This window comes from Tetranychus urticae, chromosome 1, assembly GCF_039701765.1.
Source record: "Tetranychus urticae isolate SD_2017Ah chromosome 1, NJAU_TeUrti_SD_1.0, whole genome shotgun sequence".
In the NCBI taxonomy this organism is placed as follows: Eukaryota; Metazoa; Arthropoda; class Arachnida; order Trombidiformes; family Tetranychidae; genus Tetranychus; species Tetranychus urticae.
Genome location: NC_142958.1, coordinates 13,588,591 through 13,853,821, shown reverse-complemented (window position 1 = coordinate 13,853,821; position 265,231 = coordinate 13,588,591). Strand labels below are relative to the sequence as shown.

The window sequence follows — 265,231 nt, the reverse complement described above, 5'->3', positions numbered from 1 at the left end:
GTGCTTCTCTTGTTGACCAAAAATGTCTTAAGAAATGAATTTATGCTCATCATTTCATGCATTTTTATTGATTTGTTTAACTTGATTGAATGGAAAAGCTGAATCATTTAGAAAATTATTTTTCAAGTTTTTCTTTTTTTTTGGAAACATGAATTTCGATTGACAATGAATGTGAAATTGGTGTTTAAAGGATAGTCAAAGGGAGTTGGCACAAAAGGCCAATTATTAATGGTTAACCTATTCAAGTCTGGCGACTGTAAACCCGTTTTCCTTTGATCGAGTTGTCTTCGTATTTTTAAAGTCAAACGTCATTGTCAAGGTTTACTTGAGCACAAGCTATTGTGTTTCATGTGTTTGACCGTAAATTGATAATCAATTGATTGGAGTAACCTTAAACTTAACCTTAATTGGGAGTAAAATTTTTCAATTGCAATCATTTGTCAAATGTAATCAATTATAACCTAAAATTTGGCTTCATTTTTGTGTGTTCATTCATAAAACGGAAATGGATCCATTTTTAAACCAGCAAAATGGTTTTTACCGTTATTTGAGCTTGGCTTTTTTGTTTTGCTTCAATTGTTGAATCTTTTGTCCTTCAACTTTACTCTAATAGTATCTATTAGGATGAAAAAAAGTGCTCAAGGAAACAAGTTGAAACTGAGTGTTTTGACCAAAAGTTATGATTTGAAGACGATGAGGTGAAGGAGGAGGAATTACTATAAGATGGAAAGGGAAGAGAGGGAAGAGAAGAGGAAGAAAAGGTCAAGGAAATAATTAGAAGTGACTCTGAATCACTCTGTAATTGGATAGCTTCTGGTGGTCCAATTGTAATTGCTTAAATGAGTGAAAAGATGTTGATAAATTTTTCAACGTTAGGGGATAACAAACGACAACAACAAACGTATGATTTAACTGTTTTAATTGTAAAACTTATAGTAAGCTGTTGGTTATAGAAGAGAGGAAAAAAAGGAAGAAGATGATGGAGAAGGCGAACATGATGGTTATGATGATGGTGATGATGACGAGGTTAAGGATGATGAGGCTACTGTTGATGCTACTGATGAGTATTGAGTAGGCTTTGGTAAACCCAAGTTGGTTATCATTGCCAAGAATCAGCTCTGTTAGTTTACAAAATAAAGGTTACTCTGGAAAAAGCTAATGGATATAGATTGCTGTGTCAGTGAAAATGAGACACTGGATGATGAGAAGATGAGAGAAAGGAAAATGTGAGAAAAAAAAGTGAATGATGAAAGAGAAGAGAAAGACTCTCGCAAAGGATGTTGTAGGTAGAAGATGATCAAGACCATCTAATGAGAAGTGATGGAAATGATGATGAAGATGAGGATGACAAAGATGATAAAGAAAAAGAAGACAAAAATCAAGAAAACGAAGAAAATTAAGAGAATGGAGAAAATGATGAAAATGATGAAAATGATGAGGATGAGGATGAGAAGGATGAGAATGCCCTCGAAGAGGAAAGATTTTGATTGTTATTTTTTCATCTTTGACTGTTTATCATCAATTGATTAAAATATTTGGTGAATAATAACCAGAGACAAATTGTCATTTATCTGAGTCATTTATCAATAAATGTGTTGTTCATCAATCACAACGGAATCAGCATTCTTTGATCAAACTTTTATTATTAACCTTCATTGACTGAACAGTAATAACTTGACCAATAAATTAAATAAATGCCGAGAAATAAACTAATATTTTTGACCCTTTTTCTCTCTCTATCCGACACTGGCCAGTTAAATATGTTGGACATAATTTATTGATCTAATAAAAGGTTTATTAGTTTAATAGGGAAAAGGAGACCAAATTTACTGTAAATGGATACCAAAAGGCCAATGAAACACTTAAATAAATTCAACAGTAACATTGAAAATTGAAAATCCAAATCGGAAAAAAATCAATTCTCCAAATTGAAAAGCAACAAGCTAATCATGAAAATGAAGGAAAAATGTTCAAATTGAATGTATATTGATACTTAAAGGGTAAATAAAAGGAAAGGAAGCAACAAAGGTGTCAACAAGAGTTTCATTTGATTTTCATTTGAAAAAATTTGAAACCAATTTGGAAGAAGAAGAAAAGTCTTCTCAAGTTTCGTTTATTTGTGAAAACTGTTTACTGACCATTGAATTGACTGTGAACAATTTATTGAAGCAAACAGCATTAAAGGATTTACAATAATATTTAGCGTCCATTGAAACGCAAAATTGCATTATTAATGATGATATAAAAGTAGCCAATGGTCGATGCCAGGAAAAAAACACAAGCAACAAAAGGCTAACATTTAAACATGAATACAAATGAATGAGACAATATGAAAAGGAAAAAAAAGGTTAACATGTTAAATAGATTGAAAAAGAAACTTTTTTTTTCGGTCAATTTATTTGTTTCCTTTTTTCTTCTTTCACTGGACAATGGCAACTTGTCCATAGTTTACTTGGTTTACTCATTTTGTGACTCGAATGACCAAGGAAAGAAAAGTGTAAACAGTGAAAATAAAGGTTAAATAGCTTGAGCCTTGTCATCAAAGTCCAGGTGGATTCCGATTTCAATTGATTTAGAGGGTCAAATAAATATGTCCACTTATCTTATATTTCGTCTTCCTTTGGCAAGAAAAGATAATTTTCTTGTTCTGCCCAAAGGTAATTTTACGTTTTTCCTTGCCTTGTTTAGGTCGACCGCTTTCCGTGAGGCTTTTATGAGAGGGCCAATTGAGTCGAGATGACCGTCTCTGCACTTGGTTTTTACCTTTAATCTTTTAACAGCCGTAAAGTGAAAGGAAACTGTTGGTTGAAAAAAAATATTGATAAACATCGTCAATCAGTTGCTCTCTTCAACTTTATTCAAAGTTGATCAGATAAACTATTGAGAATTGGTAATTATGTGAAGAGCCATTGAATAATGAAAAGTCAAGATCAAGTGATTCATTTAAATGATTATTGGACAATTGGACAATTGGATACAATCCAATTAATAATTTGAAAGGATTGCTTCAATCGTCATTCGTCTTTAGTCATTTCTGGGTTCTTTCAAGAGCAAAACATTCAATGGATTTACATTTAAAACTTCAAGTTTAATGTCATTTTCAACTAGACAAGTTGACTTACCTTGACGACATTTGATTTTGATTTAAGATTAAAATGACAAGAATAACATTATTTTATCGGCTAGCTGCTCAAGTTCAGGTTCAAAGATTGAATTGGAAAGAAGATTCAATTTAGTCGAAAGTCAAATCAATGATCAGCTTTGAATTAGTATTGAGTTGAGCTTTGGAGGTTTTACTTGGCAGCTTCAGTGTTTTCAGTTTACTGTTTCACCTGATTAGTGTAAGGCTTGACATAAGGCCTTGTTGGCTTTGGATTGGTTACAAAGTAGCAAAAGTTTGTGAAAAGTCAGTCTGTTTTTGTTTGTTTTTTTGACCAACTTTTTTAAGTTAAGCCTATTTGCAATGTAAATTGACTGCAAGATGGTTTGATTCTTGGTGGTAATGTTATGGGTAGGACCAGTAGACATCGGCTAACGAGGTAGCCTCGTAAGAACCATTTTAACCAAACTAGTAATTTTGACTTTTGTTTATTTTGACATTTCAACTCCAACCTATTCCACCGTCAATGACAGTAATGATAATGTTGGTTACATTTGTCTAAATTCAAACAAAAGGACTTATTACGGGTCAAAGTTTATCATGGAAAGCCAACCTAAATTATGGTCTTATCAAAAGTGGACCATCGCAACGGTTTAATTATTTTTCCAGTTAAATTGAAAACTCGGACAAAATACCAAAAACTCCAAAACAGACACAAACTTAAAGATACTCTTGAAGTCCTAGACAAAATTGAGGAAAACCAAAGTTGCGAAGAGACCAAAGATTTTGAGCTAAAAAGTACTTTTTTCGTTCTTTTATCACAAAATAAACTTCCATTTCTCACGATTGAGATTGAAATCGTGAGGAAGTTTCAGAACAGTGATTTAAAGTCTTGAGTTTTGTCAGAAACTTTTGTCTTTTAGTTTTCTCAGTTTATGAGAAAAGTTTGAGTCAGTTTCAAGTTTGACTTTATTAGCCAATAAAGAGTACAATAATTACTGGAAAAACGATAAACGGCAAAATCAGATTCAATAAAAAGTCGAAAATTTTGATTCCAAGATTTCTCATGTTGAAATGAGAAAATGAGAGAATGGAAAAAAAATGCTCAGAACCAATCGTAAAGTGAAAAAGAAACGATCAATTGGCAATCATTTTTCAATCATTTTTCAAAGCTCTTCAAATTAATGTTACTTTCAAGTTGTTTGTAGATTAAGAGATTGTCGGAAAGCGACTTCAATAGACTTGAGGTTGATCCCAATTTAGTTGAAATGGCCAACTTGTTCAAGCAAAAAGTCAACCTTGCTCATCTCAACCCACAGGGTTTCTTTTTTTCTCTTTAAATAATTTTCTTTTTTCTACTTTTTTAACAAATTTTTGTGGTTCGCAACAAGATTGATAGAGCAAGAAGATGAGCACAAAAAAAGATAAGTTACAGTAAAAGCTGAATGAGCCTGAAAAATGTAAAACAAGGATTTGAAGGGAAACGAAAACGTTGCAAACGAAAAATTGGATCAAAATTTTTTTCTCTTTTTTCTAGTCCAATCTCTTGATCCTTCTCACTCTTGCACTTGAGTTACGATGAAAATTTCAACCTTTTCTGGTCAAACATATTTCCATTCATAATTAACCTTCAATCGAGTTGATTAATCACATCTTCAGGTTGACATGAGAAGCTAAAATTGAAATTTGAAACATGAAATTTAAAAGAAAAGTTTGATTCTTCAAAAAGTGATTTAAATTTAGATTCGACCATTTGGTTCAACTTTACCCATTCTTGACCCTTTTACCTCTAATGTCCAATTGAATCCTCTCAACTCGACTCATATTCTTGGTCAACACTGAAAATCATTTCATTTGGATCAATCATTTTCAATTGCAATTCACTAAAGAGAAAAATATTGCTCATGAAAAAGTCGTTTACTGAATGTTGACCAAACGAAGGGAAAAAGCTTAATAAGTGTCAAGAAAAGTTGAATCCAATTGATCAATTGATTAGAAGACTTTTTCCTTATAACAGTTAATCACAATTCAAATATTGCATTCAATATCAAATTGAATCTCAATCTTGAACATGAAAAGTTTAACCAAACAATAAGTTCAATATTAATCTTGGAAATTTCTTCGCTTCTCCCGATTCCATGTCGTAGTCTAATTGATTGATTATCATGAAACAAGGACAAAAATGGAAAAGAAGAAGAAAAAATGAAAACAAAAATATCTCATGGATCATTAATCAGTGGAAAATGCGTTTCAAACATTCATGGAAACTGATCATTTCTCTCGTTACAATTTAATTAAAAAAAAGTAATTCAACTTTGATTTGCAAATTTCATTCTCTCTCTCAAATCAATTTATCAGATGTGAATTTATCCAGAGCTTAGAGTTAATTAATTTGGATAAGATTAAGAAGGGAAAAGATTGAAATTGAAAAATGTGAAAAAGATGAAACTTCTCAGGTAACAAGGTAAGTTGAGGATAAAGATGAAGTTACTTTGCGTGTTTCCTTGTCACTTAATATTTTTGTTTTTGCTCTTCTTCTTCTTCCAAATCCTTATTAAATGTAATAACTGAACTCACAGATAATCACTTTATTTGCAAGTTAAACTGATTCCTATTTTCAAGTCTCAAATTGCTCAGCTTAAAACAAATATCAATTTCTTAACAACTAATCTTTCCTGATTATATATGATTAAGGGAACAATTAACTTGTAAAAAGGAAAGAAACGAAAAGTTCTTCATTCAATCATGAAATAGAAATGAATAAATCTAATTTTAAACTTCACTCCAATAAAATGAACATTCAATGAACTGTTTTGCAAGTTGAAATCATTTAATCAATCAAATAGTCGAAATAAAATGAAATGTCTTTTGAAGATAATTTGATTTGGAACATTTTTTGACGATTTTTTCGAAAACTTTTTTCCGAAGTTCGAGCTATTGATGAATCGAATCAGTTTCAGAGAAATTTTTCGAACCTTGAAGTTCGAATACAAATTGAATGATTTCAATATTCATTTACTTTAAACAGTCTGACAGCTTTCCATGAAGTTCATTCATGTGATGCTTTGAAATTCATTTATGTGTTTCATGGAAAAGAAAATATTTACTCTTTTCCAATGGAAATTTTGTTCAGAATTTTCATGAAAAGTTTCGAAGTCTTTTGTTTTTGGAATGAAAATTATTGACAAACTTTTTCAAAGTATCTTTAAGAGGCTCGATTTGGCGACATTAGGAAATATTAAAATGCAAAAACAAAGTCTTTTCCAGTTTCCCTTTTCAACCTTTTTCTCGATTCAAAGGAACATCTGAATTTCCATGAATTCACCAAATAAACCTTTAAGCTAGTCTTGCAATTTGTATGATTAAATTATCGATTGCAAGTTAAACTATTATTCTGTTGAAATCTATTTGGAAAGTTTTCTTTTCTTCCTCTTCTTTCCCTTTACATTCCTTCAATAATCATTATAAATGACTTTGAAATCAACTGAATTGAATGATATTATTAACGTTTCTTTTCGTTGGTGAACATGATGAGAATAAAAATACTGTCAATGTGACGAATGGTTAAATATTTGGAGAATGAAATTGAGAAAAGGCGAACAGAAGATAAGGTGAAAATAAATATAAAACTAATAGAAAATAAAGAAATATCATGAAACCATTTTTAGGTGAAAAGAGAAGAGAAAAGGTGAAAAAAGAACTGAACTTTGATAACTTACTTTTCCTGACAAAACCTTTTCCTTTTCCTTTTACCTTTTTTCCTCCCACTCCAACTGTTCATGGATTAATCGATCCACAAACTCTTCATTCACCAAAAATTCCCAGTTGAATTCAGTTATCAATATCTGTTTTCAGAGAACAAAAAATTCGAAAAAACAAAACAAAAGAAGAAGCGAACAAAATCAAAAACAAAAGGTGAATAAAGAAGTTTCATTCCAATTCCCTGATCAATATCGTGTTCATCTTTTCCAACCATATTTAATCAACTCAATCATTGCTCAGTTTCACAGGGAATATCAGTCAACAGATAGAGTGCAACAAATGACAGAAACAAAAGTTCTTGTTGAGCCACTTAATTAACCAATGAAATTGCCAGGCAAATTACCTGAAACTGAATGAAGGAATGTAAAGTTGAAAACAAAAAGGTAAACCACAAAATCTTTGTGTGTGGCCAATCATCATTACAATAATCATTGAAGTTATCATTAGAAAGCATTACAATCTCATTAACAATTTAACAACCAAATGCAAAAGTTTTTTTTTTCCATTTTTTTGGCTTTTCTTTTGTTTCCCTTCTCAACTCATTGGTGCATTACAAGACTAATGTTTTCCAATGGAACCAAAAATATGAATTTTCATTTCATTTCTCAACCATTATTATTATCTAATCATTGTTGGGATGAAAAGAAGAGGAAAATACGTTTCTATTGTTAACAATTGAATTATGTTGAAGATGAAGGCAAACTAAAGGTTGCTCATCAAGATTGCATGGAAAATGTGATCAGATGAAACAGCTTGAACTTTCTTTTAATTAATTAGCTAATAACTATCAGTGTTATCATTAGTTGCAATCCAGCCCATCGATTGTGTGTGAAAAAAGAACAAGAAAATTGGCAAATTAATCATAATTCAACTGGTAATTATCGACTTTTCCTTAACCTTATTCTGTTAGTTCTGATCAATTTTACTCGGAATTTTGCTTTTCTCATTCAAACTCATTTTCATTACTTTAACAGTTTGAAATAGAATCTTGAACTTTTTGCTTTTTGTTCTGAAACAGATTCTGAAATATTAATATTATTTATGAACTGTGAAAGTGAAAGAAAATAAAAGAAGTTTTCAGATTTTGAATGAAAGTTTAATACAATGTGTAATTTTTGTGAATTCGAATTTTCGATCTTCGACTTTCGACAAGCTTTTAGAAAAAGAGTTTCATCAATTTTGCAAATTTTTAGGATTCGATTTTTCAATGCAAAGCGATATTCTGAAGAAGAGAAAGTTCGTGAAAATTAGAAATTCTGTAAATTGAAAAATGAAAATCTGAAAAGAAAAAGAATTTTCTAAACTTGGAATTTTTGAAAAAAGCGAAATTTCAAAGGTTCCAAATTAAAACCACTAAGCTTGAAACTTTTCCGATTTTTCAGTGAAAAAATAAAGTTCTGAAAAAAAAGAATTTCCGAGTTTTTTGGAAAATCAAAAACCCTGGAAATTGAGAAATGAAAATTTGAAAAGAAATAAAACTTGGAATTGATTTTGCAGAAAAATCATGAAATTCTGCAAAATGAGCTTAAAAGCGTTTTTCATGAGATGGATTTCGAGATGAACAAAAATTGATGAATTTGAATAATCAGAATTTTTCTATATTCAACTCATGTTGTTCGTGTTGAAAGCGAAGTTATCTGATCTTGTAACATTTCGAGTTGTCGAGTTTATTAAAGCTCTTAAAAAATGAGCGATGATTACAAGTTAAACATGAAAAATAATCTCGACAAATGTGAAACAAAAAAAGATTTATAAACATCTTTAGTTGTCATTATCTCATGTTGTGTTCACCTAATTCAACGTTTTTAATACAATTATCGGTGTAATGATGATAACATTTTTTTCTTCCTTTCACTATTCATTTGCTCATCATTTTGATCATCATGAGTCTCTTCAAATCAACTCTTTTCCATTGGAACATTTTCCTTTTTTTAATTCAACCTGCAAAATGATTTATGTTCACTTGTCACGTGATGATTCTGATAAATTATCATGAAAGTTTCATGTTTCCAAATCCATGTTGGATATTTTCATTTCTCTTTTTTCCTTAACAAATGACCTTTTAAACCTTTACCTTTCACAGTGACACATGAAGAAACAATTTGATTCATTTAATTCCTATTTTCGTTACCATGAAGATAAAGAAATGAGCAAAAAATAGAGAAGAAAAAAAATTCAACGAAGAAATCTCAACTTGAATAACGATTTTTAAAGACTTTTTGTTTTCCCCTGAAAATGGCCCAAAACTAAGATAATCAAGTCACGTGAGTTTACCTTTTCAGTTCAATTATCCTGCAAGTTGATGGCGAGTTCCAAGACTATTAAAAGATGATTAAAAGGTTAAAAAGAAAAGGAAAATTATTCAGGAAAAAAAAAGTTCTGAATGTTTACCAAAAGACTTGTGATTGTTGTTGAAGTTAGTTGAGATTAAAGGAGAAATGATTTTTCCAAGATGAACCTGGATGAGGAAACGCCATCTATGGAAGATTCATGATGAGAATGAAAGTTAAATGATGATAATGATGAAGATAATGTTGATGGTGAAATGGATGATCAGGTTGGAGGATAAATGGCTGGAGGGTTTAAACAGGTAAGAGAAAGAAAAGTTTTTTTGTGGAGTTTTAATGAGAAGACCAAATAAAGGTGAAGTCAATGGTGATGATGAAGATGATGGTGAGAGAGCAATTGGTTACATCAAGTGATTTACTTGTTTGTATCCTGTTCTCATGGAGTCTTCCTCCCTTATCATCTTTCATCATCATCTGTGAGCAAGCAGAAGAAGAAGATAAAAAAAAGCAAAGTCCAGGTTATCTTTACTTTATCACCAAACATCTTTAACAAAATAATGTTACATTTGACTGATGAAGCTCCTCTTTCAAGGTGGGTTAAACACGCTTGCCTTGACTTTACCTTGATCAAGGCAACGAGGTTCAATTTTAGAGTGAGAGAAAAGGAAAAGGTTGCCAGGTAAGAAGAGAGCCAACAAGGTAAAGAGAGAAATGATGAAAAAAGGTATTTCTTCTTCTTCTTCTTCTTCTTCTTCTTCTTCTTCTTCTTCTTCTTCTTCTTCTTCTGTTGTTAACAAAGCCCACGGGAGCCTGCAAGGTCATGCTAAGGTTGACCACAGGAGGGTTCTCTGTGTATTTAAGGGAACATGATGATGATGATGATTATGATGGAGGCCTTTAAAAGGTAAACAATTGTGAAGAAAAAGGTTAGAAGAAAAATTAGAGTAACAAAGAATCTCAAATAACTATTCTTGCTTCATGAGAATCAGGTTGACGATAACTAGTTTGCTATGAAAAATGTAAAGGTAAAAACTCATATTACTCAGTGCTTTTCATTTTCAACTGAAACATTGTTAACAATTTTTCTTCTCTCAATCACTTTTTCACCACTTTCATCTTCTTCTTCCTCATTATCATCCTTAAAATCATTCATCAGGTAACATCTCAAGGTGTTAACATTTCATTTTTCGCCCGTTTTTCATCTTCTCTTTACCATTTTATCAACAAAAGTCTTTTTCTTTGCAACAATTAAATCAACATTTGACTTACCTTTGAAAGGTAAAAGAAAACTAGAAAATCGTGTTTTTTGCTCTTCTTTTTGATTAACTGTGAAAATGAATTGAACAACATTTTTCAGTCAATTTTGTTATTCAATTTTTTTGCTCTTCATAAGATTGATAATGATTGAAAGAAGCTCATTTGGCTTCATGAGTGGAACCAATGAAATGGTTTATTAAAAGTAGTTCAAATAATCGGCAACGGTTCATGATGAAAATTATATTAATGATGTTTAAATTATACGTTAATCATTTTACAATTAATCAATCAGGAAGAGAAGAAGAAGAAATATTGAGAAGTTTTTTTTTTCTTCTCCAAAGTTGAAGTCTTGAGCCCTGAAGGCTTTTGAAATATTTTAATATTTATAAACTCATGTTTTCCATTGCTAATCAAGTGAAAACTTCTTTACCTTTTTAATCAGATGCTGAGTTTTGTTTCAATGTTTTTGCGAAGAGGTAACCCAATGTGTAACAATTATCATGATAATCATGATAATGATCAACATTGACATTGATTGACGAAGATTAAATGCCAGATGAATGACCGATCAACTTTCGTTGTTTTTCAATCCAATAAGAAACTAATTAATATTTAGAATTGAACATTTTGAGAACAACACTCTCATGAGATTACATGGTAAGTCTTTTAGTTGAACAAAAGTTTAATCATTGAAACACAATTTTTTATTCTTTTCTCTTTTACCTGTTTTTTCGTCAATTTGGTTCAATTTTTGTTCCTCCAATTGTGTATTCTTGTTTTGTCAAATGTAATGTTAGTAGAGAGGCGAACCTTGGTCTTGAGTTTTGCTTTGACGTTCAATTGGCATCATTATTTTGCATAGTCATTTCGGTAAATTGATTATACCTTTATTGTGGCCTTAGTGGACTAAGTCCGGTTTATGATGATTGAGGGAACTGACTTACTGAGCCAAACTGTGCAAGTCATTGATCAGCTTGTATGGGCAAGGAAAGACTCATTTCATGTGACTATCTTTTACCGACCAATTTTCCGATTCAACAGATTCAGTTGATGGCTTGCAGGGAATGAGGTTGTCTCGGTTCAGATCAGTTAACCATTCAGCTTCTTAAGTGTCAAAATAACTTGATCAAATTTCGCTGGTTTTAACCTTTTTTTTGATTACCTGTCTCTCAAATGGTCAGAGTTTTTCAAGGTAAGAATATTGCGATCCGAATGAAAAGTTATCGGCTTTTCTCAATGGCTTGAAAAATGATACAATCGGTGAAATAAATTCCCTCATTTTGGAGAGTTTTCCAAATGCATTTCGCAATCGACTCGAAAGGTGAAAGTTTTCTTTCTGAACATTGAAAGCGATGAACAGAAAACTATTTGAAACAGTCGCTGCAAATGTCTAAGCTTTTGACTCTGTAATGACGAAATTTCGACCGATTTCAAACTGTTAAACCCGAGAAAAACATTGATTCAAAAGCATTATAAAACAAGATGAACTGAAAGTTACAATGTAAGCTTAAATAAGCTTAGAAATTCAATTTGCAAAAATTGATCGAGAAAGGTGGATTTGAGTGAATCTATGGCTGAATCAAGCTGACTAATCAAATCAAATTGAGAGTGCATACATTAGCGACTCTTTGTTTAGCTCAAACAGCCAACTCGGGCTTACTTTTTCATTGTATTTTCAAGTTTTTGTATAATTCACTAATTTTTATTTCCTTTGCTTTTTCCTCTGTTTTTTAGCATTCGGAGCATAATGTTTACATCAATAGCTCTATACACTGTTTGGTAAGTCAACTTCAACATGAATCTTTAACTGTTAAGTTAATGAAGATAGTTGAGTCGACTTCGTGTTCAGCATTCACAAGCGGACTCTCGACCACGACTCATTGAAAGTTAATTACTGAGCACAAAAAAAATTCAATCCAAATCAGAAAGACTTAAATCATCAAGGAACTAACCATCGCCGAGATAAAATCAAATCTGGTTCTACAACTGAACAAAATGTAATCGAAGTTTGAAATTTCAAAGCGATTCTATCAAACAACTGACTTAAAACCCAAAAATCTTAGAGAACCCAATTTTTGTACAAAGACTGTGCAGCAACTTCAAGTGGAAATCCTTCAAGGGAATGGAAATTGGAAAACCCGAAAATTGAATTGAATGCTTTTCGGTGAAGTAAAGCTTATGGTTTTCAAAGGACAGCAAAAATTGAATAAATTTGAGACTCTTGTAATGCAAAACTGGTCACTTTAAATGCTTTTGGTCATAATTTTATTCCTTCCTCATCGATTCCAGAGTTGCTGCCTTGCAAATTAATTCAATTGCTACAATTAATAATGAACAAATTTTATTCGTCAACTTGAACATAGAATCTAAATTTATGTGTTTAACAATCATTAGCAACATTTTTGTTGCTAATTTTTGTGTGTTCTGTTTGCACTAAATGAAACATTGAAACATCTTGAGAGGCATAAAACACGCTGATAGACCTACGCATTGGACAGGTAAACAATTATTAACTATTCATGCAAGTGAATAAAAAGCAAAACTTGAAATGCACTTATTTCCAGTGAATGTTCAAGATGTGAAGATTAAATTTCAACATTTTATTTCTTCTTTTTTTATTTCACTTGAAACTTTAATGATGACAATTTGGATTTTAAAGTTACAATTTATGAGTTACATTATGATGTTAACCTGAGTTTCCAACTGCTTTAATCAACTAAACTGAAAGCGCAACAAACACACACACACATTCACCTAAAGACAAAAAGTTCAACTTTACCTGCAAGTTTAATCTTGAAAAATGAAATGAAACAAAGCAAAAGAAGAAAATGTTAACCAAAGTGAAAAATAATGTTTAGCTTATAATAAATTAAAGGTGAATGTTGACGCAATTTTTGTGGTTATTATTGCATTTACCTGGAATCAAGAAGAAGAAAAAGAAATGTAGAAAAAAACAAAAAAAAAATAATTCATTTCTTTTAATCCTTTCGAATGAAACCTTTTGATAGAAAATTCAATATTGAAAAGAACTTTCAACAAACAGAAATCATTTATACATCATTACCTGTTAATATGTTGTTATCGCTATCATCATCATCAAACAGTTAATCAACTCACGTAGGTTGTAATTAAAGGTTTAATTGTTAATAACAAGTCATAACAATTTAACAAATTGACAAGTTTGATAAGGAAAGTCATTTTAAATTTGAAAATTTTCCAAAAAAAACAAGAAAACTTTTTTTTCGAATTTCGTTTTTTAAAATGTTCTTGCCTCGGAATTGGAGATTCGGGTTTCTGTGAAGATTGATTTTGCTTAACTTCGCATCAAAATTATAAATATGTGGTTTTGAATTTCACCTAACACATGAATGATAAAAATGAGACGAAATTGAATCCTGGATAACTTTATTACAGGTTCATTTTCATATTTGCATTTGGAGCTAATGCATGCATTAAAGAGTCGCATTCATTTACTCTCACAATCTAGATTTTCAAGTTACACAATCGATTAAAAAATATTTTTGATCGAATGTTTCGAACTGGTCTTCGCTATTTCTCTCAGTTTAAATTTGAAATATGTGCTCTACACACTCGATTAGTGATTCAATTTCGATGCACTTGATTCTGACTCTAATTCGGACTTTACTCGATAAAAGTAGCTCTACTCACACCAAGAGCTCTGAAATTTTCATTGTGCTTACGTTGAGATTCAAATCTTGTGACTGAAGTTTCAACGGTTGTCTTCAATCGGTTCAAGTTCAATTCAAGTTTGATTAATAAAATTATCAAAACTCTATTTTGAGTTTTAACAGTGTTATTGTTGGATAAATTGCAAAGGTAATCGGTCATTGTCACCTCGAACAATTAAAACTCTTTCAAAGCGATTACCTTTTTCCACATTCAGCCTGAAAAGCAACAAAAGAATCTTTTAATAGAAATTTTCTTCACTCAATCGATTATTGAACCTTTTTCTTTTCACCTTTTGTCTCTCAACGGAACCATTTAAATGTGGCTTATTGTCCGAGTTGTGTGAAGTTATTGCAAGTTTACCGATTAAGATTTAAATGTTAATCTTTAAATAGTTCACAGTAATTGGCTTTAATCATTAAATCTTGTAGAGTTCAGTTAAAGAAGAAAGAAAATTTATTGAAAGTAAAAAAGAAACTTCGTCTACAAGAGTTTAATTGCAGAGTCCAATATGAGATGGTTACAAAGTAAAACACATTCTGTTTGATCAATTGGTCAGTTTGACCTTTTAAGGGCTCGAAGAGTCCTCGTTGGGTACAATTGAGTTGGGTCCTCGTAGAGTAAGAGCCATTTGGGCTCCAGGGTAGATAATTAGGAAGAAGAAGATTGAAAATGGGTTTTAAGTACTTATTATGAGAGCTCAATTTGAGAGCTAAGTTTTAGTACTAAGTTTTAGTACTTAAATCTAGTACTAAGTTTCAGGGCTAGATTTTAGTACTAAATTTTAGTACTGAGTTCTAAAGCTTTATTTAGATGGATTTTAAGGGAAAGGATTAGAAGAGAGAGGCAAAAAGAAGTTGGGACAGTTCATCTCCCCCTACTGTTTTAATTCACGACTCCGTTCGTGGTATATAGCAATGTTTGATACGTGGGCGACTTGCTTGTTTCCTTGATCATCGAGGTAAATTACAGTCTTAGGATTGTTACCAAATTTCTTTACTTGATTAACAACAAATGGTCCTTTTTGAATTCGCTTTTTGCCACGGTATCCAAATTTGACTAAGATTTTGTCGCCTTCTTTGAGGTTAAGAGCACCGAAATTTCTTCTGTCACTATTTTGACGGATTTTAGAAATTTCGTTTTCACTTTTGGGTTTTTCTGGTGATAAATCATCATGCTTAAATCCAAAGTTTTCATCTGCTGGTAGCAATGGACTTTCACCATATAACTTGAACCAAGGAGTGCATCCAATTACAGAGTGATAGCTTCTGTTAGAGTAACATATTGCTGATGAGAGTAAGCTTTTCCAATCTAATCCGGATTCTCGGTAGAGACCAATAAAAGATTTAACATCTCTCATCTTTCTTTCGACTAATCCATTGGCTGCCGGATGATAAGGCGAAGTATTCTTAAGAGTTATTCCTCTTGTTTTAGCCCAATTCTGCATTTCACGTGAAGTGAAAGCTGTTCCATTATCCGATACAATGACTTTTATGTCGTTTATTCTGCTAAAAGAATTGAGAAAGTTTAAAACAGCCTGAGTTGATTCCTTCATGGCTTTACCAGCAACAATGCGTGTAGCCTCATCGACTAATAGCAAAAATGATTTCGTCTTTTTATTGACGTCTGATTTCTTTTCAAGTTCACCAAAATCAATATGAACAGTGTGAAATGGTATTTTTGAGTGATTGGGAAGGAAAGGAGGATCAAACTTTGGTTTAGATTTGTTCAGTTGGCAAATATGGCAAGTTTTAATGTATTCTAAAATATCTCTTTTCATACCTGGCCATGCGAAACGCATTTTAATTTTATGGTATGTTCGCCAGTAACCACCATGACCACCTGAGTCCCTATCGTCATGATAAGCTTTCAAAATTTTGGCAATCTGAGTCTTTTCTAGACATGCTACTTTATTACCATTTTCAGCACTAGAATGCAGAGCTTGATTTGAGCAGTCATTTTTAGTACTAATTTCCAGTACTGGATTTAAGTACTCATTTTTAGTACTAGTTTTTAGTGCTGAATTCAAGTACTCATTTTTAGTACTAGTTTTTAGTGCTTGTTTTAAGTTCTTATTTTTAGTACTTATTTTAAAGTCTGTTAGCTTAGATGATAAAAAGGCATAAGCGGGCTCATCTAAACACAATCTTGATATCGCATCTGCATCTGAATGTAATCTGCCTGGTCTATGATCTATTTTTATGTCATAGGACATCAGAAATAGCTGCCATCGAGCTAGTCGACCTTTAGGTTCTTTTAAATTCATTAGATATGCTAGAGCTGCATGATCAGTGTGTACCACAAAAGAACGTCCTTCAAGAAATGATCTAAAGTATTTAACAGCTTTTATTACTGCGAGAGCTTCCTTTTCAGTAATAGAGTAATTTTTTTCTTGTTTTGAAAATGTGTAGGATTGATATCCTATTACTCTAAGTTGTTGATTCTTGGGCTTTCGGATATCTCGCTGATAAAGTACAGAACCTGAACCTAAACCACTCGCATCAGTGCATAATTCAAAAGGTAATTCTGAGTCAGGTAAATTTAAAATTGGATTAGAGGTAATAATGACTTTCAATTTTTCGAAGGCTTCTTGACACTCTTCACTCCAAATGAATGGTTCATTCTTCCTCTTCAATCTATCTAGAGGTCTGACTATGGATGCATAATTTTCAATAAAACAACGAAAGTGACCAGTAAGTCCGGTAAATTGTCTGAGAGAATGTAAATCATGTGGCGGTGACATTTTACGCACTTTTTCTATTGATTCAGCTTTAGTTGTTTTTGTATTTCCATCAATAATTCTACCCAGAAACTTCACTGAGGGTTTCAAGAATTCAGATTTCGATACATTTATTATCATGTTAGCTTCACTTAATTTTTTCAAAACTTGATAAGTTAGATTTGAGCATTCCTCTTTAGATTTTGCACCTATACAAATATCGTCTATATAAACACAAACTTTTCCAGTTTCTAGCAAGTCAGCTAATATGTTATTCATATGTCTCTGAAACAATGATGGACTGTTTTTCCAACCAAAAGGAAGGCGAGTCCATTCATAGTGACCAAAAGGTGTTACAAAAGCTGTGTATTGGCGTGTGTTAGGGGATAAAGGCAATTGCCAAAATCCATCTTTCAAATCTATTTTAGAGAAATACTCGCATCCTCCAAACAAGGATATAATGTTATCGATGAGAGGGAAAGGAAAGGGATCTAACTCAGTTTGTTTATTAATTTCCCTGTAGTCAATGCAAAATCTAAGCTCACCATTTTCTTTTGGTGCTAGCGTAACAGGAGAAGCAAAATTAGAGTTAGAATTGGTTATGATTCCTCGTTTGAGTAGCTCTTTTATCTTTTCTCTTGCATAGCTTAATTTATGGCTTGACATTGAATATGGCTTAAGACGAACAATTGAATGAGAATCTTTAAGCTTGAAATCAACGAAATTATTCGAGTCTGGAAGTTTGTCGGAACAAATATTTGGAAATATTTGTTTGACTTTATCATGATCATCAATAAGAGGAATAGAGAGGAGAGCATTTTGAGGAATTTCTTGACAAAGTTTTATTCCTAAAAGTGAAAGATCATCACGTCCTAAAACTACTGGAAAAGGAAGTGAGTCAAGAAGCAATAATTTAATTTTAGATGATTGACCATTAAGACTGATATTTGTTTCGCAAATACCGTCAGAAATAAAAGTACTTCCATTCATCTGCCTTGCAGATTGCTTGTAAGCTGAGTATGGCCAGCCATTTTCTACAACAACGGAAGATCTAACATAGCTTTGGTCAGAACCTGAATCTAGAATACACTGATAAGATTTACCATTAACAACTACAAAGTTCTTAGGCTCTAAACCACGAATTCTAGCGTTAAAAAGGGATAGATTTTCACAACATTCATTTTTAGTACTGAATTCTAGTGCTTGATTTGAATACTGATTTTTAGTACTAATTTCTAGTTCTTTATTTGAGTACTGATTTTTAGTACTAATTTCTAGTTCTTTATTTGAGTACTGATTTTTAGTACTAATTTCTAGTTCTTTATTTGAGTACTGATTTTTAGTACTTATTTCTTCATTTGACTTATCAACTGAACTAATTGCAACCAATGAAGTCTGATCCTCAATTTCCTGACAAACAAATGCATCTGTTGATGGTTTTGTTTTATTCACATTGTTTTGGTGTTTGAAAGGGGCTTTGATATGATCTTGCTATTAGAAGATTGAGACTTACCCACACGTGATGGTTTGATTGTTTCCAAAGCGTCTCGTAATTCTTGTTTGGTTGCGAGTGAACGAGTTGATAGTTGATTTTGAATCTCATCTGGTAGTCCGAGGAGTACAAGAGTTACAAAGTTGAAATCATCGATTTCTGGGAAGGCAAGTTGAATAAGCCGTTGCTTATCATAATAATAATCGAAAATGTCACCACTGCGATATTCCCATTTTAAAGCAAGATTTGCACAACTAACGCGATTATGTCCAAATGATCGAAGGAAAGAATTTTTCCAAAGCTCCCAATCTTCACTAACATTATCGCGCACCATGCTGTTGAACCATTTCAAAGCATTTCCTTCAAGATTAGATTTCAAACCATTAATCTTGGCTTTGTCTTCAAACCAATTGTTGTGATCACACATTTTTTCATAGGTACACATCCAAGTTTTGGCGTCCTCACTTTTTCCATCAAATTTGGAAATTTCCATGCGATGAATTTTCTGATGAGCCAAAGGTCGAAGAGATTCTTGAAAGCAACGCAGAGTATTGTTGAACATTTCTTGCTGGGCTTTTATCATTTCACTGACAGCCTGTAACACTAAGGAATCTTGAGATGTGGTTGTTGATTGAATTGATGGAGCACCGGTAGCTTCATCAGTATCATCACTGAGAACACTACCATAGTCATTGTTGACATAAGAAGATGATTCTTCAGCACTTAAATGAACTGTTAAAGTTCGATGATGAGTAAAGTTTTCCAAAGCGGACGCTACGGAGGGCTTGGAGAACAAAGTTTGATGAGAACTAGCACCACGATGTGGTTCATCCACCATGGTCCACTCTTCATCGGTAGCTAGTTTGTATTTCAAGAGGTTGATTTGCTGATTTTCAGCTTTCACAAAGTAAAATTTGAATTTGTTGGACATACTGCAATCCTGTCGACTGCGCCAATTTTGTAGAGTTCAGTTAAAGAAGAAAGAAAATTTATTGAAAGTAAAAAAGAAACTTCGTCTACAAGAGTTTAATTGCAGAGTCCAATATGAGATGGTTACAAAGTAAAACACATTCTGTTTGATCAATTGGTCAGTTTGACCTTTTAAGGGCTCGAAGAGTCCTCGTTGGGTACAATTGAGTTGGGTCCTCGTAGAGTAAGAGCCATTTGGGCTCCAGGGTAGATAATTAGGAAGAAGAAGATTGAAAATGGGTTTTAAGTACTTATTATGAGAGCTCAATTTGAGAGCTAAGTTTTAGTACTAAGTTTTAGTACTTAAATCTAGTACTAAGTTTCAGGGCTAGATTTTAGTACTAAATTTTAGTACTGAGTTCTAAAGCTTTATTTAGATGGATTTTAAGGGAAAGGATTAGAAGAGAGAGGCAAAAAGAAGTTGGGACAGTTCAAATCTCATCAATCATAATCAAGGTTAGTCAAAGAAGCCAATTTGAATAATTAACGCAAAAACTTTCATCAAATGTTGAACAATGTTTCATTGCAATTTAATTTACGGATTAAAGTTGATGAAATGATTTAGGTAAAGTCAATAAACATTTCAATTTAAATCTGATGAGTTGAATTATTGTTCAACTTTTTCATGTTGCTTTCAATTCCATGTTTCTTTCATTTCTTTTCATCAATTATCTATTGTAATGTTTATCATGACATGATGTAGCAATAGGCTCAGTTTGATATGAAAATATCCCAAGGGAACAAATTATCTTCATGAAACATTATTATTGTTATTTAAAGATATTGCATTTCAATGTGTGTGCCATCATTATCATGATATAATGATGCTTAACAAGAATCTAAAATAATAAAGTTGATTCCATAAATCATTATCTTCTTCTTCTTTTCTCCATTTTCTGCCATCAAATTCATTGCCTACTTTCATCATGGCTTTCACTTTACTTTATTAAATGTCATCTCAAATGGACATGAAGAAACATTAACAATTCAATTCCATTGTGATTAATTGCAATCAACTGATACAACAAATCTTTTTCTTTACTCGCAAGAATACGTTCCATCAATTATCAGATTCATTAGTGATGATAACAAGCTTGTTGAGCTTCCAGTTTCCTTTAATCGAGTCTAGGACCAAATGTTCCATGAAAAGTTGCCAAAAATTGCACATTTCCAACATTCACTTCTATAAGTGTTCAACTGATGAACTTGAATATCTGTCTCGAAGCGCAGTGAAAATTTCGAGAAAAACTTTTCGAGTAAAAAATCGATTTTTAACATTTTGTGCTGACGCCTGATAAGAAGCCCAATCGATGGACAAATTGATCCTAAACACCTCATCAGTCTAGGTTAAAACCATTAGACTAGAGAGACACTTGTTTGTATTTATGTAACAAGTTTTTAAAAAATAGTTTTTTCATTTTCTTTTTAGATTTTTGAATGTTCCATGAAAAGTCAGTTTTCCGTTAATCTTTTTGACTAACTTCGATATCAGTTGATTCATTGATCAATCGCCTTGACTAACTGAACATGGCAAGCCATCGATCTTTTTACGTCATTTGAAGACTTTTTCTGTAAATATTATTTTCTGAACAAAATTTTTATCACTAACATTATTCATTGTGTTGAATATTTTCCAGGAAACTTGCGCTTGCCGGCAACAAAGTTTATCTTGGCTTGGTGTCGATTCGAGGGAAAAGTTCTGGCAACTTTTTATGCTCAAAGTGCGTATTGTATATTTGACTAGAATGGCCAACTTCGAAGAACTAAATTTTTCTAATGAAGAGATTTCGCATTCATTATTCGTTTAATGTTTTTTCATCTCTTCTAAAGGGTGAAAGACTATTCTTTGAATGGATGCAGAATATTGAAAGAAAATGATTAGCATGATAAAAATAGCTGAATAGTTGGAATCAGAGGTAAATTGTTATGCTAATTACTAGCAAAATATGATTAATAATGAAGAGACACAAATGGTATTTATAACTGGGTTAACAATCCAGGATCATGATCTTGTGATAAATACATTGAAAAGTCTAATTGAGAACAGAAGAAGGAGAAAAAAATTATTTGCTTTCAAATCCACAACTGATAATGAGACTAATTTCAATTTCATGAATCATGATTTAGTTGAAGATATTAAATTGTTTCACCTATCAATGGTTATCATTTGTAAAAATGAAACTTTTTTTTCTTCTTCTCTCTGAACTTATCTGAACTAGATAAAGGATAATTTTGAAAAGGCAAAGGTGAATGAAGAAATGGTTAAAGCTATGAAATAATGTTCAACAAACACGAAAAGAGGTGTTACTATGAATATTAAAATGCTAATTGTTAATGGTTAACAATGATTAGTTGAAGCAGCAAAAGCCCAAAGTCAATGATCATAATTTCGTGCAAGAGGAAAAAGGAATGAATTTCATGAGCAAATTAGTTCAGATTAGTTGATAAAAGTTTGTCCAGCCCAAGTTATTAGTCTATAAATAATTAATCAAATTGAAAAGTTGAAAGTTTCTAAGGCAACGAAAATTGCATTTCCATGATAATTACAGAGTTATCAGTTCAATTGTTGATCGAGCAATTTATTGCCATCAATCGATTGCTTGCATTTTTCAATTTTCTTGTTTTCTTTTTCGGAATGAATAAATGATAATTTGTTTTCAAGAAAAGCAAAGGATCCTTTTTTTAATCAAATAACCTAAAGGCAGTTGTAATCATGATTCTGTTGAGATCATCTTTCAATTGGAACCCACGCAGACAACAGATAATTAACTGAAGAGAAATGATGAGTTCAATAGAAACAGTGAATCATTTAGATCAATTTGGAGCAATTATTATTCACTTGAATTAACAGAAATAATATGATATTAATTACTCTTGTTGGTGAACATTTTCCAGATGGAAATGTGCGATTACAAGTTATCTTTAAGTACCATTTTAAGCATCATTAACGGTGCCAACTATTCATGTATTTTTTCTGCTGCTCATTTCATCATGTAGGTGTTATGCCTAGGTTGGAAGATGTTTCAATGAATCATGGAGAATACAAATTATTGTGAAATTATTCGCCTGCCATTGGCTTTCATTGGGTTCACTTGTGTTGTAAAATCAATGAAATTTTTGGGCAACTCGTGAAATTGATGGTAATGTTGAAAGAACTGGAACAAGAGAGGAGAGAAAATTGTACTCAGATTAATGATCGCTATCATGGAAAGGATGTCTAACAGGAACAAAAATTATTTTCTCCTTTTCTTTTATCTTGATCATTGGTGGATGAATAATTAGTGATGAAAGTGCCCCAAAATTGAAGGTAATGGTTCGAATCAGGCTAATTAATATGAATATCATGCAGGAAATTGTTCGGACAGTAACTCTTGAAAATTTATCGATAAAATCTCATTGTATTTCTGGAGCAAATTTTGGACTCTTTTTGTTTCTCTGGCAAATTAATAAAAGCAAACACTTGACAAACTAGAAAAGGTTAAAATCACGTTCGCCAAGTCTGCGCACATTTCGATAGTCAGTCTTTTTATGCATATCTCTTCTTCGTTTAATTTTCTATCTGTTCGCAGTTAGCTTTTGGTTTTTTTGAATATCCTTCAGAGACTCAATCAATTTAGTAAGTGATCCTATTCTTATTAGATCGCTATGCAGGTCTAACAGGTTGTTAGCTTGCATGGTTGTAAGCATATCTATGCGTTTTTGAAGCTGAAATCGTTCGTCAATTTTGAGGTAGTACAATCCTGGACAGGTCGTCCGTACTAAGACACAATGTACAAGGCCATCATTTACTTTACGTTTTATTCAATATCTAAAGAACGAAACATGCTAGGGTATCTATATTCGAACCTTATGCTTTAGAGAATTTAAGAACAATTTTTCTGATGTTTCAAGGTAATTAAAGTTCATTCGTTTATTTGACCTCTAAACGAGTTCTGAATGTCATTTTCAAATAGTTCAAATTTTTTCACTTTGAAAAATGTTTTTCATAAGAACTAAACATTCGCCTTTGAAAGGTTACACAAGCTTATTTCAAATCTGGTAAAAAATGCTTCGTAAACGATATCTTCATATCAGCTGCTTTGTATACTTTGCAGAGATGACTTTATAGTGATGAAAGTATGGGCTATTCGAAAATGACCTTCAGAACTCGTTTAGAGGTCAAATAAACGAATGACCTTGAATGACCTTGAAACTTCAGAAAAATTGTACTTCCATTCTCTAAAGCATACCTTTCAAATATAAATACCCTTATATGTTCGGTTCTTCAGATATTGGATAATACGTGAAGTAAATGAGGCTGGATAGCCCTGTATTTATTGGGAAAAGATGATGAAATCTATTATGTGAACTCTTATATGAACCCTATCAACTTGCGCATATGTAACTGAATCTACAAGGCATTCCAGCTATATTTAGGATGTGTAAAGATATCGCTTGGCCTGTGCGAGATTTGAGAATTTTTGATGGAAATCATATCTACCCATTTAATCATCATACGATGGAAAGGCCATATCTATCCATCTCTTTTTACTTGGCACTGTCCGAATTATATCTGTAAATTCAGTTCTCAACCAAATTTTTTCAAACATGTTAGAAGGTTTCATCAATAAATTTATACTCTTTCATTCATATGAAAAACTCATTGAATTTTGGCCATTGGTCAAATCGAATATGATTCGAATAATTAAATTCGTTGACAAAAAACTCACTGTTGTTGATTCACTTATTGCAAGGGAATTGTTGAATGTTCTGAACATCTTTTCAAAATTTGACGAGCAATCTGATCGCAAAGAAATAGTTAAAAATTTTGTATTGGCAGGAATACCAACATTAATTTAATATGCGTGAGGGGATATTTGCCCTACCATAGAATGTCAATAGGCACAATTGTATTTGTTGGGACACACGAAATCCAAATAGGTCTTTTAGGCTGATAACCTTGGCTCCGAAAAAATAATAATGATCAGATCTATCACCGGCCAGGTATGCGGATAACTCTGAGAACTCTTATTGGGAGATGCTCAAGAACTTTTTTGCGAAGCGCAGAATAACATAATCAAATTGGACAATGGAAAGCCATAGTACTTGCTGTCGTTACAATTTTGTGAATCCGATAAATTTGCATTCAAGGTTGCGAAATGTAAAATGTAAAAATAAAAAACTCCCGGTACTCTTATTCACTAATTCTCAAGTTGATTTTTCGCTAAAATTCAAATTTTAATCGAAAAATATTTTCCATTTTATAACGGACATCGCATTCGATTTGCGGGCCTAGTTCGTGAGAATTAAGTATCGAAATCTTACTGCAAAATTGTGCTAATTTTTGCTTGGTTTTGTATTCGAACAATTACAGTACCGAACAGTACCGAACAGTACCGAAATCATAAAAAAATTTCGATTTGAAAATAATACAGGTTATGCAATTATCAACACCGAGATAATTATCAACGTTTAACGAGAGGGAATGAGGTAGTATTTTAGAACCGTTAGATCGAGAAAATTAAATAAAAAACTACAGTTGTGGTACAAATGTGTTTGACGTATTTATCTTATCTATCGTTATTGAATTAAACTGATTTTATTTCTGTCAGTTTATTCTGTAAAATGCTCTGAATTCATCTGTTTTTATTGACGTCTCTGTCTATAAGATGATCCAATTCTATGGTTTCATGTCTCAGATTTGAACTCATGAAGTTTAATTGAATTATATTTCAAGTGAAATTAAGTCATATCATATTAATAGTTACAATGTGTCTGGATATTCATCCTGAAAATTGTCAGTTGACTTTCAAACTCACGATGTTCAAAGAAACTTTCATGGCCTGAGGAGAGTAAACATCAGTATTCAGCAAGAGTTGTAAGTTACTCGATTGTATGGAGGAATGAATCACAAATTCCTAGATTCATCAATCAATAATTTCTGTAATTAAAATCTTCACCAAAAGTCAAAAATTTACTTCGAAAAGTGCAAAAACTTTCTCAAGTCAGCAACCTTCAACTAACTAACACACTAACAATCTGTGAAAGTTGAATGTCGAGAATGTTTCAAAAGAATTGATTATTAAATGAAAATAAATTGAAATAAACAGTAAACTCGAAATCTGATTAATGCAACTTGACCTAATCAAAAGTCGAATGTTTCCCGAGAGCGAAAATTAACCAAGATAAATGATAATAAACTGTTTTCCAATCAAAGAGTCGAGTGATTTATTGCGAGCATTTTCAATTAATGAGCTCACAATCAATCAATGTGCTCCATTCCAAGAAACCACTAATTAGATTGAAACACTGCAAATGTGAAAGATGAAGCAAACTCTCAATCAATTTTTGCTCATTAATTACTCGATCCCAAAATAAGTGTCAATTAATCTTGAAATGATTAACCAACAAAACTGAACCAAGAATATGAAAAGGTAAAAATTGTGAAACTCGGCGACAAAAATAACCAAATTAATCTCAACTGATTAGTCGATATTCAAAATGAAACAAAATGAAGTTGAAGCTTATTGAACAGCAATTTTATCCATTTGATGTCAATGGTTTAATGGGCAAAATGGCCAAGCATTAATGATGAAAAAGTAAATGAAACAGAAAATTGAGAGAAGAAGAAAAGAAAAGGAAAAAAAGAGTTTTTCTTCTCATTTGGTGACATTATTATTATTTACTCTTTTCCTGCATTATTATCAGTTCTGTTAAGATAAATGAATTGAAAGTTGCTTAGTTTTTAGCTGAAAGTGACAAAACAGAAAGTAATGAGAATGAGATTAATGCTGATTCCAATGGAGATTGATTGCAAATGTGTTTTGTCCACTTGCCAAGTAACCTTCTGATTATCCCTTTCTTGTTCAATGATATTTCTCACTCCCAAGCTGACGACTTTTATTACTCTTCAAATCACTCTTTTCACTCTTTTTCCCAATCACTTTCAGTCATTTCTCTTCATCACAATTACAAACTTAATTGTAACCTCAACTGGCAACATTTTCATAGTAAACCCACTTGCAGTCCAAACAGTATTACACCTTTTATCCTTGCATTTTTGCCTCTCATTCACCGCTTTTTATCATCACTAAACCTGGCTACCTTAACTATAATATTGGCTTAACAAGTCTCAACTTGCACCTTCCAATTTTGAGGTAAAACTTTTGTCCTTTATCTTTGGTCAAAAGTTTTTTTTTCCTCATCTCGTATTAAGAGTTTTACTTGGCTTATCATGAGCTTCCCAGTTGTTCAACTATTGAATAACATGATGTACACCAAAAGAGAAACTCAATCTTTTTCAATTTTCTTTTTTTTCTTTTCTTCTTATTCTTTGCTCTTTTTTCTTCTTCTCTCCTTCTTACCTTTATTCTTATCATCATCATCATGGTTTCTTTTCATCTTTTGCTCTCTTTTTTTCTTCGTATTTAGCTTTTCCTTTAAATCTTCTCAATAAGAGCTGGCCTTTTTGTCTTGATTCCTGGTCAGATAAATAGTGGTTAAACACTTGAGTTAATTGAAATTTGGGTTTCCTCACTCTTGGCTCATTGTTATTGCACTTTTACACAAGAAACCTGTTTCTCTCTGTTTCATCACAACCAAACAATCCATCAACGGCTTCTTAATATTTCACCAACCGTATTTGATAAGTAAATAGTGGAAGGAAACAAAAGGGAAAATAAATTAAATTCAAGTGAAAATTTGCTTCAAACATGATTTACTGATTCCTCTATTTTCCCATGAAAAGAAGAAAAAATTGCTCCCGAAAAGTCAACTCAAAATGAGATGTGAAAAGATACTTTCAAGAAAACTCTAATCTGCATTTCACAAACTCGCTTTCGATTATTTTTCAAAACCTGATAAGAAATTGGGACAAGTTATCGACAAAGTTCATAATAAAATTCCGAAAAAGCTAAGATTAAGTTGAACAGAAAATTCCAAAATTTCGGTGATTTCAATTTTTCAACAAGATTAATCAAGTGAAAAATTAGAACGAAAAACGAATAATCAAATCGAGAAATTTTCTGAAAAAAAGTTGGATGTATTTTGATTTCTTTCGGTAATTTTGCAGATCATTTTATTCGTCGAGTTTCTTCCATTTGGTGCAATCTGGAAATGTATTTGCTAAAGTTATCCAACATTGAACAGTCAAAGAAGAGCAAAAAGTCCGTAAAATGTCAAAAAAAGTTGCTTCTGTTCAAGTAAACGCATTGAAAGGATAAACTGTAAGAGATAAAAAATAATTTCAGACTCTATAATCGAAGTACGTTTATTGACTATTTTGCGGTTAGCATTTGATCTTCATCATCCCTTGCAGAAGCGATACCAATACTCTAATTGAAGAGATTAAAGTTGCTCAGTAAAGTTGAAGGAAATTTGAAGCGAAACTCAGACTGTATTCAGTTAATATAAAAAAGTCTATCATTTCATTAGCAAAATTTAACCCCTAAAAATAGCTAAAATGAGCTAATAAAAGCTCGATAGTTTGGACCAATTTATCAGTAAAATGATGATCAACACTTGCGTTTGAATGTATAATATTAAAGAGGCAAAAATTTCTCTTCATTTTTGTACCATTTACACTGGGATAACATTAAAAGTAGTCAGAGGTCAATCAATCTGTAGAGTCATTTACACTTGGAAAAATCGAGAGTTACTTTGGTCGAGTTTCATTGGTTCAAGTTTTACCATTCAACTGCTGACGCTTTTTGTTATTTGCCCTCAACATCAAAAAGTAAATGAAGAAGCAACAAAAATAAATTATTATTAGATTTTTTCTTCTTCTTCTTCTTCTTCTCTCCTCGCTCTTGCCAATTCTCTCGGATATTGAAGAATCAGGGAATGTTGAACATTAAAATGATAAAAACTAATAATAACAGGGAAACTTGCTCGTTTAACTCCCAAATGGTTAAACATTTTTGTTTTGATAAAAGAAACGCTTTTTTGCTTCTTCTCTCCTTCAGAGACTAAGCACACTGTTCACTTGGTTGAGCTTTTTGTTCATATTGTTGTTGTTTATGCCGAGCATCAAAGGTTCACAGCTTATTATTAATAATGAAAATAACGCAAATATATATTGATATAATCTGACAATCACAACAATTTAAAACTGTATCTCATTGAGAAAACGCTTCTAATATAATCAACAGTTGAAGTGGTTTGTAAAGATAATGACAATTCCCTGGATTGATGATATCAATATCAAAGCTGATCACGAATCAATTGAGAGGCTGAAAAGTGACAAAAGCAAGTTTCCAATTAATAACCAAAAGCTGACAAAAAGTGAATTTCATTTTTTTGGAAAATTTTTCTTCCATCAAAATTAGAAAAAAAATTTTCTTTTTTTTATTTTCTTTTTTTGGTGTATTAAATGATTAAAGGTTAGTGAAGCTAAAGATGAAATATTGTGCACTGACCACAGTCTAGTGTTGATTAGAAGAGGTAAGAATGGTCAATAAGGTGGACATGAATGGGTCAACGGAATAAAGGACAACAAAGAAAAGAGGAAACTTGAAAGATATAAAAAGATGTCTTATGGTTGAAAAGCGTTTTGATATCAACAATTTAAGTTGAAAAATAAGGTGACAACTTGAGTGTAAATGATATTATTTTTTTTTCTGTTGAAACCTTCTTTTTTTTGTCTCCTTCTTTTGCCTTTTCTTTTTGTTTTATAAGTAATTTTTGGTGTTGGTAAAGATGAATGGTAAAAATGAGTTTTCATATTTTCATTTGAAGATGAACACTTGAAAAGGGAAGGAAAATATGAAGGAATAAAGATGATGAGAAATGTCATTGGAAGAAATAAGAGTGTGCAAATTGTGACAGATTTGCCATATTTATCATCTTCTTTTACTTTTTGCTCAACCAAGCATTTTACTTGCAATGACAATGATAAGTTGAAGGATCAAAAATTGTCTCAACTTTTCAACTCAATTTGTTTATTTTCATCTTCTTTCTATGCAAACACTTTTTCCATACCAAAATATTGTTCGCATTTTGCAACGATTGAACATTTCCTCTTCAATAATACCAGTTCAATGGAATTGGATATTTTCAAAATTCATTGGTCAAAATTTCTTCCATAATATTGGACAGAATGTCGATCGAAAATTCAATAGAAATTATTCTTCCCAGAAAGAATGCAAAAGAATGCAAAATGCATGATCTTTTCACTTGAAACTGAAACTTCATCAATTGAGAACCTTCAAATATGCTTTGAGATTCTGGACCATTAACTCGATGAATCAAAATCTTCATGCGAAATGGCTAAAATCATAAAGACTGAGGATTCCGTGAGAATTCGAGTTTCGATTTGAGCTCATTTTTTTGATTATTTTTTCTTCGCTTCTTTGTCAAGCTTGGAAGCTGTTCGGAAAACTTTTTATATAAATATTAATAATAATAGCAATGAATTTAGTGAATTTTTAATGAGATGATAAAAGTCTCATTCCAACTAAGAAAAGTTGAGACCTGAAGTCAGCCAGAGGCCTATTCTGATGAACTTTTTGGAGAAAATTTTCAATAGCAAAATCTGATTAAAAAAGAGGTAAAAATTTTCCAATTTTTCAACCCAAGGTCCTTATGCTAAATTTCAAATATAAAGTTAATTCTATTTCTGATGAGAACTCAAAATAACTTAAATCTTTGTCTAAAACTTATTTGCACAGCTTAAGTAAAAGTTGGTGACTCAGTCTGACATAATCTATAAGTACATTGAAAAATGAATGAAACAAGATCAATGCAGATATCATCGATCTTATCACCTAACAATGAAAACATGAAACAAAATGATTCGGGCGATGAGCCAGTTGGCTGATCAGATGTAAGTTGGCTTGTAACTTGCAAGTTGAGTGGGAAAACATTCACTTGCTTCAACAGATTAGCTCTTAGTTGACACTTGTGGCTGTAACACTAATTATACTGCTACATTGACTCGAACCTAAAGTCAAAAATTATTTTAAAAATTTTCCAAATTAAATGTAAATAAATTTCCAAAGTCATCATGATGTTTATCATTTCCAAAAATAATGAATCGAGTTGCAAAGAAAGTTCCATATTCTTTACAGGGAATGAAGAGCCAATAAGAAGCAACAAAAAAATGAGCTTTTGTCAGGTAAATGTTGATGAAATGATTCAGGTATTGACAGAGAGAAGAATGTTCCCTTTTTCATGATAAATTTTCACTTCTCTTCATTTCCACTCATCACCATCGTTTATCCAAAAACTTTTTTTTTCTTTCGTTAATAATCATTCTTATTATTTCTTCTTGTGAACTTCTTTTCATTAGATTATTATTAGGTGACCATGCAATCAGATTGATGACCATTTCTAAAGGCTGACCATTGATTAGTTTACCTTACATTTTGTTAACAATAAACTTGCTAAAGGCTTTTCTCATCTTCATCTTCTTCTCCTTTTTTTCGGGTTCCTTTTCTTATTATAATTATTATTTCCTTTTAATAATCTTTTCCTTTTCTTTTTATCCTCAACTTCATCTTATTCCCTTTTGTCAATGGACTTCACGTTGACGTCAAATTAATCATGATTATCATCAACTGAGTATTCTGATTAATTGGTTTATCAACGTTGACATGAAATGGTGTTCACAAAGAAGAGCGGATCAATTTGATAAAGGGAAAAAGTTGAAGAATCAAGAGAAAAGGAAACTTCTCATTGCAATAATAATGATAATTTTGCCTTTGGCTTTGGATCCTTTCATTATTCTGTGTAATATTATGATATTTTAGTTCAGTTCCAGTATCAAGTTAATGTTATATTAAAAAAAAGTAAGTAGAGATTGTCACTGATAAATGGATAAACCAATTAAGATAACATTGGTATTTAAAGATGAAGATGATCAACTTACACTTAATTTGATCATCATTTATAATCATTTTCCCATATTCTCAGTTTTCCAAGTGATAACAACTTTTTCGTATAGACTTTTTTTCCCTCTCAAATTTACAGTAAAATTGGTTTCAAGTTTGCGTTCAATTTGAAATGCAAAATTTGTACCAATTAACTTTGAAAGTTGTCAGTTTTTTTTGCTGCATCAAAAGTGAAAGGAGAAACGAGTTTACAGAATCAGATATCAATTGATAAACTCACCATTTGCTTTTGATAAGTTTCACCATAAAAATCTCATCGCCCAGGTTCTCCAAGTTCACATCACTTTGTAAATGATAATCATTGATGTTAATTTTGGCCTCTTTTATGAGCAAAAATAACGGTAATTACGCTATCAGAAAGGGAAGGTCAAGAATGAAAAGTACATTTCACATCCGATAATTTTGTCTCAGGAGCTTGCTTCGCCAATAGTTTGTACTAATTTCATGTAAACAGTTTGGAATTTGAAAAATGAAAAATTCTCAGCCAATTTTCCATTCTTTTCATCAACAAAAAAAAATAAGTCTAAAAATGGATGGAACAAGAATTATCAAAGAATCATTCTCATACTCGAATTCGGCTTTTATAATCAATCACAGACAATTACAACTACGACTCGACTCGCAATTCATTTTGACCTGAAATCCGTCGATTTGTCATTCCTTTACTTGACCTGATATTCTGAAGCCAGTCGAGTCTAGAGCGTATTAGATGGGTTCAAACTAAATCGAAAAATTAAGATTAATCAAAATCTAATTTCAAAATCTTGTGATAAACTGAAAACAAAAGTCAGTCTAAAAAGGATGACTTGAGCTGTATATATAGGCCTCTGATCATCAAACATCAATTGCAATGAAAGTGTCTCTTGATTGGCATAATTGGTAAATTGTATCGAATGAATTATTCAGAGAAAAGTGAATTTGTTAATTTTAGAAAAGGAAAAGTGGAAAAGCGTGAAAATTTAAATTGTGAACCAATTTCAATGCAAACGCATCTTTCATTTTGCAAATGCATTTGAGGTAATGAATTGCCCAGAAATGGGCAAGAAAAATGAGCCCGAATTTTGACTTTATTTTCAAGTTGAAATGTTGAGCAAAGTAGCAAAAAAAGTAGTTAATGACTACAATTAAATGAAGATTAATCCTTGGTAATCACCTGACATAAACCATCAAGTCAACATTTAATGACAATCTGATTGTAACACAGAAAATCTGATTAGTTGAAGCATGAAAATATTACTCTAAACGAGCAACCGATAATTGTATTTACATTGTTCATTGATTTTCATTTCAATTTTCATCTCATCACCATCATTAACCATCCCGTAAGTAAATCAACAAATGACATTAACCAAGTAGCCGCGTCTATGTGAATATCAACTCTGTTCAACATTTGATTGTTTAATAATAATGATTGATTGTGTTTGATAAGTTGAGGTAACAATTTGCTTTCCTCAGCAAATCTTGAAAATTTACATTTTCACATTGAAAAGGCGCCTGAAGCACATTTTCCTCTTTTTACCATCTTCTCTCATCCTCTCATCATGCTGGGTAAACCTTGTTATCAAATTGTATTGATATTATTTTTCACGATAATCTAATTGTAATTCATCATTTCATCGTTTGCTTAATCAACAATTGAAAACATTCAAAGGTTATTTACAGTTTGATAAAGAAGCTCAAAACCTTTTTGTTCAATGGAACAAGAAAAAAAGTTTCTTTTGTTCAACATTTCTTATTCACTTCTATTAATCATTTAAATCGTTAATTATTTTATCAATGTTAATCAACACGTAATTATTTTCAATTCACACATTAACACTTAATTTCTGCTAATGAGACTTTTCAGAGTTTCCACCTTTTCTCAAGTAAACTGGCAAATTAAGTAATTATCTCAACAATTTAAGTTTAATCAGATTAACTGAATATGTAAAGTGAAATGAATGTTGATCAAAAGCATTATTGACTTAGGTGTTGAAGGAATGCCATTTGATGGGTAAAAATGAAGTTATCATTTCATCAAAATGTTATCATTATCATTTCATTTTTTCACTTTTGATTGGAAAAAAGTTTATCCAAAGAGCGATATGCAAATTGAGCTTTTTTGCAGTTCAATTGTATTCAATCAGTGGCAGTCAATTTAGGGTGAACTTTAATTATGTTGAGTTGATGATTGAAGTGAAAAGGAAGAGAGAAATGTCTTTTTTCTGTTTGAAAAAATTTCAAATATTTTGTGCATTCAATATGCTAATAAAGGGAAAACTTTTTTACCTTCTAAACACCTAATCAGTGCTTCTCTTTTCATGAGTTATTTTTTTTCTCTCTGAAAGTTCTCAGATGATAAATGGAGGATGAAATGTTTAAAGGTTAACTGAATGTGCCACTGATGATCATTAATCCGATTATAGTTTTTGTTTCATTTTGCTTTTCATTTCTTTTCTTTACAATTAAAGATTAAAGTTGAGATTAGCCGATTAAACTATGAATTATCTCGGGTTATTTTGCATTGTCAGTGAAATTAATTTTATCAGGAAAACAACTGTACTGAGAGTTGTATTAAACTGTAAAGATGAGTTTTGGTGAAGTTGAATAGATTTGGAATTTTAGTTAAATTGAAAATTTTCATTTCTCAACATTAATATTAAACTCTGAATATCTTCAGTTTATATAAATTTTTGAAGCCATTTTTTCTGTTCTATTATTAAATTTTTAGAAATCATTTTCTTTGCTTGTGGAGAGTTTCAAGTTTTCTGTTGACTTTCAACCTTTACTTCAGAATTTTCAAACTCATGAAATTCTTATTTTTCTTATTCTCATGTCAATGTTTTCCAATCAGTTTTCACTTTTTTTCTAGAACTCAATTTCGAGATGAGCCACTTCGATGAATTGCGCTTCGTTGACACTAAAACTTGCATCGAATCGAAGAAAAGTTTTAAGAAATTTTCTAGTTTTTCGAATTCATTTTCTGACTTTTAACAATTTTGTGAGTTCGATTCAAGGCTGAACTTTTTTCGAAATTAGTTTGGTATCAATTTTGAGTGAAAAATTGAAAGATTTTCAAGTTGAGTTAATTTACTCGAGAAATCAGTTTTTATCAGGTTCTAAAGATTTTGAATTGTACAAGAAAAAAAATTTACGATTAATTAATCATTTACAAAGCAATCTTTTTAGGTTTACATTTGAATAAAATAATCTGAAAGGTTTACTTTATTCAATTTGTGTTTGCAAAGTTTTGCAAAATTGAACAGAAAGTTGACTGAGCAAAGATTTTCCATGATCATTTTCATTCTTCTTTTTTTATCATGATTGATGTTTCATTGAAACTTGAATTTTGTTTATCAATTATTCAGTTTACATTTAAATAAACTGATCATTCTTTTGCACACAGCAAATGTCATTTGAACTGTTTGAAATGAGAGACAATTGAAGCTTGCAAACGTATCAAATGTTTCATGAAAACTCATAAAATTGATCTTCAAGTGGATCTCAATTTCCATTCTATAAATGATTGAAGCTCTAGCCTAAAACAATGAAATGAAAATTAGATTAAAATTTATTTGAAAAAGTTGAGAAAATTTTTAAGAAAATTGTAAAGTTAATTAAAAATGATAATTATTGGTTTAACTAATTTCCATGATTCCATGATATTCAAGAGAGGAAGAAAAAATTGTTAATCTCACTGTTGATTACATTATGCTGAAAGCTCATGAATAATCAAGATAATTAGCATTAAAGCTGATTCATTGGAACAGAGAAAAGGATTGTAATCATTTTTGGCCGAACAACAAATTTGGCCAATAATTTTGCATTGGAAGCAGAAAAGCTCAGCTCAACAGGATGAAGCAAAAATGAATGGAAAGATGATTTCAGGGGAAAAATAATTTAAAGTTCTGATGCTTCTGAGCCCATCATAATAGACATAATTAAGAAGCAAAGTGAATCTTTTTCACAGCGATTATGAAGGTAAGAAGAAACCTGAGAAAGTGAAATTGCAAAGTCAATCTCATTTGTTACACGATCTTGTCATTTTCATAATTTAACTTGATCATCAGATTGAGATGTGAACTGTTTTAATCGCAACTGATTTACTGATGAAAGTGGTTGAATAATGTTGAGCAAATGTTTCAGAAGAAAAAGTTTCCTCTTGGAAGAAGAAGCAAAAAAATTTAAATAAATAATGTTAATAATAATGATAAACTCCCAATTGTATCAAATTAACTGAATATAAATACAATTTTCAGTTAACTTGTGCTTCAGGCTTGAATAACATTTTTTGTTGTTTCCTCAACTTAAACTTTACAATTGATTAATGCAGGTAATAGAGACAAAATAATGGACTTTGGTGATTATTCCAAGTAATTCAATCCGTTTAATCTGATTTGCTTTTCGCCATCATTTCCATTGATTCCAAGTTGATCAAAGCTTAACCAGAATCGATGAGAGAAGCAAGAAAATGGTTTTCTAGTTTTCCTTTTTCACAATTTTCCACTTTTCCATTTAAATACATTTGTTTTTTTCAACATAAATATTGTTTTTAGACAAATGCTTGAGGCTTTTTAAATCATAATATTACCTGTTTTCATCATCTTTTATCAGTTACATGCTCATTCGCTTTACCTTGCCTGATCAATGTTGCGATGCCGATATCCAAAGTTGATTGTTAAACATTTAGTTTTTCATTCTCATTCCTTGGTTCTTATATCAACACCATTAATTATCATCACTTGCCGTCAGCAGAGCCATCAATTTAAAGGTTGCTATCATCTTTCAGACTCTTTGCCATCTTCACTCATCTTTCCTCACTCATTTACTCATCAAATCTCTTCTTCTTCTTCCATCATCATAGCTGATAATCCGTAAGATTTGAGCCAACATCACGACTCTCTGCATTTTTCTGACTCACTTTTCTCAAAATTGAATCTTGAAAAGGCTCTTCCAAGTACACTAACCTTGTTTCATCCTCATCACTTGTTCATCACCTTGCTCATCACCATGATAATTACCATTAAACTCTTATCTCAACTCATTAAGCTTTTATCAATATAAGTCAATAACACTAATTAATTAAAGTTATTTGTTAATATTTAAAGGACAAAAATACTTTTTTCTCTCCAATTGACATCATTTAACCGCAGGTCAAGTTTACAAGTTTACATTTCTAAATGGTCAGTTAATGGTTAAAGTAAATGAAAGAGAAATCTTTTTTTCTCTTCTCTCCATTTTTACCAGTTTAAATGCTAGAGTAAAATGTCATTTTTATTGTAATAACAAAATATTGGCCAACAAATTGGTGAAATGCTAATCAAATATTTAAACAGTTTCATTGGAAATGATTACTTTTTTGTAATATATGAAAATTAAGTGTAAAAATAAGGATTAATGTCTACATTATCTGAATGGTTGGTGCAATGGCACACAAAGTTGATCAATGTTAGGGGCAAAAAAAAGGAAACATTGTATTAAAATGTTAAATACAATATTGTATGAAAATAATCATCTGATTGATTCACGCGTAAATAATAAAAATGATAATAAATTGATTGTATTTTTCATTTACACAGTTGGTGACTTTTGCAATGGTTAAAAGGGAAACACAACAGTTTGGTTAACAGTTGAAGGTTCAAGATGAACGGTAAACAGGCAAGGCAATGAGTAAGAAATCAGTTGACGAGTCATCATCATCTACATAAAGAAGAGGAAAAAGGATCAGAAGATGATGATAAAAAATGGCTTTTTTCATCTTCTTCATCTTCTTCTTCTTCTCTTATATATTGGTTTCAGATCGGTTTACCGATTGGTGCGAACCTAGATTATTAATATAATGGAATCATTGGAGTGACTAATAACAACGCCATTGTTAACATTTTCACTGTTCAAGCCTCCTTTTTTTCACTCAAACTGTCTATTTCTGTATTTATCTTGACTCTTTGTTATTTAAAAGTAAGTTAAATGATCAACACTTGTGGCAAAGAGGAGGAATGAAGATTGGATGAGGATGAGAAGAGGGAAGGAGAAGAGATCTAGATTGGATGGAATCCATTCTAATCCATTTGATGGCTTCCTTTAATGGTTTAAGCAACTACATTTTTCCAGAGGAAAGGGTCGAGAGGAAGCCGGATTATGGTGAGAATGTTGATGATGATGATAATGATGATGATGACGCGCGTGCAGCGAGCTTCATAGAGTCAAGACCAGAAGGTGTTCAATTTAATTTGAAATTAACCATTTTTTTCTTACTGTTGACTGCTGTTGCCAAGACAAAGTTGATTGCAAAGTCAAAACTGTGATGGATTGTTTGTTAAATTAAAAGTCACTCTGGATCGATCTGTCTGGATATTGGTTTAAATTGCCTTTTCACTCGCCATGACTTTTGGTGGCACATTGGGCTTCAATAAACTGTGAAATGACAAGAATAATTAGAAAACTTTCATTTTCAAGCTTCAAGGAAATGTTGGAAATGTTCATCAAATATTCATTTTCTCGAGAGATTTTTAGACTTTTCTTTTGATTGTAAGAAATTATTATTTTGTGATGAGTTTTACTGTCAATTTGATGAAAAATTTAAAGTCCATTTTTGTCTTTCGTCAAATTTTTTCTTATTTAGTCTTTGCTGAGTTGAGATGATTGCGTGGTAAATTTGGATTGTTATTACAAAGGAAATGAATGAAGAGATGAAACTTTCTGAGTAAACTGAATCATCGAATAGGAGAAATACAATTTACTGTTCAAACATGACTTTGATGGCGTGATGAGATGAAAAGGTTATAAAACATCATCAATATCAAAGGTGCAACAACTACTTGTGTGTTTGTTGAGCCAAAAATACTCTTCATACAGATTGACAAAATGTTGAGTTGCTCACGAATGGACAACTCAATTTTGAATTACAACTCTAACTAATTGTCGAGTTCTGCAAATTCAGTGACAAAATCTGGATATTGTAACATTTGCCTCAGATAATTGATACTCAACTCCTTCTCATTTTCACGATAATTTACATTTCTCAATCTTGGATAGAAATTAATTTCGAACTGAAAATCCAAGAAATTTCGAGTGTCTTTGCCTGATCTTGTTATGACCTTTGTCCAAACTGAGCATACAATTGCATCTTTTCCGAAAATCCATGAAAAATTGAAAATCTGTTGAGAGAAAAAGAAAATTGAAATTTTTAAAAATTCAACAAAACTGTCTTCTGAAACAATTGACTTTACTTACATTATTCAAAGTTGCTTTTTTTGTGTTTGTTCATGTTTCACTTTGAAAAGCATTTCTCGATAATTTCAATCAATATTCAAGTTAATGAGGTTAATCTGGTGTTGAACTGTCGACTGATAATTATGTTACAATTGAATGGTAAAGTTTACTTTAGAAATGGCTTTTCATTGCTTGTCATTTTCAAACTGTTCAATGGTTCAAATGATTCGGTAAACTAAGGCCAAGATGTTTTACATTTTGAAAATGAAAAAAAACTGATGAAACCATTGAAACTCTATAAGCAATCAAAAGTAGACTTACAATTAAAAGTCAACCCTGGTACATTTTGTTGCCAATCACAATGAGATGCTTATAATGCAAAAATGAGTTTCTTTCTTCTTCTTTTTTTTGCTCTCTTCTTCGTCTTCTTCCTCTTTTTTTGTTCCTCATCTTGATGCCTTTTTTTGACTCCTTCAATGATGAGATTCTTCTTGTTTTGATTTGTATAGCACTTATCCTGAATCAGTTGAACAACAGGAAAAAAATAGATGAACCAACAGCAAGACAAAAAGTAATTTCATCTTTCCATTCCAATCCATCTTTTTGCTCTCATGTTAAAAGTCAACCAATGTTATTACATCAATAGTTTCGCATCAAATTGAACAGTTGCTTGATTCAAGTCCACTTCAGTTAACTAATCAATAGACTATTTTGTTTTGTTGTTAATTCACTTTTCACTTCAATCTTTATACATCTCTCAACAGGTTTAATTTGCCATTATTTGGTGACATAAACACACTAAGGTTTCCATTTGCCTTTTTTAACAGTTTGACTTGGCAAATGCAAATGTGAGATCAACACAAAGAGCAACTTCATTTGATTAACATTTGTTATTTAACAAGCTAATTTGTTGACTTTCAAAAAAGGCAAACTCCAATTTTTTGACTTCAACTTGAAAACCATCAATGCATTCATCATTAATCAATGAAACCTGAATTAGAAAAAGAAGCAAAAAAGAAGAAAAATATTAATAAGTTGTGAGGAGCAAAAAAAAGGTTAAAATGAATACATTTTTATCAGTTGGTAGACATCATTATCTGTTATTGAATAGTTGAATTGAGCATTTCCACTTTGTGAATATTCATTTCACTTTATATTGAAAATTGAGAGAAAATGTGAAATAAATAGGAAAAAAGAATTGAAATTGTAACCATTAATATCAATATTGTACTTACTTGCACTTGTTTCCATTGAAATTGAGTGAAATTATCGGTGAAAATGGATGAATAGACGATAATATTCAAAAAATAATGATGTCTATCATTGACTTTTTCAAGAATTTTTTCTTCTTCTTAACAGCATTTTGTGAGTGTTTTCATGTCTTCCTTTTCTCAGTGAAATTCAATCCAACTTGTATTACTTCTTGAAAAAAGAAACTTGTGTGTGATAAAAAAGTAATTAAGACGAAGCTTTGATGAGGCAAACTTTGATCAACGAGTATATATATTTGATAGCTATTAGATGAATTGATACTTTTCCGTGTTACTCATCTTAATGAGAATCACTTAGTTGGTCAGTGAATTTCAAGTTATCTAGAAATAATATCAGAAAATAGAGAAGAGAGAGAAAGAGAAAGGTTACAAGTTAATAATAGGAAGAAAAAGAAAGGTAAAAAAAAGTAAATTCTTACGCATAAAACTAAAGATGAGAAGATGAAGATTGAATCACTGAAATTCCCGTGAGATTGTCCCAGTCCATTTTGGGTTACATTTGGAGAACAAAAAAAAGTGTCTAAATATTGGGAAAAAAAGGTAAGATGAACAGGAAACTGAGTAAAGATATTCAATTTCAGTCCTATTTCATTTCCAAAAATACTCAATCTGAAACTGTTAGTTTGCTTTCACTTCTTTAAGCACATTTATATCTTTATGATACATTTTTTGCTTCTCTCCTTAATCTTCATTGAGCCATTGAGTTATTGTTATTATATTAATATGATTATCATTATTTGTATCCTTCTCGACTAAATCAATCTTTGCTTTTGCTCCTTTGCTTGTTCTTTGGGTCTTCTGTTGAAACTCAAATGAGTATGAATAAAGCTTATAATTTATCTGAATGTTCATGTCGATGCTTGTTAAATGTGAAATTGTTGACCAGAGTGATGTTGAAGAAGGAGGAAAATGGGCCGATTTAGGTGAGTCAATGTTGATAAAGAATGCGAATCACGTCTAAAGCAGTGAAAATAAAATGTATAATAACTAAAAAAGGAGAAGAAGATGATGTTGGAGAGAGAAAAGGAAGAGAAGAAAGATGATAGAAATGAGGAGGATGAGGAAGATGAGAGGAAGAGGCAATATGAGAGATAACAAGACAAGGTTTATTGTATTTTATCCCATATTAGTGAAAAATAAGGGATGAATAAGAATACCTTTTATCTCTTATTTTGTCCTTTTTTATCTTCTCTTCGCTTTCCTTTCCTGTTCATCATCTTCACCGAGTTAACTTGATAAGAGAGTAAAAATGATGAAAAAAGTAGTGAATTTGATTCTATTGAAACAGGCGAAACAACAGCAACACAAAAAAACAGGGAAATACTAATATCTTGTAGACTTTGGATGAAGAAAGGATTGAACTGTTAGGATAACAATGATGATGTATCGAATCTGCGTCTTTTTCCCTCTCTGTTTCCATTCAAATCTCTAGTGTGCTTTTTCTCATCATCTCAGGATGATAGGTGAATGAATAAGTGTAGGCAGTGAGAGAGTGAAATAAGTCTGTAGAGATGAGGAAGGAGGAAAAAGTGGCGAAAACGTCGCTCTTGATCTTTCTTGATGTGACGATTGAGAATCACAATCCTCTTGGGTTATTATGCGGCTAATAACAAAATCAAGAAGCCGTTTCTCCATCCATTGCAATTTATCCATTCTCAACATAATTTCCTCTCCAAATTTTGGTTCCTTTTTGCTTTCCCTTTTATCCTATTAGTTACAAAAAAAATTTTTTTTGTACAACAGAGACACAGAAAGGCTCCAACAGTTGAGTTTACTTTTCCTTTTCTTTACTGCTTGGCTTTTTTTTCGCTTGTGAATGTATCAGTTCACTTGGCTTCTCCATCATGTTAATGTATCAGTTACTCACACATGGTTCTTCATCTCTCCAGTGTAATTGGAATCACTCTCCAGACTCATTTAGACTTTTTCCTTGTTTCATTTATTTCCATCCTTTCCGATCAACCTTTTTGAAATAATGATAAACAAGAGCTTGTGTTAACAGGAAATTGTAGGAAAACTTTAACTAAAATCTTACCTCTATTGTTGTAGATGAATTTATCTGACTATGGATTCACCTTAACCTTTCATTCAGGAATTCCTCTCTGATAATCAGATTCCGATTCTTTATCTTCATCTTTTCCTTTATCTCAGTTTAACGGTGATTGTGATTACCTTCTTTGCCTTTGTATTCCTCTTGTTTTGCCCAAGCAAGGTATCAATATAGAGATCCTGAAATTTTGGTGATCCTGTAACAAGTGAACAGATTAACAGATATGAACATTAGAGCAAACCTTTGAATAATTAAAACTGTTGCATGATCAGGTCAGTTATTGATGAAGGTATAAACTATTAGATAGAAGCTTATCGTTTAGCCTCTATATTAACCTTAATTTTTGTTCACATTTGACAATGATTAATCATTTTGAATACTTGATCAAACATCCAGTCTAGGTACAATTTGTTGCGTTCAGGTAAGGATTAGAAAAGGATAAATCAGAAGCTGATAAACCTTCCGGCAAATACTCACATGTTTAGCTTCTGATTGAGCTAATTAAGTCTTGGGAATCAATTTTTGTTTTACCAAACAAAATACTAGTCATACCAAAAAAAGGCACATTTTTTGTAGGTAACAAAGTCATTGAAAAATTGAAGCTAAATTGTAACTTATTAACAGAAATGATTTTCAACAAATTGATGGCTTAACCAGTTTATCAAGAGTTAGTTAATTTAACTACATCGATTAATAATTTCATCTGAGTTTAGTCATCTCAATAATTTTATCTTCTTACCTTTATATAATGACTTACAAGTCTAACTGTTGACTTATTTGATGGTCGAGGCTTCAGTAAAATCACCAATCAATAAAGCTTTAAGTTGTTTCTTTTTACACTTTGGATGAGGCTGATCAGATTAGTAATTAATCGGATGAAATGAATTTCATAAATCAAAATAATCCTAATTAATCAATTTGAAACTTGAATTTAAAGAAACCAGCTTCTCAAGAATAACCTACGCCATCTACTGTCTAATTTTGAAATGATAGTTACAAGCACAAGATTGTGATTTGAACATAAACTTGATCTTGATTTTGAATTAAATTTTGACACCAAATAAAAATTGATTGCAAAATTGTAATCAGAAATACTGTACTACATAAAGTGTAGTTTTATTTTAAAAATTTACAGTACTAATGTACCTATGATTAAAAGCTTTGTAAGAATAGGTTCTCAACTTGGTAAAAAGTAAAATGAATTTATACAATAATCTCTTTGATATTTGGAATGAAAAGTCCATGAATCGTAGGTGGAATATCAGCCGCAGCTTTAGGCACTATGATTCGAGCCAATTCGGTCATTGTTGGTGCTTCCAATATAGCCAAGAAATTGTCTTCCGTTTCATCAGCCTCCAACACGACTGATAAAAGAATACCTGTTGAAATTAAATGAGATCAAGAAGAATAGGAATAAATAACAGAAGTGATTTGAATTATAATAAAATTGAGCGGTGAATTACCATCGTCTTCTTCTTTGCTGTCAGGTTTTGCGACGAAAACTGATTCTCCGGGGAATCCTGTATCAGATGGTCTCCATAATTGAATTTCTTGTTCCTTTAAATCCATTTTAACGGCCTATTTATGGAAAAACAAAGCATTTTTTACTTTACTATCAACTTGCTTATCAATGAAAACTTACAGAACGTTTAAAAAATCCAGCGTCAAAAGTACCACTGCCATACACGTAGCGGTGTTCATGACAAGCAAATGAACTATTTATTGTTGGTAACTCGAAACCTTAAAATGTAAAGATTAAAAATTATAGAGAATAGAGATTCAACAGGAATCACAGATAAAACAGATGAAGAAATTTCATTGATTTTAATATTTACCGGGTGCACTAAGTTGTTCAGGGTATAGTTTAATAAATCCTTTGAAAACTTTAGCGGATGCTGAGCAATCTGGTATGTTGACCAAGGGATTCATAGGTACGCCTTTTGTCTGTTGAAATATAAGAAATTAAATATCATAAACAACATTTTACGCATCGATTTCAAGCAGGAATTTTACGTATTATTGAAAATAGAGGGACGAACCAATACTTACAAATCTACCTGCCAGTGGAATTACATATCTTCGAATCGCTGGTTGACAGTAATCGCCAAATTGATTTCTACGAAGAAAAGGTATGTGATACTTCTCCAGTACTTTCGCATCATCATAAGCAACTAAATCAATAACCACTTGGTCATCTTTTTCATAGGCATTTATAACATGGAAAAAGAAAAACGGGTCCGCATCATATTCTTTATCTAAGGGTTGTTCATCTCCGGTTGATTTGTTGATCACATAAAAACGAACGCATTCATCTGCATGCCATTCTAGACACTGTTGCATAGATTTACCATTTAATGTACATGTTGCAAGCCTGAGAGCAGACATAACCAAAGGTTGTTCAATAATCACAATGAAATTCTCAGTCATGGCAAAACTGTGAATATAACTGAATCCAACTTTCCATCGAGATGGTATTACAGCTAATTTGTCCACTCCTAAAAAGGCTGTTGTCGTTAACATAAACAAAGAGCCAATGTTGATGTTTCAGGATTAAATTAGCAAAAGAGCGCCAAATTAGATAAGACAAAAGATGAGCCATGACATCACGTTTAAACAAAAGAGTTGACATGTGTAAAAATAAGACAAATGTTAACAAACTGTTTATTCATTTGAAGTGTTCTTAATTTCTTACGATGTGCTGTTGGGTTTTTTGAAAAATCAGTTGCAGGAACCTTGTAAACAGTGTATTTCATTCCTGATAAGAAGCTGGTTCCAATATTATAAAAACAATTATCACTTGGCGAATACAAAGGATGAGAGCAGCTTAGGTTCACTTTGACTTCTCTATCTAAATTGAACTATAGAGTAAGTTTTAAATTAATAATTTTTCCATTTCATATGAATTGGTAAGAAATTTACTTTCACCATTCATCGGTATGACAGACAATTTTTGACAGTGAGTAATACAATGAAATATTTATTTACCTTTTCCACTCCTGTTATATTTGCAGGATCAATTTTCCAGATATTGCAAGACTCGGTTGCCACAAAAAGACGTTTATTCAACAGATAAAGATTTGAAATATCATTGTCAGTTAAATCACTTGGCACCATTCGCTGAAACAATCGAGTGACAAGACCTTTACTTGAGTCAGGATAGGCTCGAGTTCCAAATTCAGTGTAAACGGGATAACCATTAGCCATCATTTTGGTATAAGCAGATGATCGAAGAAATTTCGAGGAAAAGAAGGCTCGACCATCTTCAATGCGAAATTTAATTAACATGGCACAACCATCAAGCCAGTGATTCATCGTGAATTCATCTTTGCCAGGCAGATCCCATTTCCCTGGTCCAAGTCTAATATATGATCCATTTAACCATTCAGGTAGCGAACCTGGAGATAGATAAAATAATTCCAATGGTTGTCAAGAAACAAAGCAAGGATTGATAATTTTTTGTCAGTTCGTTTTGAATCATGAGAGCATGGATTTACAAATTTAGTGATTATTTACTCACCTTCAACTTTACACTCAATTTCCTGAGGACATTCCTCACAAGAGCGAAAGAAACTTTCTGTAGGAATAGCCATGATTTGCTTGGCAAGGGTCAAAGAAATTTAAAATGAATGAAAGATGAACTGATTCCACTTGTTAAAAGGTGGAAATCAAATTGAAGATGGAAATGGAAAACGATTTAACACAATGTGAATCCGAATTAATATTCACTGTCCAATAAGGCTTGTTGGTTTTAACTAGATAATTGATGCTGTTGCTGGTAACTTCTTCACTGAATATCAATTTAGATGGTTAAATGTTTTCAGCCCAAGTGGTAAAAATTGATTGCACTGACGTTGCGAGTAAAGCAATCACAACCCCTCAATGTTAACTGTCATTGGTTTTTGAATTTACCAGTTGATCATTTTGATTAGCTGATCAAGATTTGGCCTATTTTTTATTTTTTTACCATTCAATTGCTTGTTATATTAATCGCCATTTTTACGTTTCTTGGGCTGTGTGCTATTCCCAAGATGATTTAGCACATAATTTGATTTATTTACCTTTTTTGTCCACATCATCAATATTTTTTATAGCTTACCATTTATTCAAGAGTGTTGAGCTTTGGATCAATTTCTTGACGTAATGCAATAATTACAGTTATAAATAAATACATTTGTATATTTAATAAATCGATAAAGTAATTGATTGCTTTTTCAAATTGATAAATATTTTTCCGAAGATTTGTCCCAATATTGCTAATCAAGTAGCGATTAGTTTAAAAGTACATCAGAAATATGAATTTCAGCTTGAGTAATTGAGCAGTTCCAATGCTTTGACTTATCATCTTCTTTTTTTACATTGAATCATTACAGATTCTGATTTTTTTTTTCTTATATTCCAATAAAATAAATTGAATTTTGTATAAATGAAAAGCAAAGTTTAATCAAATTATGTTAGCAAATTGAGTAAGTACTTTCGCATCTAGATGGAGCTACTCAAAATACGGCTGATTACTTGCTGTTTTTGCCTCAACACTGTTTAATGAAAACTAACTGGTTAGTTTTATTCCATCTGATTAATTTTGTTCAATTTTAATTCTAAATTCAGTTCAGAAATTAAAAGTGAAAATGTTTAGCGATATTACGTACACCGATACTGGCAAATTGCTTAAAATGGAAGTTGATTATGCTTCCACTTGTGATGAGAAGATTCCTGCTTTCAAAAAGCTAGCTCAAGTAAGTTAATTTTTAAAATCACCAACAACATTTTATTTCTTTATTAATGTCTTTTTATAATTTATCATAATTTTCTTTTACTTTCTTTGGAAATTTTAAGGAGGAGGGCAAACTTGTCCAGGCCTTAGAGCAATTGCTTGCATTGGAAAAACTTACTCGAACGGTGAGTAAAGATTTGTATTTTCTGTGTGTCAATATTTAAATCTGATCATTTTGACATTTTGATGTTTATCATTTATAATTTATTTCAATTTTCTACTTGCAGGGTGCTGATACTTTTTCCACAAGCAGAATCCTTGTTGCTATCGTTGACATTTGTTTTGAGGCAAAAGATTACAAGCTGCTAAATGAATACATTGTCCTACTCACCAAGAGACGAGGTCAAATCAAGAAACCCATCACCGACATGGTCAAACAATGTTGTGAGTTTGTCGATAAAATCGACGATTTAGAAGAAAAATTGAAATTAATCAACACCTTAAGGACTGTAACTGCTGGAAAGGTAAAAACATTAATCTCTTTTAGTGACTAGAGTTGCTAATTAACTTTTTTCTCACTTCCAGATCTATGTAGAAGTTGAAAGAGCCCGGTTAACTCATAGATTAGCTACAATGAAAGAAGCCGAGGGTAAAATCGATGAAGCTGCCAATATCATAGGAGAATTGCAAGTTGAAACCTTTGGTTCCATGGACAAAAGAGAAAAGGTTGAGCTTATATTGGAACAAATGCGACTTTGTTTGGCTAAGAAGGACTACATCAAAGCTCACATTCTTTCTAAAAAAATTCATACCAAATTTTTCGATGATGAAAACGTCCAGGATTTAAAGTTGAAATACTACGACCTCATGATAAAGATTGATCAGCAAGAAGGAAATTATTTAAACATTTGTAAACATTACAGAGCAATTTCAAACACTCCTATTGTGAAACAAGATCCTAAAAAGAACGCTGAAACACTGAAAAATATAGTTCTTTATATTGTTCTTTCACCCTTTGATAATGAACAATCCGACCTTATCCATCGTATTAAAGGAGTAAAAGATTTAGAAGAGTTACCTAACTATGGTGAGGTACTCAAATTTTTCACAACCACTGAATTGATCAACTGGCGACTGTTTGTGCAAGGATTTGAAGACATCTTAAGATCTGGAACAGATGCTTGCCCAGCTACTGATGTCTACAGCTTCTCAGAACTTGGAAAGAAAAGATGGAAAGATCTGAAAAGTCGAGTTGTTGAACATGTAAGTTAAGATCCAGCCGGATATTAATGGTGTTATTAACAATGTTTTAAATTTTATTTAGAATATCCGTATCATGGCTAAATATTACAAAAGAATCCGGTTACAGCGTATGGCTGATCTATTAGATCTTTCTATAGAGGTATGTTAATAACTCAATTTAATTTCTTATTTTGATACATAAGCTTTTATTCATTGAATTTTAATTCTTATTACAGGAAACTGAAGAAATTCTTAGCAACTTGGTGAGTAACAAGACAATATGGTCTAAAGTCGATCGTTTAGAAGGCATCATTAACTTCGAGGCACACAAAGATCCAAATGAAGTTCTCAACGATTGGTCACACAATATCAGTGCCTTGATGAACTTGGTTTGCAAGGTGGATCATCTAATCAACAAAGAAGAAATGATTCATCAACATTTAAATGTACCCAAGATGGAAGCATAAACGGGGTTGCGATTTATAAGTGAAAATATGAAATAAGTGATGAATACATTTAAATGTTTTGATAAATAACTGCTAACAATAGCTGTATTTACTCATCTTATTTACACAATATAAATTTTCTTATTTGGCAGTTTCAATTGCAATATTCATTGAAAAGTTTATTGAGATCGTTTTCATATAAAAAACAAAACAATATTCTACAGTTCAACGTAAAAAATATCTGTAATTAATATATCAAACGTAGAAACTTTGACTTTTGGCTTTCCGAACAACTTCTACTTGAACACATTTTTCGGTTGCTACATTTCTGAGGATCGATGATAATTAAATTATAGGGCTCTATTTTTCATTTCAATTTGAATTTTTCAGTTGATTTTTAGTATATTCTATTCCTTTTTTAACTCTGCGTGAAAATTCCTCTTCACCAAGTACATATAACATTTGTCCAACTGGTAAACCAATCTATAAAAATAAAGAAGCGATAAATAAATTGAATACTGCTCGAATCACTGAATACTTACTTCACTATTTACTAGTGAATATCTGAGAAATCTCATCAATAATCGATAATCCACGTTTTTCTCTGAGCAATAGGTTTTCAAGAAAGGTAATTTATCCATTCTTTCTTTACTGTTATTCCATTCTTTGGATATCAATTCAAGACAGTCTCCAACCGATTTATCTAAAAAATTGTTGAAAATTAACTGATGAGAAACATGATTGGAAGAAATGAAATGAATTAAATTGTATTCACCAAGATCTCCTAAAGGTAAAAACTGATCACACGCCCAAGCAGGATCACATGGAGTCCAAACAAACCCCAATTCTTCTACGAAATCACCAAAATTAGAATAACGGCCCTGAAAGGTAGAAATCAGTTAATAGATAAATCATAAGCTGACTAAGATTAATTTCAAAACTTACTGAGCTTTCTGTAAAAAGGAAGATGAGATGATCATCCGTTTCATTGTCAATGACTTTTTCACCGAATCGCTCTTTTAAATAATTCCTTAAAGTTAAAAGAAATCCTTGCTTGTCATCTTCCAATTTTGTTTTTATCGCAAATCGATTAAGAGCTTTCAATTTGGAATAACTAACTTTACATCTAGATCGATGGATTGTATCAAAATTAAATTGTTGTACGATCTCCTCCAATGAAGCTAATTTGTTTGATTTAAGTTCAAATGAACTGGAAGTTAACATTAAATAGTTGATAATCGTTTCAGGATAGTATCCACGAGATTTAAGGCTCATTACACCAAGATCTTGATGCCTCTTGCTCAACTTTTTCCCGTCCTCGTTAAGTATAATCGGAATATGGGCAAACTTTGGTGGATCCCATCCAAATGCTTTGTAGATCATTAAATGTTTCGGCGTTGATAGCAGCCACTCTTCACCTCTAAGAACATGAGTTATTTCCATGGAGTGGTCATCAATCACATTGGCTAAATGGTACGATGGGAACTTATTACTTTTGAGTATGATAAAATCACCTTCAGAGTTTTTCACGTCAAATCTTGTGCTTCCATAGATCAAATCGTCAACATTAACGATTTGATCCTCCGATCGGAAACGTAAAGCGTAATCAGCCTTTTCAGATAGCTTTTCATCAATTTCTTTATCCGACAAGAATCTGCAACGATTGTCATACCTAGGAATATTTCTATTCTTTAAAGCTTCTTTTCTCAGTAAATCAAGTCGAGTAGTTGAACAGAAACACCGGTATGCCAAACCTTTATCAAGCAGCTCGTTTGCCTTTTCTTTGTAAATATCAAGTCTGGCTGACTGAATAAAAGAAAATATCATCTAAATTATGCTACAATTAACAATAAGTTCATTTACCTGAACATAGTTCGGTGCATCTTCTTTAGTGAAAGGTCCCTTGTCAGGTTTTATACCAACCCAATTCAAAACATCAAAAATATCTGCTACCGATGAAGAGACAATTCTAGACTGAATTGAAAATAAAAGAAAAAAGTAAACAAAATGAAAAATCGAAATTTCTCAAGATTAAGGATTTACTTTACCTGATCTGTATCTTCAATTCTTAATATAAAAGTTCCACCCTGTTTTCGTGCAAACAAATAGTTAATAATCGCAGTTCGAAGACCACCAAGGTGTAAAAAACCGGTGGGACTAGGAGCAAAACGAACTGTAACAACCATAATCAAAGATTAAAGGAACAAGAAAAAAAATTGAACAGTCTGTCTAAACGAAAGTTTTTTTCGGCGTCAAGAGATGGCGCTATAAAGAGACTCTTTCTTTCAACATATTCAATTGAATTCAATTCAAAGAGTAACAATCGATAGAGGGCTCTAATTTTTTGTAAAAATAAATGTATAATTACTAGAGAAACGTTGGTTACACGGACAAGGGAACATACCCAAGTATGAAATCGCTATAGATTATATTGGTCACTATCGGTGCACCCGAACTTGTTAAAGAATAATATAACAAAATTAGGTGCTATCTTATCGATTTCGGCATTTTATCGCCTTTTTTCTAAAAAAATTGTATACTGTTCTATGAGGATTTGTAAGATTATTTTGCAAACCTTGAAATTTTGAAACAGAAACATATACTTTTTATTGCACAATCAGAGTATTCACAGGATGCATTCAATAAAACAAATAAAAATCCTCATAGAAAAGTATACGATTTTTTAGAAAAAAGGCGATAAAATGCCGAAATCGATAAGATAGCACCTAATTTTGTTATATTATTCTTTAACAAGTTCGGGTGCACCGATAGTGACCAATAAAATCTCTATATCGATTTCGTACTTGGGTATGTTCCCTCGGGAGTATTAGTTAGTATAACCAGTAACTGTGGTTTACGCCCAGTTACAAATAAACGTCACTTGCTACAGTGAAACCTCGGTTATTTTATATTTTTGTTATGTTGAGTAGAAGTGAAAACCACCAGATGGCTACCAAATATGTGAGATTTAGACTTTGTTTTCAATGAAAAATTAGAATTTATCAATAATTCCTCTATCTAAAGGCTGCAACTTTGAGGTCGTATTTGCAGGTAAATACTCAAGTATTATTATCGGTAATAATTTACAATTTTAATTATAGCTTAGAAGAAAGAGATCCAAATTTGCGTACTGATGTATAAAAACAGAATAAAACACGCTAAGAGTGGAAATAAAATTTATCAATGCCCATATTATGGGATAATTTCACTTGACAGTGAGGGAATCATTTTAAATCATTTGTGTTCCAGAAGTTCGGATAGAAAAACTTGCCCTCAACGTCGCTTAAAAGAGCTGATGGCAAGCGATGGAACATGGCAGGATGCACTTCGGATGCAATTCTGAAGCACGCTTAGTTTTACTGGGATTTTAATAATTTTTATTACAAACAAATAAATTTTTTTAAAGTATTAATAAAATATTGAAATACCTTCATAAGACTCGCAAAGTTATTGCGCGTAAGTAAAAGACTTTGAGGTTTCGGTATGCCAGTTTGTGCATCGTCTACAATTTGCTTGCATCATTACTGAATTGACTCATTCCAGTCTACGAACAAATAACTGTTGGTACAGAATGTGTTCGAAATAGTGTAAACAAATTCAGAACAGAAATAATGAAAACAGTTTTCATGGTGTTCGATTAATGGATTGACAAATATATTCATGATGATAATTTTATTAAATATTTTCGACGCAGTTAAAAAAAGGGTCAAGGGAGCTCTGTTAATTCTTGCTTAGGAAGATGTAATTTCGATTCTGCTTGAGTACGATTCCGTTTTTCTCTGAAAAGCTTAAGGCTAACCTCTTTCCTTTTGTTCTCGAACCAAAGCGTTAGTTGTTTAATGCTGACTACTTCCGAATCATTTTGAAGTCGTTCTAAATGAAAGAAGCTTTTAATAGCTCGCTTAATGAAAATATGAACGCTTACCTTTTATATTGATGAAAGCTGCATTACATTGCTCCAGGTAAGTAGATTTCTCACGATTATCAGGTTCTTTTTGTTTCTCGAATGCTGTGAGTAAAATTTTCTGATGAAATGATTGAAAATAAAATCGGGTTCTCTTTGGTTTAAAGTTTTTGACACTGTCTTGGGTGTAATTTGGCACAACTTCCGAATGAAAACAGCAATCGAATAGCGTATTCAAATCATCCTTTGAAATTTCAGTACTAATCAAACACCGCATCAGCTTAATTTGCCGAACACTAAACATAGAAACAATTATTAAGATATTTGAATTCAGAGATGATGCAACAAAACCAATTTAACCCAATTACTTCTACAACAAATTAACAGAAAAATTTTACTATCAACGATTCGTTCGCAATTATTTGTTTTTATACATTATTAATTATGCGATTAATTATTTCCGGTCATATTTACTGCCAAATCTATCAACTGACTAAGTACAAACCTCGAAACTCACGTGTTAAGATATTTGATATTTCTATGATATTTTATTGTAATCAATTTCGCTAAGATTGTGTCTCATTGAGATAAAGTCTAAGAGCTTTTTTGGTATAGGAAGAAAGGTCATGTGCGTTTCAACAAAATTTATTTGTATTATTCAAATAATGAATCTATTGGTGATTAATTGTCACTATGTAACTATCCACAACTGTTGGGGAAATATTTGCAAGTATTAGTAGAATATTGTTTATTAATTCAAAGCAAATTTCACCCAAAAAAGTCAAATTCAAAGTCAAAAGCATTTGCAAACCAATAGATTCATTATTTTAATTAACAAATGAATTTTGTCAATGACAATAACTTAGCAAAAGTTGTGGAAATATTTATTATGGTGAATTTTAGCTGTAAATATTTCAACAATATCTTTGCAAGTATTAGTAATAATTACTCGGTATCGATTTTGTGACCAGAAAAATTATCGAGAAACACTAGTATGATATGATTATTCTAATAATGGATACTCCGCCAACAAGTGGCTATGCATTTGACTACTCTGAGAGTTTTGACGCTGAAGGTAAATTTGTTTTTATTTTCATTCAATTGCGATGCTAATTAGTTTTCTCTTTTCTATTCCCTCGCAAAATCCACGAGTGTCAAGATGTTAATAACATAAACACGCAATATAATCGACAAGGATGCTTGATTTCTGTATCTATGTCTACAGATTGAAGCATGATGCATCTTACCTATCGATGGATCATCATAAATCTTTGATGGTTAGCGATGTTTATTTATGGCTTCATGTATCGGTTGGATTGTTCAAAACATCAAAAAATGTAATTTGGAACATTTATGATTTTCTAGAAATAAGAGAATTTCTAGAAAATTTGGCGCTCAACTCGTTTTCAATTTTTTTCTGAAATTCAATGGCTTCAAACCGGAACCCTAACCCTCATAGTAATTAACTGATGCATATTCGACAGTTTTTGGGCTTGGCAGATCGTTATACTCAAGAAAAAGAAAGTGATAGCTTTTAAGATATTCAAACTTGGCAGGGTTATCGACATGTATTGTTACGAATAATACTTATGTTTGTTTTGTGCAAATCCTGCTAGAGAACCAACTATTCATGGAACGAACCCTAAGTGTTTTTTTGTGTTGTTTTTTGCAAAGCTTGTGTTGCGCATTATGTCAAAAATTACGCATCCAAGAAACCATATTGTCCTTTAAAATGTAATGTACGTGAATCAATGAACGCTCCGGGAGCACAGGTGCTTGTGCCGATACAGTCAAGAAAACCTGATGATCGTACCTCAATTTCACAAAAAGAGATGGACGCTATGCTGATAAAATATAAATATTCAGGATGTGTAAAACTTGTGCCTTGTTGTAAATATCGGCTGCACATTGAGCGTTGTATACATGGTAGATGTCGTATATGTGATATTTCAAACAAAGATCACAATTTTGCTGATTTTGTTAAACAATTGAAGCAACAGTTGCAAAAATCGAAGCAGCTCGGCCTAAGTAAAGATCTACAAATAGACACATTAAGATATCAGTTGGCTCTTGTTTAATTTTGAATACAATTCTTTTATTTGCAATTTTTACGATAACTGGTTTTGTGTAGAACCATAAATGGCTTTTTATACTATTACAGAGACCGGCCAGTAATTTAGACTAAATTTTTCAATGGTCCTTATTATAAAAGGGAAGAATTCTATTTGGATTTCACTCAATTTCATTTCGACTTTTTGAGTTATTAATCAACTTAATTTAATTTTCTTGCGTGAAATGTTAATTCAAAAATTTGCAAACTCAGCTCAAAGCAACATTTTAGGTTAAATTTGCTCGATTAAAGAAAATTGAAAATAATGAATTATAATGCTCGACGAATAGTGTAAATAAGCTATTTCAAGCGAGTCCAAATTACTGGCAATTCTCTGTAGCAAGCTTTTCAAAGTGAAGCGTTCGCACACAAGCTGTATCAGTTATGTCTTTCAAAAATTTGCAAATTACAAGAAAAAGGGAAAATTAATGAAATAAATTTAAAAATTTACTTGAGCCAATCAATATTGGTGTGAGCAGTATCAATAATCATTTTCACTTTAATTTAGAACATGAATTTGTAATTAAATTTATAGTTTAATAACTTAATACAGTTTAATTTGTACAGTTGCATGGTAGATCGACACAATTTAATTTTTCAAGTCTGCGAATTCCAAAGGTCCAGATTCATTTTTTTCTTGAGCATAACAGTTCCTTAATAGTAATACAATAATCTAAATTTCTTTAGACAAAATAAATGTAAGCTTAATAAGGTTGGTTTCGGGACAAATAAATTATAAATTGAAAAGAAAATTTACTCAAAAATTTTTCATTTGGTTAACAATAAAAGTAGCGAAATTGCGATTCAGAACTTTCAGATTACACAGAATCGAACATGAATTGTCTTTTTTATTGATTCAACAGGTTTAAACTTCAGCCTCAAGGTTTGTACCCCCAATAGCCTCGACTGTTCAGCTTTGTTGCATCTTATGAATGAATGATTCTCATCCATCACTCATTTTTCTCGATAGTTTTGGGTGAGAGAGCATTTCGTACTTCTGTCCTCAAGCTCATGAAAATGCGAGTGCAATTATTTCAAGCTTTAGCAAATATCTCTTCATCTTTGAAACTGTCTTTTAAATTCTGATAATCACTACCCATCCACCGAATCCTCTGTCAATGAGAATTAAATCTTTATTCATAAACGTTTTATTCGCGACTCTACCAATAAAATATGAATATTTTGTGTGGTTCATGAAAACCTCCAGCTTGTCTCCGAACTTGAATTAGAAAGATGAGTGACTGAAAAATGTTTAATTGTTTGGACTACAAGAATTGTATTGCTATCATTAAATGAAGATGATAACTGAAAGACTTATTGTAACGGTAAAAAAAGGTCAACAGTTAAATGGCACTATTTTGTTCATCTTCAGGACTTGGCGAGTTCCAGTCTCCGTTTGTTGTTGACGTTGTCTTCAAGTCACCCGAAGAGGGTTCAGGCAGCACTATTGTTGGTGCTGATTGATGAGCTGAAATGGCTTGAGTAGCAGCTGCTATGGCAGCAGCACATCCACCAGAACTAGTTGGTCGAGCAAACCGAAGGGCGTTGCTTGTTGAGTTTGTAGTAAAGGTACCAACACCTCCAGAACCCTATCAAGAATCAGTAAACAAAAGTCACATTAAAATTGCTTCTGCCAACTAACAATGTTAGCACAAGGACCACATTAAAACATACCTGTGTACCCGAATGTCTAGTATTTTTATAAGGTTGAAATAAACAAATGTACAATTTAGGTGTAAAAAGGCATCCAATGTTAACAGCAGCACTGATTGATATGCACGTCGATAGGCTGGCAAGTTGGATCTGAGCGACAAAAGAGAGACAAATTCATCAAGATTATTGTTCAATTCATAAAAATTTAAAACAAATTGCAATCAATTTCTAATTCAAACAAAGAGAGTTCATAATCATGCTTCAATGTTCAGATAAAGAGTAGACTGTAAAACGATTTAAATTCATGTCTTAATAAATTGAGAATTTTGAAAGTTTTTTCAGAAATATTTATCAATTTTTTCAATTTGAATGTCGATTGTGATCGATCGAAACAACAAAAGGAACAACTTTTGGACAAAATCGATGAAATTTATTAATAAATCTAAACACTTCAGATCGGATTTGAGTGAATAATAGTGTTCAAGATTGCGCATTTACCTTTCTGTTTCTTGAATTTGCATAATTTTGTTAATCGTAAGCAATTAGATTAGTTTTGATATATTTACATTGAAACTTGACTACAACTTTATTAGCATTATTTATGCAAATGTGGATATTTACAGTTGACTGACAGTAATGTTGCAGTTGATAATTATGAATAATTTGCTTCCATTCAAATTGTTGTCTCAATTTATATTGACTTTGTTTTTCGATTAACATGAAAAGTCTATTAATACAATTGATGAAAATTTTGGTTCGTCTGATTAACATTTTCAATTTTACTCGCCATTATATGGAAAGTTTCGAGTCGATTGAAACCGTTTTCCTACTTGAATCAACTTGAATAATCCTTTTTGTTGATACTTTTCATTGACTCAATTTGATCAATATATTGAAGTTAAATGAACCATTTATTACTAATTTCAGCAAAATTATTCTCAAATCACAAGCTTAGTTTCAGTTGATCAATCTCTTAGTTGCATTATAATGAGAAAAAATTGTTTTCTTCTGAATACAAAAGTCCACTTTGTCTCAACAAGAACTTATTTGTATATCCTTTGAATCGAAATGAAAAAAATTGAAAATGTGTCGAATCTCAATTTCAAGTTCGACTCAACCGGAAAGAGTGAAGAAATATTCGTTGCTTGCTTCATCGAGTTTACTCACCTTAAAATCATTATTGGTACCGAAGTAGATTGGTATAAAAGCCAGCCAAACTATACAAGTACTGTACATGGTAAAGACAATGTACTTTGCTTCGTTAAAGTTGTCGGGTATTTTTCGAGTTTTAAAAGCATACATTGTACAAAAAACTATAAGAATCATGTTATAAATGAGTGAAATGGCTGTTGCCGTGGCTGAGATGCCACACTGCAGAACAACAACCTTTCTTGTGCCCAGCTTCTGTGGAACCTCGGCAACGGAAGGAGGATCACGAATGAGCCAACCAACAACGATGACCAATTGAACGGAAACTAAACAGGAACAAATGACAACCTGAGACTTTGGACTAGTATAGGAAGGACGTTTCAGGCCACTTTTAACTCCCCGATTAAAGATGCGGGAAATGCGATTGGTTTTGGTGAGTATGGCAGAGTAGCTGATGCAAAGGCCCAGACACAGGCCGATACGAACCACTGTACAGGTTAAAAGAGTTGGCTTTGAAAGGATAAGAAGACTGACGATGTAACAAACCATCAAGCCGAGAAGCAAAATGTAACACAATTCACGACCAGAAGCCATGATGATGGGCGTCTCGTTGAACCTAATAAAGGTCATGCAGGTAAACACTGTGGCCACAATGCCGAGTGAGGCAAAGACGGCGGGCACAATAGTCCACGGAGAGTCCCATCTCATGAATTCGACGGGTAACTTGGTGCAAGTCTCTCTGTACTCATCAGGAACATAGCCGGGTGAACAAGCCACACAATCGGTTAAATTGTAGATTCGCTCATTCTCCTGACAATAAGAGCAATGCCAACAACAGGGTTGCCCTTCATGTATCTGACGAAATTGACCTCGCTCACACTCTTTGCTACAAACGGAACTTGGAATTGAACTGAAGCCACTTTCATTCGAATGAGCAACACCGAAATTAGGCCACTCTAGTTGACTTAAATTAAACACTAATCTGTTGAGAAGAAGAAAAAAGGAAATAAAAAATCAATTTCGTCTAGAAAGTCAACTTTGAAATCTTTTTCGATGAAAATGTTTTTCAATTAAATTCAATTTCGATTGAAATTTAATTTCAATTTAAGACAAAAAGATTTTCACAAAATTCTTTAAATTCCAAATTCGAGTCTCAAAACTCACCTTTCACTTTCCCAGTTACCAATCTTGATGTAATCATATTCAGATGGAGATTGAGAATCGGATGAATTTGAATAATCTAAAGATTCTTTGACTCTTTGATATTGAAAGATGTCATAACGACCAGGAGCATCGCCGTCTTTATTGAACTTGACAGTCATTCCCTGTAAACCTGAATAGTGAAAAAAGCCAGTTAATCGGTTAAAATTAATCAAAATTTCAATCGAAATGAGAAATTTCTTTGAACCAGAAAAGGCAATGTTGTATCAATAAGAAGTAAAAAAGAAACCAAAAGATAAATTGAGTTTCAATTGATTCTTGATAGACTTGATAATTGCTCGAATTTTTTCTTTCAATACTCTGAGAGGTTTCAAAGAAAATGTTGCCCAAAAAATGATCTCTTCAAGTTATCGTCAAGTTACTGTTTCTATTCGAGATTTTGTTTCTTTCCATTTAATATATTTTCTTCACGCTACTTGAGTAGTCAATAAAATGAGTATTGATTTTGAATGAGAAACAATTATCAAAGTTGTCGACACTTGACGAGAACTGACCAGAAAAGTTTGATTAATATCTTTGACTGAAAGGTATTTGACTCTAGTCCTGAACTTGGAACGGAAAAGATGCAAAAAATGTTTAACTCCAAATGTAATTAAAGATTTAACTGTTTGGGTTAAATGATGTTTCAACTCGAGTGCGAGTTATTAATAAGGTTGAATGTCAATTTGTGTTATCTTCGTGTTTTCACTCAATCCTTTTCTTTGGGTTTCCTCTTAACAATGGCTTCCATCACAAGTGTTATCATAACGGTGAGATAACAATTTTGTTTCTTCTTTCCGTTTACTTTTCTCTATTCATTATTGGATCTGTTTTTGTCATCATTTTTTCCTCTTCTTCAAACCAACGAAATTGCTATCTGTAGCGATAAATGAATGCTCAATGAACATAATACTTATCCACTTATCAGTAAAGAATATGAATAAGAACAAGTGGAAAGATGAAAATGCTGTATCAAGGATAATATCTACAAATGAATTGTGTTCGTTCGAGTTTATTGTTCGCAATGAAAATATGAATACAAAAACATCTTTTCAATAACATCTTGAACATTGTGATGAACCGATAATTGCACCTCATTACTTACACCGAGCAGAAACGATCACTTTTATTCTTGCCTCTTGCAGGGAGTTTTCACTCCCAGTTTTGTATTCGCTCAAAGAATTTAGAAAATCTCTTTTATGGAATATTTTGGTCACTTACTTGAAAAGGAAACTTTACGAATGTAAGATAAAAGTTCTTGGCCTTTGATGGGTGCTCGAACACAGAGACTTTCAGGTGAAAAGAAGACACTTTCAAGTCGTGTTTCGTTTGAAGGGTCAACTGGTTTCGGTACTTTTGGACGGCATCGATCAGATAATAGATTATGTATAGCATGAGCCATGGCATAGACGGCATCAACAACGAACGGAACCAAACCTTCTTGTTCATACTTGACTAAGACTTCATTGCCTGCAAGAGAAGCGAGAAAAAAATCATTGAAAAAAATTGTTCTTAATCCATTTTCGATCGAAAAATTCCAGTTTCGAAAATCGAAATCTCAGTTTTTGGAAAATTCCGATTTTCCATTAACAACCAACAAGTCTACAGTTTGCTTTGAAAATTCATGATAAATCAAAATGGCATTTTTCTCATTGACTGTTATGAAAATAAAGTTGAATAAAAATATTTGTTAAGCAAAAATAACTTTAAATTCCAACTAAATATTCACCATAAAAATAACTTTACCAGGTTGTCTAATGGCATTTAACAGGAAAATATGAATTCTGTTTACTCTTCTTAGGATTTTGGTTCACTAGCATTTCGAGCATTTTGCCATGAAAATAACTTTGATTTGATAAAGTGAAGCAAAAAGAGAAACTAGATTCTGATTGTGATAATGAGAGTCTATTTTTCGTCTTCTTTTGCTTCTTTTTTTGCGTTTAAACCAAACACCTTTTCTGGTTACCTCTTTTGGTGGGCAACAACTTTTTATTTCATTTATAAATTATATTTTGTTCATCTTGCTCCACTTTATGCCTTTGAGCTGTTGCTTTATTAGATTGTCATTATTTATACTCGTCTGTTTATAATGGCAAATCGTTTGAAAGCCAACATTCAATTTGCTATTATTAATAGTTTGCTTGTGATTTTTACTCTTCTACTTTTTTCAAGCAACTTGATGAGTGACTTAACCACTAATATCAGTTGTACTTTACCTGTACATTTCTTCCGGTCCAAAGGTTTTAAATTAACAACAGCCTCAGGAGAGTTGACAGTCTCTGGAAAATAACAGTTGAAATGTTGTTCCCAGAATGGTTTAAACCAAGGATTGCGTTTGTTTGTCAATGGTTTTAAACTTTTAAAATATTCATCAAAACCTGAGATTTAACGCGATTGTTGGATTGTGAAAAAAAGAACAGAAATTATCATTTGATAAATTCACTTGAAACTAAACCCATTTTATGTTCATTACACATTCAAGAATAGCTTTTAAAAGTCAATTCAAGTTTCCATAATTTTCCAGTTAATTAAACTCTATCAACGTTTTCAGTTTTACCAGAAAAATGAAGAAAAGCAAAAGATTATCAAAGATCGTAAAATCGAAAGAAAAATTAAGTTCTTTCCAAAATTCAGCTCAATTCCAATTTCGCTCAAAATGATTCGCATTAGAAAAATATTATGGAATCATTTCTCATGAGATTATCCTAGAAACTCGAAATTTAAACTCAGTGATGACCTTATTCCGATTTTTATTTCTGAACAAATGATGAAAACTTGAAGTTGGAATTGGAAAAAAAGTTGGAAAAGTAAATCAAGTGAAATAAAGGAAAATATTACATTATTAAAACTGTTTCATTATGAAGACAATTTGTCATTTATATTGTGAAAGAGCTCAACAATTGTCATAAAGTCATTAGCAGTTTAAATGGAGATTAAATCTGTATCAACTCATTAGATTCATTAATATCAATAGCACTTGAAAGGACTTTCATTTACTTTGATTGCAACTTCAATCAATTTTTCATTTTAAACTTCAATCCATTTCAACAGTTGAACCCAAAAGTGCTTTAATGAAACCCAAAAAAATGATGAATGACTCTTTCTCCAGCACAAAATCTGTTTGACATTCATTTTCTCAGAACTCTTGACCATTATCATTCCATCGCTTTTCTTGAAACGTTATATTTCTTCATCACCTTTGACCAGGAAAAAAAGTGTCAAAAGTGATTGCAAGAAAATCATAGTTTAATTAAACTCATCCAGTTTGTATGCAATTTGCATAAAAGATGATTGAGCATTTTAGGAAGACAAGAAAAAAGGAAAACTCAGTTTTTGCTCGACAATTACGACAAATTAAACTCGAATCAAGTTGAAGGCAGAAAACAAATGAAACTGATCATTAACAATTAAAAGGTTACATTAACAATGCATTAATCAGATTTGATTATACGTTTTGGGTTCCAATAGTGAACACAACTTTTTTTGCTCAAAATTATTTCTCATTTTTCTCATGAAAAGAGAAAATAAAATTTCAACTTTTCTTCTTCTTCTCTCAAATTAAGTGTCCCAGAATTGTTGCCATGAAGAAATCTTTTTTTGGTTCATTTTCTTCTCATTCCATTGAAAAAAAAGATAATGATAATTGTTATTGATATTTAGCTGTAAAATTGCTGACAAAAGATGTTTCCCTTTCATGAAACCTTTCGTATAATTGTATTGAGAGATTTTACCTGAAGAGGAAAAAGTGAAAAAAGTTATCAATATTATGCTGAGGATGAGGATAAAGAGAAGCCATGTTTAAGCATTAATAACATTCTTAGGATAACCAAATTAGATGGTTCAATGAAATTCATCAATGACCTTACAGAGTCACAATTGATTATTTTGTCTCAATCAAAATGATCAACTTTGAAAGAGGAAATTATCTTTTCACCATTTTCATTGTTATTCAATTTCTGAATTGATAATAACTCGAGATTAATTTTCAAAATAAAAGTTTAATAACTTGATTATATCAATGAAAGGATGGATTAGGTTGAAATTAAGTAGAAAAATAAAAGGTTGAAGCTTTCATTGTGAATATCAAATCAAATGGAAATCTCGTTCAATAAAATGAAGCAACAGCTTTTCATGCAATTTCACCTTACAGAGTTTGGGGAGGAAAAGTTTCCTTTCAATGGAAGAACTTTTTTTCTTATTTTCTTCATCGAAAATGACGAAAAGAGAAAATTGTGCGATCTAGAAATTCAGATTTGGAAAGTAGAACGAAAAGAATCTTTGCAATGTTTCGAGTTTTTCTAAATCTTGTTATGAGATTATTCTCGACGATGAATATGACCATGAAATGTATAAATTGGAAAACACTGAGATTCTCTTTGGTATCTGTGTTGAAATGTTGAATGATACTCTTTTTGCCTCCCAGTGAAGTCTGAAGTTGCAATTGGATAATAAAGTTTAGTTGTTGTTTGAAAGAGATTTCAGTTGATTAGAAAATCAGAGTTTAGGTGTTTGCTGTTCGATCCAGAGAAATGAATTATTCAAATTTTCTCAAATATTTAATGCAAATTATCAGATAAATGTATTCAAATTGAATAACTAATAATCGCTTCAATGCAAGCTTCACTATTTCCTATGAATTTAATGTACTTTCAGACTTTATTTTACCATTTAACTTTGAATCAATTTTTATCATTTTCAGAAAACTCAAATTTTCTGTAAATTCTGGGAAAAGATTTTCTCGTTTTTCAATATTTAGTTATTCAGTTGTCACATGTAATAGTTAATCATGACCATGTATAGTTTCAGTATTATAACCTTCAACTTAAACATATTAGTTTTGATTTTCAATTAAACTTTACTTCTTCTTTCCACGAAATTTACATCTGTGTTGTGTTTCCAATCTTTCATTTCTTTTGATTATTTTAATTTCTCGATTTTCGGACATAAAATCAGTGAATTGAATATCAATATTCTGTTTTGTAAATCAGATGAAAGATTTAATAAAATATTGTTCACTTTGTTAAGCAAAAAGCCAGACTGTTATAAAAACAAATTGATTTTCATTTCATTTCAGCTCTAAAAGCGAAATAATTGACCTTAAATCGAGTATGTTATACAAATGAAATCCTTCAAGATAATTGGACACTTTTTTTGTGGCCACAAACCAGTAATCTAATAAAATGGTAAAATAACAAGGAAAAATGCATTGAATTTCTATTTACAAGTTTCAATGTTCATCTGAACATGTAATAATTGTTTTCCTATTCAATTGATTTTTCACATTGAACAATCTTTTCAATTCATTTCCTTCTCATTTCCTATGTGAAATGTAATCCTTTCAATTGTGATTATTATCATTTCCTATCCTTTTCATCTCATTTCATAGTCGATAGTTTAGACATTTGGTGTTAACAATCAGGTTGCCCTCATTTGAATTTGGTTAAAAAGAGTAAAAAAAGAAAAAGAAAAAATAATAAATGATAAAGAATGGACCAAACATGATGGAACATGAACATGATTGGAAGCAACAATTTTCATCTCATGTCGATCATTGAAAAGAAAAGCAACGATTTCGATCCAACATTGAAACCATTTTTGCCTATCAAAGCAAGTTTATTTTTCTTGTAGCATTGCGTTTGAAAAACAAGTTGAACTTGAAAAGGTGAACATCGAAAAAAAAAGAAGAAGAAAGAAAACAATTGAAACATTTTTTTTCTTCTCATGAATTTCCTCAGAAAACAAGAATGAAAAAAGTGTTGAGAAAAGGTGAAAAACGGAAAATTATAGTCGATGGCAAAAACACTTTCAACTGTTATTAAGAGTTTTCAGGTAAATAATGGAAGGTGGAAATTTTCAGTTTCCAAATGATAGCTCAAGATGAAATTTTTCATCCATTATGTTTGTATCGACTTGCTATTGAAACCTGGCTTCAGGCAATGTCTACCAATGATGTAAGAAACAATAAGAATCAACTCCATTGTAAACAATCAAATTTATCAAAGTCAACTCTCTATTTGCGCTGTTATTGATTATGTTGACAACTTTTTAAATATTTTCATTTTTGGGTTTGTTGGAGTTTTTTGGGTCACAAAATCATGAGCGGATAAAGTTTTCTTTCCTTCGTCTTTTGATCGCTCAATTGAATCAGGTTTTTCTTGTTCATTTCACTTGGATGGACATTGAAATTCCCTGGAATCGCAACTTTATTTTTTGCTCTTTCTTTCCTTTTCCATTTCATTTGAAAAACTTTTGATTGAGTGAGAAGAAAATTTCAGAATCAAAAATGGCGCAAAACAAACATTAACAATAAAATAAACCTGAAAATTTGACCAGAATTTTTAACTCATTTTTTGACCTTTTCTCTTCACTTTTCACCAAATTAATTCAACTCTAATATCATTAATATTTAGTTGATATTGTTTGTTATATTTCTTTGTAAAGAGAAGTGTTTTATTAGAAAATCAAAGTTTCTCAGAAAAGTTTCAAAATTTTTCTTCTTCTCCAATCAAATAGAGAGAAAAGTTCACAAATGTTTAATCATGAAAAGTTGTCAAAATTTTTCTTGGAATTTTCTTCTTCTCTTTCAAGTTGAAGCAAAATGTGATAATTCAGAATGATGTTGTTCTTGGCAAGTCATGGAGGAAATATCAGGTTGAAAATGATGTTGATTCATTTCTGACGGAATTTTCTTTTCTCTAGATTCTGGCCCTTCTTCAAAGTTGCACACCAGCGTTTTATGGTTGCCTCAGAAGGTCCTTTACCAGACATTAGTCTATTGACCTCTTGATGAATTAAGCCAGCACTGTAATCTTTATAAACGAGATACTTAACGATTCCAACGACTTCATCTTTAGTAATTGAACTTTTAAGGGCACTTTTGTAATCCATTGTAACAATTTTAAAAGAATCACTAAAACGACCAAAAGTCGCATAGATGAGTTTCATTGAGAATGCGTCAGTGGTTGCCGAGAAACGGCCTCAAAGTCCGCGCATTTCAACTGAATCAACACAATTATTTGAGAACAGCAAGACTAAGCAATAACAGACGAAAACCTTCGTCCTTTGCTCAGTCCAAGAAGACTCAACAATAAAGAGTTAATTTTCACTTCCACTAATTTACTAAAACAATACAAACTTAGCGTCTGCCGAGAGAAGCTAAGACTGAAAGAAGCGACTTTAGCTTTCGCTCGAGTTTCTGTAAACTCTAGTCTTTGAACCAGGATTTGATCCTGTGTCCTCTTGTATTGTTGGAGAAACGACTTATGAATAACTACGACTTCTTCTGACTAAAACTGGAAAGTATTGCTTAGTATCGAGTCTACTCAACATTCAAGATTTGACTTTTTGACTTGACTCTTCCATTCTGAATCATTTTTGAGTTAGGACAATATTTGTCTGGAATAGCGATGAAAATTTGAAAAAGTTAAACTTTTGTTTTCCGAAAACGCTGTCATTCAATATTTTAAGGAATGTTTTAATGAACAAAAATGGGTTTAAAAGAGCTTTGAAAGTTTTCCTTTTACCTGGCAGTGAGTTTCGCTTTGGTAATATTGTAATTGCTCCAACTGCGCTGTCTTCTTGACCTCTAACTGGATACAATTTTCGACCCCAAGAGTCACTACCAAGCCATGCAAAGTGTCCAACTTTACCAGTTACTTGGGAAGCATTCAATAGTTTACGACAATTGTCTTCATCTACAAAAAGTACCACACCACGAGCATTTGATTTGGAATAGAGTTTATTAATTATTCGAATGAAATCTTCTGGTTTAGCATTTCTGGTTATCTTGACACCTTCAGCAATGCAAATCCTTTCCCGAGCAGCAAGCGTTTTAAAATATTCAATTCCTCTCTCACCATATTCACCTTCCTCAGCAATGGTAGACACATAAGTCCAATTGAACAGTTTAACAATATCAACCATAACTTGAGCCTGAAAACTATCGGGTGGAACAACTCGAGAAAAGAATCCAAATCTACTTTTATCACTTAATTCAATGCTAGTCGAGGCATAACTAATTTGAGGAATCTGATTATTTGGTAAAAAATAAAAACAAAAGGTTAAACAAGTTGTTAACCATTTTATAGACGATTAAACAAACCTGGAAAAGACGTAAAATATTGGCCACCATTACAGACACTGAGCTGGATGCTGCTCCAATAACACCAACAACAGGGTCTGAGGCCAATAGATGAGGAGAGGAACCATCATCACATTGATAGTCATCCAAAGTGTGGTCAACTGTGGTCAACGAAGACTTGACGAATTCCATCGTTTGTTCTAAGGCATAAGTATCTCGTGAACAAGTGTCTAAAATGTGAACTCCTGTAAAGACAAAAAATCGAAAAAAATTAACATCTCTTTAAAGTCTTTATGAACAAAAGTTGAACAATTTTCCGGCGAAAACTTTAAATCTCTTTATGAACAGATTTCAATCAGAAAATTGATTCCCAAATAAGTTCATTGAAGAGCATCAATCGAATCAATTGATTGAAAGATTGTCCATTCAATATGAATATCGATCGAAGGAAATGTTTTGTAATGTTGAAGCTAATTGGTAAACTAGAAAATGGATCGATAATTCAAAATTTTGCCTTTTCTATCCAATTTGAGAATTTATTTTTACTCTAACAATTTTTTCCATTATCATTGATTCCATTAAAATGCTGACTTTACAATTCTATTGAACTCAACAAGGTATGAAAATGTTGAGAGGAAAAAATAAATTTATGATTACATGGGAAGAAGAGACAAAATAACCAAGCAACAATTGGAATTTAAATAATCAAACAATGAAGCAAACAGGGAATGCTATTCATACTTTCAATTGTTGATCAAAAGTTAACCCAAAAATAAGCAAACAAAAAGGCCAGAAAAGGCGACTGTTTTGTTCATCTTATTAATTTTGTCACATGAAGACACATTTAAATAATGATAAAGACATTGTCAGAAAGGGTTGAAGGTAAAAGTAAATAACAAACAAACCATTTTTATCATCAACATTGAATAGAGAGAAAAGTTCTGACACAAGAGGCAAAAAATCATTTATAATCTACAGATGAACATGATAACTTTTACTGTCAACAGAGAGACAATTATTTGTTTTAAATGTTTTATTTTCCAATTAAACTTTGAAACCATCAAAAAATCTATTTCTCATTTGATTAAACTTTCCATGAGCAAACAAAAGAACATGATTAATAACGAAAAACAGTGAAAGTCGAGTTTAACCTGAATTGGGTGAAAAGATGGAAAAGAATTTCTTCTGACAGATTTATACACTTTTGTCGCCATTCAAAAGTAATTATGGCGAAACGAGGAGAAAGAGAATCACTAATTTAATAAAATGTTGAAAAACAATTTTCACCTTTTCACGTGAATTCAGGGAAAAGGTAAAAAAGATGAAAAGTGCAAACAAATCATTTCGGCTGAACAAGATTATTGAATGTTGAGAGAGAAAATTAGATTGAAATAAAATGAGTGAGTAAACAGAATTGGAGTTATCCGATGGATAAAAGAATGCTGAGTTTCAACGGAATCCGAACGTTATTATACAGTCGACTGTTGTTGCAAACCTTTAAACGTATTATATTGATGAATGACAAAAAAGATGGGAATTGAAGGGAAGAAGAGAAAAAATGATTGCAAGAAAAAATGATTCAATGATAATACAATATTGTGATAATATATTTGCAAAGGTAAGATCAATTTTGATTGTTGTTTTCGTTCGTTTTTCCTTCCTTCTTCTTCTTATCAAAAGACTTAGTTATCTTTATTCCCATTGAATTTGAGTGCCATTAAAATTGTTAATACAACGATTATTGTATCAACTCCATTCAACCTCAAGACTGATTCATATTGAGATATTAATCTCTTTAAAAATGTTTTTATTTGGTTAATAATAATTTCCAAAAAGCAACATTTTCTATTGCAATCAACTTTACTCAAATTTCAATCCATTTCAAAAGATGATTGCTTTTTGGGAGTAAAAACTCCCAGCTTGGAGTATTTATAAAAGATAATTTCGATCAATTTTGTTCTAATTGTTGCATATTATTCAGAGAGTCTTGGAGTGAGTTTAGTGTGATTCGTGAAGAGCTCGAATTTCGGTCTAAGTGTTTAAGTGCTTTTGATTTGACTTGTTGATTCAAAATGATTTGGAATTGCTTTTGGCTTGGATTTAAAATGAAATGGAAAAAAGTAAATGATTGAAAATTTTGATTCGTTGGAAAGACTTTTCTTGGCATCAATCATGTTGAACTATGATTAAGATTTGTGTCTGAATCTTCTCGTCTTTGTTACACCTTAATGATAATACCTGGAAGAGAACCATTTGTTTGGATCATTCCTTTTTTTTCATTTACTCTAATCGCACCGTCTTCATCATTACCTTTTTCCTGGTCGCTTAAGGAAACAATTTTTTTTCTCTTTTTCTTCTTCTTTTTTGGTTCGCAGTTGCATCATTCAATCATGGTCAACTCTTTGCGCTTTTCAGAGGGAAAAAAAGTTTACCTCGATTTTTGTGGTTTACTTGGTTTCATTATTTTCCTTTATTCCCATGTTGATGATGTGTTTCTTTCTTTCTCTTGCCAGTCGTTACTATAAATCACAAACCATAAAAATTGATTGTTCCTCATCAGGTGAACTGTTTCACCTAATTTTAAGCCTTTGTCTTGAGTGGCTTTCATTGTGAAAAATCATGAATGAACAGAGAAAAAAGTTGACCATCAAAATTGGGCAAAAAATGTGAATCCTTATTGATAATAATGAAGCCTGATCAATATCAAGATCAAATATTGAAGAAGTGTAGAACCTTTCCAAAGATCAAATATTCGCAAATTTAAAGCAAACTTTCGCTTTGCTCATTCCATCAGAAGCAAGATTAAATCATAAAAGTTTGATATCTTGCTCGAAACATTTAATCCACACAAATTCAGATTCGAAGCTTAAGCAACTTCAACGCAATTTTTTGAAATTAATGTCGAAACTTTCCTTTAAACAATCGGGAGGACTGGAAAAGAACTGAGCCCTTCCAGTCAAAGAATGATCAAAATCTATTGGAAAAGCACCAAAATTGTGAACTGATGAATGGAAAAGTTTTCCAGAAATTCGAATGCAATTTTTTTCTACAATTTTTGCAATTCTTCTCGAAATGGAATAAAATTGGATGAAAATAGATTCCAACTGATTCCATGAGATGATTCTTTCGTTTTTAAACTTGTTTATCGTTTAAATTAATATAACTGTTATTAGTTAATATCAGTCGAGTGGTGAAACCCTTTCAAGTAAACTATCAGAGAAATGAAAATGTACGAAGAAGCAAAAGGTTTAACCTATTTGAAGATGTTTATGTCAATAAGGATTAATGGGGTTAATCACGATTCGATCAGTTAAATGGAAATGAATTAATTCAAGTTTAGACCAATGATACTTAAAGATGATTAATGTTCATGAGATGAAGAAGCAATGTTTATAAAAGTTTTAACCCATTGAATTGTTGAAAGATGAGAGAATCGAAAAGGGAAAAAGAAACATTTACTGTTTTCCTTCTTCGATCAGTCAATATCTTTCAACCTAATTTACATTTAATAACATTTCCATCCATTAATTTAACCTGCAATTTCAAAGGATTTACCAAACACATTTACAGTTAATTGTAACATTTAATCAACAATTGGAAGGGAAAATCATTGAAACTCTTCAAGTTTCTCCTAAAAGTTATCGATATTATTGCAAGGTTACTTTATGATGAAGTTCAAGTTGTTTCAATCAATCCCGAGAATCTCATTTCCAATTTAATTGACTCGTCTTTTGAATTTTGACTGTTAGTGAATGTTAAATAGTTTGTGAAACTAATTATTAGAATTAAGATTTAATCCTTAATTAAATTGCTCAACATTATCATTAATAATTTATCCTCTTAATATGATAATGTGAATAATGGGAATTCATGGTTTAATCAGCTTAACGTTATTACCATGTTCATTATCATACATATCAATCAAAGGTTTTACTCCACCAATTCAACTTGAATCATTGAATCGTGAAATTAACTAATGTTTAAAAATGATAATCGCAAAGAAACAAATTGAGTTTTCAATTTAATTTCAATCTTTGCTTCAGTTGCTTCAGTACCAAAAAATATTCAACAATTGATTGACAGAAATGAGAGTAAATAAAATTAAAGAAATCAGTTTAAATCAACTTTTCTCTATTCAACTGATTGTTCCAAAATGTTTCGACAACATTTTCAAGGTTTACATTTCATTATTTATGATAATCAATGAAGGTCAATATTGGTCCATTTAATTCAACCATTTTTCAGTCCATTCGAGCAAACAAAACTTTACCTAAACACAACTTTTCACTTTGGTGCAATCATTTACATTTTAAATGGCAATCATCGCTAGAGTTTTATACTTTAAATTGACCTTCCCAGTCTAAGACGGTAATCATCTTTGACCCCAAGAACTGTGTTTGTTCAATTTACTAATAGGTGTTAGAAAACTTTGTGATATTCAATCTGAAAGTATTGTAAATACATAAATATGGCATAATATTTACAATAAAACATTTTTGTGTTGAATCGTGATGCATCAAAGCCTGATGCCTGAAACATGTACATCAACAATATTCCTGATAGCGAAAAAGGAAGGACTTCTCGTCAAGGATCAGAAGATGGATACGAATGGGTCTCGGCCTTATCACGAATGAGAAATTGTAACTTGATCCAGTTCCTTTTTTGAGCATTTTCTTTTTGCTTTTTTGTTAATAGTGAATAAAATTGTTTAATGTGAATTTAGGAAAAGGAAATTATTATCAAATAAAGATGAAGATTGTTATAACTTCGCTAGCGTACATATCTTTTGCTTCTGATCATTTTTGAGGTTGAAAGGGTAGAGATACCTAAAGTTCGGGTCTAAAACAAACTCTTGCCGGAAAATCTTTTAAAGATTTCTATTATTTTGATGTTCTGTTCGGGCCTCAGTCCATTTAGTGTATCTTTGGAGGAATAGCAATCTTAGGAATCTTATGTCTATGTATTCGAGAACGAATCCATGTCACTTCTTTCAGTTTTCAGTTCTCTTTGGACTTTTAAATTTTCAATTTCTTCATTGTAATTTCCAACCCTATTATGGCAATGGTCGGAATATTAAGAAAAGCAAAATATTGAATGGATACAGAAAATAATCTTAAAATGAGTTGTTACGAGTTATTATATTTTCTCGTAATGATTGGGAGATAGTCGAAAATTGACATCTCTTAACATTTCATACTGAAAAGAATAAAATTGTGCAAAGCTTTAACAATTTTCGCTCAATCTTATAATGGATTCATTAACAAAACAACCAAACAAATTGACTTCTGAATATTGGAAGCCTTTTTCTCATCAGCATCTCAGTAATTTGGGAAGATTCGTTTTCCAACCAGCTTTTGATAAGGCTCGAATGAATGAAATCATCGTTTACTCCATCTAACGATTTTGCATTCGAGTGTCAGTTCAGGTTGGGTGTAACTTTACTTATCCAGAATCTTTGCTAGCTTGAATGATCTTAAGCTAGTCTCAACTTAAAGCTGATTTTACTTTTTTGTCTTCTCGTTCTCGAAGCATTTAATGGCTAAAAGTTTGTCTATTTACATGCAATTGTATACAAATGATAAAACGATCACTGAATGTGCAAAATCCCAACGCCGCTTTTGTTTTGTCGAGATAAATGTGAAAATAATTTGAACTCTTTTACAAGCGGTTCAAAGGAAGAACCTGTGACTTTTGTTACAATTGAAGTGACTTTTTTTCCTGTGGTAACATGTTGCTTCCAACAAAACATTGAAGTAAAAGCATTAAACTTGAAGTGTATTTTAATTTTTGAATATTTGAATTTCTAAAGTCAGTGAGATTCCCTGAAGAAATACATTTCTGCTTACATTTTGCTTCTTTTTGTTTCCTCTTCTTCAAATCTCATGTTCAATTTACTTTTGAAAAGTAAATCACAATATTGAGATTTATATAAAATAGTAACTGACAAGTTCAAAATACTGGTTGACATTCAATTTAATGTCAATGATGATCACCACTTAACAGATGAAAGGACAAAATTTAATGACAGAAACAAAGAGTTAATTGTTCAACATTAAATTAACTACCAAAGAATAAAAATTTTCCCTCTTTTCCCATTCAATCCAAATAAATGCAAAAATTACTAGAAAAATGTTGACAAAGAGTTGCCCTTTGAAGATGAGCTGAAAGTCAAGGGTTGAAAAAAGGTAAACGTGAAAAGGTAAAAGATGAACAATCGATTGAAATAGAATGGAAGAAACTGAAATTGAGAAATAATCTTGGTTTTGGAGTTGAAATAGCTTTCGATCAATTCAACTGGAAATTCAATTTTGTGATCAAATTTAGCAAAATATTCAATTCAATAGTAAAGGTAAAAGATTCAATGTAAAAAAAAGAGACACACAAAAGGCTTGGAATTAAAAAGTCAAAAGAAACATGAAAAAGAATCCAAAATCTGTAGTTTCCAAATTATCTTCTCACATCTTTAATCTAATTATACTTTTAATTTATTCAAGTTTATTGTCAGCTAATTTTGCATGACACATTTGTATCCTAATTTACCACAGAATTGTATAAATGTTGAACATTTCTCACTCCGAGTTTCGAATGAAAGAAATGTACAAAAAAATGAGATTAAAGTGCAATCTAAATGAGAGTTAATTAAATGTTATCAAAGATTAAAAGAGAATGACAAATTTATCAAAAAACTCTGGGAGTGAAAACTGGGAGAATTTTAATTTCGATTTCAACTAATTTGGACAATTGAATATGAATTTTTGATTCCTCTTGAAACTTATTTTCTTTTGACAAGAAAAAGTTGTTTTTTCGTTCTTTCAAGAGGCACAAAAGGTAAAGATTGATAGACATTGATAGTTTATTATTTAGTTTATATAAAATGATAAAACTGATTTCTCATCTTAAAGTCCACTTCTCAGTAGAAATAATATTGTAGAGAATTTTTTTGCTCTTCTTCTTCCTTTCCTTCTCTTCTCCTTTCTTCTTCTTTAGAGACACATTTAAATAATGATAAAGACATTGTCAGAAAGGGTTGAAGGTAAAAGTAAATAACAAACAAACCATTTTTATCATCAACATTGAATAGAGAGAAAAGTTCTGACACAAGAGGCAAAAAATCATTTATAATCTACAGATGAACATGATAACTTTTACTGTCAACAGAGAGACAATTATTTGTTTTAAATGTTTTATTTTCCAATTAAACTTTGAAACCATCAAAAAATCTATTTCTCATTTGATTAAACTTTCCATGAGCAAACAAAAGAACATGATTAATAACGAAAAACAGTGAAAGTCGAGTTTAACCTGAATTGGGTGAAAAGATGGAAAAGAATTTCTTCTGACAGATTTATACACTTTTGTCGCCATTCAAAAGTAATTATGGCGAAACGAGGAGAAAGAGAATCACTAATTTAATAAAATGTTGAAAAACAATTTTCACCTTTTCACGTGAATTCAGGGAAAAGGTAAAAAAGATGAAAAGTGCAAACAAATCATTTCGGCTGAACAAGATTATTGAATGTTGAGAGAGAAAATTAGATTGAAATAAAATGAGTGAGTAAACAGAATTGGAGTTATCCGATGGATAAAAGAATGCTGAGTTTCAACGGAATCCGAACGTTATTATACAGTCGACTGTTGTTGCAAACCTTTAAACGTATTATATTGATGAATGACAAAAAAGATGGGAATTGAAGGGAAGAAGAGAAAAAATGATTGCAAGAAAAAATGATTCAATGATAATACAATATTGTGATAATATATTTGCAAAGGTAAGATCAATTTTGATTGTTGTTTTCGTTCGTTTTTCCTTCCTTCTTCTTCTTATCAAAAGACTTAGTTATCTTTATTCCCATTGAATTTGAGTGCCATTAAAATTGTTAATACAACGATTATTGTATCAACTCCATTCAACCTCAAGACTGATTCATATTGAGATATTAATCTCTTTAAAAATGTTTTTATTTGGTTAATAATAATTTCCAAAAAGCAACATTTTCTATTGCAATCAACTTTACTCAAATTTCAATCCATTTCAAAAGATGATTGCTTTTTGGGAGTAAAAACTCCCAGCTTGGAGTATTTATAAAAGATAATTTCGATCAATTTTGTTCTAATTGTTGCATATTATTCAGAGAGTCTTGGAGTGAGTTTAGTGTGATTCGTGAAGAGCTCGAATTTCGGTCTAAGTGTTTAAGTGCTTTTGATTTGACTTGTTGATTCAAAATGATTTGGAATTGCTTTTGGCTTGGATTTAAAATGAAATGGAAAAAAGTAAATGATTGAAAATTTTGATTCGTTGGAAAGACTTTTCTTGGCATCAATCATGTTGAACTATGATTAAGATTTGTGTCTGAATCTTCTCGTCTTTGTTACACCTTAATGATAATACCTGGAAGAGAACCATTTGTTTGGATCATTCCTTTTTTTTCATTTACTCTAATCGCACCGTCTTCATCATTACCTTTTTCCTGGTCGCTTAAGGAAACAATTTTTTTTCTCTTTTTCTTCTTCTTTTTTGGTTCGCAGTTGCATCATTCAATCATGGTCAACTCTTTGCGCTTTTCAGAGGGAAAAAAAGTTTACCTCGATTTTTGTGGTTTACTTGGTTTCATTATTTTCCTTTATTCCCATGTTGATGATGTGTTTCTTTCTTTCTCTTGCCAGTCGTTACTATAAATCACAAACCATAAAAATTGATTGTTCCTCATCAGGTGAACTGTTTCACCTAATTTTAAGCCTTTGTCTTGAGTGGCTTTCATTGTGAAAAATCATGAATGAACAGAGAAAAAAGTTGACCATCAAAATTGGGCAAAAAATGTGAATCCTTATTGATAATAATGAAGCCTGATCAATATCAAGATCAAATATTGAAGAAGTGTAGAACCTTTCCAAAGATCAAATATTCGCAAATTTAAAGCAAACTTTCGCTTTGCTCATTCCATCAGAAGCAAGATTAAATCATAAAAGTTTGATATCTTGCTCGAAACATTTAATCCACACAAATTCAGATTCGAAGCTTAAGCAACTTCAACGCAATTTTTTGAAATTAATGTCGAAACTTTCCTTTAAACAATCGGGAGGACTGGAAAAGAACTGAGCCCTTCCAGTCAAAGAATGATCAAAATCTATTGGAAAAGCACCAAAATTGTGAACTGATGAATGGAAAAGTTTTCCAGAAATTCGAATGCAATTTTTTTCTACAATTTTTGCAATTCTTCTCGAAATGGAATAAAATTGGATGAAAATAGATTCCAACTGATTCCATGAGATGATTCTTTCGTTTTTAAACTTGTTTATCGTTTAAATTAATATAACTGTTATTAGTTAATATCAGTCGAGTGGTGAAACCCTTTCAAGTAAACTATCAGAGAAATGAAAATGTACGAAGAAGCAAAAGGTTTAACCTATTTGAAGATGTTTATGTCAATAAGGATTAATGGGGTTAATCACGATTCGATCAGTTAAATGGAAATGAATTAATTCAAGTTTAGACCAATGATACTTAAAGATGATTAATGTTCATGAGATGAAGAAGCAATGTTTATAAAAGTTTTAACCCATTGAATTGTTGAAAGATGAGAGAATCGAAAAGGGAAAAAGAAACATTTACTGTTTTCCTTCTTCGATCAGTCAATATCTTTCAACCTAATTTACATTTAATAACATTTCCATCCATTAATTTAACCTGCAATTTCAAAGGATTTACCAAACACATTTACAGTTAATTGTAACATTTAATCAACAATTGGAAGGGAAAATCATTGAAACTCTTCAAGTTTCTCCTAAAAGTTATCGATATTATTGCAAGGTTACTTTATGATGAAGTTCAAGTTGTTTCAATCAATCCCGAGAATCTCATTTCCAATTTAATTGACTCGTCTTTTGAATTTTGACTGTTAGTGAATGTTAAATAGTTTGTGAAACTAATTATTAGAATTAAGATTTAATCCTTAATTAAATTGCTCAACATTATCATTAATAATTTATCCTCTTAATATGATAATGTGAATAATGGGAATTCATGGTTTAATCAGCTTAACGTTATTACCATGTTCATTATCATACATATCAATCAAAGGTTTTACTCCACCAATTCAACTTGAATCATTGAATCGTGAAATTAACTAATGTTTAAAAATGATAATCGCAAAGAAACAAATTGAGTTTTCAATTTAATTTCAATCTTTGCTTCAGTTGCTTCAGTACCAAAAAATATTCAACAATTGATTGACAGAAATGAGAGTAAATAAAATTAAAGAAATCAGTTTAAATCAACTTTTCTCTATTCAACTGATTGTTCCAAAATGTTTCGACAACATTTTCAAGGTTTACATTTCATTATTTATGATAATCAATGAAGGTCAATATTGGTCCATTTAATTCAACCATTTTTCAGTCCATTCGAGCAAACAAAACTTTACCTAAACACAACTTTTCACTTTGGTGCAATCATTTACATTTTAAATGGCAATCATCGCTAGAGTTTTATACTTTAAATTGACCTTCCCAGTCTAAGACGGTAATCATCTTTGACCCCAAGAACTGTGTTTGTTCAATTTACTAATAGGTGTTAGAAAACTTTGTGATATTCAATCTGAAAGTATTGTAAATACATAAATATGGCATAATATTTACAATAAAACATTTTTGTGTTGAATCGTGATGCATCAAAGCCTGATGCCTGAAACATGTACATCAACAATATTCCTGATAGCGAAAAAGGAAGGACTTCTCGTCAAGGATCAGAAGATGGATACGAATGGGTCTCGGCCTTATCACGAATGAGAAATTGTAACTTGATCCAGTTCCTTTTTTGAGCATTTTCTTTTTGCTTTTTTGTTAATAGTGAATAAAATTGTTTAATGTGAATTTAGGAAAAGGAAATTATTATCAAATAAAGATGAAGATTGTTATAACTTCGCTAGCGTACATATCTTTTGCTTCTGATCATTTTTGAGGTTGAAAGGGTAGAGATACCTAAAGTTCGGGTCTAAAACAAACTCTTGCCGGAAAATCTTTTAAAGATTTCTATTATTTTGATGTTCTGTTCGGGCCTCAGTCCATTTAGTGTATCTTTGGAGGAATAGCAATCTTAGGAATCTTATGTCTATGTATTCGAGAACGAATCCATGTCACTTCTTTCAGTTTTCAGTTCTCTTTGGACTTTTAAATTTTCAATTTCTTCATTGTAATTTCCAACCCTATTATGGCAATGGTCGGAATATTAAGAAAAGCAAAATATTGAATGGATACAGAAAATAATCTTAAAATGAGTTGTTACGAGTTATTATATTTTCTCGTAATGATTGGGAGATAGTCGAAAATTGACATCTCTTAACATTTCATACTGAAAAGAATAAAATTGTGCAAAGCTTTAACAATTTTCGCTCAATCTTATAATGGATTCATTAACAAAACAACCAAACAAATTGACTTCTGAATATTGGAAGCCTTTTTCTCATCAGCATCTCAGTAATTTGGGAAGATTCGTTTTCCAACCAGCTTTTGATAAGGCTCGAATGAATGAAATCATCGTTTACTCCATCTAACGATTTTGCATTCGAGTGTCAGTTCAGGTTGGGTGTAACTTTACTTATCCAGAATCTTTGCTAGCTTGAATGATCTTAAGCTAGTCTCAACTTAAAGCTGATTTTACTTTTTTGTCTTCTCGTTCTCGAAGCATTTAATGGCTAAAAGTTTGTCTATTTACATGCAATTGTATACAAATGATAAAACGATCACTGAATGTGCAAAATCCCAACGCCGCTTTTGTTTTGTCGAGATAAATGTGAAAATAATTTGAACTCTTTTACAAGCGGTTCAAAGGAAGAACCTGTGACTTTTGTTACAATTGAAGTGACTTTTTTTCCTGTGGTAACATGTTGCTTCCAACAAAACATTGAAGTAAAAGCATTAAACTTGAAGTGTATTTTAATTTTTGAATATTTGAATTTCTAAAGTCAGTGAGATTCCCTGAAGAAATACATTTCTGCTTACATTTTGCTTCTTTTTGTTTCCTCTTCTTCAAATCTCATGTTCAATTTACTTTTGAAAAGTAAATCACAATATTGAGATTTATATAAAATAGTAACTGACAAGTTCAAAATACTGGTTGACATTCAATTTAATGTCAATGATGATCACCACTTAACAGATGAAAGGACAAAATTTAATGACAGAAACAAAGAGTTAATTGTTCAACATTAAATTAACTACCAAAGAATAAAAATTTTCCCTCTTTTCCCATTCAATCCAAATAAATGCAAAAATTACTAGAAAAATGTTGACAAAGAGTTGCCCTTTGAAGATGAGCTGAAAGTCAAGGGTTGAAAAAAGGTAAACGTGAAAAGGTAAAAGATGAACAATCGATTGAAATAGAATGGAAGAAACTGAAATTGAGAAATAATCTTGGTTTTGGAGTTGAAATATTAAGGTGATCGGAACGAAATGAGCGGACTTTGTTTGAGTATCATTTCGAGCTCACTTGTTCAAATTCTCTCATTCTGAATTTCAGATGTACAATTTTTAATGCTCTTTCCATTGAAATATTATTTTGTGGAATCGCCGCAACGATTAGCGGTCACCAGGCTGAAAACCCGATTTTTGGACAAAAAATGGTCAAAATGGTGAACTTTTCGTTTTAACTTGATTATAAGTTGTCAAATATTCATGAAAAGCTTTGAAAATCACGGAAAAAATTCTGGTCTTATTCAAAAACTATCGTAAGCAGGATTTTATTGCTAGAATCGGAAGTTATATTAGCTAGAACGGGAGAGGAGGTGTTGACCTCAATTGGGCTTTAGAAGCCTAGATAAAAACGCAATCGAATGAAAATTTGAGAGCACGAGAGTGCGTTTATCAGGCTATCATGCGAGCAACATAATATAGCAATAATTCTATATATAGAGACTTTAGAATGAAAAGTTCAAAAAGCGGTAAATGGCCTTAACCGCAGTGACCCCTTAAACGGCATTACAGAACTACAATCAAAATCGTTTTACAAAATTTTCTATGAAATAAATCATATATTTAAGTGAAAAAATCAGCCGATTATGATAAGTGGTAAAAAAATGACTCCAAAATCAGTCCCGCTCATTTCGTTCCGATCACCTTAATAGCTTTCGATCAATTCAACTGGAAATTCAATTTTGTGATCAAATTTAGCAAAATATTCAATTCAATAGTAAAGGTAAAAGATTCAATGTAAAAAAAAGAGACACACAAAAGGCTTGGAATTAAAAAGTCAAAAGAAACATGAAAAAGAATCCAAAATCTGTAGTTTCCAAATTATCTTCTCACATCTTTAATCTAATTATACTTTTAATTTATTCAAGTTTATTGTCAGCTAATTTTGCATGACACATTTGTATCCTAATTTACCACAGAATTGTATAAATGTTGAACATTTCTCACTCCGAGTTTCGAATGAAAGAAATGTACAAAAAAATGAGATTAAAGTGCAATCTAAATGAGAGTTAATTAAATGTTATCAAAGATTAAAAGAGAATGACAAATTTATCAAAAAACTCTGGGAGTGAAAACTGGGAGAATTTTAATTTCGATTTCAACTAATTTGGACAATTGAATATGAATTTTTGATTCCTCTTGAAACTTATTTTCTTTTGACAAGAAAAAGTTGTTTTTTCGTTCTTTCAAGAGGCACAAAAGGTAAAGATTGATAGACATTGATAGTTTATTATTTAGTTTATATAAAATGATAAAACTGATTTCTCATCTTAAAGTCCACTTCTCAGTAGAAATAATATTGTAGAGAATTTTTTTGCTCTTCTTCTTCTCATGTTGACAGGATAAGAATGAAAGGTTATTCTGAAGATGATGAGAAGGAAAAAGAAATGTATACAAAATTTTGTTTCTATTTTGGAATGGAGAAGATGATGGAAGGGATGAAGAGGACGATAAAGGTGAGCAATAGGAAGGGTTTGAACAAGAAATTGCTTTTAATATAATTTTACCTCAACAAAGAGAAATGGAGAAAAAAATGTTTCCATTTTCGTCATTGATAAACTTTATTATTACTTTAGTTAACTGTTGGTTTCTGTAATGAAAAGTATCGTACATTTGAAATTGCCATTCATTAATAATATATTTCGAGTAAAGAAGAAGAGAAAAAAGTGAAACAATTAAACGATAAAATGATGAAGTGTTACCAATCGAATCGTACAAAAGTGCTTTTCATTAGTAACCAAAGTGTGGCTTGTTTTAACTTGGCTTGTGTTATGCCATTCATTGACTCGCAAAGGCTACAAATTTCAATGCATAATCCATTTGCCCGACTGAGTGACTTGGTTATTCATCTCCTGACGAACGAATAATGTCTAGAACATTAGAGATCGACAGCGGAATCATGAGTTTGACCAGAAATGCAGTTTGAGAACGACCGAAATTTAGTCAGCAGAGAAATTGGAAAATTATTTTTTCGTCATTGAAGAGGTGAAGCTACTTAAGGATCAACTAACGACTTGATTGCTTGCTTTTTTCACCTTTAAGGTGTTTGTTGAAAACTACAGGGTTACAAATAATCATATGAAACGTTTTCAAAATGAAATAAAATTTCAGGTTTTGATTTTTTGATTAGATTTTTTTCATAAAGTATAAGTTCAGTTTTTTGTCTTTCATTTGGTACTTCAATCGTAGTTTTGGGACACACAGATAGCACATAGAACGATTTTTAAAAAAAGTCAATGAAAATAATTTTGTGAAGCCTATGGAAAGTTTAACATTGAGCAACCAAGTTTTTCCAATCTCCCATAGACGCGCCATGTTAAACTCTCAAAAATAATTTTCATTGACTTTTTTTAAAAATCGATCTATGCGCTATCTGTGTGTCCCAAAACTACGATTGAAGTACCAAATGAAAGACAAAAAACTGAACTTTCACTTTATGAAAAAAATCTAATCAAAAAATCAAAACCTGAAATTTTATTTCATTTTGAAAACGTTTCATATGATTATTTGTAACCCGGTAATTACTTTTTATCCATCTTATTGATTTTGTTTAATTGATTTCCAAAAGGTAAACCGAGATCGAAGAATTAGTAAAGAATGTTTATTAATTTATCATTTACGATGAGAAGATTCCGACTGAGAAGCTAGCTCAAGTGGCAACTTTTAAAATTCAATTTCTAATTCTAATTCACAGAATTCTATTCCAAATTATTCCAAATTTTTTCTTTGGAAATTTTTAATCAAACTGAATCAAGCTCTAGAGCAATCAATATATCGGAAAAACTTGATCGAACTGTGAGTCCAGATTTGAATTTTTTCAAATTGTGCCAGCAGTTATATCTGATCATTTTGTCGATTTATGTCGACCAGTCTATGTCGATATCTTACTTGATGTTGATACGGTTTCTACAAGTCGATTTCTTGTTACTATCGTTGACATTTATTTCGAAAAATTACAAGCTTCTCAATGAAAACATTGCCCTACATGAGAAGAGACAAGAACAAGAAACTCTATACCAACATGCTCAGGAGATCTTGAGTTTGTCGATAGAATCGAGAAAAAGGAAGAGAAATTGAAATTAACTTCGATTCTTTGAATGATGAATGAATGTATTTATTAAATCATTTGATTAAAGTTTGTTAACCAGCTTTGTTTTATCGAAATAGTTAAACGATGAAGTGTTTGAAAGAGACTCGTCCAAAAGTGCTTTTTATTGGTAATCAAAGTGTGGCTTGTCATTCATGTGCTGAGTTTTTGAAATTGAATTTTCAATTTATTAATTCGAATCTTTTTTTAGCTTTTCTTCTCAAATTTTTTTCTTTTGCTCTTCAATTCATTGAGAAGGAAAGAAAACATGAAGTATAGAGAAAAATGAATTTGAAATGATGAGAACACAAAAACAGAAAAATCAAGTCAACAAGAATATAACAAGTTATCTGGAAAAGTAAAAAGTTTGAATTTTCACAAATTCAGATACAAATGGATCACAGAATTGAAGGAACAACCAATGAACAGGATAAATATATTCTTTTGCACTCTTGTTCTTTTCTCATTTTCTCTCTTCATTTTCTTTCTCTTTTTCGTTCTCTTCTTCTTTTCCTTTGAATAAGATGATCATGATGCTGCCCGATAAGATATTCTGTATCATATTGTTGCCTTTGATGAAAAAGTGTCACGATATTTGCACATGAAAAGTTCAAGTCTAACTTTGTTGAGAACAAATCAAAATTAGAATTGTTATATTTGTTAATCATCATTAGTTATGACAATGATAATGATAATGGTTAGAGTCACGGATATAATAGAGTTTGGTAACAATTAACTTCGATAAATTAACAGCTTCATTGTTTAATTTTTCAGTGAAAATTCATTGAAAGTTGACTATTCAAGTTGGCCGTCAGTTGAAAAGGCTTGAGAGTTAACTTTAACTTGATTCAACTCAACATTGGCCGAGACTTATCGAGGAGTGTAGGTGAAGCCTCCAAACGCTAGTCAAGTCTCTTGGAGTACAAGGAGCTTTCCCTTGACATCCAACCTCCACGTATAAGACTTGCATAGTGAACAGCTCCAACCGATTGACCGAAGTCTCGGCCAATGTTGATCTGTTGAAGCTGTTCCTATCCAAGTCTCATGCTTGGAGGTTGGATATCAAGGGTGCAAAAGAAATTCATTTGCGACTTTTTGCATCTCAACATAATACAGTTGAAATTTTCATTAATTTAGAGCTGATGAGCAACTATTTTGTCCAACGCTGACCAAGCCTCTTGAAGCACAAGAAGCCTTCCCTTGACATGCAACCTCCAAGCATGAGACTTGGATAGTAAACAGCTTCAACTGATCAACATTGGCCGAGACTTTAGTCGATCAGTTGAAGCTGTTCACTATGCAAGTCTCGTGCTTGGAGGTTGGATGTCAAGGGAAGGCTTCTTGTGCTTCAGGAGACTTGACTAGCGCTTGGATGCTTCACCTTCCATCTTTGATTAGACTTTTGAATTTGAATAATTTTGAGGTTTCCATCGACTGTGTGATTATGTTGAAAAATAATGCTTCAATGAAACTCACCTCATTAATAAATGTTAAACCTTTACTGTTAACATGTTAAATTGTTTGTAGCCTTTTATTGGTTGTTATAGTTTCAAACAGTTTCTCATGTGTTATACAATGTTAACTTGTTAACATTGTAAGGTTTATTATGGGTTTATTTTTGTGGTTATTGTTTGTTGTTTGATTTGATTGAGAGGAATGAAAATGTATCAACTTTAGTTATTTATGATTAACCCGTAAGTTTAATAATGGATTGATAATAATGATACTTGCCTAAAGTTAAGTTGGGTAAAAGATTTGTATCATTGTTTATCATGTCAACAGCGTACAACATTGCCTCCATCCTTTGAATACCTTTACCCTCCTTGATGGAACCACAAAGATGCTGTTCATCACCAGCATCATGCATTGGAAACAATCCACCAATATTGATGTCTCCGTGAAACTTAATCATCTCTTGTTTATTCTGTGATCGATAAGGTGAATTACGGTAAGCAACACCCATTTGAATGGTTGAGGTTAAGCTAGACGGTAAACCATTTTGGGTTACATTATTAAGAGGAAAGGATCGACGCTGGCGATTGTTGTAAACATAATCATAACAAGTGTAGTTACCAATGGTCAAAGGTTTGGTATACTCATAATATTGCAATGAATCTTCACATGAAACGGGTAAAACAATTGGCACAGTTAACAGTAAAACAAGCAAATTATGGATTAACATTTGAATTGGTTTATCAAATGTTTTCTCGTTTCTCACCCAATGAGCAATCAAAACTTTTTACACATTTGGATTCAGTCAACTTTGGATTGAAATGCAAGTCGATGATCTTTGGTTCAACAGTTGGAATCAGTTTTAATCTAATTTCACTGTAAACATGGTTAATGGTGCAACTGGCTGAGCTATTAACTGTGTAAAGGAAAAAAAGGAAAAGATTCAGTAATAATCTGATTTTGTGGAGTGAAAAAATGGGTGAAAAAAAGGAAATAAACACACAGAGAATGTTGGCCAAAGTGAGATGGAATCGCAAGTGGATTAACGGCAAAAATCAAGATAATCCAAGACAAATGTTGGGTTAAACGAATCACTTAATGTCCATTTGAGTAACACCAATAATCTTGATTGTTTCACTTTTGGGTTAAATTGGTTGTAAAGTGTTAATGAACAGTTTGTGGTAACTTGCAAAGGATAACAAGAAAGGAGATAAATTTGTTTCTATTATTGTTGATTATACTTTACAGCATTTACGAGTTTTGATGATTGATGAAGAGCAAATGATGATTTGGGTTTACCTTTCAACAGCTAATTATTGTTGATTCATTAAATTTCAATACTCAACTCTTGGAACTTTTCTGTTGATTTGTTTTTTTTTCGCTTCTTTTTGTTTTCTCTTTTCACTTTTATCTTTTGATCTTCTCTTTTTTACTTCTTGTTGTTTAACAAGCAAATAGCATCTTCCTACTGATCATGATATTAAACTTTACTCTCTTTTGGTTCATTCTCACTGCTCAACTTGCTCACTTCTCATTCACTTATCCTCATCACTCTTATCTTTATCATCATCATACTCGTCATCATCAGCCTTTCTCTTTTTTTCCTTACCTATTGCCTTTGACTCTCCAAGATGACTTGAAACTTGAAAGGTAACTAAAAATGAGAATGTCATTCAACAAGACAATTTATAATATCTTTTACTCTGCATAATAGTTTCATATTTTTGTTCACTTCTTAAGATGATGATAATGCTGATGAAGAAGGGTTACCTTTTTTTTATTATCATTATCATTCTTTTCATTTTATCCTTTTTATTCAACGTCGCAAGTCAAATCCTTGGTATTTGTTTGTATTGATGCGCATAAAAAAGGATAACTTTAAGATTTTCTCATTTTACTTTTTTCTCTCATCTTTCATTTGCTAAAATTGACAATTAAATTCCGTTTTAACTGAGTAATCCAGTAATCACACAAGTTATTTGAATGACAGTGTTAATGAGCATTATCAAAATGGATGACAGGGAATTCTTAATAAATTGTTAGATTAACTAGCAGTTAGCCAATGTTAGACGAAATAATTGAACATCAGCTCTGAATTAATGACAATTTCAACTGAATTATGTTGAGATGCAAAAGGTTGGAAATTATTTTCTTTTGCTCCAATATGAGATTTAAAAATTATAATCAAAAAGCAATTGCATTCACTCGGTTTGACTAGGAAAGGGTTCAATTTAAGGTTGAAAGATCTTGCTAAACTCAAATGCCAATAAATTAATCAAATCGATTGAGAGTAAATTTCAAATGAGTCGAAATGAATCAAAATGAAATTACTCAAGCTCCCGAGTGCATTCATAAACATTAAAATGAGGTTGAAATAAATCATTAGCAAGTTTACATTAGTTTTCAAATAAAAGTACAAAAATTTTCTTCTTTGAAGTGAAGAGTTGGGACTTTAAGGGTTTGTAGTGGTAAAAAAATTAGACCATCAGAGCCATTAAAAAATTTCTCTGGTTATTTTTCGAGAATCAAGGTCCAGTTGAAACTTCGATTGAAAATAAAATACTATTTTCTGTACATCGATTTTGGTTTGAACCTGGCTTTTCGAGTCTCTGTGAAAGTTAAAGTGCTGAAACTTTTTTTGTCGATAACTGTGTGTCACATTAGTATGTGGAACAAAAATATGGTAAGTAGAGTTAATTTAATTTTTATGAACCGAAGGTGGAATTTTCTGATTTTGAATGCTGACTGAGTGTTTCACGGATACAAGACTGATATTAAGAGTCTATCGTGTCATGTCTTTGGAGTTATTCGCGTATTCAACTCTACGTTTTAATTTCTGTAGACTTTTGGTGCATATTGAATATTGTTATTGGTTTTATTCACAGCGTAAAAGCGTAGTAATCTCAAGTAAAGTGGCTTCAATTTTCGTTTTATTTTATTTTTCAAACTGATTGATTGATTGAAACCGATTAATGACTAAATAAAAACCTGACATCTGTCTGACTTTTTTGTCATTACTAAAAATTCGGGCAACTTTTATCTTTCCTTAAAAGCTATTTCAAAGAAACTTTAAGCTAATTTTTACTGGTGTGTATATTTAGGCCGAACCACTGTCTTGCCAAAAGATGGTTGGAATCACAATTGAATTTCTGAAATTGTCCGTCGAATATTTAAAGAGGAAAATCTTGGATATGGACAATTTAGGTAATGTGTTGACCTTTATACTTACACTAATACTTACTGTATTTGGTATTAATCATGGATCCAAGCTGAATTTGAATTTTCAAGCAAATGAGAATGAGTGTGAAAAACGTTTTGTGAATAAATTTTATTGATCATTTGAATCAAATTAGAGATAAAACTTTTGATTTTTAAATGAAGACAAGGTTTTATAAATTTAACATTGAAAAAAAACAAAAACAGAAATAATATAATTTGGACGAGGAATGAAAAGGTGAATATGGAACAAACTAGGAATCATTCAATTCCTGTCATCACAGTTCAATTTGACTTTTAGCTTGATCATCATAGCAAGAATTATTTTAAAATTATTGATTCCATGGTTCATGATCTGTCCAATAATGAAGCTCAATGTTTCAATTTGTTCCAAGCTAATTATGTAGAGGTTTTGTATTGTAATTATGTAAATGTGAATCTCAACCAAAACCGAGTAGGAAATTTTTTACTTTTGTGCTTGTAAGAATCATCTCAATTATTTCCCTGATTGGGAATTAATCCTTAATATGTGATATTGCATTGAGTAATGAGATCGATTCAAGTTCGGTTGATTTTATTCAACTTCCCCAGTTTTATGAATAGAAAGTTTCTTGTGATTTCTCTTGGTTTGTAATAATAAATCAGATTCAGTTTCTAAATGCAAAAGTGTTAAACAATGAGATACTTGAATGAGCTGGGTCCAATCAATGACCAGTTATTGAAATTGGATCGTTCGTAAATGGCAACTTTTATACAAATATATTTTGTACAAAAAGCTTTTATCGTTTTTATCTAGTTTTTGTCTTTGATGCTTGTAGAGAAGTCATTTTACAATCTAATTAATTAAATGGTTGGCATTTATTTCATCATGTTCCTCTTCACTATCAGATGGCCTTCTGACAGCTTGATACCATCGATTTGTTAAATCACTCATCTGTGAACGACAATCTTTTACTTCCTACAATTATGATGAAAAAATAAGGGAAAATTAAAAGCAAAAGGTTAATGTGAATTCAACAACAAGCAGATAAATCAAGAAAGAACTGCGATTATAGAGAATAATAAACAAGTTCAACTTGATTTAAACTACAAGCATCAATTATTATTGATCTAACCTGTTCAGTGAATCGTCGAGTGAAAAAAGGTATGAGATATTTAACATCCAATTTTACAAAACCACTTAAATTATTTCTTAGAAAATTACTCTCGATTTCATCTTCAGTTAAATCAGCTAGATGATCGGCTTCAATTGTTTGGCCCTGAAAAAGTAAAAGTAATATTGTTATTTCAATGAAACTGGACAAAATCAAATGTAAACTCACCATTTCTCTAGTTTTGCTTAAAGTTATCTTTCTTGAGCTGCTGCTCTTTCTTCCTCTTCGACTTATGGATCGTTTATCAGCTTTCAAAAACTAAAATTTGACAGAAAAAGAAAATTTGTTAGAAAATAATTAACAAGTAAATCAGTCGAATAAATCTAACCTTCATTAACGGCATTGTTAAACCTCCAAGAAAAATTATTGTGAATAAAACGATTATCAATGTTGTTGTTACTATAACTCTCTTCTTTTCATTTTCAATCTCCAAGTGAAGAGCAACTGCGTAAGCAACTGCACCTCGAAGTCCGCTGAACCACATGACAAACATCATTCTTTTAGAAATCTTGTGTTCTCTGAAGTAATTACAGAAATATGACAACGGATAAATATTGGCTGCTCGACCAAGCAAACAAAGTATCACGCTCGATATGATGAAGGATGGTTTCAGAAGCAACGGAAAGCTAAACAAAGCTAAGCCTAAATAGGCGAAGACACATGTTTCTGTGAAAAAAAGAAAAAGAAAAAAAGATTGATCAATGAAAAGTTAATGAAAAAGTGTTGTAAAATTAGTTGAATTAGTGTTATTAGCTTTCAAACACTTCAATTATTATCATATTAACAGTAATTGAAGTGAAAAATCTTAATCATAAACTGATAGAGGTTATGACATTTTTCGTTGAAACAACAACCTTTTAAGGTTATGAAAGCGATACATTTTATGGTTGAGAGAAGCTGAGAGTGAATGCAAATTCAACTTCTTTTACCATTTTTTAGCATAAAATCAATTCATCGTTTATACCTGAAATGAATGCAAGTGTCCTTAGAGTTTGTTGCATTGTTATTTGTGTTACAGGAGATAAATTGTAATGAGCATAGTGAGACATCACAATTCCATTGAAAAGAATGGCCATTATACCTGCAAAAACAAAATAAAAAAAACGAAAATTAGTTAGACTAATTATATTGATTATTTGATGAAAATGAAAACCAACCAGAAAGATGAACTCCTTCAGCAAGTCCATAAGGAGCGTAAATAAATGCAAGCATCATTCCAAATTCCAAGGAAGGATTTTTACGAAGATCAACATATTTGAATATAAGGGCTGCAATAAAGGCAAAGGTCGCTCCAATAGCTGCACTGCCAAAGAAGACGATGAAAAAGCGACCAACTCCTTGAAAAACTGCGCCTGCTGTAGATAAAACAACACCGGTAGATTGTCCAGCTTCTAAAGCTGTCGTTGCCAAAACGATTGATACAGCATCATTGAGAATACTTTCTCCAAATACTAACATGTTTAAAACTGGATCAATATCGAGAGCATGAAATATTGCCAGAGTAGCAACAGGATCAACAGCCGAGATTAAGGAGCCAAAGGCGAAGCTTTCACTGAAGGATAAGCAAAAGACAGCATTCATCTGTTTGACAAATAAAATATAGAGAGAAATGACATTACCATTAGGGTAAAATAGAAGGTAAAATGAAAATAAGAAATAATGTTATTAAGTAAATAGGATTAGAAGTCACGTTCAGCAAATATAAAAACGTAATTTAATAATCTTACTAACCAATCCAAGAATATAAATTCCTCCACCAATGACTAGTGCAGATATTGTGGTTCCAACAATGGCAAATACAAGAATTGAGCCAATATTTTGAAAGAAATTACCTTTGTGCAAATTGTAACCAGATTCATACATTATCGGAGGTAAAAGAAGAAGGAAAAAAGTGGTTGGATTGAACATTTCTTCTCTTTGCCAATCACCTAAATGTTGATTTGAGATCATTTTTGTTACTAAACCAATTAAAGCTCCAAGTAAAACCACAGCCAAACTTTCTGGAATATAGTGAAACTTGGTTTGAAGTATAAAGTGTATCACAAAAATACAGAGAACTGAAAGAAATGAGAAAAAAACGTTAATAATCAAATCAAAAAACTAAACCAATAAAGATTAATTACCAATCACAGAGAGTACGAAAAAAATAGCCATAGATGAATGATGTTCTTCCTCTGCTGAACCTTTTTGTGGTAACCTCTGGTTAACCGAGATTGTTGAAGTTCCTGTAGTGAGGCTGGCATTTGTCGATGGTTCAGTGACATTTGTAACTGGCGGAATAGGTGTTGTTGTAATTGTCGATTCATTGAGACTTCCATTATTTGAAACTAAGGTACTGTTGGTAGAAGTTTAAGAAATAAAGAGATAATTAAAGCAACAATTAGATAAAATAATGATAAAAACAGATAATCATTACACTGTAAGCGAATTGGGGCAAAAAAGTGTTAATTGTAGAAAGAAAAATAAATGGTAATAATATTATTGAATGGTTTCCTTCAATGTTACAATTTGTTTCAAATAAGAAATACAATTTTAGTTGAATCGTTAACTTTTTTATCCTCTTTTCTAACCTTCTTTCGATTAACGATGCGGTTAGTTGGCTATTATGACGATCAATTTAAGATCATTTAGACGAATATTGTTGTTGAAAATGTTAGCTGTTTTACAGGCAGAAAATAAAGCGAAACCCTGAACCTCAATCGTAAATGAACAAAAGAAACATCAAAATTGAATGTTGAAGACTAAAAATATCAGCAGTAAAGAAAACTGTTTAAGATATTAATTATTGAAATGTATTTACCTAACAGGATGGAGTGTAGAGTTGATTGTACTTGATGTAAAGTTAACAGTAACATTTGGATTAAGGGTTGAGGCAAATATCAACACCGGAAAAATTGAATTTATGATAATAACGGAGATGATTAAGAAACATAGAGGCGATGAGGGCAACATCTTTGATTATAATTGCGATGGCTGGCGTAATTTTTTTGGCACCTTTCCAATTTTTGTCTGTAGATAAAAAAAAGACACGATTAGTTATCAATCTTAAACATATGTTGGATTTATGACGATAAAATGAGGTAAATTGAGTGTAATTGGTTCAAATTTGTTGGTTATTTGTTTTGTAGACTGTCAAGGATATGAATAAACTGATCACGATTTGGTTAGATGTATAGCCAATGAATAGATAGAATGAAAATGGCATTGATTTGTCATTGTGATTAAGAAAAGATTGGTTACATAAGTCTAATAATCGAGAATTGAGATTTGACATTTAGATAAATCTTGGTATATAAAGTCATTTCAATCAGTTGATAGAGACTGAGGCATGGAACTAGAATTTTTTATTCAATGTTAGACTTCTCTTCTCTTGATGCATAACACGTTCAAGTTGACAAATTAGCCGAATGTTTGTTTGTTTAGTTTTGTCTCTCTATGCTCATGAAATAAAAAGATAGCTTAATTCAGGCTCCATGAGTTTCATTTGACTCATTTATTTGTAAAATCACTAAAGTTGAACAGTGAAATGAAATTTAGAAAAAACAATTGTTTCAATGAAACAATTCACACTGGACCAGATAAAGTGTGGTTTATACTTGACGTTTAAAGAGGAATCGCACCTGAACTTGAACAATGGTGGACAATTCAAGTAAATCGTCAGGCATATACCGTTCTATTATAGGACATTTAATAGATTCAGTCAACTAACTAATAACAATATAAAGAACAACGTCATGGAAAATCCTTGAGTTATTCATTTCCACCAATATCGATAAAGGAAATGGGTTGAATTTCAATTATCTGTTTATGATGCCAAGACTTAGAGCACTTTCACGATTAGAATACAGAAGCAGATTATTGAAATAGACATAGATTCTATGTTCTCAATTCGATTATCATTTGGAGGCCAAGCCTAATATAACCAAATCTATTCTCTGTCTTGTTCAGACAAATATTTGTAAACATCAATTTAGAGCAGAAAATAAATCAATATCAGGTTTAACGTTACTACGTTTCTCAAGTAAACGCACAAGTCTGCACAAGATTGACAAATCGATTTTGAGAAGAAAATCAAATTATTCATGTTTAAACGGAATAAATGTTAATGTTGACATGTGATAATGGGACAGAATAGATAAAAATTATAATTTAACACATACTTACTCATCAAATAATCATGTTCACTTGTAATCCATTGAGCTTTTCAAGAGAGACAAATTGATAAAACATTAACAGTTATTCCAAATTTTAAGCCATTGAATGATGGATGGATAAATGTCCGTGACATTGAACAGTATAAATATAATTGCAATTGTTCCTGAATAAGCTGAACAACGAATGAAATTTAATCATATTCCGATTCTAACCACACTTCGAGCTCATTGCAAACTCACTATTGAAAGGACTCGATAGTCAACTCTCAGATTTATCATTGATAATTTATCAGATACTTTTTGTAGGCAAAACTGACGATAGATGGCATTAGACTGACTTCAAAATTCTGTTAACACAATCAGCTGATTTCAAATTAACGTTATGTTTATTCAATAAAATAAAATGATAAAAGTATTTTATCAATTCTGTTTATCCCCATAAAATCTACATTGTTCTTTCTCTGAAAAACTGTGTGTCATTCGAAGAGTATGGAACGATTTAGCTTAGTTGTCTTCGGTTCTTCTGGTTATACAGGAATTTACGTTGTAGAAGAGATTTTTCGTTATTTGTATAAATACGGTCCAAAATTTACTTGGGCAGTCGCTGGGCGAAATGAAACAAAACTTCGAGCTTCTCTTTTGACGTCTCTTGGTTATTCTGGAATAAGGGACTATGATGTCAATTCAATTGAAGTTATTCAGGCAGACACCGGTGACTATGAATCATTGGTTAAAATGGCTAAAAGAGCTAAAATTTTGGTTAGCTGTGTTGGACCTTATCGAAGTTTCGGTGAACCAGTCGTTAAAGCTTGTATTGGTGAGTTATTTTAAAAGAATCTCATGACCAAAACCTTGTTGGTGATGAATTTTTGAAAATTATTCTAATGACAGGTGATGTCAAAATTACCGTCGATGATCAACAGTCGATAAACAGCTGCCTCATTTTGAACTATTTGCACTAATTTGTCGTGTCTATTTGGTTTCTCTTACCAGAAAGTAAAACTGATTATATCGATTTTTGTGGTGAACCTCAGTTTTTAGAAGAGATTCAACTTAGATACTATGATATCGCTCGTGAAAGAAATCTGTATATACTTCCATCCTGTGGATTTGACAGTTTACCCTGTGATGTTGGTGTTGAATTCACTAAATCAAAATTTCCCGGAACTTTAGATACTGTGGAAACTTTTCTATCAGGAAGTTTTAAAAAAGGATTGAAAGCAAATTCAGCTACTTGGGATTGCATCATTGAAGGTTTCCATCATTCACATGAATTAAGACCTCTCCGACGTAAGCTATTTCCTGAAGTTTTTGGTAACATTCGACAATTTAAAACACGCTACCCGATAGCAAGAAAATTTCTGTATCGCGATGGAGATGGAAAATTATACATACCTTTCCTTGGTAGTGATCGTTCAGTTGTAAAACGATCTCAACTACATTCCTACAATTTCTTCAAAGAACGACCTGTTCAGATGGAAGCATATACCTACATGCCTCTTAAAGCTGTCTTTCAAGCTCTCATCTCTGTCGCTCTTTTCATGATTCTGGTTCCTTTTAAATTTGGTCGTAAACTTCTCCATGACTATCCGCGTTTCTTCACTTGGGGACTATTTCTGTGAGTATTAAAACTTAAATTGATAATCGCTTATCATCCTAATTCACTAATTCAATATTTTTCATAGTCGAGGTGGTCCATCTAGAGAAGAAGTACTCAGTTCTTCATTCGAGATAATTCTTAAAGGCCGAGGGTGGAAAGAAAAAATTGCCGATCCTCTTGAACAACCCACAAGACCTCCAGATGGTGAAATAGTGACCAGAATCACAGGTCCTAATCCTGGATATCCTACAGCAGCTATTTCAGCATTATTTGCTGGTGTTACATTGCTCGAAGAACGTGACAAGCTACCTGGAAGTGGAGGTGTTCTTACTCCCGGAGTTGCTTTCGCCAAAACATCAATAGTTGACCGGTTAAATGAAAATGGAATAAAATTTGAAGTTATATCTGTTTCCTAAGTTGAAAAGCTTAGTTAAATAGATAATTATGGTTACAATTTAATAATAATATTCTAAAATTCAATATTCAATCATATTTTTTGTCTATGCCAAATATATCCTTAACCCTGCACCATTATTTAAAGCTTTTTAATCTGACGTGCATTAATGTGTCCAATCAACTCTTAATTCCTATTGAATCATTACACAGCATTTGCGTGAATCTAAATGGAATTCGTTTCAGTTTAGATTTTGTTTGATCCAGGATGATCATTCAGATTATGGTTTGATTTATAGTTACTGGTTATTTACAAAGTTTATACTTTCATATTGTTTTTTTTGCTTTATTAAAGTTTTATTTGGTTAATTTTTATATTCAAGGGTCCAGAACATTCAGTTTTGTCATTTATTCATACTATACATGTTTTCGATAAGTCTTTGCTTTCTATATAAAATCATGTTTTGGAAGTCTTTTTATTTGACTCTACCTGATATTCAGATTCATTCGCTGTATCTTTTTTTTCTTCTTTGACATTCTTGCCTACATGGTCTCCATCAATATAACTTGAATGGGGTTGATAACCAAAAATCAATGTGAAATTTTCTGGATTCAAAACAGCTTTTGGACCTAAATTCATATAATAAACTTGCCTTGAATCATAACGAGCTACTTTTAGATGAAAAGTATTTAGCTTGAGATTGACATCAGAGAGAGGAACGATGTTATTAATAGAAATATCAGAGTGGATTCGCTTTCCCCAGAAATCAAGATGAGCTAATCGAACAAGCTTCGAGTCTTTAGAAAGATAGGCAATGCCGATAACTCTCTGATACAAAATACTATATCCAAAGAGTATTAGTAAAACAATAGATAGAGCGATGCCCATATATGCAAGTTGAGTTCCTTGCACTGAACCTTCTAGGTAGTAGTAAATCGAAGTGGCGAACACTATACAGGTGAATATTGTATGATAAATTTTACATCTAACGACAAGAGTGATTGGAATTATAAATGGATTTCGATAAACTGGCTCCCATGATTTATTGATTTCAGACTTCATTCGATCAAGCTTTTGTTGCCTTCCCTTGGTAATCAACCATCTTGCAGCTGAGTTTGAATTGCAGCGAGAGCATAGCACCTGTTAAAGGGTAAAAATAGGACATTATAATAGAGTCAACATCGATAACCATTAATAATGAAACACTTCGAGATCGAATCAGAAACCGGTGAATGGTGATGACAGATGATTGAACAAAGGCTCATAATCAAAAGATCACAAAAATATTGTTGAGATTCGCGTCAAGAAGAGTGTTGTTGATGAAGCTTGTCAAATTTTATGAAACTTACTTGGATGGTCGATTTAGAAACTCGTGGTCGGCAGTAATTAATTGCACGAAGTAGAAGAAACATCTTTATTTACTTTTCTATCGCGATTTTCACATGCTATCAAAAATATCAGATAGAAGATTTGATTTTTTCAGATAATATCAGTAATACTTGGAATTCAAAAAAAACTACAAACTTTGTTAAAACTGGGCCTGATTTAAGCCTGATTCACTTTGTTAGGGATGAATGTAATGTCCATTCACCTCTTCATAGTTTATTGATTGAGAATAAAAGTTAATTAACTTGTCATTACTATTTCTGTGTGAGACTCGATAGAAAGGCCTATTGAATGGTAGACAACTCCAAAAATCGCTGTTAAATTGATATATTTGTCCCTTTTTCAGTTTAGAGCGATTCATTTAGCTATGATTCTCATTAAGTGCCTGCACATTACGTAGTTTTGGACTCACAATTGCCGTAGTGTATCAATTTCGATGTTTTCAACATCTTTCTTCAGTTAATTCGTGAGAATAGTTTAAACGGCTTATTCTAACAGCAAGTCATCTTAAAATATCTAAAAAATGTAAACACTGAATGTTTACATAAAACATTTACTCTCAAAGATCGATCGATCGAGCACTCGATTTTCTGCCATCCTCACTTGGTATTGGTAATTATTATTCTTCTATATTGTTTATTAAAATTTAGTTCAATTAGTTGGTCAGTTTGAAAAAATCTTGATCTGTCCGGACAATAAAGAAAATATATTTTGCATTTTTATCTTGATAACAATCCTCATAAATGAGTGTTGTGCACTTTCCTTTCCAGTGTTTCAATTTTCACATAGATATCATGTTCATCTGTCAGTATTGGCAACAGTTGTGACATTGTTATTGATCAATTCTGAAGGTATCCAGTTGATAAATTCTGAATTAGTTACTCTGAAATCACAATGAATATTGGAGTTATTGTACCAGCTGCTGGTACAGGATCTCGTTTCGATGCTTCACCTCCAAAACAATTTGTAAAAGTCGACGGCCTACCATTGCTTTATTATACAATAAGTACATTTGTCAAGTAAGTCTCAATAACAATCAATAATTTCAAAATTGAACTCCGTATCGAAATTTTCTGCTATAACTTTAATTTCTTCTTTCTTTGTTTCAGATTATCATCGACAGTGTGAGTATTTTAAGGTTACTCCAATAGCCTGTAACTTTCAACATCACAACATTCTAAACTATTCTATCATTTATTCAACAGATTAAGAAATGGTTTAACTATTGTTGTTGTATGCCCAGAAGGATATATGAGTCTCGTTCGCGAGGAAGTTCTGTCATATTTTTCAAACCAGGTTGAGAAAGGATCATTGACTGTTATTTTGGGTTCCGATAGTCGACATCGTTCAATCAACACAGCTTTAAATTATCTTCACAAAAGACCAGGTTAGTAAAATTTAATCAATTCAATATACATTTTAGTATTCATTGTCATATTCTTTTCAATAGATAGACCTGAACTAGTTATCATCCATGACGGAGTTAGACCTTTGGTTGACTCAAACTTACTGACACAGCTAATTGAAATAGCACAAGAAAATGGGGTGAGAATCAAATTGATTAGGAGTTTACTTATTCTCTTCTAATTTTTGTATTTCTATTATTCTTTCGATTTTCAGGCTGCTGGACCGATTTGTGACTTGGTTTCAACGACATTGAAAGTTGACGAAGAAAATTTTGTCTCTGATATACTTGACAGGAATCTCTTCAAACAGAGTGAAATGCCTCAGGTTTTTAGATATGATGTGATTAAAAAAGCTTATGATGGTGCTACCGATGTTGATTTAGATAATGGGACTGAATGCATGGATTTAGTACGAAAATATACCGATGTAAAGACCAAAGTGGTTCGAGGATCACCTTCACAACTATTTAAAGTGACTTACAAAAAGGATCTTTACGCTGTTGAAGGAATGCTAAAAGGTTGTTAAATTAACTCTCTAAATTGATTGGTTCAGCATGGTTTAATATTAATATTAATTTTGTGTTTTTTTCTTGGTAGAAATGAGGACCGTTAAATTGATACCAATGTCTTCTATCGTGGATGATGATTTTCTTCTCATAGAAAAGGTAGAAAAAGAATTGAAAAAAAGGTTCAAAAAAGTTTTCATTGAAACTTATCGCAATGGTTATAATCAATGTGCACCAAACGAATCTTTAGTCTTTTTCTGGTTCCTCGAGACATGGTTAGCGTTCAAAAATGAAGAAAAATCAGTCCATCGAGGTCAAAAATATTCAAATTGGGCCCATGTCATCCTTTTCCATAGAGATTTGGAAGAGAGTGAATATTGTGATGTTGTCCGTTATACCAGGACCAGTACAGACAACTATATTTTGGGATCAGTCAAATGTGACCCATCAAAGATCACACGGTTTTTGGGAACTATGCTTTGGAATCACGATCACTTCAGTGGTTATGTTCATTTTCTATGATTTTTTCATTTATCAATAAATTTTTTCCTCAAAACCTTCCCTGTCCTCAATTTTGTTTAATGGAAAGCTTACCCTCCTTACCAACTATCTTGTCTATAAATTGTTCCTGTCTCAGGCAATTCATAAATAAATTAATGAAAATGCATTCAAAATTCGGACTCATGATTATTGTGCTTCAAAATCCCTCCTTTTAAACTGCTTTTATAGCGATTAACCCGATTAATCGCTACAAAACAAATCGTTCTTAAAAATCAACTCTTTTTCGGCGAATAAACTGGAAACAATTTATTGAAATTCTTGGGTTTTAATTTATCTCTCTTCTCCATCATTAAGGTCTCCAAATTTCTAACGAAATAGATTATGAGAAATGAAAATATTCTTGATGCTTGAATATTCTGTAAAGAATTTTGAAGCTGGCGCCAATTCTGATCGATCTAGCATAGAGTAGCCGATTCTCGATTTAAATCGATCTTCGATTAATGAATACCCAATTCCACATGTTAATTTTAATTTAATAATTCCGTACTTAAATCTATTCGTCACTATTCAAGGATCTTTAATTTGGTGATTTAGTGGTACATTTAGGTGGTGATTGTCGATTGAAACTCATAATATTGACTCAATATTTAACTCATGGTATATTTTCAAGTGACAACTCAACCGGTAGTCGCGATCCGAGTTTAGGGTTTAAACGTGTGATGTGAATTTCTTGTTTTTATCTTAATTCAGGATTTAATATTGCATATTTTTTCTTCGTAAGATCTTTTTCTTACCGTTTTATCAACGTCATCTAACTTTGGTAAGTATTTTTGGCAATCTTGTTTACTGTTTCATCTCTAATTTGATTTGATTTGTCTTTTCTCTGCCTCTTTCTTTTCAATAGTCATTTGCATTGGTGCTTGAATTGTGAATTTTTAAAATGTCTACCCTGGAGAAAATAGCGGCCATCGAGGCTGAGGTAATTATTATCTTGGAGTGTTTGTTGTGCCATTATTAACGATTTATCTTTTTTATTTCTAGATGGCCCGGACTCAAAGAAACAAAGCTACAATGGGTCATCTTGGTCTTTTGAAAGCTCGTTTAGCAAAATTACGACGAGAATTAATCACACCAAAAGGTGGTGGAGGTGTTGCTGGAGAAGGTTTCGATGTCGCTAAAACTGGTGACGCACGAATTGGTTTTGTTGGTTTTCCTTCAGTCGGTAAATCAACTTTAATCTGCAATTTGGCTGGTGTCTACTCGGAAGTTGCAGCTTATGAATTCACAACCCTCACTACAGTTCCTGGTGTTATTCGATATAAAGGAGCCAAAATTCAAATGTTAGATTTACCTGGTATCATTGAAGGAGCCAAAGACGGTAAAGGTCGAGGTAGGCAAGTTATAGCTGTTGCCAGAACTTGCAGTTTAATTTATATTGTTCTGGATGTTCTGAAGCCTTTGGTTCACAAAAGATTGATTGAAAAGGAATTGGAAGGTTTCGGTATCAGATTAAACAAAAAGCCTCCAAACATTACTTTCCGGAAGAAAGAAAAGGGTGGCATCGCCCTTCAGACTCTTGTCCAACAATCTGAACTTGACCTTGAAACCGTTAAAACTATTTTGTCCGAATATCGTATTCATAATGCTGATGTTGTTCTAAAATCTGATGTTACTTGTGATGATTTTGTCGATGTTATCGAAGGCAACCGAGTCTACATACCGTGTATTTACGTGTTGAATAAAATTGACCAGATATCTATTGAAGAGTTAGATATCATTTACAAAATACCTCACACAGTGCCTATATCTGCTCATCATAAATGGAATTTTGATGATTTGCTGGAATTAACTTGGGAATATCTCAAGCTAGTTAGAATGTAAGTTATTTTGAAAATGGACTTTAATACTTTGAACCTTTAACTCTAATTATTTTTCTTAATTTGCAGCTATACGAAACCCAAGGGTCAACTTCCGGATTATGGTTCTCCTGTTATTCTTGGCGAGGATAGAAAAACAGTTGAAGACTTTTGTGATAAACTTCATCGAACTATTATAAAAGAATTCAAATAGTGAGTAACCAAATTAAATCAATCAACCATCAATTTTGATCTAAAACGTAAAATCTCTTTTTTCGTACAGTGCTCTGGTTTGGGGTTCATCAGTGAAACATTTTCCTCAAAAAGTTGGAAAGGATCACGTCCTGAATGATGAAGACGTTGTTCAAATCGTTAAAAAGTAATATATTTTTCATCTTTTGTATATTCTCAGTTCTAATATTTTTGTTTTCCCATTAGAATTTAAACCTGACACGTGAAGAATACGCACTTGATGGACTTTTGGTAAATATCAATTTATTGATAACACATTCAATGTCTCAGTTTCTATTGAGGATGAACCAAAAGATTAAGACGTCTCTCAATGGTTGAATTTCCTTAATCTGTTCTTTACAAACATAAAAGTTGGTTTTAATTAATTGGATATTCGAATCAGACTCTGTCTATTTTGTTATTTATCAGCAGGTTAACTTTTTGATCATTACGATTTGATTGGTACGACAATTTTATATTCAATTCATGTTTAAACTGAAAAGTCAGTTTATAAACATTACCTGTTATAAACAAAGCCTGTCTTTAAAAGCGAAATCGGAACTTTTCTTTTGAAATATATTTCTTGTTCCTTCATTTGTCGTGATTCTACTCATTTTTTTGAATAGATCTTGATCTAAATCTGAATCAATCACTCGGACAAATTACAAAGTGTCGGATCAACCTCAAGCTTGCTAAATCAATTGCTTAAGTCAATTTTGTTTAATTAATTCTGTGTCAAATCTAAAAGTGGAATTATAAAGGAATTTCAGCTCATCTAACAATACATTTACAAATTGAGGAAAGTCCGCAATTATGATAACTATCGGTTATATTAAATTACACTAACAACACCTTTCGCTGATTCAGTTACCAAGAGCCCGAGAAGAGGATAGACCAAACAAAGCAAATCAAACAATGCCCAATGATTTATGCTCAAGTTTAACATTATAAATATTCACACTTTCTTGTTAACGGGTAAAAATAGCTAAAGATCAAACAAATTGCTATTATATTGTAGTATTCAGTTGATCACCCAATTTTATTATAAAATTGAGAAACAATAATCTAACATATAAATACCTTTTAACAATTAACAAATATTTAACTGCAAACAACACCAAAAGCTAGTAACCTCTTTCTCAGTCTTTTATTTTTCTCTTAGCATTCATGTTAATTGTTGATTGTAAACTCGAAATCAAATAAGAATTATTCATACTGGAAGAAATTATGAAGATGGCAAAGGAACAGAAAGAAAGCGAGAAAAATAAGGCCACATAAAACTAATATTACCGATAATAACAATTACAATTTAAGGTATAACATGAGGTTTTCCCGGGGCAGTGATCAAGTTAACTCAAACAATAATGTGATTACATGAAAGAATCGAGTCAAATATAAAGTTGATCTGAAAGTTAACAGTTGAAACTTCATTCTAAAGTCTACCAACAAATCAACTTATCATTTCCACCATCTTCATCAAAAGCCATCTTCAACTTTAATAAATTATGTTAGTCTACTTAATAGTGATATTATTGAAAACTCTATTGCTCTCAGATTTGGCCAATTGTCAGTACAATTCACCCGAGCCAATTGATTTACCCACAAATTTAACGCAAGAACATCATCACAACACCAATAGCGATCGAGCTCGTTTATTGCGCCCATCTCTGTTTCGTCCATCAATATTTCACATTGTTACCTTTCCAAATGATGAATGTTTTGATGCTTCCAATCAAAGTGGTACCTGTTATACTTCGGCCGAGTGTAAAGCATATGGTGGAACTGGAACTGCGAGTTGTGCCAAAGGTTATGGAACTTGTTGTATCATTTCAAGATCTTGCCATAATACGACTTCCCAAAAAGTGGTCTATTTTAAAAATCCATCTTATCCATCAATTGATACTCAACCTAATTACTGTGATTTAACTATTGAAGTTAAAGATACAAATGTTTGCCAGATTCGTCTTGATCTTCTTGATTTACAATTAGATCCACCAACAAACGGTGAATGTCTGGGAGACAAATTTTCAGTATCAGCAACTGGATTAGCAACAAATAGTATTCCAACTCTTTGTGGACTTAATCGCAATCAACATCGTAAGTGTTATTCATTTTCTTGATGTTTATTTTCAACATTACATTGTATTTACTTTATCCTCCTCTCTAGTCATTTAAACAGTTGATTTGCTTTGCTTTGACTCATTTTTTTATGATTGAAGTAAAGTTGAATGAGAAGGGTCGACACTTATTGCAATAAAATCATCTTTAATTAGATCGATTATGAAAAAATTGAGTCACAAAAGCATTCAAATCTTATTGGTGAATTTAATTAATAAATTTTGTAACAGTGACAATTTTTTACATCTCATAGTTACATCATCACATGTTATCACCTAACCAATCATTTATCTTGTTTTCTCATCAAAACTAATCTACTTTTGTTTTTCATCTTTATTTCATGTTAATCTTCACAATAAACTTGATTGTAATGGATTGGCGAATCAACAGTTTATATCAACCTTCCTCAAGGTGAAAAAGAACGGTCTGCTTCTTTACTCTTTATGACCAATAGTAATGGAGGTTATCGATGGCATATCAGAGCGACACAAATCCAATGTATTCAAGAGGTTAATGGATCTCGTCAACGAGTTCGAAGACAATTATTTTCTCCCCGAGCCGAATTGAAAGTATCCGTTCCAGCACCACCAGGCTGTCTTCAATATTTTACCACTTCTTCCGGAGTCATTGAAAGCTTTAATTTTGGCCAATATCTCAATAATTTAGATTATGCCATCTGTATTGAAAGAATGTCAAATACTTGTAGAGTCTCCTTCAGCTCAGCTCCAGGGGACTGGTCAATTACTCGTTCAGATGGTGTTAATCAGCACATGTCTGGTGTCGGTGATAATCAATGCTCTACTGATTACCTTTTAATCCCAGGAGCTTCGAGAACTGGAGATGGGCGAACCTTTGATCGCTATTGTGGAGGTGTTCTTAACTATATGGAAGGTCGTGAAAATACAGCTCCTTTGGTTACCAAAGCTTATGGGCCCATTGTATTGAGATTTCACTCTGGAACAGGACGGACATTCAATAGCATTGATGATTTTGAATCCAAATCTGGTTTCAGATTGAGATTTGAACAGAGCGATGTAAATTGTTTATCTTCGGAGACTCTTAATAATGAATTTACAGATTATACAAATGGAGGTATCATAACTGGAATCAATGCTAATGTACAACCTGGTAATAGCAATGGAGCCTATTTTGGTGCATCTAATTATCCTATTACTTCTCAGAAAAGTCGACAAAATGGTAAACGAATGCGAATTTGAAATTTTTCAATGCACCTTCATTTTTCTCTGATGATCATATCCATCAAAAATTGTATTTTATTAACATTGAGATGATATCAATAAATTTTGTACTTGTTCCAATTCAAATAGCCTATAATTGAAATGATTGGCGATTAAAGTGATACAAAAGTGAACAGTTTCAATTGCTAGCATTACTCAGAGTAGATCAGACGATCACAAATCTAACATTTCTAGTCTAATTTTATGAGTAACAATAAGATAATTTTTAATAATTATATTGTAAAAAAGGCTTCTTTAAAATCAGAGGAGAAAATTTCCAATCAACTTTGCAGACAGTAAAGTAAAATAATCAGAATGATTAACGAGGTTAAAGGAGAGTAAGATGCAGATCTTTTTGGCATGTGGTGATGGCTCTCACTGTAGATCCAAACAGGCCTAAAATACTTAACAGTCTTACCATTGTTTATTCTTAAAAATGTTACATCTTTTGTTTCACTATTAAATGATTCAATTTCTATTAATTTAATTGTTAAATCTATAGTATATACCAACATCTATAATTAGCCAACCAAGTTTAATTAAAAATCTTCTCTATCATTTCAAGGAATTGCCATTTCATCATAACATCTTAAGGTCTCTTATTTCCTTTCTTTTCTATCTCTCTGTAAGTACATTTGAAAAACATAGAAACAACCCTTGCTTAACCCCTCAACCAGTTCTGCGAATGGTTTTCAGTTCAAATATTGACCATGAGTGCTGACCAACCGTCTTTTGTCAAGTAAAATTAATGTTTTTTTATTTTTTTCTAGGAATTTACGGTTCGGCTTCATGAATTACACTTTACATAAAGCTTCCCGATAACAATAAGCATCGTTGAACAATTTGATTACGCTCTTTGAATTGTGCCTTCCTTTTCCACTTGTATTTGCTCTTTTGGTAAAAGTCGCTTTGAAACAAACAAACCTCAGTTTTTGATAATCCATCTCCAACTCGCTGTACATGTTCAACCCTGATTTGAACACAATATTCTGGTATCATTTAGTTTCTGAAATAGTCTATAATTGATTGATATTGGTAAGTATGAGAGGGTCAGCCAAAGAAGACGTGTTTACAAGCATGTGAATCAAGTGACGCGGTTTCACTCAAATTTTTATCTTCACTTGCTTGATAGTCATGTTTACTTGATGTTCCCTCGATCTTTTTCAGTGTTCACTGTTCTTATAATTGATCTCAAACTTATAATCTCTTTATCTTCTAGACTTCTCCCCTACCTCCTTTGATTGGTTTGACACTCTCACCAAGTTCATCTGGCTCTGGTACCAAAAGGACAAAGATCATACTTGTTAGCCAGCAAACCTTTTTTCTCCTGTATTGTGGCGTAAAAGAAAATTTCCAGTAAAGGATTTTTTGCCATTCTAAATTCTTTCCATCGAAGCTTCTTGGTAAATAATAACCATAGATGTCGATGCTTATTAAAGCTGAGTGAAGACTAGTGCACTTCTACTTCATTGTACCAAATATGTTCTATTATCCTACCTGCTGATTTGTAAAAGTTATACGAGTGTTTCCGGTGTACTCTTAATATGGCCCAAGCTCAGTTAAACCAACGGAATTCATTGCCCATTCCATCCTCCTTTCGGTCCAAAAGGACTACAAAAAACGTTACAAAAAATGATAATACAGCTAAACCCAAAGTGGATTTTACGCAGCCCAAACCATACACACCCTCACACGACATACCAAGCCATGATTATGAAGGACGTAAAGTCAGCAGATATTCATGTGACGCATGTGGCGACTGTTTTTTGTTTAAAGCATCCCTTGATCAACATGTTAATCGACGATCTGTCAAGTTAACCTGTATATTGAATGAATCAGGTTAGTTTTCAGAGCCTCAACTCAGGCCTTATTGATACTGATACCAATATTCTGAGTCAGTGTAAAGGAAAATTCAATATTATTTCTCATTCTAATCGATCTTTTATTTTTCAGGTACCAAATCCTTACGTTTTTACAATAGATGTGCCCAGTTCTATTATTTTAAAAGTCAAACTTCATCAAACCTTGTTTGTAAAGAGATAAAGTTATCTCCCTTGATGCCCGATGAGAAAGCTACATTCATTGACAATGTTTCTCCTTATCAGGATGAGCAAAGCAAGGAGTCAAATAGCTCTAAAGGTCCAAAGGTGGTAATTAAGCTTGAGAAAACAGTTGATCCTCCGTCCATTGTTTCTCCAGAACCTTCTGAAAGTAACAGCAGCAGCAACAACACAATTCGCAACAACAAAATCAAATTTACTTCCGAATCAAAAGAAAAGAAAGAAAACAGATGTCTTGAATGCGATGCAACCTTTCTCAATGTCTCTTCTCGCAAAGAACATTTTAATTTACTAGATAATGATCATGGACCATTCCAGTGTTCTACTTGTTCTTTTTGGTGCCCTAACTCATGTTCTCTCAAAGCACACAAGCGGTTTCACACAATGGAAACACCTCACGTTTGTCCAGAGTGTGGTTTTCATTCAGAAAAGTCATTCAAAAAGATTATTTCACATTGCATCATCAAGTGTCAACACTTACTGAGACAACTTTTATACATTTGTTCACAATGTAAAGTCACCTTCAGTACAATCACCGGTCTTATAGAGCACATAACATCAAACCACACTAAACAATTGATCCGGTGTAGCACTTGTAGCCAACAATTCGAGTCAATCGACAGCTTTGAGAAGCATAAAACAAGCCATGCATCTGAAGATGGGTATCGAAGTGACAATTTTTACCAGTGTCATATTTGTTCGAAAGAACTTTTGTCCAAAATATTGTGCTACAATCACATAGAAAATCACTTGAAGCAAACGAAAGATATGTATAAATTTGTATACATTTGCCCTCAATGTAGAGAAAGACAATGTGACTCTGGCTCTCAAGTTGTCGTTCATTTACAAGCAGCTCATCTACTGGATCTTACCAAGCCTGATCGAGAAGCTAGTCTCATAAAGGTTCTTTGCGATCGTCATAAAATTAAACTTTCCAAAGAACCTGAAAAAGAAAGTGCTATTAATTCGACTACCCCAATAAAATCAACATCATCATCATTAATCTCAAATCAACCATTAAACGATGGAAATTTAAAGACCACAAAGTTTGCCTGTGAAATTTGTGGTTTGATCACTTCAAGCTGGGATGACATGGCTGATCATGGAATCAGTAAACATATTGAAGAAGAGTCTCAATTTGTTTGTCTTATTTGTTCAAACAAAAAATTCACACGAAGAAATTCGCTGCTTGCACATCTCAGAAAGTTCCATACAACATCTTTGGCATGTCCTTCCAATAGGTGTACTTCCTTACGTTTCTCGAATGCTGCTGACATTTATTCTCATTATCGAATAAAACATCGTCTTCTTGATCTTAATGAAGCTAAAGAGATCAAACAAGCTGATCAATCTCGTCGAAATAGTGACTCATCTCCCGCCAAGCGACCTAAAGTAAACAGCCATAAAAAGAATGATCACAAAGATGTTAATGATGCAAATAAATCGGTGACGAATACTCATTTCAATTACATGAACAATGCCACATTTTTGGAGGAAAATGGATCTTCAGGTCTCTATAGAGATCCTATGCTCAATGGATCATCGTATCTTTATCAATGTGCTCATTGTGGATTTCAAGCGGACGGAATAAAGCAACTGCAAGCTCATTATATAATTCACCGAACAGCTAAAGCCCCTTACCTTTGCTACGAATGTGGTTCCAATTTCATCTCATATTCTTTATTGGATCGTCATTTAATCAGTCAACATGGTATCACTGATTGTCAAAATTACGTTAAATTAAATCTTCCAGATCTCTACCGTGAGAAAGACGATTCTTCTAATGTTGATCTCCTTGGGATAATTCAAAATGATACTTTGAATGTCTCTATCTGTCCTATTTGTTCAAAAATATGCTCTGATTCGACTTCACTTAAATCACACGTTAAAGTCCATGGAATGGCTTTCATCAACTCTATTCGTAAAAATTTAAACACATCGACAACTAATGATGTAGCTTAATCATTAATTGAAAGTTAAATAAATCATTCAGTCTCCTTTGTTCACTCACTAAATTCACTTTCATTTTATTTCTATTATGATTTTTACGCATTTCCGGATTGAAAAAATTAATTGATTTCAATTGTTAAGAATAGTTGATCAGTTTATTGATCAAGACGATAATTGAAGCTCAGGATATTAAATATTCTTTTATTAGCCATCGCGTAATTATCAGCCGTTTAGCTAAACATTACCTAAAGTATTATCTAATCGTTTTTTTAAAAAAAGTTTATGCAATAACTTAAAGACCAGATGGCGCTTTTGATACCAACGTAATGTAATTTATTTTTAAATTCAAACGCACACCAGTTCATTAAATATGACTCCTAAATTCTTGACTATTTTCTTAAAATAGAGGTGCAAGTTGAATGTGTGATTCACTTTTTTTGCCTCTGTCTCTGCCTAAACCTAGTACATTACTTTTCCTCGTATCAAACCCTTTCTCCCCTGTCTTTCACTCAGTCACTCTGTTTATTCATCTATTCACCTTCTGTTCTCAGTGCGATTCACTGTTTCAATCAAGATGACTTCATTCATAGAAGATTTTGAAAAACTTCGGATCACGCTGCAAGATCGAATGTCCAATACACCTAATCGTGGCCCTCAACTTGACTGGAACACCTTTCCAACGTGGTCAACGCGATTTGTTGTTTCATTTTCAAATCCGCTTGAATTGGCTGAAAATCCAGCGCAATTAATCCAAAAAATTGCAGACGCTGCATCTACCAAAGACAGAGTTGATCTCCTTTTAAACAATAGATTGATGAAACAAAAAATGGAGGAAGCGGTTAAGAAAGCAATGGATTATGTCAACTCTAATGAGTCATCACAAAACGCAAAGAATTTAACTGAGTCAAGACAATTTATGAAACAAGGCTCTGAACTTTTAAAACAAAATAAAGTCAAAGAAGCTTTAGAGTGCTTCAATCGAGTAAGTCTAACCTCAATCGTAGTTGAAACCTTTAACAATGCAAATTTATTTATGTTATTATCACTTTGATCTATTGTTTTTCAATGAATCACTTGTTGATGTAAAGACTATCAAATGAAAAGATAGACGTCAACTAAAATTCATTGTAGGCTTATATTGTTCTCTCTGACTTTTAAATTTTTCTACTCTGTTTCTATTCTGCAGGGAATCGCTTGTTCACCATTTCCTCAAGAAAACGAAGCTACACCTGGTCAAACGAATCTTGCTATGTGCCTTGTAAAAAGGAGCCGTTTTCATCAATCACTGAAAAAATATCCTGAAAGCTGGCTAGACATGAAAGATGCTATTGAGTATATGCCTGACCCAAGATTGAAAGAGGAATTATTGAGAAGTAAAAGAAACTTGATGGTGGAAATCGCTTCAAAGGATGGACGACAACCAGTTGATCCAGATGTTGCTGAGATGGATTTTGAGTCCTGGGATATCAACCTGAAACCAGAGAATCGTAACCTACATGGAGCCATTGAGAGTTTAGAGTTACGTTGGTCTGAAGAAAAGGGACGATGCATAAGAACAACTAGACCACTTAGACCAAATACAAATATAATTGCTGAATTACCTTATGCAGCATGGCTCCAGCCTACACATTATGAATTTTATTGTGCTTATTGCCTTAAACCATTGGATTATAGGTCGTTCCCTTGTCGTCAATGCAAAATGATCTCATATTGTTCATCTAAATGTTCAGAAGCCGCCTGGACTTCTTATCATTCCAAAGAATGTAAATACTTACCTGTTCTCCGACATCTAGCCATGGGTCATCTTGCCTTGAAAATTTTACTGATCACCGGATTTGACGAAGCAATTGAAATTCATCGTAACCCACCTCCAGCTTCTAGACATCAACGGTAGCCAACTATTCTGTCATTCCTTTAAGTCCAAGAAATAGTGAATCTCAGATTGACCAATTTGTCAATTACATTAGTCTAATCTTGACTTCACCCTGAATCACTATTTCGATTAACCTTGTTATTATTAAATCTCATATCTAATTCATTTTGCTTTCTTCTCTTTTCAGAAAATTCTTAAATACATTCAGAGATGTTTACACTCTGATGGATTCACCACATGTTTTCGACGCACCCAAATTGACCTCTTTCACTGCTTGTGCCGTCTTCATGGCTTTATTAACTCATGCTATGGGACTAATTGAAGAACAACAGATTGATGTTATTGCAGATATCTATTTAAAATTAATTGATCAAATCGTTCTCAACGGTTTGGCTATCTATGATGATCGTGGTTTAGATTCACAAGGTATCTGGTCTTATAATTCTAGTGGCGTTTCAAAAAAGATTGGCATTGGACTCTATGCAACCACATCGCTTTTGAGTCATTCCTGCAATGCTAATTGTGATCGTATTTTCATTGGATCAAAGGTAGTCATCAGTACTAAAAAAGTAATATCCAAAGACTCGGAGATAACAATCAGCTATGGACCCTCAATGGTTCAAGGTTATAAAGCAAGACGAAAGGATATTAAAGAAAATTATTACTTTGATTGTCTTTGTGATGTTTGTAAAACGAAACAATAGTGAGAAAGATTACTCACTTCTCAGTCCCCAACATTTGCTCAACAGTATAAATCAAAGTGTTGCATGACCTCTGACTTGATGTACATTGACGATGTCAAACTGAACATTTTAGTTATCTTAACCAATCATTCAATTGTTTTACATGTTCAAATTTGCTTATAAGGATACGAAGCCAATCACTGGTTTTCTTTTAACTTCATTTTTCAATAAATCACAACTTTGTTAAAAATCGCTTGATCAATTCATTTTTTTCCTCCTACAGTTCAATCAATTTCCTCTGTTTATTTACTTTTGCAGACGATTGGCTCTTATTCACTATAAACTAAATCTAGTCGAAGTTGAAATATGGTTAATACCTTGTCTGAAAAAAACTGTTAATTGCAAAATTTACAGTAAAAATTGGCAAATGCTTGTTAATAGAGCTTTTAAAATTTTAAACTGCTCCAATCAAATGAGAGTCGGTTAAACATAAAGTAAGGCACAATTGTGCTTTAGATATTAGTGGCTAAAATTTAGAGAAGTTTGCTTCCAGTCTTTTTTTCTTATTCTTTCTTCTTCACTTCATGTACTTTGTCTTCAACATGTCAACATAACAACAAACACTTGTTCAACTCATTTTTATTTGAAAGTTAACTTGTAAATTTGGTTTAATTGTTTTTTGATCACATGTTTAGTTAAATATAATCCTCACTCATCAAAGGGTATGTCAAATGATATGATTTAATATTTATTTTGAATTTCTTGATTTGTTTACTTTCCCTTCTTTCCTTTACTTCCACTTTTTGTGCTTCAATCACAACCTTTCTTGTTAAAACTCCATTATATTTTGATTGATTTAACTATTAGTCAAGACGGACTTGAAGGTTATCTCGCTTTTCAATGGTCAGATTGATTCTGTGAAAAAAACATCTACAATGTAAGTCAACAATGAACACTTTGAACATTATCAGTTTCTAAAGAGACCATTGCTTTGTTTAGATTTTGTCTTCATTTTTTAATTCCTTTCGTTTTTGGCTCGATACTTTTATTCAAATTATCATAATTGGTTGATCATGTGATTTGTGAGAAAGTGACTTAAGCTAATTTATTTGACATCATGCCTGTTGGACACTGAGAACAGGACAGATTTTTCTGTTTGAATTTCCTTGCCAGCAAAACCAGCTAGCTTCAATGGCCAAATTGTACATTGTTTATGTTTCTCTGTGTGTAGTCACGGGTCAGTTTCCTCTCAAGTCCGCTCACTCGTTTACCCATAATAACACTTCTTTTGGTTTGAAAGCTTAGCTAATTTGATCATTTGTTGACTGGATATTTTAAAGATGTCTTCGGATGGAGTTTAAATCTTTCTAATTCTGTCTCAATTAAAAGTTGAAAGAGCATGATTTGAAAATAAATTAATTTACCAACTTAATTTAGACGCAGACAAAGCATTTGAACTTTATACTTTCAATCAATTCCTGTCAGATAACTGGTTGAAATTATTTCAGAAAAGGTTGACTCTTACTGTTAAGTCTTTTAAGTTCTAATAATTCTTACATTGGTTGTATTTTATTGTTGCCAAATTATTTCTTCTATCTAACTTCATTATTCCGTTCTGTCTTTATGCTCCGAAAATTTCATTTTAATCACTTAACCCACTTTTATTGTATCTTCTTACAGGTCTTTCTAGCTCTCGAAATGTTTGGTCGATACTCAAATCAAAGAATGACGACTTTTTTAGAAGACATTGGTTCTTTGCGAAGGACTTTGAAAGCGGTGTTCTCCGATTCTGGAATGGGCGAAGACTTCGTCAATTGTCATGTCGAGTGGCATCTTTTTACCAGTTGGATGGAACACATCTTCACAAACGCCATTAAAGAATTTCAACTTTTGCCAATAGATAAATATTTGGAAAAATTCAACGGAGACCTTGATTACCATGAGATTATGGGTTTAATCTTTAAAGATGAACTTTTGTCCAAAGTTGTTGAAATTTTAATTGCTCAGAATTTCAAGAGCATCGAGACTGAAAAATTTCGTAAAGACCTTGATAAGTCCAGAAGGTATCTTTCTAGATCATTGAAAGAGTCACAAAAAGATAGATTGGCCGAAGCTCTGGACAACATTAACAAAGTAATTTAACATTTAACACGAAAAAGCTTTCTCGGTTTATCAACTGCACTCAAATCAATCATTGAGGTCGCACATATTGCGATAATTTTTACTTTTCGTATAATTCAAGCCTTTCTTGTTTTTTATCCTTTAGGCGCTTTTATTTGCTCCGTTTCCGATGGACGGCGTTGATCATCAAAGTAAATCCCAATTATCTTTTTGTCTGATGACTCGAGCACATTTGCTACGCAAACTTGGCCATTATAACGTCTGTGAAAAAGATTTAAACGATTCCATGAAATACTTTGCATTGGGTAAAGTTAATAATTACGAAAAAAATATTGCTTCTGAATTGTTGACGCTACAAGATTTAAAGACTCCTCCAACTGAAGCTGAAAGTGTTGCAAGAAGACTTGTAAACCTGAATCCAGTTAGCGAGCGTATTCATGGAGCTGTTCCGTATCTAAGCTTATCGTATGAAAAAAATAAAGGTCGAATAATAATTACTCAAAATGATATCCAAAAGGGAACCAAGTTGCTTGTCGAAGAACCATTTTGTACATGGTTGGCACCTTTTCTTTACTCTCAATACTGCTTCCGTTGTTTCAATGTGTTGGACAATTACTTTTTTCCTTGTCGCAAATGTGTCCTTGTCCGTTACTGTTCATCAGCCTGTGAAGAGGAAAGCTGGAAATCGTATCATTCATATGAATGCCAATATATATCTTTTCTTCGCTTTTTGGGTGCTGGACATTTTGCTCTTCGATGTTTAAGCGTCGACGGGCTTGATGAATCAATTTCACTTTACCGAAAATCTTTGCAAGATAAGAGAAAAGAGCCAAAGCTTACCAGGTTAATATTTTCAGCAATTAAGGCTTGTTTCGATGATTTGTCTTTTCAATTTTGTAATTTTTCTTTTCTATTTTTGCAGGTCATTTCTCAACAACTATCAAGATATCTTTACATTAATGTCTAAAGATAATAATTCAGCAATGCTTCCGAAGTTGGCCTTTCTTTCAAAATTTATTGCTCATTTAGCTTGTTCAATGAGACTGGTTCAAGATGGTGCTGTTTTTGATTTATCTTGCCTGCTTCTCAAACAGTTTGGAATTGGATATTTGAATTCATTCTTCATCACAGATCATGGTTATAATCAATTAAAGCTTCCTGGCACATCTGTTGATGAAGATACTGCGAAAGAGATTGGCATGGGGCTTTACGCTTCAGCTTCTTTAATAAGTCACTCCTGTGATCCTAACTGTGAAAAGTATTTTATATGTGATAAAATTTTGATTCTTTCGAGAGCTCCAATCGAGAAAGGAGAAGAAATAACCATTTCTTATGGACCAAATGCTGTTGTCCATAGTTATCATCAGAGACAAGCTTTGTTAGAGAGCACTCATGGTTTCAAGTGTTCCTGTAAATTGTGCCTTAAACACGAATAATATTTATCTGACTAGCTTCGAGAACCAAAAAGGCTAAATTTAACTGGATTGTATTTTTTTCGAAAGCTTGAGACAGATTTTTTTCACTACTTTTGAATATGATAATAGTTTTGCAAAATAACGCTTCCAATAGTGTTACTTTATTCCACAGCTGTAATGGCCTTCATTATTATACTCATTATTTTTCATCTTTGTATGCATTAAACGATTAAATAACTATAATTTATAATATATCTCATTTCTATTTTATCTTGAGAATCCAAAGCACAATTCACTGGCTGGACATCATGTAAAATTCATGCAAGATTGTTAGTCACTCATTTTCATAGGCATAATTCCTTGAATGTTCAATAAGCGAATCAAACATTATCTTTTTGATGTCGAGGAATTGATGTTTTTTTCGTATTGACTTCATCTCGGTATCTCGTTAAAACAAATCATTATTAGTTTTTCACAAAACTAAATCATTCAATTGTTATTCAGTTATGAAAGACAGGCTTTAGAAATTCGTTCACTAGCAAAGTTGCACTGCGAAAATTATCATGTTTCCAAATACTAAGTCTTCAGAATAATCCAATGCTACTCAATTTTGATTTAACAGCGTTAACATGTAATTTAATAATCATGATGAAAACCGGGATACTTTAACGTGGTGAATAAATAAAAAAACTATTAGTTGAATAGAAGAAGAGGAGTGAAGTGAAAATAAATACAGTTTTACAAAGGGACTGTTAAAGTGTATTTGGTCTTTGAGTTTGATAACTTTCGTTGCCCTGATGGTACACTTGCAATTCAATAAACATCTAATTAACATAAAGTTAAATTATCATGGTTTTTCATCGTCATCTTCATCGATATCACTGTTATATTCTGCAAGAAAATTATCATCTTTATCCTTTTTGCTTGTTGATTCCATGTTAACTTGTCTATCGGTAATATTTTTGTAGATTGCCATTGATTGTGCCACTAAACTGCTTACATTTCCAGTATCAGCAGGAAGTATCAATGTATTACTCTTTTTGGCTAATTCAGAGAAAGCTTTGACATATTGTTCAGCTACAACCAAAGACGCTGCATTACCACCTTTATTCGCCAAAGCTTTACTAATCCTTTCCAATGCTGCTGCTTTAGCCGAAGCTACGGCTTGAATTGCTGCCGATTCACCCTGAGCTTTGTTTATCTGCTCTATTCGCTGGGCCTCAGATGATAATATTTTAGCTTGTTTCTCTCCCTCAGCTACATTGATCTCTGCCTCTCTTCGTCCCTCTGATTCCAAAACTACAGCTCGTTTTCGTCTTTCTGCTTCAACTTGCATTGATAAGGCTTCTTGAACCCTTTCTGGTAATTTGATATCACGAATTTCATAACGAAGACAGGTTATTCCCCATGCTAATCCAGCTTTATTGATAGCTTCTACAATTGCGATATTCAGTGTTTCTCTTTCTTTGAAAACCGTATCCAAAGTTATTTTACCAATCTCCGATCTCATTGTAGTTTGGGCAAGTTGAGTTATTGCAAATTCTGGATCTTCAACTCCATATGATGCTTTATAAGGATCAACTACTCGCAAGTAAAGAACACCATCAATGGCCAAGGTAACATTATCTGACGTAACTGCTGATTGTTTTGGTATGTCAATGGCTATTTCCTTCAAACTTTGAACATATTTGACTCTATCCACAATTGGAATTAAAAAATTTAAACCTGGCTCACAAATTTGGTGAAATTTTCCCATTCTTTCAACCACCCATGCTTCCTGTTGAGGTACAAAAATTACAACTGTATTCATAGGTAAACTTGACCGAAATCTAGCTCCATTATAGATTAATGGATACACTGAACGTAAACGAACAAGACTCCTAGGGACAGAGAACATTATGAAAAATTGATGACCAGAACAGCACTCGAAAAAAGATTATAACAAACTTTTTAAAACAATATACTGATGTAACTGATGGATAAAATTGCAACCAAATTTTCAATTAACGGTGAAGTCCAAGTCACATGGAAGCACAGCTGATATTTGTTGCTATGGTTAACCTGAAAATAACTTAACCGGTAAAATTGAAATAATTGAAGCTTATTTATTTTCCTTTTTAATTTAATTGATTCTAATTCACATCTGACTCTAAATTAACAATATTTATTCATTTATTCAAACACAAATAGACATAAGTTACAGATTTTCAACGCCACACAAACTTGATAAAATGTCGCTCATCTTGTAACCAGTTTAACAAATACAGCCAATACTGACAACACAAGCGATTGTACATTTTAATACCTGTTCACCTATTCGCTATTCGTATTAATTCAAACCATTTGATAATCGTGAGTATTTCATGTGTGCTTCAAGGCTTGTTGGCCACCAAATTGGATCCTATGAAGCTCTACATCAGCTGATTTCAGGCATAAATTGTATTTCAACTAAACTCTTTGGGCTGTTATCATGTAGATGCCACCAGTAACCCATCATTTTTGGTATACGAATCCAGACGAACAGTATCTTTTATAATTGGATAAAAGTTACTTCAGGTAATAGGGCGCAGGTACTCAGTACAAAACAGATTGTTGATCAAGAGCGCAAGTTTTGTACGAAATCAAAATCGATCCAACTTGTGGCCTGTTCTTCAAACGTCTCTTTATGCTGTTACAACAAAAACAAGTATAAAAAAAGTGATAATCTTGAGGATTGTTGCAACTCAACTAGAACCAATCTTCATATCATTAATAGATCTACCAAAAAAGAGATAAAATAACACTAATATCATCAAAATTATTTATCTTCTGCATTCCAAGCTTAACTAATTCCTTTCCTGTAAAACTCACTTTGACCAAATTGACCTGTTTCTCTGGCTAAGTGTCCAAACATCTTCAATCCTGTTATAGTCATCAGTGTTCTTCCAATTACCATCATCTTAAACCAGCCTCTGTTGGACTAGTCAACTGACAAACCATTTGAAATACAATTTAACCTGAAAAATTGGTTTACAAAAATCATATTTTGTTTCTCGTTTTGCCATTCATCCAATAAACATCAACAACAATAGCAACAACAAAAGGATTCATCATGAGCAAAATTGTTGATTTAAACGTTGGTGGAGTTTACTATTCAACAACATTTGAAACACTCAATCGTGAACCAGATTCACTATTCAACAAACTATTAACCAGTTCTGATTCTTCCAAGATTACAAAAGATTCCCAGGTAAGAAGATAATCTTGCTTTTCTTTCCTCTCCACTTGGTAATTATCTCAACCCATTCAATGAACCATTTGAGCGTCTTTTATTGTTGCAACAATCAAAAGCATCCCTGTATTCATGGCTATAGCCAGCAAATGAGCTAACAAGAGCATCTTTACAGTAATAATTACCATTACAACTATCGACCATCAAAGACTAATCTGACTATTTCATTCTCATTCCAAGTAAACATTTTATAAAGATAATTTCATTTCTGTAAACATTTTCCTTCAACTGTTTCTTGTATTTTCAATCTGGTTGTGCATTACTCTTGATTTTACCTCATGAATTTGAATAAATTGTTGTTTATACAGAAGACAATCAATTTTGTCATTAAAGTTTAATCTTTTTGTCACTTTCATTATTTAACCCACAAAATGAAAACTGTGAAACAAGAAACAATTTTGGTGTGAAAATAAATAATTTACTTTTCAATCAACATGAAATATCATAGCATGTAAGATAAATGAAATTTTTGCCTTCTTTTCAGATACAACTTCCTTTAGGCTGTCAAGCTATACAAGCAATCTTATTGATTCAAAAATGAAACGGTTATTTGGTTTTCACGATTAATTGCCCTTAGGTAGAGCTAATCACTTGCTTATTTGTAAACAGTCAACATGATAAAGGAAACCTCAGGTAGTTTTCAATTACATTAAATGATAATTCATCATCTATTCAATCGATAACACACAAGAATGGAAACCAATCTAAACAAATGTTCAATAAGATAACATCTGATTTCAACAATGAATCCCTGTCAATATTGCTAAATCAATTTTTTGGTCAAACCAAATCAAAATTACATGCAACCAAATTTTTCACCAACAATCAGAATTAAATATTTAATTTACATTTCTTGCTTGTATTTCATTTCTTGGAATGAAAAAAATAAAAATAAAAAATTGCTTTTCTCTCAACCCAACCTGTTAACATTACAATGGATTTATAGTCGGAGATTTCAGTTCATCTGAACACCAGAGAAATCTTTTCATACCAAAATGATCCAAGCTGACCTTTACCATTAGAAAATGTCCAACGAAAGTCTTTTTCGAATAAATATTTCAATTCTAAAAGCAAGTCAAACGATCGTCAAAATGAGATTTTCTGGATAAAATTCTTGAAATAAAGTTCCTTAAATTTCTCAACTCATCTCATGTAAAACAGCATTTAGTATAAAAATTCAATGTAAAAATTCCAATTCGAATTCCGTCTTTTTTCAAAACTCTGTATAAAAACTGTAACACTTTCAGAAAGGCTTTAAAGATATCAAAACAAACGATTTTGAATTTGACTTTGACTTCAAATTTTTTGGACCTTTAAATGTCTTGAAATGAATTTACCAATCTTTGGATTCTTTGTCAGTAAAAAGTCGAAAAATTGTCTAATTCAGAGCTTAGTTAAAACTTGCCTTCGATAAAAATGTACATTTGTTTCAATTTTCAATGCAACTCTTGGCAAACTCAAGTTATCATAATTGAATGACTTTCCATCGAGATGAACACAGAGTGAAGCGATTGTTTAGTCAATGATTTCAACCATTTATAGAGAGAAACATTTTTCATTTTAAAAGATTCCATTCGAACGAATTGAGCTTTACACCTGAGAAACCCTGAAATTTACTCTCAGTTTATCATGAACCATCATTCCCCTTTCAACATCAAACAATCCATACTCTTTGATAGATTAGCTGTTAATGCATCTAAAAAAATATAATTACAGCAAACTCTTAACCAACTCTTCAAATCACTTATCTTTTAAACCAACATCAATCAAGATCGCATTTAATCAATTTTACAATAAATTGTGTATCCAAATGAGCAACTGATTGATAAAAAAACGATAAAATGAATCGATAGTTTTCAGAGTTTCCTAATTGTATTTGTAAAATCAATGAACAGAAAAGCTTTCACTCATAATTGTGATTTGTATCCTTCAATTTTCACATTTCATTTATTCCCTGAAAATAAAATATTAATCCATTAATTTTGCCTGTGAATTCATTTTGTTGGCTTTCTTTACACTCTATTTACCCATTTTACTGATTAATCAAGTTTACTTTGCCATCTAATTTATCTGACAATCTAGTTATAAATTGTTAACCCAATTTAAATTGAACTTTAACTTTTTTTCATTAACATTTTAAACTTAATTTTCAACCAATTGATTCACCTCGAATCATCATTTTCACTTCAACCGTTTGTCTACCCATTTCAGGTCAACCTCTCAATCCTCTTTTCCCTTGTAATATTACTTTCCAAGTGTTCAGTGAAAACATTTTTATCCATTCAACTCATGAAACCTTTGGAAATTGGTTAACAAATGAAACTCAATTATCTGTTCATTTACAATTGAACCCAAAATGATCACAGATGAAGTGAACAATATCATCTAAAATTAAGCTTATTACAGTTTTGTTTTCACTTGTTATTAACTATTGCAACCAGCTAATCAACCCTTCACCATTGACCTAAAAATATTTTCACAGCTCAAGTCACCTGAACGTCAACCCTTAAGCTGACTTGTCAACACTTTTCATGTTCAATATCCTTTCGAATCATTTTTTTCTCTTTGTTTCACCCTGAAATGATACTTAAATGAGCAACTGTGTATCAAGATGTTGATACAGATAATTTCATGTCAACAAAAAAATGGATCCAATTTGTTAACCAGCAAAAGTAATATTTACTTTTACCTGGCTTTCAACTGCAAGTTTCACCAGTGAATCAAAGTGAACTTTGAAACAAGGAATAACTGAAACAGAATGTTGAATAAAAGAAAACAGAACTTCTTCTTCTTCTTTTTCCGTCTTTTCCAAACTCTTTTATTCTTTGAACAAAATTCATTGATTCACTTTTTTTGCCAACGCTTTTCATCATCAATACAAACTGTGAATTGATCAAATTAACAATCCGTTCATTTACTCTTTTCATTTCCAATGTTTCAACTTTTCATTTCATGGTTGATCAAAATCCAGTTTAAACCCAATGAAACCTTTTCCCTTCAATTTGCCAAATTAACACAAATCCCACTCTAAGCCTTTTCAGTTCACTTCATCTGACAGTTTCAATAATCTCAACAATCCCAATTGAATCAATTAATCAACCCTTTTAACCAACCTTTTCATCAATATTCAATTCTGGAAACATCAGTGAAATATATTCCAATGTCGATTCATTAATTCATTGTAACTTTATAATCATTTAAATACTAAGAGCCAACCAAGAGCAACGTTTTTGCTACTAAATATAATAGCAAACAAGAATATTGATTTTTTGTCAAAACTCCCTGAAAATTGAAATAAATTTTACTCCAAACACGCCATTATTCAACTCCCAATCAATGAAACATTTTTACTTCAATTAATTTCAACTTTATTAATATTGTTAAATAGCATATTTGATCAACTTTAAAATGTTTACATTCATTTGGTGGAAGAGACGAAATTGCTTGAAGCCTTTTCTCGGTTCAACTATTATCTTTCATTCATTCAATTGCAACATTTCTGTCCGAATATTGAATTTGAAAATTCTTAACTGGATTATATCATTGGGTAAACAGAAATAATCAGGAAATAAAGCAATGAGCAAGTTCTGGTTAACTGAGAGACTCTTGAAGAGAAGTGAAAATGTTTTTGATGAACTTTTGCCACACCCGGTATTAATGTGTTTATTCAATGAAATTGATTGAATTGTTATTGATGAAAGAATAATTATTATCGTTTCAATCATTAATTCATCAATATTTTCATCAAATGCTTAGAAGCTTTTTCATCTTCTGAATCAATATTTCTTTTTCTTTTATCACAAGATATTATCTTTCAACTTTGGAATCCATTTCATTGAGTTTTGTTTTAATCTGTTTCATGGAAATCTCATCTTTCACTGGGAAAATGCTCATGATGTGAAAGTGTAATAGAGGAAAAAAATAAGAAATAATAACCAAGAAAACTGGAAAAGAATGGAAAGAAAAGGAAAAATCTTTCATCTTTTCTTTACAAGAAGATGAAGAGAAATGGCTAAATTACTTGAGATGGTCGACAGGGAATGATGCTAAAGTGATAACCAAAATGTTGTTCACTTGTTTTTACCAAACTTTTCATCTTTACATGTTTACCTTTACACTCTCTGGTGACATTCATAATGTTTTCCCATTTGTCCATCCATTTTCATCTTGAAACATTTATCTTGGCCCTTTTCATCACAATCACCTTTCCTGAAGCAAATAAATTGCATTTCAAAAAGACAAGACTTGAACCAAGTTGAATCACAAAAAGCAAAAGCTTGCTTCAGTTCAACATTAGATTACTTTGATATATTGTGAATAAAACATGTTTAATTAAAGTCAATAAGTTCAATGAAATTTCAATAAAAGTGAACAAAATTAACTTCCATTTTCACTTTAAAATAGTTTAAATGGATTGTTCAAATGAGTATTTTTCGATCATTTGACCTTTGACCTTTAGAGGTCATATGAAGGTCACTCAAAACTTTTCGAACCCTTTTTTGCAACTCTTGCAGAAATTCATCATTATATCACGGATAACTATCGATATATGTGTGGAAACACAAAAAGAGTTTTTAAAAATCATGAAAATAAATTCACTTTGATTTTGGTGAGTTCTGACCTAGTCTTACATGACAATAATACAAGTTCAATATTGGATAAAATTTAGTTTCTATGTGAGCCTTTCAATCGATCTGCTGGCCACAATTCCCGTTATTTGTAAGGTGAGATGTAAAGCAATCATGGCTCAATTACATGAAAAAAATGTTCTTTTGACCTCTAAAGATCTCAAGTAAAAATTCCCGAAAAAAGACCTTGGATGAGCTCGAGCTTAGTATCAAAAATAAGTCTGAAAATGATGTCAAATGTTTTCTGACATCAAGGGTTGCTGAGTTATTCCAGAAAATAACTGTTTTTTAGCGCTTACGCCTGTCTAGACTGTGAGTTACCTCTCAAAGGCAAAGGATTTTATCGCCATTCTTTACCAGTCATACCTTGATAAATACTTTTGATTATCGAGTTTAATCTTTTACCGACTCTTAGCCACATAAACATTTCATGTTAGTCTCTCTTGAAAAGCTATTCAAAATCAATTGAACGAGTTTGTAATTCAAGTCGGATTATCTTTTAAGTATAATAGTGAACAAGATTGCAACAATTATCAGCCACTATTAGACATTAACCATTAAATGAATATTTTAAACATGAAAAGACGAATAAAGAAGGTAAATTGAAAAGGTGGAAAGCTTTAACCTGCTAACCAGTGATATGTAAACTTGAATTTAAAATTGATTTTTTGTAACTTTTTTCCACCAAACTATCATGAAACTTTTCAAGATTAATTGAATTTGCCCATTTTGTTATTATCAGCGACGAAAATAATTGAAACAAAATTGATTTATTCATGTAACTTTGTGACAAACGACAATGAAATAATGGTTTTACCAGACTGAAACGTGTTACATGATCAGTAAATTATCTCAATTCCCTTTTCATGTAACTATTATTGTATATTCAATGAACAACCCTTTTTTACAGTCAAAATAATAACTCCTTGCGTGACTTTGTTTCTTACCTTTTTTTACCTATTTTTTCCTTCTCTTTCCTTTACCCTTTCAAGTCAACAAAGTTTCTTTTTTTCCATCTTCTCTGATTGTTTAACCTGAAATCAATACAAAGACAGACACAGACAATAATCACAATGAAAAGTTGAGTTTGATTCTCATTAGTTAACTGATTCTTGTTTCGTGTTTTTTGTTCAATAATAATAGGTAAACCAATTGATGGTTCATTTGATTCTTGTAATCTTTATCTTATTTCAACTGAATCGTTCAAGGGTTGACTGGAAAGCCTCATCTTGAAATGACATTTCTGACAAAATGTAATCTTCTCATTAGAGTTGCCACCTTGTAAACAACACTTGTTATGTCTGTTACCATGTTAAACCTTTTTTTGCTTCTTATACCAACAAGCTTGTTCATATTTGCCATTCAAATAAAACTGATTGTCAAGACATCAATGAATTATTTCATCAAATACCAAGTACAACATTGTTAATCAATGTTCATTTTCTTGGAGCAACATTCTCATCCAATTAACCATCCAAACATCGAGCATGACTTTTCTGCCGAATTTCGACTTTGATACAAATTTTGTTCTTTTTTCATTATTGTTCCAAATTGAAAAACATCTTTTCATTTACCTTCAAGTTTCAATCTCTTTGGTTGCCTGAAAATTTACTTCAAAATTGAACGAAATGCCAACGAAAAAACATCTTTTTTCTCCTTCTTTTGGTGAATCATTTTTGGAAATTATTTTCAAAACTTTTATCAGATGAGATATTAAATTCAATATTCAATTCTTTTGTCAATGATTTACATTATAAAAGATTTTCTTTTGTGGAAGATTTCAGTTGGATCTTGGTGTAGACTGAATCAGAAATTTATGAATTGAAACTTTTTTTCAATCGAAGGCTTTCAAAAGTTTAATAAAATCGTTTAATTTTTGGATTACAAAGTGAACTTATTTTTAGAAAAGTTTGTAAAGCTCAACCTTATTAAAGTTTTTAATGCTTTTCAATCATTTATAAGTTCGTCTTGATTGCTGTCTGATCGTTAAGACCTTGTTAATGTGCTACAATTTTGTACATTTCAGATAAATTTATTCGTAAAGAATCATTGGAACAGCAAACTCACCTTGAAATAGATACTTTTTGTTCAATGAAAAGAAAAGCTTGAGTCAAGTTGTTTCAATCGTTTAATACTTGCATTCACATTGGTTGAGTTTTGTTCGCTTTTTCATGAAAAAAGTTCATGTCAATCATCATTTGGTTGAGAAGAAGAAAAAAATCAACATAACAAGGAAACACATCAACATGGATATTTAACTTTGATTATCAATCTTTAAATGACTCTCATCGAAATTCATTGAAACCATTTTTCCATTTTATTTTTGAAACAAAATTTGTTTGTCAAGTGAAAAACGAGGAAAATTGATATTGAAATGAAATTAATGAATTTATTGTAGTGAAATGATTAATGGTGTAAAATGAACAGTGTTGTATGCTTTCACTTAGAAAATGAAAAGAAGAAAATAAAGTAAAACAAATTGCAAGCTTATCCGATTCATGTCGAGAGATCGATTTAACCCTTTAGTAAATGTTGATAAATCGATTGTAAAACTTGTGAAGCTCAAGTTTGATGAGTTTTTCAAGCCAACGAACCAATTTTAATACAATCGTTTTGATGAGTAAATGGTTCTGAAAGGAAGGATTTACAATGATAAATGTTCAAACTATTTTATTCACTTTATTGGAAAACAAAACTTTCGATTGACCAACACTTTGATGACTGAGGATTTAATGATATTGTAATGATTTTATGAGTTTTACCTGATTAATTCAACTTTCTACCTGTTTCACCGAGACGAAATTTTATGATCAAAATGTCCTTAATTTCTCGACTCAACTTTACGACTTTACAACTTTGGTCACAATACGTTGACTTTTATGATATAAACGTTGCTCAATTGTTTATCCTATTTCCTCATCATAGCTGTATACAGGGAATTTCAGGAGTAGGCTAGAAAATTTTCCTTTTGAGTTGTGACTTTGTGAGTTCGTAGGGGCATAAAAACTGAGCCTAATAGTTATATTAAAAAATTTCATAAGGTTTAGAAAAAAGGGGCCAAAGTTGAAACTTCCGTCGCCTTTTGTACAGTTGTGTGACCGTATTTTTTCATTAGAATCTTTTTTCTGTAACTTCTGTAGCTCTATTGGACTCACAAAGTGTCACTCATTGTCAGTTTTTATGCCCCTAAAAACTCAAAAAGTTCCTACTATTATATTTACTCTGAAGAAACATTTTCTGTACTTACTCCTTTCTCGATCAACATATTTTTTTGTCGAGCCAATTAATTTTGGAGTCGTGATTGACTCCACAATTGAGTGAGCATAGAGTCAATTCAATTTTACATCAATTTTGAAAAATCTTGTTTAATTTGTTTACAAAAGATATATCTTACATCTTGACATGTTCTGAAATTAAATATAAAAGGTATAATTAGATTAGAAAATAACATTTTCTCTTAATTTAAAAAAAAAACAATTCTGAGAAAGAATTTATCAGAATAAATATAAAAATAGACATAATAAATGTGAACAATAAAAAACTAATCAAGTCCATTGGCTCAATTTCTTGAGAAAGGTCCATTTCCTCTATTTCAGGATCTTCTTTAGGATTAATAGCTTTTTCAAACTTAGCATATAGCAATTGGAATTGACGGGAATTTTTCCAACAAGAATATATTGGATCTCTTTTCTTAGAAATCATATATTAGCCATGAATGAGACTTATCTTGTAACAACCTCAATACTGAGGACAGTCTCCTCCCTCAATACAGGGGCTGCTCACTCATGTTAACAGTTACACCTCGAGGAGGGGATATGCCACTGCTAGTTGCCGTTTTCCAAACATCCTTCAAAACGTCTTTCTACTGGGCCCTCGTTCCGAGGTTTTAGTGCCTCATCATGCGAGATCAACCTGTTATAGAGGACTGTGAACTTGTACTTTTGATTAATCAACAATAACAATGTTTGCAACAATAATGATAACTTGAATGGGGTTTCTAAAGGGGTGGTTACAGTACTAGCCATACCCATTCTTGTATCTTTCGCTAGACATCTTAAAATTGTAAGATGTTTTTTGTCTATTACTTGACTCTTAGATCTAGAGACATGTTTATTGAATGGAAGTTTGTTAGATACTCATTTGCTATATTCCAAGTTTAAGTTATTGAAGGTCTTTTTTCGGAAATCGCTATAGATTATGTCAGCGTTTAATCTGAGGTCATATTAGGTTTTGGTAGGCAGTAAACGCACATCTACATTCCGTTAAAGAGTGTTTTTCCATTTTGATTGGGCCCCTACCAACTTTCACCCTCTCGTAATGTATCACACGTCTGTATTTGTAATTATAATTTCCATCATCCACTTGGCTTTACAGCCGGCTAGATGCATTGATCATTGTCTAACCGTTTATCCCTACCAACCTCAGAGTACCTTGTAAACTAGGAATGCCATTCATTACGACAGTGTCTTCGTAATCGTTTTTGCCATCCGATTCATCACTCACACAATCTCAAAATCCACTCGACCGCAATTCAAATAAAACTCATCATCAGCGTGGATGGATGCATTTTAAAATTATATGATGACAAAAGAGTATCCATTCTGAATGTTGGACTCGAAACTAAAGATTTAGTATCATTGTTAGTCAACTCCTGGTAATCCAACAAGCGTCCAATCTAGTGGCTTCAATCGCTCATTGTTCTTAGGTTTCCCCTTTGAATCTGGTGAGAGACTGGTCCTAATAAACCTTGTAACCATAGACTCAGGAGTTGATTCACTTAATCTGTTTACCTTTTGAACGAAACTTTGGGTTTGATTGAAATAAACTGTTACCAATTATAAGAAAGATTTTTTCGTTACTACACATTCTGTTAATAATCTGAAATGACTGTCATAATTGGTGTATTTGTATGCCTGAGTTTGGAAGAAACAGTAAAGAGAAAATATTAGCCAAAGATTTTGTGCTTTTAACCAATTACCTATTATTTGCTGAATTAAATCCATGTTTTGTTTGAATTGATCCAAGAGATTAAAGGTAAACTGATTTCCAAAATGCTTGTCAAGATAATCTTTTGTTTTATTTGCTTAAAGCTTTTCCCGTAAACTCTGGATAATACAAAAACTATTGACTAACGTCCATTTTCAGCGTAAATTTCATTTCTGCTTTCAAACCCATTATTAATATTAGTTTCACCAATTGCTGGATTTACTTTGCTTTTACATTCAACATTATTTTCATCCTTCAATTTACATGATTATTCAATTTGAAAGTTTCCAAACCAAAATAGAGTTTCTGGTTTTTCCCAAAAATTTCACACTATTCTTAATGTAAAGACATTTAAATTTGGATGAAATGAAAAAGTTTGCTCTTTGAAAAGTTATCTTTTTGATTGAAAAAAGAAAACTTTTTTTTTTCATTTCAATTCATTCTCGATACTTGACTTTGTGGTGATCAAAAGTTGTCACATTCAATGATAAATAATAGAGCTTTTGAGCAAAAATGAAATCATATTGGTTGAGTTGACTAAATCATTATTGACTTGACAATTTCAATGGTAAACTTGTCCAACATTGAGACAGAAAATGAAAGTGTTAAGAAGAGGAAGAAAAACTGATCAAATTTAATGGAAAATAGCTGTAAACATGAAACACACATTTCTAATCAGATTATCATTGAGTTAATAATGAAAAGTGTTGCCATTGAAAGAGACAACACGAGACTATGTAACAATGAATAATGGAAAACAATGACTCTGATGATCAGATAATCTGTTTCATTAAAGTTGAACCCAAAAAATTTCAATATTTCAACTGGACCAGAGAATGGAAAATCAAGTTAAAAGTGAAAAAAATGCTGCAAGAAATCTTTTGCTGCTTCCATCAATCATTGTGATGGTCAACTATTGATTAAGCTGTAAGTCGAAAGATTGAGATTAAAAGAATCACAGGGAAACAAAATGATTAAGGCAACATTTAACAGTTGGTAAAGCAAAGTGTCTGTCCACCTTGACTGTCCATTATTTGGGTTAACTGAAAGGGAACCAGTTGACATCTGGTTAGTCAAGAATAGGATGACAAAGTGTAACCCAAACAGGGAAACACACACACACACACACATTATCGATCCAAATTGTGATACGTTTCCATCTAAATATCTATACATCATTTTTGTATCCATTTACATTAAACTTTACAACCAGCCTCTGTTAACCAACTCAGCTTCATCTGAGCAACTATCCTTTCATGTAATTTTGCATCCATTTTTGGCCATTTCAGTTGCGTCTTGAAAAGCCTTTTCTTTTCCCTTTTCATCCTTGTTCCACTTATTTGTTCCTTCCATCTCTAAACTGAGCTTTAACTCCTTCGTTAGGCTTCACATTAGCCTTGAACCAATCCCTATTCACTCCCAGGTTTTATTCCCTGTTCACTTTCTTGCATTCCCTTTTAATAGTTGCTCTTGTAATAACAGTAGACATTTAGTTTTGCCTCTTGTAATCTCATGAAATGAGAGTGAAAGAAGAGAGCAAAAAAGGCAAAAATTTTTTTCTTCTCTTCTCCTCTTTAGACTTATTTATTCTTCACCATTTCAAAATGTATCCTCAAGAAAATATTACTCAAGTCAGGGTACTTTTTTTATTCTCCCTTCTTCTCTCATGAGGTAGTATCGATTTTTGAGTAAAAGTAGCAACAGCAGGGAAAAGAAGAGCATTTCTTCTCTCTTCTAACAAGACATGATCATTGGTATCATCATGACTTTATCCTTATTCAGTGGAAAAATTGAGGCACAGGAAGAAGACAGAACAGGAAAATAAGGTAATTCAGAGTAAGTCTAATCTTTCCTCTTAGACACAGTGTAAGGTAAAAGGAGAATGGAGAGAAAAAAAAGTCGAAAAAAAATAACTTTGTAACATGAGAGTTTGTTTCAAACATGATGAGAAAAAGTTATGGATAAAGAAAAATGTTCAGAAATGAATGAAGAAGGAAAAAAATGTTTAAGCCTTTAAGGCATTGACTAGCCAACTATGGATGGTAAAATTGAGGTTATATAATGTGTATTTTGTTCAACCTCTTTCATGGCAAAAAAGGATAAATTTTCATTCTATTGGCTGGAAAAGTCTTTTTTTTTAATACACCTTTAGTTGAACTTTTTGCTTCTTCATTTTTTTTCTTCTTGCCTTTTGCTTGAAACTTTTGGTTTCATGATGAGTGACGTTACTGGTAACTTGCAATAATCTCATCTGTCAACATTCATTTCATCAACTTCTTGCAAGACCAGAGACTCTCAGTTTTATTCATTAGTTGCTAATCGTTTTTAATTAGCATCACAATTGTTTAATGTCGTAATGATCAATTTTACCTCTTCTAATGACATTAATTTATTAGTCGGTGGAAATGATTTTTCAATTTTTTCGTCAAATTTTCTTCTTTTCTTCTGTCGGGTGAGATTTGTGTTAATTTATTCGTGTTCAACTCAAACTATTATCATGTCTCTTGTCTTGCAATTTTTTATTCAAAGGTTCAGTTGTACTTCATCTTCGTCTCAACATGAGACAAGTTTCATTCTTTTCATACTTGACAGAGTTGTATCAATCAAACGCTGAATGTTACACTCAGTTATTGTCAGATTGAAGTAGTGATAAGACTGGAATCAAGTGAAATGGTAAAGATGAAATTGAAAGGGAAGGGAAGAGAAGAGAAGAAAAAAAAGAAGAGAAAAAAGTAGATCTCGATGATGATGGTGGTGATTATTATTATCATTATTGGGATGATAATAAGAGTGAAATAAGAAATATGACCAGATCATGATGGATTGAAATTGGTGCTAGTCATTTGGGAGTGAAAATGGCAAAACTTTTACTTCATCTCAATGTTACTCCAAGTTGATATAAATTGACTGCAACATTGTATCTGACACTTTCCATATACTTATACTTAAAACCCTCTCTTGCTCTATGGCCATCATTTGGAACAGTTTTTTTCTTCTTTTGTTTTTCTTTTTTCCTCTTTCAGCACACTGAGAACATCAATAAATTCTAATAACAATTGTTCATCTTCAACTGATAAATCAACTGATAAAATATTTATCATGTTGAATGATAAAATGAATCTCTTTTTGATCAACTCAGTTTATGCTTTTTCAAATGCATTTACTCAATTCACTAATGGTCAACAAAAGCAACACGAAGAGCATTTCACATTAAATGCAACAACCAATTCAACTAGGAATTTCTAGAAAATTTAAATCTTCGCTTTAATTTTGGGAACTTTTGTTCTTATGCATTTTTTATCGCTTAACCGCGAAAAATGTCAAAAATCACGGTTGATGCAACAAACCTCATATTGTAACCGTGTGCTTCCGCAGATTGAAAAAATTAAGTTCGAACCCTCAAGGTCACTACGTTTTTAGACCTCTAACTGAAATTTGAAGGTCATTATCTGAGAGTGGTTTAGGTTTGTTACAAGTTGAAAAATTAATAAGTTGGAAACAAGCGAATTTTTCTCCAAACAATTATTTTGTGACTGGAGAAGCAGACTCAGCGGAAATGGAGCTGATTTGATGCGATGTCACTCTGAGGTTCAACCAACAGACTCTGTGAGAAAAGAAAAGCTATAGGTATATCTAAAGCGAATAACTTAGTGATTTATTATGAGAAAAATTGTAATATTTTTACAAAATGATGAGGGATCGGAGAGAATGCTATTGTACCTTTAGACGGTCAGAAAAGTTAAGGTTATCGTTCCCCCCTTGAGGGCAAGGTGAAGACGAAAATGGTGCTTGGATTACGAGTGAAATGAGCGCAAGAGAGTGTGTGAAAGGTAGGAAACAGCTGGTTGACATTTCGTCACTATTTAACTGAACGGTACAGAAACACTCTTTCCCTTGACCAAAATTAAGTTTTTTGGCAGCGTTTCTGATGGCTCTTAAAGTGTATGTTGCATCTTCGGTTAGTCAGATGCTCAATATTTAGCTTCATAAAGCTCTTCACTTGTGTCACTGAATAATTTTACATTATGACTTGAAACTTAAAACTTTACACTAACACAACATATCTGTGCACATGTTTCATTCATTAACTTGCTTAAATAGATTGAATATATCAATTCAATCAATAATTCACAGAAGGTACATCGGGCGTTTTTCATTTTACGCCTTTCATAACTTACGAACGGTTATTGCTATAGACCTCAGATTGAACCTTGAACCTCAACAGATTCAAGAAGTATAAGTTCGTACGTTCAAGGTTACTTAAAAATCTGACCTCTAACTGTCATTTGAAGGTCATTTTCTGAAAGAGCAAATTTTTTCGTTTAGTTAATTCTTTTACATGTTCATAACTCATGCTGGACAGATAATATGAGTGTTTTCCTTCCGTTCAGTTAACAATTGATTAGAAACGAAAATTTTTTATCTCTCCGTGTAAGTCTTTAACATGGAACAAACATCAACCAAGTAGCCCAATCAACATATGCACTTTTTAGAAAATGACCTCCAAATGTCAGTTAGAGGTCAAATTTCTTGGTGAACTTGGAAAACTTGAGCGTTCGAACTTACAATCTTCAAGCTGACAAACACCATGTTTTGAATAAGAGGTTAGTAGCATTACCCGTCCGTCAGTGATAGCTGTAAGCAGCCCGAAACAACGCCGAACCAATTTCCTAAGATTCTCAAAGAACGTTGGTGTTCAAGAAAAGCGAAGACCGAAAAGGGTTATAAAATTAATCGTTCAACATTGAAGTTTAGTCTTTCAAAGTTTATTTTACATGTTCAAATAAAATTATTTTTGCTTCCACATTTTGTTTGTTCAATTCATGAAAATTGAATCACATGATTTCCATTTATATTAACTCAAAAAGACGCCGCAAAAATGCAAGACTAACTTGAATAACCTATTTCATGAGACAAAACATTTATTCCTAATTTCTGCTGAAATAATCTGATGAAAAGTTATTAACAAAACATCAAATAATGCATCAAAAGCAAATCAAGTTAAACTAATATTTTACAGCAAAATTAAGTTACACCTTGTTTTAGCATCTTTACACATTGGAAGCAACTTTGATTCAAAATATTCAGTCTTGAAGATTATGTAAGCGTTACCTTTGCGGTTCAGTATCAATGGAATCTTGTTATATCTTGAAATCTTTTCATCCAATTTTCACTTGCAACATTTATTCAAATCAATCATGAATTTCGATTTTCTATTTTTCCTTTTCTTTCATCGAAATATAAGATTTATCTTTTATTTCTGCTTCTTGTAGCAAAACCTTTTATATTGATTTACTTTTCTTGAAAATTATCACTTCTATTTACAATCATTTACACCAAAACATTTGAATCAAATTTCGATTCTTTTTCTTTTCCTTTAAAGCAAAAAAATCCTCTTTTCACCCAATTCAACGAATAAATCAAAAAGAATATTTTTCAGATTCTCTTTTCTTCTATTGAACTATTTGATTTAAAAGCAAACTAATTTTTCTGCCTTGAGGTTCTTTACCTTGTAGTTGGACTCGAATATGAACAATTTCAAACAATCTGAAACTTTGCTCATGTTGACAAGTTTTCCAATCATGAAAGCTTAAAATTGAATTTAGAAGTAAAACCTTTTTTTTCTCATTTACTCTGAATAAACAATTTCAACTTTTGTCATTCCCATGAAAAGCATGTTAACATGAGAATGCAGGGAAAACCATTTGAATCAATTATTTTATTCCTCAGCAAATCCAGAATTTCTTGATAACAACTTCTTGTAATGATCATCATTTTCACTGGAACTTTTCTTGCCAATTTTTCCATTTGAAGAAAAAAAAGTTCTGAAAGATGTTTAGATAATCAGATTTTGCTTATAAATCGAAAAATGATCAACAAAAATAGCTTCACATGTGAAAGGTGAATCTGGAAAATTCAAGAATCTCTTTACATTGTTGTGATAAAAGTCAATTTAATCATCATTTTCATCTAAATAAATAGCAATCACAAGTATTCACTTTCATCTAATTGAATCAAGCAATAATGCTGACTTGTTTTAATCAGAAAATATCACTTCCCTTGAATAACCTCTTTTTTAGGAGTTTATCTGTATTTATGTTTATTTTTGTTCCAATCACTTATGGCTTCCCTTGATGAACAGCTGAATCGAGTGTTCAAGTTATAATGAAAAGACAATTATTTAATCGAGAAATTGTCATTTTCTCGTTGATGCCGATTCTAACGATAACAAATGAGTTTATTTGTTTATTCAGTCAACAGGAAAATGCGATAACATTGAGAATATTTTATTTTTTAAAAAACAAAATGTTCATTTCAATCTATTAGATGATATCATTTGGTGAAATCAGGAACATTTGAAGAATGGAAATAACTTGACTTGGAATTGCATTTTAAAGATTTATTACGAGAAATAATTATCTGCTTTTATCAAATTTCTTGTTGAAATGAAGATATAATTGTAGCTCGGGAATAAAGAATGAAATTAAGTTAATTTCCTAGACACATCTTGACTTGTCGTTTAGACTCTTTTTTTGGATAAAATTATTTCAACTTATAAGAGCATTTAGCATCTTCACGCAAGGAATGGTAATGATAAAGAAATCATCAGCTTAAACATGTTGAGATGTTCTGAGAACAATCATCATGAATGTTATTCTCTGATAAAAATAGAAATGGAAAAGGAGACAAAAAAGTTGATTTCATGTGCAAAATGACTTGATGATGATGATAATAATGTTAAAGGTGAAGTTTCATGTTGAGCTTTAACAAGAATAACGATGTCCCCAGACTCACAAAATGGCATTTTCAGCTTCAGAATAAACTTAAAGACTGAATAGCTTTTCATAGAAATATGTAAGAATGTTATTCATTGTCTCTTTGTCATTCCCAGGATTAACTCATTTTCCCGTCTTATTCATTCTTTACAACCTAAATAACTCGACTTTACCTTAAATCAACTTTTCATCAAAGGAACATGAAAAACTGAGATTTTCGGCTTTCACAGAGCCATGATTCATCCGAAAAAATCCCTTCACGTTTATATTCATTTGCTTCAAGTTTGCCATTTCAATTGTTAATTCATTTTCATTTGATTTCTCAATCAGTTGAATCATTACGATTGAAGACATAATTAAAATCTATCTTTGAGCAACTTGTTTCGCACAACCTAATTACAATTGTATCTAATTGGCAAATTGCTACTCCAGACTGGGAGTTTTCACTCCTTAATAATGATATATTTTACTCCATGTACAGTTGTTCCCTTAAACAGTTGATTATCCTTTTGGTTCCATAATATAAGGTTATTGTGAAAACATTTGGTTGTGCCAAGTTCAACTACTTAACCAATGTTCAACATCCAAAGTTGTAATTTTCATAGCAATAATAACTGAAGCTAGTTAAGCTAAATAGCAAAATTGCTTTTCCTTTGAAAACATTTTCACAGTTGATCGAAAGGTTGATCATGAAAACCAATTTATTGACCAAAAAAAGCATTTTTTCACACTTTTATTCTTACCTTTTCAGTTGATCTCTCTTTTCTCGTTCATTATTTCAATTTTTCAAACTTGAATTCCCAGATGGAAAGTTTCAGTTCATCATTTCTAATGAACCCATTTTCACCTTTTATCGCCATCATTTCGCTGACCAACTTGATGGCTCATGATGAAGATAAAGACTCATTTAAATGGTCCCATTTCCATTGTAATGAATCATGAAAGTCTCAGACTGAAGTGCAAAAACATTGAAATTAGTTTCTTAAAAAAAGGCAAAAATAACACGAAATGAATTCCAGATTCGCTTAAAGACTCATTTTGTTTACCTTGATGCTGATAATTTCACAGATAATTTAATTTCCAATTTAGTTTATTAATTTAAAATGACTAATGTAAAATGATTAGCCAATTAAAAGGGTGAAACTGCATTTAATCTTGATTCATTAGTTTTCCATTATTATTTTCCTGTGATGATTAAATTACTCTTAACATTATAGCGATTATAACCTAAAATAGTTATTACAGTTCAATTGGTTTAATATGTACTAATAATTCCATTCAGTTTCATCCTTTTTATATTACCTCCTGTAATTAACGAATCGTGTAATGTATTTGCTGTGTTCGTCTAAATTGATTAGTATTTGATTAATTACAACAAATGGTGATCCAGACAAATGAGACTTTTTTATGTTTCCCAAAGTTGGCGTAAGAAATGCAATGACAAAATTAGGAGTCACTTTAGTCGAGATAATGACTGTTGAAATTATTTCATTAATAATCTTGAATGATGCTGAGAAATTGTTGAAATGTCGAGTCTTCAATTGAATCGCTTCAAGGTTTACATCTAATGCATTTGGTTTCAGTTTCCCAAGTTGCCATCAATTCAACAAATTAATAGCTTCAGGATATTCAACTTTTTTTAATTTCAACCTCGAAAAAATTACATACGATTTCACTCTCGAGTCGTTGAACACTAGAAACGTTCAAATTTAAGTGTTTTCAATCGCATGAAATATGCTCATTCAACAAAAGTACTCATTCGCATCGCTATTTTCCTTTCAAATCTCGCCTTTTCTTGATCAAATATCGCTATCATTTTCGGCTATCTTGTGTCAACAGGTCTAACCTCAGATCATCTTCAAAACTAATTGAAAGATGAAACTTGAAGTCGATTAATTTTCATATCGTTTTAAAACGTCTCAAGTCACAAATCCAACAAACTAATTAACTGAAAAGGTTTTTCGTGTTAAGGGTGTATCCGGTCAATGGAAAAAATGTTGGTTAATCTTGGTTAAAAGACAAAGTTGTTAAGAAAAAGATGAGATAAGAACATCTTTTTCTTAACAACTTTTTAACCAAGATAGTCTTTTAACCAAGATTGACCAACATTTTTTCCATTGACCGGATACACCCTAAAGCAAAGGTCTTTTGTAAATGCATATTACATCTCGAGTCAATATACAGAACTTAAGATTGCTGCAAATTAATCTTCGATCTTGCAAGATCATTTACCCAACAATGATTGTAAAAAGGTTAGAGAGGTTTGCATTTTTAATTGAAATGAACGCAATTAGCTTTAAATGTCATTTTTAGTATATTTTAAAGCTTTCCAACTAGGAAGACTTTGGTTAGAAACTTGAAGTCGACCAATTTTCACGACAAATCGTTTCAATAACGTACAATCTCCAGTCAAAAACCAAACGAAGCAAGTCATAGAATAAAATGTTGTATAAAAGGTTTTTGCTGTTAAAGAGAAGGTCTTTTTGCATAAGCAAATGCATATTACATTTCGAATCAATATACAGAACTTAAGATTGCTGCAAATCAATCTTCGGTCTTTCAAAATCATTTACCAAACAAAGATTGTTGATCGAAATGAACGCAATTAGCTTTGGGTTGTAATTTTCAGTAGATTTTAAAGCTAAGAAGAGTTGTGTTAGTTTTGCTTTTATGAAATACTTTAGTATTCATTACAAGATGTAGTACATCACAAGAAATGCTTTTTTGTCTTTTCAACTTGTCATGAAAATTTGCTTCTGAAGCTGTTTATTGCATTAATATTACTATTGTTTCTCTGTTGACTGAAAATCTAATGATTGTTGATATTCAAAGGCAAAGTTAATAAATTTACATCCAACTTGAGCTGCACATTTGTTGATGTTGTTTACATTGACTGATTCAATTTGAACTGTAACCCTTTCGATCAATTGCATTGAATGAAAGTTAACGTCTCAAGTGGAAACGATTCATCTCCATTGATTCCAATGCAAAGTCCCTGTCTATTCTGATAAAATGTAATAACCTTGTTTCCCTCTGATTCTTGATCGTAACAATGAAAGAAGGAAAGAAAAAAAGAAATATTTCTCTGGCCCAAAATTTCCTTTTGATAATCAGTTTTGTTCATTGTTACCCTGTGAACAGACAACCAAATAGAACTAAAAGAAAGGAAAAATCTTTACCAACTTTCTTCTTCTTCTCGGTTCAGCTTTAGTTATTCAATAGTTTACCTTTTCACTCAGTTTTTCCCAGTTGACATTCAACTCACGGAAAATGTTTTCACAAACAGCAACCAAAAAAGCAACAATAAAAAAACAAATATCATTACAATTAAATGGTTACTTGTAATGGTCATCTATGGAAGAAGAAGAAGAAGAGCGAAGAAAAAAATTCACTCCTTTTTATACTTTTATCAGTTCTATTTTTAGTCCTCTAATTTGTTCAGTTAAACAATGAAATGTTCACCATATTATTGTTGAATCTTTTGCTCCTTTCCATACAAAAGGTTCATATTTCATTTAATAAAATAATGATGATAACCCAAAAGAAGAATAAGTTTTTATATTCAATGGCGATATTTGTGCGAACTTTTTCTTCCAATTGACGTCAAAATGTTCAATTCTGACTAAATTAATCTGTTCAACTTTTCTCTCTTCATTTATTAATGGATTGTGAAAAAGTTTGGATAAATCTAGTTTTATTGATCAACTTAAAAGCTCATTAGAATCACAAGTTTTTTTGTCAATAGTCTAACGTTACTCCTTTTATACCTCAAATCGTAGTTCAATCATCATCCAGAGAATCGTTGAATTGATTAAAGAATCTCCTGAGATCAACTTTCATTGCCATTCGAATAATCCTTCAAATTTCATTATTTCTACCTTTTCTCATAAATCATAAGTCACCTTAAAATGACAACGTATTCAGAGAGTGAACATTTGAATAAACCATTTAACTCCATTTCGTTGTTCAATTTCTTATTCAATCAACTTTTCATGAAGAACGTTTTCTGCAATTAATTTTTAAGTCTTTACACAGAGCATTAAATTCAACTTTTGATGAAACATTAATTGCTAAGACGAGATCGGAATATTATATTCCAGTTAATAGACAAAGTATTTTAGTCGATTAATTTTGTTGTTGAACTTAAAAATTCTCATTCCTTTCATTTAACTTAGAAACTTAATCTTTCATTTTTGTGTCTTTGATCTTTTGAATGTAATACAAACCTTTTATTCAATTATCTAGCATAGGTATGAATAGCAGTTTAATAGCGAAAGTTTTCACACTTCCCATTTCTGCATTGAATAAGGTATGACTCCTAAAGTTTTGAACTAAATACATTTAGACAATTTTTGTTAGAATTCTTGCTTTAATTTTTATAATTCTTGTCATAAATTACTGATAAGAGTCCATTTGAGGGAGCAGCTGAAATTCTGTTCTTTTCGTGACGAAATAGTCTCTCAAAATAGTCGACATCGAAGTCTTCAATTTTTTGCAAAATTCTCTTACGCAAAGCAGGAAAATCATTCACTTCCCAACCGTTCTCATAAACTTTGGCTTTGAGATGGGACCAGAACCTCTCAATTGATCTTAGTTGAGGTATATTTGGTGGATTTTCGTCCTTTTTTACCATTTTAATGCCAAATTTGTGAATATTTGCCATGGTTACCGAAGCGTAATGACTTGATGCACCATCTGGCCTGGGTTGATGATGGTTTTGTTTAGATGAGATTTTGAAAATGTCTTTCAAGAGTACAATTGAATCACAGGTGAATCCTTATATCGGCGTATTTAATAATTGGGTCCACTGCTATAAAATATGTCCGACCTTGCTGCAGCGTCCTAACAATAGTTCGCCAGTGCGCGCGCTCACCTTGAAACGTTATAACTGCAGGGTTGATTTCGGTGTTATCCAATATTATATCTCTAAGACGGCCATCGTCTTCGTTCTCATAAAATGGCTCGAGGTAAGAAGAACCTGGAAACACAAAATAGACAAAAACTGAAAAAAAAACATTTTCATTTTACGCCTTCATGCAGGCACAACTCACGAACGGTTACTGCTACAGACTTCAGACTTGAACCATGAGCTTATCCAGGTTGCACAACGATGAGTTCAAGTGCTCAAGGTTATTCAAGGTCAATTCTTTATTTGACCTCTAATTGACATTAGGAGGTAATTTTCTGAAATCGCAAAATTTTTCTGACCCGATAGTGTTCATTATATGTTCATTACTCATAACATTGGAAAGATAGAATGAATTTTTATTGATCAACTGATTGTTAAGGGATCGCCCATATCCTTTAGCCAGTATGAGTTATGAACATGTAATGAACACTATCGGGTCAGAAAAATTTTGCGATTTCAGAAAATGAACTCCCAATGTCAATTAGAGGTCAAATAAAGAATTGACCTTGAATAACCTTGAGCACTTGAACTCATCGTTGTGCAACCTGGATAAGCTCATGGTTCAAGTCTGAAGTCTGTAGCAGTAACCGTTCGTGAGTTGTGCCTGCATGAAGGCGTAAAATGAAAAAGAAACGCCCGGTATTCCTTATTTTTTGACCGACTGAGTAGACGGAAGACTTGGAAATTCCAAACTTTTCTAAGTCTTTAAAACACTTATATAAAGTAAGGTCACTATGCTCATTCACATAAGAAGAAATTAAATTTTTACGCTGTTGTCTATTGAGAGCCATAACTTCAAAATCTTTGATCAAAATGAATTGATTTTTGACTAAAATATTCTTGAAAAGTGCCTCTTTATTTCAACGGTTAAATGGTGCCTGTAAGTCTAGTCTTACTGTCTCAATTCAATTTTGAAAAATTAGTCTAAAACATTAGGAGTCATACCTTATTGAACAAAGTTCCAATCATGAATCAAGAGAATGCTTTAAGAGAATCTTTTGAGAACTTCTTTCGCCAAAAAGAATGCAAATCGACAGTTTTAATGAAAAGAGTTCCTTGATTGAAGAACTGCTGTTGCATCTCTTACCTGCTGTTAAAATGATTGAACTTGCAGGGTGCATTTACGCTTAAAGACTCATAATTATTGAAGAATCGAGAAGATAATTGAAATTGAAATGACTTGAAAAGACTTTGATTCACATGTTTTATACACAAAATCTGAATATGAAACATCGATTATTCGCAGAAAGAAATTTAATTGCATTTCCATTTTGTCACATTTTCTGTCGATTGCTTCTTAGTTCATTTTAAAGACCTTTTTCTCAGCTTCTTCAAGTAAATGGTAGCAAGTCTTGTTTATTCAGTTCTCTAATTGTTCATCGTTTAGTCATGTTCTAACGAATATCAGTTAGTCTGGATGTCAGTTCGTACCTTTCATTTGTTGGTTCGGGGATTTTTCTTCTTCCATTGAAGGTGAATTTGAAACAAGTGAACATTTCATTCCAATGTTTGTGGAAAAATCGTTCTACAATTTAAACAGTTTTGATGGTTGAGTTGATGAGAACTGTTTGCTATTATTTTTGCTAATAAAATTACAAAAAAAGTTATTCTTTATTTTATTACAATTGCTTTTCAATTTTACTCTTAACCCGGATTCAATTCATTTCAATAATAAAAGTGAATTAAAAGATTATTTTGAACCGAGTTACTCAACGAAATGAAATTCAACTTTTTAATCAAAGGAAAAGCATATCATTCAAAATTTGATAATGTTAATGAAAACCATGAACTTTTATTTTCTCAAACTAACTCAACTAATATTGAAAAGAGTAACTTTGAAAAAAGAAATCAATTTTTGGATGAAAATAGAATCTCAATTTTCATTAATAAACTATCAAATACAAAGTATCACAATTTATATCATCATTTTAATACAGAATTTGTTTTCGTTCAAACTTGACATCGTTCATCTTGATTAAGCCATGAAACGAAATTTGCAAAATGTTGTTTGGAAAGTTTGATTTTCTCGAAAATAAAGGCTTCCATTGTAATAATAGGTTTCATCAAACATCAAAATTGAAATGAAATGTCAATCAAATGGATAAATTGTCAGAGCAAATGCATGATTCTGTGAAAAAAACGTCAATTTGAGCTCCAAACATGTTCGAAGGGAAAGTTTGCTGACAAATGTGAGTTAATCATTTCACGATATTTATCTATTAGAACAAAAGTCAAAAAAAGTTTTCGAATTTTTTTTCGATTGCATCAAGTCTTCTCCAGATATTGTGGCTTCCCCTTTTCCAGGTCAATCGACTAATCTTCAAAATCGTTTCTTAACCGCCTCAATACAGAGAAAATTCTCAATCTCAGTTACACGAAGTTTCGAATCAAAGAAATTTCAAACTCGTGTTCGAACAAAACGCCAACAAAACGATTCGCTCCACATTTCATTTCTATTGTTTTACTTGACTTTAGAACGAAAGTTTCTTTGCTTTTCCAAAGCGTTTTCTTGCTCCACATTCAACGATATTTATGAGAAGATTTTGGTGTTTTCTTTCGTCAGATTTGAATGGAACTTTCAGAATTGTATTGACACTTAATATGGTAACCAATTCAGAAAATTTGATGGAAACAAAATGTTCTTCTTTATATAAATAAATATATTTATATTGAATCCATTTCGATTGTTGTTTTATTAATATAACTTATCCAAGGAAATGTATTGAATAGACAAAATGTATTGTCAGTTAATTCATTTTATTAAATTTTAATACATTTTCATGTTTTCTTTTCATGGAAATGTTCAACATTTGTTTCTTTTGCTTTTCTTTCTTTCTTCAGGTAAAATCTCACATTTTTAAGCTTTTCATGTTCTTTCGGCAAGAAAATGGATAAGTTTGAAGATGCAATTTTGTGGCATTTTGTTGATTACAGTAAAAACCATGAGAAGTGTCTTTGATTAAATGTTATTTACCCATGAAAACCTTGCAGGTCAAAGCTTAACTTAGCTTTTCTTTGTTCATCAACTTTTCATCTCTTTAATTCACAGGAATGAATAATTCATTGAGACGTCATTTTCAAGTGTCATCTTGATGTCAACAAAAACTACAGTTAAAAGCCTTCAAGACATGTTTAGACTCTTTTTGTCTGTAAGTTTAAGTGAGAAAAGAAAGTTTTACTCTTGAATAAGCAAACAAGACAAATAATGATGTAAAAAGCCAGTGAAGGATAAAGCAAGTGAACATGAAATAATATGGAAAGATAGAGTTAATTGAATCGATTTAATCATGATTAATTGTTCTAATTGCAGTAATCAGAAACCTCGACAACATTCCAACGACATTTCCTTTTCAATGTAATAGTTGTGATTTTCACTCGGAAAACCATTAACCAATTTGACATTTGCCAATGAAATCAACTGCACATTAATTTACGAGAAAAAAGGTTCAAAGTGAAACCATTATCTAGTTAATTGACTCGAGTTGTCCGTCTCTATTAGTGACTTTCGTCTAAACATTTTGCGTAAAAAATTCTCGAATCACTTGTCCAATTGTCCAGATTGGTGAGAATTTGATAAATTTGAAAACCTTTTTTCTCGATCAATTTTCAATTCTTGGTTGAACAATACTAAGACGATTGAATCAATATTGACTCAACATTTTCCCTTCACTTAACCAATTACAATAGCTATCTAAATAAACGATGTTAAGTCAAAGTTAACCTTAACTTTCTTTTGGTTAACATCATTATTTTACAATCGATAAATGACATTCTAACCTCAAGGCATATTCATTTTTCACCTTTTATCCAATTTTGAATTTCGAACCTTCTCATCTGATTAACTTGATCAGTTCTTGCAAGTAAAACTTGAACTTGAGATAGAAACTTTGAATTTGAGAGAAACTCGAAAAAATCGTTCAACCTTCTACTCGAGCCAAAGGTCGATTTGCATGATTGTGACATCAATCTATGAATTTGCTCTGAGAAGAGAATCTTTAGTTTTTCGTTTTAGAAAATGATCTTTATTCTTGTTCGAAGCAATCATAATAAAGATTTATTTTGTTGGTGAAAATGTTATTTATTACTACTTTAGAAATTGAACAAAAAAAACTTTTCTCGTAAAGTGTTAACGATTCTTGTGTGGAAAGTTTGATAATTAAATTTTAATGTTAAACTGTGCAACAATAAAGGGTTGATAATTAAAGATGAACATTGCCTGTTGATGGTGCAACATGGTTAATGGTTTTACTTTTCGTATAAAAAGGGTTAATCTTGTGTGCATAAAGGAGAGAGATTAAAAAATAACAATTTCACCCTTTGCTTCATCACCATCTTTTAGCTATTTTCAAAGATCAATTTAAGGTGTAAAAGTGCTTTATTTAATTTACTGTTGCCATCAACTTTTCATCAAATATTTGCCTTTTGATTAAAATTTTATTCTCATTAAATTCACTCGATGCAAGTCCATTTGATTTTCATCATTTACTTTCTCAAGATGACAAGATTATTCAATTTCGACCTTTTTTTGTTTCAAAAGCAAACAAACCAACAATTGTTGAAACTTCATGTCAACTCGTATTCATGATTAACTCGAAAAAACTCGCAACAAGAGCGAGAACTCAGTCTCGAATCTTGAGATTTGTCTTTTCATCATTTCTGATGATTGTTTTCATCTTGTAACCTCACTTTACTCTGAACCTGATTTTGGTCTCAATTTTTGGTCGACTAACAATTTGAATGTTACAATCGATTAAACTGTTTATTTAGATTATAAGAGTAAAGCAATGTCACCAGGAAATGGAACATTTTAGTTCATCTCTGAATTACAATGGAACATGAGAATTGAGAAGTGAAATGAAAGGTTTCAAAACTGTCATCATTTTCGTTCTCATCCAATAGGAAGGGATGAAGAAGGAATGAAGATAAGTGTAAGTAAGAGAAGAGAATGGAATGATTATGAAAGATGAGAAATAAAAGAGAATTGAATTTATTCCAAGAGAATGCGTTCAATAGCATTGATGCACAAAAAAATGTTCAAGTGAATATATAATAATAATGAGGAAAGAAAGTCTCTGCAGGGAGTGAATACAAAGGTTCATTCTTTCCCATTCTGTGACTTGGCAAAATATTATTCTGGTTAAAAATATAAATGTAATAATATTTTTATCCATTCATTTCAAGCTTCTCCTCTACTCGATATAAAATTGTAGTTTATCATTTTCTTATTTTGTGTTTTTGTTCATTCAGCAATTTTTGGATGCAACGAAAAATCGTTCAAATCGTAAAATGGTAAATGATGAAAACATTGATGAAATTGTTAATCAGAAAATCATTTATCAGTTGAACAATAAGTTTGACGCTGTTATCGTGAAAGAATGAGAAGAGTTTATTCAACAATAAATGTTCATTGGTTTGGAGTAAACAGTGGACTTGGTGGTAAATACAATGATAATTGTGTGAAAAGAGGAAAAAGAAATTCTGATTGCTCAGGCAATCAGATACAAGGTTCAGGATTAAATTCTGCTTCTTTACTGATTTCGCTTTCCCATCCATTAACCGGTTGCAACTCATCAATCATTATTTTTACTTGCATCGTCTTACACCATGTTTATTGATTCAATATTCAATCAATTATAATTTCACTTAGTTTTTGCTAAACAAAAAGGTTTTCCTCTTGAATCGTTCGAAATTTTCATCCATTTCAGACTCGGATTACTGAATAAACTTTTCAATTTTTTTTCTTCGCTGTTCTGTACACTGTTAGTTGATAGGCTTCGTGATGTAAGCAGAAGTATAGCGATGCACACTGCGTTCAATAGCATCAAGACCAGCATCTGATGTCGATGTTTTTTTCAATTTGAATGATTATTCAGCATTTAAAATTTCTGAAACTGTTAATTGCCTTACAAGGAATTAAAATGAGAAAATAAGAACAATTGGATTTACTCTAATTCGAAATTTGGTTGAATGATTAACATTTGGAAATGTTCTCGTCTGATGGGATTAAGACCAAAAAGATTTTATTGTAAGCAATTTTCAGCAGTTTTAACAGTAGATGATGATTGTTCATTTTTTCATTATTTTGTGTTTGTGAGATAGCACCTCTGGGTTCAATCTGGTTGGTTTGATTCCGCCAAGAATTGATTAGAGAGCAATGAGGTTTGATTGAACTCTGATTGAATGGTTTAAAAGTTATGGTTAACACACAGATTGATGAGGGAACAAAGAGAATGCCTTTAGACGACCAGAAAAAGTGCCGTTATCATGTTTTCCCTCTTGGGGTCAAAGTAACGTCCAAATCGGGGTTTAGAGAAGGAATGAAAATGAATATGACAGAGTATGCTTAGTAGGAATCAGCTGTTGACATATCGTCATAATAGCCAATAAAGCTTAAGGTACATCAGAGTGCTTCATAGCTGAGAAACGGAACCGTTTTAAGGCTGCAATTCATCAGCAGCTAACGAGTCCCAAGCGCTATAATCAAGATAATCGTCCTGAACCTAACGCATTCGTCTACTTTCACAAATGGAAAGTAATAATCTACACACAGATTGAAACTCGTCTGGATTTCTTAAGCTGGCGATTTTCAAAACGAAAAGTTATTAACATAGAAAAAATTTTAGTTTTCTATTAGAAGTTTTGTGAACAATTATTGATTGTACTTCTCGTATTTTTTTAATGCTATAAACCAATCAATTATCAGTTCCAACCTTCAACCAGCACCGGTTTATCAAACGTTTTAAACTCAATCGTTCATTCCATGCAATTTGCTCTATTAAGCAGGCAATATAATTTCAATCAGTTCCATCCAAATGCTTTGACTTTATGCATGAAACTGAAGCGATTCCTGTAAAGCTACTAAAATTACTCTTATTAATGTTGTTTTTGTCCAGAACTGGGCCACCAAAATTCCGTCTAATTTTGCACAATTAAAATAAACTACTCTTCTGGCGAACCATTTAGTTTGTTAAAAGGCAATTAATTTTTTTTATTTCTTTTGTAATTCTAACCATTCAATTGCGCCATATAACAATAAAGGCAACCCAAATTGAGGGTTCAAATAGCAGAATAATCAGTCTGCATTTGAACATCTAAAATGGCAACTCGACAATTAAATGGAAATAAATTGCTTCTGGAAAAAGAAAAGCTCGAAAAAAACTGAAAAATAATAATGGCTCAACAAACTGAACATTAAAGTTGATCAAAATTGATTTGATTAACATTTTAATTGGCAATGTTAGTTAAAGAAGAGTCAACATGTTGAATATTGATTATGCCCAATGGAATGAAGCTTTTAATGTAAATTTAATTCCAGGTTAACAAGGATAGTTGACTGTTGATTTTAATTTTTGATTGAAGGTTAATTGCTTTTTTATTCAACTTTTACCTATTCCATTGCAGCCTTTCATGATGATAATGAGTGAAAAATTTGTTGCTCTTAAGGACTGTTGACAGCGAACCAAGTAACGTTCATAATTGGAGTGAACATGTTCAATGAACATCATCAACCTGATTATCTTAATAATCATTCTTATTCCTTCAGAACTTTTGTAAACCCTCAAGGCTGAGTTTTTTCTTCTCACAGTTTTCTGTTTTCACCTTGTTTTCCCTTCTCATCTTTTATTCCTTGTTATTCCTTGAGAAATAAAAAAATCTTGGGATTTTCACTCCCAGACATGTTAAGATAACAGTGAACATGAACAGCCTCAAGATTGTTATTGTTAATAATATTATTGCTCTTATCAAAATAACTCTCTTTTCAACTCATTTTTTGTTCCAAAAATTCTGTGTTTATTTTCATTCCAAGTTCACCTCAATTTATGCCAACTTTTTTCTTCTTTTTTTCATTTATTCTTTTCTCAACTGTTTCAAATTAAGAACAATTAATCACGAAGAAATGAAACACTTTTATTAAAATGTATATTTAGTTAGTTCTAGTGAACTTTCAAGAAAAACAGATTTTCTGGTTTCAATACAATTCTTATTCTTAATCATCTCTTCCAAACGATTTCAATGTTGAACCAATTCTGTTCAAAATCGTTGAATCTTGTTTCTTCAAAACTGAAGACTGAATGCTCAAAGTCTGAACGATTTGTAATCAAGAATTGAAAGAATTGTTTTTGAAATGATTTACAATTGAATTTAAAAGTTGACTATTAATTAGAATAAAATTCTTATGCGAATAAAAAAAAGTCTATTTTCTGGTGAAATTTAGCGTAAATATCATGAATCTCATGAAGTGACATTACTAAAGGTTGTATTTACTTTTAGTTTCATTGAAAATCAAGTAAACAAAACGCTTTCATGTTTTACTCTCGTTTAACATAATGTTATTTAATCAATATGAACGTTTATGCTAAAGTTCAAGATTAAAGTCTTGAAAGAGTGAAAATAGTCTCTTGTTTTCATGGTGAATTGGGATGAAAAAAGGAAGAACAAGCAAAAAGCCCAATGAAATTTGTATTTTCTCCAAGATTTTAGGCAACTTTTACTTCAATTATTAACGAGTTTATATTTTCATCACGCAATTTAACAAAATTCATAAATTTATTACTGACTCAATGAAAATATTCATTATTCACTGAATTTTGATAAGTAGTTCAATCATCAAAAGCAATTTGTACACAAAATTATACCTAATTTTGGCATCTTTTTGCATTAAAAGTAGCTTCAAGTTGAAAATAGATATTCACTCATTTAAGACGACGAGAGGCATCACAATCAAATTGACAAACGTTATTAACAAAACAATGAACAGAATATAAAAAAACAGATCTTTCATGTGTTCTGACAATCGAAGGTTCGATAACTTCACTCATTGATATTCCCAAATTTGGTTTAAACTAAATCTTCAAAATCTTCAAAGTGGACTCGAAACAAACTGGAAAATTGCTCCAGCATTTGGATTTAGCCAAAGACGAATCATAGTTAACATGACATCTTTAGAAGCTTGATTAAACAATGAAACCTGACTGACTTGCCTGATCAATGGATATTAAAGTCAATCCATTGGATTTTATCTAGTTTCTGACAAGAATAAATTTCTGATCTGAATCAAGTTAATAATGTGAATGTGTTAAGAGATTATTTGCATAACTCTGAAAGTGTTAACTTAAACTTCTGAATATTACTCATCTTCCAGTTTCTTTCATTTATGCTGTTAGTGTCAGGTGAAGAAGGCCTTTCAGTTTAGGACCATTTAGTACCTAATGAATCGAACTCAAAGCTTAGTTTTCTTTTGACTCGATTTTCAATTTTGAATGTTGCCTTTTTGGGGTTAAAATAATTTATTATTTTTCAGAGTTGACCAACAGTAAAATTGAAACAATAATCTTGTTCAATTTGTACCTTTTAACCTGAGTGTGAAATTGAAGTTCAATTAAAATTATTAATTACTTTGGTGAACAAGAAAAATACAAAAAGTTAGTTATTTCTCATTCCATGAGTTATTCCCTCTTCCAACCTAGATTTTAATTTCTCTTTTCATTCACTTTTTAATTGCTCAAAATTCATCATCCAAACTGAATCAGACTCAGACGAGGGCAAAAAAGGGAAAAAAGTATAATTTAAAAAGAGAACATTTCTTTTAAAAAGAATCATTTTCAACCAAAAAGTTTCAAGTTTTTTCCATGACAAGGAATGCAAACGAGTACAATAATGGTGATGAAAAGAGATGAAAAATGATTAAAGACTCAACTTGATTCGAGTTTCGTGCTTTGTTTCAAATCTCTCAATAAGACTCATTGAGTGACAAATGAAGTAAAATTGAAAAAACTGTGAACCAATTCAAGTTCAACCTTTCACGAAATCTGTTGTTCATCAAATCGAAGTCGCAAAAACTATTGGAACGTTCAAATTTCCCTAAAAACTTGAAATTCATTCGAATTTCGAAAAATAAATATTCGAATTGATTTCGCTTTTTGTCACTTTTTTGTGGCTTTTCTTGAGGTTCCTCAGGTTGCATGATGAATGGTTGGTAAAATAGTTTTGTGTATCAACTTGGATAATTTTTTTGATTCTCAAGTGATTCTCTCAATTAAGAGGTTGTCTCATCTTGTAAAGCTTTCAAGCTAAAATGAAGGTAAACAAATTTACCCGAAAAACAGTCCAATGTTAACTCGACTGTAATCTGAACATGAGCAATTTTTGTCCAATATTCAGGTTCATTTTGTTTGCAACTGTTTTTACTGCACACTTAAAGTGATTTTGCCTTGCATTTGTTATTGATAGCTAAATATTTATTCAAGACTTTGTGAAATGTTGACAGGAAAAATGATGAGCCAAAGGAAATGATTTTGCATCGCTTGTAAATTAACTGTTTTAGTGATTCGCTTTCACTCTATTTTCAAATTCAATTTATGCTAATGGAACAATTTGTGGCTTCTTTTTGCTCAACTTTATTATTTATATTTTTTAATCATCTATCATTTTTACCTATTTAACATCAACCTTTTATCCCAAGCTTTCAACTTCAATGGAAGGCAAAATATTCATTATTATTTTGCATATCAATTTTATATTATCATTGAAATCATTTATAAAGCAAGCATTGTAAATTACATTGTAATTCATCTTTTGTACAGAACAATAGTCGATCGTTTAAACTGTTGTACAAGGATAATGTGCATAAAGAAACAATATTGACATTTAACAAATTAAATTATTGTAAAGTCGATTCCAAATTAGACTCATCCATTTATCTTTAGCTTATTTAAATTTACTTTTCAACTGCAAAAGACTGTCAAGTTGGGCTATTTGCCGAACACAGTAAATGCCAATTCGACGAATGAACCTTTAAAATAGCGAAAAGGGAATCGACAAAAATGAAGATGAAATTAGATCGATTTCAATTCTTAGCTGCCAATTTGTGAGTAACCTTCATAAATTATTATTGCTTGAGCTTGAATCAAATCCTCTCAACACAGTCTTGGATGCAAGCTACCAGAAAGAGGTCACAATATCGATTCTTGTCTCTATTGTCACAATTAACAAAATTGAATGAATGCAAAGGAAGACTTAATCTGAATGGAAGCGTCTTCCATAATGACTCCAACTCTCATGTTTCCCTAGAAGAAGCCTGTGAAAAATGTTATACTTTTATACTAAAGATGTGGTAAAGGTAGAGAAATGGAAAAAATCCTTGAATCCAATCATATTATCGATTAATGCATTTTCAATTAACCAAAATGGAATCTGCAAAACTTGCAAAAAATCTTTACCCAACCCAACATCTTGAAAGACTTACATTATCTGATGAAACTCCAACGCAACCAATATGATAATTGAAATATGTTTACTCAGAACAATCAAAATATCCTTCAAAAGCATGAAACATCCTTTACTGACCTTTGGATCAACATGATTTCAGTGTTTTATGTTTTCCATTGAGACTTTATCAGAATGAGATAATTATTGTTGAAATAATAATCGAATGAGTTTGATTCGAAATAGATTCTTCTCTTCCATGGAATGGCTCAAGGAAATTTTGAGAAATGTTTATTTTCGTTCACTAATCTTTCGTTTCCTCTTTATTCCTGAGGCTTTTTAAACAGAAAAAAATATCATTCAAATTTCACTTTGGTTCCTTTTGATTTACATATGAATAAGGTTAACATTGATCTATTGTTGAAGCAAATAAGTTTCATTTTTTTCCTTCTTCTTGGTGTGAATAAAACTGATGAATTCATTTTCTCTTCTCATCCAAATTAAATGTTTCAATGTAGGTGTTGAACATTTAGTTAAACAGCTTCAATGAATCAAACTAAACTTGAAATTGGCTGCTAAATTTAGTAACCAGTTTCAATGGTTGATGCTTCATTTAATTTGTCATCCAAACCAATTAATCTACGCATTTGATTCCATTGGAATATCGTGATTCAGATGTTTCCATTCACGACTAGTTCCAGCTTCCTTTTCAAATCAATCAATTACTTTTTTATGCTTCAATTATTTAATGAAGGTAAAGCAAGTCAACGTTAACCTCATTAAATATGCAAATATTTTCTACAAGCTAAATGTTCGAAAGGTCAAAACCGAACTTTCAGGTCAATTTGTTTTGGCTCATTGGTATCATAAGGTCACTTCATATTTCCCGATTTATAGAATTCTTGAGTTTCTTCAATATCTTGAGATTGTTGCAACAATTAAAACTTGAATCAGCTAATTGCGATGAGAAGTTTGAAGCCGGTCAAAAATAGCGATCTTTATTATCAACTGTAAAGGTTGAGATGAATTAATTTTGTTGCATTTTCTAATTATTTTTTCTTCTTCTTCAGGGACGATTTTTCATTGATCGCGATGGTCATTTGTTTCGTTATATTCTTGAATACCTTCGAAATGAGTGTAAACTGGTTTTACCCGAAAACTTCAACGAACGAGATCGACTTAAATGTGAAGCCGAATATTTTCACTTGAATCGCCTTTCCAAATCAATAGACTGTGCTCCACCAGGAAACCTTAAGCCACTTTCCCTTTCATCCACAACCTCATCAAGTGTATCATCAACATCAAGCAACCCATCAACCCTGACCACAACAACATCAACATCAACTTGTGCTACTTCATCGACCGTCAACTCGTCATTGACTCATCCCACACATTCACCCATCTCGACCAACCCAGGTCAACAGATTTCGGGTTACATTACAATTGGTTACCGTGGATCCTTTGGCTTTGGTAAGGATGGTTTGGCTGATGTTAAATTTCGCAAGTTAACCCGAATCCTGGTTGCTGGTAAGGTTATCCTTTGCCGTGAAGTGTTTGGTGATTCATTGAATGAATCCCGTGATCCGGATCACACTGCATTCCAGGATAGGTACACTTCAAGGTTTTACTTGAAACACCAAATTCTTGAACAATGTTTCGATGCTCTCATGGAAAATGGATTCCGATGTGTTGCCTCATGTGGCTCTGGTACCTCAGGTGGTGAACCCTTGAAACCAGGTGTTGATGCCGAAGAGAATCGATGGAATCATTACAATGAATTTGTTTTTTGTAGACCTTAAATGAACCTTTTTCTTATGGACATTTTAAACCATTGAAAAGCCCAAAAACCATGGACGAATTATTTAAAGACCAAAATCGATCAAAGACACAACAAGCTTTCACCAATCACTAACCAAAATAGTGTACAAAAGCAATTAGCAAACCAATTTAAAGAAACAATCAAATCAAGACCAATTAATGGATAAATTGAAAAGTGCAACCAAACACAAATGGAAAAAATAAATGCAACAGAAAATGAAATTGTTATATAACATGAGAAATGATGGAAAAATATGATTTAATGTTTGAAAAGGAGAAAGAAATGGAAGAAAAAATTGAAAAAGAAAATTGGAAAATTGAACTTTTTCCTATTCTCTTCATTTCTAACCTTTTCTTTTACTTCTAAGCAATCATCAAAATCTAATTAATCTAAATTTCAATGGATGGAAACAAATAATGGCCAAAAAATGTTGAATGACCAGGAAAAACCATCAAAAAAGACCATAACTTGAACCATCAATTTATTATAAATGTTGATAATCTAGAAGAAGATGAAATCTATTCATTGTTGTCCTTGATTCCCTTCTCATTGATTTCATCTTGACCAACATAATCATCATCATCATCATGAATCAAACGGAACATCTTTCAAAGTGTAATTTGAGATGAAACAACAAAAGAAACTGATGAAAATGTGAAATTATGAATTCTAATTGTCTTTACCGTAATTATTCATCTCAAGTTTCACAGTCGCAAGATGGTTTATCGATTGAACAATCTCAGCATTGAAATTAAGTGTCAAAACAGTCAAGTAGCTTCCATGAGGCTTACTTTCATTTTTCAGATTTCTTTTCATTTCAATTTTTTCCAATTCTTGCGATTCATTTCAATTGATTGTTGAACCTCTTTTTTTACCTTCTCTGTTTCCTGATTGTATCGACTGATTAACATTCAATTTAATCTTAAAGATCATCTTCAACTATTATTAGAGACTATTAACTGTTAGCTGTTTGATTATTCACATTTATTAACATTGATTATCAACTGGAACCAACAAACGCCTTCATTTTATTCAATCTTTCATCTTTAATATTCAATCTGCTTCCAATGTTTCAATTTTACTCTTGATCATCAACATTCACTTTGTTATTGCTGGTTCATATTGATTGTAAATTAATGTTTTACTGATTGTTGCTGTTTCAATAAAAAACTGGGGACAAAATTGGTGATCAATTTAACATAAAGTGGAAAATATGATTCTTGATTTGGTTAAAACATATTTTGTTAATTTTAACTTCATCTCTTGATTTTTGCATTTAGATCATTTTGACTGTAAAAATTAAACTGAAAATTTCAAAGTAATTATATGGATTGATGGCAGATAAATAATCATTTCAAATTTAATTGCCACTCTTTAGTTAATTGTTAACTTTTACCATTTCTTCTTCTTTTCCATTGCACTAAACATCTTTAATATTGATTTGATTCATTGACAAAACATCTAAAATTTAACTTTAATTGCTGAATATTGATGACTAAACCATCATTTTAGGAGCACAACAATAAAACAATGAGGAAACAATTGTAAACAATAAACTAATGTCACTCGATAAAATTATGATGGCTATTCAATTTTAATGTACATAATAAATAATAAACTAAATTAACCGAAATTTTGTCATGTCTTTTGATTCTGTTTTATTTTGTATAAGCTCATGTTTCCAGAAAAGAGAATAGCTTTGAATATGAAAATTGTTCTGGATTCGAAGACTGTTTCTGAAAAATCACCATTAATTACAGATTTGGTTAATCTAATTGTTGAATCGACAATTATTTCGGGTCCAAGTCTGGTTAAGTTGTAAAAATCTGGTGATGTTTAAATGAAGCGCTTTCAACCAGAGCTTTAACCCATTACATGTTGCTAAGGAAACTGGTAATCGCTGGTGATTTTAGGAGTTTTGATTAAGGTAGTTTGGCAGTTAGATTAACTTGTTGAGATTTGTAAAATTAATCAACAACTTTATTGGCATAAAAATTTATTTGGAAAGAATGCTAATCCTTGGATTGATTCATCTCTACAAGCAAATCCTTGATTTTCACAATTCAACAGTCGCTGTCGCGCTAGTGATAAACTGATTCCAAGACGAAGTGCTAACTGGTGGGCAGTGAGTCCAGGGGAAACAGTATCAATACAGGTTTCTTCAATAATTTTCAAAGTCTCTTTGTTAAGATTTTCTTGATTGAAATTGTCAGCTTGAATCACCATTAGACCACTATCATATTTGAATAGACTATAACCCAGTTTCTGGTTTTTCAGAGTATAACAGGCATTGAGCAGATCCTCGGATGAAATTAGATCCAATCCTCTTGATCGATTTACTGCACAAAAGACATCGGTTAAGGCCATAATACCATCACTTTTTTCAATCATCGGTTTTATCACAAGGGCAACTTGTTTACCCAGATCTCGATAATAATGACTATCGTTGGCATACTTTTCTCTCGTCACCAAATCTTCCAACCCTTCGCTGATACCTAAATTGAGTAGATACGATTTAAATAGAACAGTTTCATCCTGAGATATTTCTTTATTTCCTTTCTCTTTTAATCTTTGGACCATTCCTTGGGCGAGACGAGCCATGTCACTAGCTTTCTCCATTAATCTGCTTAAATCTTGGAACGCTTCATTAATATTTTTGTCAGTTTCAGCTTGTTGTTGTTTGATTTTCCTTTCGATTCCAGCAATTCCATGAGACATTTTGTTTATTTAAAGCACACTAAAATTCAATTTAATTGAGGTAGGTTCGATTCACGAAATAATAAGTTTAAAATGACTAAATGTAATTGACACCAAAGTCAATACACTGAAGTAACCATTTGATGTTTTCATTCAAGACTTCATTTATGTGCAACAGATGTCGCTAGCTTGAAGCCATGTGAGATAAACTCACATGTTTTCATTGCAATTTAAACGTACACTGGAATTAAAACTTTCGTGAACTATTCCAATTTAATTATTTTGTAGTGCTTCACAATTTTTTTTGTTTATTTTATTTAAATCATGGGGCGCAAAGCTAAATATGACGAAAAACGGAAGATAAAGAAGAAACCCAGGGAAGCTAAAAGACAAGGAGCTCCTGAGTTTCCTTTTGAAATCCCATCAAACCCTAAGCCTGTTGGTAAAAGGTTAGTACGAAATTACATTAAATTATGAATTTTGTTTAAATAATGTTCTTTCGTTTTATGTATAGACTTCAGGACGAGTTGGACAAAATTAAAGCTAAGATTAAAGCAAAGCAATTAGCAAAAAAATTACGTAATGAAGGGTCTGCAGAGAAATTGAAAGAAGCAATTAAAAAGCTCAAAAAGGATAACGTTGATGAAGAAAGATCCGAAGATAATGATAATGTTGAGTCTTTGGAATCACCCTCCAACAAAAGAACATCACCTAATAAGGTTTCGCATGGTCGAAGTGCGGTAAGTTTATCAGATAAATCTTTAGTTGTATTTACTTATGTAAACTTTTATTTTTTCAGAAAAAACTCAAAACAGATTCAAGTAAAGAGGTGACTGAAGAGTCCGATCAAATGGTTTCTGAAACTGAGAACGAAAACATCACGAAGCCAAAAAGTAAAGACAAGAAAATAATATCGGAAATTAAGCATGAAAAGATTGCTAAAGTTAAATCTGCGAAAAAACGCAAAAAAGTAAACAAACCTGCCAAGGAAACAGATGATGATGGTGCCGATGAGGATATTGAAGATAAAGCTGATGATACCATTGATAATGATAATGTTGATAGTCATGAAAATGGCAATGGTATCGATGATGGAGTTGACGATGAGGTTGATGGTAATGACGACGGCGATGATGTTCAAGATGAGGTTCACGGTGATGATGGAGCTGACGATGACGATGACAGTGACGATGATGATGAAGAAAGGAAGAAAAGAAAGGAAGAAAAAATAAGGAAAAAGTACGAAGATATGGAACTGAGAAGAGCTGATCCAGATGAATTATTTCAGCTACCAACTACAGAAGAATTAGATCAGATCGACCAAGCAACTGGTTTTCAACCAACGTCTTTAAAGGAAAGAATTGGTGAAATCAACTTTATCTTAGCCAATTTTAAGGAGCGAAGACAAGAAGGAAAAACTAGAAAAGATTACTTAGCGGTTCTTAAACACGATCTATGTGCTCTTTACGACTATAACGACTTTTTAATGGGAAAATTCATGGAACTCTTTAAGCCAACTGAACTTATCCAGTTTGTTGAATCTTCTGAATCACAAAGACCTGTGACCATTAGGACCAATACCTTGAAAACACGTAGGAAAGATTTAGCTCAAGCATTAATCAACAGAGGGGTTAACTTAGATCCTATCGGTGAGTGGTCCAGAGTAGGTTTGGTCATATACGATTCTCAAGTACCCATCGGAGCTACACCTGAATATCTAGCTGGACATTATATGCTGCAAGGAGCTGCATCATTATTACCAGTCATGGCCTTAGCTCCTCGAGAAAATGAAAAAATTTTAGATATGTGTTCAGCTCCTGGTGGTAAAACAACTCATATTGCCGCAATCATGAAAAACACTGGTATTCTTTTTGCCAACGATGTCAACAAAGATCGTGCCAAGGCAACAAAAGGAAACATACATCGTTTAGGCATAAATAACTGTGTATTAAGTTCTGTTGATGGAAGAAAATTTCCAAATGTTATGAAAGGTTTCGATAGAGTTTTATTAGATGCACCATGTAGTGGTACCGGTGTAATATCGAAGGATAACGCTGTAAAGACTATGAAGGTAAATATTTATTATTGATAATCTTTTTTTATTCGTTTTTAATTGAGTTATTCATTTCTTTTCAACCAATTAGGACGAAAAAGATATTGGACGGTGTAGTATGCTACAAAAACAACTGATTTTAGCTGCAATAGACTGTCTTGATGCTGATTCGCCAACTGGAGGATATTTAGTTTATTCAACTTGTTCTGTTCTTGTAAGTTGATAATTGTCCTCTGATATATGTTGTTGTTTACTCACCTCTCGAATTTTTCCTTTCCGTTTTTCAGGTTGAAGAAAATGAATGGGTAGTCAATTATGCTTTGAAGAAACGAAATGTTAAATTAGCACCTACTGGAATTAATTTTGGACGTGAAGGATTTTCTAGGTAAATACAGCATTATTTACATCAAACATGGCTTTATTTAAATATTTTACTTATCGATTTATTTTCATTTTGCAGATTCAGAGAAAGGAGGTTTCATCCATCTTTAAATCTAACTAGACGATTTTATCCTCACGCACATAATACAGATGGTTTTTTTGTAGCCAAGCTCAAAAAATTTTCCAATTCTATTCCAGTAAAGACTCAGGAGAAGAACACCAAAAAGAATAAAAAAAATAAAAAAGATAAAAGCAGTAAGGATGACAATGAAAGTGATGAAGACGACGAAGATGACGAAGATGATGAAAATGTTGAAGACAGTGAAGAAGATGAAAACGATGATGACGACGCCGAAAATGACGAAGATGACGAAGAGGCAGAAGACGACGATAATGAAGACGATGATGAAGATGCAGATGATTAATTAATCTTGTTTTCCAGTAAAAGTTTGTGGTAACAAAAATTAAAGTGAATTAGTTTTGTAAATTTTTTCCATCGATCCTGTCATTTATGTGTTAACAATTTCGAAACAAATAAACCAATTTATATGTAAAAGTCAGTTTTTAGTCTTTTATTTACTAAACTGGTACTCTCTGTATTTTCATGGTTATTCACTTTGATTGATTTTCATGTTTAAATTAAAAAGCTCATTTATTCTTATTGAATTTTTTTATTCAGGACTTTTAACTCTTAAATAGTTCAGTGATTCGATTGAGTGTGTTCATAAAATATCCTTGTAGAGCTGCACCATTTTGGAAAGTACATTATTCAATCGAATATAATTTCAGATGATAGAAGCTAATCCATATTAAAGGATTTCGCAAAATTTACTTATGCTAGAGTTGCTTTCATCGTGAATACTAGCTGCTTGGTGTAACCAATGATGTCAAGACGACTCGTTGCGTATCAGTTAACATCAAATCCCTTCTGTTTTGAATGAACAATTTATCTTTAAATCAACATTAAACACACCATGTTTAGAATCTGATTAACTTCAAGTTACCAACAAATCTGATCTCTTGAAACACTTTTGTTCAACTCGCTAACAAGTGTTTCAATCAATAGGAATACATAATGATATCATGATGAGTGATTGAAAAAAAATCAGTCTGGATCCGCCGGGGTCATTTGCTTAATCATATTTGAACATACATTCACGTTCACATTCGATTCTATCCTAATCCCCACTTCTATTAGAAGAAAGAGGGTGGGTAGCAGAGGGAGAGAAGAAGAAACCCCCTTAAGTTTTGCCTGCGCTCAACCGGGAAACGGGAGCAAAGCCCAGAGAGAAGTAGAGATAGGAAAGGTGATTGGGTGAGATTAAAGAGTCAGGGATAGTGGGAGCAAGAATGCTCTCAGATACAGCTAAGCTCAATTCAACAAGAGATATTTGATCAACTCTCATTTCCCATGTCAACATTATGCGAATCCAAACTTATATCCACTTTAACAGCTTTATATAGCTTTAAACAATTTTAGCTTATAATAATTTCAGTCTTTACTTTGCTTCCTTATTTTCACTTATATGGTCAATTTGAATAGATATAAAAAAGTTACCACATTTTCACCGAAGTATTCTGAACACTTTTTCACGTTTTCATTTCAAGATTAATTTAATATTCAGAATCTTTTAATTACAAATTGTTCCAAGTCTTTCAAATAGAACTTTATTTTTAAATATCAGGTGGCGCTGGCTTCAAACATGTGATTTTTGTAAACAATATTTTGGATCAAAAAGTGATAATAATTTGTATCAACTGTTCTCTATTGTTTTGAGTTGTAATGAATTTCAAAAGGAAAAAATTCCATGGACGAAAAAAACATGATGATGATAGTGATAAACCACTGGAACTTTCGTCCAAAAAGAGACCTCCGATTCTCAAGATTTTTACTGACAAGGTAAGTTCATATAAATTAATGTAACCTTTACTAATTTAGATTTTCTACTTTTTAGAGAAAAGTTGTGAGAGATCCTAGATTTGAAGAGACTAGTGGAACGTTCAATCCAACTATTTTTGAACAGAAATACGGCAATATCATCAAGGAAGCAAAAGACAAGGATAAAAATGAACTATTGAGCGAACTCAAACGTGAAAAAGATCCTGAAAGAATCACTCAAATAAAGTATTTGTTGAAAAGAATCAGTGAAAAAGAACACGCCGAAGAACACAGTAAAAATAAACTCCAGTTAGTGAAAAAATTAAAGGAAGAGAAGCGAAAGCAGTTGAAACTGGCATCTAAAGGACCTGTATTTTTGAAAAAATGTAAGTTATTGCTATCCGATATCATTTCTTTCAAATACTCCATGATAATACATGAAAAATTAATTCTTTCTTTCTATCATTTATTTCAGCGGAAATCAAACAAGCACAATTAGTGGAGAAATTCAAAGAGTTGAAACAATCACAGAAATTATCCAAATATATTGAAAAGAAAAGAAAACGGAATGTTGCTCGTGAAAGAAATAAGATGTTCTCTGATAACTATGATGATGATGATGATTAGTTTTTGTTTATTGCCTTTTTCCAACTGACTTTGAGCCGTTATTTTTTGTCCATCGTAACTTATTTAATCCACCAATAAAACGTTATTTTTTAACCGTTTCGTTACTTGATGTCATCGATAAAATCTTAAGCCGCGTTGAATCCGAAAAATCACTTTTACAATCAGTCCCTTTCTAAGTCAATCCATAACCCACTTGAAGTCTTATGCCTCAAGAAAAAACGAATTGTCTGAGTAAAAATTCATAAAATTAACCTAATTTCATGCGTGCTATACTTTTGCAACAGAGTTGATAATCACAATCACTGCATGATTCGTTGTTTCCTAACTCTTCTGGTAAAAGATACTTGTTTTGCTTAATCTTTAAACTTTCTCTAAATATTGTAGAGGATGCTGATTTTCCGTTTTAGCGCGAGAACCTCAATTTTCAACCGTTTCTTTCATCATCCCATTTAGCAAAACAGATATTAATAGATATTACTTCGATCGCTATTTGTACAGTTAGGATATTTACTCAATTGCTCTCTATCTCTCTACTCAAATGCCTTATAAAATGGAGTCAACTATTAAAATTGTTAAGTCTGGGTTAAAACTAGATCTTTGGTAATATGAACGCTCAGACTTCATTGTTATAAACAGTAAGTCTAGTTTGAAAAGATATTTAAACAATGAGGTAAAGAAATAGCAACATATTTTGATTAAGGTTGAATAGAACCCAAGTCATTTATAAATATAAATTGTTTACACATTTATTCAGTGTGTTATAAAACGAATGCTTAATGTTTAAACTTTCTCTCAATTTTGTAGAGGTTGTTGATTATCCTTTTTAGCGTGTGAACGTCAATTTTCAACCGTTTCGTTAATCTTGCCATTCATCAAAACAGATATTAAACCATTTTACCATTTCCGTTGAGTTTGTGAGATAAGAGCATGATTTGTTGTGTAGTGTTTCTTGTTTTTAATTCAATTTTTGGATGACAATACAAGATATTAAAAAGTCTGGATAGGAAAAATAGGCGAAGTCATTTTCAAAGCTCACATTCTCAGGGTACAGACGCTTTTATTTCTTGAATACGAAAAACGAAACAAATTGAAAAAGTCATTTTTGGCTGGTAATTTTTTAACGTATCACTATCAAGACTTTTGTTTGCAATTTTGAATTGTTCAGCACCTTTGTAAAGTTAAATTGTCGATGAATGAAAGATTGGCTGCAAGAGTGCATTTAAAATCAACAAGCATCCGTTTTATAACACATTGTATATTCAGTTGAATCTCAATTAAGCACACGTTATTATTTTTAATTAGTTTTTTTTGTTGATTGCCTTTTTTTTCAACTGACTTTGAGCAGTTATTTTTTGTTTATCGTAACTTGTCTAAGTCATTAATAAAATCTGGATTGGCACCATTGCGTTTTGTATCGGAAGAATCACTTTTATAACCATAATCACTGCTTGATTCGTTGTTTCCTAACTCTTCTGGTAAAGGAGACCTGAACTCTTTAGATGAAGATGACGTGAAATTGCCTCGATAATTATTGTAAAGATTAGACTGGCGTCCATAAGATTCCCATCGAGCGTCATCAGATTCATGAGTTAACCAACGTTGGCCCATTCGTTTCTCTAAGTCTCGTAAATCACACCAAGTTTGATAATCCTAGAGATGAGAAATGAGAGAAAAGATTTAGTTTAAAATAGCAAAAATTGACTTCAATTAAATCAAAATTTATGCACATAATTAGTGAAATGAGTTTACACACCTCTAACCAAGGATGACATAAAGATTTATCGACAGTGTAACGATTCTTTGATTTAACTTGAAGCAAATTGGTGATTAGGTCAATTGCTTCAGCTGAGATCTCTTTCCATGGATCATTAGGATACATAAAAGCTGCATTCTGAATCTGATCGTTGATATCTTCTTCTTCATTAAAGGGAAAGGTTCCACTGAGGCTAACATATACGATGACACCAACCGACCACATATCTAATGATCTATTATAACGCTTATTACGGATCACTTCAGGGGCAAGATAAGCCGGTGTTCCAACAACTGATCGACGGAAACATCTTTCACCAATAATACGAGCAAAACCAAAATCACACAATTTAACCTGTAAAGTGAGGCCAATAAAGAAAGCGTTACAATTAGATTTTCTGCTCAAAATTGATTGTAAAGTGATAATGAAATGAATAAAACTGGAAATGTAATACTTTAACAATAGCAGTGTTTTCATTATTAAGAGGAAATAATCAATCATTTTACAATGGAAGGCAAAATTTAGTCTTTTCAAAAGAAATGACATCATGATTCTGAAAATTTAACTAATCATCAAATGATTAGCGTGACTGGGTCAATGGCTCGTAGGTTGAGCGTGAAACTAATTGTTAATATGAAAACACCGGAGAAAGCTAAAGATGTTCAAGAAAAATCGTCATTATTTTATCATCTTTTCTTTTGTTGTTTCAGTTTCCCAAATACTTACCAAAGGATAATCAGCATCGGACGAGAGCAAAACATTTTCAGGTTTCAAGTCACAATGAACAATATTTTGTGAGTGAAGATGTTTAAGAGCTATTAAAATCTGTTTGAGAAGAAAAGAAGAAATGGAAAAGAAATTAGAGATTTATAGAAACGAATCAAGATGTAAGTGGATATAAGAAAAGAGTTTGTTGAAAAGGAAACAAAAGGATAAATAAAGCAGAGTTTCAAGGGGGTTTTCAGGTATTTCCGAGTAAATATTAAGGTCAATAAGAGTCAAATCATGGGCGTTATGCATTTCCTAAATAATGAATGATTAGATTATTTGACAACGCTTCTTACTTGGTAAATCAAGAATTTAGTTACACGCTCATCTAGCCTTTTCTTTTCAGTGTGTAAAATCATGTCAAGCATGTCACCCTTCAATTTTTCCATGACAACATAGATTCTATCCTTGGTTTCAAACATCTTTTCCAACGTTACAACTCCTGGATGGTGAAGATTTTCCAATATTGAAACCTCATTTTTCAATTGAGCCTCTTGCTTGGTTGGAAAACGTGATTTATCAATTACTTTGATGGCAACCGCTCTACGCGTTATCCGATGAACACCTCCATAGACAATACCAAATTGACCCGAGCCAAGAACTTCGTCTGGAAATATTTGATATTGAAGAGAAATGTCGTTGTCCGTTTGAACACGGTTTTCACCTGCATGTAAACCAACTCTATTGAATGCATCAGTTTCTTTGATTGATGTGATTGCCTTGTTATCCGCCACTGGCATCAACGCTTGTCTAATGGCCAATTCCCAGGCTGTAGCGGTACCCGGTTCACCGCAATAGTAATTAAGGTGAGTGGTGCGCATCTCAAAGCCACAGTCACCATTTTTGGAAGGAAAAATGGACAGAATATCAGAGAGAATGATTTCACGATAATAATTGGATGAATTTTCATTTTGATACATTGTGATTGCTTTTGTATCCAGTCTCCAGAAATGGCGTTTTTTCTGTAAAAAGAAATTCAATAAAAAGAAATTTTTTAGTCAATTTGTTGATTCTAATGAAAAAAGTAAAAATATGTTCAACAATTTAAACAATTTGCTTCAATTTGCTTCAATTTACCATTGAATCTTTACTTGTAAAGTGAACCATCCAACCTTCCTTGATTACTTCTGAACCTCTTCTTTTATTATGCTTGACACTCTGGACAATCCTCATCAAAGGAATGTTATTACTTTCAGTGGAACTGTAAATGAAAACAAGAAGACAATCAATCAATATTTTATTTTGTTACATGAAAATTGTGAATCCATTTTATGAAATGATTAATGAAGTTTCGATGAAGGAAGAAGAGAAAAAATCTCCAAATTTATACATAAGACACATTTTGATGAAAATCTGGTGCATAATTTGACTTGACATGGCAAAACATTGAAAATTGAAGTCATTTGACTTTCAATATCTTTCAATAGAGAGAAGCAAAAAAAAGATCAAAAATTTCTGGAAAAAATTGATGAAAGGAATCAGTGAAGGTTATAAATAATAATAAAATAGTTTGTTAAGGTTGTAATAAATTTTATTAACAATAAAAGAATAATTTAGAGTCAACAAATTACTCTTCATCTTTTACATTCTTCCATCATCATGAATAATATCTGAAAATTCATCATTGAGTGATCGACAGGGCAAGACTAAACAAGTGTCTATAATTTATTTTCATTTCTACTCTTTTCATTTCATGATTCTAATCATCTTCCTCTTCTTATTCTGTCTCTTTCATGACCCACCATCATCTTCAAGAGTCTGGATAAATATCAATATTAACAATCTCTAACAGGTTAGATTACTTGATCGAAAGGTATTATGAAGTAAGATAGAGAAGAAGAAGAAAAATTCATTGACTATTGTTGTTGATGATTTCCAAGAAATACTCAGCTACTATTGAGAAAAGGTTCTTGTAGACATCATGTTAAGATTAGTTAAGAATATAAGAAAACATGTAAATATTACAATAACATTGAACATTAAATTTCAGGCTTTTTGCTGCAATAAACTGCAAAAGATATCAGAAGCTAGTCATTTCAGGTAAAATAATTTAACCATTTTATGTAAGAGTTAAAGTTCAGGTGAGTTTGTTAAAGTGACTCAGTTAGCCTTGATTTGTGATTCCTAGGCTTCAACCATATCTCATTAGATTTTAATGAGTGTTACTAAATTTTTCAGTTCATCACCAAGTTTTGTCAAGTCTAATGTTAACATTAAGCTAAAATCAATTTGCATTTCATTTCAAGTTGCTTGTTTATTCATTAAATCAAGCAGAATCAACACCGATTATCTGAAACTGTGAATAAAAATGCATGAAGGAACACAATAATTGAATCTTCTGGTTTTTTTTGATTAAACTTTAAAATACAAAGTAAAAGCTATCTTCCAGCAAACTTTAAGTTAACCATTATCATGTTAAAATATGGACTTTTCATCGATCAATTTTATTCTTAAATATTTTAAAAACCTTTCAAATCTAATTAAAAACATCTCAAGATTCAATAAATTCAAGTTTCAAATTCACTTTTTCATATCAAAAGGTTAAATTATTTTCATCTTTACTACATTGTCTCGAAGCTACTTTGATGTACGAAATGCAGAGCTATTGAGCCTCATTTACTTCACGTTTTGTTCAAAACCTCGAGCATACTTTGAAGTCGTTTCTTTGCCTGAAAATGCTTTTGAATAAATTTTGTTGAAAATATATTCCATAGACTGATTAAGATATTGATTTTAAAGCTTGAAAATGATTCTTTGATGGCATTTTTCAGAAAATCTGACATCAATTGTGATTCAAGTTTAATGGCAAAATTGAAACTCTTTCAACCTCTTAATGCAGCTTCATTTACATTGGGTCAACTTATCGTCGAGGCAGCTGTAGAGATTTTTGCAGAATTGAAATTTTGTAATATACATTGTAATAAGACTTGGGATGCGAATTCATGTGAGAATAGATAACTTTTGAATATAAACATACCATTACAGTTATACAAATAAAAGCTTTCAACAGTTGCCATATGTTTAATCTCATCTTTTCATTATTGATTGCCATTGATGATTATTACTATATCTTTATAAGCAAATGAATTATTCTGATTAATTCATAAAAACCAAGAAAATTGCAGGAAATAACAATGAAATGATAAATTGAATGAATATATTGGAGATGCAAGTGAAAGCTAATATTAAATTAAGTCAATAGCAATTGCACTATAACTGAATCTGGAAAGGCTGCAGATGAAAATAAAAGAGGAAAATGGGAAAAGTTGGATTAAGCATAACCTTTAACCTAAAGAAATGGTACAGAAATAAAATTATTCATGAACAAATTGCGATACTTTGAACAATGTTTAGCTGCCATGATGGTAAAGGGAAACACGCTAACTAACAATTTATTGAAGTGACAATTGTAATCCATTTTATCTCGATCAACACACATAACAACTAATAGTAAACAAGAGTAAACTGTTTACTCGTAAAAGTGTATTAGCAAACAGCAACAAATGATGAACAAAACGAATCATGAAATAGATAAAAAAAGGTGAGTAAATGTAATAATAATTTGAGACTAAACAGAGAATCTGTAATTCTGTAGCCAAAAACATGGATTTCATGAAAAGCATTTTCACTCATAAATGTTGAGAGGATTTTGTTTGACAAATGAACGAGCAATTAATTGATAGCCTAAAATTGTGGGATTATTGTTGGGTGAATCAACAAATAATCGTAAATGAAAAATGGTTCAAAGAAATTGATGTTGCTCTGAGAGTTCTGATCATGAAAGGTTTGGAAGGGAAGAGAGAGGAAAATATTGTAAATTAATTTCATGAGAGTTGATGGCGAAGCAAAGGTAACAGACTAATATAAACGCTGCTGGTGATTGTTGAGAGATGAAGATGATGATTATAATCATGTTAATATTACTGAGTGTAATTGACATGATAAATGTTGGTATGAATGACGCTTTATTATTAACCGTTAATTACCAATTGACCTCTGTTTTTTTCTCAAAGATAAGTAACTCTTTTAATGGTTTATATTCATTATCATATAACCATCGTCATTATCCAGGAGTGTAACCAAACATCATCTCAATACAACCTACATGAATATATATATCATAGGCAATAAAATGATAACAATTGCAACAATCATAATAATCTAATAATAACAAATTGAAATTGGGTTTCTACTTTTTTCATGGTAACTCTAGGTGAAGGGTAGAAAATTAATTAGCTTCTTTAATTTGCTTCCAATGGAATCTCATTCTTCTCAATTTAATTCTTATACTTTAATCTCAATTAATTCCGTAAGTGGAAAAATCTAATGAGAAATAAACAAAAGGTAAAACAGTTAACCTTTTCTTCCTCTGTTTACTGAACGAGTTAAACAACTGAATTTGCTTCCATTTTGCTTCTCTGTAATTGCGTTAATTCAACTTGCTTGATTTTGTTGTTTTGTTTTTCAATGCTCTCGAGCTTTGATGTGTATTAACTTTAATGTGACGGGGAAACAAGAAAATAATAATACTCTTGAGGAGCAATTGGACTCTTTTAATCAGAGAGAAATTGTGAAAAATAAAACAAAAAGTTCAGACGGTGCTTTGCTTGTAGCAGGGAAAAAAAGTATTTTGTATTTACCATGAAAAGCCTCGCGGGTTTCACTTTCCATTTTTCCTAGTTTTTCTTATTTCTTTTTTTCTTTCTTCTCAATTTACTCAGAAAATTGTTAGATTTCGCAGTTTTTCCGTGGAAAAGACAAATGTTCAGTTTAAATGATGATGGCAACTCATTTCGGAAATGTTTACCTTCTCTCTGTATTTTCCAATATTGCTATCATTTTCATCAACTTTACTTTCTTCTTTATTCCCATGTTTCCAGGGTGTGGAGGAAAGGAAGGTAAATAAGCGAAGAGGTATCAATCTATCAAGACTATCTTCATTAAATGTTACTGAATACAAGTACAAGACGAATGAACCTGTTCTTTTTTTCTTGCTGTTATCAGGACGATTTTGTTGAACACCAATAATGAGATAAGAGCAATAACAACTGGATAAAATAGGGAAGATTAAATTACTTACGTTATGGGTTGATTGTCACTTTCATTGTCATCATCGTCTGTAACGATACTCCTAGGTTTTTCTGGACTTTCCGTTTCATTATCTGAATCACTGAGAGTATCTTTTTCCAGGCTATCCTCACCTTCACCATAATCGGATGGAATCTCACCGGTACAGGTTGATGGTATATCTTTCATACACTTTTTATGGGCATTAAATTTACAATCTTTACATTGATAACCTTGCCGGATTATCCCTTTCAATAGTTTCTTGCACCATTGGCAAATGGTTGGACTGACGTACGAATGAACAACAAAAGTGTGAGGTATCCTCATCCCTTCGGCAATCCTTTTATCGAGACGATTTGGCTTGACGGTCAAACTAAAGCTTTTCTCATTACCCGCAGAAGCACGACGGTCATGGCTGGGGGAGGAAAGGAAAGATGGTGCCTCCGGTAAGGTTGCTCCACTACTTGCTGTCCTCTGGACCGTTTCATTTGTTGGTGAATTGGGAATAAGATGGGCTGAGGATCGACGACGGCTTCCGTAGATACAGTTATTGGGTATCTTGTAGGCACATTTTTTGTGATAATTAAGACCACAACCTTCACATTTGAGTCCCTGTTTAACTAAACCAAATAGCATTTTCGCGCAAAAATCGCAAAAAGTGGGCGACATATATGAGTGCATTTTAAGATGATGAGGCCGTATGGAGAGCTCATCGTTATTGGAAGGATCTTTTAAAGATACAACAACTTCTATTAAGGAACCATTTGTAACCTCGGAAGCAATGTTTATCGGTAAAAGCATATTTGTTGAGCTATATTCATGCTTAAACAGCATGAGACGTTCGTCTAGCTTGTTGAGACCATGTTCGGGATACTTTTTGTCAATAAAATTACAGGCAAGATCCTTTAGACTTTTGAGATTAAGTTTACTTGTATTAATATTTACTTCATCCCGAATCAGACCAGATTGCAATGAAAATGTAATATCGCCAGTAATGTTGACCAGAGGCAAATCCATGGCTGAATGATTGTGTTTCAATGAATGCGATAGAATGATGGTGTGATAAATAGATGAAAATGATGAAGATGGTAATGTAGTAATTTTGTTGCTGTTGTTGTCACTACGTCTTTTGCACCAAAAAAATAATTTAAATAAAAATAAATGCGAAAACTGGAAAAATTAACTAGAATACGTTGCTTTGCTTGCAAATGAATAGTTTTGGAAGAAAGGTGAAGAGTTGGAACAATATAATTTCAAGTATAGGAATGTTGACTTGGAATGTTCAGGTAAACAACTATGGAATAATAAGGAAAAAATACAAATAAAAAAAGTAAAATTTAATAAACAAAAAAAAGAAACAAACAATTAAGCATTAAGAAGTGATCATTTTAATGGGAAAGCGAATAAAACAGTCAGGCACTAATTTAAAAGGGGAGGTTGTTGATGGAGTGATGGTGACATGAAGACAGAAGATTCAGACATGGTATTAGTCAATAATCTATCTTCCAGTTGAAGATGCTGTTTTAATGCTGATGTGAAATGTTTTACCAAGACTAGAGGAATTGATTGCCTTTGTGTCAGTCAGATTCTGGGCGGAGTCTTTCGGAGTCAAAAAATTGTTGGAGGTTTTTATGAATTTACATGAAAAGTTAACATGAAATTTATTTTCATCAAAATTAAAATTGAACAATAACAAATAGATAAAATAAGTGTCATTTGATAAAATTCAATTGTTTAAATTTGTGATGTTTCTTTAGTCACATTTTAATAACTTGTAATTCTGAGACTTCACAATCAAATGTAAATCTTTTTTGTACTCGAATGGAATGTTCATTTCATTTCAATTTTCTAATTTGTTATTTCGGAAAATAGCGTTACTTTAATCAATCCATTGTTAATTTTAGCAAGTATTTTTAAAATTTCAGTTATATGGAGAGGATTGAAGATTATGTTCACTTGAAAAACCGATAACCTAAATCTTTTGAAGGATAAAATATGAGAGCAAGATCATCGCCTGAAATCGTTTCCATTGTAATAGCAGGCAATACTTGGTCAGATTTTGAAATTTTGTCTCATGATTAATTTGAGTTGATGTTTGTCTGTTTTTGGTGGACGTGTTTCATAAACGTGGTAAAATAATAACGGCAAATATTCATCCACTTTAAATTTTATCCGATTACTGTTGCTGTTGACAAACTTTGACGCACTTGGACTCCAATAGTTCAATTATAGCACCATTTGATGTGACATGTTTGGAAAGGTCTTTTTTAAAAATATAATTAACCATTCCATCATCAGTCATGTGATCATTGATTTGAAAAGTCCTCTTCACTTCATTATATCGTATTATATTGGATCTTAATCATAACATGTGCTTCCGCTTGATTTTTTGATGATCCTCATTTAAATTGTAACGCTGCAACTCGGATTACTTAAAGTGTCCAATCACCGGTTTAAGGCTCCGTTTTGGAATGGCGAGTTCACGCAGTTAGATGAAATTCACAAACATAAATAAAAAACTAAATATTAAAACATTGATATTTATATATTACAAAAAATATATAACATATAAAATTGATCACAGTTAATAAATTTCTAACTGTCTAAGATTTTCTTCTTATAATTCCTTTTTCTAATCTACGTTTTTTCTGTAACTCTAAAGTTTTACGATAAAAGAAGCCTCTTTTGACAGTCGGTCTATTAAAATCATTTTGATCACTAAATCGGGCAAATAAAGCTGCTAGATTTACATCATTAGAATTATCACTTTCATTAACTTGATTAGTTCTAGTGGATGCATAATTCCTTGGAGATGATCGAGGATCTTGATTAGGTTCAATTGAGTCGGTTGAGATAGTAGTTCCATTTGATTCTGACGGGAATAAATTACTAGCAAAAGGAAGGTCTCGATAATTATTAAAATCTGGTTCTGCTCGCGTGGTTGATGTGGAAGAATCATTTTCAGCTCCAGAAGTGCTGGGGGTCGGCTTAATTTCCTCAGTATTTCCAGGTTGGGGTTTGTCCACTCTTTGAAAATATTGTTCCAGTTTAGCATTTCTCCAAGTTAAATCTGAATCTACAAACTTTGATGCTGTTACACTAGCTCTAACAATCGGGTCAATCATTGAACCATCTTCTTTCATATATTTGGAGAGAACATGTTTGGTTATATATTCAACCATTCTTTCACTAGTCATTCCATGCATAGGTAGAGATTTGGATATATCACCTTTCGTATTAAATTTGATGTGAACAGTTAATAATTTAGAAGTGCGCTTATTCCGTTCTCGGTCTTCGGTTATTCTTTCAACAAGCTCTCCGCATAGTTGTCCAAACCAATGCGTAACCTGCTCATTTGTAGATAATGAACTTTTACCAGGAAAATTTTTACCACATCCAATTGATTTAGGAATTTGACGAGCTACAACAGCCTCTTCGTCAATACCTTCTCTTAAATTCATTAACCAATTCAATGTTTTACCAGCGTATAGAGACGTTAGATGAGCGCTAGGAATCGCAGCCAATTGACCCATTGTTGTTATACCGAGTTTATTTTTCAATTCATCACCTAATTTTCCACCCAGATTACGAACTTTATCGATTCGTGTATTTTCATAAATTTTAGGCACTCCAGAATAAGCCAAAATTGTTTGACAATTTGGTTTGTTCATTCCAGCTGCTAATTTGGAAAGAGTTTTGTTATGACTGATCCCAGCGGAACATTTGAATTGAGTGTCTTGTAAAATAGCAGCACGAATCTGTTTTACAGCTGAGGCACCGATCAACAGTCTTTCTTCGTTACTAAATAATGTAGCTCCTTCATAAAAGTGTTTCAGCTTGGCTGCTTCAATTTCATTTAAATCCTTCCCTTGGAATCCTGCGTCTGCTAAACCAGCGATACGAGTACCTTCAATTTCATCCCAGTTCGGCTTAGATGCAATCGAGTCAACATATTGTGTTAAATCAAGAAATGCTTCATCTATAGAAGCTCTTTCAACAGTGATAAGTGGACTGAAAGATGAAATAACATTCATCACCTCGATAGAAGCATTACGATATTTACTGAGGTTAGCTTTACCACGTTCTTCTTCAACCATAAACATATGTATATCAGGACAAACAGCTTTGGCATCATCACCACGAAATCCTCTTTTAACACCGAAAGCACGAGCCTCATATCCAACAGCAATTATACTATGTGATAAAGCAACAATGAATTGATAATTAATAATTTACAAAGCACAAAAATACCAGAAAAAAAGGTATACAAACAAAGTGTACTTACCCTCCACCTCTCCATGGATTATATTGAGCTACAGCACAAGGCTTTCCCCAGTATTGTGGATCAGCTCTTTGTTCAACTTGAACATAAAAACAATCCATGTCAATAAGAGCAATTATTTTATCTCTCATGATGCATAAATAACAAAAATAATTAAAATAAAAACAACAAAATTAAAATCAGTTCACTGATCAAATTTACCGGGTTAAAAAAGGATGATGCAATATAAGCAAACTGGGCTTGAAAACACAACTCATACACATTTTCACGCTATTTTCTATATTTTTCACTTTTCAGTATTTTTTTGTTCCAAGTTTCAACTCTTTAAAAGGTACATAATTATAAAGTACATTAATAAATAAAACTAAATTGTTTTCAAGTGTAAAAAGAGACTCTTTGAAAGGCTAAGAGTGATCAACAGTAGCTAAGCTAGTCCCTAATGAGTCAACCTTGTCATATGTTACATATGTTACATTCAATAAATGCAATGAAAAAGTAGAGGGAAAGTGTAATAAGGTCTCAACAGATTCGGCCATTTTACTGATCGGAATCACCAAGCTTTGGTATTATCATTATTTGATTCGCTCAGCTGTTAAGTTAGCCTTAAATATTGTACATTGTTAACTGATTGAACTGAATACCAGTTCAAATTACAAACCATACCATCTACAAACAACCATGCAAATAACCAGTAAAGACTGATATAAACAAAGCGAAATATGACAATATCACAAGATCAGGAAAGATTGGACATTTTAAACTTTAACCTTAATGTTTAACGGATGAAAAGTGATAATTTTGACCAATTTAACTCCATAACAATTGAAAAATTGCAAAAGTAAATAAAAACAAATTGAAACCCTGTGAATCAATGAGCTGATTTGTAGCGCGCTTTTTTCAAAAAACTAAAAAATATGTCGATAAATGATTTTTATTACTTAAACGGTCATTCAAATATTCAATTCTTAGCAATTTAATTTAGTAAATTCATTCACCCATTATAAAATGAACTCTCACCTGAAGAGGAAAACCCTTTAATTGAAATGAAGGCCTAAATCTTGGCTATCCTGGTTCCATCTGAATCCATCGTACAATTTTATTTGCTTGTTCAAGTTGCTTTTACATCTTATTTGATTAACCAAATAACAACTAATTGGCAACAATTCAATGAATTAGTCACACAAACGACCCAAATCAGCAGAGGTCAATTTGATTCACAAAAAGGTCTTAATACGGTTGACTTTTACCAGTTACATTTCAATTGAATGGCAAAAATAAAAACATTGAACAAAAATCACAATTGAAGCAAACCTGTAATAATATTGATTGTAAAAAGATGGCGACTAATGTAAATTGTTTTACAATAACAATTAAATGGCCTTCAATAAAAAAAAGGTTAAATTAACATTTTACAATTTACATTTGAATGTGATTAATATGAAAGGTTTACTTCCGTAACCAGAATCACTTTGTTTCAACCTTTCAAAGTTAACCCAATCAATGAATATTTTCTGGTCACATTAACCCAAAGCTGATTAAACGTCAATTTACACGTTTAATGATTAAAAATTAACTGACCAAGTTAAGCGTTAATCAGTTTAATTAGAATCACAAATTTTCTGTTAACCAATTGAGAACCATTAAACCAAACCAAATCAACTAATAAAGTAATTAGCAGAAAGACTGGAATGATGTTAGTAAATTTTTTCAACGTAATTACTTAATTAATGGAAGAGGTTTGCCTCTTGAAATTTCATTGAAATTATCTCTTAACCAACTGATTAACATTATTACAATAACCAATAATTGTAACAATGAAGCTGATTTTGTTAATATCATTGATTAACCGAAAGGTCAATGTTATTTCAACAATTGCTATCAATGACTTAACGTTGGATAATTTTAAGGTGAAATTTGTGACAATTCTACAGTGAATTAAATGGTTAACTAATCATGATTGTGATGAATCAAGTTGAACAATTGATAGGAAGATAAATTGAACGTGAAATTAACATTCGGGTTATCAGTATTATAATAAAAATTAATATTGAACTGGAGTTGATTGAAAGATGATTATCTTTACTTTCCCTTCAATATTTCAAGCAAGTTTACCTTTCTTACTTTAACCATTTCCCATCAAAGATGAATCTTGACTAGAATCTTTTAATTGCTCCAATCAATTTTGGGACAATTCATTGACTAAGATCAATTAATTGTTGATCAATTAGTGAAAGACAGTCAATTGGCAGGTGATGTTGTGCTTTAAGGTTTAGATTTGCAGGTTTTGGGTTAACCACAAAGACAATAATTGAAAACATTTCAATTTGCTTTTTCCTGGTCAACCTGGTAATTTACAAATCAAATTGTATTAATCATTTTAATGTCATCTATTAAAACATTGGTTTACCTCAATGTTAACCTTCAATCATGTAGACATAATTGTTAGGATAGAAACATTGATTCATAAATTGCTATTCAATCATGATAAATGTCAACAAACCAGATTATTGATATTGTGTTAGTACAAGTACAACAACAAAAAGGTTGACAAGTATTACATTGAATATTATTCAATTTAAAATGTTGTTCATGGTTGAACATGTGATTATCAAGTGAAATCGTAATGAATCTTAACCTGAATCAACATTAATCTTGAAAAATTATTTCTTTTGAATGATTTTTTGCTTCTCTCCTGAAAATGAAAGCTCAAATGTCCTAGACTGTTTCATGTTATCAATTTGAATTTCTTGAAATATTATATCTTTTCTGATTTGATGTTTCTTTCATGAAACTGGTTTTAATCTTTCAAATCTTGAGTCAATATCGTTTAGATGTACTCAATTGAGTCCTTAACGTCTCTCAATTAGCTGGATCAAGTGAAATTGAATTGTTAACTGTCGATAAACTTTTGACTTTAAAATTGCTTTTTGCCGTTTATTTCAAAGACGCTTTCATTGAAGACGTCAATAGAGTTGAAGCATTTTTGACAAGCTTTTTCACGCAATCTTACAATCAAATGGTAAATTCAAATGGAAACAGTGTTTGTTGTCACCAAATTGTGTCTCATTAAAATGATTGTTGTGCTATTGCAATTTGTAAATTGAAAGGTAAAGCCGAGTGTGTTAAGAGTGTTTAAAAAAGGATGAGTCAAGATAATGAGACAATTTTCAGTCATTTTGGACCAGTTTTCCCAATTCACGCTCATTTGCCAGCCTTTCAACCAGATAATCAATTAACTGACTAATTTGAAAATGATTATAAATTCAAATCTATTTCCTAAATCTTCTTCTTTAACACATTTTTCCCTGAGACACATTCAGTAACAATTGGTTTATGCAAAGGTTTCCTGGAAATTTAAGATACCTTTAGGTTTCAATGAAAGTGTAGGGAATAAGGTTAAATTAAAAATATCTTCATTCAATTTACGGTCTAAATAAGGTCAGAAAATATTCATTTCAAATTTTACTGGGAAAAGGAGCAAAAATTGTAACAAAAAATGTTCAACATTCCATGGCTGAAGAATCGTTCAATTTCATCGACTGTGCAAGTCTTCACTCCAATGAACAAGGTTGCCTTAAAAGGTTAACATGTAAACCTAAATGGCCTCTTAGGCCTTTGATTTTGCCAATTAGCGAGAGTCGATCAAAATTTCAAAATTGATCGAATAAAGAATTTGGTTGAAATTTTCTTCACAATATCAGTCATTGGTCTGCATGGAGATTCATTTTGAATATTTGCTATTAGAGACAATTGAATTATGTCGACCAAATGGACAAATTGGTTAAACTGTTAATCGGTTGATCAGTTGGTTTGATTAATTGCTCCTCTGGAGCTGTTAAGTTGATCAGTTGAAGATGGGTTTGCGCTTTGCTCAAGCCGAGTGCTTTTCTTATACGGTAACTGGTCACAATTGAGGAAGTAGACTTAATTTGATTCATGTTATAATAGGAACATGAAAGTTGAAATAAACAGGTTATAATAATAATCATTTGATTCTCGAAATTCATTCCAATCTAATCCAAATTCATCTCAATCTCTGTTTGACTTTTAGTTGTTTCTTGTTGGTTTCAACTATGAATTTATATATCAACTAATGTTTCATCTTCATCAACATAATCATTATAATCATTTTAATTATTGCAATCATGATAAATGCTTTTTTTGCCTCATTTTCTGGTTCCATTTGTGAGTTCCAACAGGAGAAGAAGAAGAAGAAGAAAGATTCTTTATTTGTTCCTAACGCATTCAGTGTTGCGATCATGTAAATGATAACTTCTGGTCAATTTAAAGCCTTAAGCCAGGTTAAACCTGTTAATGATGATTTAAACAAAGATTAACTGTCCTACAATTGAAAAGCAAACAAATTGTTATTACAATGTTATATTACAATGGTTAAGGTTATTTTAGTTTATTACAATTGTTAATTGTTAACTTGCATCTGTAGTCATAATTAGAAGCCTTCAAAGCTCAATAATGGCTTGAAACAGTTAATCAAAGCTCATTGTAATCATGCTTCACCATTTGTATAATCATTTTACACATTTTTGGGTTTCTTATGATTGTTCAAATTTTTCTGGTTAATTTGGGTAACAAAACATTGAAAATGGTTAAATTTTTGCTCATCTTTCTTAAGGTTAATTGAAGAGACAAACATTGTTTCCTTGATTGTATTTCAACCATTCTGGTTATAACAATAAGATTTAAAAGCGTAAATGGTTTCAATTACATCTTAATAGTGAAATGTCTGCTAATCAAGGTTCACTCTTAATTTGGTTGAACAGTTAATCAGCTAAAGGTATTATTGAATGGGAAAATGTCCAGCAATTGTTGAGTGGGAATCAATAATCTGCTTCGTTACCATAGAGTTGGTTAACATTGAAATTTGAGTTGAACACTGTTCCTGGTTTTATAACCAAATGACAATTAACTGTATTATCATCGTAATGAGAGTTAATTGCAGTCTTTTTACTCAATTATTGTTACACTTTATTAATGATCCAATGAATATTAAATTACGAGTTTACCATTTTCCAATCAATTTGCTGTTTATTTTGCTTTTTATTTACCTTTTTTTTTACTATTCTTGTTAGTCTGTTGCTTTCAATTTGCACCTAATTGAGATCAACCTTGACATCAATCGTATGTAATGAATTAAGTTTATTGTAAACGGCTGTTTAAATTGTGAAAATGAAACAATCAGGCTAATAATATGATTTGTAATCAATTTTTACTTTCATTTGAGGAGCAACAGTGAAAAAAGAGCTTATTTTAACATTATTTTTACAATACTTTAATGTAATTATCCAGCACGCAATTGAATCAGTTTGGAGTCAGCAAATTGAGTGCAAAAGTTTACCAATTGATTGAGATGGAAAAACAGAATCAGTTGATTGTGATCAACATTGAATTTGATTCTGTCTCTACTTGAGTCTGCCATTGATCACTTTGACTGTTAAGGCTTGCGGACTTTTCTCAACCTTTACCTCAAATGAGTTATGGAAGGTTTACATTATGATTGATATTGGGTTGGTTGAATGCTTTACTAATCATGGTTACAGTTAATTGTTGACCATAAAAGATGATTAGTTAAATGCTCATAGAAAGTAAACAGTTGACCTGGAATAATATTCAAGAGTAAAAATGTGAAAAGTAAATTTGATTTACATTTAGATTCAATTGTAAAGGTGCAAAAATTATCTCTGGTTATTGTTGGTTTTGGGTTTAGTGTTAAATTGAAAAATGAAAGGTTTTTTCAAAGGTTAACTTCATTTCAATTGTTGTTCATTATTTTTCTTTGTTCATTTCTTTGATCATGAATCGGAGCAGCAATAATCTGTTGGGTCGTTTTAAAGTTCAATTTCCTTTGACAAGGATCAGCCTCTCACTCTGAGAATAATCTTGTAACAAAATGAGATAACAATTGTTGGGATAACAATTCACATGATTACAGTTGATAAGAGAACACTTTGAAAATCAATTATTCATCATGAACACAAGTTTACCCGATGATTTTCCCCTATCGCGATCAGAACTTTTGAGTCCCTTAATTTTCTGTCTTCTTTTGCCTTGTCTCAAGCAACTAAACTCTGTGATTGTGGTAAGAGGAGCAAATGTAACAATTACAACATCAGGATTTAACCAACGACCAATTGTTGTGATAAACAATCCTTCTAACAATCAGGGAAATGATCAAAATTCAGACTCGTCACCAGCTCAACCTCAAGCGCCGGGACAAACGCCTGGACAAGGAACTGGACAATCTTCTGGTGCAGCGCCTTCTCCTGGTTCATCTGGTACTCCTCCAAACCCTCCAAACCAACAAGCTATCAATGGTCCAGCAATACCGAACCAATCTCAGGTTTCACCAAACCAAAGGCCTAATAGAACGAGTACTTCTAGACCCAACACTCGACCATCGACTGGATCACCCGATAGTCAACTAATCAATGGAAATAATTTTGGAATTAATTTTCCTTCTTCTCAATCGTTTCCTAGCATTGCCAACCCATTTCAAGTTACTTCATTACCAGGAAACCAAAATAACCCGAAAGCCTTTGAAAGACCAACTGACATTGATAGAGTAACTGGTAACCCAGGTAAGAAGGTTTACATTGTTCATTGAAAACTGGTTAAACTAGAATCAATGTTAATCATCATTTTATCATTTTGTCGTAGGAACATCGTTGTACTTGCAAGGTAACTCAAGGAGACGATTAGCGCGATCAAAAGTTTCCAATCGACAGAATAAACGCCCAGTCAATAGACGAAGAAACAAGGCAACCTTGTCTAATGAGTCAACAATCAATTTACAGAGGCGAGTTAAGGCAAACACTCGAAATGGTTTTCCTTTAAATAGACGATTAATCGGTTCAACAGGTAACAACGCGCTTTCCTGTCGACAGACAATCTGTACTCGTCAACGGCAAACCAACAGCAAAAATTTAGAGTAAATTAATTACTTTAATAATCTAATCTCATCACTTATCTTAATACACACATTTGAATATCTAAAAGTAAATATACCTCAAACAGTGTTGCTTCATTAAGATCAACTGTAAGGCTAGCGTGAGATTGGATAAGATTAAAATGCGAAACACAATTTTTACCTGTTAATTGCAATGATTTTAATAAACGGTACTGAAAAGAGGAAGAAGTGAGGTTTTACGTGCAGAAATAGCTGAAGAGATGATCTGATGATAAAGATGAAAAAAGGAAAAGAGATGAAAATGAAAATGATGTCAACAATTTGTGGTGAAAAAAAGAGTAGAAACACTAATTGTAATGAAATGCTAAATGTGACTTTAATGTTGATTAGCAAGTTTACCAATAGATTTGGAAATTTTGAGCGCAAAGGAATCAGTTGAATGTTTAACTAAATGAGTTGACATTGGGAAAGCAATACAGTTAATAATAAGGTTTAAAATTGTCAACCTGTTGAGGAATGGTGAATGGGTAAAGAGGGAAGAAAAGGTACAATAAAAAAAGGTAAACACGCAACACTGAGTCTTGGTTATATCGTATAACAATCAAGTTAAATGAGTAAACAGGAAACAATGGTTAATTGTTGATTCATTTGGAGGTTATTGTACAGTTTATTGTACGGTTTATTGTATAGTTTAGTGTACAATTGGTCGAAAAAGGTTTAATTGTTAAATTTAGATTGAAAACTATTACTAGAAGGAAGAAGTGGATGAAATGGATTTTTCATGTTAAGGTAAAGATTTGTAAATGTTAAAGTATGGGAATCAAGGATGGGTTTGGGAGTGATTTTGCTAGTGATTAATTATGATAATGGTTGGGGTTAATGGTAATAATAGAATAGGTTTTCAATAATGAATCTGGTTTAATGGGAAACATGAAAATTTCATGAATCTTTTTGATTCTCATTCTATTCCATTTTCTGGTTTGCTTTGCTCTTCGATTTTTACTCTTCATTTTACTCTTCTTTTCACCAATAACATTAAGATTGTTGAACGTGATTTCACTTGATCATGGTGATTATGTTGGTGATGATGATCATGATTCATGATGATGATGATAGCAATGATATCAAAATGTGATTATCAATTTGATGTTCAATTGATAATCAACATTAAAAAAAGAAAGTGTTGAATCTTTTTTTTCGTACAGATAATCATTTCCAATAATCTGTAGTTTACGGGTTAACCTTATTGTAAGCTGATTGAGAGATGTTATTAGATTGGTTAAAGGTGATTTTTTTGCCTCTTTTGATCCGGTTAATTACTGTTAAAAGGTATCAAAGGAATTCATTTGAATAAAAGCAACAATTGATTGTATTGTTGAATGTTAAGAGGATGATTAAAGATGAGAAAAGAAACTGTTGTACAATTAAGTTAACCAGTTGAGTTGTTTATGTTTTTTGTTTGCTTGTTTGTAATGGAAAGTAAAGGTTTTTGAATAGTCAATTCAACTGAATTTCAAAGTGATTTGTAAATTATCAAAGGAATAATAATCATTTATAAATACATATAAATACCTAATCAATGTTGATCATCGTTATTATTAGTTTACCTTTTTATCAACAATCAATGATTGAAAGAAGAAGAAGAAATGGTTATCAATTTTAACGGAGAAAAGGTGATTTTTTTCATCTTCTTTTGGTAAATATTAATATTGAACAGGAATTAAAAAATAGCCAAATAAATGGTTAAAAAGGTAAATTCAAAATCACCCTTCCCTTATCATCTTTTTAATAATAATTATTGCTATTGTTGTCTTTTTTTTCTGGTACCTTTTGATGGTATTGATTTGGGGGAAAACGCGTTTGTTGTGCTCTAACATTGAAGCTCAGTTTGATGAAGGTGTTTGTTGGTGAGGATAAGCGCACTGACGATGAATAAAGGGTTTTTTGGTTCGCATTGTGTAGGTTTGGATATTGTAATAAAACACTCAACACCAAAATCGATGAAGCATTTAAAGATTTGTATTAAACTGAACTCGGCTTCATTTCGGTATAATTGAAGATGATGATAATGGTGGTGGTGGTGGTGGTGATGATAATGATGATGAGAGGAGTGAAAGAATTTAACCGAATCGTAATCTTTTTCATTATAATCGCAAAAAGTTTAATGATTGGTTCTGTTTTGTGATTTGCAATGTTTACAATGAGTTGTGAGCTTTTTTGATTGGAGTGTTTAATGAAACTTTCATTTTTTTTTTTACTTTTCTTTGTTTCACGTTCTTTTATACAATTTTTGTTTGTCTTTTAACACTTTGACCTCAGGAAATTTGAATGATCACAATTAAGGAATGATGGAATGAGAAGAGAAGAGGAGAGAAGAGAGAAAAAAACACAATTAAATATTATATTGACAAAAATCTTTCAATGATGAGGAAAACACTAATGAGAAAGATAGACATGATTGAGATTTGTAAATGATCCGATGACGAGATTTAAATATAATCAGGTAAAGGTAAGTAGGCCAAGGGTAAAGCTAAGGCGTTCATTAGAAGATTGAAAAGACATAATCATTAATAATTAGGATGTAGTTTTACACAACAATCATCAGATTGTAGAGAAAAAAGAAATCATAATTCAGTTACAATTGATAAAAAAATTTGAATACAAGTTTTTGTTTGCGTGCTAATGTCATTTGAGATATTATTGTCTCTATCAAGCGGAAAGGATCGGGAGAACCATTGTTATCTGACGTGAACGGAAATTTGAGTAGTTACACCCTGAGACTCAAGCCTCGTATATATTTATTTGTTTAGTTTTTCTCATTGGTTGAACATAGAGGTTGTGTGTCCATCCTTTTTTACAGCAGTTGTATGATGAGTTGCACGATGAAGATGACAGATGGATGGGCAGTTTGAAAGGCATTTAAGAAAGGGTCTGATCTTTTTTTTTGGTACAATTATTTCCTATTCACTTGTACTGAATCTGGATGATGTCATCATCGTCATCATCAATACTAAGTAGTATTTTAAGGGTTAAATTGGATTTAACTAACTTCTTTTTTGGACCTTGAAGGCTTTCCGGATCTTCTTGTAAAATGTATTTTGGCTGTTTGCTACTTCTTGCTTGTTGTTGTTGACTTAATTTTGATGGTAATCCGGTTGTTGCTGTTATCGGAGCAGATGACGATGATGATGAAGTTGATGATTTTGTCGATGCTGTTTTTACTGTGGTGCTTGTTGTTTTTGTAAAGGTTGATGAGCAAGAAATGGACAATGAAATGGATGATGAGGATGAGGATGATATTTTGTTGCAGTGATTATTGTTATTATTATTGTTGTTGATGATAATATTATTGTTATTAACATTATTATTATTATTATACTCATAATTATTATTTTTGTTACACGTTGAATCACAATTATCCTCCCGCACTCGGCCTAACCTAATCGGTGAAGACCGTTGGTTAATGGATTCTGCAGGAATCACTTTAAGCTTTGGCTGTTGCCTTATTGAATCAAGCAGCTTTTCAAATAAACTAGGCTCCCGGACCGGTGGAGGAGGTAATTTACGATTAGAAGCAGGGACTAGAGGCGGGCGAGATCGAATGAAGTCGAGTATAAGATCATGAGCATCTTTAGTTACTCTAGAAGGTGAGCTTCCATTGACTTTAACCTTATTCAATTTGTACCTTCGAGATCTTATATCATCAAGAAGCATCTCGTACGGCGTTAGCTCAAATTCAAAAGACGGTTTTTCTGTTAAGCTCACTTTTTTCAGCTTAACTCCTTGCCGCAACTCTTGTATAACTTGCATCCAGAGACGAGCCCAATCTGCTAATCTCAGACCCTCAAGAGAGATCAAAGCACCACTAGAATCCGCACAGTCACTCCTATTCCTGGAATGATGATGATGTCCTCCAGAATTAGACATGGAAATGGCACCATTTTTTAGTTCTTCAGTCACAGAGGTAATTTTATGTAGAAAAGAAGATAACTCCATTGCTTCAGCAACCAATGCTCGGCATACTGCTCTGTAATGAATTTCTGCTTCCTCAGCACCCCCAAGGCGACCATTGCACACACTGAGTACCTGCTCAACCAGGTTAGATCCATCAATGAGAAGTGGTCCAAACTCATATTCAGGCGAATCTCTTTCAATTCCTTCATCATTTGACTCCTTGTCTTCATTTTCATCTTCTTTGTCGTCCGTTGAACAGGTTAATCGGTCAATTAATAATTCCAGATTTGGATCCAAGGAACGTTCTTCTTGCGATTCCAGGCCATAATCCAAAGCTAGAAACAGGGTAGCTCCAATGGAAGCAATCAATTTATTGAGAGATGGTGTGAGGCGTTTATGATCAACAGATTCAAGGAAAGATTTTTGATGAACAAAACCATCTTTGTTGATGTATAGATTGGATGGTCCATTGAGTAGATAGAGAGGACGTTTATCGATTAAAGTTGAGATGGTTTTAATGGTTTGATGACACAAGGCCCAACACTGTTCTTCATTAATTGGAGCATTAAATGATTCCAAAATGGAGGAGAGTTTAACACAATTCGTCGAATCAAGTATGTTCCTATCCGATCCGTTTAAGGCATTAGCCATGAAGGAAAAGTAACATGAGTAATCAACTAACTATCTAAAAGGTCGACAACAGATTTTCACAACACAATATCCACTGAATACCTTCTTGGAGTTAAACAGATTTAATGTCTGATGGAAACCAGTTCAGTTCAAATTCAAAACATTATCTCTCTCCCTATCAACCAGTTGTTTTGCTCACAAATCGGGAGCCAAAGTATGACTCACCTCAAGCAAGTTGCTTCAGGCAAGCCATTCAGCCGAAATCGGCTAAACTGAAGCTGATACGTTTCAATCAATAACACTAGAGTTTCTTCTTATAATAAGCAATTTAAATTGTTCAAATTTTGATGAGAAACTTTGGAATTTAGCTTTTTCCAATTTAGTCCTTAAATTAACTTATTCTGGTTTATTAATAAACTATCGATATATAATTCGCCATTTCGATAGAGTCAAGCCGCTCAAGTATCGATAGTATCGTTCACCTTTACATCTGATCGAAAAGATTTATTTACATGGAAAAGCAGCTTTTACATAAGCTGCTTTAGTTAAAAATTTGATGATAGTTTCTAGCTTCATTAAAGCCAACTATCATTTAGAATTTAATTCTGTGCTTAAATTGTTATAATTTATTAACTTTAGTCTAATATTATGAATTACACTTTGTGATTAAGAATGAACAAGTCCAAACGCTTATCGTTTATTGCACCACATTCAGGTCCTGCTGAATCTGACATGCGGCCGTTCGCAGATATCATTAAAAACATTAAAAAACCTGAAGCTGAAGAGAGAACAATAAGACTTGCAATTGATCTGTCTACCTCACAAACCTTTGCTGAGTTCTCATACCCAGAGTTGATTAGAAACGCTAAAGGAAAATTAGACGGTGAAAATAATGATGATAATGAAGACAAAGGCAAAGGATTTTTGGAAGATTTCATTGACAAAGGATATGGTTACGATGAAACGGATCCATTTATTGATAATAGTGAAGCCTATGATGAGTTGGTACCGTCTACGATGTCAACAAAATATGGCGGATTTTACATCAATACTGGACTGTTGGAATTTAAAGAAAGTGAGCAACAAAAAACGAAATCACGACCGCAAAACCACCAAAAGGATAAATCCTCGAATCCACCACTTGTACATTCAAGTATAAAAAAGCGCCCCAAATTATCAGCAGTGAATCTAAATAAACATACAAGTGTCAACCAAATCGTTCAGTCAACCAAGAAGCAAACCGATAACATGAATCCACTTGCCGTTCCAGTTCCGTTCACTCCAGCCCCTCAACAGAAGATCACACCGGCTCCTCAACAGAAGATCACACCGGCCCCTCAACAGAAGAGTACACCAAACCCTCAACAGAAAAGTACACCTGCCCCACAGAAGAGTACACCAGCTCCTCAACAAAAGATTCCATCAGAACCTCAGCAGAGGATTACACCGGGCCCTCAAATGAAGATTTCACCAGCCCCTCAACTAAAGCCAACACCAGCCCCTCAACTGAAGATCACACCAACCCCTCAACAGAAGACTGTACCAGCCCCTCAACAGAAGTTTTCACCAGACTCTCAACAGAGGATTACACCATCTCCGCAACAAAAGATTACACCCGCTCCTCAACTGAAGAGTACGCCAGCCCCTCAACAGAAGTTTTCACCAGACTCTCAGCAAAGGATTACTCCATCCCCTCAGCAGAAAAGTACACCAGCTCCTCAACAGAAAATTTCATCAGAACCTCAACAGAGGATTACACCAGGCCCTCAACTAAAGATTTCACCAGCCCCTCAACTGAAGGCTACACCAGCCCCTCATCAGAAAATTACACCAGCCCCTCAACAAAAGTTTTCACCTGATACTCAACAGAAGTTTTCACCAGACACTCAACAGAGGATTACACCGGTCCCTCAACTGAAGATCACACCAGCTCATCAGCAGAAAATCGTTCCAGCTCATCAGCAAAAGATTGCTCCACCTCGCAAACCTCAAGCACATTTTCCACCACCACAAGCCCATCAACCACCGCCACAAGCTCATCAACCACAGCTACAACATCAAAGAACTTTACAATTTCAATGGCAACAGACATTCGCTGACCTCCCACCACCAATTCATCACCATTTTTGTTATAACCCTCATTGTACAATGCCTCAATGTAAACAGTTTGTAAGATTTCCACCTACTTAATTTGTGCGAAATTTTATTTTGAAAATACAAATAGCTAATATTAATCAATATAATTCACAAACATTACTTTTGTACATTTACAACGTTAAACGAAATGGTTGGCTCAGAACTATTATAAATCTATGAAATTTATTTTTTGAGAGCAATTGGAAGACCATAAATAACTGGAGCGGCTCCAGTTAAGCAAGTGAATCTGCAAGCAGCTCTTGCATTAAGAAGACCTTCCGATAAAGCCCGGAATTTTGCTTTCTTTTCTTCTGTCTCTTTCTTTTCGTTTTCTGGCCAATTAGGTAACCAAAGAGTGAGTAACTTATCAGCAAATCGATCAATATCACCATCAGTTACATCCCAAAGAACTCCGACGTAAGTCGGACAACCATTTATCATGAAGCGATAAGGCATACCAAAGCTGTCAAACATAGAGCCATCGAGAAATAATTTACCACTACAACAACCAACGACTAATGCTGCCGTTCTCAAAGTTACTGAATCAATTCCATCAGGGATCGATTTAAAGTATCTCGAGCCTGCACCATGACCAAAAAAGATGTACAAATCCCTTTTTGTTAGCGAGTCTTTCAAATCTTTCCAATCAGGTGGTTGACTTATACATCCTTTCCAACTTTTTTGAGAGATAAATTTATCTTTAAAACGATTCTCTGTTTTCATTAGATTATTAGTTGGATTCAATAAATAATAAGCGTTGGATGAATTAATTCCTTGGGTGTATAATTTTTCGGTTTTTAAATGAGTTTCCAGCAATGCGGTGAGGAACCTTAATGAAGGAATTCGGAAAATTTGTTGCTTGGTAGAAATAACGTTAGGGAGTGATTCAAAAGGGAATCCTTCGAGTTGCTTGTTCACAATTAATCCAATTGGTCCAAAATTAAGGTTCTGTAGTAAATCTTTTTTCTCGTCATCAGGATAGAATTTTTCAAAAACTTCCATGCAATTATGATAACATTCTTCTAAAATCGTAAATGAAAATTGATTGAATAATAGACACATTGCTGTTTCGAATTGATGAGCGGTTAAAATTGGGAAAGATTCGATTATGCATTCCAAAAGAGCTTCATCACAACAAAGGTCAGGATCAAAAAATTCGTAAACACTCTTCTTGATAGCAGCTCGGAGTTTCTGCATTTTTGAATCTTGAACATCTCCCATAAACAGAGATTTGAATGGTCCTAACCAGGCATCGGCAACACTTTGAAGAAGCATATTTAGACGTTGATCTAGCGCTGTTCTAGCAGACCAAAATGTTTGGCTATCTTGTTTTCTTATTGAAGCATTGGATAATTGAATAATCTCATAGAATTCATCCATGAAATTTCTAGTAAACTAAATTGAGAAAAAGATAAATATTAGAAAATGAATTGAAAATAATAGAAATGAAAAAAAAACCTACTTTATCTGGGTTGCCTTTTATTTTTATCATCACAGTTTTCTTATTCTTTTGCCATCTACTTAATAGAAGGTCAGGAATACCTTTGTCACTCATGTTGTTTGGAATAGAAAAAATTTGCAAAATTCGCCAATTTTCTGGTATTATTTGTGTTTTTTTATGAAAATTTTGGAAATTGATATCTTTGATAGGATCAAAGATAATGTTGTCCAAAGATAACTCCATGGGTACCTTCAACCGTTTTTTATTCTCGTTAGTAAATAAAGCTCGATATCGAATCATAGAAGAATTAGATGATTCGTGTAGATGATATGATGCTGCATTTAAATTCGGTCTCTTCGAAGAGGAATAAAGTTGAAATAGCTGGTAATTAAGATCAGGATATATATCGATTGGTGGATGGTTACAGTAATAAACTGATAGATTTTTTAGACTGTTAATATTTATGTTAATCTTTGATGATGCAGCGGTGACTTCTGAAATCAAATTTGAATGAGAAACAAATACATCTCCATCAACAGTTTGATCATCTATTGTTATACAGTCAATTGCTTCGGTTAGACTATCAATTGGACAGGCAGAGCTTTTACTTGGAGCTGAGAGACTGTTTGATATTGCCAAGGGTTCGGATTGTTCATTTTTAGTTGCACTGTTGTAACGCAAGATTGGGACGATTTTGTTTTTGGATGAGGTGCGAGCCTTCCGAGCAGATGAAGGAGGTTTGATGTTCTCGGCCAATATGATAATATCAGAGTCAGTAGAACTAGCTTTATCACTTGAGATAGAACTATGTCTTGCAGAGTTTCTGGTTACTCTTTTAGGTATTTGTTTTTTAGGTGGATTAATTGTGTGTAAACTTTTCGCATAATCACGTAGCTCTTCCATTTTGTAGTTAGCTTCTCTTTTTGGAGCATTTATTTTATTTGAAATGGTTTTTGTTCTAACAGGTGAAGGTGTTCTACAGGTCAGCATTGGTCTAACCATCTTCTCTTGGATTTCTTTTGAATCAAACTCAGGGAACGAAGGTTTTAAATTGAGGAAGGAGTTTTTGGCCTTGATGAGTTTAAACAGAAGTCTGGCTATGTAATCGTTAATGGTGAAACTGATGCAAGGCACCACAATCTTCGGCAGGAAAGAGGAACAAATGGAAACAACGGAGGAAAAATCATTCTTCTTCGAGTAATAATCAGTTAACATGTCGACCATGTTCAATTTTAAAAGTAGAATATCTGGAATCAATAGAGGAATCAGCTCATCATCTTTGACATGCAGAAATTTGATCAATTTTTGAAACATCGTATCTTGGGAGTTCTCAAACGATTTCATGACTTGTTGCATTTTATCAATTAATTCTGCATCAAATTTTTCTTTGATATAAGAAAAGGTAACTAATAGATCGATGAAGTGGACATTGTAAGGAAATGGTAGACTTGATCCAACGGAATCAAGCATCTTTGCGAATGTTGGTTCATCTATGATATCGTCATCATCGTCTTTAGAATGATTTTTTCTTAAAATTTTCTCAACATCCCAAGCATTTATATGCCCAATATCATGAATACAGTGATCCGATGTTTTTGAATAATCTGAATAATGGGCACTATTATCAGGTAACTCGACGTCAATATCATTGAACGTATTAACAAGTTTAGAGTGCAACTTAGAGGGAGATGATGATTTAGATTGAAGATCGCCAGATTCAGTATTTGTCTTTGAAGTGGACACTATTGTCAACGTTTTAAGTCCATTTTGCAATTTCGCTAAAACTGGTTTGATTTTATCACATTTTAGATCAATAGAAGCTCCGATTTTCAATAATTTTATGGACCTGCATAAGAAAGAATTTGAAATCGTTAGAATAGTAAGAAAAAGTAAAAGAAATAGTCTTACCAAAGAAGAAAACAGTTACGACGAGACAAAGAGAGGAGACAGTTGAAAAAAGGAGATAGCTCGAATGGGAATCCAATGTTTAAATAGAAGGTTTTGGCCAGGTACAGTGCATCCATGGAAAAAGAGTAGATATCATATTTGAACCAAGCGTGATCATCCTCAATAGTATCAGACTCCTTAGGAGGCAAAGCAAGTAAACTTCGGTGCCATCTTTTCAAAATAGTTAAAGAAATATGCAAAGGCTCGAGGAATTCATTGAAATCGCTCGAAAATTGATAGGAAGAAGGAAACTTAGAAGCAAGTAAAAGAGCTAAGCCCTTCAAGTAAAAACGGTTAAGCGTCAGTTTGTTAAGATACTGAGATTGTAGAAATTTTTTTAGTTTAGCTCCACTTTCTTCAGAAGATCCCAGCTTAAGTTCAATTTCGCATTGATCCAGATAAATTAGTCCAGCTTGATAGCTTTCAAAATTTTTCAATTTCATTTGATCCATTGTTTTTTGGGCCATCTGAAGATACTTTCTGGCCTTTGTAACAATATTAAAATCGAGATAAAGACGAATTAAAATGTGATAAGCAGTTAGTAACGACTCTTTTTCCTCTGGCAGAATTTTTCCAGCCAATTCAATCATAAGGCGAGCGCAATGATATTGGTAATCTGGTTGTGAGTAGCACTTGAATATGTTATGAGCCGTTAGAAGCAAAGTATTCAATCTGAGTCCCTCCAAAAGTTTAGCTGGAATTGCTTTGGCGTCACTCAAGGCTTCTCGGAGATATTGAACACATTGTTTTAGAGGTTTCAAAACAGTTTGTTGACAATTTGAGTTGACAAACTGGGGTAGGGAATCGTTTCCATAACGAGATGAATTAGACGCCTCAATATTCGGTAGATGAGATCCAGAAATACCGTCATCATCGTGATTAGAGTCTGGTTGGTCAGTTTGATCCTCTGGTTCAAACTTTTTCTCCTCCTCAGCAACTTTCTCAGAAAAAGACTCCAGTGAGAGGAAAAAGAGATGATATGAAGAAACAGCTAACACTAATAAATTGGATCCTCTGTTTATACATGCACAAGACTCCAATTGGTAATGATCATTAAAAATTTTGATTGCTTGTTTAACCGTTGATATACACTTAGCTTGATCACCTTGGAGCCAGGTAGCGATCTTTAAACCCTCACTTATCTTGGCACAATATTTGCTCTTAGTTGGTTTGGGAGTCGCTCGACAAGCCATCTTAGGCTTATCCATGACTCAGATTGAATATTTTTCACTTTGAACAAAATCAATTTAAAAACTGTTAAAAAAATGAGAAATTTAGAAAACAATTGCAAGACCAAACCAGATGTTTTCAAACAGAAAAACACTTTTTGGCGGGCTTTGCTTCAAGTTAACCGAAGAGTTACTTTTTCAATGAATAACCAAGGGACCATTGAGTAATTTTAACCACTCAGTACTTGTTATTAGACTCTGATTTTTTATTTAAAAATACAATTTAGATTGTTTCAATCTTTCTCGTGTACTACTTAAGCTAATTCACACTAATTTTTAAGTTATTAACTTCATTTACAATTTTGATAGACAAAACTGTTAAGACGTGAATCGCTTTCTGCTTAAAATTTTTGCTTGTCATTTCTATGGAGATTCATCTTCTCATAATGACTGAAAGCAAATTTATAATAAATTAAAAAAATGCTTGCTAACAATTGATCAAATATTGTATCTAAAATTGTAATCTCAAGCATCAAAATATTTGTTACATCTTTATTTTCGTAGCATTTGACGAGAGCGGCTTGAAAAAATTTATGACACAGTGAAACCTCGGCTAAGACACGAATCGATATATCGAAATGTAAATAGCATTCAATTTTATTTTATACAGTGGAGTACCAGATAGTGTCAGTACCAGATAATGTCAGTAGATTATTCAATAGCCCCTCAAACCCTTTGTTTACATTCCCTATAAGAAAGTTTTAATTGAAATTATAAAGAAATTATCAAAAAAGTTCAATATTTCTGACAAATTCAACTCAACTAACGATTCTCAACACAATGACATTAATTTGTTAGACTTTTCCAGCAACTGACTGTAATTTTATTAATCATTGTAATTAATTTTAAATTTTAGCTCGATTAATAGACTTGCTGTGCATATAAGCTATTTCCAGTTACTGACAGTATCTGGTACTTCACTGTACATTTACTGTATTGAAGTAAATCATTTGTTGATTATGCAAATGAATCAGATTCTGATTACCGAATAGTTAGACTATCAGGAAATTGCCTTTCTCACTATTCACCTAACGGTTCAATTTTGTGATTTTCATTTCCAACTTTTCATTTTACAGAAAACAGGAGTTTTCTGGCAGATAATTAATGAACATAAATCAAATAATTGATTGTGTATGAAATCGCATTTTGCCATTTCTAAACACCGCCTATTCGACGAATGTATGAAAATTAACCTTATTATCTGGTTCATCACTGAAAGTTACATTTTGGCATGTATTGACCTGATTTGTGAATCCGCTGAAATTTATGAAGATAAACTTTTCGTAATTTCATAGAGCCAACAAAGCCATCATTTTATACCTGAAGAATATTTCAAGCTTGAAAGGACGCAAAAATATTTTGTAATTTCTGAGCAAAAGGATAAAATTCTGGTTCCTAAAATGACAAATGTCGCAAAATTTTTATGGTTTTTGTAGTTAGCCTCTGGTTGTTTCATCCTTTTCATAAAATTTATACTTCAAGTTTTAAAGAAATGCATTGACCACGAAATAACACAAAATTTCCCTACTCTTGTAAATAAATTTAGTTTGATCAGGAAGCTTCGATTATTCTGCGGATTTTAACCTGACCAATTTACGAATATATTTTGTTCCTTAATGCAATTATAATCCAGTGTAATATTGGTTTAGGGTGATCTAAAGACTCGAGGGATTTTCCATTTATTCACATGTGGATAAAATTACTGGGATGTTACATTGAATAGATTGTTGTTTGCATTTTGTTTAACAGTAAATGCTCAAGAAATTGAAGTTTGGAGCGACTATTAATATATTTTTAGGAGAAAAGTGAAACGAAATTCGAAAAAAAGTTCATAAATAACCAAGAATTAATTGTGAGGGTTAACATGTGTGGGAATCACCTTCTCATCTTGATCATCATCTCTACCATCTTCAAGTTACTCTTTGCTTTATCCATTAACTTGTTACCGTTGAACGTTAACCTAGGATTAGTACTCACGAGAATCTCAAGAGAGCTCTGCCTCAGTTCAACCCACATGGTTGCCTCTTCAAAAGCATCCTCTTCCTTCATCTCCTCCTTCATCTCCACCTCTCTTCTTCATGTTGTTACCACTTCATCCTTTCAGTTAATTCATCATAAACACATCATACTCTGAAACAAGGGGAGTCTAGAGGAGGAACCAATCTTCCATCGGTCATCTCCTTTTATGGTTACTGGTTACTAGGTTAACATACTCACAGTATAAACTTTATCATCTCTGTTTTTTCAACCAACTTTAGCTTTCATCTCACCAATTACATCTTCTTCTAACAACACCTTAATTGGCACATACATCTCACTTTTTACATTATTGTCTTCCTTTTCATCATCTCTAGCATAATCTAAAACAATAACAACAATCATCTGTCTTTTTTCATTCTCAACGTTCAAACAGAACACAATATCATCGCAATATTACACCTTTAATCAATGGATTTTTACTGAGGTAATTTTACTGACCATTCGTTGTGTAAATTACACTTCTATCGAAATTAAGTTTTTCAAAAATATAACAGTGCTTTGGAACATTAATCTGTGCTAATATTGTGTAACTAAATATGTGTTGATACTCATTTCTTGCTTATTATTTTTTATATGTGGAAATACATAATTGCCTCTTGAGGTGGTAATAATGACCAAAGCATTACAGTATTATTGATCAACTGAATTGCCCACAAAATGCTTTTGATTAACCAGTTTTCCTTCCATCTTCAACTTGCTGACATTTGAGTGTTGACTATTAACTTTGACTTTCACTGTTTTCCTCTATTTTTTTGTTTACTCATAGTTCAACAGGTTTTGATTCATAAAAGTTTATGTTGAAGTGTGATCAAAATGTTCTCTTGGTTTTAAAGGAATAACATTGGACCAGCTAAATAAAAATAAAGTGCTTTGTTTTGTAAATCAAGTGGTGATTGGAAATTTTGGAAATCACTCTCAACAGTAAAGATGCCAGTTTTCCATACTAAAACCATTGAGAGCATCTTAGAGCCTGTGGCTCAACAGGTATTTTTCCTTAATTTTATCACTTACAACCCTTACTAAATCATTTATTTCAATGTTTATTTCATAGGTATCTCGTCTAGTCATCCTACATGAAGAAGCAGAAGATGGTGCCGCTATGCCTGACTTGGAAAAGCCAGTCTTAGCAGTCAGTGCAGCTGTGATGAATCTAATTAAGGTTTGGTATAAAAGTAATCTGTGGTTACTCTTATTGATTGACATTTGGTGACCCTAGGACTCTGTATTTGTATTATCATCAGGTCGGAAGGGACACAATCAATTGCAGTGATGATCCGATTCTTCGTCAAGATATGCCAGCCTCGCTTCAGCGGGTGGAGAAAGCATCTAAGCTTTTAGAAGAGGCATCAGCTATGCTCAAAGCTGATCCATACTCACAACCAGCTCGTAAAAAATTGATTGAAGGCGCACGAGGTAACTAATTACAAATCTCGCTCCTTGCATATTTTTCGGAATCTTTATTAATGCAGATTTTATTTATAATATTTTCAGGTATCCTGCAAGGAACATCATCTCTGTTGCTATGTTTCGATGAGTCGGAAGTGCGGAAAATCATAAAAACATGCAAAGAGGTCTTAAATTATCTCGCTGTTGCTGAAGTAATTGAAACTATGGAGGACTTGGTACATTTTGTAAAGGTGCTTTTTGTTATTACAATTTATCCTGTATTCTTACCTTTGCCTTTTAATTTTTCCTCATTCCTGAATGTTAGCAATCACTGCTTCCTGTCTGTAACCATCAAGAGACACTCAGCAACCTTTTTATTATTATTTTTCTCTTCTCATCACAATTTCATTGACAGTCTTGTTTCATCAGATTACTATTGCAGCTTTTCACATAGGCTTTTCATCAAAGCTGTTTATTTTTCATCCTCCTGTTCAACTTTATATTCAAGGTTACTTTTTTTCATTTTAGATCCTCTTTTCTTTTGACTGAGAAATAAATCGTTGGTTGAGTTACTTTGTACACCAATTTGTAATGAGGATTTCACAGTGAAATTTGCTATTTTATCCACAGTTTTTCTGCTTTCATATGTTTTTTACTCAAATTAACGCATAAGATTTCACGGTTAGTCTAACTTTACAAGGTCTTTGCCTCATTCAAAACAACAGTCTTCTAACATTTCATCCACATTGATTGTAAATTATTTGTTTATTCAATTCAAGCCTATTCACTAGCAGAATTATACGATTATTACTTATTTCTGTATAAATTATCACTCTCTCGACCTTAACTAATTAAACAACTATCTATTTAGATTGAGTTGAGGAATTTTGAATAGCTGTTTGAGTTTGAGCTGCACGGATGTTCATAGTTCATAAATTCAAAGCAGATCTCGTCAATATCATTTAGTAATTATTTTTAATTTTCGCTTTAATTTTACTTATTTGATTTTTACATGGTTTGACTTGGTCACTCTGTTTCACTTAAGCAAGACATGATAAATATTTCGTTTAGTGGTTAAACATATTGAACTTTTCACTCCTAATAGAAATTTTTGTTACTGAAAACATTGAATAATTGATTGATTCTGACTATCTGTATTTGCCTTCTTAATGGTTATACTCCAAGGTTGGAAAGATGTTCTTGATTTTTCAGTAGAAAATTGCATGAAGAATGAATATTGAATCGATCTTTCCATTTTAGTCATAGCATCTAAAAACAAGCGTTAAACCTTGTAATGATAACTTAAAAACCGAGAACTTGATTCAGGATCCAAATCTGATGTAATCTGATATCTTTTCATGAACTCTTCAAGTGGTAATTATAATGAACCTCATTGTGTTTTTCACGCAATCCACCATGAAATGAAATTACAATAATCTGCCAGTTCTCATTGCCAATCGTCTTGTTTACACCTTATTAAGTCACTAAATCAGTTTTTGCGATAGCTACTGAATTACAGCTAATAATCTCATAACGATGCGTCTAAAGTAAAATTCTGTTGCGATAAAATTGGTTTTCAAGAAATTTTCATCAATTTTGGGGAAAACCTTGATTTTATTTGTATTTTAACTTTATTTGTTATTTTTTAGAAGCATGTTTAGTATTTTGATGATCATCCAATTTATCCAACAATCTTATATAGTTTATATTAAATTTAATCAGATGCTGAGAATCAATTTTGATGGATTGTAACAGAAGTTTGAAAGTAAACCAAAATTAAATTATTTTAAGATCTTTGTTCCAGCATTTTGGTTTGATTTATTTTGCTGGCAAACCTACTTACAAAGTCAAGTTAGTCAACTAGAATTATTTTCATTAATAATTGTTTTCGATTTTGAAATTTTCGTATATTTTCGTGTATCTTTAGGAGTTCATTAGGTTATTAAGATTTTCATTGGGTTGTCAAAAGTTATCTATCAGGTGAATGCTCATAAATTTCCATATTGTTCGCTGTTTTATTCATTATCTTTATTTTTCTTCATCCCTGTCTAATCTTCATAAAATCCTCTCAAGGGTAATACCTGTCAGTTGGTTGTATCAGTAATATATTTAAATAAATTGTGTGCATCTTAAAAGCAGTAGGCCAAATGAAAGAGAGAACTTGAAGGAAGAATAAAAGATAATGTGTTGATGGTGTCGGAATTGGTAGCTGTGAAGATAATAAGAATCTGCCAACTTGGAAATTTTCCCATTAATATCATAGAACTTTTTCTCTTCTTTTTTTATTTATACTTACATTTATATTTATATTCTTTTTTTTGTTTCCCTCAACTTCACCTTACAGGATGTCAGCCCACACTTGACTCGAGTTTCCAGAGATGTTGATGCTCGTGAAAAGGAATTAACTCATATGGTTCATCGAGAAATTTTGATTCGAAGTTTGGATGCAGTTAAAACTTTAGCTCCAATTTTAATCTGCGCCATGAAAATATACGTACAACTTTTAGCTCAAGGTTGGAGTTTTTATTTCAAGCTATTACAGCTGTAATTGTCCAGAGAAATTATTTTGAAAAAAACCAAATTAGATCAAATTGCAACAGCTGAGCAACTGTGCAAGCAAAAGACAAGATCAGATCAGATTTTCCCCTCTTTTGTTTCTGTAGTTTAGCATTTTTCAGATGGTTTGCTTGAGTTAATTTGCTTGACAAAATCTTGGTTTGATTTTCATTAATTGGCTTTAACAGATTTGAATTTATTATGAAATCTATTATAAAATTTACTTTATTTTGTTCATGGTTCAGGTAAAAAAACGGATGAGGCTGCTGAAAACCGGAACTATCTGTGTACACGAATGACTGATGAAATCAATCAAATAATCCGAGTATTACAGCTTACAACATACGATGAAGATGAATGGGATGCTGACAACTTAACCTGTATGAAGAAAGCTTTGGTAAATGACTGTTACTTTTGTTTTTATTCACCTTGTCACAGTTTCCTTGAATATCAATATTTGGAGAAATTTTGACAGAAAATTCGAAGTTGCTTATTTATATCAATCAAAATTAATTTTATTTTTGCTTTGGAATATTGAATTTTAGACAGCCATTGATGGAAAAGTTCAAGCTGCCCATGATTGGCTTGAAGACCCAACAGTTTTACCCGGAGGAATTGGAGAGAAATCAATACGCCAGATATTGGAATATGCTAATCGAATTGCTGACCGATCTTTACCACCAGATCGTGATGCTATTAAAAAAGGAGCTGGTGATATTAATGCCATGATTAATGCCTTATGTGAGTTAAGATCTGAGGGAAAAGGAGATTCGCCTCAAGCTCAATCTCTCAGTCGAAGTATTGGACAGAAATTAAAAGAGCTTATCGGTATGTGTAACCGAGCTGTTACCAATGTTGAGAGAAGCGGAGTTCGTCAACCAGCCCACACTTTGAGAGGAAAAGTTGAACAAGCTCAATCTTGGCTTGCTAATCCAGCTCTTGATGACAAAGGATTGGGCCAGCAAACTATACAATCAATTATTGATGAAGCTCGTCGTTTAGCTTCTCTATCATCACCTGCTCATCGTCAAGATATTTTAAATCTATGTGATGAAGTTGAATCATTGAATAGACAGTTGGGTGATCTTGTTCGTCGTGGTCAAGGTAACACTCCACAAGCTCAAGATATTGCCAGACGATTATCAAATAAACTTGGCGAATTACAAAAGCTTTGTGAAAATGCTCTGGTTAACCGTGTTGTTGAAGATTTCATAGATGTAACCACTCCGCTTAAACAATTCACTGATGCCGCTTTGGCTCCTGAAGGAACACCTAATCGTGAGGTTAATTTCAATGATAAGGCTCAAGGGCTGTCCAAATTTAATCAACGCGCAGCTCAAACAGCTCGTAATGTTGCCTCTGGAAGTGCACCCAACAAGCGTCTTGCTGAAGGTTTGATGTCCTCAGCTAATCAATGTGAAAGTTTATGTCCTCAATTGATCAATGCTGGTCGCATTCGGTTAACTCATCCTGATAATGTTGCTGCTGACGAACATTTTGCAAATCTCAGGAAACAATACGCTGATAGTATCAATCGAATGCGTAATTTGGTCGATGAAGCAATAGACACAATAGCTTTCATCAAAGCTTCAGGTCGGTCAATCTTTAACTTTTCAAAGAAACAATTGATTTTGTTTTACTTTTATTGAAACAATAATCATTTATAATTTTACTTTTTTTAAACTCGTACAGAGGATGCAATTAAAAAACATTCGGCTCTTTGTGAGAGTGCTATTGTTAATCAACAACCTCAACAAATGGTGGACAATACAACTGCTATTGCACGATTGTCAAACAGAGTTTTAATGGTGGCTAAACAAGAAGCTGATAACTCTGAAGATCCAGCTTTTATTGCTCGAGTCAATAGAGCAGCTGATGAATTACAAAACGGTATTGTTTTAATTACAATCCTCCCATCAATTGTTGACAGAAAACAGTTGATCATCTCGATCAGTCCTGTTTACTCCCAATTAGTCTCGTTAAACATTGCTCATCTAACTTTATTATTGTTTAATGTTTAGCTGTACCTCCAATGGTTTCAAACGCTAAGGCAGTTGCTCTTAACATAACTGATCCAAATGCTATTTCAAAATGGCGAGATTCGAATAGAGCGGTGAGTTCGATTTTTTTTTCATTTATTCAAGTCAACTATTATTTTATTAATCGTTTTAATTAATCGTTTTTCAGTTGATCAATGCTGTTGCCAATGTGAGGAAAGCTGTTTCACCCGAGCTTCCAGACATCAGTCAACTCATGTTAAGAGGTAAGTAGTGCTGGGAATAAGACAAACGGAGTGATTTATGTACACGTCAAAATTCGTGTTTAGTTAGTGATTAGTTGAAACTCTTAAAATTACCAATACTAATTGATTAGTATCAATCTTTAAAAATTAAACGACAATCAAATAACAGAAGCATCGCCATTGGGTCAACCTTCTAGCTACAATACTATGGCCAATATGGATTACCATTATCCAACTAAACGACAATCTGACATACGAACGTTACCCCTTCATTACGGTTATAGAAAAGGTAGTTGAGACTAATATGCATTAATTGATTGTTAGTTGCGTCTTTGTATTGTGATTGTCTTTTCCTGTTGTATTAATTAATTTGCATGATGTCTCGTTCTTCATAACTAATTAATCTTTTGTTAGCATTTATACTAACTTTGTTAACCTTCTAATAGCATTGACAAAAACATTTCCCTTCTGATAATACAGCATGATTCCTTTAAATCATTGTTTATCTTGTATTATTTTGTATTAGAGCTGTTGCTTTATTATGTCTAAATTTTGGTTTTTAGACGTTTTGTTTAATATTAATTTTTTTAAACTAATTGAATGTATTAATTGCAGAAGAAGAAGCGCCTCCACGACCACCATTACCCGTCCACGATGAAGCTCCACCAAGACCACCACCACCACCAGCAGAGACGGATGATGAGTTTGAGGAAAGATTCCCAATCATTCAACCCAATCAACCCATCATGGTTAGTTAATTCGTTCCCTTTTAAATTCACTTCATTTTCTCTAATTGTGCTGTACAAATTTTCCATGTGTTATAGATGGCCGCTCATGGACTACACCAAGAAGTAAAACAATGGTCTAGTAAAGACAATGAGATAATTGCTGCTGCAAAGAAAATGGCTCTTCTTATGGCACGATTGAGTCAATTGGTTCGAGGTGAAGGTGGAACCAAAAAAGATCTCATTGCATGTGCCAAAGCTATTGCTGAAGCTTCAGAAGAAGTGACCAGATTAGCCAAGGAACAAGCAAAACTTTGTACAGACAAGCGTATGAGAACTGTAAGTCTAACCTTAATTGGTGATAATTTAGACTTGATTACTAATATTAAGTGTTTGTTTTGTTGTTTCCTTTGTAGAACATTTTACAAGTGTGTGAACGTATCCCAACAATCGGAACTCAATTGAAGATTTTGTCAACAGTCAAGGCAACTATGCTAGGAGCTCAAGGTAATCATTTTACTCTGTCTTTAATTGAATAAACACATTAATTTGTATTTTTTATTTTTCAGCTACTGAGGAGGATCAAGAAGCAACCGATATGCTCGAAGGAAATGCTCAGAATTTGATGCAATCAGTCAAAGAAACAGTTCGTGCTTGTGAAGCAGCTTCAATTAAAATCAGGACTGATGCCGGGGTCAGATGCATTTGGAGGAGGAAATCCCCTTGGTATCAGTATTAATCATAATGATGATCTATGCCGAGTTATGAATTAGTTGAATGAAAGTTCTTTTTGTTTCTGGTGACCATAATGTCGATAATATACCTTTTGCATAAACTGATGAAGCGATAATATTTTCTCAAAAAACGAGATGAGAACGAAAAATTATTTTGAGCCATTCTGTTTGGCTACTGAATTTACGAACAATCTCTTATTGATAAACTCTAATCGATGTGCATCTTTCAATCAAGTTTGCTTTTAGATTTGTTAAAAATGCTGCTTAACTCTTCATCTTGATCAACTATAATTTAGTTCACATTACAACTTCAAAGTTATTATTACAGTCAATTTACATACTTAATCAAAAGTGCCAGTCGCATCTATAGCTATGCAATCAAGCTTATAATTTACTCAAATCGTCTTTATTTTGATGACATATGGAAAGTTTAGTGTTAACAATAGCTATCAAGATTCATTTAGTTTCGGAATCTATTGCATTTATTCATAAACCTGATTAATAAACTACTTTAGTGATTCTTGATGCGAGAAATTTTTAATCTCTAGAAAACGGTGGGTTTTCAGGAAAAGTTATTAAATTCTGAACATTAATATTGTGTGTGAATTGAAGTAATCTTTTTGTGCCAAACAAAATGAAATAACAGATAAAACACGAAAAAAAGATGTTTATCGACTTGCATTTTATCTCTCTTTCTATCAAAATGACTTTAATTATTATTATAAGTACTTCTAACATCTATCAACTGAAATGATCAATAATTATCAATGTATTCTCAAAATATTATCTTTTCTTTCATTTTACTTTCTCCTTCACTCTCTACTCAATTACACCATCTTTAAACATTGTGAACATTACCACATCAATCAATGATGAAATGAAAAATTTCATGTTTAAAATTAAACTTTAATCAATTGACAAAATTGCTTCCATTTTGCTTCGGTAATAATTTAGGAAGTGAAAGAAATGTTGTCATTGAAATTTAACTTCATGAATATGCAAAAACTCTTGTCACAAAGGCAATCAACCAGAAAATTTCCAATCAACCATCAAAATATTTAAATACTCATCTGATAATGAACCCAATTAACATCAATATTTAGATAAGACTTCGGCAAAAAATATTATAATTGACTTACAATACTGAATTGTTAATACAGTAGCTTCAAACTAGGCTTGCCTTTTTGAAAAAGGCTTTTTGTCGTCTCTGGTAACCAAGGTGATGCGACCAAATTTTGGTTACTAAACCAAAATTGTAAGGCAACCAGTTTTGGCGGTTTTTAGTTGAACCAGTTTTTGACACCCAAAATAAACTGTTGTGAATCCTTTTTTATTTTAATTTTTTACTATTTTAATTACTTTAATTATCCTCGATCATTTTTTATGGTTGTCTAACAGTGTTTTAATCTTTGGTGTATTCTACAATAAATTCATCTGTGTTTGAATTCACTGTTTATTAAGGTGTCACTTAAGGTTTATTACTGATGTCAACTTAATTTTATTCAAAATGTACTCAATGAATTATGCCTCATCAGAGGCATCATCAGCTTCTCTTGTCTCGTGTTCAATTAAGGATTATCCCTCTTCTACACCAGAGTCATCTCCAAAAGTGTACACAAAGGATGGTAAAGATAGGTTTAACTCATATGAACCTTATGAAGATTTTTCAAACTACGGGAAAATGTTATCAGATACGTTTTCCGAATACAGTGATGAAAGCTTTCGAAAAACATACAGAAATGAACCAGTTAAAACAAAGTATCCTACAAATACAGACAATGATGACTATTCTCAACTGTCATACAAACATGTGCAATATATGTTGGATGATAATCAAAAGCTGTCTGATCAAGTATCAGCTCTCAAATCACAGTTAAATGTACTGAATGGTGATCATGTAGGCCTTTCATATCAATACCAATTGTTGGAGAAAAAGTGTCAAGCTAAAGATGCCGAAATAACTGAACTTGAAGGGAAAATCTCTGCTTTGACTATACAACTAAAATCTGAAAGTGAAGCTAAAATTGAGGCTCAAGCGAAATTTTCTCTGGCTGAATCTACAATTGAATCGTTGAACCGTCAAATTGGTGTTATGGCTAAAAGTGACTCGGCTGTCAGACTAAGAGAGAACTATGAAGCAATGTTATCTAAGCTCCGAAACCAGCATGAGAATGAAATGTTAGTGTTGAAAGGAGAAAATGAAGGTTTGAAATATGAATTGGAAAGTAAACGAGCAGATATTGACAAGCTAAAGGCTCAACTTTTGGAAAAAGACAAATTACTCAATAATCGACAGGCTGAAAAAGAATCAAATCTGGACGATCTACAACAGCGATACGAAGAAATTCTTCAGCAAACCTGCAATAAAGTCGAGTATGAAGCTGTCTTGAAAACGAAAAACAATGAGATCGACTCTCTGCGACAAGAGATAGCGAAACTGGAAGTCAAACTATCAAATCAATCGACAGTGCCATCAAACTCGGATTGTAAATGTGAAAAAACATCTTCGGCCTTAAGAGAAAGTGATTATGTCAAAGACATCAAAGAAGAGTTTGAAAAATGTCTTGTGAATCTACAAACCAGGCGAACTCAAATCGCTTCATTACAATCTCAGTTAGCTTCAATTAAAAAAGAAAACTTGGAACTCAAAGAGAAGCTCAAGGAGACTGAAAAGAATGTCAGTAAAACCAACGAGTTTTTGAAAAATGCTCATGAACCGTGGATAAAGAAACTCGAAACTCATTATTCAGCTCAATTTGAAAAGGACATTAAAGAAGCTATCAGAAAAATAGAAGAAACGAAAAAGGAAGAAATCGAAACATCTTATAATAAACATTTAGAGGAATATGTAAATAAGTTTATTGAGTACCTTCACTCATTTTCTGACATTGAATCTCCAGATCTTCAATCTTATAAATTACATACTATTTTCGCTCCACTGAGGAAACTTTGGGTTAAAATTAATTGCAACCTCGAAGATCGTCTCACTGAACTTGATCAAAAACGAGAATCAATGGTGGAGGCCAGAGAGGACCTAGAAAGAGCCTTAATGATTTCGAAAAACGTCGAAATGACCGTTTCAAGTGCACCTTCGTACTATCAAGATATGGACGACTCAGAAGCCAGGATGAAATCTAAATTAGATGAATACAAGAGATATTATCACCGTCTTATTGATACACAAAAGAAAGAAATTGATGAATTAAAAAATCTTTACGCCAGATTAGAGGTGGAACCACAACGCGAGTGTAAAGAAAATGATGAACAACTTTCCAAGGGATCAACGTGTCGCAGACTGTTTCATCAAATTAGTTCTGTGAAAGATTTATAGAATTTATATCTTTTGTATCTCAATGTTTCTCAATTTTTCTTTTTGCCCTGTTGCTAATTTATGTTGTAAATATTCAAAATACCGACTCATGTAAGCTATGCGTTGTATTAATCTCCATGTTACACATGTTAAAAAATCTCAAACCTGTATCATTATGTGTAAATATTCCAATCTCAAGAAAACTATTATATTTGAAACTTCATACTTTCTGACAATTAGAGTATAATTGCAAATTTATTTATCCTTTATTCAGTTTTCATGAATTTTGCATAAGACTCGATGAGTTATAACTGAGTGATCACTGCTAGTTAATCCGACAAAATTAAAACAACAATGTTGATTATAAATATACTTTTTGCCAGAAAGTCGTCATCTTTACAAGAAGTGCTATTCATTGATGTTAAAATCATTACTGTCTGTGCAATATATTGTGCACAAAATACTTATGTATTTTTTGTCGATTTTATTGATTTTACCAGTAACCGGAACTATTCAGAGGAATTTAAAAATATCTATTCATTTATTTTTGATGCTCATTAAGAAAAGCTGAAAATTAAAAAAATCCATCGCTTCATTTTTGCATCGTTCTCCCTATTAAAAACAATTCCAACAAAAGTAGACGATATTAATAAATTATTAATGACTGATTTAAAAAAATGTCTACGACTACAACTTTGGGTTGTACAAATACAACTAAGCCTGCAGCGTTAGGGGCTCCTAGGGGGTCAGCCTAAGATTCCTAACCCGTCTAGAGTTTGTCCAGAAGGAAGCAATCGATTCCCAATGATCATCCTCTTTGAGTCGTAGACAAAATTGATTGCTCTCATTTCATTTATAAACCCATTACAAGAACTAATTTTTCTTGTTAAATCATTGTTCAAAAATAATTATTTGACAATTCAATTGTTCATCAATAGCTTTACACTGATTCTTTACAAATTAATTGTGTTAAACAATCAAATAGTATTCTTATCCCACTAAACTTGTACTTTTTGATTTTTTTCCCAAATTTGCATCTCATTTTGTTACTTTAAACTCCATCAGATGTCACGCATAATTGTTTACAATCGAATCGAGCGATTCTTGTGTTTACAGGTTTTTGCCTTGTAACCATGGGAATGATTACATCGTTGACGCGTTTTTGTATTCACATAGCTTGTTTAAATGTCAATAATTGCTGATTCTAATTGAACAGTTTTATCTTACCTCGAACTATTAACTTTGATCGATCGATGGTTGAAAATCTGCCTCTATCGAAGTATACAGTCAAAGTACAAATCTAGTCCTTTGAAATATTCAAAGTTTAACCTCAAAGTCAAACCTTCATCTTTTTTTGTGTGTTTACTTATTTGTTTTTGCCTGTAATTAACAATAATAATATTAGTACATTTCTATATACTATATTTATTAATATATCTATATTGATAAAATATATAATCATTATTGTTATTCTTTATACTCTTGGTGAAATTTAAACCTTGTTCTGTTTGAATGTGAAAGTTTAAGCCATTATGATTAATGGAGATGATATGATTGAGCTTAAAGTTTCTAATTATGGTGTTAATGGTGAGGTTGATATTACACCTTTAGAGGATAACGTTGCTGGAAACGATTTACTTCAAAATGCTCAAGTAAAGCTGATCCAACTTCCGTCTACTGTTAACGTGATTCAAGTGCCCTCCAATCTTTTGGTATCCAATAATAACTTAATTTTATGTTTACCTCCAGAAGGTATTACACTACAATTGCAGCCATCTCCAACCCTTGATTCATCGATGGAAGGAAATTCAGATGAAATTTTTTCTACTACTGATTGTGGTAATCAGCCATCTTTTACATCTATGTCACCGATAACCTGTCCAGATATCATACAGACGACTGCTTTTGAAACAAACGAGGTGTCACCAGAAGTTCAATTGGAGAAAGCCCAAACATGGCACAAGGATTCACAATTGGCAATTAAAGCTCTTGCTGCACTCAAGGCTGCCTAGCTATGCTAATATGATACAGATGAAACTATGAAAATCTGATTAAGATTGATGTTGAATATATATATTTATGTTTATAACTGACTAATTTGGTAAGCCAATATAATAAAGTTAATTACAAATTGTAATTTACAATTGATAAAGCAAGTGATTGTGCTGAAGTTTATTTCATAATTTGCTCTCAATTGGCATACTTTGCTCAACTGTAAGCGTCATCAACGAGTTTACTTATTTACTGGTTTGGCGTTTAAATACCTTGAGGAGTCAAGAAACATTTGATTACTCTTAAATCAGCTCCTTGTAATACCAATTTCAAGTTATCGACAAAGTTACCATGAAAATCCCATGTCGTGAGCTTCTTCAAGAAAGCATTGAGATTATCGATCTATCGAAGCTTACAGCGATAGATTGAACACAAAAAAAAAACATTTCATTAATGATAAAGAAAGTCTTTGTCGATTAGACAATCAATGTTTATATTAATTTGTTTAATGTTATTTATTCCTTTCTTATTAGACGGATGATATTCCACTGACAAAATGAACGATAACGGACCTGATTGTGGTGGACGGATCAAAAGTGTAACCATCTACAACCAGTAATCAAGAAATTGGACCTTGATTAAATTAGATTACAGTTCAGACTTGGCATCGTTTAACTTAGATTCACAATGAATTATTTGTTTTCTGAAACTATTATCTCAATTTTCTTGTTGAAATCTTCAATACTTTTTGAATTTCGAATATTTTCTCCTATTTTGGCCAATCTGTCATGCAACTCTTTATCATTCAACAACTCGTCAATGGCTGATAACAATTCATCTTCAGTAACGTGATGTGGACGGAATGATCGACCAGTCTTTTTATCTTCAGCTCTTCGACCATTATCGTGTTGATCAGAAAATAATGGTAAAACAATGCAAGGTTTGCCGAAGTAAAGTGTTTCGACAAATGTATTGTTACCACCATGATGTATGACCAAATCAACTCGAGGTAAAATGGCCATTTGGTTTAGATATTTACCACCAACCATGTTTTCAGCTAACTCGTATTTATCATGGAATGGTCCTTTTGAAACAATGAACAAATGTTTTGATTTGCCAAGAAAACCAATGAGTCTTTTCATCAGCTCAATATCTGAAGATCCCATTGATCCTAAACTAAAAAAGATCTTCCTTCCTGGGCGATCAAAAAATTTTTCATCGAATCCAAGTGGTCCATCTTGAACTTTACGAACCATATGGTCAAGTCTGAACCATTTATCAGGAACTGGACCGATCTCTGTATAATCAAGATCCGCAGGGAATGGATATACATTGAGATAAGGCGATGCTTTCATAATAGCAAACGGTTCTGGTGTTACTCGTTTGGAAACCAACCATTCATCAAAGCTGCTTTTAACATCTTTCATAGCTTCGGCCATAAACATTTTATAACTCATCGTTGTGGCTTGGTCAGTATCAATTGGTAAACCAAAGCCATATGGTGGGACATTAGGTCCATCATAAGCCCTAAGAGGGTTACACGAATAAAGAAGTGCCCATGGTTTACCTGAATTGATAACTGAAGGAACCGTTACATAGAAATCAATAATAATAAAATCTGGATTTGTTGATTCAAGAAGTGCTGGCAATTGATCATTAACTATCTTTGCATAATCAATAAAAGCAACACTTGCAGGGACAATAAGTTCAACAAACTGTTCTTTCGGAGATTTGCTGTATGTATGAGCATACTTGTTCATGAAAGTTCCCCACTTTTTTTGTGTGTCTTCATCATCAGGCACTGTTGGGTCATCTAAAATTTCAACTTTAAAATCTTGATCTTCAATTGGTTTACGCCACCCTTTAGGAACAGCAAAAACACATTGATGACCGAAATCCTTTAACATACGTGCCAAACCAATGCAAGCATTTACATGGCCATGACTTCGAAGAGAAAGAAAATAAACGCAAATAAATGTACAGCGAAATTCAAAAAATTAACAAATCGAATAAATTTTTTACTTACGCATCCATAGGAAGAAAAAAGATCTTCATTTTGTTTGATTTCGATGAAGGTTAATCAAAAACTAAGAAATTAAGCTAAGGATATAATCAACCAAGGTCTTGATTTATCTCGAAAAATAAATGGAACGCGCATTCGTAAAAAATAATCAGTGTTAATCTCTGATTTTCATAGCTTCATCTTATGAAGCCTATGCTTTTATGATTGACTAGAAGTAAACATAATTAGAAAACCAAGTTATAAAGCTCATGAAACAGAAGCAACCATAGCCATCATTGATACATAACAAAAGGTTTCGGTTCGGATCCGTATAGAATGTCTAAAATTGGGACTATTTTCGCGTAAAAATTCTTATATTGACGAAGTTTCCTTACATTTATAAAATGATATTATAAACTCAATCTAATTATTAGTAATATTAGTATTAATAGTTGAATTTTACTAATTTTAGTGTTTTTTCATCTAATTAGTTTTATGAATTTGTTTAATGTTTTTTATTCCGTTCTTCTTAGACCAACAATATATTACTGACTTAATGAGGACCTAATTGTGACGGATCAAAGGTGTAACCATCTACAATCAGTAATCAAGAAATTTAACCCTGATTAAATAAGATCAAAGTTCAGATTTGAAATGGCATCGATGAATTTCGAGTAACTCTAGTGCTCGAAACTTATCATTTATTACTCAATCATAGTTTTGCTGACAATAAGTCACATTTTGATTCACAATGAATTATTTGTGTTCTGCAACTATTTTCTCAATTTTCTTGTTGAAATCCTCAATGCTTTTTGAATTTCGAATGTTTTCTCCTATTTTGACCACTCTTTCGTGCAACTCTTCATCATTCAACAACTCGTCAATGGCTGATAACAATTCATCTTCAGTAACGTGATGTGGACGGAATGATCGACCAATCTTTTTGTCCTCAGCTCTTCGCCCATTATCATGTTGATCCCCAAATAATGGTAAAACAATGAAAGGTTTGCCGAAGTAAAGTGTTTCAATAAACGTATTGTTACCTCCATGATGTATGACCAAATCAACTCTAGGTAAAATAGCCATTTGGTTTAGATATTTACCTCCAACCATATTTTCAGCCAATTCGTATGTATCATGGAATGCTCCTTTTGAAACAATGAACAAATGTTTTGATTTGCCAAGAATACCAACGAGTCGTTTCATTAGTTCAACATCTGCAGCTCCCATTGATCCTAAACTAAAAAAGATCTTCTTTCCTGGGCGATCGAAAAACTTTTCATCAAATCCAAGTGGTCCATCTTGAACTTTACGAACCATATGATCAAGTCTGAACCATTTATCAGGAACTGGACCAAACTCTGTATAATCAATATCTGATGGGAATGCATATACGTTGAGATAAGGCGATGGCTTCATCATAACAAAAGGTTCTGGTGTTACTCCTTTAGAAACGAGCCATTCATCGAAGCTGCTTTTGACATCCTTCATAGCGTCAGCCATAAACATTTTAAGACCCATTCCTGTGGCTTGATCGGTATCAATTGGTAAACCAAAACCAGATGGTGGTACATTTGGTCCTTCATATGCCCTAAGAGGGTTACACGAATAAAGAAGCGCCCATGGTTTACCTGAATTGATAACCGAAGGAACCATCACATAGAAGTCAATAATTATAAAATCTGGATTTGTTGACTCAAGAAGTGCTGGCAATTGATCATTAATTATCTTTACATAATCAATAAAAGCAACACTTGCAGGGGCAATCAGCTCAAGAAACTGTTCTTTCGGAGATTTGCTGAACGTATGAGCATATTGGCTCATGAAAGTTCCCCACTTTTTTTGCAAGTCTTGATCATCAGGCACTGTTGGATCGTCTAAGATTTCAACCTTAAAATCGTATTCTTCAATTGGTTTACACCATCGTTTAGGAACAGCGAAAACACATTGATGACCGAAATCCTTTAACATACGTGCCAAACCAATGCAAGCATTTACATGGCCATGACTTCAAATGAAAAAAATGCAAATAAATTTACAGCGAAATTTGAAAAATTTAAAACTCAAATACAGTAAATTGTTTACTTACGCATCCATAGGAAGAAAAAAGATTTTCATTTTGTTTGATTTCGATGAAGGTTAATCAAAAATAAAAATGAATGTAAGCTAAAGATATGAACTGAAATTGATCAAAAAAATAAATGACAGACCAATTTGTTAAAAATGAGCAGTGTTAATATTATTTTAATGAAGGTTATTTCCCACTCAAGATAACTCGTTATCATCACTGATTGATTGGCCGATACTTGTATTTTCATGATAAGTCATTTATTGGAGGTGTTAATATTTCAATTGATCACAAACAATGCTGCGAAAGATAACGCGATTTGAGTGCTATTATTATTATTTGATTTTTTCTGACAAATCAGATCTGTCAATTCGCAAGGGTTCGCATAAAATTAGCATTGCTCTTTAAGATGATCGATGCTTGTCCAACCCCTGAAAGGTTTTACTTTAACTATGAATAGAACAATCAACATGGAAAAAGTTCCAATATATGATTGATTAGAAAAAGCATAATTGGCAAAATTCGGTCATAAAGCTCTTGAAACAAAAGCAGCCATCATTAATAATTTAACGAAAGGTCGATCTCGGTCGTGGTTTGTATCGAATCGCTCAAGTTGAGACTATTTTTGCCTGAAACTTCTTACATATTCAAGGGAAATAAACTAAATCTAATTCTGGAAATTTTTCATGGTTCAAGTGTTTCTTCTCATTTTTTTCGGTTTATTTCGATCGCTTTCTTAATTTAAAGTAATAATAAGAAAAATTGTTTTGGCTTCAAGCAGATATAAAACAGGTTCACTGATATTGTTGAAACACTAGTGAATCATTTGGTGGGTGTGGTGAATAAACAATTCAAATTATAATTTCACTTATAACTGACTAATTTAGCAAACCGAAAGTGATAAAGTTAATTACAATTGATAAAATCAGCAAAAATATGTTAGACTTTATTTCAGATTCTGTTTTGCTATCAATTGGCATACTTTGCTCAACTATTAGCGTTATCAAAGAGTCTACTTACTTACTGGTTTCAAGTGTAAATGCCTTGAGGAGTCAAGAAACATTTGATTACTCTTGAATCAACTCCTTCTGATACCAATTTCAAGTTATCGACAAAGTTGCCATGAAAATCCCATGTCGTGAGCTTCATTAAGAAAGCATTGAAGCTATCGATATATCGAATTTTATAGCGATAGATCGGACATGAAAAAAAAACATTTTTATTGGTAAATAAAGAAAGAAAGTCTTTTCTTCGACAAACACTCGTTTGTTTTTATTTGTTTAATGTTATTTTATTCCGTTCTTCTTTGGACAACAATATTTTACTAACATAATGAGTGATTACGGACCTGATTGTGGTGGACGGATCAAAGGTGTAACTATTGTCAAGCCGATTGTTTATGGTAATGTTGCTCGACATTTTGGTAAAAAACGAGAAGAAGATGGCCATACACACAGCTGGAATGTTTATGTTAAACCATTTCAAAATGAAGACATGTCAACTTATGTGAAGAAAGTCCATTTCAAATTACATGAGAGTTATACTAATCCAAACAGGATCGTAACTAAACCACCCTTTGAAGTAACTGAGACTGGTTGGGGGGAATTTGAAGTCTCGATTAAGTTATACTTTATGGATCCAAATGAAAGACCTATCACCATTTATCACATTCTTAAACTATTTGAAACGGACCCTATAAGTAAACAAATCAACATTAAAAAGTACATCATCTCTGAATTTTATGACGAGATTATATTCCAAGATCCATCAGCTATGATGCAGCAGTTGTTGACAAATACTAGGCAGTTAACCATAGGACCTTATAAACATGAGACTGATTTTGAAGACAAAAAAACAAAAACCATTGCATCAATCCAATCAGCCAAAATTAAAGTTAAAAGTGAAATTGAAGAATTGAAGGATAGACTAAAACAAACACAGACAACTATAGCTAAACTAAAGGAAAATATTTCCAGTGCTGAAGCAAAACAAGAACTAGAAAAGAAGCAGCAAGCTCAATTACAACAACCAGCAACTCCACTAACAACAACGTCTGATTCTCAACAATCTCAACAGCAACAATCACAGTCACAGCTTCAACAACAACAACAACCTCAACAGGAATCACAACCACAATCACAACAACTACAATCTAAGCAGCAACAGCAGCAACCAGAGCAACCAGGACATCCTCAGGATGAACCCATGCAACAAGTACAAGTAATGGAAAATATCGCTGATCTTCAGCCTGTTACTCAACAAGAAATCCTTAAACCACAAACGGAATCCAAACAAACAGTCGAACCAGTTCAACAGCAACCAGAGTCCTCATCAATTGAACTGTCACAACCATCTGAAGTATCACAAGAAAAGGAAGTAAAAGTAGACGAACCTATGGAACAACAACCTGCAACAGTCCCGACTGAACAATTGCAAACTGACACTAAATAAATTTGATTATTTTTGTAAATTCAACTTGAAACTAAATTCATTATTTTAAATCAACTAACAAAGAAGATTGAACTCCATCCTCAGTTCGGTCATTTAATCCATCAGTTAATAAGATTCATTTTTTTAATTTTGATATTTTAATGATTGATAGTGAAGTTATGTTTTAAGAAATAGAAACTCCATCTGAAAAGATCCTTCATTTACCACATTTGCCATTAAAATAGCCATATTTTCTTAAAGCTTGAAAAATTGAGTTGTTGACTAAGATATTGATCATCTGATTGGTTTCAATCGCCATAAGCCATCATTCAGATAATGCACACTTTCAATAGCGATGCCTTTGTTCACTTTGGCTCTGTAAAAATTAAATTTAAAAGCAGATAAATAATTCTGTACATAAAACATTTCCAGAACACGTTGAATGAAACTTACATATCAGTAGATGACATTTTGAGGATTCCTGCAGCTAAAGCATGCTGTTTCCCATCAGCAAAAACTGCAACTACACTTCCGGCTGGTAAATTTGGAGTCATAATCGCTCCTCTTGAAGTTAAACCGGGACACATAATGTTGGCTCCTTGGAGTACGAATTGAATAGCACCAGAATCGACTTGCATTATTGGACATATTAAAGGATCTGTAGAATAAAGAAAAATTAGTACAATTTATATCAATTACCTCTTACATATCATGAATAAATCACATTATAAAACAAAACTATGGTTATCTGAGTGAACTGTCCCAGTTCTATGCATGGAGATTACTCCATAATTAGCCAATTGAACAAATCAGCCATTGAATGAAATTCAGCTAATATCAAGTGCCGGCAAAATAGTCATGGTTATAAGCTTCAACTACACCAAACCTTACAGCAATTGTGTCATGTTTACATGGCTTGTATTTTTGTGATAGTATGGATCAACTTAATGGTCAGATTACTAAAGAAGGTGAAATACGAACATTTATGAAGCAATTTTAAAGTAGGAATATATGGATCATCCCTTTGACGGAAAAATAGATGTTCACCAGCTGCATTAATTAACAGTTCAACATGGTTTTGACATTTAACAACTTTAATGGTATCCTTTTTAGGTATAATTTCATCGATACTTTCTTCTAGATTAGGAAATTGTTCAATAAGCTTGTTACGGATTCCTTTTTGAACTGATGATTTCAATTGAGTTGTCCCAGAAACACAGGTATCATCAAATCTGTAGTCACATAGAAAGAGGGATGGAGAGTGTGTTGAGAAATTATAAGAGAAGCATTTAGATTTAATGTCAACATGATACTTACTTTTTAAACATCTTCTAATAACACAAAGCCTTTAATAAACTGTCTAAAATCAAATTTCACTGATTTAGTAATTGTTAATAAAATAAATAAGAAACAAAGAGAGGTATAAAAAGCACAGCAAACAGAAATAAATAATATGAAAAAGACAACAAATCCGACTCAGCAACTCAACTCAATGCAATCACATGGTTCACCTCAGAAAGCCAACTTTACTTTTTTTACCCAATCACATTGAAAGACAAATAAATCATCATCAGAGTTTAGATTTAAATTCAATTCAATTACTGAAAAACTGTGATTCATTTATTAAGCTCTAATTTATCTCTTAGTTCAACAGTGGTAATCAATAAGTTGTCAACAGACCTTATAGAAATTTGATTTCTTCAACTATCTATTCAAATTTTACATTTTCTGGTGAATTTATAAATGATCAAAATATCATTTAAATCCTTTAATTTATGCAATTTTGAAAATAAAATCAACTTTAAGCTAAAATATTGATTATCATAGAAAACAATACAAAAATAGAGGACAAATTACAGTTCAAAACATGTACTAATTGCTATTATATTGGTATAGAAGGAAAAATTGTCCCTACAGCCTTTCAAGGCATACTTAACTTAAGTTAAGGAATAAAGATTATCAGGTATTGAATGGTTCATGGAAGATTTGTTGAGATTTCAACTTGAGTGTAAATAATGGAAGTAAAAATAACAGGTCACACGGTACCAAAGACCGGGTCAAGGAGAAGAAAGAAAAGAAGCTTTTGGTATACATTATTTGACAATTGTAGCCCATCGAAGAGGTTGATTTGTTTGATGAGTGTAAAGGCAGAGTTGTATTTATAATTGGATACACAAAAATCACCCGCAGGGTTTTGGCAACCTTTTACTGTTATCATCAGTGAGCTGAGTCCATATTGATTCTGATTGAAAGTCACAGGAATAAACACACAGTCACAAAAAAATAGCTCAACAATGGGAAGGAGTAAAAAAAACGTATACTTTCTTTGGTGTCTTGCCACGCGACTTTAACAAGACACACGGCTTGATCAAGATGGCGTGATATATTAACATATCAAACCGAAGAAACATGAAAATCCAAAGTAAAATAATAATCGTAAAGATAATCGTGGCTATACAAGTCAGATTAGACTTATACTTGTAAGTTTGGTTTCATCACTTGACTTCATGATCAATGGACTTCAACAATGGGCTGCTTTGTGTATAATAAAAAGAAATGAATATCAAATGATGGACAGCCATTATTTGGAAATAAGTACAATTACTCGGTTTCATAGTTTAAATTAATTATCAATAAAAAGGATTAATTGAATATCTTGCAAACAGTTTCCCATTAACCAATTTGAAGAAGGCTCAGTAACCAATTCATTTACCGCTAGATGGGTCAACAGTCTATTGTTTTAAGTGTTTTTTTCTCGGAAATTTTTTGTGTTTTTATTTAATTTAATTTAATTAAGATCGGCTAATCTTCATTTTATCGTGAATCAAGTAAAATATGAATAATCTGTGTATCCAGGAATTGCATCCAATAGTCAAGTTTTTCCATTTCTTCTGTGATAAGTTAACTGAAGCTGTACAACAATAACAATAAGAATTTTTTAAAATTTTTAACCGATGAGCTAAAAAATTAGGAAAATCAAAAAGGTCTACTAAAGTAAATAAAATAAAATAGTAAATTAAATGTTATTACATGTAATCAAGTAACCCATGGATGGTCCACAATTGGAAGTTATTGTCTCTCAATCATCAAATCTACCTGACCAAGTGATATAACATGTTATCATAATACACATCTTATGGATCTTGGAAGTCATCTTCCTGAACTTGATTAAACTTCATTTCTAATTGAAGACCCAGAATCTAAGGTAAAATTATGTAGCAAAAAATATGAGGTGGAAATAATTATCCTGAAAGAGTCTATTATTGATTTCGATTAGAATCTGTGTTCAATTTAATTTTTCTTGAATAATCTATACATCTATACAATATATAAAGTCAAACTATGAAATTTTTGCGGGAAGATTGTGACCAAACTAAAAGGATTCTAAAGAAAATTTTCACATCGAATGAAAGCCCTGATTGAACTTCAATTACGAAAAATAGTCAGAGCTTTCTCGGAATTCAGGTTACTGAGAAATCAGCGTTTAAACAGGGTAGGGGAAAAAATGCAGAATCCGTATCTTTTACTATTGACTTTGGGGGAAAAACTTTTTTTCATTCAGATTGATGGTTTATTGTTGGGCTAGGAGTTTATGTAAAACTGTCTTTCTAGCAAAGAGTAAGTTAAATATCTGGTGCTCTGTAACTGTGTAACTGTACAACTCTCAAAATCAACGAAAATTCTTTAGTTTTTCTCTTTGACAATGATTTTTCATCAACAGTTCGAGTCTTTAAATGTGGATTGAATTTATTGTATTCAGTGAAAAGAAATTTACGATCAGCCATGATCGGGGGCTCAGCTTGTTCTTCTAATAACAGTAACTCTAAAACCAAGCAATGTCCTTATTAGCTTTTGGTAACCATCAGCTGAAGCAGTTTGTTTTTTTTTCTCGCTCTTTTATATTGTTTGATTTATCTCATTATTAATTCAATTTAAAATTAGTGTTAATTTCCCTATCATCATCTTGATCATAATTTATTGGGCAAGTTATCTTCATCCATTAAGTAAGTAAGATTTATGTAAACTAAATTTAACTCATCATTGTATTGCATCCCTAAACTGTTAACTCTCTTTTTATTGTCGCAGTGTATTCCATTGTTTGGTGCAAATTTTCATAATTCCTGAGGATTAGCAAAGTTGATCTCATTTAAAAAAAGATAACTTCATAGAGAGCATCATCTTTACCTCTCTCAGAAAAGGAGGATAACAAGATGATAGTGAAGATAAAATAAAAATGGATTTCAATGGTGGCTGCTTAAAAGGAGATGTTGAAAGATAAACTACTGGGCTTGGTAATGCAACCTGTAATAGGTTAATACAACAATAATGTTTACCAAAGTAAGAAGACTCACCCGGGCCTGGTGAAAAGCTGTGAAAACCGCTCATGTAAACAAAAATCAGTTAACTTCTGGTCAGTCAGTTTTAAACTTACATTGATTGATGATGTTTTCCTTCTATACACGGTAAGCCTCATAAGATGAATTTTCCTTTCCTCTTACCTTTATTCTTTTTCTTAATATTCCTTCTTTTTTCTCTCTTCTCTCTTCCTCTCAACATCTTCAGTTTGATAGGTAAACAATATAAGCCCTGAAAAATTTAATCGAGGGAGATTGAAAAGACTATCATATTCTTTGTTCGACAACCACAAGCTTTACTTAATGGTCAAGTTAATCCGGAAAGATACAAACAGAAGAGTCAACAAAACACAAATTCTGAGAAATTTTGGTTACTTTTGGATTGGATCAGGAGAATCATGATGATGCAGAAATCAACAAGCAAGGTGTAAAGGCTTACATGTTAAACTGGTGTTTTTTCAAACATATTTTACTCTTATCTTCACCATTACCACCACCTTATGCCCTTACCAGGCAACGATACTCAGCGCAAGCCTTATAACCTGTTTGCATCTCTAAACTTGAAATGGAATTGCCTGATATTTCAGTATCAAGTATATCACCCAAGCATATAGGATGAAATAATCATCTTTATACTCTGCTTCTTCAGCCTGAGATAATATTCACCCAAAGCTATTCAAAGATTCCACTGGCAAGTAGAGTGTACATTTGGAAGGAGGGAAAAAAGCATGAGAATCATAATGGACAATGTTGTTTATTTAAATACAAATTTCCTGCTGTGAGGCCACACGTAAGGAAAACACGACGAGTTAACACGAACTTGGCTTTATTAACGAGAACAGTAATCGCGTGTCTATTGATGGATACCGTAATAGAAGAGGTAAAATGTAACAAATGATCACATTATCATCATTGTTGAAAGTTCAATGTAACACTGTGTGTTCATTAAGCTGATCAAGTTGACAATATAATTGTGTCAATGCAACCTTCATGCCTTGATTCCATTGAAGAGTTAATTAATATGTCTTTCTCTGAAAATCTCTGAAAAGTGCATACAGCTTATTATTAAATTAATCTACTATTGTGCTATTACGTTCAACTGAAAGCTTGGTGAAAGTATCAATTTGATCAAATATTATTAGAAAAAAATGGACCCATAAATAGTAATCAGTAAAATAAAATTGAAATTTTAAGAAAGAAAAGTTTAATTCATTTCTTTATGCATCGCTTTGACAAATAATTTTGAGTTTTCAATTTATTTACTCATTTGGGTGAATATATGTTTTATAATGTTAAATTATCGCCTTTCCTCTCTCCCGCCCTTCCTGATAAAAACCTTTACAGAAGATGTTTACTTGGAAGAAAAGTTTTACAAAAAAAAAGATCAAACTTGATGATCGCTACCATTGCTGATGAATCTGACCATGATGAAGTGGAAGCTGATGATGATTATGACTGTGATTGTGAACCAAACTTTCAAATGCATTTGGAGAGGTTTGATATTGTTCATTTAAAAGTTGCTCCTCACTGGGCACAAAGTTTACCCTTTTTTTGGGTGACATTGGATAAACATTTGCTCCGTTAAACGAATCAATGGGAATACCCGTTGTTGGAATATAATGATGTTCGATTGGATCGTATGAGACTGGGCTTGTTGTCCCCACTTGCTGTATTGTTACAGGATGTACTGCGGATTGTCCTAAAGGATGATTTGAAAGAGAACTGTGATGATGGTGATGATTAAAATTATGGTTATGATGGTTGTGATGATTATGTCCATTGCTTAAATTATTTTGAGTTTGATGATCGTGAAATTGAGTAGAAATGTTGGAGTTATCATTGATATGATTAACCTTGTAATTGTATTTAGTCTCTTCTTCATCGTCTTCATCCTCATCTCCTTCAAAGGTGCTTAGATACTCAGTTGTCTCCATAAGATCACTTCGAACAAAATTAGAATCATAACCAAAACCTTGATAATTAGGCCTGATAACCGAACCAACCCATGGAATTGTCTCTTCTTCACTATACTGCGACACACCACCATGAGATTCAGATACATAATAACTGTTCTCTGATTCTTCTGGATCACAAGTTAATCCTGAAGCTGTTTGCAATGAATTTGTTTTAGCCACAAGAGAACCATTTAATCCAGTTTCCGATGAATTTGAGTTTCCCGATCCATTGCTTACAGCATAAGGTCTTTTACGAGCAACTCTATTTGATCCTTTGGTCACTCCTGGACCAGAAAATGCATCTCGATTTCCCATTTCAGGTCTGAACCGTTCCAAGCCGGGTGTAATTTGTCTTAAAGGAGTCGGAGGTATATTATTAGGTAGAAGTGAATTGTTGTGAACTAATGAAGTTTGTATTGCAACGTTTGGTGATACATCTGATGATAAACCAAAAACACCATTGAAGGTGGTTGAATTGGTTGGTGAAGGCAAGGTTGATCGATTAAGGTTGGACGATGAATTGCTCATTGGACTAGCATTGTGTGCAACCCCATCAATTGTCCCTGGTGATGGGGTTGCACAAGGTTTCTTGACGTTTAATTGGAAATATGAAGAGGAATTGGTACTAGGATTGCCACCAGTAGGCCGTGAAATTGGTATTGAGGAGGCTGATGAAGAGGAGGACGAATTGGATGATGACAAGATTGAACCGTTGCTAGTTGATGTTTCTCGTAAAATGTTGCTATTGCTTCCATGGTTTGAATCAATTTGTTCAATTGAAAGGACAAGATCACTTTTCTCAACTTTACCCAGAACATAATTAATACTGACAATACACTGAGGCCGTGATGATCGTGTATTATGAACAATCGTTGCATAGCTTTGCATCCAAACCCAACCTCCATTTTTAGTCAAAAAGCGATAGTATTTGGTTGTTACTTGACCTTTATCAATTACTGTTGGAGAGGGAAAAAAGCAAGAAAAATTAATGTTATTCATAAATATTGATCATAAAATAATATTTTCAGCATATCATCAAAATTTGTATTGAAAGTAAATTAATGAATGAACAAGATAATTTATATCGACTAAATTAAAATGATATTAAAATGGTTATCAGAAAAAAATTGATGAGCCTCAACATTAAGTTGACGGTCAAAAAGTGAAGCAAGAATCAGCAATGAAATTAGCAATTCTGATCAATGTATCTAACAATTTCAATTTCAACATCAATATTCACAGATATCAACCTTGGGCAGCAATTTTGGAGGACATTCAGTAATCACTGTAATTCAACCACTAATTGTTTACTAAACACGTTTTAATTAGTAAGTCAATTTATTCGCTTTCCTGCACTTTACTATTGGCTTTACTTTAACATCATTTTCAGATGATTCTCTTTCCTCTAAATTTATATCATTTGTCTGAGAAACAAACGATTGGAAAACTTCTAGATCTTTGAATATTGATACTGAATGATAATCAAGCATGATGAAAACAGATCAATTGGTTTTCGCTGTCGACAATTTAAATCCTGATCAAATGTCACGCTTTTCCTCAATCATTGCTCTCCACCTTTACAATGTCGACAAGATTCTGATGAGAATAGAAATGGAAAGAAAAAAAAATGAAATACAAATAAAGCTAAATCATGGTTAACTGTAATTACTGAGGACAAGAAAAGATATAAATGAATGAGTTTTATCATCACAATCATAATTTAGTGACTCTTCTTCCAAGGACAGCATCTATGACAAAAGAGGAGCAATAAATTATAACTGTAAGTTTATCATCTGTTTACCTTTCTTCGATAAAATGTTAGTTACGATTGAATATAATTTTCAACCCATCACCAAAATCAAGAGCAAAACTGTCCATAATTCAAGTAAATCTTACGGATTAAGGTTAACAACGGAACAGACTAGATTTAACAGCAAATGACAAATTTTAAACTACATCTATCCTTAGATTAAATATCTTAATACTTTATTCAACATTTTCCCATTTAAACTGAGTAAATATTGTTCAAAGCTTAATCATTTTAAACGGATAAATTAATATTATTTTCATCATCTTGGACAAATAATTGTAATCTTCAAATCAAGGTTAAAAACAATCAGTTCAACAATTAAATAGGATTTTAGGCTTTCTAATTTTTGGAGTTTCCTCCATTTCTTAGCAATTGATTTCACTCTGTAGCTATTGAAAGGAACCATCAAATAAGATGAGGAAAACATGAGATGAAGAGATTCGATTGATTTTAATGAAGATAAACGATGAACCATTTGATTTAATGATTATTGTTGCTGACAAAATGGTGTTGATCTGATGCATATGCAAATCAATATTATAAACTGTTAACTTTGTTCACTAACAGTTGATAATAACAAACAAAGATAGTTGATGATGATGATCTTTGCAAAGGAATTGCTCATTTTTTGTTAAATTTCATTCATTGATTGTCATCATTTGTTTACAAATCTTAAACAATCATAATGACAATAATAACAATTGAAAAGGATCAAGAAAACGTTAACACTTAGAGGATGAATAGGCTCCAAAAGGCCCAAAAAAAGGTCTTGACTAAAGTAAAAAGCACAGATTACGTTTAAATATGCAAATCAAAGTATTCACTTTTAACTAAATATACAGCATTTGTCTAAATTGTCATTATGATGATAAGATGATACTTACATTTTTTATGAGCAAAGCTCATTGATTGTTGATCATTATAGTGAATATATTGGTAAATTGTCTTCTCTATCAATTCTTGAACTTCATAGCCCATCAGCTCTTTGACTCTGTAATGATAAAGAAAAAGGATAAAATTATATTTTTCATAATCATAATCATTAATATACATTTAATATACATTTCAATTTCAAGAGTTGACAAAAAAATAGGTAAACATGAAAAGCCAAAACAAACAGAGAGTGAAACAAAGTATTTGCTCAATTTACAAGTGAAAATGTTTCATTTAAAATTACAATTCAACACTTTTCAAAGGTTTTCATGTTAATCACTAAATTAACTGAATTTAATTTTCCCACTTTTGTAGGCAAAAAAATGATTTCTTAATTGTACTTTTCTTTGTAGTCAACATTGAAAATTGAAATTGTTAATCCAAATTGATTGCAACTAATGATACTCAACATCCTCGTGAGATTTGCTTTCAATTAACCTTTTCAAATATTGTGTATTAATAACACACATTTTGACCTCCAAGTGTGAACAGCTACAGATGTAACTCTTGTGCACTTGAACCTTTAAATTGTTAACAATTAGATTGCTTACTAAACGATTAAATCATGAAACAAATTGAATCACTGAATCACTTTCCCAGACTTAAGTATACAAAAGCACAATAAAAAGGCCAGTTTAATCAATCAAACAGTAAGTGTTAAATAGTAACAATGATCAACAGCAAATTATTATCTCTCTATCAACATACAATTAACCAAATGTTAATGTGCTATTTTACATTTAAAAGGTAATTTGAAATGATTAGAAACATTTTCGTTGATCATTTCAAAGAATTGCTTTCAATGGGAAACAAAAAGTTAATTGATTAATCACTTTCAATCTCTGGGTTGGACCTGAAAAAATTGAATAATAATCTTTTCAATTGTATCTCAATTGTCAAGAATTTTGTTCATTTTTCAAATCAATTTCAACAATTGGTAATCGGATTTAGTCAATTAATAAAGATCTCAATGAATGGGAAACACCATTAAGGTAATGAAAGCCAAAGAAAGTGGAAAAGGCAGTTTCCAGGTAAAAATGAAATCTTAAATGTTTACTATTTTTTTCCTGATATTTCAATAACACAAACAATATGATGAGTCGTCGTCATGATTGATTCATTGATTAACTCATCTTTCTCATTGCCAAGAGCTTTAAATACTCGGTTATATTAATAAGTTGCTAAATGATCATTCATCTGATTCTGAATGACCTTAGGCTAACTTATCACCAACCTGGTAAAACCTATAACAAAAGGAGATAATCATGAAAGAAGATGAATATTTGGAAGGAAGAGCAAGATTATTGAAAATCTTGTTATAGGATGCAATGAATTGTTACCTTTCTCTATAGGTTCTCAATGTAACTCATCATCTTCATCTTCAACCTCATCTTTATCATCATCATCATCACTTTCTCTTCTTTCCTTTCTTTCAATCATCATTATCATCATTCTTTATTCACAAATCGATTCTATTTTCCTCTCTCTCTCTCTCTCTTCATCTTGTTCATCTTGTTCATCATTTTTGCTAGCTTCATATTATTTAGCCTCAAAATCCTCTTCAACCTTTTTGAGTTACTTTCTTACTCTCAATTTTTTAGGTTTTATCATAACTATTATTATCATTATCATTACTGTTATTATTTTTGTTTCCTACAATCCTTGACTAAATCATTGACTTGAAAGTTAAATTGTAATCATTTATTGTAACAGAGCAAATAATCACAATAACTAACAAGTGTAGATGTGTGTGTATTTGGATACATCTAATTGATTTATCATAAGATTGTGATTTAATATCGAAATGGATTGAATTACTTTTCTTGTGAAAATTGCACTTTCATTTTATAAATAAATTTAAACTTCACCTTTACGGTTAATTTTACAATTGTAAAAAAGCCGATAATTTTGTAACACTTTTAATTTAATGGTGATGATGGAATTTTTGTAAATCATTTTCCTTTCTTGCTAGGTTTGATTTGATTTGTGGTGAAAAGTGTAATAGCACTAAATATTGATTGTTAATCGCTTGAAATTTGTTCTTTACCTTTGATCGAGAAATATGAGTCTAAAGTCAAGACTTGCTCGAAACATGAACATGTTATTGTACATTTTAATGTCCGTTATTCCGGAAGGTGAAAGTGAATGACCAACAGCACAAAGACCCATATTTTGGAAAGGGGTTTCATTTAGACCGTCAACATTGAAAACTCGCACTTTTAAGTAGCCACTGCAATGTATCACCTGCAAGTAAGAAAAGTTTATTAAAAAAGGTAAATATTATTTTATTTGCTTTGACAACAATTTCTTGTAGACAGTTTTACCTTGTAACCGTTGGATGTTAAACCGGCATTCCGTTTAGCTAGGATGCATTTCATGCGAAGAAAAAAAGATCGTTGGAATTCAAAATTGGAATTTGAATAGCAACAAGGTTGTCCATCGGCTGTTGTGGCCGATGTTTGAGAGGATAATTGTAGTGAAGAGGAGGAAGAGGTAGAAGATGAGGAAGATGAGGAGGAAGAGGAAGAGGATAAAGATGAAGAGAGAGATGATAGTGAAGATGAGGATGATGAGCAAGGTGAGGATGACAAATGGATTGATGGGGTTGTTGGCAGAGTTGTTGCTGTTGGTGTCACTGTAAGGCCTGGTATTGCAGTTACAGTTGCTACTGTAGTTGGTATTGATGAAGAATGATCCAGATTTGATCCAGTCAAATTTGTTGATGGTGTTGGCGTTGTTGATGTTGCTGTTGATATGGTTGGTGTTGATGTTGATGATGATGCTAAATGATGTAAACATGTTGGTGAGCTTGATTGGTTGGATGAAAGGGGAAAGGTTGATGTTGAGGAGGCTGCTGATTGAGATGAATGTCGAGATGACATAACAAGAGATCGAAGTTTTGCCGTTTCCTCGGATGTTAAACTCAATACTTGAGCCATTTCATCATGATCATCGGAATGGATATACTCGTAAATTCCGTTACCAGTCAATTCAACCTGAGAAAGGAAAGAAAGAGAAAGAAACAATTAACAAATCATTTTCCAAGTAAATGCTTCGTCATGAGTTGGTATCAATATTGTCAGAAGAGTGAAAGCTTTTTGACACACAAAATGTAAAAAAAGAAAACCTTAAAGTCAGAAGTGAACAATTCATTGTTCTTGGAAGTTTATCTCATTTATCGCCTTAGTACCAGTAAATCTTGGAAAAAAATGGTCCCTCTCACTTTAACCTTTAGCATTTATAATTATTATTTTTACGGTCAATTTGAGGTCAAATGTGAACGAAAGGGAAAACCGGATATTTTATCAATTATAATTAACCAGATTCAAGTTAACCTTCACCATCTTCTGTATCAAAATGGTAAACAGAAAAGGTCAGAAGGTATAGCAATACACAAAACAAAAACAGTAACCCTGGATAGTGAGATGATGGGTTAAGGGTCATCAACAAGTTGTAGTAGGCAATAATAAGCATCTTCAGACACTTTGATATATCAAAGTTAAACACTTTAAAAGATGAATGATGATTGATTAGTTGATAGTCTATAACAAGCACAATAACAAATAATAATAATAAAACAACGAAAATTGATTGTCTTAATGAAAAGTAAAAACCAAACAACAGCAAAAAACAACAAAAATGTAAAAATAAAGCAAGTTTAATATGCAGCCATATTGAAAGAGCGCGAATGATTTGCAAAAAAAAAACAGCAAAATTAAATATCACACCAGATAAACCAATCAATCAGTCTGAAAATCAGGTTAAAGTTAAACCTCGAAAATTGTCCTCTCTGGTCAACCTAAACAATTAGAGGTAAATTTTTCGATTAACAATCCAATTATACACTAAATTTGAGAAATCATCTTCATCTTAATAATTTTATTGTAACTTGTTTCAGTTGATTGAAATTCAACTGATCCATGTTGGCTTGTTTTTATACCTTCAAGCTAACCGCTTTACTCTTAATCTCAACAGTTACCCTTAGTTACCTGAATGGACCAACCAACGATTTTGCCTTTTCTTAATAAACCTTGTCAAGCTTTTTTTCAAAGTAAATTCATTCTCATCAGTTTCTCTTCAATAATTTAACCTTTTTTCTGTTGTTTTACTGTGAAAACACTCATTAACCTTACCGACTTACAGTGGTAATGTTTACTAATAACAATTATCATTTTATTAACTCCTATTATTTATCATTATCACTTGTTTCTGTTCATTTTCACTTGACCTTAACCTGAACACTTTGCCAACCTTGACGCTTAAATGCTTTATTATCCTCAATGTAAAGCCTTGATTATTCAGGATTCAACAAATTTACTTGGGATTATTACATTGTGATTCAAGTCATCTTAAACAGCTTTTACTCATCGGTCCAACCCAGCCAATTGACAGTGAAACTTCAACCTTTTCTGGCTTTTGCCATCTCGCAATTTCCAAGCTATAAACGTCTATTTAGCGACAATATTCAACTTCAAGTTCAAGTCAATTTATTCAATTTTTCACACATTGGATAAACCTTTGATATTATTGCTTCTCCTCATCAGTTTTCAATTATTCATAGCCATTTCTCATTTCAATGCAAGCCTTTTCTCAACTAGAATCAACCTTTTTGATTTGCAATTACTAAATGATGATAATTATTGATAGACTTACCATCACTAATTCAATTGTTAACATCATTATTATTAAATGGTAACCTTCTTATTAAGACAATCCAATTAAAGTTGATCATCAAGACAAAAACAAATTATGATCAGTAATTGGAGTGCAACATGATGATGAATATAAAAAAGGTTTAACCATTTTCAAGTACAAAATCATCATTATCATTATTACCTCAATTAAACATGAAAAGTTTCTCATTGAAACTTCAATGAAACAATTTGAATTTAAAAATGATATTTACCTGAGATAATCCCAAATGAGTTGATGCAGTCTCTGAAATGTACATAACTTTGCCATCAGAAGCAGCAACAAATACAAAAGCATCTAAAGTCTGTTGAAAGAAACCAAAGCAATGATAAAAATTAGGTTGATTTACATAGCAAATGTTTAAGATTTTCAATTGTCCAATTGTTGAATAATTAGTAAATTGAAAAATCTTTAATCATTTTTTAATGAGAGTTTCAACTAAACTTAATTTCAACTTGAATATTGAACTAATTACAAGTACAGAGATACAATTAATTGGATGCAACAAATTAGATTTAAACTGAAGTGAATCTTCACTTTTTTTCATCTTTTTTTTCACTCTCTTTAAATGAATCATCAACATGGAAATCTCGGCTCATTCAATTCTCAAGTGTGAATATTAATAATTACTTGGGATTACATTCATAATTATTGTTAAATTAGTGTGATAATTGTGCTGCTAATTGTAATATTAATCAAGATGTAAACAGAAAGAGAGGAAAAACGATGAAAAAAAAACTGTGAAGACAAATCAAAAGTAAGAGTTGGAAGCAAAAAATGGGTAAAAATTGGTAAACATAAAGCACAATTGAAGGTGGGAAAAAGGATGATGATGATGATGATGAGAGATGAAAAATGAAGATATGCTTAATCACGTTCAGTGTTTTAAGTTTTAGGTTTGACATTTGCTGTTGTTTGATTGATTGAGTTTCCAGTTTGAGCTTATTTTTGTTCAACAAAACAAAATTCAAATGTGGACACAAAACATGAAACACTTTGGAATCATTTGAATAGATTTGGATTACAAAAATTTAGTTGAAAATCAAAGGTAATTGAAAGTCAATTCAATATGGAAATGAATAGAAATTGGAAAAACTGAAAGTTCAATGAAAATGACAATATTGGAAGCTCACCTTTAATAGATGTTGACCCAATTCCTTGATTGCAAACTTTAATGAACCATCAGGTGAAGGTCTTGTTCCCCAACCATCACCTAAACCTGAAAAGACAAAAGTATCTGAATGAGAATCAATTGGATAAAGGAAAAGGTTTTGCATTAAATTTCCATGGCAAATGATTACAAGCAAATTAACCCATCAAAATTAATGTTAATTTTAGTTAATCGTAATACGAAATTTCAATGTTAATGTTGAACGTCAATCTTTCAATTGGTAGGTTTGAAATTGAAAAGGCGTTTTCAACGTTTTCTGGTTTCATCCCCATTCATTATAATCATTTTCATCTATAACTAGAGATTGAAGGAAACAATCAAATTGATTGATTTGTTGATTCTTTTCTTTCTCTGTGATTACAATTTCAGATCTCAATGAATAAGCAAAAAAGTTACATTGAAATTGGACTTTCATTTTACATTCAAACAGGTAAAAAGATATGCACAAAGGACTAAACACAAGTCTATCACAATGAAACACTGAAAATGCGACTTTAACTAATGACCATTCAATTGAACCACAAAAAGTGACCAAAATACATTTCACTTGAGATTTCTTGCGAAGAAATTGTCGATAATTTCGTTGGACATTTTTTTCTCATCCTTTTCTCACTCGACATCAATAATATTGATATAAGAGCCCCTATTGAAATAATGATGAGGAAGATGCTGAAAAGAGGAGGAAAAATGTTCAAGACTTTTAGTGGTTTTTTTATATAAAAATCAACTAAAGAGGAAAAAAACATTTCAGTAAGCCAGTAACAATCATTATCATCATTATTATCATCATTGTTGAACATCTCTTGAACAAGCTTAAATCTGATTTAGCTTGGCTCTTTCAAGAAGCACAAAAAGCATGATACAAATCAATGGGTAAAAATCAGGGCTCAAGTGGGCTTGACAAAGAAAATTGTTTTTTCTCTTCTCATTCTTCATCAATATTATCATCTTGATCCAACAATTATCTTCATCAACAGCATCTTCATTATCAGATTCATCTTTACTCTGACCAAGCATAAGGTTACCTTAAAGGTTGAAAGAAACATTTCCGTTTCAATCTCTATGAATTTGAAGGAAAATGAAAAAAGATGCAGAAAAAAAAGGCTTCATCATTTTCATCTCTAACATCATTCATCTTCAGTTTGCCGTTCAATCAACAAATTAAGGTTGAATAGGGAAGAAGAAGAAGGAATGAAAAGCAAACAAAATATGTCAAGATCAGTGTCAACCGGCTTTTTGCCCATTTTTAGCCATTAAATCGTTTCAATAACTTTTCTCCTGGCTTCTTCCCTGAAATGAGAAGCCAAACTATTCCAGCATTCACAGCTACTTCTATTTTATTATACAATTTCATTTGTAAATGTTTACCTTTAACAAATTATAAATTTGTACACAAAAAAAGCAACTTAACCGACACCATTAAACCCTGTAAATGGACACATGTTTATATTGTAACACCCTGTAAATGAAAATATCATATTCAGTTGCTATTCAATCACTTCTTGTAATGTTATTCAAATACACTTTTGGGTAACAAGGGACAATTGATTATAAGGTTCAACTTGAAAGTGCCTCATTTCCGATTATAATTGTTGTAACAATCAACAAATATTGGTTAAAATATCATCAATATTTACTTGTAACCATTTTTCATGTTAACATTAGCATTTAATTTTGACGCCTTTTCAATTGTCAGTCACTTTTTTTTCATCGATTTGTTTTCAATGGTTTAACCTTATTGAAATGATCTCATTGAGTCTAATGAAAGGTTAATGTTTGGTTTTTGTGGTTCCTTTTCCAGGCTTTTTGTGCCTGTTTTGGTAATGATTAAGGTTTGTACAAGTTTCCTAGATTAATGTTAATCCGATTAAATTGTACTAAGAATCAGTGTTAACAAGATAACATTGTTATCCAGTCTTATCCTTGGGTTACAGCTTATGGTGTAAAAAGTGTCCGATTGTTGCATCTTTTCATCATTTGTAATGTTGCTGGTTTTTCAATGTTAATTGTTGACAATAAAGAAACTTGAAATCATATGTTGCCAAAAATTAAACCATTTGATTGACTAGATTAATGATTGGTAAAGGTAATGATTTGGAACGGGTCAATGTTTGCTTTATAATTATTGGTTTGGTCAAATGATGGTTTCATGCTAATTTGAAGTGTGGCTAGTTTTAGCTTTTTTTTGATCAACATTATGGTTTACTAATACTTTATGATTGATTGTCCTTTTGTTTTAAACCTTGTCCATGTGTGTGGTTCCTATTGAGATACAGTTTGACCAGAATGTGATTTACATTGAAATGTAATGACACGCTTAACACGACAATTAATCTTGCTGTTGGGTCAACTTGTTGGGTTCAACAAATGGTCAATAGTATTTGAATAATCAATTTATTGGGATGATAATGTTGCTAGATGGACTTACAGTTAACATAAGGAGTTAACTAGATTCAAAGGTAAACACAAGGCTTTTAGTATTGTTATTGTGATATTTATGGTTAATTATGTAAATGTTTAATGCCTCTTGTTGGCCAATTTTGCTGTACCTTTCATTCAATGTATCAATTGTATTGGGAGTTTGGATTTATATCAATTTAGTTAAAGGTTAATGTGTAAGGTTGGATTTAATTTTGAACAAACTGTTGAGTTTAATTCGGAAAGTCAATTGAAATCTATGAAACAAGGACAGTGACTCTCAAAAAATGGTAATGTTGGGTAAACATAAAACAATGATCATCATTGGGATTGGAAACTAAAAAAAATAGAAACTCACCATCGGGGAAAACATTGCGAATCTTGAGATACGAAGTGGTTAATCTAATTATTGATGCTTTATCCAATTGTCCAGTAATTGCTGATGGTAATGGCAACAGTTTACCAAGTTCAAGAAATTCAGCATTTTCCTTTTCTCGGCGAGTCCGAGCTGCATTTTTAGACTTTTCCTTCATTTTTGAACACACAGAGGGAAGAGGATCACTAGGAACAATTTGTTTTACATTTAAGTATTTAATTTAAGATGGCAGATTAATTGTTACGAGAACGATGATTATGTTAGAGTAGTGGTGATTGTTGGACAAGATGTTGAGATCACAAAAACATTGGTAGTTTGTTTACACTTTGTAGGCCTAATCCAAGGCAGGAAAGGGCAAAAACACTGGAAATTATTTCAAGTCAAACTGTTTAAAATGAATTAGATTGAATTGTTGAATGGATTTCTCATTGAACTCCAAGTAAAATCAGTTAAATGTTAGTATTTTAGGCCTTTACTGGGCATACAATTGACTATAATAATTGGGAAAACAAAAGGTGCAAATGATTTCATTTAAAATGGTAAGCAAGCAATGAGAAAGAAGAAAAAAGTTGTCGAGAACAAAATTTACACTCTTTACAGGGTTGGATATCACAGGGTTGGAAAGGTATGTTGTTGTTGTCTTTGTGTTGATCATAATTGAACAGTGAAAGGGATAAAAAGGAGGAGGATAAGGTGGAGATGAAGGAGGATCAAAGTGAAGTGGGTTGCCAAAAAGGCGTTCAATACATTGGTGTAAAAAATGGTTTGGTTTGTTGAGTTGAAGTTGAAGTTGGAGCAGCATAAGGTTAACATCATTGAGTCTAATTTTATTGCGCATAAAGTAGGCTTGGTTAGGTATTGCTACAGATTACAGGGTGATCATTCATCTTCATAACCATTTAATTGTCTGAGCGAAGCGAAGACTATAAGGTGAAATCAGAAATTTTTCTGACGCGATAACTCAATTTTTATAATCAAGATTTTCTCAAAATCTTGAATTTAGACTTATAGCCTGCCGCGGCTTTGCTGTATAGTTTTTGGTCAACATTGGCCCACTCCCAAATTTTCATAAATTTTTCTCCCGATAGATGGCAGCATATGTACAAACAACAGATGGCAGCACATTTCAGTGCACCGATTGATTAAATCAACGGGATCGGCTTTTTTACCACTTTTTTCACCGTTTTTTCACTGTATTGTCTCCCATATTGTCCACCGCCTGATCTAACACATTCATCACATCTACAAAATCAAACATCATCACTTTAAAGAGACTTTTCGTAACAAAATTGTCCACTTTCATCCAGTAGATTTTCAAACACTTTTTTATAAGATTATCCATCCCCAAATCATACCGAATTTTTGACCACTTTTAGATATGATGGCGATTGAAAGTAGATGTGTCAGATGAAGTAAAAGTGGTCAACAGTTTGGTGCATCTTATGAAAAATTGTTTGAAAATGTGTTGGATTAAAGTGTTGGACAATTTGGTGGGCAATTTTGTTGAGAAAAGTCTCTTGCAAAAGTGATGATGTTTGATTTCGTGGATGTGGTTGACGTGTTAGAATGGGTGGTGGACAATATGGTGAAAGAACGATAACTTAGTGATGGAAAATCTACTTTTACAATGATGAGAAAAAGTGTTAAAAAAAGTGAAGTATGTAGTGTAAAAAAGCCAGTCCCAATTGATCCTGTTAGCCCCTAGACCTGTTTGGCCGACTCCGGCTGTATTTGAATATAAGGAGTTAGCACTCAATCAATATCGAAAATTCATTGGCAGCTATCTGTACATTCGAACTTCTCAAAGACCAATAAATTGAATTCTGTGCACTTTTTGATCTTGGCATCGTTTATATCCAGAAAAATTTGTATGTTTTTACGAGTCTTTGTTTTTAGATGCATCCAAATGCCGCTATCGAAAAGCGGACAGCTGATTTCCTTGTATTGGTCTTTGAGAAGGTCAAATCTACCGCTAGCTACCCATGAATTGTCAATGAACAGTTCGTGAACTTTCCTTTTAGTCTATTTTTCAAATCTTTAATTTTTTACTATCATGCATATTGGACAAACTACAGTTACCATCGAGATAATGCCCTCTTTTTTCAATGATCCCTATTAAGGAGATTTTATTTCGTCTTTTGAATTTCGTCAAATTTAGATTCGATTTCTTTGATTAAAATTGACATAATTCAATTTTCTTTCGTGAAATATTAATCGAAAAACTCGTGAAATCAACTTAAAGCAACATTTAAGGTTAAATTTGATCTATTGAGGAGGATTGAAAATTATGAATTACGCTGCCCAAAGAAGAGTGAAAATAAGCTATCTACAGTACGGTGCATTATCTCAATCGTGACTGTATACACACGCTCAGACGTCACTGTTTTGCAGTAGATCTAGTAATAATATTATTATTATCATTAATAATGTTACAATCATTAATAATTGGTCTATAAAATGGTATTGAAATGATATTCATTACTGGACAATTGGTCTTGCCCTCCAAGCCAAACTAAAGGACTATGCAAGTAAGTTAACCGTATATTTGCTGACTTAATTTTAACTTATCTTAAAATGTTTTCAATTTTTTAAGACTCATCAGTTAAAGAGATAATTTCAGCCTAATCGAGTGTAATGATCGCCCGTGTTAACATTAACATGTAAACATTATTTACTTTGTTTCCATTTACTCGATTTTGGACAATAATATCTGTCGACAATAAAACATTAACTTAACTATTGAATTTATCAATCCCTAAGCCTAACTAGAACCATATTCAAGTCTAACATTAAAGACGCTGTAAGAAAATTTAAGTTTTTATTGTTGACATATTTTAAGCTGTATCGATATTCAATAGATGTATCGATTAGGATTGATGGTAAAATATCGTTTGTCTTTTTTATCCTTTGTGTAATCGGGAAATGAAAGGTAAATTGATTTGTTTTTATTGTGGGTTTAATATTAATAGCAATTATATTATTAATTTGTGTATTTTTTGTTTTAGTTTCCAATGGTTATCTAAAATCCATTACTGGGTTGCCTCATTGGACTGGAAGAGGACTTTGTGGTCGGATTACCCCGCAATCTGGTTCGATACCTCTTTTAGGTTTAAGAATGTCTTTTCGAGGAACCATTGAGATGCAATCAATTATTGGACAAACCGAATAACATAATGTACAACCGGTGCAGTCATCTGTTACCTTTGGTATATGAGTTACTGGATCAAAGTTGATTGCTTGGTAACCAGAATCGTTACAAGTCATGTAGCATTTACCACAATTAATACACATATCCTAATGAGAGTGAGACAATTAGATATTTTCGTTGAAAAGTTATTCATTTTTGTAAAATAAGGACAATGTTCAAAAACTTTGATTTCACCGTTAAGAGTTGGGACTTTGTGAGTTTTTAGGGGCATGAAAACTGAGTCTGTCAGTGCTATTGAAAATTTGTTTGAGTCGCCAGTTTTCGATAAAATTGAGGTCAAAGTTGAAGCTATGATCGCCTTTATTTCAATAATAAAACCAGATTTTTTCATGAAACTTATTTTCCTGGTGTAACTTTTGCTGATTAACCAGAAAATGAAGTTATTTTCAATGAAAAAATCTCTGTTCAGATCAAACAGATCACTTCAATTTTCAGTTAAATTCGAAAAAATTGGCTGACTCAACATGTTCACCCATGAGTTTTGCCGGTAAAAAATGAGTTTCCGATCTCTAACTCAAGCGGTTACAAAAAACGGTAAATTTAACTGAAAATCGAAGTGATCTGTTTTTGATCTGAACAGAGAATTTTTCATTGAAAATAACTTCATTTTCTGGTTAATCAGCAAAAGTTACACCAGGAAAATAAGTTTCATGAAAAAATCTGGTTTTATTATTGAAATAAAGGCGATCATAGCTTCAACTTTGACCTCAATTTTATCGAAAACTGGCGACTCAAACAAATTTTCAATAGCACTGACAGGCTCAGTTTTCATGCCCCAAAAACTCACAAAGTCCCAACTCTTAACGGTGAAATCAAAGTTTTTGAACATTGTCCTTTCAAATTTTACCTCATCGATTAAAGCAACTACTTGTTGTTTTGTATCTAGTTCACCAAAAGTTCCGATTCTAGGGACAGCTTCACCAATGATATCCTGTAATAATCAATAATTATTTGAAATTATCTCTTCTAGCTTAGCTTAAATCTTCATTTACCTTGATGCGAGGAATTGGCTTTCTGTAATTGGCGGAGTCATCACTGGTCTTATCTTGATTACCATTTACTGAGTTAGTTGGTTTACTTTCATTGAAAGCTGCTCTTCGCATTTGACCCACAAGGTTTTTCTTTTTTTCAGCAAAGTGTCCAAAATTTGGTAAATCATTACCAACCAAAACAACTGGTTTACCTTTTTGATGTTTAAAAGTCGGTGGTGATTGGAAATTCCAATCAGGATAGAGATGTCGATTGGCTTTCAAGTAAAGACAAGCTTTTAGTCCATCTACGTAGTCATCAATTAAAGTGAAATCTTGATTTTGCACAGCAGAACAGACCTATCGGGAATATTCAAATTAGTCATCTCTATAAGACTTACAAGCTTTGACCAAACATCTGTTGGACAACGCTTACCTGCAGCAAAGAAGCTCCGGCCATGATAAACTGGATTCCAACTTCAGCTGAATCTATCCCACCAGTTGCCAAGATTGGAAAACCAGGGAGTATTTTGGAAATAGCTGAAACTCCTCTCAATGCAATAGGTTTAATAGCGGAACCACTGACTCCACCATAAGTTGATCGCTTTTGGATTCCAACTCCAGGCCATGGTTCAGCTCTATCATTTAATCCCATCAACCCAGAAACAGTGTTAACCGCTGTCACTCCATTCGCTTTACCTTAAAACAGAAGAAGCATTTTAATCAATTAAAAAAATGTCAATCGAGATGAAAAAACCAATCTAATACCTTCATGAGCAGCTTTAGCTATGGCACAAATATCTGTAACATTGGGTGTGAGCTTAGCAAAGAAGGGAATTTCAACTGCTTCCCTGACCCATAAACAAATTTGTTTAACTAACTGTGGATCTTGACCACAGGCTAACCCCATGCCTCTCTCACCCATTCCATGTGGACAGGATAAATTTAGCTCTAGAGCATCAGCGCCAGCTTCCTCTGCTAGTTTCGCCAACACTTTCCAATCATCTTCGTCAAAAGAGCACATTATACTGGCGATAAGAATATTGTCTGGAAAATCGCGCTTAATCTCTTTTATTACTTGCAACCAATACGCACAACTTTTTTCACTAATCAGTTCAATATTCAAAAAAGAGCCTAAATTAGGACCAAAAACTGGACCAAAAGTAGTTCCACGAATGATTCGAGGTGATACATTGGTAACCAGATTTTTATCCAAACTGAAAGTTTTAGTTAATGCGAAACCCCAACCAGCTTCAAATGCCCTTCTGATCATAGGCCCAGAAGTTGTCGGTGGTGCAGAGGCTAGACCAAAAGGGTTCTTGAATCGTAAACCAGCGACTTCAACACTTATGTCAACACAGTCAATCGGAGTATAAAATTTAGGTAACTTGGGAGTTTCTGGTACAACATCTTTGAATAGAGACTGTTGAAGTAAAAAAGCCAAACATTAGTAATCACGACAAGCAACAATTATGGTATAACTACTTGAATATATTTATGGATGGACCATGCAGCGGTTTTACCGTCATTTACGGACTCAACAGTTGTCTCTGCAATACCAGCGATATCTCCACCCGCATATATCCAATCAACATTTGTTGCCATTGTTTTCGCATCGATAATTGGTAAACCCTGATCGTTAAGTTTGACTGGATCTAGAGCTAGTTTAATATCTTCCGAATCCAATGTTGACCCAAATGCCGAGATAACTATGTTGGTTTTGATTTTGATAAATTGATCTTCATTCTCAATCAATGCACCACTTGTTGGATCCAACTCTGTTCGGACAAAAATCATTTCAGTAATTGAATTGTTGGGACCGAGAATAACCTCTCTTGGCGAGCAAAAAGGTATAAATTCACACTTTTCCTGTCGAGCTAATTCCATTTCTTCTGGCACAGCTTTTATATTGGTGAATCCTCTTCGAAATATAACAGTGACACGTCGAGCTCCACACCTAAGTGCTGAAGTGGCACAATCAAAGGCAGTATCACCGGCTCCAAGAATCAATACATTTTTTCCTCTAAAGTCGGGTAATAAAGTCAACTGTTTACAAGAGCAAAGGCCCGGCTTTGAAGCTTCCGAGACTACGGGAAGAAACTGTTTTGATGTGTAATAACCCTGAGATGGACCTAAATTGCCGAAAATAGATAATGATTTTGGTTCTGGTAAACCTATTCCAATGAAAAGAACTTTGTACCCATCATTACGAAGCGACTGGCAAGTAAAATCTTTTCCTAAAGATGAATTGGTTCGTATTTCAACTCCCAATTGTGTCAACAAAGATATTTCAAAATTAACAGCATGTAATGGTAATCGATATTGAGGAATCTCTGAGCTAGACAATCCACCAACATATTGTTTTGATTCAAATATTGTTAAATCAGTATAACCTAATCGAGCTAAAAAGGTAGCACATGATATTGATGCCGGTCCACATCCAATTAAACCAATTTTGGTTCCATAGGATTCAGGTGAATGATTGTACGGATAAACATCTTTTGGGGGACGAATCTGTGGGATCTTCATCAATTTAAAAACCTTGAAGTAAATTGTGGAGGAAGGAAGAAAATATACTGATTAGATAATAACAGAACAATGGAAAAGGATCAAGTTTAATTTACCTCGGTGGCAAATTGTTGTAAACCTCCAATATTGATTGGTCCCTCTTCAGTGGCATACAAGTTACATCCACCAACACACAGATCGCTGGTTGGACAAATCATCCCACAAGTTAACCCTAAAGGATTATCTGAGAAAATTGCTTTGGCAGCTCCATAATAGTTCTATGGCAGAACAAGAAATAGAAACGAAAAAAGTTCTATCAATGGCGTTGAATATTTAATCAAGATTTAGCCAATAAATGATACACCACTTCAGTTGGTCATGTGCTGGGTTTTTGGGTTAATTTGTTGAAAAGAGTGGCGAAAATCAAGAATTAATCTTGCTTATGCATTGATACACAACAAGATTAAAACAATTTCAAGCGGCCATATTGGAGATGGCGATGAAATGGACCTAATGATGCCCACGTCACCAAGAGCTAGGATTCTCTGGTATAAATTACGTAGGAAATGTAAACATTGTTTCAACCTTTCAGTGAATCAGCTTTAATCAAAACCCAAACAGCTTTTAATACCAGCTAATAATTACCAGCTACCAGATTGAGAAACATTTGGCTTTTTAGGTCCATTGACTATTGAAATCGATCAATTTACCTTATTACTGATCATGGTGATGAATGATTTTATATCAATACTTGTAGGACAACTTTTTTGGCAAGGAGCGTCTGCACATTTCAAGCATCTCATTGCTTCCTTTAAAGCTCCTCGTTCACTCAATGTTGTGTGTTTAATATCATCAAAATTGTTTTCCAAATCAGTGCAGGTCTGAAATAAGATGAAAAAATGATCAGCATCAAAGTCTAACTAAAAATAAGATTAAATTAACTCGACTTACCGAACAAGTTTTGTCCTCATTTCGTTTCCAGTGTTTCTTGTTGACTTTTGTCTCAATACTTGGGATAACATTTGCATGAGCTCGAGTTTTCGGATTCAATTGGAGTAAATTCTGTCAACGAGTGACCAAATAATTCACAATTAAATTTAAAAATGAAAATTGAAAGAGATGAACAAGTTTAAATGATTTAAATTTAAAATGAAAGATGATTATCCTAATCAATATCAATAGCTCTCCCTGGCTGCTAATCAATAAGGAGAAGTCATTGGTAAATGAAACAATTGTTTGACAATTTATCAGATTTTGTAAATGACTTTTCAATTGGTTAGTTTTAATCAAAGGACATGACAAGGAGAAACAACCTTGCAACAATTTGATTAATCGTCAATAATAAAGAAAAACAAATGAAATGAAGCAACGATAATTACACAAATGAAGATGACAAAAACAAAAATTAACTGCCAATCAGATAATAAATCATAGACAGAAGGCAAAAAAAGATGAAGATTAATAAAAGTAAAAATATTTAAAATTACTTCTAATCACAAAAATGAATGTAATAATGTAAAAAAAACAAGAAAAACTGACCAATTGTAAGTTACATTAATTTTCCCACAAGAATTGTTACAATTAGTCAACATTGCTGCAAAAAAGACACATTAATGGTTGTAAATGATTACCTCAATATCAGGTGGATCTCGGCTAAGCTCCAAAGGCATTTTTTAAATCAAATTGGGTTACAAGTTGATAGCGAATCAGCACAGGTTTAATGATGGATTAACAAATTATGAGCTATTTAGAGAAGAGAATGAGAAAAAAGGAAGAAAAAAATCAACGTAATAATCTTGAAATTGGTTAAAATTGAACCATAATGAAGAGTGTAAATCAAATTAAATGCTGGGAACAAAAAAAACTAGAAATCCAATCAAGAAGTTGATTGGTTACTGTGGAGATTGATAATTTGATTTTCCCAAGTGGTACATTAAAATCAATTAAAGAGACAAGATCATTAAGATTGAGCTAGACTAGGTCATGTGCTTAACAATTTAAGCATTTTACTTGATCATTATCATGAAAACATCGATTCTTTATCTCTTCTCATTTCAAGTTTCATGGATTTCATCGCGTTCGCTTTTTGATCAGCTCTCAACACAATACTGAACACCTTGATCTTCACAGTAATTTCACGCATTAACAATTGCTAATTGTGGTATTTTTGGTTGATAAAAAAAAGGTTGAGAAAGTAAGAGAGAAAGAGAGCTTTGACATTTGGTGATGTTGACAATGAGAAGATTTGCTGAGTCCGAATAAAGCTTGTAGCATGACAATGAATTTTTTTTGGAAGTTACAAAGTATTGGTTTATTACGGCAAAACAATTCTGATAAAGTACAAATAAACCGGAAATTTGGAGGTTTGGGTACTTTGTAACATCCAGGATTTTTTTTGTTTGTTGTTGTGACAGAGATTTAAGGGGACAGAGTACAGATTTGATGGGGTTGTTGATTTGATATCCAAACTAGGCCTTTCAAAAGAAAGTTTTATAACGTTGACGGAGGTTGGGCGGGTCAGTGTGGGAAATGGGAAGAAAGCCAAGACATTTTTAATGAATTAGACTAACTTTATAGGAAACCGACCGAAATTCGAAGGGAAACAGGACTTGCCAGAGCCAGACGGGAAAGATTGAGATTTTTTTTATACATATATATATATATCTATAAGGTTGAAAACTAGGAATTGTTTTTTGTGTTTTAAGGTAATCCCCTAAAGAGTCCAGTGTCATGAAGGTACAACTTCCTGTCAACTGAGCTCCTAAGGAATAGAAATTCTGTTTCCAGGAGCGGGTATGTTGTTTGTTGCTGCTTGATGTTTTTGTCTGTTGTTAAACAGGAAATCAAATATTCCATAGGATAGAAAAAGAAATGAATACAAATTTTTGCTCAAGAGAGAGCAGAAAGAGAGAGAGAGAAAGAGATGGTGAGAGATAGAGAGGGACAATGTCAAAGAGAGAAGGTGAAAGAGGGAATAAGGAGATTCTCGACCAAAGGATGATCGAAAAGAATTTGTAGTTTTTTTACTTCGTTTTCGTGGAATTGAAGTCATTCTCTTCGTTTTCAGTGTCTTCCATCTGAAACTCTGGAACATATAAAGATTTGTCAATGACTTTGGGGATGGGTTTGATGTCGGTTCCCAGTTCCTGTTCAATTCGGTGAAGATTGAATCGATCTTCGTATGTGATTAAGTTAATAGCAATACCCATGTGTCCGTATCGTCCCGATCTTCCGATTCTATGTAAATATGTTTCTGCCATTTTAGGAAAATCAAAGTTGATCACCACGTTCACTGCTTGAATGTCGATACCACGAGTGAAAAGATCTAAGAAATATTGAAAATAAAATTATTAACCGTGAACTTAGAAATGATATAGATAGACATACCAGAGCAGACCAGATTACGGCAGAGACCGCTTCTAAAGTCATGAAATACTCTATTACGATGAGGTTGAGACATTTTCGCATGAATGTAGTAACATGAATACCCAAGTTCAGCAATCTTTTTTGCCAAAAGTTCAACTCTTTGGGTTGAATTACAGAATATGATGGATTGGTTGATCTGTAACTTTGAAAATAAAGTGTTTAGACAATGCACTTTTTGACGTTCCTGGACAAATGCGTAATATTGAGTTACTCCTTTAAGGGTCAACTCTTCCATAAGATTTAGCTCATATGGATCGTGAAGATGTTTTTTCTGTGAAGAGATAATATGGAGACAATAATTTAGTTATAAATAGGCCAAAATAGGTTTAAAGGTTTTACATTAAATATAGCACGTTGAGATTTTAGCCTTACCATGAAATTTTCCACTGTGAGAGGAAATGTAGCTGAAAACATCAAGATTTGCCTGTCTTTGGGACAATAGGAAATTAACGAGTCCAGCATAGCGTTAAAGTCTTGCGAAAGTAGCTTGTCAGCTTCGTCCAAAACCAACATTTTACATTTATCCACTTTAGCAACATCTTTGTCAATTAAATCGAGAATACGACCAGGAGTAGCGATAATGACATGAACTAAAAATTAGCAGCAAAGGCAAGTTAGCTTACATGTGGTATCAGGTGAAGTAAATGAGGTAAGACCCAACTAACCTTTTTCATAGATTCTCATAATATCTTCTTTAAGATTTGTACCACCAGTGGTAACCATAACTCGACAATTTATATATTTTGCAAGTTCAATGCAAATTTGACTTGTTTGTAAGGCCAATTCACGGGTTGGCACAATGATTAACGCTTGTATGTGATCAAGAGAAGCATCAATCCTTTGCAGAATGGGGATGATATAAGCACCCGTTTTACCTGTTCCATTTTTAGCCCGAGCCAACATATCACGACCAAGAAGTGCCATTGGAATAGCTGCTTCTTGAATGGGTGAGGGTTTATCCCAACCCTTTTCAAAGATGCCCATGAGGAGCTCACGTTTTAAACAAAATTCGTCAAATTCATTGCCCTTAGTGGCAGTAACATCGCTAGTCCTTTTTCTCAAGTCCTTAGGTGGGATCTTAAGGCTTGATTTCCAGTCATCTGCAGAAGTGTCCCTAATGAAGAATATAAAAATAGAGAGAAAAGAGAAAGAGACAAAAAAAAGTTGAGTTTCAAGCTAGACTCCTTAGAAACAAGAGTATAAACCGATGAAGGGCGAACAACAGCAAGAACAATATTCAATTGATCACAGAAAATCAAACAGCCTGATGATGATACGATGAAACAAAAGGTGCTTACCTTAAGCCACCATTCTCTTTGGGACCTCTTGGAGCCTCTTTAACAGTTTGCATTATATATTAAACCAAGCAAATGAACAGAATAGATGAAAAGAAGAAAAAACGTTTTTTTTGTCACTTAAACACAGTTGAGTTAAATGTATAGAGTTGAAAGATTGTGTTAAAGATTAAAATGATGTTCACTGATGAGAGAGGAGGTGATTAAACAGAAATCAATTCTTAAATTATATAATTTTAAATATATTTATATATATTGTTATTTTGCGAAAACAGATTAAAGTTGAAATCTAGACACAGAGCAAGAAGAAAATAGAGAGACAGAGAGAAAGAGAGACAGAAACAAAAAAAGAGATTAACACACACAGAGTGAGAGCGAAAGAGAGTAAAATCAAAAGCAGACAGTAAACAGGGAGGACAAATGGCGGAAGAAAGGGAAGAAAGAAGAAAGGAGGAGACAGAAAAAGGAGAGAAAGGAAAGAAAGAAAGGAAAGACAGAAAGACTTCTACAGTATATTTCTTAGTTCAGACAGAGTTAGTGTTAGAGCAATAGAGCTTGCTGTTAAGCTTTTTAGTTTTATATACAGCATCAGTAAATCTTTCCCCATTTACTATCCCTGTTCCTGCACCAATAACAACATCTATCATGCTTTTCCCACTTCAGAGTTTTCCCCTTTCAGGGAACATATTTTCATTACAAACGTTTCATTGTTACAATAGTCATAAAAAATGGATTCTAATTAAATTGGAAGCAATTAGCATTTCTTTTTGATAAATTGTTGTAACAAATTTTACAAAATGCCAACATTTGTTTACTTTTTTTTCAACTTGAATCGGTTAAAACCTGAAATTTAAGGTAAACTTATGAATTGTTGCCCTTTACCTTGCAGATTATCATTGTATAATTATTCAGGTTATTTACCCTGTTAATCTCACGTTGCTAATTGTATTGTCATCAGTTGCGTTGAATTAAATTAATCTAGATTAATCTAAATTGATTAAACAAGAATGTAAATTTTAATGGCTAACGGTAACTAAAGATGACGCCACTTAATTCATTGAGATTGGGTTGTGTGTTTGATGACAAAAAAAAGCAAAAATAATGTTGAGAGTTTTTTGTTTGAATCTGAGTCAGATAACATGAATGTAGCATGAAAGTGAATTGAATACCAATCGTTAGTTGTTAACCAAGTGTCAACCTAAGTCAACACTGTCAAGTCAACTTTTAATGATTATTTTAATTATAACATTTTCCATGTTAAAAGATGAATTGATTAATTGTTACATTTAGCTTTTTTTCCCTCTTTCTTCGTCTTAACGTGATTTTACACTTGTGCCCCTTAAACGACCATCTTTGTTTCTTCTTCTCATCAATTTTTCGTTATTTTCATGTTAAATTGTTGTAATTTAAAATTAACCATTCGCATTTTCTAATTGTTTAATTAGTTAACAATCAGTTTACTCGTTTCTCCAACCAATTTGGCCTTTAAAGTGAAATAAACTCTACAATTTTCACATTTTATCTACTCTTGAAACAAAAGGACAACCAAAAGGATTAATCTTAAATTTAATTTTTTTATTCAAGTGTCTCATCTCATCCTTTTTTTGTCAACATTAATTGCCAACCAAAGACTTATTGACTCAATTCCTACCATCTTCAGGTAAATCAACTTTTCTTAATACAAGTGTTTTTTTGTTAAAATAAAGCCAAAAGTGTTGCATTTTAAAAATGAGAAACTATCCAGACATAGCTAAAGATTAGCATATTTTAAGGCTTTGACTAGATAACCTAAATTGTTGCCAGTTAACTGGTCATTTTTAATTCTATAGACAGTTTAATCTGCTTAGAAGAAGATTTTTTTCTCTGTAAGTGTAACACTCTAAGTTTTTTTTCTTGTTTTCTGTAACTTGCTTTGAAACAATTTATCAATCACTCTCATTGTGACCTAACGATTTAAGGTAAAGACAGTTTAGTCTGTTATTTACATAGGAAAGTCATTAAAGGATTAGATACAGCATTGTGATTACATTTAGATTGAGGTAAACAATTTCTTGAGACAATTTCCTATCGTTAGATGAAAAGAATAGAACAATATGATTACCCTTGAAATTTTCATTTCATGCGAGTTTCATCATTCTCTCTTTACTTCCAATGAAATAAGGTAATGTGTTGATAAACTGGCAGCAAAATTTAACCATTTTTGTTGATTACTTTCATTATTATTAATAATGAAATAGAAAGTGAGAACAGTGAAACAAGAACAAAAAAGACCTTTATTTACTCAACAAATATAGTGTAACAATTTATTACCATTACTATCACATTTATTGTTATTATCAAATTATGCTGATTATTTTTCCTCTGATTTTTATTTCAGTTAACTCCAAAAAAGAATCAAGAATCACCAAAAGCAAACCAAAAGAGGAACCAAAAGAGGAACCCAGCAAAAAAAAAGAAGGAGGAAAAGGTTGAAACGTGAAAGAAGAGGAAAGGTTTCGATAAACAAAAGACGATCAAAGGAGAGTCAAAAAGCCGTTAAATTACAGTTTTTACAATAAAAATAGGGAAACAAAGTAAATAAAAATATTCAAAGGTGATTTACTTACCCAAAGCATCAATTAATTGTGGACAATAACAATCATCAACCTTCTGTAGTTGAATTCCCTCGATAAAGATCATTTCTGTCATCCATTATCACCTCAACTCATCATCTTTCAACTCATTCTCATTCTTCTCATCATCATTCTCATCATCCCAAAGGATAGTGAGAGTAAGAATCTTTATTTAATCATTATCAAGTCCAATGTAATAAGTCACCGGAATAATAAATGGGAACAGAAAGAAGGAAAAGCACAAAAAAAGCCTCACAACGAAAAAGGAAAAAAAGCAAATTCCAATTCTAACAATTCTCAACATTTTCATTGTTTCTCGAGAAAAAAGAATAAGAAAAGAGGAGAAAAAAGCGAAAATATAATCGCTTTTGACTTCAATCATTTAATGAGTTAATATTGAATTGTAACGAAAATTCATTGGAATGTTAAACAGTTATTTACTTTAACTATTGATTCGTTTGTCAACTTCACCAGCTTCTTTTATCCCTCCAAAGGAAACATTTGAAATGAGATTTTTCAAGATTACCTTAGTCAAAGTTTCAAGTAACTCGGAGTCTTCAATATTTGAAACAAGTTATCTCGCTTTCATCCAGTAATCATAATTTTTACAAGCAAAAGAAACGTCAATATTACAGAGAGAAATAATTATTTCAAGTGATCAAATTTTGCTGAACAAAAGAAACGTCGAAAGAAATATTCTTCCCTGAGAAACCTTTTTCATCCTTCCCTGTTAATCTCATCATTTTCATTGTAACAATAATTTTACAGAGGCTTAATACAATATCTAACATAATTTAATACAATTGGTTGACATTGATACATAACAAAGATATCAATTATCCTTCCCAAGGGTCAACTTGAAATGAAAGTCAGCTAATAAGAAATGAAATGAAGAGGCGAAAAATTGAGCAAAAACAAGAAAAGCCTTTTAACATGATAATAAACATGAAAATTTGCTGAAAAGGGAAAAGCTGTTGAAATGAAAATTAGAAACTGTGACTTAATAAGTTTCCCAAAACTCAACTTTCAAGCTAAAAACATTCAACATTTGGCAGAAATTAATTCATCTCTTCATTAATCAATCTCAATATTAACATGAAAATAATCAACTTTATTGATTACTTTTCATTGACTTTCAATTTATCAAAAGCAAGCCATTTGTTTCAATTTAAAGCCAAAAATTCATCTTGCTCTTTGATCAAGAAACTATCATTTTATTATTTACTGAAAATTATGTTCAACTTGAACTAATTTCATCTTTCATGGTTTACATGAGTTTTATCATCAAATAAGCCATTATTTAGTTTATATCTTTCGTTCAATTTCAAAGTTTATCTTCCCCTGAAAATGGAAAAAGTTTATTCTTTAAACAAATATTCAATAATTTTATTTCCAACTCAATAGACTTAATCAAGTTACTTTATTAATTATTAGTTATTGCTATCATTTGATATAAATCAAATAAAAGAGTAAATAAATTGAACGAAGAAAAAAAAAATGAAAAATGATTTTCGAATTGAATAATTTGATTAAAAAGACTTGAAATTTCATGTCAACATCTTATTCAGTCTTCAATCAACAATTAATTGGCAAATGTTTAGTTTGGAAGAAAAGGATTTTTTTCATTTTCTCAACAATTTCTGAATCTGAAGCGACAATGAAATTCCTCTTGGAACAATGTTCAGTTTGAATAATTTTTCGATCTCTTTTCAGCCTTTTTGTTGAACATTTTTGTTCCATTGCTGTCGAAAGGTCACTTCATGAAATGACGAAAATTGTGAACCTTTTTCTTCCTGTTTAGCCCTCAACTCTTTACTACCTTTTCAAGTTTATTTTGATCGCCTTGAAAAGGAATGAAAACTTTTCAAGAATTTTATTTCCTACCTTAATAAGAATAGTTCAAGATGAGAAAATATCATTTTGTTGGAAAAATATTTTTCTTCTCATAACAATTGAATGCTGGGAAAAAGCAAAGAATAAGATGTGAATTGAATTGAATGAAAGGAGAAGAAGAAAAGAAAAGTTCAATTTAAAGTTGAAATGGAAACAAATTATGACAGATCAATGAGCGAATTTCATATTTTCAGGTTTTCCATGTTTTTCTTTGTGTCACTTTTATCACTCATTAAATTAATTATTTATTGAATTTTCAGTTGAAGTGTTTATTGAATTAGTTTTTTACTGTTATTTCATTGAAACTTTGATTTCAATATTTTATTGAAATAAAATTGTTTCCAAAGAAAAGATTGAAAAGTCAATTTCATTTTCATCAACATTTCCATGGTGAATCAGCTTGTTATCAGATAAATTGTTAATGAAATTTGTTGAGGTTAAGATTTGATTCTCATGATTATTAATAGATTAACTTCAATTATTCACTCGGCTCTGTTCAGTGAAACAATGAAACTTTGAAACAATTCAACTTGAAAATCTCCAAACTCTGAAATATTGAACTTTATCATTTCATCTTTCCTTTTGCTCTTCCAACCTGTTTAACATTCAATTTACCAAACTTCAACCAATGAATCTTTTTTCTTCTTGTTTCATTTGCAAATGAGTTGATGAATTTTAATTGAAAATTATGAGTCGAGTTAACGATGAAATGCTGTTGATAGAATGGTACATTTGCAGGTTAATCAATCATGAATAATGAATTCATTGGACAATTGTTCATAATCGTAATCCTGTTTAATCGGATTGAAGCTGATTAATCTGACATTCCTTGAGAGTGACAACTAATACTTGGTAATGCACTAAAAGAGCAACTAATAATGGTAAATTAATAGTCTTGTAATTATCATAATAACATGCAAAAAAGAGTTTTTTTTTCAGGGAAAAAGGAAAAAAGTTGAAGATGCAAAAAAGATGAGGAAAAAATGTGACACCAAATAAGTCTGATAATATATTTGTTGAGCTTTCACACAAATCATTCATTACAAAGAGACTGATGATGATGAAGATGAAAATGAAGTGAAAGTCTCTTTTTTTCATCTTCTTCTTCCTCTCTTCATCTTTACTTTCATGTTTATCTGTCCCTTTACTGACCACAAGTTGCAACTCCTTTGACAATTGGTTAAGAGAGATTGAATGGCTGAATGTCAGTCTGGTTAAGCTGAAAGATGAATCCCTGTTGTGGTTAACTGTGTTTCCGGTTTCCAGGGAAATAAGATGATCAAGATGGGAATGATGGTCAAGATGGAAACAAATGGACAGAAAGAAAAAAACAAAGTCCACTAAATGTACTGAAACATGTTAACAATGTACTCTCGTCTGATTGACTAATATATTAACTGGTAAAAATAAGGTAAAATGTAATTAAAGACTTGAGTAATGATAAGTTGGAATGGAGCGAGAAAGTGGATTAAAGGGAAAAGAGTATTCATTCATCTTCATCATTCTTCTCACAATTGCTATTTAACCCGATTATCATGATTACACATTGATTATGTTGATTGTTCAGATCAACTTGACCAACTTTCATCAATAATCTGCTCCAAGGTAAAAGGTCGTCTCATCATTGACTCGTTTCAAGTACAAAATGTTTTTTTCCCTTTCCGCTCTTTTCATTCCCTGTTTATCCCATTAACTTTGATGAAATCGTTTTTTGTTTAAACATTTTTACAACCTTTATCAAATGTTTCATGGTTCTTGTCATTATGAATAATTGAACATTGAATGATGAGTTAGTCAAGTTCACTATCATCAGATTAACTTATGGATTAATTCTGATTTCAGCATTAATCAACATAATCTTGATTCAAGTTGAACTGATCTATCGAGCGACTTAGTAAATCAGGAAAAAGAGTTACTATCAGTGGTGATTCACAGTTCCTTTTTATGGATTTAAAGAATCTTGAATTGAAAAAATGATTAATTTTTCGGATAAAGATAGAGCTTTTTTGATTGAGCATTATTTTCACAATAATTGTGATATTAGTAAGTCAATACGGGCATCGTCAACCTATTCTCATGAAAAACAACCTCGGAATGAATCTATCAACGAGTGAGTGCAAAATCGCAATTTTTGGTGTTTTTTGATTTTTTGCAAGGTGGATAGATGAATGAAATGTTTGTGATGCAAAATGAACCTAGAGTCGTCGTCCAAAAACTGCAAGAACCCCTGAAAATATTCATGCGGCTAAAGAAGTAGTCGAGGAAAACCCAAAAATTTCAGGCAATAAATTAGCTCAAATTGTTGGCACTTCTACACGCTCTGCTGGGGTCATTTTGAAGGGTGATTTAGGACTGAAGTCGTATAAAATCCAGATCGAACAACAATATAAGCCATTCATTTTGTTTGCTGGTTGTAATGTTTTGCTGAAAAAGCTGATTTTTCTGCTTATCTTTGTACCTCGGATACATGCTGAGCACCAATCAATATGCAGATAACTTTTCCAAGTTTGCGTTCTGGATAGAGGATTTCAAGATCGTATTCTCTTGAAAGATAAAACCACGTTTAATGTAAAACTTATGGAGCTCGACAATTATCAACGACAAATCATAGCTGCAAAGTCGCTATTCGCTACCAGCTATTTTCTTCAAAATCTCTTTCGATGATTTTGAAAAAAACTGATCTATTCATGAGTCTACACTTTCTATATACATCCAGCAAAATATGCAGAATGGAACTTTTAGATTTCGTGAATAACAAATCATTTGTCTAATCTTAAAAATTGATGTAAAAAGATGAACAGAAAGCATAAATCATGAATCAATGAATCAACAAGTCAAACGAAACGAAAGAAACGTTTGCCTGTAAAAAAGCAAAATGAAATTTCATCTGTCATGAAATGCTCACAGTTGATAATGTAAATTGAGATGTGAACAAAATCAACTTTTATCCTTTCTCTTATCAAACAGTCAAAATCATTTTGCCATCAATATTTCAGATGAAAGCTGGAAAAATAGTGTTTGACAAAAAAAAACAAAACAAAATGTAAAACAAAAGTTGAAACATTTTCCAAAGCCTGTTGATTTGAAACGTAGACAACATGGAAATGTGTTCAAGTCCTGAACCAGGATTCAACCGATGACAGTTCATTTCTTTTGCATCTACAACAGATTATCAACCATTTTCTTCTCAAAGATCAATTTCATCTTTTCTCTCGTCGATAATTTGTCGACTTTTCACTTTGCTCTCACAAACCTCTTTACCTGTTGAAAAGTTGTTCATCTAATTTCCTTTGATTGTCAATATGAAATTCAATAACATGTAAAGAGATAAAGCTCGGGAATTGTGAAAAGTGTGTTTAGTGTTGAAAGTCAATCTTGGAACTAAATATTACATGGAAGGTGAGAAGGAAAGAAAAAATTAAAGTAAACAAGGAATAGAAGGTTCAAGTTGTACTTTGGATTGGAGAGGAGGAAGAAGAAGAAGGAAAGAAAAAAGCAAATATTCTGATTCCTTTGGGATGAGAATCATGAACAAGAAAATGTTGTAAATAATATTGACATTATTCTCATCCCTTTACCTTTCAATATTTTACAGTGAATACAAAGCGACATGATGATCATGTTAAGTCAAAGACGAGTTTTTGGAAAAAGCAAATGAGAAGCAAAAAAGTTTCAACAAATTTCCTTTTTTCCCTTTTTTCTGGTCAAACATGAAGCAAAGTTTGAAAAATAAGTTTCCAATCAAGTGAATCGCTGTGAAAGCAGATTAACATTCAATATCAAACTGTTTAACCTGACAATTTGAAGGGTCAAAAGACTGACCGAAAAGGTTATTTTGATCAAGAAAAGAAGGTAAAGCAGAAAAGCTAACTTGGAATTGAACAATTTTTGTTTCAAGAATTTCATTCAATCCAACAAAATGTTCATTGTTGATTGAGCTTTAAACATGATTCAAATTTTTGCTACTTTACAGATCATTTACTTTGAATAAACCTTTTTTTAGCTTGTGAAAACATTTTCGTATCTATTAGTGATATTAGTTTTGAGTTTACACAAAAGAGGAAAAAAGATAGCAGAAAATGATGAACGAAAAGAAGATTGAACAGAAATTGGGTTTTCCATCATTTCTATTTTCAGCCTTCATCTGTTCAACTGTTCAAAATGCTAGGAATAAATTGAGCAATGGAAAGTATCATGGAGAAGAGACAAAAGAATAATTCCAAATGCTTGAGGTTTTATTTGAAAGAAACACAAAAAGCTGTGATGAGAAGCATTTCAAGTAAAATATGGTGTTAAAATTTCATTGAAAAAAAGATGAACATGAGAAAAATTGGTGAAACCTATTGACCATTAAAATCAATGACAGAATTTCTGATCATTATCAGAATAATCTCTTTCTTTGACATTGCATTTAATCTTTCATCTCTTTTCATTGAATCCATCAAAGTACAGAAAATGGGAAAAAGTAAAATATGACAGAAAAAAGGTGATAACTTGATAATTGGAAAATCATTTCCAGGTTTATGTAAAGGTGAATGGATAAGTAAACTGGTCAATCCAATTTATAACCCTTCTCATTACTTGACCAATGTTTTACCAACAGAAGAAATTTCAATTTTTGTTTTCGCTTTAGTTGAACATTTTGTTGAATCTCACTCTGACGATCTTCCTTTGGCTTCACACTTTAACACTACCGATAACAATCAATCATTGAATAATCGTGGGTTGACTCTGCATTGGAAATAAATGATTCCTGGAAACATTTTATCATTCATTATTAGTGATAAAAATGAATTGATAATAACAGTTTTCACTTTCCAGAGTCATTTACTTGCTAAAAGTAAAACTATTTTTCGATCTTTGATAATTTCCAACTTTTATGGGTAATTGTGAACATTAATCAACATTTTGTTTCACTTTAGATTGAAAAGTTTCAAAATTCAAAGACAAACAAGTGTTTAAAATGAAACATGAAATGACTTTTAAAATTGTTGATCGCACTTGAAACTTTGGTGAAACATTGATGACAGTAAACTCTTGATATTACTTTATTTGAATCATTTCATCTTTCATAGTATGCTTTACGATTGACCTTAGAAGTTATCAAAGTTTCCCCGAAATTTTGATGGATGAACAAAATCTGTCCAGAAATTTTCTGCAAGAGATTTCATCATGATAAAGATTTTATCCAAGATTTATTGAACTTTTTTACTTTGATCGATTGTAACAGAAATTTTTCAAAATGTTTTTTTCTCAATTTTTTTTTCTTCATTTTCCTTCAAAATTCATTGAGAGAATCCTTCGACTTTGAATTTTCATTTCGATTCTGATTTTGAGACCCAAAAGAAATTGTTGAAAAAATGTGAGAACCTCAAGTGGACCAACGTGAAGAACTTCTGAAATTACTTAAATAAGACTCAGATAGTTTCGGCAGTTTTGGAGGTGCTAAAAGACTTTTCAATGTTGCTAAACAATTTGATCCCTCAATTGATCAAAGAAATGGTTAAGGAGTCAAGATACCTATACAAGCTTCCGTACTAGGCGAAAAACCTTTCAAAGGCTAGCTGTATTAGTTGAATCGATGAACAATGACAAGCTGATCTAATCGACAAAACTCGACACTGACCAAGAACAACTTTTTTTCCAAGTCCATTGTGCAAAAGTCTTGGCCATTGATTGGAAACTTTTTCATAACCTTTTACAGCTAATAAAAAAGCTATTGCTGTATAACGATCCATGTCAACTTCAATGATGGCAACTTGTATGCTTGGTCAAACCAAATTAGCAATTAACCTTTTCTTTTCCATCTTTCATGATTATCTGTTTTCTGCTGATTCTTGTTTTCATCTTTTTTTCTCTTCTTCTCCATATTAAACTACTTTCCAATAAATAAAATGAATGAACCATTGTTACCATGTAATCATGAAATTGATGGAGAAAAGTTAACAAACTTGTCGATAAAACCAGTGTAACTACGAAAAATTAGGTACAAACTTTTACTATTACAAAGTAACTAAACTCATCTCTTGCAATACTTTTTCATGCTCCTCACATTAACTGTCATCTTCAACCCTGATCATCGTCAAAAATGTATTAATAAATAATATACTTTTCAGTTGATAGCAAATAACAAGCAACGATAAAAATATCCAGCAATATATATTGAGTTTGACCAGACAACAAGTTTATCTGTAAGAAGAGTGAACATCAATAAGAACAACAATCTTGCCTATCATCACCATCACCATCATCAACTTTATCCTCATCATTTCATTTCATTTTTCTATTACACTTTCAGCTTTTATCTGTAACCATCATGAAATTGCAATTCGTTGTGACCAAGTTTGACAAAAAAAACAAGACTAAGAATGATGATGAATGATGATAAGAGGATGAAAGTGAAACATGAAAAGTAACAAGTAAAAAAAGAAGTAAATTTTTCCACTTTTCCCATGTTTTTTGTTTTTCACTTTTACCTTTTCGTAAAATGAGAAACAAAAATTTGCTCGAAATGCCTATTTATTCAGACACCTTATATTATGATAACTTAAACTCCCAGTACTTATTGTAACAACAATAGTAAGTTAATCTTGATAATAATAGCAAAGGTTCAACTGGTCAGAAGTGACTTGAATCACGTTTCCCTGCATTCCTTTAACCTTTCATGTAACATGATATTATTTTGATTTTCACTGTGAACCTAATTATTATCGTTGTGCAGATTATCATAATTATTGCTTTTCCAGGGAAATATGCTTTTTCCAAGTTCTCATCGAATCCATACATTTTCTTGAACATGAAAACCAATGTCGACTGAAACTGCAAATTTACCCTTTTCACTCCCAGTTGGGACTGATAACTCTCAACCAAATCTGTGTTTCAATTGTTAATCATTTTCAATTTCCTCAAGTTTTCTATTATCGCCATTCTATTATCAACTTATCCTTCACCTTACTCACCATGTCACTGAATACCTCAAGGGTCAACTATTCTTGGCCTGTATTAATAATAAATGCTTGGCTTTTTGCTTTTTTTGCTATTTTCCTTATTCTTCCATTTTTATTTTATTACATTTCCAATTCCCTGTTATCGTGATAATTGTTGGCTTTATCATGTGAAGTTAATTGTAAACAAACCAACTTTCGTTGCAATTTCAGAACAGAACTTTGTTCTCATATTAATTAATTGATGTTCAATTTAAAGATAATTACAGAATTTTCATGAACCGTAACAAATATGACATAATGTATTGCAGGAGGCATGCAGGGAGGTAAGCAGGGAATGATAAAATTCATTAGACATGAAAGCGTCCTTTGTGAAAATAGAAAGATTAAATTTCGAGGAAAAAACACTTTTTTCCATTTGAACATTTATTAATTTAACAGTTTGATTCTCAGTTGGTGATTGGAAATTTGCATGAAAGTGAAAGAAAAAATTCTGTAAAAGATTGCTGTCTATGGAACCAGGTGATATCACTTTGTTTAATTGCTTTTGGATAATGATAAGTCCAAATGAAGGTGAACATTTTAAGAGAGTAACATGAAAATGATGAAATAGTGTTCAGTTGTCAATGAATTGATTTTTATTGGTTTCAACATTAAGTGGAGAAAAAAAGAGTTTCTCAAAGAGCAATTGCAATATAAGTGCCTCAAGTTGTTTGAGGAAAAGGATTTCATTTCCTCTTTCTTTTTTTCTTCTTTCAGATCATCATGTATCACCAACCTGTGAATAGATTTGATCTTTTATAAATTTCCATTCATCCTGTAATCTGGCCTTTAAAGGTTACCATGAATGGAAAAAATCACCGAGAAAATCAGTAAACCACTGAAAAAAGGGAAACAACTTATGATAACAATGACCTTTGAATATTCAAAGATAGAAATCTTTTATTAGAACTAAATCAAACCTGAAATTTCTGTTCATTATCTGTTGATAAATCATGGAATATCAACAGAAGAGAATGGAAATTATCATGCAATTGGAGAAATTTTCTGTTAGTCAAATCAACAGTTATTCGTTGATATTCAGTGACTTCAGACTTTTTGATTCAGATTCTGCTTCTCAATTTGTGAATTCTGAGAAACTCAGTTTTTCTTTGCGAAAAATTTTAATCTTGAAATTAAAAACTGACTGAAGCTGAGTAAGATGAGCTGAAGATGAAAGTTTATCTTGGACAAAACGTGAATCATTATCATTTTTATTAATAAGAAAAGTTAGAGAACCAATTTTTTCTTCTTTTCATCAATTTTTTACTCTCTTTGCCATCTTGAGCCTGAACAAAACTGAAAAAATGAAATGTGAGTGAAAGCTTATTACGGGAAAAATGAGAATGATAAACTTGCAAGATGATAAAAGGCTTTCAAGAAATCTGGAGGAAAAGATGATTACAATGAAATGAAAAAATGAAAAAATTGAATTGATTGAAGAGAGAAAAGAAGAAACTTATTTGTAAAGAAGAGCTAAATATTGATTTAATTCAAACAACAAATTATCATTCCTTTAAATTGAGAAATAAAATTCAACTCTTTTCATTCCCAGCACCAAGCTTACCAGTTTCAACTGAATAACTTCTGTATGAATCCGTTTACACTTTCATTTGGCATTAAATAAACTTTATCCAAGAAATTTTGTAAACTCAGCAATTATCAAATTATTATAATATAATTTCATTGCACTTCTAAACAAGCTTATAATTATTTCACTCAGTTTATTATTAATTGCTTAGATTTAATGATAACAATTGCATTTGCACAAATATTGAATTACCAAAAGAAAGTGAAAACAATTTGATATTATAATTAAAGAGTAAAATTTATACAAAATGTTTATCATTTTGACAAAAGATGAGACACAAAAAAATGCATTCATTCATGAATTTGTCATCATAACATCTTTGGCCGATGAAACTGGAAAATAAATAGCGCAAGTAACTAGACGATCGTTGCGTTGATCAAACCCTCAAGTTGCTATCGAGGGCTTTGGAAAAGTAATTTGAACGAGCCGTTATGTGTTATGAGATTATTTAATCTTCCTTCATTTCCTGCATTCAATGTCTCAACCGTAGGGTTATGATTATGTCATTACATGCAAAATGTAAGATTGTCCATCTCGCCAGCCTGTGCAAAAGTCTCAGTAGTTACAAGATCAAAGTGAACAATGAATCGATGTTAAACTAATGAAATTATCTAGAAAAGCTTCGATTCAATAGCAAAGACAAGATTCCCTAATTGATAAAATATTAGCACAAATGCAAAATGCAGCAGTTTCAAGTCCAAAAGACATTTATATTTGTCTTTTTCAAAACTCTTCTCGTAACGCAGTAAGTGCATAATGTGAGCTTGTATCATGGGCTTGTAATCTGGCAAAGAAAATGTTTATTTTTCAATATTTCCCCAAGAGCATTCAGTTGCCACTGGATATGCACTTCTGCCTTCTTACAATAAACTCGTAATGCTAGAAAGCACTATCTTGATGACTGATGATTGAAAAGTCTCGACCATTAGTTCCGTAACTGATAGGATTTTACCTGATGGGATAGGATATATTTCCATATTTGAAGATGAATAAAAAACCAATTTGATCTAAGTTTGCGGGTAATGCAGTGCCAAGATCCTTAGTTGGTTATCTGGTTTTGCCAGTCTTATGGCAATGTTTGTTGTCCTGTTAGGAATAAAAGTCAAGCATTTGCAGTTCATGCCAAATGTGTACAAATACTAGTAACAATCTTTACCCCATAATTCCCAGTATAACTTATATACTTGATTTATTTTTATCACATTCAATGAACAAATAGAATCTAGAAAAAGGTGTTTAAGGAGTCAATTTTTTTCCATTGAAACAATCAACATTTACTGTAATAGTTTCATTGATGAAAGGTTTTTATCCAAAAGTTGCAATTTTACTCTTGAAAATGCTAGAGTTTAACCAAAAATAGATATTTTCCTTTCATGACTTTTTGCTTTGAAGCATTTTTTCTCCAGCTATTTTGGCTTTTGTTTCAATCCATTATATAACATTTGGCTTTTTTTTGTTTTGCGTTATCATAATAACAAAAAAACCAGAGAGCATAAAATAAGACGAAATGAAGATGATGAAGAGAAAAAAGTAGGAACAAGAAAAACTGAAGACTGAAAAAGATGCTTCAACAAACATTATTATGTGGCTTTGTCAGCAAGAAAAAAAAATAGTTGCAGCCAATTACCATTACCTTGTAATAGTGAGGCTCACATGAAAAGAGCCCAAATGATGATTATAAAGATGATGATGAGAAAGAATAAGATGCCGAGAAATGAATTGCAAAAATGATAATGATTACATGAGCAAGAGGAGAAAATATTTTCATTTCTCAAAATGTTAACCATCAACAGTTACAAAATACAATTTCAATTTTTATTGTTATTCTCATGTTTTCCTTCCCTGTGTTGGAGTAACAAGAGAAGCAGAAAAAAACGAGCAAAACTTATTACATTATTAATGGTTTGAAATGTGTTTGTTTTGCCTTTTGTTACAATTGAATTGATTGCAACTATTAGATCGTCTTAAGTAGCAATCAACTTGTTGATGAAACGTCCACAGTTAATAACTTTATTCACAATTGACATGAAACTTGAGAAAACATTTCCAACAGAATTTTCTTTTTTATCCAAAATTCTGTCCAAAGTCTTGCAGTTGACGATAACATTATTTGGTAAACTTGGACTTGTCTTTACAATTGATTTTGCCGTTATGATTGGTTCATGATTTTTTTTCTCTTCAACTTTTTTTCAGTCTTTTTCTTGTTCGAATCAAAAAAAGGTTCAACTTGAAAGATTATACAGAAATATCTGGGTTTTTGCAGTTCAATTGCTATCCAGATAAATAATCGTAGTTTTTTGCTGCTTCTCAAACTTTTCATTTTCTTGGCATTTCCATGATCAATACATGAACAAATCTGGGCTTTAACCAGTTCTAACTGAAGCTTTTTTGTTCGGGAAACGATATTGATTATGAAAATCTGTTGTTGTATCAATCAATAATGCACATACTTAAAATTTTGCTTGAATCTCTTTTTACTTTCCTTCTCGTCCAATTTGTTCATCATTTGAAGGGAAAACTTTTTTGTTTTAATGATAACGTTATTCAACAAAACTTCATGGCAACATAAAAATGTACATTTCAAATTGACTTTTACTTTAATCATTAAAATTGTAATCAATTTTCATTTCGTCTTAACCTTCATTTCATTTATGCTCAATCAACTGCAACTCAACATTTTCAAATATTAATTGCAACTCTTTTTCATTTTCATTGCATTAACTTGCAACATGCAATTGAGTGAAGAAAAGTTTCAAATTATTATCAGATAAAAGAGATAATTAATTTTCTTTCCGATTAATCACTTACTCCGATGAAAATGAATTTCAAACATTTCTCAGAAAAAAAACTTCGAAATAAACGAAAAATTCTCGATATCTACTTTGCCTGGTTCGATTTCAGTTTCAATTTTCATTCGAAGGAATTTTCACTGAGAATTTCGATAGAATCTTGAAAATTCTGAAAATTCACTCCCAGTGTTCATCTGATTTTCTGCGAATGTTTAAGGAAAATCATTTTCACTGTTGGAAAACTTTTCAACTTTCCATTCTCTCTGATTGTGTTCATGGAAAACAGATGAACAGAAAAAATGAATTTAATGGTTGATATGGAATGATTGTTAAATTGATTTTTGATGGTCAATTTGATTGAGCAGCCAATAGTTAGCCATTATACTTTGAGGGTCAAGGAATGGTTAAATGATTCAGATGCGACAGGGAAGGAGAATCACTCCCAGCCTGGAAATGCAGAGAAGCGAAACTAAGGAAAATCTGGAGCTTCTTCTGAGTAAATATAGCTGAACAAATGGAGAATATGATTACATTGATTCTTTTACTGTTGAATATAAAATGGAAACTGGGAGTGAAAATATATCACATGAAACTTGACTCTCATCTTTTTTTGCCTTTACTAATATCATAATTGCCAGTAAATAAGTTTATATAAAAAAGCTTTTTTTCTCATCTTTCATCAGAGAAATGGTTCAGACTGAGCTTGGATTGCACTATTAAAAAATCATTACATAAATGTCCAAAATGATTATGGATAGAGTAAATTTCCAGTCTATCTTTCATGATTATGATGTTATAAATAATTTTGTTCAGCTGATTGTTTCTTTTTCGTCTTCTCAAGTTAGTCGATAAATTAAGTTTTGCAACTTTTTTCTCTGGTAATAATATCGAGGGAATTTTGATGAGCATGGAAAACCATGAAGCTTGGAGTCTCTGCCGGTTGAGGAAAAGTTTCATCAGAGGTTCTTTGATGGATATCTTGTGAATGAATATCGTGAGAAATATTAACAAGTTGGAAAACAAAGATTCCTATCAACATTATTTATTGTTATTGTTGGCAAAATGTTTGTATTAACTTGAGATGGTTAATGAGGTATACTTATCATTGCTGCATAAGTTTATATATTTTAAATATGAATGAACAAAAATGAATTTTATTGCTCTTCTTTCAAGAGTATCTTTCATTTTTACAGACTTTTTTTGGGCTCTCTTTCAACCAAAACATTGCAATGTTAGACTGTGATGAATATCATGTAAATTATGATGCTGTTGATTGTGTTGAGAGATAAGAGTTTAAATCAGATGAAACCGATTAATTTATGGCATGAGTAAATGCAATTATGAAAATGAAATGTGAAAAATGAATGGAGAAAAGCGTTATTCGGTAATCAGATGAATAATGCTTCGATAGAACAGGAATTTTAAATCACTATTCATTTGCAAAAGGAACTCATTTGTAAGCTACAGCGATCATCGAAAGTCTGCTTTTCTGATGTTCTTTGCTCCTCCTGATTAGCATGATCATGCACGAATTTACTCAGTGCAAATGATTGCCATTGCCATAAGAGTATTTGCAGAAAGGTGGAACAGCAAGTCATTCGCTTGAACAGGGTTCTAAGCATTTTGTATGCATAATCGTTCGTCTTTAGCAACATGCAGATCAATTGAGATATTCGTGTTTCTCAATAACAGCATTCCATTATAAAGATGGTAAAATGTTCCTTAACTTTGCTCAAAAAGAGAACTAAACTACAGAATACTCGACAATTGTCCCAGAAAATCTGATGAAACGTTCGTGGCAGAGCAACTGCAAAGGTTCTTGTCAGTTCTGTTTTATATCAATACAGATCGATCAACATCTACTGAAAGTTGCTTACAAGTTTCAGTCATTGCTTCGGATGCATTGGGAATCCTTTAGAAAAGTGCGATTCTGCAACAATATCAAACATTTATGCTAACCATTCATTGTTTCAATGTTAGAAAACTATTCTCGAAAGTTGTTGTGTTGAGTTCGGATCATAATATGAAATGGTTTCGAGTTTCTTTTGATAAATGAATGATCAACAAAATGCATTCCAATTCCAATTGATGTTTAAAGTGATTATTTCACTGCAACCGATTGTATTTTTAGCTTTGAAAAATTATGCTCATGATGTTTATTTACATCAAAATTACTGCCAACACTGATCTGCTTTTATTTTGAAAATAACCTTCTGTTAATACCTTTGATAAAGCCAATTCTCTCTCCATTTTATTCCTAAAACCCGTAAAAACTTTGACTTTAATGAGTTTAACAGCAATAATGATTGATTGGAAATTTCAAAATTTCAAGCGCTTAATCCATTTTCTCTCTCATTTCATCATGTTCTTCATCCTTACTTTCAATGTAAACTGTCTTCTTCTCTCACCTTCAATAATCTCTTTCCCATTATAACTCAATATTTAGTACATAAATCGAGTGTTAATTTTACACTTTGATAAGCAGCCTTTGATTGTATAAGAATGAATATTGTCAATTGAAGGGAAGGAAAGCAAATTGATTGAATATAAAGCAATAAAAATTTCAATGTTGGTCTAAAGAGGGAGAAAAGTTCAACTTGGAACTTTATTGCACTTTCATGAAGAAGAAAAGATAATTTTGAATAATTTTGTTTGACTTGCGGTTCTCATTTTTGTCATTATCAAGGTAAAAACATGGGAGAAGAGGCAAAGTAAAGCATCTTGACAACAATGAAAGAGATACATTTATTCATATGCCATTTATAAATGGTAAAATGCTGCCAATGGAACAATGAAATCGAGAAAAAGTCTCAACTTTTCATAATTATCATGACAAAGGTGAGACAAGCATTTTCAAGGATTGACATTCAATTATCTAAAATAGTTTCCAATGTAAATATCTTGGGAAGAAGATGAAAAGATGGAGAAAAATTAGTTTATCCAAAGACTCGAATGAACATTATTCTCGTTTTACTTGTGACTTATTGATGATAATCATTATAATGATGATCATTTTCATCAATCGTTATTAACTTTTCGCTATAAGATGTTATTCAATAACTCATCTAATGACGAATTGAACATTAATTTTACTTTTTCTTCTTCTGTTTACCTTTTAATCTTGCCATTCTATTCCTGCCATTATTGTCCGATTTCAACGTTACTCTGACCCTCATCATCATTAAGATGATCATTATCGTTGATCCATTCCATGACTATTCCAAGCTCAGTAATGTTGAAACAATTAACCTTTTTTTGTTTCTTTTTTTCCATGATTGTCTTCTCGTTTTTCAATGCATAACATTTCATTGTTAACACGAAAAGATGAACATTAACTATCGTTATTAGTTTTGAAACTTGGACAAGCTTGGATAATAATTGAGCTAAACTGAGCAATGTAATTATGGAAGATGGCAAAAGATGCATTCATTACTAATAATATTGACCTTCTCATGTTTATCATTCTCTGGATTCTCATGAATTTATCTCATTATTAGACACTTATCGATAAGTAGTAGGAGTTGATCATCAATATTGATGTTTTACAAAAGTTACCTTTTCTCATTAGAATCGGAATGTTGGAGTTGCTCTTCGAATAAACAGCTTTCGACTTTGCAGAGAAAAATTTGCCAACTCAAATATGAATATGCACTTCGATCATTCGATTCATTTTGTTCCTTGTTATAACAATGTAAATGCAAGTTCTTATTGATCGAAATTGTGACGAACTTCCTGATAAAACTTGGAGAATTTGGAATTTAATGTTCTCTAAATTGAATTCTGAACTAATTCATCAAATGCTTTGTCCTTTAATAGCTCACAGTTTCTGTTACCTTTTTCACCTCAACATGTTTATAACCTTTTTATAACACTTGACTTTTTATTGCATCAATAATGTTACATTTTTTGATTAACTATTTAAGTTGCGTCTAGAGAGGAATAACATAAGTAATGAAAAATTAATAAATTGTTGCATTATTCAACCATCAAATTACGTTAATGGTTAGAGTTTTATTGAGATTTTGGGTGATAAAGTTTGATATTCAAATGCATTTCATTAACAGTGAATTTGTAACATAAACATTTACTCGAGTCGAGAAATTGATTGGCACAAGGAAAGAAAATTGTTCAACTTTCTTTTGACTCGCCATGCAATTATTCAACTGTTCAATCATGTAAATGTGTAAATGAGAAGCGAAAAAATGAACTAAATTTTTGAGCCAATAGTTGATGTTGAACAGCTTGAAATGGTAAACAAAAGTTTCATGTTTACTCTGATCCAACCAAGTGTTATCCTTCAAATGTTTCATTTTCAGTTCAAGATTCATTTCTCGATGATCTATTGATGGCGAAAAGATTTGCATTCAGATTCATCCGCCTACAAATCTAATTGCATTTCAATTCAAGCGAAATGGACATTTGCGTTTCGATTAAGCAAAAAAGTTCTGTAAAGTTGAACATCAAAAAAACATGAGAAAAATGGAAAAGAATGAAAATATTTTCGAAAAATGTTGAAACAAGAAAAGCGTAAACTACAAGACAAACATTTAACTCTCTGTTTTACATGTTATTGAATTTTTGTTGCAGCAAATACAGAGTTCTGAGAAAGTGCATCAATAGACTGAACCATGAATTTTTTGTCTTTTATTCGCTAAATGATAATTTTTCCTTTTTTTGTCTCTCCCCTGCATTTTGTTCCATCAACCTGAGTACAAGAATATGAAAAGGGAGGAACAAGAGAAGAGAGAAAAAAAAGTTTGACAGAATTTTTGCTCGCTTTCCATTTCTATTCTGAATATCAAGTGCTCATGGAAGAGGAAAGGAAAAGCTAGCATCCTGTGACTTATTTATTGCATTTCAAGTGTATCATCATGGTCATGTTTCACAGTGAGTCGAAAAATGTTGAACAGTATCTGCTTCTGAATCCATCTGTGAAAAAGGGAAAAGAAAAGAGAGAAAAAAAAGAAACGAAGACAAAAAATGAAAATGAATTCTAAATAATATGAATGTTAAACTCATTGAGATGATAACATCATTGGAACATCATGAAGCTTCAGAATGATAATGATGATTGCATGACTGATCTAAGGGAATTGAAAGGAATAATCAAGAGAGAAAAAAGAACAAAAAAGAATCTCAATTTGGAATAATTTCCAACAAAAGTAGTAAATCGATGTGTTTTTTGTTTAAAATGAAATCTTTATTGATACATTATTATTGCTGTTTGTGGTTCAATCACTTTACACTTTTCAACATTTGGGAAATATTTCATTGGAATCATGAGAATACGATTAATGTTAATGTCCATTTAATCATGTTAATGTTGACTGACTATTTATAAGCGAGTGGCCTTTACTTTTATAAGGGCAATCAGGCCAACATCAACATTTCAATTTTATGCTCATTTATTGGTTTTGTACATCAAATGCTTTACTTCATTTCAGTGTTTACTCATTTTCTGTGTTTGCATTAGGTAATGGCTTTGACTGTGGTTTCTGTTGAGGATCAACTTTTTCCGCTTCACATGATAAAAATTGACCAAAAGATTCATTCACTCTGTCAGTTGATCTACTGAACAACTGTTGATCATGAAATTGTGAACCTAAAAGTTGAAAACAGAATCGAATTATTTGTTTCGTTTGTAGCGAAAATATTGTTAGAAACTTGAATTCTGTCAAGATTTATGATTTAAATGAAATTGTTTGAGGATTTAAATGCAAATACAAGATTTTTGATCGATAGAAGTTTGAAGAAGTTTTAGAAAAGTTTGAAAGTTTCATTGAAATGATAATCTTGGGAAGTGATGAGTCTCTTTAATGCACAATTCTTGTAGACTTTGGTTTTAATCTTTTCATCGCAATTTCGCTACTAATCAATCAAAGTTGGAGCTTCTTTTCACATGAAAATCCATGTTTCACTTGAATGGATCAAACTACTAAAGAGTGAAAAGATTTTCCGTCAAAACAAAAGGATAAGAACGTGTTTCATGAGCAAAGTTTAACCTCAACTTTGGACTCATTATTCTCTCGATTCAAGGTAAAAGAGTGTATTAATTATTCAGTTGAAATTTCCAAATTAGTGAAGCAATAAATTGTGATATGTGAATGAATTGAAGCAGAATTTTTCTTTTGTCGAAAAAAAGATTTATTGATTTATTCGAATATGTTCGTTCTTTTCATTCTTTCTCTTGCAAATGGAAGTTTTGTTGGAAAGGAAATTGAATAAAAACAGTTTTCTTGAAAGTTTTCACCTTTGCTTGCTCAGAATGCTGGTCAAAAGTGTTTATAAACGGATTGGAGTTGTTTTAATGAGCTAATTGATAACAATGATCTTGATTGGATATTGAATGTTGAACGGAGTCTTTGGGAAAGGTTTCCTCAACTATTTTTGGTCATTTTGATTGCCAGAAGGAAATGTTTCTTGTTCATCTTTTCTGACCAAATTTTCACTTCGATTAGTTTCAATTTAGCCTTTTTTGTTTTCCCCAACAAAATCAAATAATAATAAATATCTCTAAATTACTGTTCGCTGTTGCTGTATTAATGCTGGAAGGTCTTTTGGGTTGATGACTTTGATGGGAAAGTAATGTTATAAATTGTGATTGGATGCTTTTTAACGCTGCAAATATGAAAGAGAAGATGACAAGAATGGAAGAAAAGATAATGATGATTAAGACGATGAACCAAAATTAGAGGATAACAAACGACAGAACTTGCAATTCGAACCTTTTATTTTCTGAAAGTTGCCTTTTCCTCATTTCACCTTTCATTATTAATCTTACCAAAAATGAAAGTCGCACTAAAAGTTAAGTCCAACGAATTCATGAATCAAGAATCTTATAAACGAAGAATTCGAACGATTGCAACCGAAAGCGAATAAACTCTTTCGAAGTCGATAAAAGCCAAAAAATGTTCTTATTCAGAGTTATGCAATTGAATCAACAAATGGAATTGATTTTCTCAGAATGCTGAAGAATTTCAATATTTTTCTTGAACGAACGAAGCAATAACTTGTGAACAGAAACATGATTATCTGAAGTTGTGTTTCATTTGCTTCATTAATGTAAAAAAGGTAAAAATCGATAAATTACTTTTCTCAGGAAAGTTCAAGTAAAAGTATCATCTTTGATTGCCTCACAAATGGATTATCTTGGATTTGATTCAGCCAATTAAATGGGAATCAAATTAAATCCAAGATTCTATTCTTTGAGTAAGCTCTTTATTCAGTTAACCAACACAATTGCAATAAACTTTGCATCTGAGATTAACCCAGAAATCTTGAGTTATCCTCATCGATGAACAATTTGTTTCATCAAAATTTCAATATAAACTAATCATTTGATCAGACTATTGATGAAAAAAGTCATTTCCATCATTTGACGAAAACATAAAAAAAAGACTAATTTACATTCCATCGTGATTAGATCACATGGAACAATCATGGACTTTATCGATTTGCAATTTTACATGTAACTTCATTATTTCACCATTTCAGTTGTTATCAATTTATCCTTTAGCAAATTGAGATTTGTTAATGGTTTTGACTTATATTTCATGAGGAAAATGATACAAATTAAACATTTGTCTAACGCACTCCCAGCAAATCCCAGTTAAGGTGAACAGTCAAGATTCATGGATACACTTGAATCCTTATTTATTATTGCTTATTCATTTATTTTTGGATCACTTTTTTTCTTCTTCTTCTCTCCTTTCCTCATGTTCGCCTTTTCATGTTGCTTTATTAGCTGTCAACGAGATTGAAGGATAGGAAAATAAATGTTTACCTCTTTTCATTTCATTGTTCAATTGTTCCGGATCATCATCATGATGGGTTAAAATGGTGTGAACTCAATAAATAATTGGCTGGCGAAGAAGAAAAAAGTTTCACCATTTAATGTTCACAAACGATTTAATGGTGATTTAAATGATCAATGAGTGAGCCAAAAAATTTGATCCAATTTAACGACAATTCAGATTTAATTTCAACAGATTCTCGAATCATGACAAGAATCACAAGAACCTTGAAAATTCCAACATTTTCTTGTAAAGTTTGTTTCTTTTTCGTTTCACAGATTAATATCTTTTCTGGTCGCTAAATGAACATTTATTATCGCAATTATTATCAATCATTTTTAGCTTTAAAACTTTTGTCTAGTCAAAACAATGTACAAAAGCGATTCAAAAGTTGACCTTAAATTGTTTCAAAAGTTGCTCCAAGTTGGAATGCTAGGAAATGAGTTTGAATAGAATGATGAAAAATGATTAAAATGAAGATTCACTTTTGTTCACTTGTCCCATTGTCTTGCAAGTTGGAGCAACTTTTATGTTCACCAAATTACCTCAATTCACTCCCAGTACTTTATCACTGCTTATTCACTTCTAATTAGTGACCAGACAATCCTGACATTTTCAGAGTTCTTTCAAGATTTTCTGTAATGAGCAAAGATGAGGCAGACAAAAAATGAGGTTAAACCCACCTTTCAATTGTTGGAACAGTTCGAGTCGAACCAAAACTTTTGTCGATTGGCAATCAGCTAAACTTGTAATATCATGAATCAAACATTTAACCTCAATAAAAGCAAAGTTACTTTAAATATTGGCATAACATGGATTCACCTTGAATACATAATTGTGACTTTGCTTAATGAAATGTTTTACATAAAATGATAACTTTACTCACTTAATTAATCATTATTATGATGAACACATTTACTGTTAACTATTTAGCCAAAATGATGCAAAATAACTCAATGAGCCATTAAACTTTAATGATCAATTTGGTAACCCAAAATTTTCATCCATTTTCACTGTGAAAAGATCTGTCAAGATTAACTGTTTACCGAGCAATTCATCATAATTGGTTTCCATCGAAGGTTGATTATCGCAATTTTGCTAATCATGTAAAGAAACAATTTATGAAACGTATTTCCATGAAAAGTCATTTTTCTGTCAATCGAAAGTTTCCAACTTGTAATAGTCAAACAGGTAAAACTGAAATTCGATCATCAAAAGGTCCTAATCCTTTTCGATTCAAAAATCTATCAAGTTTTGGTTCAATGAGCAAAGAGATTAATTATTGTAACTTTAATTGTGATGTGTAACGAAACTCTTTGAGGCCAATCTTTTTCGCTGTTAGTTTGCTTTTTAAAGGCACGTTACTTGGAGAATCAGGAATCGTGATTGAGATGGAATTGCATTCACACAAAGCTGACCTAAATTGTAAATCTATTTAATTGTCGACAATTTAAACAGTAATGCTCTTAAGTATTATCCTGAATACCTTTTCTAGTTGGAGTGATTAAGGAAGGAAAAAGCGAAAGAGAAACAATTAAGAATCAAAATCTCTTTTAATCTAGATCATTAAACAAAGAAGCCAATAGAAAAGGTTTTAACTTGAATTGATCTGTTGAGCAGAAACAAGATGATAAACCATTGGCTACGAACAAAAAGCACAAATAAATAACATTTACCAATGTTTAGATGTACTTTGGATTAGAACCAATTCAACCTTAATATCGGTTAGATGAATAACTGAATCCACATTGAAAGTGAAACCACAATTTCTGGTCTCTCAGTTAACATCAAACATTTAAACAAAGAGAAGCGTTTAAAATTCGAGTTTAGGTTGAGATTGAAATTGACAGTGAATCTGGTTAAGAAACTGCAACAGTGAAAGAAAAAGTTTCATTGCAATTGACTTGCAGTGAACTATCTGTTTCTCCTGAAATCATCTTTCATCGATCATTTCAGTCACATTCATTTCTCTCCTCAAATCAAGTTAAAAATGTAAAGTCAATGGTTCAACTTTGGAATAGAAAAGTTTCTCTTTTTGTCTCCACCAAAGTGAAGGTAAATATTTTTTCAAAGTTACGTTGTTGCCATGATTCTCATCACACTCTGATCATTCCAAGTTACTCTTCTCATCCTTCATCATCATCATTATTGCTATTATTATTATTCTTTCATTTTTTTGGCTTTTCTCACAGTTGAACCTCACACTCCATGTGAAACTTGTAATAAGAAAAATATTTTCTCCTTTTTCATTCTCTCAGTTTATCAAGTAAACAAGACCTGTGAGCATTGATTTTATTGATTTTATGTATTAACTTGAAAGTAAAGAGTAAAAACCAAGGAAACTTTGGATATCCACATTTTGCCTTGTTTCATTACAAACACTTTCGAGTGTGAAATGGATCAACGAAAAAGGCAAAAAAGGTTAAACTTTTGTGTCCTTTCAGTGAAACTCAAGCTGTCTGTTCGTTAACTTTGATAATTCGTAAACATGTTGACATGCAGGATAACAATTGAACATTGAACATTTTTAATTTTCCTCTTTTCTTCATCAATATGCCTTTCGATCAATTTCAAGTGTTGAAATTTTCCAAA

General features: G+C 32.1%; 31 protein-coding genes and 3 long non-coding RNA genes across 52 annotated transcripts; 16 read left to right on the top strand and 18 right to left on the bottom strand.

Annotated features, from left to right (window-relative positions):
• Nucleotides 1-37,172: 37,172 nt before the first annotated feature.
• Nucleotides 37,173-42,589, bottom strand: LOC107361399 (uncharacterized). 6 transcript variants are annotated; one of them, XR_016198709.1, is made up of 10 exons: nucleotides 42,393-42,567; nucleotides 41,639-41,849; nucleotides 41,379-41,566; nucleotides 40,761-41,310; nucleotides 40,023-40,560; nucleotides 39,568-39,924; nucleotides 38,654-39,323; nucleotides 38,354-38,466; nucleotides 37,861-38,277; nucleotides 37,173-37,534 (listed from the first exon to the last, which is right to left on the bottom strand). It is a non-coding gene; the product is annotated as an uncharacterized LOC107361399 (long non-coding RNA). The 6 variants fall into 6 exon arrangements; XR_016198702.1 differs by lacking the exon at nucleotides 37,173-37,534 and having other exon boundaries at nucleotides 37,636-38,277; nucleotides 38,354-38,567; XR_016198706.1 differs by lacking the exon at nucleotides 37,173-37,534 and having other exon boundaries at nucleotides 37,636-38,277.
• Nucleotides 42,590-42,732: 143 nt separating this feature from the next.
• LOC107361396 (carotenoid-cleaving dioxygenase, mitochondrial) lies at nucleotides 42,733-45,432 on the bottom strand. Its single transcript, XM_015928220.3, has 8 exons — nucleotides 45,171-45,432; nucleotides 44,639-45,048; nucleotides 44,346-44,511; nucleotides 43,703-44,157; nucleotides 43,489-43,597; nucleotides 43,296-43,393; nucleotides 43,117-43,231; nucleotides 42,733-43,032 (listed from the first exon to the last, which is right to left on the bottom strand). The coding sequence occupies exons 1-8, from the start codon at nucleotides 45,241-45,243 to the stop codon at nucleotides 42,857-42,859; spliced, it is 1,602 nt and encodes a 533-aa protein (XP_015783706.2). The 5' UTR covers nucleotides 45,244-45,432; the 3' UTR covers nucleotides 42,733-42,856.
• Nucleotides 45,433-46,196: 764 nt separating this feature from the next.
• Nucleotides 46,197-48,203, top strand: Rpn5 (regulatory particle non-ATPase 5). The gene is made up of 6 exons (XM_015928158.3): nucleotides 46,197-46,386; nucleotides 46,487-46,549; nucleotides 46,652-46,888; nucleotides 46,950-47,627; nucleotides 47,689-47,766; nucleotides 47,843-48,203. Exons 1-6 carry the CDS (start codon nucleotides 46,279-46,281, stop codon nucleotides 48,071-48,073), a joined length of 1,395 nt encoding a protein of 464 aa, XP_015783644.2. The 5' UTR covers nucleotides 46,197-46,278; the 3' UTR covers nucleotides 48,074-48,203.
• GluRS-m (putative glutamate--tRNA ligase, mitochondrial) lies at nucleotides 47,769-50,239 on the bottom strand. The gene is made up of 6 exons (XM_015928157.3): nucleotides 50,101-50,239; nucleotides 49,916-50,026; nucleotides 48,998-49,858; nucleotides 48,828-48,933; nucleotides 48,595-48,755; nucleotides 47,769-48,535 (listed from the first exon to the last, which is right to left on the bottom strand). The coding sequence occupies exons 1-6, from the start codon at nucleotides 50,236-50,238 to the stop codon at nucleotides 48,425-48,427; spliced, it is 1,488 nt and encodes a 495-aa protein (XP_015783643.2). The 5' UTR covers nucleotide 50,239; the 3' UTR covers nucleotides 47,769-48,424.
• Nucleotides 50,240-54,582: 4,343 nt separating this feature from the next.
• Nucleotides 54,583-66,408, bottom strand: LOC107361405 (metabotropic glutamate receptor 8-like). Its single transcript, XM_089267580.1, has 8 exons — nucleotides 66,170-66,408; nucleotides 65,592-66,096; nucleotides 60,285-60,446; nucleotides 59,290-59,538; nucleotides 58,033-58,201; nucleotides 56,887-57,850; nucleotides 55,741-55,869; nucleotides 54,583-55,655 (listed from the first exon to the last, which is right to left on the bottom strand). Exons 1-8 carry the CDS (start codon nucleotides 66,338-66,340, stop codon nucleotides 55,410-55,412), a joined length of 2,595 nt encoding a protein of 864 aa, XP_089123706.1. The 5' UTR covers nucleotides 66,341-66,408; the 3' UTR covers nucleotides 54,583-55,409.
• A 20,054-nt stretch (nucleotides 66,409-86,462) lies between these two features.
• On the bottom strand, nucleotides 86,463-91,911 carry Nhe1 (Na[+]/H[+] hydrogen exchanger 1). Of its 2 annotated transcripts, none has more exons than XM_015928189.3 (10): nucleotides 91,684-91,911; nucleotides 90,324-90,532; nucleotides 89,647-89,858; nucleotides 89,255-89,580; nucleotides 88,681-89,104; nucleotides 88,488-88,604; nucleotides 87,852-88,189; nucleotides 87,692-87,781; nucleotides 87,485-87,628; nucleotides 86,463-87,327 (listed from the first exon to the last, which is right to left on the bottom strand). In XM_015928189.3, the coding sequence occupies exons 2-10, from the start codon at nucleotides 90,473-90,475 to the stop codon at nucleotides 87,205-87,207; spliced, it is 1,926 nt and encodes a 641-aa protein (XP_015783675.2). In that variant the 5' UTR covers nucleotides 90,476-90,532; nucleotides 91,684-91,911; the 3' UTR covers nucleotides 86,463-87,204. The 2 variants fall into 2 exon arrangements, with proteins under 2 accessions (XP_015783675.2, XP_089123677.1); XM_089267551.1 differs by having other exon boundaries at nucleotides 91,688-91,911.
• A 156-nt stretch (nucleotides 91,912-92,067) lies between these two features.
• On the top strand, nucleotides 92,068-94,045 carry LOC107361391 (saccharopine dehydrogenase-like oxidoreductase). The gene is made up of 3 exons (XM_015928214.3): nucleotides 92,068-92,494; nucleotides 92,671-93,295; nucleotides 93,363-94,045. The coding sequence occupies exons 1-3, from the start codon at nucleotides 92,167-92,169 to the stop codon at nucleotides 93,691-93,693; spliced, it is 1,284 nt and encodes a 427-aa protein (XP_015783700.2). The 5' UTR covers nucleotides 92,068-92,166; the 3' UTR covers nucleotides 93,694-94,045.
• On the bottom strand, nucleotides 94,003-95,336 carry LOC107361392 (transmembrane protein 186). The gene is made up of 2 exons (XM_015928216.3): nucleotides 95,021-95,336; nucleotides 94,003-94,811 (listed from the first exon to the last, which is right to left on the bottom strand). The coding sequence occupies exons 1-2, from the start codon at nucleotides 95,081-95,083 to the stop codon at nucleotides 94,128-94,130; spliced, it is 747 nt and encodes a 248-aa protein (XP_015783702.2). The 5' UTR covers nucleotides 95,084-95,336; the 3' UTR covers nucleotides 94,003-94,127.
• A 465-nt stretch (nucleotides 95,337-95,801) lies between these two features.
• On the top strand, nucleotides 95,802-97,643 carry LOC107361449 (D-ribitol-5-phosphate cytidylyltransferase). Its single transcript, XM_015928280.3, has 6 exons — nucleotides 95,802-96,076; nucleotides 96,167-96,181; nucleotides 96,263-96,444; nucleotides 96,508-96,602; nucleotides 96,678-96,981; nucleotides 97,061-97,643. The coding sequence occupies exons 1-6, from the start codon at nucleotides 95,952-95,954 to the stop codon at nucleotides 97,489-97,491; spliced, it is 1,152 nt and encodes a 383-aa protein (XP_015783766.1). The 5' UTR covers nucleotides 95,802-95,951; the 3' UTR covers nucleotides 97,492-97,643.
• A 371-nt stretch (nucleotides 97,644-98,014) lies between these two features.
• 128up (GTP-binding protein 128up) lies at nucleotides 98,015-101,216 on the top strand. 5 transcript variants are annotated; one of them, XM_089267536.1, is made up of 7 exons: nucleotides 98,015-98,290; nucleotides 98,375-98,449; nucleotides 98,512-99,347; nucleotides 99,417-99,539; nucleotides 99,610-99,705; nucleotides 99,765-99,809; nucleotides 101,112-101,216. In XM_089267536.1, the coding sequence occupies exons 2-6, from the start codon at nucleotides 98,411-98,413 to the stop codon at nucleotides 99,769-99,771; spliced, it is 1,101 nt and encodes a 366-aa protein (XP_089123662.1). In that variant the 5' UTR covers nucleotides 98,015-98,290; nucleotides 98,375-98,410; the 3' UTR covers nucleotides 99,772-99,809; nucleotides 101,112-101,216. The 5 variants fall into 5 exon arrangements, with proteins under 5 accessions (XP_089123662.1, XP_015783608.1, XP_015783607.1 ...); XM_015928122.3 differs by lacking the exon at nucleotides 101,112-101,216 and adding an exon at nucleotides 99,987-100,151; XM_015928121.3 differs by lacking the exon at nucleotides 101,112-101,216 and adding an exon at nucleotides 99,961-100,151.
• On the top strand, nucleotides 100,295-103,000 carry LOC107360948 (uncharacterized). The gene is made up of 3 exons (XM_015927671.3): nucleotides 100,295-100,532; nucleotides 100,701-101,654; nucleotides 102,066-103,000. Exons 2-3 carry the CDS (start codon nucleotides 101,063-101,065, stop codon nucleotides 102,890-102,892), a joined length of 1,419 nt encoding a protein of 472 aa, XP_015783157.2. The 5' UTR covers nucleotides 100,295-100,532; nucleotides 100,701-101,062; the 3' UTR covers nucleotides 102,893-103,000.
• A 211-nt stretch (nucleotides 103,001-103,211) lies between these two features.
• On the top strand, nucleotides 103,212-106,988 carry LOC107361358 (zinc finger protein 532). Its single transcript, XM_015928178.3, has 4 exons — nucleotides 103,212-103,538; nucleotides 103,684-103,948; nucleotides 104,133-104,752; nucleotides 104,867-106,988. Exons 3-4 carry the CDS (start codon nucleotides 104,458-104,460, stop codon nucleotides 106,933-106,935), a joined length of 2,364 nt encoding a protein of 787 aa, XP_015783664.2. The 5' UTR covers nucleotides 103,212-103,538; nucleotides 103,684-103,948; nucleotides 104,133-104,457; the 3' UTR covers nucleotides 106,936-106,988.
• A 373-nt stretch (nucleotides 106,989-107,361) lies between these two features.
• LOC107361160 (protein-lysine N-methyltransferase SMYD4) lies at nucleotides 107,362-109,729 on the top strand. The gene is made up of 3 exons (XM_015927908.3): nucleotides 107,362-107,905; nucleotides 108,110-108,813; nucleotides 108,984-109,729. Exons 1-3 carry the CDS (start codon nucleotides 107,498-107,500, stop codon nucleotides 109,498-109,500), a joined length of 1,629 nt encoding a protein of 542 aa, XP_015783394.2. The 5' UTR covers nucleotides 107,362-107,497; the 3' UTR covers nucleotides 109,501-109,729.
• A 340-nt stretch (nucleotides 109,730-110,069) lies between these two features.
• LOC107361159 (SET and MYND domain-containing protein DDB_G0273589) lies at nucleotides 110,070-113,265 on the top strand. Of its 3 annotated transcripts, XM_015927905.2 has the most exons (5): nucleotides 110,070-110,201; nucleotides 110,347-110,416; nucleotides 111,160-111,612; nucleotides 111,746-112,443; nucleotides 112,523-113,265. In XM_015927905.2, the coding sequence occupies exons 3-5, from the start codon at nucleotides 111,178-111,180 to the stop codon at nucleotides 113,034-113,036; spliced, it is 1,647 nt and encodes a 548-aa protein (XP_015783391.2). In that variant the 5' UTR covers nucleotides 110,070-110,201; nucleotides 110,347-110,416; nucleotides 111,160-111,177; the 3' UTR covers nucleotides 113,037-113,265. The 3 variants fall into 3 exon arrangements, with proteins under 3 accessions (XP_015783391.2, XP_015783392.2, XP_089123642.1); XM_015927906.3 differs by lacking the exon at nucleotides 110,347-110,416; XM_089267516.1 differs by having other exon boundaries at nucleotides 110,189-110,416.
• A 364-nt stretch (nucleotides 113,266-113,629) lies between these two features.
• On the bottom strand, nucleotides 113,630-115,010 carry Stoml2 (stomatin like 2). The gene has a single exon (XM_015927909.3). The coding sequence runs from the start codon at nucleotides 114,910-114,912 to the stop codon at nucleotides 113,863-113,865; it is 1,050 nt and encodes a 349-aa protein (XP_015783395.1). The 5' UTR covers nucleotides 114,913-115,010; the 3' UTR covers nucleotides 113,630-113,862.
• Nucleotides 115,011-115,582: 572 nt separating this feature from the next.
• Ktl (BTB/POZ domain-containing protein Ktl) lies at nucleotides 115,583-152,242 on the top strand. Its single transcript, XM_015927910.3, has 2 exons — nucleotides 115,583-116,244; nucleotides 149,861-152,242. Exons 1-2 carry the CDS (start codon nucleotides 116,107-116,109, stop codon nucleotides 150,587-150,589), a joined length of 867 nt encoding a protein of 288 aa, XP_015783396.1. The 5' UTR covers nucleotides 115,583-116,106; the 3' UTR covers nucleotides 150,590-152,242.
• A 325-nt stretch (nucleotides 152,243-152,567) lies between these two features.
• Vps36 (vacuolar protein sorting 36) lies at nucleotides 152,568-153,536 on the bottom strand. The gene has a single exon (XM_015927830.3). It carries the CDS (start codon nucleotides 153,325-153,327, stop codon nucleotides 152,590-152,592), a length of 738 nt encoding a protein of 245 aa, XP_015783316.2. The 5' UTR covers nucleotides 153,328-153,536; the 3' UTR covers nucleotides 152,568-152,589.
• On the top strand, nucleotides 153,525-156,406 carry LOC107361089 (uncharacterized). Its single transcript, XM_015927829.3, has 6 exons — nucleotides 153,525-153,755; nucleotides 153,821-154,046; nucleotides 154,106-155,377; nucleotides 155,451-155,573; nucleotides 155,647-155,744; nucleotides 155,820-156,406. The coding sequence occupies exons 1-6, from the start codon at nucleotides 153,631-153,633 to the stop codon at nucleotides 156,163-156,165; spliced, it is 2,190 nt and encodes a 729-aa protein (XP_015783315.2). The 5' UTR covers nucleotides 153,525-153,630; the 3' UTR covers nucleotides 156,166-156,406.
• Nucleotides 156,407-157,486: 1,080 nt separating this feature from the next.
• Nucleotides 157,487-158,346, top strand: LOC107361091 (ribosomal RNA processing protein 36 homolog). The gene is made up of 3 exons (XM_015927831.3): nucleotides 157,487-157,640; nucleotides 157,696-158,005; nucleotides 158,095-158,346. The coding sequence occupies exons 1-3, from the start codon at nucleotides 157,524-157,526 to the stop codon at nucleotides 158,244-158,246; spliced, it is 579 nt and encodes a 192-aa protein (XP_015783317.2). The 5' UTR covers nucleotides 157,487-157,523; the 3' UTR covers nucleotides 158,247-158,346.
• A 595-nt stretch (nucleotides 158,347-158,941) lies between these two features.
• LOC107361087 (serine/threonine-protein kinase D1) lies at nucleotides 158,942-167,348 on the bottom strand. Its single transcript, XM_015927827.3, has 6 exons — nucleotides 165,848-167,348; nucleotides 161,845-161,968; nucleotides 161,064-161,729; nucleotides 160,726-160,824; nucleotides 160,000-160,353; nucleotides 158,942-159,896 (listed from the first exon to the last, which is right to left on the bottom strand). The coding sequence occupies exons 1-6, from the start codon at nucleotides 166,849-166,851 to the stop codon at nucleotides 159,603-159,605; spliced, it is 2,541 nt and encodes an 846-aa protein (XP_015783313.1). The 5' UTR covers nucleotides 166,852-167,348; the 3' UTR covers nucleotides 158,942-159,602.
• Nucleotides 167,349-167,470: 122 nt separating this feature from the next.
• On the bottom strand, nucleotides 167,471-170,979 carry LOC107361088 (DNA polymerase eta). The gene is made up of 2 exons (XM_015927828.3): nucleotides 170,120-170,979; nucleotides 167,471-170,028 (listed from the first exon to the last, which is right to left on the bottom strand). Exons 1-2 carry the CDS (start codon nucleotides 170,245-170,247, stop codon nucleotides 168,438-168,440), a joined length of 1,719 nt encoding a protein of 572 aa, XP_015783314.2. The 5' UTR covers nucleotides 170,248-170,979; the 3' UTR covers nucleotides 167,471-168,437.
• Nucleotides 170,980-175,760: 4,781 nt separating this feature from the next.
• Nucleotides 175,761-177,215, top strand: LOC107360995 (uncharacterized). Its single transcript, XM_015927714.3, has 2 exons — nucleotides 175,761-176,712; nucleotides 176,792-177,215. Exons 1-2 carry the CDS (start codon nucleotides 176,103-176,105, stop codon nucleotides 177,064-177,066), a joined length of 885 nt encoding a protein of 294 aa, XP_015783200.2. The 5' UTR covers nucleotides 175,761-176,102; the 3' UTR covers nucleotides 177,067-177,215.
• Nucleotides 177,216-179,178: 1,963 nt separating this feature from the next.
• Nucleotides 179,179-181,778, bottom strand: LOC107361354 (protein spire homolog 2). The gene has a single exon (XM_015928174.3). The coding sequence runs from the start codon at nucleotides 181,644-181,646 to the stop codon at nucleotides 180,006-180,008; it is 1,641 nt and encodes a 546-aa protein (XP_015783660.2). The 5' UTR covers nucleotides 181,647-181,778; the 3' UTR covers nucleotides 179,179-180,005.
• A 2,033-nt stretch (nucleotides 181,779-183,811) lies between these two features.
• LOC107361264 (uncharacterized) lies at nucleotides 183,812-188,507 on the bottom strand. Its single transcript, XM_015928047.3, has 3 exons — nucleotides 187,111-188,507; nucleotides 185,224-187,048; nucleotides 183,812-185,156 (listed from the first exon to the last, which is right to left on the bottom strand). The coding sequence occupies exons 1-3, from the start codon at nucleotides 188,355-188,357 to the stop codon at nucleotides 183,945-183,947; spliced, it is 4,284 nt and encodes a 1,427-aa protein (XP_015783533.2). The 5' UTR covers nucleotides 188,358-188,507; the 3' UTR covers nucleotides 183,812-183,944.
• A 1,853-nt stretch (nucleotides 188,508-190,360) lies between these two features.
• Vinc (vinculin) lies at nucleotides 190,361-198,971 on the top strand. Of its 2 annotated transcripts, XM_015928078.3 has the most exons (16): nucleotides 190,361-190,842; nucleotides 191,185-191,402; nucleotides 191,470-191,577; nucleotides 191,660-191,831; nucleotides 191,910-192,055; nucleotides 194,149-194,317; nucleotides 194,606-194,757; nucleotides 194,906-195,953; nucleotides 196,053-196,250; nucleotides 196,382-196,473; nucleotides 196,548-196,623; nucleotides 196,772-196,891; nucleotides 197,218-197,351; nucleotides 197,427-197,666; nucleotides 197,744-197,834; nucleotides 197,897-198,971. In XM_015928078.3, the coding sequence occupies exons 2-16, from the start codon at nucleotides 191,346-191,348 to the stop codon at nucleotides 198,064-198,066; spliced, it is 2,973 nt and encodes a 990-aa protein (XP_015783564.2). In that variant the 5' UTR covers nucleotides 190,361-190,842; nucleotides 191,185-191,345; the 3' UTR covers nucleotides 198,067-198,971. The 2 variants fall into 2 exon arrangements, with proteins under 2 accessions (XP_015783564.2, XP_015783565.2); XM_015928079.3 differs by lacking the exon at nucleotides 196,772-196,891 and having other exon boundaries at nucleotides 190,370-190,842.
• A 4,882-nt stretch (nucleotides 198,972-203,853) lies between these two features.
• On the bottom strand, nucleotides 203,854-205,442 carry LOC149094622 (uncharacterized). The gene is made up of 2 exons (XM_089266269.1): nucleotides 205,390-205,442; nucleotides 203,854-205,307 (listed from the first exon to the last, which is right to left on the bottom strand). The coding sequence occupies exons 1-2, from the start codon at nucleotides 205,416-205,418 to the stop codon at nucleotides 204,056-204,058; spliced, it is 1,281 nt and encodes a 426-aa protein (XP_089122395.1). The 5' UTR covers nucleotides 205,419-205,442; the 3' UTR covers nucleotides 203,854-204,055.
• Nucleotides 205,443-206,013: 571 nt separating this feature from the next.
• LOC107361393 (uncharacterized UDP-glucosyltransferase YjiC-like) lies at nucleotides 206,014-207,557 on the bottom strand. The gene is made up of 2 exons (XM_089266268.1): nucleotides 207,455-207,557; nucleotides 206,014-207,373 (listed from the first exon to the last, which is right to left on the bottom strand). Exons 1-2 carry the CDS (start codon nucleotides 207,481-207,483, stop codon nucleotides 206,122-206,124), a joined length of 1,281 nt encoding a protein of 426 aa, XP_089122394.1. The 5' UTR covers nucleotides 207,484-207,557; the 3' UTR covers nucleotides 206,014-206,121.
• Nucleotides 207,558-208,480: 923 nt separating this feature from the next.
• On the top strand, nucleotides 208,481-209,903 carry Gas41 (YEATS domain-containing protein 4 Gas41). Its single transcript, XM_015927986.3, has one exon. The coding sequence runs from the start codon at nucleotides 208,766-208,768 to the stop codon at nucleotides 209,882-209,884; it is 1,119 nt and encodes a 372-aa protein (XP_015783472.2). The 5' UTR covers nucleotides 208,481-208,765; the 3' UTR covers nucleotides 209,885-209,903.
• Nucleotides 209,904-209,951: 48 nt separating this feature from the next.
• LOC107361212 (malignant T-cell-amplified sequence 1-A) lies at nucleotides 209,952-211,308 on the bottom strand. Its single transcript, XM_015927987.3, has 4 exons — nucleotides 211,181-211,308; nucleotides 210,845-211,095; nucleotides 210,317-210,521; nucleotides 209,952-210,239 (listed from the first exon to the last, which is right to left on the bottom strand). The coding sequence occupies exons 1-4, from the start codon at nucleotides 211,189-211,191 to the stop codon at nucleotides 210,158-210,160; spliced, it is 549 nt and encodes a 182-aa protein (XP_015783473.1). The 5' UTR covers nucleotides 211,192-211,308; the 3' UTR covers nucleotides 209,952-210,157.
• Nucleotides 211,309-212,590: 1,282 nt separating this feature from the next.
• LOC107361213 (uncharacterized) lies at nucleotides 212,591-215,420 on the top strand. Of its 2 annotated transcripts, none has more exons than XR_001568472.3 (4): nucleotides 212,591-213,068; nucleotides 213,806-213,867; nucleotides 213,950-214,326; nucleotides 214,427-215,420. It is a non-coding gene; the product is annotated as an uncharacterized LOC107361213 (long non-coding RNA). The 2 variants fall into 2 exon arrangements; XR_016197941.1 differs by having other exon boundaries at nucleotides 212,603-213,068; nucleotides 213,682-213,867.
• On the bottom strand, nucleotides 215,400-228,365 carry sim (bHLH transcription factor single-minded). 4 transcript variants are annotated; one of them, XM_015927982.3, is made up of 7 exons: nucleotides 227,556-228,365; nucleotides 224,742-224,827; nucleotides 223,823-223,912; nucleotides 221,241-221,912; nucleotides 220,964-221,160; nucleotides 218,868-218,974; nucleotides 215,400-217,129 (listed from the first exon to the last, which is right to left on the bottom strand). In XM_015927982.3, exons 1-7 carry the CDS (start codon nucleotides 227,728-227,730, stop codon nucleotides 215,619-215,621), a joined length of 2,838 nt encoding a protein of 945 aa, XP_015783468.2. In that variant the 5' UTR covers nucleotides 227,731-228,365; the 3' UTR covers nucleotides 215,400-215,618. The 4 variants fall into 4 exon arrangements, with proteins under 4 accessions (XP_015783468.2, XP_015783469.2, XP_025016386.2 ...); XM_015927983.3 differs by lacking the exons at nucleotides 223,823-223,912; nucleotides 224,742-224,827; nucleotides 227,556-228,365 and adding an exon at nucleotides 222,044-222,846; XM_025160618.2 differs by lacking the exons at nucleotides 223,823-223,912; nucleotides 224,742-224,827; nucleotides 227,556-228,365 and adding an exon at nucleotides 222,645-222,831.
• Nucleotides 228,366-230,511: 2,146 nt separating this feature from the next.
• su(r) (dihydropyrimidine dehydrogenase su(r)) lies at nucleotides 230,512-236,086 on the bottom strand. Of its 2 annotated transcripts, none has more exons than XM_015927911.3 (10): nucleotides 235,889-236,086; nucleotides 235,209-235,319; nucleotides 234,968-235,138; nucleotides 234,374-234,535; nucleotides 233,232-234,290; nucleotides 232,518-233,172; nucleotides 232,186-232,448; nucleotides 231,774-232,109; nucleotides 231,629-231,712; nucleotides 230,512-230,867 (listed from the first exon to the last, which is right to left on the bottom strand). In XM_015927911.3, exons 1-10 carry the CDS (start codon nucleotides 235,925-235,927, stop codon nucleotides 230,616-230,618), a joined length of 3,132 nt encoding a protein of 1,043 aa, XP_015783397.2. In that variant the 5' UTR covers nucleotides 235,928-236,086; the 3' UTR covers nucleotides 230,512-230,615. The 2 variants fall into 2 exon arrangements, with proteins under 2 accessions (XP_015783397.2, XP_015783399.2); XM_015927913.3 differs by having other exon boundaries at nucleotides 233,235-234,290.
• Nucleotides 236,087-236,540: 454 nt separating this feature from the next.
• On the bottom strand, nucleotides 236,541-239,518 carry me31B (ATP-dependent RNA helicase me31b). The gene is made up of 5 exons (XM_015927914.2): nucleotides 238,982-239,518; nucleotides 238,349-238,797; nucleotides 238,056-238,273; nucleotides 237,645-237,954; nucleotides 236,541-237,582 (listed from the first exon to the last, which is right to left on the bottom strand). Exons 1-5 carry the CDS (start codon nucleotides 239,032-239,034, stop codon nucleotides 237,281-237,283), a joined length of 1,332 nt encoding a protein of 443 aa, XP_015783400.1. The 5' UTR covers nucleotides 239,035-239,518; the 3' UTR covers nucleotides 236,541-237,280.
• A 10-nt stretch (nucleotides 239,519-239,528) lies between these two features.
• On the top strand, nucleotides 239,529-242,036 carry LOC107361165 (uncharacterized). The gene is made up of 2 exons (XR_001568457.3): nucleotides 239,529-240,638; nucleotides 241,356-242,036. It is a non-coding gene; the product is annotated as an uncharacterized LOC107361165 (long non-coding RNA).
• Nucleotides 242,037-265,231: the final 23,195 nt, after the last annotated feature.

What these genes read in the sequence shown, in the direction of transcription:
- LOC107361396 (XM_015928220.3), bottom strand. Translation starts at nt 45,243, where the DNA reads ATGGCTATTCCTACAGAAAGTTTCTTTCGCTCTTGTGAGGAATGTCCT. An exon ending in TGAACAACTTAGTGCACCCG is followed by an intron (nt 43,394 to 43,488) that starts GTAAATATTAAA and finishes TTACATTTTAAG; the next exon opens with GTTTCGAGTTACCAACAATA. An exon ending in CTGGATTTTTTAAACGTTCT is followed by an intron (nt 43,232 to 43,295) that starts GTAAGTTTTCAT and finishes TTCCATAAATAG; the next exon opens with GCCGTTAAAATGGATTTAAA.
- Rpn5 (XM_015928158.3), top strand. Translation starts at nt 46,279, where the DNA reads ATGTTTAGCGATATTACGTACACCGATACTGGCAAATTGCTTAAAATG. An exon ending in TGGAAAAACTTACTCGAACG is followed by an intron (nt 46,550 to 46,651) that starts GTGAGTAAAGAT and finishes TTCTACTTGCAG; the next exon opens with GGTGCTGATACTTTTTCCAC. An exon ending in TATTAGATCTTTCTATAGAG is followed by an intron (nt 47,767 to 47,842) that starts GTATGTTAATAA and finishes TTCTTATTACAG; the next exon opens with GAAACTGAAGAAATTCTTAG.
- GluRS-m (XM_015928157.3), bottom strand. Translation starts at nt 50,238, where the DNA reads ATGGTTGTTACAGTTCGTTTTGCTCCTAGTCCCACCGGTTTTTTACAC. An exon ending in ATGCACCGAACTATGTTCAG is followed by an intron (nt 49,859 to 49,915) that starts GTAAATGAACTT and finishes TCTTTTATTCAG; the next exon opens with TCAGCCAGACTTGATATTTA. An exon ending in TTTACCTTTAGGAGATCTTG is followed by an intron (nt 48,756 to 48,827) that starts GTGAATACAATT and finishes ACAATTTTTTAG; the next exon opens with ATAAATCGGTTGGAGACTGT.
- LOC107361405 (XM_089267580.1), bottom strand. Translation starts at nt 66,340, where the DNA reads ATGGAATTCGTCAAGTCTTCGTTGACCACAGTTGACCACACTTTGGAT. An exon ending in ATATTTTACGTCTTTTCCAG is followed by an intron (nt 66,097 to 66,169) that starts GTTTGTTTAATC and finishes CCAAATAATCAG; the next exon opens with ATTCCTCAAATTAGTTATGC. An exon ending in GGACCGGAAGAAATGTACAG is followed by an intron (nt 59,539 to 60,284) that starts GTAAAGTACAAC and finishes CTTCTCTTGCAG; the next exon opens with GCAATGAAGTCTTAGTCAAG.
- Nhe1 (XM_015928189.3), bottom strand. Translation starts at nt 90,475, where the DNA reads ATGTTGCCCTCATCGCCTCTATGTTTCTTAATCATCTCCGTTATTATC. An exon ending in GACACTTGCATTCATTTCAG is followed by an intron (nt 88,190 to 88,487) that starts GTATAAACGATG and finishes TTTTTTTCACAG; the next exon opens with AAACATGTGTCTTCGCCTAT. An exon ending in CTCGACGATTCACTGAACAG is followed by an intron (nt 87,328 to 87,484) that starts GTTAGATCAATA and finishes TCATAATTGTAG; the next exon opens with GAAGTAAAAGATTGTCGTTC.
- LOC107361391 (XM_015928214.3), top strand. Translation starts at nt 92,167, where the DNA reads ATGGAACGATTTAGCTTAGTTGTCTTCGGTTCTTCTGGTTATACAGGA. An exon ending in AGTCGTTAAAGCTTGTATTG is followed by an intron (nt 92,495 to 92,670) that starts GTGAGTTATTTT and finishes TTCTCTTACCAG; the next exon opens with AAAGTAAAACTGATTATATC. An exon ending in TTCACTTGGGGACTATTTCT is followed by an intron (nt 93,296 to 93,362) that starts GTGAGTATTAAA and finishes TATTTTTCATAG; the next exon opens with TCGAGGTGGTCCATCTAGAG.
- LOC107361392 (XM_015928216.3), bottom strand. Translation starts at nt 95,083, where the DNA reads ATGTTTCTTCTACTTCGTGCAATTAATTACTGCCGACCACGAGTTTCT. An exon ending in TTTCTAAATCGACCATCCAA is followed by an intron (nt 94,812 to 95,020) that starts GTAAGTTTCATA and finishes ACCCTTTAACAG; the next exon opens with GTGCTATGCTCTCGCTGCAA.
- LOC107361449 (XM_015928280.3), top strand. Translation starts at nt 95,952, where the DNA reads ATGAATATTGGAGTTATTGTACCAGCTGCTGGTACAGGATCTCGTTTC. An exon ending in TTATCTTCACAAAAGACCAG is followed by an intron (nt 96,445 to 96,507) that starts GTTAGTAAAATT and finishes TCTTTTCAATAG; the next exon opens with ATAGACCTGAACTAGTTATC. An exon ending in TGTTGAAGGAATGCTAAAAG is followed by an intron (nt 96,982 to 97,060) that starts GTTGTTAAATTA and finishes TTTTCTTGGTAG; the next exon opens with AAATGAGGACCGTTAAATTG.
- 128up (XM_089267536.1), top strand. Translation starts at nt 98,411, where the DNA reads ATGTCTACCCTGGAGAAAATAGCGGCCATCGAGGCTGAG. An exon ending in TAGCGGCCATCGAGGCTGAG is followed by an intron (nt 98,450 to 98,511) that starts GTAATTATTATC and finishes TTTTATTTCTAG; the next exon opens with ATGGCCCGGACTCAAAGAAA. An exon ending in ATTATAAAAGAATTCAAATA is followed by an intron (nt 99,540 to 99,609) that starts GTGAGTAACCAA and finishes TTTTTCGTACAG; the next exon opens with TGCTCTGGTTTGGGGTTCAT.
- LOC107360948 (XM_015927671.3), top strand. Translation starts at nt 101,063, where the DNA reads ATGTTAGTCTACTTAATAGTGATATTATTGAAAACTCTATTGCTCTCA. An exon ending in ACTTAATCGCAATCAACATC is followed by an intron (nt 101,655 to 102,065) that starts GTAAGTGTTATT and finishes GCGAATCAACAG; the next exon opens with TTTATATCAACCTTCCTCAA.
- LOC107361358 (XM_015928178.3), top strand. Translation starts at nt 104,458, where the DNA reads ATGGCCCAAGCTCAGTTAAACCAACGGAATTCATTGCCCATTCCATCC. An exon ending in CTGTATATTGAATGAATCAG is followed by an intron (nt 104,753 to 104,866) that starts GTTAGTTTTCAG and finishes TTTATTTTTCAG; the next exon opens with GTACCAAATCCTTACGTTTT.
- LOC107361160 (XM_015927908.3), top strand. Translation starts at nt 107,498, where the DNA reads ATGACTTCATTCATAGAAGATTTTGAAAAACTTCGGATCACGCTGCAA. An exon ending in CTTTAGAGTGCTTCAATCGA is followed by an intron (nt 107,906 to 108,109) that starts GTAAGTCTAACC and finishes TCTATTCTGCAG; the next exon opens with GGAATCGCTTGTTCACCATT. An exon ending in CCAGCTTCTAGACATCAACG is followed by an intron (nt 108,814 to 108,983) that starts GTAGCCAACTAT and finishes TTCTCTTTTCAG; the next exon opens with AAAATTCTTAAATACATTCA.
- LOC107361159 (XM_015927906.3), top strand. Translation starts at nt 111,178, where the DNA reads ATGTTTGGTCGATACTCAAATCAAAGAATGACGACTTTTTTAGAAGAC. An exon ending in CTCTGGACAACATTAACAAA is followed by an intron (nt 111,613 to 111,745) that starts GTAATTTAACAT and finishes TTTATCCTTTAG; the next exon opens with GCGCTTTTATTTGCTCCGTT. An exon ending in AAAGAGCCAAAGCTTACCAG is followed by an intron (nt 112,444 to 112,522) that starts GTTAATATTTTC and finishes CTATTTTTGCAG; the next exon opens with GTCATTTCTCAACAACTATC.
- Stoml2 (XM_015927909.3), bottom strand. Translation starts at nt 114,912, where the DNA reads ATGTTCTCTGTCCCTAGGAGTCTTGTTCGTTTACGTTCAGTGTATCCA.
- Ktl (XM_015927910.3), top strand. Translation starts at nt 116,107, where the DNA reads ATGAGCAAAATTGTTGATTTAAACGTTGGTGGAGTTTACTATTCAACA. An exon ending in AGATTACAAAAGATTCCCAG is followed by an intron (nt 116,245 to 149,860) that starts GTAAGAAGATAA and finishes CTTCTTCTTCAG; the next exon opens with GGACGATTTTTCATTGATCG.
- Vps36 (XM_015927830.3), bottom strand. Translation starts at nt 153,327, where the DNA reads ATGTCTCATGGAATTGCTGGAATCGAAAGGAAAATCAAACAACAACAA.
- LOC107361089 (XM_015927829.3), top strand. Translation starts at nt 153,631, where the DNA reads ATGGGGCGCAAAGCTAAATATGACGAAAAACGGAAGATAAAGAAGAAA. An exon ending in ACGCTGTAAAGACTATGAAG is followed by an intron (nt 155,378 to 155,450) that starts GTAAATATTTAT and finishes TCAACCAATTAG; the next exon opens with GACGAAAAAGATATTGGACG. An exon ending in ATTCAACTTGTTCTGTTCTT is followed by an intron (nt 155,574 to 155,646) that starts GTAAGTTGATAA and finishes TCCGTTTTTCAG; the next exon opens with GTTGAAGAAAATGAATGGGT.
- LOC107361091 (XM_015927831.3), top strand. Translation starts at nt 157,524, where the DNA reads ATGAATTTCAAAAGGAAAAAATTCCATGGACGAAAAAAACATGATGAT. An exon ending in TCAAGATTTTTACTGACAAG is followed by an intron (nt 157,641 to 157,695) that starts GTAAGTTCATAT and finishes TCTACTTTTTAG; the next exon opens with AGAAAAGTTGTGAGAGATCC. An exon ending in ACCTGTATTTTTGAAAAAAT is followed by an intron (nt 158,006 to 158,094) that starts GTAAGTTATTGC and finishes CATTTATTTCAG; the next exon opens with CGGAAATCAAACAAGCACAA.
- LOC107361087 (XM_015927827.3), bottom strand. Translation starts at nt 166,851, where the DNA reads ATGGATTTGCCTCTGGTCAACATTACTGGCGATATTACATTTTCATTG. An exon ending in TTACAAGTAAAGATTCAATG is followed by an intron (nt 161,730 to 161,844) that starts GTAAATTGAAGC and finishes TTCTTTTTACAG; the next exon opens with AAAAAACGCCATTTCTGGAG. An exon ending in TATGTCATCCTTGGTTAGAG is followed by an intron (nt 159,897 to 159,999) that starts GTGTGTAAACTC and finishes TCTCATCTCTAG; the next exon opens with GATTATCAAACTTGGTGTGA.
- LOC107361088 (XM_015927828.3), bottom strand. Translation starts at nt 170,247, where the DNA reads ATGAGAGATAAAATAATTGCTCTTATTGACATGGATTGTTTTTATGTT. An exon ending in AATCCATGGAGAGGTGGAGG is followed by an intron (nt 170,029 to 170,119) that starts GTAAGTACACTT and finishes TTTATCACATAG; the next exon opens with TATAATTGCTGTTGGATATG.
- LOC107360995 (XM_015927714.3), top strand. Translation starts at nt 176,103, where the DNA reads ATGAACACAAGTTTACCCGATGATTTTCCCCTATCGCGATCAGAACTT. An exon ending in TAGAGTAACTGGTAACCCAG is followed by an intron (nt 176,713 to 176,791) that starts GTAAGAAGGTTT and finishes ATTTTGTCGTAG; the next exon opens with GAACATCGTTGTACTTGCAA.
- LOC107361354 (XM_015928174.3), bottom strand. Translation starts at nt 181,646, where the DNA reads ATGGCTAATGCCTTAAACGGATCGGATAGGAACATACTTGATTCGACG.
- LOC107361264 (XM_015928047.3), bottom strand. Translation starts at nt 188,357, where the DNA reads ATGGATAAGCCTAAGATGGCTTGTCGAGCGACTCCCAAACCAACTAAG. An exon ending in CGTAACTGTTTTCTTCTTTG is followed by an intron (nt 187,049 to 187,110) that starts GTAAGACTATTT and finishes TTTCTTATGCAG; the next exon opens with GTCCATAAAATTATTGAAAA. An exon ending in TAAAAGGCAACCCAGATAAA is followed by an intron (nt 185,157 to 185,223) that starts GTAGGTTTTTTT and finishes TTCTCAATTTAG; the next exon opens with TTTACTAGAAATTTCATGGA.
- Vinc (XM_015928078.3), top strand. Translation starts at nt 191,346, where the DNA reads ATGCCAGTTTTCCATACTAAAACCATTGAGAGCATCTTAGAGCCTGTG. An exon ending in AGCTGATGAATTACAAAACG is followed by an intron (nt 196,251 to 196,381) that starts GTATTGTTTTAA and finishes TTTAATGTTTAG; the next exon opens with CTGTACCTCCAATGGTTTCA. An exon ending in GGCGAGATTCGAATAGAGCG is followed by an intron (nt 196,474 to 196,547) that starts GTGAGTTCGATT and finishes ATCGTTTTTCAG; the next exon opens with TTGATCAATGCTGTTGCCAA.
- LOC149094622 (XM_089266269.1), bottom strand. Translation starts at nt 205,418, where the DNA reads ATGAAGATCTTTTTTCTTCCTATGGATGC. An exon ending in TTTTTTCTTCCTATGGATGC is followed by an intron (nt 205,308 to 205,389) that starts GTAAGTAAAAAA and finishes TTCTCTTCGAAG; the next exon opens with TCATGGCCATGTAAATGCTT.
- LOC107361393 (XM_089266268.1), bottom strand. Translation starts at nt 207,483, where the DNA reads ATGAAAATCTTTTTTCTTCCTATGGATGC. An exon ending in TTTTTTCTTCCTATGGATGC is followed by an intron (nt 207,374 to 207,454) that starts GTAAGTAAACAA and finishes TTTCATTTGAAG; the next exon opens with TCATGGCCATGTAAATGCTT.
- Gas41 (XM_015927986.3), top strand. Translation starts at nt 208,766, where the DNA reads ATGAGTGATTACGGACCTGATTGTGGTGGACGGATCAAAGGTGTAACT.
- LOC107361212 (XM_015927987.3), bottom strand. An exon ending in TTTAAAATTGCTTCATAAAT is followed by an intron (nt 210,522 to 210,844) that starts GTTCGTATTTCA and finishes TTTATTCTACAG; the next exon opens with ATCCTTTAATATGTCCAATA. An exon ending in AAAATGTCATCTACTGATAT is followed by an intron (nt 210,240 to 210,316) that starts GTAAGTTTCATT and finishes TAATTTTTACAG; the next exon opens with AGCCAAAGTGAACAAAGGCA.
- sim (XM_015927982.3), bottom strand. Translation starts at nt 227,730, where the DNA reads ATGAAGGAAAAGTCTAAAAATGCAGCTCGGACTCGCCGAGAAAAGGAA. An exon ending in TGGGTCAACATCTATTAAAG is followed by an intron (nt 223,913 to 224,741) that starts GTGAGCTTCCAA and finishes TTCTTTCAACAG; the next exon opens with ACTTTAGATGCTTTTGTATT. An exon ending in GAGCTTTGCTCATAAAAAAT is followed by an intron (nt 217,130 to 218,867) that starts GTAAGTATCATC and finishes CCTCTCCAACAG; the next exon opens with TAATTGATAAAGGTCAAGTA.
- me31B (XM_015927914.2), bottom strand. Translation starts at nt 239,034, where the DNA reads ATGCAAACTGTTAAAGAGGCTCCAAGAGGTCCCAAAGAGAATGGTGGC. An exon ending in AAAGAGAATGGTGGCTTAAG is followed by an intron (nt 238,798 to 238,981) that starts GTAAGCACCTTT and finishes ATTCTTCATTAG; the next exon opens with GGACACTTCTGCAGATGACT. An exon ending in TATGAGAATCTATGAAAAAG is followed by an intron (nt 238,274 to 238,348) that starts GTTAGTTGGGTC and finishes GCTAATTTTTAG; the next exon opens with TTCATGTCATTATCGCTACT.